The sequence below is a fragment of the Cryptomeria japonica genome, chromosome 10, assembly GCF_030272615.1.
Source record: "Cryptomeria japonica chromosome 10, Sugi_1.0, whole genome shotgun sequence".
NCBI lineage: Eukaryota > Viridiplantae > Streptophyta > Pinopsida > Cupressales > Cupressaceae > Cryptomeria > Cryptomeria japonica.
The window spans coordinates 265,640,834-265,929,191 of record NC_081414.1 but is presented as its reverse complement, the minus strand read 5'-3'; the positions used below and the strand labels follow the sequence as shown (position 1 = coordinate 265,929,191).

Here is a 288,358-nt window from a genome sequence, read left to right as displayed (position 1 = left end):
TACTAATACCTTGTTGTAAGGATGTTTGTATCCTTATGTGCGAAGGTATAGATGTTGTTGTTTGTTGTATGTTGTAATATGTAGTAAGTGATCTCCTCTTCAATGGTTGAATCCTTGTCTTGAATGCAACACTTAGCCTTGAATGGAGACTTAGAGGGAATGCTTGAATGCTTGATTGTAGTTTCCACGTTTTTTTTGTCATGTATGTATATGTCCAAATGAGAGAGGAAAATGTAGTTTATATACTTGCCAATTAGGGTTAATAGACTGATTTTCCCAACCTTAGGCCGACCAGGAAAGTTAATTTTCCAATTTGCAAACAAAAAGGTCCGAAGTCCCATAGGAGACCGGGCCCAAAATAGGGCCAGGGACCAAGGCGCTGGGCGCCATGGTCCTGGGGGACCAGGGTGCTAGGGCTCTGGTCCCACCTCCCGGGACAACAGGGTGCAAAGGAGGTTCAGGCCAGGGTGCAAGAGAATGTAGTTTTCAGTGTCATGAGCAAGTTTCGGGGTCTCCATTCAGGTTGCATGTTGCGTCGCCATCGTGAAGACCGAAATGCAGTCGAAATTGCAAGTGTCGCAATTTTAGGACGCTACACCCTTATTTCTGGTTCTAAAGGTTCTTCCTCTGAAAAGAAGAAAAGGAGACAATATGTTTCGGTTAGTGTTTCAAAGTCAAAGAAAAGCAAGGTGGATTTGAAAGAAGAAGATATTGTTGTGATTGAATATTTGGAGTCTCTTGTAGCTATAGGAGATTCAATAGTTGCAGACTAGGAAGTTGGAGAATTAGATGATGAATCTAATTTGTTGGAATTAGTTGATAGCATGGATGGTATCAAAAAAATTGGTGTGATGTGTCTGACTTCAATAGAGTTAGATAGAATTGAAAGTGTTCTATTTAATCATTTAATTTGGAATAGCATGAGCATTGAAGATATCACTAATTTTCTCCCAAAATCCTTGAATGAAATTCTTAAGGAGAAATTCTCTGAGCAATCCGTTGAGGGTAGAGTATCTAAAGAAAAAGGTTTTGATATGTAGAATTTTCTAAATGAATGTGTTGATGCGCAAAAGGTTTTATCAAAATATATTGAGGAATTGAGCAACTGTATCCGCATTGCCAACATAGTCTACAGTTATTGTATCTCTTGGTCGACAACTGCAGTAAAGCACAAAGGCAAATTTTATGCTATTGAAGATGAGTTGTGTTGGTAATTGACACTCATCTGATGGATTCTGATGCTTTGTTATTGGTTTATGGTTATCATTGATGACAACTCTTCTTGGAGATTTGGTTTAGTAGCCATAATTCTTCTTAATCAGAAGTAGATGTCAACCGGTAGCCAGTTAACTGTTGTTTTAGGAAGAACATAGTAGTTTTGGGTCCAGAAGCTTTCTGATGATTGTGGTGCATTGAATCATGCTTAGATTGATTGGGTCGACATTGAAACATCATTTTATTATTGTTTTGGTGATCCTTTGTGATCCGGTCAAGCTAACATGTGACTACACGTTACACTCGTTGGTCAACATGGTAAATGACCTATTTTATGATTGTGGATATATAAGACCGATGTTGATGGCCTTTTTGGTGAATGATATGATTGTATGCGAGTGAATGGTGATCAAAAATCCATTTTGGCACAGTTTCATGTGTGCATTCTTGATCTAGTAGTTGTCTTAGACAGTGAACATGGCATGATAGAGCAAAACAACAGAGGTGATTCAGTCGGTATATTTGACACTCAACCAGAACTCATCCAAGCATTATAGATTCTATTTTGGAGTTCATTTTGTTGTAACTCATCACTGTAATCAATCAGTAAGGAAGTGAGCCTTCCAAGGTTTTAACCCTTATTGTATTTGAGCAGTGAGCTCTAGGCAGTATGCTTGAATGCTTGTGCATTCCCCATATTGTAATATTGTTTTGCTACTGGCCATAGTGGAATAATATTGTGGGTTCAAATCCCACCTTGGTTTTTCCCATTTGGGTTTCCACGTTAAAAATTTGGTGTTATGCTTTTGTGGTTGTTTGTTCTATGTTTCTGCATTTCAGTTTCATTTGTATGCTTCTGGTGGTTTAAAGTTAAGTTTGAAAATTTGCTAACCATTAGATCACTGATTCACCCCCCTCTCATTGATCCCTGAATCCAACAATTGGTATCAAAGCATAGTTCCTTTGAGAAAGCTTAACTTCTTGAGGAAGGTCTGGGAGATTGACTCAATGGATTCTGGTTTTCAGAGACAGCTGAGTGTGGCACTTGAGGATCTTGATGCAACAAGAAATGAAATTAGTTCCTTGAAGAGAAACCTGAATGTTGATGATGACTTCATTAATGAATTGAAGGATCAAGTGAGCACATCAAGAGACAAGAGAAAATAGTTGATGGACAAATTGAAGGAGAAAGAAGATAAAATCATGGAAAATCAGTGAAAGTTGATGAATGTGACAAGCTTGAGAGAGAGAGAATGTTGCCTTGAATAATGAGATGCAATCCATTATGATAAGGTTGACTAAGGAGATTGAGGATCGAAAGAAAAATGAAGAGAATCTAACACAATCATTGAGGGAAAGAGCTGATGAATTCTTCAGCCTTGCCCATGAAAATGATTAGTTGAAGCTTGAGTTGACACAGTCAAGGAATAATGGTCAACAACTTGATAGACAAATTGTTACGTTAAGGTATGAAGTTTCTACTGCTAATGACTATAAAGACAAATTCAAAGCTCATTTAGCAAGGCTTGATGAGATGATGAACGATCCGGAAGGTGCATTTTCTGTGGATATGTTGAACCTGTATAACAAACACTTGGCAGACAATTTAGGAAACCTTAAACCAGAATACAAATTTCTTCAAGACAAGGGTTTTTCATAGATCGTTCATTTTTCGTTGTTCGACGAAGTAGAGTGGATCTAGTACATTCTCAGTCGAGTTCATGATGAGTTTATATGGCTTGACAGGCCCCACAAGATTACCAAACAGGTAATCCGAGTCGTGAGATGCCTCAATGAAATCGGCGAAGTACCCGACTTGACGAAAGTGTCGAATGACATAGTGATAGCTATTACTAGTTCCAAGTTTGATAGTAGGGAAATGACCATAAATGATATTCAGGAGCATGATGTGAATTTTGCATCAATGGTGGTCAATTACAAATTTTACCAGTCCAGTAGACATTACTCCATCTCTGGAACTGCCATTTAGTCTGCATATCAAATGTTGAAGAATGACATGAGGTATGATCTGTGCATAGTCCTCCTAACTGAGTTGATAAGTAATTTGAAGAAGATTAAGCAAGATAAGAAGCACACTTTCAAATATGGAACTCTTCTTATTTGCTTGGCCTTATATTTCTTGAATGAGATACCTAGTGTGAAAGGAAAGGTCCAATTAGCCTATGATAGGTCAGTGGCTATGCAAATCAAAGAGGGATTATGGGGAATAGGAGATGCTACAATGATAATATCTTCTCTCTAGGGATACTTCAAATCCTTCCAAGCTCCAATGAAAAACAAAGAGAGAATCCCTAAAGAGATTGTTGAGAAGTATGAGCAAACCATTTGCTTCATGGTTGATAAGGATCAATGTCAAATGGAAACCGTGGAGCCCAGAATAGTTTGGATCATGCCTGTGGGGTATGAAGTTGACTCTATCACTCTTGAGGCATATGCTCATCACTTATTGAGTCAATCGGTTGATCCTAAAGAAGGAATATTTAAAACATTCGATGAGAAAGACCTTGAATTGCATAGACAATTCACTGCACCTACTAGGAAAACGAAGTTACAAAGATAAGTGAGTAAGTAGCAGTGCAAATGGGGTTTACCTGTGAGGAGGTGAAGCAGGAAAGAGAAAAACATTCTCAAAAGGAGGCCAAAGAGGAAACCAAGAAGCCTAAGGTTGATTTGGTTCCCTCCATGGTCAAACTAAAAGAGACCAAGTCTGCCCTTGCTCTAGTGGTATCATCTTCAGGACCTAGCCCATCCAAGAAAGGTGTATTGAAGCAAAAGGAGAAGCCTAAGAGGACTTATGTTGTTGTGTCTCTAGTGGCCTCTGAGACAGAATCTGAGGAGGAAGCAAGCAAGGCCAAGAAGAAAGCTAAATTTGAAAGTGTGGTGAGGAAGCCACAGTCTGGTGGAGCCCAACCAAGCAAGAAAGCAAAATTTAATCCTACCCTTGCTGGAAGACCTCAAAAGGAAAGAAAGATTAAAACTCAACCTAAGTCTGGTGTTAAGAAAGGAAAATCTACATCTGTTCCTTAATTGTCAGCAAATTAGTTAATTGATGAGATAATTGTAGATGGTAATATGAAGAATCTCGAAGTGTGTTATGCAAATATGAATGAAATTGATCAAAGAAAACTGGAAGAAGCAGTTGTATTATACTTGCACAATTTTAGCAAAACATTGATTGAGTTGGAGAAGAATATTCCTAAAGACCTGTACAATATTATTGATGCAAGGAGACTAACTGCCAGTAGAACAAACAAGGAGATGAAATAAAGAGAGCTGGTAAATGTTTGCACCTATATCACCCATGATGAAGTCAAAATACTTATTGAAGAGGCTAACAAGAAAGAGTTTAGAAGTAAGAACATGGTCAATAGGTTAATGACTAGGAAGGTAGAAGAGGTAAGGAAGTTGACAGAGGACATCTGGAGAAAGATAATTGCAACGATCCTTTGTACAAAGATGTATTCAAGTTCTCTCAACCGGAAGAAAAGCAAGGTGTTTCCGGTTATCAAAAGGGTGAAACTCAGACTGAGGGACATCTGGAAGAAAAAGGTAACACAACACTTGATGTTGAGACTAGTGATACCCCTACGGTGATGGATTGTTCAGCAGCCCCTGAGATCTAAAAGGGTGATACTGCATCATGTGGCAACACCGATGCACAAGATAAAGGGAATGGAGTAGAGAAAAGGGATGTTGAGAGTGCAGAGGCAAAGGTTGCAAAGTCTGACAAGGGCAAAGGAGTAGTTGATCTAGCAATTGTAACTCCTCCGGTTACTACCACCCCACCTCAAATCCCTATCAATCTTGATGGTCCACTAAGCCTTGGACACATGTCTCCTACATAAAAGATCATGCTCACAGCTATTGTGCAAGCCCAAGCTAGTTAGGATCTGGTGAGGTTGGAGTTAGAAGGTAAGAAGCTCATTTTGATGTCGGTTAATGTTTTACAGAAGGTGGCTCTGAATGTACAGTTAGATTCTAATAATAGCCCCTCTGGTAAATTGTTGCAATTAATTAACAGTGTAAATACCAGTTTTGATTCTTTAGAGAAGTCTGCTACTAAGAGAGTTTTGGATAGATTTAAGGATGCTTGGATGCAGACATTCTGGAAGATGATTGAGGATGATAGGGTGAGATTAAATAAAGGTCTACAAGTTATTTTAGATGCCTTGATAGAAGGTGGTAAATTGTATAAGTCTTGTCTAATTTTGCCTAAATTCACTGTAGATGTAGACAAGCAAATGAGTATTTGCTAGGGAAAACTTCCTAGTATTTCTCGATCCTTCAATCCTAATCTTTCTCCAACTAGCAGTGTTGAAGGACAAATTTTGGTTATAAATGATCACATCTCAAGGCTCAATGCAGAGAAGCACAAGATTTTGAGGAGAGAAGGTGAACTCCAGAACTTAATTGCCCCCCGTTGGACACCATGCTAAGCAATAAGGTAGATTGCATGAAGGCTATGGCATAGCCTGTGTCATCTGATCTCAAGGAGGTAGAGATTCATGCCACTACATTTAGTGCATTTATTACTATTTTGGATAACTTGAAGAGCGGGTGGGATACTCACCTAGGATCTTTGAAGACCATTTTTGTTGACATCTTCAAGTATTTGTAAAATATCTGACAAGTATCTCTGTATATAAGTTTTGGACTGCACACCCATCTTTGGCATTGTTATCAAAGGGGGAGAGAGAAATGGTGAAAAATGTACAGAGTGGAATTCTTTGTCTAAGGGGGAGTCTTAGAAATTCTTTTGATCCGGTGTACAGTGCTCAACACTTAGCCACTTTTCACGTGTTGCCATCAATGCCAAAGGGGGAGATTGTTGGAAATTGACTCTCATTTGGTGGCTTTTGATGGTTCATTATTGGTTTAGGGTTGTCATTTATGGCCACTCTTCTTGGAGATTTGATACGGTAGCCATAATTCTTCTTAACCGGAAGAGGATGTCAACTAGTAGCCATTTAACCGATGTTTTAGGAAGAATAGAGCAGTTTTGGGTCCGAAAGCTTTCCGATGATTATGGTGCATTGAATCATGTTTGGATTGATTGGGTCGATATTGAAACAACATTTTATTATTGTTTTGGTGATCCCCATTTATCTTTTGTGATTCGGTTAAGCCAACATGTGACTACACGTTACACTAGCAGACCGACATGGTAAATGACCTATTTTGTGATTGCGGATATCTAAGATCAATGTTGATGATCTTTTTGGTGAATGATATGATTGTATGCGAGCGAGTGGTGATCAAGAATCCATTTTGGTGTAGTTTCACATGTGCATTCTTGATCCGATAGTTGACTGTGATAGTGAACATGGCAGAACAGAGCAGAACAACAGAGGTGATTCATTCAGTATATTTGGAAATCAACCGAAACTCATCCAAGCATTATAGATGTTATTTTTGAGTTCATTTTGTTGTAACTCATCATTTTAATCAATCAATAAGGCAGTGAGCCTTCTGGGGTTGTAGCCCTTATTGTATTTAAGCAATGAGCTATAGGTAGTGTGCCTAAATGTTCGTGCATTCCCCATATTGTAATATTGTTTTGCTACTGGCCATAGTGGAATAATATTGCGGGTTCAAATCCCACCATGGTTTTTCCCGTTGGGGTTTCCACGTTAAAAATCTAATGTTATGCTTTTGTGGTTGTTTGTTCTATGTTTCTGCATTTCAGTTTCATTTGTATGCTTTCGTTGGTTTAAAGTTTAAGTTTAAAAATTTGCTAACCGATAGATAATTGATTCACCCCCCCCCCCTCTTAGTGATCCCTAAATCCAACAAGTTGAGCACTTTAGGTAAATCTTTTGATTTTCTAGATGATAAAGATGGTGAGTAGAGGAATGAAGATGAACATGTATTCTTGCAAAGGCAAAGAGAAGACTCAGTGAATATGTTTTGGGAGGTGAAGGAGATTGTTGAGGCAAATTTGGAGCATTTTTCAACGTTGCTTGGCAATGAAATTGAGTATGAGGAGAACCCGTCTGCTATAGATAGTTTTCTCCATGTTGTTGATCTATTGGTGGAATGCAGAAGCCTTACAGTTGGCATTAAATTGGCCATAAATTCTTGGGAAGTTCTTCTTCCGGATCTAAAGGAGAAATACAAGCTTATCTTTCCAAAGTAGAGCAGCTGAAGGTTCCTTCTGGAGTGATATTAAGTTTTTTGACATTTTTTTTGCAGTTGTGTATATATTCTGTCTTTTATTTCTTTTCTTTTTCATTAAAGGCATCCTTTGTACTTGATATCAAAAGGGGGGGAGAAGGAATGTGGATTTTGGATATGAGGAGTTGCATGAGTTAGGGGAAGTTGAGTCATATGTAGATATGTTTTGGATATGTTTTTACATCAATGACAAAGGGGGAGATTGTCTTGTGTGATATTATTGTCATTGATGTCAAACTAGTTATCTGGTTTAAACCGGATAGTATATGTAGTTCAGTGTTATCCAGATTGTTTCGGATGTTGTATGCAGTCGGTATGTGTAGCAAGTGTTATGATGCAATAATGAAGTTTCTGGAAGATCTTCATGTTCCATTATTTTTGAGTTTGCATTGGTCCTGATATAAGTTACATGTTCTGGTATCAGCTATTTTGGTCATGTTAGTTGTATCTCTTCAAGTTTTGTGTTGCGGTACTCTCGGTATGCATGGAATCTCTGTCTTTGGAGTTTGGAGATGTTGTGCTTAAGTTTTGTGATAATGGGTCAGTATCTTTGGGTCTAGATGACCCTGTCCCATTCTACTAATCTAGGTATATGCATTGGCAAATGAACTATGAAAAAGGAAGCGTGTAGAGATCTTGCGGAGGCTGACGTGATTGTCTTGTTTGTGTTTTACCGGATAATGTGTTGGGCTTGGATGACACACTATCCTATGTTTGTGTCCTCCAATACACACACACACACACACACACACACCGACTGTGTGTGTGTATATATATGTGTATATATATATGTGTGTGTATATATATATGTGTATATATATATGTGTGTGTGTATATATATATATATATATGTGTGTGTGTGTGTATACAGGTACATGTCTATATATATATATATATATATATATACACACATGTACCTGTACCTGTATATAGATGTATATCTATATACACATGTATATACATGTATATATAGATATATACATGTATAGATCTATATCTATATATACATGTATATAGATGTATATCTATATATACATGTATATACATTTATGTATACATATATATGTATATACATATATGTATGTACATACATACATGTATATATATATATATATATACATATATGTACATACATATATATGTGTATATATGTATACATATATATATATACATATGTATTTATGTATATATATGTATATACATATATTTATATAGATATATATGTATACATATATATACATATATACATATGTATACATATATACACATATATATGTATGTATATATATATATATATATATATATATATATATATATGTATGTATGTATATATATTTGTGTGTGTGTATAGTAACATGTGATGTGAAATGAGAGAAAAAAGAAAAAGGAAGTGTATGAGGTGTGTGTGTGTGTCTGCGAAAGAGATAAATCAACAAAGATAAACAAGAAGAAGAGTGTGAAGTGTTAGTTGTAGATAGCGAAGGCAGTTGGTGCAGAGTCAGAGTGCAGTTAGTGTTGCAGTAGTCCTTCACTAGACCTACTGCAAGATAGTTGTACAAAGATATTTCACCGTATATGTTGTAGAGTTTGTGAATTGTGATCTGTGCTTAATCTTGGAATTGATCTCATGCATTTGGAGATCCAATCCTTTTTAGTTCAACCTTTTATGTTGCAGTGAGCATTCCGACAGTGAGTCATCTTTTATATCTTTGCAATGAGTAGTCCGACAGTGAGTTGTTTTTGTAATCTGGTAGTGAGCCACCCGACAGTGAGCCGCCCCTTTTGTAAAACACCATATAACTAGTTATATTCTCTTGAGAGTTAACACTCTTTGTGGTTTTTCCCATTTGGGATTTCCACATATAGATTTTGGTGTTTCCTTGTGGTTGTGTTTTTCATGTTTATTCTACATTTGTTGTTTTATATCTGTTAAGCATCATTGATGAAGTTTGATATTTCAACAGATTATAGTTTGGTAAAAGTTTTATAATCAATGAGAATACTGATTTCATCCCCCCTCTCAGTATTTCATTCCTTTCAACCTTGTCAACGTGGCTATGCTAGTGATTCACTCATCTCAATGACTGCCTAACCCATATTTTAGCTTCTCAAAAAGTCTCTTTAGAAAGACATTCAAATTTCATTGGATGGAGTGTGAAAGGTTGTGAGGTCCACATGGTGAAAACTAGTTATAAACTCTTTTATTATATAAAATACAAGTTAAGGACTCTAACCATTGAAAATGGGATTGACATCCTAAGTGTTGGCGTATGGTGAATGCTTTCACGTGGCTTCCAACTCTTGGAAAAATTCTTCAATATGACAAATATTTGAAAGTTTGCAATTTTTGGTTCAAATAGATGTATCGTATGCTTTCAAGATAAAGATTTTGGATGACATTTTTTCTTGGATTGTCCATTTACCTCTTTCCTTTGTTGTTTATGATGTGATTTGGTGAAACACTGGGAGGCGTATTATACTCACATAATGGATTGATAGATATCTATGATTAAAAACTCTCTATGATTCAAGTTGACACCCATCATGATTACAATTAGTTTTACTATTACTTAAATAAAAATAATTTAAATAGCTTTAATCCCGTCAACCACTTATAATAAGAGTTCTCAAATTAAATATTTAATTTTTTTATTATATTAGTCTCTCTCTCTATATAAATAGAAATCAATAAAATATTTACTAGATTTTATTTAATGTAAATAAAATAAAATAAAAAATTAATTTAAACAGTTTTAAATAATTTAAATAACTTTGATCTGAACAACTAGTTATAATAAGAGTTCTCAAATTAAATATTTTAAAACAATTTTTAAATAATTAAAATAACTTAAATTAAATTAAATAATTTAAATCAAATTAAATAAATTAAATAACTTATATTAAAATAAATAAATTAAATGAAAAAAAATTAAATTACTTAAATTAAAATAAATTGCATATGTAGTTGTAACAAGTTAGAATCAGTTTAATATTTAATTTTATTCGACTATATATAGTTTTTTTTTTGTTTTTTTCTTTAGATAAAAGTGGAAAATTCACTGAACTTATATTGAATTCGACTATATATAGTTATTAATGCATGAAATTAAATAATTTAAACAAAACTAAATTAAATAAAAAAAACACAGCCTATCTAAATAGCTTAGTATGAAGTTTATAAGATTTCTTAAGAGAAAATCATGAATTAGTTTTCACACAGGACCACTTGAAGAATGGTTGCTTGCTACTCTTAAGTTTAATTATTTAGTCAGATTCACAATGCATCAAGTCATGCCATCATTTAGGTTGTTACATGCTCACTATGGGATACTTACATTATATGGTGCAAAGTCCAACGTAACAATCAAAGTTCAAGCTCTTCTTCACGATATTGAAAATGAAGAGATATTACAGTACATAAATGGTTAACAAAGTAAAAATTAGCTAAAATTTTGGAAAACCTATTTACACATTGTATATATGACTAAATTCAATGTTTATAATATAGTATAGATGTTGTTTAACAACTATTACTACTCCATGAATGATTAGCCAAGTGATTTTTTTTCTATATTTAAAATATCATTTTGATAAATGATTCCAAATTTTTAATTTGCATAATATTTTACAAATGTTTTTATTATACCTCTAAAAAGTATCGTATTGCCTTTATCTCATTTTAATTATCAATAATTCAAATGAACCAAAATTTAATTAAAAACATCATCTATCATTGAATTTAATTGCACTTCACACTTTATCATTGATTACATAAAATATTCCATATCTTCAAAGTTGATATCTCTCGACGTACTTTACTTAGATATTTTTAAATATAGGTATGCTAGTTTTACATATTTTAGAAATATTATGATTAGGTAGATATCTCAAGTACATACATTTATTGAAACTATTTTATTTTTTTGTCTATTTAAATGTATTTAAGATATATATTAAAAGCAACACAAAAATAATCCACACCCAACTACAAGAGGCACAACATCAAGAAGTATGAAATGCAGAAGAGCAAATGGGGGAGGCATTACACTATCCACCTATCATAGAATAAAAATCCTTGAAATTAATTAGTTTTTATCATTGGTTGGTTGCTCTACTTGAATTAGAGAGGTAAAATATATACAAATATACCCTTCTTGATATTTTGATAAATCTACCTCTTCAAAAAATGACTATGTCATCGCGCAAGAGATTGGGGTTGCAGCCTAGAGAGTTTAGGGATTTCAAGCAGAATGACAGGTTGAGATTCTTTGTGAATCCAGGTTTCAGAGCATGGACGAAACCTAAGTGGGTTTGGGAGGATCAGAACAGAGTGTCAAGGTTTGGTATAGATACTAGAACACACGGTAGATGGAGAAAGGATTTTCCTCGACCTAGAGGTGAACATCACTACAACCTCAATATTCACAGTTCCAATACGGCAGGGGCGAAGACAGACTAGCAGAAGATCCATGACAAGGAATGGAGGTTGAAGAAGATTCCCAAATCGGAGTCGGTGGAAAAGGTAAAACCTAAACCAGTGGAATCTCAAAAGTTGTCCTTTCTAGATTGCAAAAGATGGAATGATTCAGTGTCAGTTTTTAGAGATAGGGTTTTCTTTTTAAATGCTTTGGGGATTAGCCGGTTGTTTTTCGTATTAAGAAATGGTGTGAGGAGAAGTGGCCCTTCACTGTGGAGATTAAGACGATGCCAAATGGCTTTTTTTTGGTCATTATAGAAAATAACAAAGACAAGAATTGGGTTCTTAATAATGGGCCTTTTTTCCTATGAGGCAAAGGTATTTACATTAGAGACTAGGAACCAAACTTCAATCCTATTAAGGCCTTTGTGGAAGAGGTCCATGTTTGGTTGCGACTATATAATCTTCCTAGGGAGTATTGGAATGAGGAGATCTTCCAAATGATTGGGAATAAATTAGGGTTCTATATCAAATCAGATGAAGCTATTGAAAATGAAGATTTTAGCTCGTAAGCGAGAATCTGTGTTAGTTGGAAGCCTCAATTCCAACTTCTAGCATGGATAGAAGTAAATACAAATGTGAGTTGTTGGTTGCAATAGATTGAGGTTAAAGATAAACTGGAAAAGTGTTCGGTGTGTAACAAGGATGGGCATTTGGAGGAGGTCTGCTTGATAGGTCCTAAGGGAAAGTCAGTTGTGTCCTCTCTGGAAGATAGAGTGGCACAATTTTATGGGGTGATTAAGGAGCTATGCCAGACACACACGCAGGATGTTGGGGCTTCATCTTCTCTAGTGGCAGATAAGGGGGACTCTGGACCAATTGTAGAAAATTTAATAATGGATGACAGGGAAGGAGGGATGCAGTTTGCAAATCAATTGAATACCACACAATTAGTGGAAGAAGCCCTTAATAAGGTTGAATCTTCTATGAATTTAATTGATGTGAGTATTGAAGGATCCCAAAAGGTTATACATATAGGGTGTGAGCGGTTGCAAGAACAAGTGCAGTGTGCCAACTTGGTTAATGAAACAAGGATTAGGTCTGGTGAAGGGGGAGAAGACACTGTTTGGGAAGATGAGGAGGAAAATTACGGAGCCTTTGATGAAGAGGAAATTCTAGAGAGCCAGACCATTCAACAGTCTAATTCTCAACTTGACAAAGCTATTATAGGTGAAAAGAAGTCCAAGGTACGAAAACCCAACGAAATTTGGATTGCGATGGCTGGGAATGCTAAAGGTCAATCCAAAATTTCAGTAGGGAAGGGAGGTCCCCTTCTTGAAGGAAAATGAAACTCCTTAGTTGGAATGTCAGGGGCTGCGATGCCCTTGATGAGCATCGTCTAATCAAGTGTGGGCTTGAATAGATGAAACTGGATCTTGTATGTCTACAAGAAACCAAGTTAGGTTTGTAGGAGGTTGTTGGATGGATGAATGCTTGGAGGTCTTGGGCAAGGATTTTTTTAAGTGTTGTGGGTTCCTCAGGTGGGCTTGGTATCATTTGTAACCCCGCTCTCATTTAGATGGAGGAACTTATTAATTTGCAGTCGTGGCAATTGTGCAAAGTTCATTGTTTTGGTATTAACTGCGACTTCTTTCTGATTAACGTCTATGGCCCAGCAAGAGCTAATCTACAACTGGAAACATGGAACAAATGTTGGTGGTTTTAAGCAATATTTCTCAGGAATTGGTGGTGCTTGGGGGTGACTTCAATACTATTTTGGGATCTAGAGATAAGAAATGAGGCAAGGTCAAAATTACTGCTTCTCAAGTGGGCTTTCAAAACTTTGTTTCTGATAATGGTTTGCGGGAAGTCAAGACTAACAAAGGGGACTTTACTTGGTCAAACTGTAGAGTTGGTAGGGAGCACATAGTTGAGAAATTATATAGATTCTTTCTGGGAGGTAATTGGGCTTCTAAACCCCTACTCTTTGAAGCTGGGGTTATTTTGATGATTGCTTTTGACCATTTTCCTATTGAGCTTTTGATTTGTCTAGATGGTGCTCTGATTCAGTGTCCCTTTAAATTTGAAAAGATGTGGCTACGTGATTCCATGCTGAAAGAGAATAAATTTCTTATGGCTGGAAGCTTTAACGACCAATGGGACATGGGCTTTCAAATTTTTAAAAAAGTTGCATAATCTCAAAGGGAAGTTAAAGGAATGGAACAAGGTCAAGTTTGGGAATATTTTTGTGAACAAAAGTGAAGTTGAGGTAGATCTTAAGGACCTGGAATTGACTATAATGGACCAAGGAATGACTTTGGAAGCATTAAACAAGGAAAGGGCCCTTAAATCCAAGTACAATGAAATTCTGGCCAGAGAAGAGGTGTACTGGAAACAAAAGTCTCGAGAAGGATGGTTAAAGGAAGGTGATAGAAACACAAAGTTTTTTCATAACTCGGTCAAGGTCGGAAGATCTTGGAATAAGGTGACCTCAATCAAGAACAAAGCAAATATTGTTTTAGATAAAGTGGAGGACATTAACAAGGAAGCGGTGGATTTTTTCTCAGAGTTACTTTCAAAGAACTCGAGTTTGGACTCTCGGTACCAAGACACTCTTTTGGATAATATTCCACATGTTATTTCTGAGAATTAGAACCAGGTACTTTGTAGACCCATTTTGTTTGAAGAGGTGAGACAGACTGTTTTTTCGATGGTGGGAGACAAGACTCCTAGGGCGAATGGGTTTCCTGCTTTTTTTTACCAATCGTTCTCGGATGTGGTAGGTCGTGATGTCTGGTAGGTGGTGGAAGAGGCAAGGGTTAATGTTAAAGTTGAGAAAGAACTAAATTGTACTTTTCTTTCTTTAATCCCCGAAGTTGGGAAACCTAACTCCTTTGGGGACTTCAGACCTATTTCTCTGTGCAATGTGTTAAATAAGGTGATTGCTAAAGTTATTATGAATAGACTGAAACCTCGTTTGAAGTTCATCATTTTGGAGGAGAAAAGCGGCTTTGTCCTGGGTAGATCTACAGTGGAAGGCATCATTATAGCACATGAAGCCATTCACTGAATTAGGAAAGAAAAGGTTGAGTGAATGTTAATCAAATTGGATATTAGAAAAGCTTATGATATGGTGGACTGGGATTTCCTTTTTTGTGTCATGGAGAGGTTTGGTTTCTCTTCCCACTGGATCAACTAGGTGAAGGCGTGTATTCATGGGCCATGGATTTATATTTTAGTTAATGTAAGCCTGCAATGATTCTTTCAAGCATCCTGGGGTCTGAGGCAGGGGGATCCTCTCTCCCTCTTTCTCTTCATTTTACTGGTTGAGGCTCTGGGAAGATTTATTCAACAATTGAGGCATGAGAGCAAGTGGAAAGGTGTTCTTGTTGTTGATGGAGTTGATGTGGTCACTCACCAACAATTTGAAGATGATACAATCCTCTTTGGGGATGCCTCGCTAAAGGAAGCTCGTATCATCAAGAAAACTCTCAATGTTTTCTATGAGGTGTTTGGGCAGCAGGTTAACTGGCACAAATAAGATGTATTCTTCTTTAATACTGATCTGAGAAAGCAACGAGAAATAGTTAAGATCATGGGTGTCAAATCTAGCTCACTCCTGGGTAGATTCCTGGGAACCCCTCTGTTTGGGGGACCAAATAGGACGTATATGTGGTAGAGACTTCTGGATAGTTGAGTTAAGAAATTAGAAGGTTGGAAGTGTAAATGGATTACTTCGGCTGGTAGGTTATTATTGTTAAAGTCAGTTTTATCTGCAATGTCGATCTACTCTATGATGTATTTTAAAGTCCCAGACAAAATAGTAAGAAATATTAATCAAATCATGAGGAAATTCTTTTGGAATTGCAAGAGTGATCAAGATAAAATTCCTTCGATGGAATGGGATAAAGTGTGTCAACCAAGACTGGCTAGAGTTGCAGGTTTGAGAAAGTGGTGTTATTTGAATGAATCTATGGGTGCTAAATTGATATGGTAGATGCATGAGAAACCTAATAAAAAATGGGTCCAAATCCTAAAACACAAATATCTCAACTCATTAGAAAGAGAAAGAATCTTTACTATTTGTGATCCTCCGAGAGGATCTGCGGTGTGGAATTTTTTACTGTCTTGCAGGAAAGTGATAACAGAGCACATCACTTGGCAACTGGGGAATGGGGAGAAAGCTAATTTCTGGATGAATTCTTGGGATGGTAAACCAACCCTGTCTAGTAGGGGGGATATAGCTCAAATCAAATAGGTGTCTAAGGCCATGTGGGGCACAAAAGTTAAGGACTACTTTCTTTTAGAACGTTGCAATGGAGCAGATGTGTGGCAGTGGAAATATGTAGATGTGTTACCATATCTCCTCAACATAAAGTGATTTTTCACAATATTTTGGATGAGTACTCTCCAACATTTGGTCTGAAAGATGATGCTATTAAATGGTGTGGTTCAAAATCAAGAAACTATTTAGTCAAAATTGGCTATAACATTATTGAAACTGCAGAGATCTAACCGGATTGGCCTTCAAAGTTATGCTGGAGTTCTAAGTGCCTTCCTAAGGCCGGGGTTTTTGCCTAGTTGGTTCTGAAAAGGAGGATTATGACAAGTGACAAAATGGTGAGATTGGGATTCAATGGTCCCTTCTAGTATGTAATGTGTAAAGAAAAGGAAGAATCACTGGATCATTTATTGTTACAATGTGATTTGGCTCAGGGTGTATGGAAATTCTTACTAGGAAAATCGGGGTGGCAAACCTCTCTTCTAGATAATGTTTCTAATCTCTTTAAAAGTTGGTTTTCAGAGCACAGAAAGTCGACCTTGTCGAGTGTATGGATAGTCTCACCCTCCATTGTTGTCTCAAAACTATGGAAATAAATAAATACGCGAGTATTTCAGGATAAAGCGAAATTGTTTGATAGAGTTTCTGGCAGAGTGGAGAGGGCTATTTCTGAAGTGGTCTCTACAACGATAGTTAATCATAATTTTGTGAAACATCTGTATGGTTTGGGTGACAGTTGCATTCAAGCTCGGTGGCCTCTTATTCAGCTCAAACCCGTTAATGGGTTCCCTAGGGTTAATCCTTTGCGTAATTTTCCTAAAATTGAAGAGGTGAGTCGGTCAAAACTTGAGAGGGGTTGGGTGATGATTAATTTTGATGGGGCATCAAGGGGGAATCTGAGCATCTTAGGAGCGAGGTGTGCGGCCTATGATGATAAAGGGAAGATCCTCTTCAAAGGAAGATTACAGGATGGAACTAATAATGAAGTCGAGGTACAAGCGACTTTATTAGCTATTGACTTGGCAATAAATATGAAAGCTTCAAAAGTCCACTTGGAGGGGGGATCCCAAGTGGTGGTTAATTCTCTTATGAAAGGGGACATCTCGTGCTGGAAACTAAATAAGTTCATAACTATTATCTGTGAAAAATTAAAATCTTTCCAAGACTTTTGTGTTTCCCACGTAAAAAGAAGCGGAAATGTGTTGGTTGACAGTCTGTCCAACGTGGCTTGCGTGTTGTCCAAGGGTGAGGTGAGGTGGTGGTATAGTAATGACTACAATGTGCGATGGAGTTAAGATGACTTGCCATGGACAATACTTTCGCATACTTGATATGTGTGATATGCAGCCTGCATTTTATTCGAGGTGTTGAGTCTGGATCGTGATTTACGGGCAATTAATGTCGAATGTTTCTGCAATGGCGGCGGTTGTGGTGCGTGCCTTCTTAATTGCTAAAAATAGAATTTACGCTCATTCAATGTGGAATTTGAGCGTGTTTGGTGGGGAATATTACTGTTTTTTATAGAGCTTGATGGTTTGAAGAGGCCTCCAACATGGAAGCTAATTTTACCTTGAAATTGTCGAAGTTGATCCCTGCTTTCTGGGGTCTTGTTCCTGCGAAGAGGCTTGAGAACATGTTTTTGGCAAGAGATCCCCTATTTTTGAAAGCGGTTCAACTGGTTCTTGGCGAGGAGGTGGCAGTGATTAGTCATAGATATCGTTCAAGGGTTGATATCTACTCTTTAATCATGGCTTGGGGACTTGACTTGGGTTATTCATGCGAGGAGGTTAGAAAAGTGATGAGGATGATAGTACCATGTGATTATCTTCTAAATATGGAGTCTTTGCTGGAGTGGGCAATACCGGGTTGGTGTTTCAATATTTCTGAAGGCATTCCAGAGGAAAGTGCAGAGCTCCGGGCTAGACACATGAAGATTCCCTTTCTACGACGTCGTGAGGAGGTCAAAGCCAAGTTTCGAGATGACGCGAGGAGAGGGTGGGAAGGTCTGGTAATCTATGTTCATCTATTGGAGTTGGAAGAAATTATCAGACAAGCGAGAGAGGAGGCTAGGATGCTGGACGAGGTGCGGAGGAGGCAGTCGATTACCAGACGTCTTTCAGCAGAGTTAGCAAGACAAAACAAGCTGGGCGATGCGATTGGCAGATTGAATAGGTTGGGGGATGCTTTGCGTGCACCAAATGTCGATGAGTGAAGACTGATGAAAAATGATAAATAGCGGTACCTCTTGGTACTAAAATCTTTCATTTTAGTGTTAGCTGCTTTTAGCTTTTTCATTGACAGTTATGCCATTTTGGCACGATGTAATTGGACATCTTTTTTACAGTAGTTGTGTTGGTATTTTGGATATGTTGATATGGTTTTGTCATTGATGTCAACACTTGTCAAACACTTGGACAGTTGGAGCATGGCATTAGATCGACATAATAAACAGAGAAATCTTTTTTTTGACTTTGATGAGGAGAGCTACTTCTCAGGGGGAGTAGTTGGATAAATTGATAAGTTGGTATTTTGTGATAAGTTCTTTGAACTGATTGTATTTGGTTTTGTATTGCTTTGGCAGTTGATGTCAAAGGGGGAGAGATATCTATGGAAAAACACTTTATCTTTTGGGGAGAGATTATTCCTAGGGGGAGAGATATTATGTATTTTTTATTTCTAGTTAATGATCTCTTTGGGAGATTGTTGGTTTTTGGGTTTTGGCATTTATGCTTTGGCACTTAGATGGTTTTTCCATCTTGTGTTGTCATCAATGCCAAAGGGGGAGATTGTTGGTATTTTGGATATGTTGATATGGTTTTTTCATTGATGTCAACACTTGTCAAACACTTGAGAACACTTGGAGATCTTTGGTTATGTTCACCGGCATGATCAATGACTTATGTACAGTCACCGGTATCTGGTTAACCGACGGGATTATATTGTTCACCGGCATTGAGGACGATCTGTTATCATCTAGAGATTACTTGGTTATGTCGAAGACATCATTTGGACACTTGGTCTTGGTGATTTGTTCATTGGTCTAATCGGGTTTGCATATTTGCTGTTACCGGCAAATAGGTCCAGGATATGCACCGACAAGCTTATCTAATCCAGATCAGCACGACACGTTATGAAGATGATTTATTATTATTGTAAATGCATTGAGCCAACATCATGCATCACATATTGATTCATTTGTAATTGATTTTATTGTAATATCTTAGTGAGTCGACCTACACATTTGGTCTTAGGTTTTGGTATATATGTAAGATCTCATTTATGAGATTGTGTGGTAGAGTGTGGAAAAGGATTGTAAAAAGGTATATGTGAATATAAGCAGAGCTATACACGCAAACATCATTCAAGATTGAAGGAAGGTTTGGAGAAGGCAAATTAGAGCTTAACCAGTACTGAATCTAGCATATGAAGATGTTATTTTGAGCAGTACATTATCATTGGATTTAACCATCCAATTGTAGTCAGTGTGACTCCCATTTTGTGATTGAGCAGTGAGCTCTAGGCAGTTGGCCTTCCTGCATGTGCAGACTCCATATTGTACACACATACTATCTGCAGTAGTATCATCTGATTGTGGGTAAGGTTTCCCACCTTGGTTTTTCCCCTTACAGGGTTTCCACGTACAAATAACTGTGTTATGTGTTGTGTATGTTATTTGTCTTTCTGTTTCATGCATTAAACTTGACCGACACTTCAACTAACTGTTAAACTGTCTACCGGCATTAAAGTTTGGTTTATCGATATTAAGCATTAAGTTTGGTTAAGTTAGTTTTGATTTGTATTTATTGGACATCAAATTCACACCCCCCCCCCCCCCTCTTAGTTACCTCTGGGACCTAACAAGTTGTGGGGGAGAGTAGATCAACATGGTTTTTGAAGGGTGGTTTGGTGTACAGAGGGTGCTATTTTGGGTGGATGATGGTTTATCATGTATTGTTTTTAGTTATCTTAATAAAATCATAATATTATATATATAAAAAAAGATATATATTAGTTTGTTATTTTAATCTATATATTTTAATTCCTTTATTTCAATTAAAAAAAAATCAAAATATTTAATTTTTTTTATCGGTAATAGTTTATATTTATATTAATATTAAAGTAAAATATACATTTTTTAGAGTATTAAAAATATGAGATTAACCCCGAGAAGTAGTCTAAGAAAATTTAGGAAAAGACATATTCTACCCTAAAAGATGCCAACCACTAATTGAAGCAATTTGATTTAATTTTTTATTCTGATTTCTTAGGCCAGTGGTAGGGGAATTTGTTTTTATATGTTTGTTTTTGAGGTTTTATGCATTTTTTTGGTTTTTGTAATATATATTCCTTGGGAATTTGACAATGCAATTGGATAATAATGATAAAACATTAACTAATGACTAGAAATAAATTTTTAGATTGACAAATTTCCTAATAGCAATTAACAAATGCCAATAAATAGTGGAATTCAACAATGATATGCCAAAATTGGCCTACCAGGAGTCCAACGCCTTGCTTGGAGGGCTTCTTTATTGACAAATGAATCCAGATGCTGTTATAGGAGCTTCCAAGGTGTTCTAACTGCTCCTTGAAGTTTTATTCTCCTAAATAATAATTATCAAAAACAAATCTTGCATAAATAGATGAAACTGCTGCTATTTCCCTTAGGCTCCAAGGAGACTTCACTGAAATTGGTCAATTTTCCCCACTGATTTGCTCATATCTCTCTCCAAAGTTGTCATAAGCCTGAAAGAGTGATTTATTTCTTCATTCCTAATGCTAACAATAAAATTTATGCAAAAGAACCAACTATAAACCCTCCAATTTATTTTTAATGAATCCCATGCAAGAATTAATGGTACAACTAGCCCTAGGTGATGTAATTTTGAACTTTGGATGCTAGAACTTGTTGGAAAATGTCTGGAAACTGCTCAAATCTGTAGAATCAAACCTGCCAAGGCTGTACATATCATTTCACCTGCTGATTATCACTTCTAATACCCAATTTCTAGTCCCAATATTGTCGTACATAACCTAGAAGTGTGGGGTTTCATCCACACTACCCAAATTCAGGAGGGATCTCGTCCTCCAATGGATGCCAAGATGAATAGTGTTGGTTGCAAATCTCAAATTCTCCAAATGGAAGCAAATACAATAATCAAGACTGTCCAAAATGTACGTACTATGCCTTCTTAACCAAATCGAATCTCTCAAAGGAATCTCCTAAAGATTCCTTGGAATCTTTCTCCTCTAGAAGGTGGCGCCATCTTGAAGGGGGGTCTTCATCATGAATTGGGAACCAATTTTTAAGTTATTAAAACTCACCTAGGAAAGTGTGCAAGGGAATTTTAATATAAAGTCACTTATTAAAAGATGAAGTAACTTATAAGTCACTTTTATTTACTTTTTCCAAATTTAGAAAAAGTAACTTTATAACTTAATATTATAAAGTTTTATTATAAATGGCCCACCAAAGTAAAATTTGTCTATGTATAAGTCCCCCTTTGCCTAACCCATCATCTCCCAACATTGAACTTCACATGTGGAGATGAGTGACAGGTGAATTTAAGCATCTGGATAGCAACTAGAGAAGTGGGGACATTACAGTCCTCCCTTCCCGGGATTGCTTGTCCTAAAGCAACTGAAGAGTTGGATGCTGTAGAATAGCTTCCCCTTCCCAAGTGGCATCCTCCATGGGAAAATACTTCCATCTAACCAAATATTCTTTGATCACTATGTTCCTGAATTTCCTCTCACGCCTATCCAGGATCTTAACTAGAACCATAACCAACTTCCCTTCCTCATCCAAGGGTGGTAACACTGAAGAATTCATCGTGCCCTATCTAATTGCCTTCTTGAGGCAAGATACATGAAAGACGTTATGAATATTTCTCTTTGGTGGTAGCTCAATCTCATATGCGACTTCCCCAACTCTCCTTAATACATGGTACGGTCCGTAAAATTGAGGCTTGAGCTTCTCTTCCACACTCATCTTCAAAGAACTTTGTCCATAAGGTTGGAGGCGCAGGAACACTATGTCTCCAACCTCAAATGATCTCTCAATCCTATGGTGATCAACATATAGCTTCTACCGATTCTAGGCTCGTTGAATGTTTTCCTTAAGTGCCTTAAGTATATCTTGGCTCTCTTGAAGTCAATCATGTGCTAAAGGTGCTCTACTATCTCCAAGTGCCAAATCCATAAATGTCATAACATTATATCCATATGGTGCATGAAAAGGAGACATATCAATAGACATATGATGTGTCGCATTGTAGCAAAACTTGCCTAAATACAGCCGATGAACCCATGTACACTGTTGTCCTGACACATAGTTGCGTAAATACCCCTCAATCCACTTATTCACAATCTCAGTCTGACCATCAGTCTAAGGGTGGTAGCTGGTGCTAGGTGTCAACTATGTGCCAATGAATCTAAACAACTCCTGCCAAGGAGAACTCATGAACCTGTTGTCACAGTCACTGACAATGATCTTTGGAAGACCATGGAGCCAAAATACCTCTCTGAAAAATAGATCAACGACCTGTAAAGATGTATAATTAGCTACTATAGGAAAGAAATGAGAATATTTTGTCAACTCGTCCACTACTACGTATATGCAATATTTCCCTTGTGCCTTAGGAAAACCAGTGATGAAATCCATCGAAATCCCTGCCCATTTTTGCTCTGGAATGGGTAATGGTTGCAGCAGACCAACATGGTATGTATTTTTAGTTTTATTTTATTGGCAAGTAATACATTTTCTTACATAATGTAAAACATCATCTTTGAGGCCCTTCCAAGTGAACCTCTCTCTAATCTTCCTATAAGTCTTACCATACCCCCGATGTCCTGCTATAGGAGTGTCATGAAAAGCATGTAAAAGCTGATTTTTTAGTTTAGATTCTGAAACCAAATATATTCATCCCTTGTAGTAAATCACATCATCCACAACCGTGTACCTATCATCCAGAATGATCCCATCCATAATCTCACAACCATGCTGATTTTTGGAATGTTCTACCAAAAGTTGATATTTCCAATCAGATGAAATCTCACTCAATGAACAAAGAGCAGCAATAGAAGGCTCCTTAGTTAATGCATCGGCAACAACATTCTTTTTTCCCTTGACATATTAAATGTCAAAATCATATGCTTGGATCTTACTGACCCATTTTTGTTGCCTTTCATTGAGATATTTTTGTTCTAAAAAGTACTTAAGGTCGTTATGATCCGTTTTAACAATGAATTTCCTTCCCACAAAATACTGTTTGAATTTTGTGAGAGCATGCATAATAGCCAACGTTTCTTTATCATAAATAAAGTATAATTTTTTATTGTCTTTTAGTTTCCCACTCTCATACACAATAGGATGATGATTTTGCATATGTACTGCACCCATACCCTCTCCTCAAGCATCACATTGAAGCACAAAGGGTTGGTTGAAATCAAGAAGTGCCAACGATGGACAAGTGCTCATCACCTGCTTAAGCCTATCAAATACCTCATGTGCCTACTGAGTCCATCTGAAAGCCCCTTTCCTGGTGAGATATGTCAAAGGTGCTACAAGCTGAGAATAACCTCTAACAAACCTCCTGTAATAAGCACATAATCCAAGAAAACCATGCAACTCTGTAATGTTCCTGGGAGGTGGCCAATCAAGAATAGCTTGGATCTTTTCTTGATGAACTTTGACTCCATAAACTAATATCACATGACCCAAGTATAAAATATCAATGAGCCCAAATTCATGTTTGGACATCTTAGCATACAATGACTCAGATTCCATAATGCTCAACACCTCATCTAAGTGCCTCAGATATTCCTCCCATGATCTGTTGTAAATCAAGATATCATCAAAAAACACCAACACAAATTTACGCAGATGCTTATTAAATATGTGGTTCATGCATGAATGAAATGTAGCAAGGGCATTAGTGAGACTAAAAGGCATCACTAAGAACTCATAATGACTGTAATGGTACCTGAAAGCTGCCTTTTGAATGTCTGAATCTCGCACCTTAATTTGATGATACCCTGATCGAAGATCAATCTTCAAAAAATAAACTGAGTCATGACGCTCATCCAAGAGCTCATCAATGCGAGGAATGGGATACCGGTTCTTAATGGTTTTCTTGTTGAGTGCATGGTATTAAATACACATGTGTAGGGTCCTGTCCTTATTCTTCACCAACATTACTAAAGAAGCAAAGGGACTAGAAATCGGTCTAATGAATCCCATGTCTAGAAGTTCTCTGATGGTCTTCTCTATCTCATTTCTATAAGCCTTAGGTTGGCAGTAGGGAGTGGTCATGATTGGTTTTACTCCCTCTTCTAACTCTATCACATGTTCAAAGCCTTTATCGGGGGGTACACCAGCTGGTATATCACCAAATACCACCCCATTCTTATCTAAAATCTGTTGAATATCTACATGATAGGTTTTACCATCCTGAGATGAAGGTGCCTTAGATGAGATAAAGCATTGTGTGGCCCAAAGGATGTCTTGGTGTCTGATAATACTCTCCATCCTGCAACAAGAAACCTCCTTGGGGCCCCCATCTGACAATGCCCTCAATATTCTCTTCTTATCATCAACTAGAAACTCCAACTGCATCCTGCGATGATCAATGACATATTTGCCAATCCCTTGTAACAATTGCATACCAATATTTGCATCATAATCCTCTAATAGAAAAACATAAAAGTCATCTATCAACATGTAGTCTCCCATCTGGATACTAAGCCAAGGAATCCTCCTGGTACATCCCAACACTGCACCATCTGCAACCTTCACACCAAATCCTGAAAATTTATTTGTCCGCAACCCATATTTCTCTACCAGGTGTAGATCAATAAAATTATGGGTTGCTCAAATATCTACCAAACACACAACATGCTTCCCTTGAATAGTTCCTTTCAATATGAAGACATGGAACTTAGGATAACTCGAGAGAGTGGCCATGGTGACATTGGCCATAGCTTGTGCATCAATAGAATCAAGCTCTATCTGTGGCAACTCAATATGCACTCCCTCATCATCAATGTCATGTATGTGCTCATCCTCCACATCTAAGCTCACCTCAATGAGATGGGATTTGCCTTTGCCAAGGCATCTGTGACTCGGTTCCTTGCAAGTAAAACATAGTGTCTTTCTCCTCAATTCATTTTTCTAGACTCCTGATCAATCTTAAGAGAAGATGTGTTCCCCTTCTGCAAATTAAAAGGCTTTTGGAAGGGTTTGGAGTTACTGGGAATTTTTTGCTAAAAAGTGAAGGGTGGAGGTGTGGTGTCAAAGTCCAAAGTAAGTTGTATAGCCTCCTGCAGAGTATTAGGCTTCAAAGCCTTCACTAAACCATGGTTCCTCTCTTGAAGACCCTCTATGAAAAGCATCACTACCCTCCTATCAGGCATCTCAGGCACTATCACTGTTATACATTGAAATTCATTAATATAAGACTCCATATGTCCCGACTGTTTCAGGAGAGCTAAACCCTTGTAATAAAGTTCCACATATTTCCTATCAATCATGGCAATCAATCTCTCTGTGAACTCTGGGTATGATCCATGGTGCCGCCAATAATATGCAACACCCTCCAAATGGAGGAAAACAAACTAAATGGCTTCATTTTCAGTCACAGGGTTCGATAATAAGTATATGTCAAACTTATGAACCCACACTCATGCACTAATGGAGCCACTGCCATCAAAAGTGGATAAATTCAACTTATCAATAGCTTTCTTCAGATCATTATTCCATTGTTGTTTGGGTCCCCTGACATTCTCTTCCCTCATAGAATCATGGCATTGCATACAATATTGATGCAAGAGAAATGCATCTTTGACATGTGATGGAAATCGAGCCCACTCATCGTTGGTAGCCATAATTGTATCCTGGATTGTGATTCCATTTTGTGGATCAGCTGATGGTGGTTCATCTATAGGAGTGAACCGAGGGAGCATAGGCCTATCAACCATCCTTGTATGGGTCATGTCTCTCTATGGTGAGATGGATGCGCTTCCTTGGGAAGATGGAATCCTACTGCTGCCATGACTCCCTACAGCTGAAACTATCCTGGTATGACTTATGTGCCTTCCCCTGTGATTCCCCAAATCTATTATATCCAATGTGTCTTGTAACCTGTTAATAGCCTGGATAATTATTGGTTGCGATTCAACCAAACTCCTCATGATCTCATCAGGATTGAGTGGGTTTTGCCTTTCTTGTCTGGGAGGGCTCCTTTGTCCTTCTGGAATATCACTCATATTAGTCTCGAATGGTGGTTTAGTGACAAAGTTCAAATCCACTCTAGGTCTCCTGCGTGTGTAAAACCCGTAGGTACCAAATCTACCCTGATGCATAGGATTTCTCTGATGACCCTCAGGCTAGCAGATCATTGCTCTGATACCACTGAAAGATGCCAACCACTGATTGAAACAATTTGATTTAATTTTTTATTTTGATTTCTTAGGCCAGCGATAGGGGAATTTGGTTTTCTATGTTTGTTTTTGAGGTTTTATGCTTTTTTTTGTGTTTTTGCAATATATATGCCTTGGGAATTTGACAATGCAATTGAATAACAATGATAAAAACATAAACTAATGACTGGAAATAAATTTTCAGATTGACTGATTTCCTAAAATCAATTAACTAGTGTCAATAAATAGTGGAACTCAACAATGATATGCCAAAATTGGCCTACTAGGAGTCCAACGCCTTACCTGGAGGGCTTCTTTATTGACTTAAATGAATCCAGATGTTGCTATAGGAGCTTCCAAGGTGTTCAAAATGCTCCTTGAATTTTTATTCTCCTAAATAATAATTATTAAAAACAAACCTTGCATAAATAGATTAAATTGTTGCTATTTCCCTCGGGCTCCCAAGAGACTTCACTAAAATTGGTCAATTTTCCCCACTGATTTGCTCATATCTCTATCCAATGTTGTCATAAGCCTGAAAGAGTGATTTATTTCTTCATTCCTAATGCTGACAATGAAATTTATGTAAAAGAACCAATTGCAAACCCTCCAATTTATTTTTAATGAATCCCAAACAAGAATTAATGGTACGATTGTCCCTGGGTGATGTAATTTTGAACTTTGGATGCTACAACTTTTTGGAAAATATCTGGAAACTGCTCAGATCTGTAGAATCAAACTTGCCAAGGTTGTAAATGTCATTTCACCTACTGATTATCACTTCTAATACGCAATTGCTAGTCCCAATGTTGTCGTACATTAGCTAGAAGTGTGGGGTTTCGTCCACACTACCCAAATTCAGGAGGGATCTCGTTCTTTGATGGCTGCCAAGATGAATCGTGTTGGTTGCAGATCTCAAATTCTCTAAATGGAAGCAAATACAATTATCAAGAATGCCCAAAATGTACGTACTGTGACTTCTTAACCAAATCGAACCTCTCAAAGGCATCTCCTAAAGATTCCTTGGAATCTTTCCCCTCTAGAAGGTGGCGCCATCTTGAAGAGGGGTCTTCATCATGAACTGGGAACCACTTTTTAAGTTATTAAACTCACCTAGGAAAGTGTGCAATGGACTTTTAATATAAAGTCATTTATTAAAACATGAAGTAACTTATAAGTCACTTTTATTTACTTTTTCCAGATTTAGAAAAAGTAACTTTATAACTTAATATTATAAAGTTTTATTATAAATGGCCCGCCAAAGTAAAATTTGTTTAAGTATAGGTCCCCATTTGGCTAACCCTTCATATCCCAACACTGAACTTCACCTATGGAGATGGGTGACAGGTGAATTTAAGCATCTGGATAGCAACTAGTGAAGTGGGGACATTATTGAACCAAGGGAAATATCTTGGTGCAAGGTTAGATTGTGAATTCAAATCAAAGCACAAAACATTCAAATAAAAAACATAAATAACAATCTATTATACCTTGACAAGAGAGTTCTCTTGTTCCTTCGATTTGGACTCCTGATGAAGCCAAGAATGTGCCACTTCTTAGTTTGATTGGATTGGTCCAATGTAGATATGTGGTTGGCTCTCCAAAATTGTGCACAAATAAGGATGGAGATGGATAGATGGATGGAGGAGTGAAGTTGTGGATGGTGATCAAAATGGCTAAGTATGAAAGTGGGGATGATTTGGCTAGAGTTTGGGTATCTAGATGTATTTCACTAAGCAAATTAGCAACATGCACTTACAAGATTTTGAAATGAGAAACAAGGGGATGGAGTCCTCAATTTATAGGAGAGGAGCAATGGAGGGTTAGGATTGACCCAAGATGAAGGATTAGGATTTCTTGTGAGCCCACACATGGCCCAAGAGGAGGTGACAAGACAAGTGTGGAGACCAAGAGATATTCCTTAAAGGCATTTCTTATCTCCACACTCCTCAAGGCTCATTGGGAAGACTTCCCAATGTGCCTAGGGAAGAGAAAGGAATAAAATATTCCTTGAGGGATGGGGATGAGGAATAAAAAATTCTTCAAAAAGGATGATCATAGGGATTGGAGGAATAAGGAGGAATTATAAATTCCTTGGAGGATGGGATGCCTAGAGGAATGCGAGATTTTGAAAATCTCACATTCACCTAGGAAAAGAGCATTTAAGGAAGGTGGTTGGATGGAAAGGACAAGGAGTTGACTTTGTGGCTAATCATGATGATTAGCCACTAGCAACTCATTAGGAGAGGGATTAGAAGAATGCTTAGGTGGGATTAGGGTAGATGAGATTTGTAGGAGGATTTGACTAGGAGAGAATGAGTGGAGGGAATTAAAAATTAGAAGAATAATGATAAGTGAGATTAGGGGGCTTCTAGAAGAGTTCATTAGGTTAATGATGGATTAGGAAAAAGATGATTTGTAGGAATCACCTAGATTAATTAATTAAAAGGAGGAATCTGGAGAGAATTAATATTAGAGATTTTAGAAGAATAAAGGTGGATTGATTTATTAAATAAATCAATCAACAGACTATAGTGACAACATTAATTGTATTTAATTAATATGGAGAAGGAATAGGAATTGGCACAATTAATAAATTAATTATGCAAGGAACTTAAATAAATTAAAATAATTAATTTAAGTGTCTACATTTTGCCCCTCTTTTAAGCAACGGTAAATTTGGAGATGGGTAGAAGAGAGAAGAGGAAGGAAAGGGAAAAAGATGCCCCAACGTAAACGTGGGTGATGTATGCCCCCTCGAGAATTTTTTCGATTTTTTTTTTTTTTTTAAATTGATGAAAATTTCTCAAAATGAAAAAGGAAGAAGGGGGAAAAAAGAATGAGAAAGAAAGATAGAGCGGATCAAGAAAAATAGACAAGGAGATAGAAGGAGCGATAGCATGAAGAGAATGGGCCCACAAAGGGGTCCATATAAGCCACGAAGGGCCCAATGAGGAGTCATTGTTACACACAAGTCTTGGAGCAACTTAGAGCCTAGAAGAAAAGAATGAGAGATGGATCGTGTTACCACACATGAGCACCACGTCGAGAGGATCCAACAGTACGAGAGACCTGCGGGCTATGGACCATCGGTTGTGTGTGTGAAAAATGGACTAAGGATCTGTAAATGCAATACAAAACACTTCAATTAAGTCATTACATGTATGGTTAGACAGCTATAAGCATGAATAACAAAACCATAACAAATCGACCCATTGCCTTCTAAAAGATGCGAGTATAAGATTGCTCTCATATTTGTATAAGCAATACCAGTGACTAGACTACACCAAGACGAAGGATTTAATCTATATGAGCATGATATTAAGCTAAATGATTTAAGCAATATGAAATAACTAATATGCAATATCTCAATGAACCTAGAGCAAAAACAACATAATAACAATATATTCTCTAGGATTTTTGAATGAGAGATGAGAGCCTAAATTTATAGAAAATTCAGAAAGAAACAAAGGCTGAGATCAAATAATGATGAGCGGTCAAGATTTTCCAAGAGGAAGCACAATCCAGGTGAATTGATGTGATTGGATGCTTTTCTTAGTTTTAAAGGAAATTGAACTAAAATTAAGATAAAATCAAGAAAAACTGATTTATTCTCTATTTCATTCAATTTTAATATTTAATTGTTTTAATTGCTTTCTTTGAGATTATTCATCAATTTTTAATTTCTTTTTCAAGATTATCTCCAATTGATTTCTTTTCTCAAATTTTAATTATTTTTTTGGTCAATTAATTCCTTTTTTGAAGATTTTTGCTCATAAATTCCAATTCCTCTTTCTTGATTTGTTTACTTTTTTGAAGATTTATGACAATTTTTATTTATTTTTCAAATTAATTCCTCTTTTTGATGATTAAAAGGCAAATTGATTTATTTAATTAAATATGCTAGGATATTAAATAAAATAAATAAGATAATTGTTTAAAATGATTTACTTGGAATGATTTAATTAATTAAATAAATATTTAATTAATATTGGTTGATTAATTTGCCATGTGAGATTTGATGATTAACGAAATTAATTGTGTGCTCAAGATTTATTTAATTGCCTTTGGTTAGGACCTTGGTGACGTTGTCAAGATTAGGGCTCATGGTTTAAATGACCATTTTTAGGGTATTACATTTGCCCCTCTTTGAATTAATGTGCGAGCAACACATTGGTTCAAAGAATAGTTGATGTCTAGGAGATACCAGTTCTGAACTTGATTGATCATGAACTAGATGAAAGCGAGGTATTTAGCTTGTTTCGAAGCGACAAAGCCGAATGAAGTCTGATTAAAGTGATACCATTCCCGAACTTGATTGAACTAGGAACGATAGAAAACAAAAGATACCGAACTTGAACTTGATTGATCAAGAAGCGGATCTTACTGATCTAGAACTTGATTGATCTAGACATAGTGAGTGATGATAAAAATCGATCTTGAACTTGATTGATCAAGATACGATGAGCGATGATAAACTTTCCAGCTTGATCCAAAGCAACGAATATTGAACACCTACTTAGATTGAGTGTGATCAAAGATACTCTTTAAACACTTGATTGAGTTTAAACGAATAATCAGCTTGATGAAAAGCGATGAAACTAATTAACGTTAAGAGATTGATTCAGACGAAGACAAATATCAGCTTGATATGAAGCGATGAAACTGATATGCCCCTAGAGATTGATTTGATTCAGATGATCGAGAAATCTCTACTTGATATAAAGCGGTGAAGTTGAGATGCCCCTAGTGATGAGGTCTTATTTGATTTTCTTTAGTTGAATTTTTTTTTTTGCTCAACTTTCGATGAAGATTTGAAAAAAATTCTCGACATTTGAGGTCATAAGGTCACGAGTATGCCCCCTCAGGAGCGAAGTTGAAAGATAGCGAGGGTACATGATGATAGGCAATTTTAGCGATGATAAGTTGTTTTGAGCACAAATTGATTCAGAGGAATTTTTGAAAATTTAGTGAGAAATTGAGTGCAAAGTTGATTTGTAGAAATTAAATTGAGATTTAGCGTTGATTCATGAGAAATTGAGTGCAATTAGAAGAGAGAATGAGCTTTTGATGAAAAGCGCTAACTGGTCCAAATTTTGTGAAATTTCGATGAGAGAGTTGACATCAGATTTTGATTTCGATCTCAAAAATGGACTCAGGACAACCGATTTACAAGCTCCTGATTTGATTTCATTGTACTTGTGTTGATTGATTATGAGATGTTGTTCTATATGCTTTATTCTATATGTATGCATTTCTTTTCAGTATAGATGAATGAATGCAAATGGAATATGGGTGTTTATTTTTGTTTCTTTTTATGCAAATAAATGATGATGCAAATAAATGAGGCGAATGAGTAACTAGTAATGCAAATGTTTATTTTTCTTCATGCAATAATATGAATGCAAATAAGTATAAAATGAAATGTATGGATCTATGTAAGATGCTCATGTATGCAACTAACATCTCAATACACAAGTACTCCATCCGAGAAATGATGATGAAAAATAGACCACTTAGTTGAGAAATGATGATGCTTCCAACTCTCATGCAGAAGATAAAGAAATTAGTGTTACCATATCGAAATCACTCTAAATTCACGGGATATAGAATTAAATGTAAGATGAGATGCAACCGAAACCTAGTCACTAGATTTGAACAACTTAATTTTCATCATTGAGCATTTTACAATTATAGCAGGCATAGTAGAGTTCCTTTCGTTTCATGTGCAATATTAATTATCTTGTCCGTAGTGACCCTTTTTTTTTTTGGTTCATATCCTTGGACAGATTACGCATGGACCTGGATTGCACAATAAAGAAATTCCCTCAAAACAGACAAAGAAATGATGGGAACCTCCCTGTAGCATTCAAATAAGCGGAGTCGAGGTATGTGTGGCGATTTCACCTTAGTGTGAAGGCTCTTATCACAGACACCCAGCCGATTAGATGTTTTCAGATCATCGAAATCATTCCTACAAGCAGAAAATAAAGAAAATATTATGCCCCCAATCCTTGCTCCTCTTAGTCAAGATAGACTCCTGAAGTTACTTAGAGGGAAGAATAAGCGAAGGTCAATGTAAAAGACAACACACAAAGAAAATTTCAAGCATATCTCAAACAATTTAGTGATTATTTTTAGTAGTCTTGTTTTGCTTGTGTACTCGGTGATAAAACTCTTCAGTAGTCAGGAGATAGGTGACTGACTCGAAGTGGGTGACCGGGTATCACTGACAGAATGATGACTTGGTTGATACAGCTTAGGACATGTAATATGCTCTATCGATTAACCTAAGATTGGGACATCGATTGGTTTCAAGCCACAAGGGTCCTAGAAGAACCAGGATGTCACGAAAGTGAATAAAAGATATGTACAAGTTAAAGCAAAGATGCAACACTTCAGTACAAGAGATAAGACCAACCTGGACAAAATCCAACATCCGTACTGATCTATGTCATTGTTTTGATTTGATTTGATCATTGATAGGAATGACGGGTTTCAAAGAGTAAGTACCACGTATAAGACCGATCTGTTTGGTTTTGAGTGTACCCTTCCTTGTCTAAGACATGTTGATGTTTGATAAAGTTTGATAGATTGATTAACAAGACATGCGATAAGTTTGATTATAGACCTTGAGAGTTTGTCTGTCGTTGATTTGGTTTGAAAGATAGTCTATGCTTTCTTCCTTCGATTTTTCAGTTTTTTTGATTTTTTAGTTTTTTTTTTAATTATTATTTTTAGAATTTTGTTCAGGAAATTTTATGATTTTTAGGAGTTTGTTCAAGACATTTTATGATTTTTAGGAGTTTGTTTATGACATTTTATGATTTTTTAGGATTTTGTTCAGGACTTTTTATGATTTTTAGGGGTTTGTTCAGGACTTTTTATGATTTTTAGGATTTTGTTCAGGACTTTTATGATTTTTATGATTTTTTAAGGACATTTTATGATTTTTAGGAGTTTGTTCAGGAAATTTTATGATTTTTTAGGATTTTGTTAAGGATATTTTCTGATTTTTAGGATTTTTTAATGTTTGCCCCTAGTGTCTAGCAAGGCAACAGGAATTTTGAGTACATGAATGGATAAGCGAATGATGGCAGACACTCTCAAGGACTATCTCACAACGTTAATCCAAGCACAGGGCCCAGATATAGCAATGTAAACCAAGGATTTTAGCGATGTAAAGAAAGGATTTTAGCGATGTAAAGCAAGGATATAACACAACGAAGAAAGGATATAGTGTAACAAAGCCATATGGTCCAAAGAAGTGGCCATGTCAAGAGGTTTGTGGAAAACATGTTTTTGCATTTTGTCCATAGTGTTGATGAAGATCAAGGGATAGATTTGGATAGGAGGCAGATATGATAAGCAAGATCAAAAGGGAGTAATGAAGGATGTAAGCGAGCAATGGATGGGAGCTAAAGGGTCTGGATCAAGTGCAATATATAGGACATATGAAGCTTGCAAGGATCCTTAACCTTGTCAAGATCAAAGGTGGAAAAGGGATATGAATATAGATAGAGTGAATGAGAGATAATGGAGGATGAAGGATAACAGATGGATGTACATGGATGGAACTTGCCCCCAATGTAAAGTGCAAAAGGATAATGGATTACGCATGACGCCTACTTGCTAGGTTCATGGTACTTGCCCAAGGCACCACAAGAAGTGGTTTTCACACAAGGACGAATTTATTTCTCTTTTATTTTTTTTTTCACTTTTTCATCATTTTTTTTTCTTTGGAAGATAATGGAAGCATGATAGAGGATGGAAGAAGGACCCCAAAATATCGCTGCTTTGGATGGTACCCTTAGAATATGAGTTGCAATAGACCATGTCTATGAGGGTATGCTCAAAGATGTTGGCAGTATAATGAAATGAAACTAGGGCAAGGATTTATGCAAAGGATTGGATAAGAGGGATGGAAGGGTGAAAAAGAGGTGTTGGATAATGGATGGGATGTTGGAAGAATTGTGTATGGATAGATGGAAATGTTGGAAAGATCAGCATTGGCACACACCTTGAGGGATGGTGGACATATGGAAGAGAGGTGAATCTTAGATTTTGAGATTTGGATGGAGGAAAGGTTACAAATTTTGGAGCATAAGAACCAAAAATGGATGAAGGAGGTGATGGAGGAATAGACTCGGAAGGTTTGTATGGAGGAATAACAATTTTGGATGCCAATTTTTATTTTTATTTGGACTGTTGTGCTTCAAGTAGCCGCATAGGAATCCACATGGCTTTTGATTTTTGATGCTTTTGTAGTTCCTTAGAGCGCATTGCTTGTAAAAGTGCCTTAGGAACCCATATAAATTTTGACTTTTCTTCTTTCTTTGTTGGCCTTTGTGGCATTTTGTATTTTTTTTCTTTTTGGATAATATTTTTCTTTGTTTTGACATGTCGATTAGATGGGACATGTTGATCCTTGAATACATGTGGATTACTTGACTTATGACTTTTATGCTTGGCATCCAAATTTATTGGAGGGAGATGTGTGGATAGATAGGAATGATATGGAGGTATTTTGGATGGATGGAAGGTACTCGAAGACGTGTTCCTTTGTTGATCCCGCATAAGGGATGGAGGGATATAGGGACCTAGAGTGGATGGAAGAGGTGAAGGGGAAGGCATGCATTTGGATTTAACTGGAGAAATGTAGGATTTACGAGAGATACCAACATCTTGATAAATTTCCCTGAGGCCATGACCTTTAACATTTTCTTTAATATGGAGGGGTTCTTACTTTTGGAGATTTACTCCTTTGCCTTTATAAGTATTTTGACTTGTAGGATACACTTTTCTTTGGAAAGAAGGCGCGAGTCCATTATGAGATGGTGGAATGTAGGGAATGATAGGATCACGAGAGGGATTTGTAGGCATGATGGATCCTTGAGGTGAATATGGATGATTATGACAAGGAGATGAAGGGATACTTTGATATTGACATGGAAGAGGACCATTAGATAGAGTAGGAAGGGTATTTGACTCTTCATTTTGAATAGGATAATTTGAAAAGGTGGAAGAGGCATCATGATCTTGCTTAGGAAGTAGATTACGAATGAGATTTGGAAGGATGCTTTGTTCTTGAGATGGAAGGGGGTCATCTTGGAAGAAATGGAAAGGTATAAGTGGATCATCATGGGATTCTAGGGAAATAGGATCTTTTTCAATCATTAGATGGGATTGAGGAGTTTTGGTGTCTTGATCTTGATTTATGGTAGGTCTTATTTTTTCATTTTCCAGATTTTCCTCTTGACATGGAGTCACTTCTAAGGAAGGGGTAGGATTGTGCATAGGCTTAGGGGATTCTTGGAAGATCTCCATATTTTGGCATGATGGGGAAGCATTTTGAGTGGGACTCTCTGGAGTGGGTATGTTTGGAATTGAAGTGTATGATGGTATAGGATCTGGTATTTTTAAATCTTTAGAGGAACTTGTATCAATATAGCCATTTACTTGGATTTCCATAGGGGATAGCCCTTGAAGGTAAACATGAGAAGTTTCATTGTTTGAAGGAGATGAAGACATCATGGAAGGGATGGAGGCTACGTGTGGAGCCTTGTTAGACATAGGTTCATGATTTTGATCATGCTTAGAAGTAGTTCCTTCTTTTTCTTTAGGTGAGTCATTAGGATCTTCAATTCCAATGACACCATCATCAAGGAGATCTTGAATCTTATGTTTTAATTCCATGCACGTTGAAGTCTTACGTTTGTTATGCCTATGATATGCACAATAACTACTCAAAACTGCACATCCCCATGTGGTCTTTTTAGGCAATATGATAAGATTGTTCTTAATAAGCTCTTCCAAAGTTGTCTCAATAGATTGCCCCAAAGGTGTAAACTGTCTATCTAGGGAATAGATGTCTTTTTGTCTTGGTGAATGTGTTTTGTGATCTTGTTTGAGATTTGGCTTTTGATCGTCAATTATTTGTTGGTATTTGGTTGTCAAATCATATAATTGTTTTAGAATTCCTTGAAGTTTCTCACTCTTGATATCATGCATTTGTTTTTCAAATGGAGTCATTGATTTATTTTGTTGGATTTCCATGTCATATATTTCTTTCTTGATATCTTGAAACATTTGAGCTAAGGCAGCCATGGGAATTAGAGCTAAGGTATACATGGGATTCTTACTTTTGTCAAAAAAAATTAGAAGAGCTTCTGGTTTGAACAGGCATTTACAACTGACGGAACCGAGAGCTAGATGTGTTGTAGAAGTCAAGATCAAATTGTAGCTAGTTATCCGTTTAACGTAGTGATTGAGAGAAGTAACTAAGATCTGGTCTAGTTTCAGGAATGATCTATCCTATGTAAAACATTATCTAAGTTAACTTAGGTTTGATAAGATGTTTGAACTAGCTGAGAGATGATCGACAAAATCGTGTAACGCAAAGACAAGGGTACACTATCAAGGTTGTTTATGCTCGGGAGGATGATAACTAGTTTTAGGTTTGTTGTAGATTGAAATAGGCAAGTTTGACTATTCAAGACTAATAAAATCAGTAATTCATATGATAGAGGATTGGATAGAGATGAGATTCTGACAGACAAAGTTTCAATGACTGACGACTACCATTTTTTGATAAGGACTGATGTTTCAATGACTAACAGAGACTAGTTTGGACACATACAGAGTTTATCACTAATTTTGTTTGTTGTTTTCTCCACTTTTGGTATTCTAGTTTTAGTTTTAGGGATGAAAACATAGAAAACACGCAAGATATATAATAATTCAATCACAACACACTAACCCTATGGAAGTTGGCTTAGAGAAGAAAACCTTTGCTTGCTAACTTAGGTACACACCCAATAGCTAATCAGAATACGACCGCTAAGTCTCACACAATGGATCTTCAACGCCGTATTAGCCAACTCCAAATGCTAATGGGGGCATGATATGGCAAGTGTCTTGGGAGAGTTACTATCTCTCTTGCACAAAGATTATCAACCTTTCGAAGGTGAATCAGGTAGCTTCTAATCTTATAGTTCTTAGTCAGGAATTCCATTTGAAATTATCCCTTGAAGTCACGCAAGCATGATTGAGGCCTATAGCCCGACAAGGTACTGAAACAAGTTGTAGTCACGTAAACATGATTGAGACCGTGAGGCCCTACAAAATGCTCGATATGAGAGATCTCAAAGAGAAAACTCAAATAATCCCATCCTTTAAGACTTTAATCACTAGAGGCCTATTTATTATAGTGAGTTGGAATGCTCAGGTCTAGCTGTACTCACTTGGGTTGTTCTCACAGGGTGATTACTTTTTCCCACTGTGACAGGCCCGCTTAAGGTACACAAATCTCAAAACTTAGAAAAAAGCTTCGAGGGTCTAGGGACTAAGGATTTGTATCTGCAATACACAACACTTCAATTAAGTCGTTACATGTATGGTTAGACAGATATAAGCATGAATAATAAAACCATAACAAATCGACCCATTGCCTTCTAAAAGATGCGAGTATAAAATTTCTCTCAGATTTGTATAAGCAATACCAGTGACTAGACTACACCAAGACGAAGGATTTAATCTATATGAGCATGATATTAAGCTAAATGATTTAAGCAATATGAAATTACTAATATGCAATATCTCAATGAACTTAGAGCAAAAAAAACATAATAACAATATATTCTCCAAGATTTTTGAATGAGAGATGAGAGCCTAAATTTATAGAAAATTCAGAAAGAAACCAAAGGCTGAGATCAAATGATGATGAGCGGTCAAGATTTTCCAAGAGGAAGCACAATCCAGGTGAATTGATGTGATTGGATGCTTTTCTCAGTTTTAAAGGAAATTGAACTAAATTTAAGATAAAATCAAGAAAAACTTATTTATTCTCTATTTCATTCAATTTTAATATTTAACTGTTTTAATTGCTTTCTTTGAGATTATTCATCAATTTTTAATTTGTTTTTCAAGATTATCTCCAATTGATTTCTTTTCTCAAATTTTAATAATTATTTTGGTCAATTAATTCCTTTTTTGAAGATTTGTGCTTATAATTTCCAATTCCTCTTTCTTGATTTGTTTCCTTTTTTGAAGGTTTATGACAAATTTTAATTTTTTTCAAATTAATTCCTCTTTTTGATGATTTAATGGCAAATTGATTTATTTAATTAAATATGCAAGGATATTTAATAAAATAAATAAGATAATTGTTTAAAATGATTTACTTGGAATGATTTAATTAATTAAATAAATATTTAATTAATATTGGTTGATTAATTTTCCATGTGAGATTTGATGATTAACGAAATTAATTGTGTGCTCAAGATTTATTTAATTGTCATTGGTTAGGACCTTGGTGACATTGTCGAGATTAGGGGCTCATGGTTTAGATGACCATTTTTAGGGTATTACACCGGTATGTATTACTATCATCCTCTATGAATTCTTAGGTTTAGGCTAGAATTAGGGCTTAGTTTAGGGCTAAAATTTTAGCGAGGTGGACGCACTGATCGTCATTTCAGTTCGCGCGCCTCTAGGGTAGCACTAGTGAATAGCGCGCGCTAGCGAGTCGAAGGGGAAAAGCCAAGGGTTTGGGGCGGGAACTCGCGTTTAACGTGGACAATCACGCTATTACACGGGCGCTCGTGGTGGAGGGGATTTAGGTTTAGGTTTAGGGTTAGGAAAAGGTGGCGTGACGTGGGCGCTCACGCTCGGGTAGTTTAGGATATGGTCGAGTGGGAGGAATTGGTTGTCTTGCGCAAGCGGTCGCACTAGTTCGCTCTATGGACCCTAGTGGGTTTGTTAGCTCGTGCCCCTATAGAATGGCGCGAGCGCCACGGGTTTGGCGCGAGCTCTTAGTGAATCGGTGTGAGGGATTAGGAATAGACTTAGAATTTTTTGAGGTGGGGTAAGGTATGGGTGCATCAGGGGGCAGAGTAGGGCTTAAGGATGTGAAATGATGAATTGGATTGTTGGATGCAGGCTGATTTGGGGTCGTTGGCGTCGAGGGAGCACTGGCCAGCTACCATGAGATTATATCGATGATTGCGGTCGGATGAGTTACAGATCCTAGCTATTGTGGGGTTGCATTTTGTAGGTAGGTGGTCAAGGATTCGATCCCACACTGTGATTATGATGGCTTTAGTTGAGAGGTGGGATAGTAGATATAACACCTTCCACCTAACTACCAGCGAGGTGTCAGTGACTCTACTAGATGTATGGAGGATTTTGAAGATCCCCATTCGCAACATCATCCCAGAGTACCGATTAGATGCAGCAGATTTTTACCTGCAAGAGGTTTGCGAGTATGAGGCCCTATCGATGCTAGACGGGAGCAGGATGCATTTGGGTAGGGCGATGGGTATCAGACATATACCTTGTGTGGTACTTGTGATTTGTGAATTTTTGAGTGGATGAATTCTACCTGATCTTGGAGGACATGTGTTTCTGGTTGGATGGATCAGGTGTCTTTATTTCATGGTACATGATTGTGCATAATATGCCCGGGGATCTGCGATGTTGGCTCATTTATATCATGATATGCATCTTGTGGTGTACAGGGAGTATGCTAGCTTATCTATGGGAGTGACACTTCTCCATATCTGGGCTTGCGAGCGTATTGCGGTTACCCGGTCACTAGGTGTACAGGATAGGCGGCCCGACGACCATATATAGATAGGTATAGGGGCCTGCTACATTATACGTGGATAGGATCGATATGATTTTGGCGCCGCATTTTTTATGAGCTTATGCAATTTACATGGCGGCCATTTTTTGATAGTGAGACATGGAGGAGGGACTGGCAGCTACACTGGGCTGGAGTGGAGATGTGGTTGTTTGGTAGGTCTGTATATATCATGGAGTACTATGCCCCTTATAGAGTAGTGAGACAGTTCGACCAGGCCCAGGACATAGTGGGAGACATACCATTGTATCCTCGAATGACACGAGAGGAGAGATTTTGGGGCCTAACAGTGAGTCCATTGGAGGGCAGGTTTTAGTTTCCAGATAGCATCATACTTGGTTTGGGATGATCGGCTCAAGGCTGGAGGATACAGGAGCTGGTGGGAGGGACATTTTCCAATGTGTCTTACCATTCCTGGGGTTCTAGAGGATGATGAGCTACAACCGACAATAGATGAGATAGTCGACAGAGAGGACGATGGATCAGGTGAGAGGGTTGTGGTTGCCGCAGGGAGGGGTGTTGGTAGACAACAAAGGAGGGTTAGGGTGGTATGGAGGAGAGATCCTAAGGTAGGAGAGGGACAGGCATGAGCATTACCACCAGGAGAGGCCGCATAGGGAGGGGTTGGTAGGGGAGAGGAGGTTGTACCCATGGATATTCCAGAGGCATAGGTAGAGGGTAGGGGAGGAGTGTCACAGGTTGACCTTGATAGAGTCTAGCGGGAGAGAGACGCCACTCAGGTGAGGCTTCACTCCCTCGAGGATGAGATACAAATAGAGAGAGCTGGGAGGCAAAGGTTGAGCGGTTGTGGTGGGAGATAGCATATTTGACAGAGAGCCTCCATATAGCGAGGATAGAGGTAGATGCTCTGAAAGGGGAGAGGGAGGAGTCTGAGCGAATGCTAGAGGAGGCACAGACAGGGACCACCATTAAGGCCTTATAGGATGTTCTTCACCGACAGGATGATGAGTTAGAGGAGTTGCGGGGCCGAGTGCAAAGGGCAGAGGCAAATGTCACACGGTTGTGGGGGGAGAGGGATGCAGCCCGTCAGATGTTGGTACCCACAGGGCTTGGGCAAATGTATTATGACATGATGCAACTGAGGGAGAGGGCAGAGAGGGAGGCAGGTTACTATAGGGGGATATACCATGGAGCAGTACCTGTGACGCAGCGAGCAGTCTCGTACACTGAGAGTGTATATATATATATATATGATTTGCGGTGGCGGATGATGCATGTAATTTATTATGATGGACTCTATTTATTATTTTGTGATATGATGCATGGTGGATGCTTATGACACATTGCTGACATGTTTATGGATGCAAGATGAGTGATTATGCAGGTCCACATGTTTTGATGTGCATATATGTTGTATATGAGGATGTTTAATGTATGATGAGTATGCAATGCAATAAAAGATGTAGATGCAAAATGATTTATCATAAATGATAAACTATCCTAGATGCAATCTATATGAGGAATGGATGATAAATGTAATGCCACCTACACAGATAGTGTAATGTAAATGATCAATGTTATGCAAATGATGCGATATAAATAAAAAATGAATGAATAGCGTAATGTAAATGTAATCTAAGTGAAATGTAAATGTAATCTAAGTGAATTAATTAATGCCCTCTAATATGAATGGATAATGTAACTCAACTCACATATGCAATGCAATCTAAATGCAACCTATGTGGTAAATGCTTGTGAAAAATGATAATCTAAGTGAATAGTGTAATGAATGATGCCACCTAAGTGGATAAAATGAATGGATAATGCAAATGACCTTAGATAGAAAATAGAAGAATATGGGATAGTGGGGGGGTGAATTGAAGACTCCATGGGATTATTAGATTAGGACTTTATGGAATGATGGTGAGACTTGTGCACAAAAGATGTGGAGAGCTAACCTAGTTTGAAATTGCCCTAGGTAACCCGCACCACTGATTATAAGAACCAGGATGCCATGAGAAACCCAAGGCGTGGACTTACTCATAGTCAAATGAGAATTCCTTACAAACAACTATCCAAGTGTTGAGGAACATTGATACAAAGTTGTGGGTACGTGCAAGGAAACCCTCAAACACATCGAAACCTCTTGTACACGAGAAGGCAAGTGTTGATAAACACTAGTACCAGGTCGCTGGTTCATACAAGAGAGATCCAAAACACACCATGCTATGAAAATATGCCCCACCATGCACCTATTGTAAACATAACTGGATATGGAAGATTCGGTCAGTCGTAGATAGATGCGATTGTAGGGCAAAAGATGCAAGTCTAAATGAAGATCCAAGAAATCGAACAAGTCACCCATTCATGACCAACTGGTACCTCTTGCCAAGAGTAGGATTAGGATAGATGATTAAACTGCCAGGCAAGGGAAGGATTCATCCCTAGGGCAAAGGATAGGGTGGGTAGATTTTGGATTAGGCAAGTGACCAGATGACCTTGAAGATTAACTTGCGAACTCGGGGACTGACCTCAAGATTTAATGAAGCTCACTGAGAGGCACAAAAGCTTAGTTTTATGGGACAATCTTTATTCAAGATTTAGGCGAAGACTCATCATCATACGTGTGAATTATTCCAGCAGGAGTGGAGGAATGTCGCGATGGGTGAATTGGATAGTGAGGATGACGGATGTGAGGTGATGGAGTAATGACCTGATAGAAAATGGATCTATATTATTTACCCTAGTGCCTGCATGCAGGTTTTCACCAAGGTACTTGCCCATAGTGCCACAAAGTGGTTTTTACTAATGGACGAATTGATTTTTCTTCACTTTCTTCATTTTTTTTTGATTTTTTGATTTTTTGAATTTTTTGACAATTGATGACTTTCCGAGGACTAGGCATAGAATATTTTTAGGTGCATGATGTTCATTGGATCATCTAAAGGATCTCCTTTAGGAGTAGCCAACTAATATGCCCCTAATCCATATTTTGTTGTGATTACGTATGGTCGAAGCCAATTAGGCTCAAACTTGACTTTCTTTTCTCTTTCTTGAAGGTTTTTCTGATTTTCCATGAGGACGAGATCACCAACTTCAAATTCTTGGGTTCTGACCTTCTTGTGGTAACTCATGCGTAGGTGATTCTGATATACCCAGAGATGGTTCAAGGCCTTGAGGTGCCTTTCATCCAACAATTATAGCTCTTGTAGTTTGGCAATTCTGTATTCTTCGTCTGGTAGGATATTCTGCAGCGACACCCTTAGAGAGGGGATCTCGATCTCAAGAGGGAGGATGAATTCAGAGCCAAAGGCAAGGGAATAGGGGTGGCGCATGTGGGTGTGCGTATGGAGGTGTGGTAGGCCCATAGAGCAGGGTGGAGTTTGAGGTGTCAATCACGACCAACTTCATTGACCATCTTTTTGAGGATTTTGATTAGGGTTTTGTTAGAAGCCTCAGATTGACCGTTACCTTATGGGTAATATGGGGTGGAGAAGAGATGTTGGATGTCAAATTTCTAGCAAAGTTCTTTAACATCCTAATTTTTGAATAGTTTGTCGTTATCTGTAATGATAACTGTTGGGATCCCATATCGACAAATCAAGTAGTTCAGGATGAATTTGGATATCTTCTTACTAATGGTGAAGGTAAGAGGGATGGCCTCTACCCACTTGGTGAAATATTTGGTGGCGGTGATAATGAATTTATGCTCGTTGGAGGATGTAGGGTGGATTTTCCCAATGAGATTGAGCCCCCACTGTGAGAAGGGCCAGGGTGTAATGAATGATTGCAATTCTTGTGATGGTGCATGGATCTTGTCACCATGTTGTTGGCAAGGGATGCATTTCTTCACATAGTTATATGCATCTACTTTCATTTTAGGCCAGTAATATCCTGTTCTCAAGAGCTTTTTATCCAAGGTGAGCCCACTTGAGTGTGCCCCACAGATGCCTTTGTGCACTTCACATAGTGCCCATTCAACCTCTTGTTTATCTAAACACCTTAGGAGGGAACCATTGAAATGCCTTCTGAATAAGGTGTCTCCAAGGATAGTGTAACGAGAACATCGATGAATGAAGGTTTGTTGTTGGGTTTTGGTAAGATGTGGAGGAATGGTGTTATCTTTTAGGAAAGCGAAGGTCTCTTGATACTAGGAGGATTCGGGACCAACGAGTATGCACACCATTTCAGATTCTTGGTAAATAGTATACCAATATAAATAATTGCTCAACCAAGAACTCACACTTATGACTATGTGCTGGCATTTGAAGGAGGGAGCCAATGGTGGCCATTGCATCTGCAACTCTGTTGATTGTTCATGGGATTGATCAAACTTGATTGTTGTGAAATGTTTCTTGAGATCTTCAACCATACTACGATAGGGAAGAAGTTTGTCGTCTTTTGTTTGATATTCGTCATTGACTTGTTTTATGACAAGTTGGGAATCACCATAGACTTGTAATTCCACCGTCTTCCATTGGATGGCCAAGCATAGTCTGGTAATCGGTGCCTCATATTTTGCGATGTTGTTGGTACATGCAAAGGATATCTTGTATGACTTTGGGATGCTATATCCTTGAGGTGTGATCAATAGTATTCCTACCCCCAATCGATTTTGGGTGCAAGAGCCATCAAAGTACAACTGCCATGTGGAGGATGTGGCGAGAGTCATTATGAATTCATCTGACAATTTTGTAAGGATCAGATGGCCACCTAGAAGTGGAGCGTTAGCCAATTAGTCTGCGATAACCTATCCCTTGATTGCTTTTCTGTCTACATATTCAATTTCAAACTCGCTTAACAACATGACCCATGTCAAACTCACTTAACAACATGACCCATTTAGCGGTGTCAGAGTTTTTGTGTACTAAATACCAATGCTAATCATGCTCTTTCAATGAGGGTATAATTGAGTTCGTACCCCACTAGTGTTTGACTGATGTAGTACATGGCATATTCCTTTCCTTGATCATCTGTTTGTGCCAATAATGCCCCCAATGCCACTATAGTAGCACATATGTACAAAATAAGAGGCTTTCCAGAAGTAAGAGGCATAAGAACTGGATGTGATGCCAGATATTCTTTGATTTTTTCAAAAGCCTTTTGATAGAAGCAGTCCCATTTGAATTTTGTGTCTTTGCGCAACAGGTGTGCAAATGGATGGCATTTATCTGCAAGCTGCGAGATGAAGCACCTGATAAATTAGAGTTTCCCCTGGAGGTTGCACAACCATCTGAGGGTCTTTGGGGGAGGCATTTCCATGATGGCTTTCACCTTTGCTTGATCAACCTCGATACCTCTGCGAGAAACAATGAAACCTAGTAGTTTTCCCGATTTGACACCAAAAAACACACTTCTTAGGATTGAGGCACAACTTGTATTTTTCCAACCTTTCAAATATCTGCCTTAAGCTAAGGATGTGCTCCTATATTGTCTTTGATTTGCCTATAAGATCGTCCACATAGTCCTCCATGATTTTGTGCAAGAGGTCATGAAAAATTGTTGTCATTGCACGTTGATATGTGGCTCTGGCATTTTTTAGGCCAAAAGGCATGATCCGGTAATAGAAAGTCCCCCATGGTGTTGTGAACACAGTTTTGTGTTGATCTTCTTCCGTGATCCTGATTTGATTATATCCAGAAAATACATCCATAAGCGATAGCATCTCATGTCCCGCTGTGAGGTCCACAATCATGTCTATGTTGGGGAGCAAGAAATCATCTTTAGGGAAAGCCTTGTTTAGATCTCAGAAATCAGTACAAATGCGGATGCCCCCAGTGGGTTTGCCAATAGGTACAATATTGGATACCCATTCAGGGTAGTCTATTGGTTTGATGAATTCTGCATCCAACAACTTTTGGAGTTTCGCTTTGACCAGGAGTGCAATATGTGGATGCATCTTGCGCAACTTCTATTTTACGGGTTTTGCATCTGGGTGGACAACAAGATTATGAACCACCAAGTCGAGATCTAGACCTGGCATGTCAGCATAGGACAATGCAAAGTTAATTTTTGTCTTTGTGAGGAAATTGATGAAGTCTTGTTTCTCTTGATCCGTGAGGGACTTGGCAATGAGCAAGTTTATTGGAATGTCTTCAGTGCCCATATTAATACTGTTTGTTTCCTCTATTAACAAATTTGACCTGTCCTGTGGAAGATGACGAATGGTAGGGAGGTCAAGTCCCTCATCCTCAAGTGCTTTTTCCAGGTTTTCACTTTCGGATACGCCCATTGTTTTTACTTTTTATTCATCCAAAGGTGCCTCAGAGAGGTTTTCACCTAGGGAATCATGGTTTTTCTTTTTATTATCTTTTTTGTGACTAAGGGAATTGACCTAACTACCAAAGTATCCCCTTTCATGCAATTGAATCACATGTACTTTGTTGCAGTCTTCCAAATTTCACATAGTGAGGAGAGTAATGAGAGCGTTATCATCGACGCAGATATCTAAACTGGGTTTGTCTCGTTGGCTCCAGTCTATAAGTTCGAGATGGACAAGATGTAGCTCATGTGAAATGGGAGGGGTTATGGGAGTAATGGTGTTGACGTGGGTGTCAAAGAAGATGTCGTCTTCATATTCAAAAGGCATTTCATGGAACTCCTCTTCATCAAAGTCTTCGATATCCAAAGAAGGACTTGAAGGGGCACCAGTGATAGTTATATTAGGCACTAGAGTGTACCTCAAGCCCCTGTTATGCTTGTAAGAGATAAGATTTATTGGTGATTTTCTTCCTTTCTCCTCTAGTCCCAAGTTGTGTCCTTTGTAACCCATTTTTTCTACTATAGTTGATGCTTTTGGATACATTTTTTTAGGTATTTTTGATGGGTCTTCATCTTCTTCTCGATACAACCATGAAGAGACATCTGTGTCAAGGCTCTCCTCATCAAGTGGGCCCCATTGTTGAAAGGTGGTATCTTTGCATTGTATAACCGGTTTTTGATCTTTTTTGAGTTCTTTTGGTTTGCCAAATGACTTGGGAGATAAGGGGAGGTTGCTTATTGATAAGACATCCTCCAATTTGTATTCTTTGTAGCCATTATCCAGGATCTTGATTTGTGGGTCTGCTTGGGATGAGGTGGAGGCGACATTTGATGTGTCGGATGGAGGATTTGGTGAGGGTCTATTTAGTGGGCAATGATATGGATGCTTCCCCTCTAAGAGATTGAAATGTTGAAAGGGTTGTGGATCACCTTTGATATTGTTCTCTCTTCCATTGAAGGGGAATTTGATGCATTGATGATAAGTGGAGGGTAGGACCTGCAAGGAGTGAATCCATGGGCGACTGAGAAGAATATTATAAGGGAGATCAAGATCTAGGACTTAGTAAGGGGTTTCAATTGTGATAGGGCCCACTTAAAGAGGTAAGGTGATCATGCCTTTAGAAACTATTTCTGCATCATCATATGCTTTTATTGTGATTCTTCTTGATATATCTACCAAGTCCTCAGAAAGTCCTAATTGTTTTATTAACTTGCATGTACATAAATTAAGTTCAGATCCACCGTCTATCAAGATACGTTTGACCTTGTTCTTCTGGATAAGGGCTTCGATGTGCAAAGGTTTATTATGGTCTTCATCTGTAGGAGCATCATTCGAAGTGAATACAAGGTGTTGTTGGGCGGCAAGGTTTCCAATGAGAGCTTGAAATTGGGTAGCATTGATATTATCGAGAACGCGAGACTCAAGGAAGGCTTGTTCTAGAATTTCCTGGTGTACATGGGAAGTCTTGAGAAGTTATAGGATGGAAATCTATGCGAGGGTCTTCCCAAGTTGGTCAAGGAGGTCATATCGGCAGGTGGAAGACATGGGGGAAGGGTTTGGTGGGGGAGGGGATCCTTGAACGGTGACTCTGCCTCGGTGGGTGGTTACATTGCAGTCATTCTGAGAGTGGGAAGTGAAAGGTGTAGCATCTTCAATGAATATCTTAGTAGGATTAGGTCTACTTTGGGAAGGGGGAGGGTTAGCTCCTTGGATAGTTATGACGTTGACATGGTTGTCTGCAGGCTCAATGCAACCTACTAAAAAGTCAAATCCTATTATATGATTAGTGTAGTCATAGTTCACAATGTTAGATGATGAGTCTTTTCCTTTATCATGTTTTGGGAAGGGTTCCTGGTACATTTTGAGTTTGCCATTATTGTTACCAGGTTTTGAATTTGCTACCTCAATCTCGCCTCTATCAATGAGATCTTGTATGTAGATTTTAAGCTTCATGCACTTTCATGTATCATGCCCCTTGATACGATGATACTCACAATACTCATTCTCATTATACCACCTAGGTTTGGTTTGATTAGGGTCGAACGGGTGAGTAATCGGGTAGACCACTGCGCCTGCTTGGACAAGCTTTTGAAACACCACTTCAATGGGCTCGACAAGAGGAGTAAAATCTCTTGGAGTCTTGTTATTGGATTGGGGTGGTCAATCCTGGAACGAGACATTGTTATGAGGCTTTTGAGATTGATTTTGATTATTTTGATTGTTGAATTGGCGATTTATGGTGGTGGGCTTTGGAGGAGCGGCCACGGTCTGGACCTGTTTTGCATCAGTCACACCATCATTGACTACGTTCTTGTTTTTGGACCAGAATTTTGGTTTATCCTTATGATAAGGGGAAGAATTTTTATTTAATTTTTGGTAATTTTTCAAGGTTCCTTCCTCTAAAAAGACACATTCGAGGGCTAGGCCCTTATCAGTCAGTTTTTGGAAAGATTTAATACATTGAGGTGTCAGAGGTCTTGATGGTTCGGGCACCAGATTCTTTTGAAATAATTCAATTTGGTGTTGTTCCGGCATGTCCCATTGGAATTTCTTGATGAGATATCACCATCTTTGAAAGTTAGCAAAAGTCTCTCCAGGCCTTTGTTTCATGTTACAAAGGTCCATCATGGAAATATCATTAGCCATGTTGTAGGCATAGTGAGCCACAAACTTCTTTGCTAAGTCCGGGAAGGAGGTAATAGAACCTCGAGGTAAGGAAAACAACCATGCAAGAGAATCTCTTGTGAGATTCTCAGGGAAGAGCCTTCAAAGGTATAAGTCGCTATAGGAGACTTCTTGACATAAGATGTGAAACTCACGAACATGGTCTCGGGGGTCCCCTTGTCCCTCATACTTCGTGAACTTAGGGATCTCAAACCCTGGTGGGTATGGTGCAACCGATATAGATGGGTCATAAGGACAAGGACAAAATTCCTCAAACAAGTAAGGTTTCCTTTTGTTAGTCCCTTCCTTCATGTCTTTGATAATGTTTTTCATGCCCTAGATTTCTTTAATGAGGTCTTGTTGTGGATTTTGGACATGATGAATTGTGTTTGCCCCTAGAATCGGATGAGTCATGAAAGATCCACCACTAGTAATGTGTTGATATGATGAGGAAGCGAGGATGTGAGATGTGATGACTGATGTCACAGGGACTTATGTGATAGTTGATTGTGACCCACAAATTGTTGTGATAGGAGGAAGTGAGGCTCAAATGAAGTTAGCAACATTGTTGAGAAGAATGGAGGATTATGGAATAGAAACGTATGGTCAGGTAGAAGAAGATGGCATAGAGGCATGATGGAGAATAGACGATATCGGATTTGATAGTGGCATAGATATTAAGAAGGAAGAAGGCAGAATGGAGACCATGGGGATAGATGCCATGGGTGCTATTGATTGAGGTTGAATGATGGGCAAGGGTGCAATTGATTGAGTTTGAATAATGGGTGTGATAGTATGAGTAGGAGAAAGGTCTCCTTGTGGTTGTTGACCAAGAGTGGATCTATAAAAATCGAGGAGGGGGGGGGGGATTTGAGCTCCATTTTCAAGGAGAGTCTTTAGAAGAGCACTAGGATTGTGTCGGATAAATTTCTCCAACATTTATTGAATATAAGAGTCTTCTAAGAAAGTTCTTACTTCTGGAGAGAGTTCATCTTGATCAACCATATTAGGATCTTGGGGTTGATTTTGAATGTTGGATTGCACACATTGTGTAGGATCTTGTGTAGGGTCTTCATATAGGACACTAATGTCCAACATACCATATTGTTGTTCGACCATATTTTTATTTTGAGATCGAGTCGTGACCATACAAGAATAACCTTAGAAAAGATTGATTGGAGGGGGGAGAAATTTGATGAAAGGACTTAGCAAGGATCTGTAATTTTGGGATTTGAATTTCATGAAATTGGATTTGGTTGATTGGTAGAGTCCTTGGATTAGGACACGGGTTTGATTAGGATTTCACCTTAGTCCTTGGATGATGATTTTAGGTGGGAAATGTTGATGAAACCACAAGCAAGGTAATGACCAAGTTGGGTAAAATTTAGACCTTGGGATGATGATCAAAGTATTTATTCTACTAAGGGTTGACTAATGACCCTAAGAAAAATAAAGACGTGAGATAAGAGTCTTGATTGACTCAAAGGATAAGGAAAAGGTACATGGAGAGGATTCTTCTTCAAGCACAAAGCCAAGTGATTGATTGATTAAGGATGAGGTCTAAATGAAACTTTACAAGGCATAAAACCTTAATGTGAGGTTAAATTGGATTAACGAATGATTTGATTTGGATTTGAGAATTGATTTGATAATTGAAGGTGATTGATTTATGGTCAATTGATGTGCTAAGTCATCAGGAAAAGATTGAGGATGATTGATCGAAGAGAGATGATAGTGATAATTAGAATTTTTTTTTGATGACTAGGCTATCCTTGGCATGAACATGACTTAATAGATGATTGGTTCGAATGACAAGTTGTATGAAGGGATACGACCACCCTGATTCTGACGATAGTTGGTGTTAAAAGACAAACCTGAACCTTGATGGAGGGCATGAACTCTTAATTCATCACTAACATCAAACTCATTTCTATGACCATGGACGTAATCGTGGTAATGATGTAAGAAGGTCCTATGTTTAAGCAAGAGTTTGTGGTTTGTGTACCAAAACTTTCGACGTCTAATGAGTTGTGCTTGTGTGAGCTTCTTCTTATTGATAGGTCAGTGGATTGACTTCTTGGTATGCTTATACAACTCGGGCTTATGAAACATGAGACGGGTGGAGTTTTGACACAATTGGGACTTTGTCTTGAAGACTACTAGGATGTGAATTGGGTATGACTATGATTGGAATTGTGACTAGGACTTTGACTTGGATGATTGTTTGTTTTTAGACAAGTGTTTTGCAAAGTGTTTGAGGATAACGATGTGTTTAGTCTACTCTTGGCAAGCAAGTATCAAGCAAAGAAAACACAATGATCAAATGAATTTGAACTCAAAAACACCCATGCTCATATACAACATTCCTAGGGCTAGAAAGGACAATAGTCATTGGATCCCAATTGGTTTCCCAGCTACGCTTACCCATAGCAAACACTTAGATGCTTGACCCCACTGGCTCCCCTCCACGACACTCACTTCTCCGGGGCAGCCGAGCATCAATTCCCATGAAAACTCCTCATGGTGAACTTTATGTCTCTACTAAGGGCCGTAAAAATATGGGCGGCTTCAAAGGTCCGATCTCTTGCACCAATGACTAGAAGGTTTTTGACCACTATGCACAAGGTGTTTAGTATAGCTTCCTATTAGGAACTACCCTTTACAATTGCGCAAGCGAAATTGAGGTCTATAGCCCAATGAAACACCAAGAACTTAGTAGTCACGCAAGCGTGATTGAGATCTCTAGGATCCTACTAAGCACCCAATGTGAGAGTGAACTCTCATATAGCCCCAACCATTGAGTCTTTCATTCTCAATGGCCCATTTATTATAGTGAGTTGGGAACCCCAAGTCTGGGTGTACTCACTTGGGTCATTCCTCTCTCACCGACTCTAAGAGCAACTCGAGAGGGCAGGCCCGCTAAGGGTAAACATGCAATAAACACGAAAAACTTGGAGGGTCTGGATTTCTGATTGTCTAGATAGACGAGAGCATACTCTCCTACCCTTATGCTTTTCACAAACACGGAAAAAAAAAGTTTATTTACCCTCTAATTAAATCTAAGTGCCTAAAAAATGAAAACACAAACTTTAGTTGAATCTCCAAGGCAACCTGCAAAAAACCAGATCAATAATGTTTTTTTTTTGGGGTCTTGGACAATCAAATAAAGCTGCAAAACTCACAAAATGTAATTAGTAGACACATGTCTATAGAAACAATGCATGCGATGATCTGCAAACAACCATGCTGAAGCGCCTGTGCAGGTGTTGAAACACCTGCGTACGCGCTAAAGTGGGCCGAAAGTAAAAAAAAATAAATGCAGGAAAAAAAATACATAAACCAAAAGAAAATGTCGATTTATACCTGAGCAGTCGCACTGTTTTGGTACCTGTGATTAAAAAACTCACAAAAAACTTGACAAACATTAAATTCCAGGGACGTGGCTCCCACTGGACGTGCCAAAATGAACCAAGGGAAATATCTTGGGGCAAGGTTAGATTGTCAATTCAAATCAAAGCACAAAACATACAAATAAAAGACATAAACAACAATCTATTATACCTTGACAAGAGAGTTCTCTTGTTCCTCCGATTTGGACTCTTGATGAAGCCAAGGACGCGCCACTTCTTAGCTTGATTGTATTGGTCCAATGTAGATATGTGGTTGGCTCTCCAAAAGTGTGCACAAATGAGGATGGAGATGGATAGATGGATAGAGGAGTGAATTTGTGGATGATGATCAAAATGGCTAAGTATGCAAGTGGGGATGATTTGGCTAGAGTTTGGGCATCTAGATGGATTTCACTAAGCAAATTAGCAGCATGCACTTACAAGATTTGGAGATGAGAAACAAGGGGATGGATTCCTCAATTTATAGGAGGAGAGGAGGAGCAATGGAGGGCTAGGATTGACCCAAGATGAAGGGTCAAGATTTCTTGTGAGCCCACACATGGCCCAAGAGGAGGTGAGAAGACAAGTGTGGAGACCAAGATATATGCCTTAAAGACATTTCTTGTCTCCACACTCCTCAAGGATCATTGGGAAGACTTCCCAATGTGCTCAGGGAAGAGAAAGGAATAAAATATTCCTTGAGGGATGGGGATGAGGAATTAAAAATTCTTCAAAAAGGATGATCATAGGGATTGGAGGAATAAGGAGGAATTAAAAATTCCTTGGAGGATGGGATGCTTAGAGGAATGCGAGATTTTGAAAATCTCACATTCACCTAGGAAAAGAGCATTTAAGGAAGGTGGTTGGATGGAAGGGACAAGGAGTTGACTTTGTGGCCAATCATGATGGTTAGCCACTAGCAATTCATTAGGAGAGGAATGAGAATAATGATTGGGTGGTATTAGGGTAGATGAGATTTGTAGGAGGATTTGACTAGGAGAGAGAATGAGTGGAGGGAATTAAAAATTAGAAAAATAATGATAAGTGAGATTAGAGGGCTTCTAGAATAATTCATTAGGTTAATGATGGATTAGGAAAAAAGTGATTTGTAGGAATGAACTAGACTAATTAATTGAAAGGAGGAAATTGGAGAAAATCAATATTAGGGATTTTAGAAGAATAAAGGTGGATTGATTTATTAAATAAATCAATCAACAAACTATAGTGACAACATTAATTATATTTAATTAATATTGAGAAGGAATAAGAATTGGCACAATTAATAAATTAATTATGCAAGGAACTTAAATAAATTAAAATAATTAATTTAAGTGTCTACAATTACATACTCTTACATCTTAAACTATCTACGAACATGATCAAGCATGTGTATCACTCACTATCCCCTCTCCCAAAATTACGACATGTCGCTATCGATGTACAAACATTTATAAGAAAAATTATTAACACCTACATTTTATCCAAAAAACAAAGAACAACAAACAATTACATTTTGATTTTCTTTTTGCTAGGTCCATTAACAGTAATCTTCTGGTGTGAAATTGGTCTTCTTGGTTGCCTCCTTTTGCTTTGCTTCTGACGCCTTACTCATCTCCACCTCCTTCTCTCGGAGGTAATCTTTCAGGTTTTCCCATCCCAGGTGTGCCTCTTTAGTCCTTTTCTCTTTATCCGCACCATCTTGCCAAAGCACAATCGGTCTGAATTCCACCTTGCTTCCTTCTGACATCAAAACCTCTCTAAACAGACATTGTAGCCCATGATCCACTACCACCCACGCTAATAATGAGGTTAAATCACATAGAGAGTGGTTTGGGATGCATGCTTTGGCCACCTAGACCACATCTTCATTCGACCCAAACATCAAACCCCACACCATCATCATTGAAATGATATCTACATTGGTGCAATATCAAAATTGTGACATAAAGTATTCCTCCCCCAACAACATTTCCATGATTTGCAAAAACAAGGGGTTATCAAATTTAAAAATGCCCCTAAGTTTCTTTTCTGAAATCTTCCCAAAAATATTTAGTGGTTGCTTTATGGAGTGGAGCAAAAAATTCACTTCCATATATTTTTATCTCTTTGCCTTTTGTCACCATCTAGAGAAATCTACGCCCAACTCACCTTGTGAGTGCTAGCTTGCCGCCTATTTCTATATTTAAACAACCACATCTCACTTTGTCCCATCACCCAATTGCTAATAAATACGTCCTAATTTCAAGGATACACTCCCCATCCAACTCATTCTCATGAGTTCAATTCTCACATGTCACCTTCAATTCACACCTAGAAACTACACCATGTAGTTGAGTGTACAAAGAAGTGGTGACGTATCCCGTCTAGGCGCATTAATCGCATGACTTTCTCCAAGCCATTTACTTCCCAATGCAAATTTAAAATCATGCTCTACCACATGTCAATCCTTCAATTTGGCCCTACTTCTTCAAACGACTACTGACACATGTTCGCTAACTCCCTCCCACCACCTCACGACCTGGTCATCCAGCTCACACCCTAAACTTGACAACTTGTTTGCTTCAAAATTTCCTTCTCCATGCACATGCAAAATTTTAAAATCTTGGATATTTTAAAATTTTTGGCCAATGATGAAAATTGTTTTGTTAATTTTCAAACATTGTGAGATACCTTTAGCAATTGCTTCAGTGACAATTTTTAAAAGATTGCCAGCAAGGCAACCCTCGTCTCAGCCTTATTGTTTGTTCCATCTAAATTTATCTTTATCCACCCCTTCTTTGGGTTTTTCCAAATGACCCTTTCCTCCGGATCCACTGTAGGATTTGTCCTACCAAGCCCATTAACAGACCAAAATATTTAAAATTTTATTTATTTATTTATTCTTTTTATTTAAATCATTAATTATTTGTTATATTTTTTAATATACAATTTTTTAAAGTGTTATTTACTTTTAAATTTATTAAAGTGCATAAATTATTTGACTAAAATTAAATATTGTATTTATCCCTACTCTATTTGGAAGTTAGTTATTTTTATTACTTTGAATTTTTCTTGAATTGGTTGGTTTTGAGTTATTGTTGGTGCATAAATGCTTCTTTAAGAAGATAAAAAGAATAAACTAATAGATACTACTTTTTATTTTGTTTGTGGCATATGAATTAAATTCCTATCCATATTTTGTTTGTATTTTGTTTCATTTGTTTTTACAATATATTTGTCTAAATTTTTTTATCACTGGAAGCTCTGGCCCAAAAAACTAGGTCCCCAACTTGTTAATAACATAATATTAAAATATTTTAAAATTTACTTTTACTTTCCTATAGAGATATCTGTATAAGAATTGCTAAATTGAAAGAATGAGTTTTAATGAATCCAGGAGATCGATCATCAGACCAAAAGCACTTTGTTAACAATTTTAAAGTTTTTTAACTACAATATAAAATCAGAACCACATTTCCATTACTTCAGTTAATTACAAAATAAAAGTATCATTATTAGACTACTACAAATACACCATAAGACTGGTGGCACTGGTTAAATATCTGTAAAACTATTTATTTTTAAAAGTACAAGACCCGAAAATAACAGTATTGGAGGGAAAAGGGTTTGGGATCTACTCCCCGCTTGTACTTACTGCTTATTTGTCTTCCTGGTGCTCACAGTTTCAGATTGAGAAGTCGAAGCTTGAAACCATATGCACACATATTTGCTTAAGTTTTCTCGCAAAAGCATTGCAGGGAGAGGGGCTGTGAGTGCTTCTTATTGTGTGCAATCAAACAAATTTGTGATGCAGCTTCTTAATAAGATATCTGACCGTATATTTCTGATAGCTCGGCGGTTGTTACATGAAATTTGAACAATCTGTGATGATTTTGAAATTTTAGTATGCATTTCCAATCCGTTTCTGCTCAGCAAGCTTACATATGCACTTATCCCATGAGGTCCTGTCTTGGCTTTAGACCCGCCATTGCTCGCCTGTTTCAACCTCAAGCTTACTGCCAAGCCCATCACCTAATTGTCCGAAACCTCAAAACAATCACTGAAATAGACGAACAGAAGAAGACTGAAAAAAAGCTCCGTAAACCCCTTACACAAAAGGTCCTGCGCCAGGAAGCTTCCCAAAAATGGCTCTCTTCGCTTTCCTCTGTCGAATGTGATATGACCGCGGGCGTAAAAGCAGAAGAATTGGCCACTGGGCTTGAGCTCTGTGCTTCTGCCGATGATCTGTTTCAGAGCGAAGAGGTAGCAAATGGTAATGGTGCAGCAAATGCTTGGGTATTGGGCATAGACCCTGACAATGGTGGTGCTCTCGCTGTTCTCAGAACGGGAGATTCTGCTGCCCAGGTATTTTTTTCGTGGATTTATTTTTTGTTTTGGTAAATTACTCTCTTTTTTATTTTCTAATCGGGCAAGTTTCATCCTGTTGGGGTTAGCTTTAGCTTCGTTGTCACCAAGGAGGGGTTAGGCTTGCACTATGCCTTGTCTGTCAAATTCACTCAAAACTTGCATCCAGCCTTTTTCGGAGTACTTCACTTTGCACGTATTCCATTTCAATTTTCACCCAAAAACTGCTTCCAGCCTTGTTTGCAATGCTTCAATTCGCGAGTTGAGGTACTACATTTTAATATTCACCTAGAATTTGCACCAAACATTGTTCGGCACGCCTTGGAGTACTTCATTCCAACATTCAGCCTAGTTCCGTAACCCTCACTTAGTGAGTTGGATTACATGCACCCAGCCTCGTTTGGTATGCCGTGCTTAGTGAGTTAGATCATTCCTTTTAGTGAGTTTGATTACCCCATCTTGATTTTAACTCAAAACTTGTGCCCAGTTTTGTTCAGCACCCCCACTTAAAAGGTTGGATTACTTAATTTCAATATCCTCCCAAAACTTGCACCCAGCCTCATTCCATATGCCCCACTTAGTGATTTGACAGTTTGAATTACTCCAAAGTCCATGTGAATATTCATTCAAAACTTGCACCGAGCCTCGTTTAGTATGCACTGCTAAGTGAGATGGTTTACAGCATTTGGATAGCCACCCAAAACCTGCACTTGGTCGTTTGGTATGCCTTTCTTAGCCAGTTGGATTGCTCCCTTTCAATTTTTCTTTAAAACCTGTATACAACCTTGTTTGTTATGCCCCCTTGGTGAGCTGGATTACTCCATTTGAGTATTAAGCCAAACCATGCACCTAGCTGTGTTCCGTACAAATGGCTTAGTGACTTGGATTACCCTATTTCAATATGCTCCAAAACCTTCCATTTAACCTCATTTGGTACACCCTACTTAGCAAGTTGGATTATTCTATTTCAAGATTCATCCAAGCCTTGCACTTAATGTTGTTCGGTATGCCCTGCTTACCAAGTTGGATTACTAATTACTCCATTTCAGTATTCAACGAGACCTTGCACCCAATGTTGTTTGATATGCCCTGCTTAGTGAGGTGGTTTACTCCATTCATTACTCACCCAAAACTTGCTGTCATCCTCATTTGGTATGCTCTCTTCAGCAATTTGGGCTTTTCCTTTTCAACATTCATCCAAAACTTGCACCCAGCCTTGTTTGGTATGCTCCACTGAATGAATTGGATTAGTCTACTTCAAGATTCACCCAAAACTTGTATCCAATCTCATTTGGTATGCCCTACTTGGCGAGTTGCAATGTCCCCATTTTAAAATAGGATTTAAAATTAAATACTAATAATAAAATTAAAATATAAAAGAATAAAAGTTAAAATAAAAAAAAATTAAAATAAGTAAAATCAATTTAAGTTTAATGAATGGTTTAATTGTATGAAATGAAAAGTTGTGACTCCCTCAAACACGAGGTATAAAAGGGAGAAGAGAACCTCATTTGAAATAACAACTTGAATCTACAATCAGAAGTGCAGATCTGATTTGAATAGTAAGACAGAAATGAAGAGACATGAACCTTTTAAGGGATATCTCTTTCCAAAGAGACGCGTCTTCTCAATGAGATATGAAGGTGCAGCATAAAGGAGGATAGGTAGGAGAGAGTAGTCTTCCAGCAGTTGAAAGAGATTCAATATCCTAGCAGATTACAGCATAAAAAGGAAGTGTCTTTCCATACTACAGGTACAACGACCCCCAAGAAAGATCAGTCCCATTTGTCACAGCAGAACTATACTTATTCCAGAATTACTGCTAACAGTTATTGAGACTCTGGTAAATTAGATGTCACAAACATTTATTGCATTACATGCCTACATGTTTTTTTTTTGTTAACTCAGGGGTATCCCTGCGACCCAGCCTCGCACCCAACCTGCCTTGCCTTGGTCTTACTTACTGCCAAGTTGGGGCCAGGAAGAGGCGAGCTGAGGCCAGCCTAATCCCCTGGGGATGTACGCAATCACCTGCAAACCATGTGCATTAGGCAAACCCGATTACATGTCTACATGTTATTTCTGCATATGTAAGAATGTATGAATTTATGATACAATATGAAACATGATAAATGACTGAAACCCACCTTGTAGGAAGGGGCCTGGGGTGTAAGCTAAAATGATGTACCAGGCTGGTGAGAGGCTGTTCTAGAGTGGATCAAGAGGCTCCCTAGAACCAGAGGGCACTTACCTAGAGGGCCAAGTATTCCACTTATGACCCCCTCCTAATCCCACAAGGTGGCAAGTGTCTTTAGGGAGATGAGATGTGGATGGGGAATGCAGATACAAGCGACCAAGGGAGAGGGCTGTGGTAGAAAACCCTCTTAGGCTTGGTATAGAAAAATTCTTCGGGTGGACCCTCCATGTCCCTTCTCTCAACTTCAATATGCTGACATGTTTATGAATGTGAGAAGTTATCCAAATATTGAATATATCTATGTGTATATCTGCATATGTTATTTCAATTATAATTGCAGGTTTCAGACCTTGGACTGCACCATTTTAAGATATTTATTTGGTAAGATGACATCCTAACATTAATTGGTTGCAAATGTGATCTTAGGGCAAATTCCAGGGCAGTACAGTAAGGGGGACATTACAAATGGTATCAGAGCATGATCTTGCCATCCTGTAGGGTAAAGATGAATCAATGAATCATTCTAGTCAATAAGAAGTAATCTAACAATATGTGTATTCGTGTGTATGCTCCATGTTTGCATATATCCATGTGTATGCTTCGTGTCTTTATGTGTATGCTCCATGTTTGGTTCATACCTGATATGTTTCTAGCATGTCAATGTGTATCCATGATTACTTTATGCTTAAGAATTATGAAAATGCTTAGCATAAGATCTCTTGATGCTTATATTGTTAAACAGAAATAATAGCAAGGCACTAGTCATAGGACAATATTCATGAAATGATATAAGGACCAGTCTATGATGACTGTACAAACCCCTAGGGTACACCCATGGCAAGAGGACATGAATACTATTCAAGAGTTATTGTACAAGTCAATGGTCCAATGGAACAACCATCAACCACTAATCCAATCAGAGTTTAAAGTGGAATCAAAACATACATTTGTTTAGAATGGAAACAATATCTTACTTTATTCACTCTCAAAAACCACCAAGATATAACAAGAGAGAAAAATGACCACTGTAGAATCTGACAGTTCTCAATTCACAAGCCGAAATAGCAACAAACAAAATGGGTCACGAAACTCACTGCATGCTTCCACAAACAACTACAGATGAGACAATAAATTGTACAAATAGAAACTATGTCTGAACCTGTATAATAACACTGATGAAAACAGGAAAAGTAGTGATTCTTAAACAAATATCAATTAATGGAGCACGGGAATAACCCTTCTATATTTTTGTGGCATCTAGATAAATCAGTTGTACTAAAAGAACTTTATTGTAAAACATAATAATTCAAACTATTCCTACTATATTCATGCCTCCATAGAAGGCAGAGCGATCAAAGCATAAACAGCATTTTTCCTTGAGCACTCAATGGTACTTTTAATAAATAAAGTGAAAAACAGAATGACCCTCACATTAATATCTCCTCAAAGTTTGCAAAAACATTACATGCTCTATCCTCACAATGTCAAACTAACACGTAATCACATGAAAGGAACAATGAACTCTCGAATGTGTGCAGACCAAATTAACACTAATTTTTTTGTCACAAAAAGTGTTTTCCTTAAAAGGACAACAATTACATTTTTATACCAGAAAGTTTCAATCATCTCCATCAAGAATTGGAAGCTAAACAGTTTGAATTTTTAGGATCAATTCTAAATTTTTGGTCGAGAATTCAAATATTATAAAGACATGTTAAAAATTAAAACAGGAGAAAGTGAGACGAAAAACAAGAATAAAAACAAATATTTCACACCATTAGGGTGTGTTTCAAATAAACTGACCAAGAATAAGGACCTATTATTCTGTTTGGACTTTTGAAGGGGCAGTGGAAGTGTTTGTAAGTTGGTCGGAGATTTAGGGTGTCATTGGAAGTGACAATGAAGCTTACATTTTGCTGCTTCATTGACTTCATTCATCTCAAGGGCTTTTCTTTCATTAACAAGGTTTATTCATCATTGTTTATGCCCTGACCACCCTCTCCTTAAGCATTCCACTTTGTCTACAGTTCTCCACACTTAGACTCAACATTTCTATCTTTGATCTTGAAGGCACATAATGATGATGATCAAATGAAATGATCATCACAAAGTGTTCATTGCTAAGGCCCTGAGAGCTACACTGACCTCATTTCAACTTAAAGAGAGAGACATGACTTGATCACTTCCTGACAACTAAGGCACTGCACCTCCTCAAGTTAAAGGTTAATAGCTAAAGACACTACCAGACGACTAAGCCAAGACAACTAACCTAGAAAGCAAAAAAGAAAGTGGGGGTCCCCATTTGCAATGGGGCGATGTGTGAAAACGTCACAACACTTGGAATTCCTCGTGATGGTTTGCATTTCATCCTCATGTTAGGGAATTTTCCTTGTTCTCTCCTTGATGATGTTTGATCTTCAAATTCCTTGTCTTTGACTTGAATTCCTTGGTGGAGTTCTTGAATGTGGAACATGTTGCGATCACCATATGTATGTGTATTTTGACGCTCTCTTTAGAGGTGGAACATATCCTTGATGTGGTAGCAATATCATCTCAATGGTATCTTGAATATCTTTTTTTTTAAAACATGCCCAAATATCAAACACTCAGGAAATGTCTCCACTCCGATAGAGAAGAACTACCAACATTAACATCGCATGACCAATCCACACAAATATTGCCATCCCAAATAAATACTATCTATTATGTGACCCAATGGGTAAGTGATTACTTCTCCTTCTCCTTAGATATTATTTTTTTCCAATTTTGATTGTAGACTTGAAGGATCACATAATTCTTCTACTTTGTCTAGATTTTATGCCAATGTTGTCCAAGAAATCCACCACCCTATTAGCTTCCCTATAGACGTGAGTACAAAAGGAATTACCCAGTTTTGCAAGACTTTTCCAAATTCTCTCAATCCAAGGCTTCAAATTCCAATTTTGAATTTGTCTTTTACACACAATGTTAATGCAAATTTGGGAAACCTTCAATACCAATATCTCTTAAGCTTTTCTCCTTGCATGACCATAGACCTCTCACCACTGCTTTCAGTTCAGCCTCATTATTGATAGCGACTCCCAAATTTCTTAAGAGTGTCCAAATGCAATCTCCCCATTCATTCCTAATGATGCAACTTGCTCCAGTTGGGCTTGGATTTCCTTTTGAGGCTCCATCAAAGTTTAGTTTCAATCTCCGTGACATCTGTTTTGTCCACTTCGCCTCCTTCCTACTAACTGATTTGCTTGTAATGTTTCTAGAAGGCAGACGCAAACCGGTTTGTCACTTTTGCATATCATTACCCCAAGTTGTGAAATTTTTTATTTTATCTTTTCCTTGATTAGAACTGGCCATTTCACAAATCCCAACTTCAATCCTCTTATTTTTATGATTGATCGACAAGCTTTGCTCCCCAAAAGTTCTTCTATTATGTTCCTTCAAAAGGTGCCATGCCACCATGGATGGAGTGATCAACCAAAAATCATCCCAAGTGATCAAAGATTTCACCAAAGGCCAACTAATAAGAAAATTGTACAAGTCATTTTGCCTTGTAGATTACCACCCAATTGATGACAACAACCAATCTGAACATTGAGTAGCTACATTGCAATTAAGCAACAAATGGTTGGCTGTCTCCTCATCATTTCTGCATGATGGACGGATACTTGGTCCTTCAAATCCTATAGACCACAGCCTATTGATTGTTAGGATTCTCTTATGAAGTGTAGTCCACAAAAAAGCACCCACCTTAAGAAAAGTGCATTGATTCAAACATTAATTTTTTGGCCATCTAACATCTTTGATTGAGCGTTTTGTATCTCATAGTCTAATTTAATTGAATACTTGCTAGATTTTGAACCACTCCAAACAAATTCATCACACGGATCCAATAACACGATCCTTTGAGTTTGCAAAACTTTTGTTTGCCACATACGGGTAAACGATTAAATGCAGGAAGTAAATGCACAGAACATAATGGAAATATTTTAAAGAGCCAGTTTCCGTATTAATTCAACAGTTCATGTACATCAAGTGCTTATAACATTGCACCCAGATACAACTATCATGATGATACTAAGAAGGAAAGGTATACAATATATAATACCCGAAGGGGTGCGACCAACTGCCCTTCGGGACGACTAACTAACTGACTGCCGTAACTCATTATTACCGACGACAACATAACATAATGATTATTCCCGGCAACATCATCCCCCCCAAGAAAAGAAGTTGTCTCCGGATGACTTAATACAAAATAGAGATGACATTAAACAAAACCAAGGTAGAGAATTGCAGGAACTGCTAACGCTAGTCGAGCGTGGAACTCATACACCTGCTGCGTCCTCACTTGAAAACCCTTTTCTGCTACCATCCAATGCTCAAGTGCAGATGTCACCATCATTGTTTCCGCAAGGAGTTTTTTTTTTTCTTGACATCACAGTCCTCCTGTGCCTAAACCAAACTTGTCTGCAAAGCACACTTTGTAGTCTCAGCCTCCACCAACTGCTACTCAAATGATACTGTCTCCCTAGCCAATTTGTCCTCGATAGCCACCCGTGCTGCCCTCTCGGCATCCAAGACCTGTGTATGTTGAGCTGAGTCTCCCGCTACTACTGCCTCCAACCTGGTGCTCAGCTCCTCCTGAGCCCTTGTACATCCACCAAGGCAACCTCACGTCCAACCGAGACATACTCCGAGTTCCTCAAAGCGTACCATTGCCTGGAAGTGGCCACAACCTTCTGGCACAAAGGCTAGGAGACGCCTCAAATCTTCCATCACACTCCCCAAAGGCTGATAACTGAACTGAATAACTCTCTATTGCTGTATGACTTCGCGTTCTTGCAATGCCTTCCCTCAAACTCTGTTTGTTCGCAACCTCCAAATCCGTCTCCCTCTACGGCTTATGACTTCCCCGCCAATGCTTAGCTTCAGGCTTCTTTCTCACAGAACAGAACAACCCCAACACTTATCGCGACTTCTCTGATGCCTTTGCCCAACTCAAAAGTGTATTGTAGCTCAAAAATAAACTGGGGGTCAAGGGGCAGCGCCCCTCGCAGGGTCTAGGGGTAGCGCCCGGGCGGGGTAGAGGGGCAGAGCCCCCGTCGCCAACACCAATTTAACACCTTCAGAACCACACGGAAGTCCATGGTGCACATCATTTTTGTGATATTTTAAGATGCCAAAAACTTGCTTCTCCCCTCTAATTTTTCAGTGTCCTGGCTCCAGACTCCGTCGAATGATTTTAATTTGGTCGTCGTTTTTTTTTTACGTGCCATCACCACCTTTTCCCCTGCTGTGCGGTGGTATTTTTCCTTTCACCCTCTTTTAAACTGCCGCCATTGTCGCCGTGCTCCTTCAGGCCTACAGACTGTAATGTCTCGAGCTCGTAAAGAGTTTATCTACCGTACGATGGAGTGGTATGTCGTACGGTGGCTGAGCCGTACGACGATTGGGGTCACTCGAAGCTTGGTGTCGTATGGTGATTGGTCTCTCATACGTTGTTTGGGAAGGTCGTACGGTGGATGCTGTTTGGCTGTACGGGTGTACGGTAGTGGCCGTACGGTAGATGAACACCCTCCGAGGCCGGTGACCTCCGTCGACGGTGGTCCACTGTACGGTGTCCCACCACACGACGGTGCTCTGTACAGTGTCCCACCGTGTGGTGGTCTGCCGTATGGTGTCTCACCGCACGGTGGTCCCACAACCACTTTGTTTTTTTTTAAATTTATTTATTTATTTTCCTAATCTAATTGTGGAGAGTCTTCAGCTCGGGTCCCATGCCTTTGGGATCGCCCTTCATCCTTCTCAGTTTGCCTCGCTCGAGAGTCTCCCTCTTTGGTCCCGTGCCTCTCGAGTCGCCTGCCCGGCCTCTTGAGTCCCCTTCCATCTGCTCGGGTCCCCCTTTGGACTCTTGGGTGTCCTTCCGGCCGCTCGAGTCCCCTACGCGCTTCTCGTGGTAGGGTTTCCATTTGGACCCGTTGATGGCAAGTCTATTTTCAATGGCCATCCGAAGACCTGGAACCATAAATTCTACAGGAACCACGGTCTCCTTCCCGTACATAAGAAGAAGAAGAATAATAAAGATTTTGAAGGCTGCAGCCTTCCACACAGGGTTCCAATTGTTGCCGACACGAATGATCTTGGGATTATCTACGCCACTGAGGTTTGGGGCGTCTCCCTTCCAATATTCTCTATATTTCGGCAGGTACACCTCCTCTGTTACTTGCTCTGGTTCCTCTACTTCGAGCTTGTAGCTCTGGAACATTTCGTAATCCTCCATCTGCCAATGGAAGAGCCCGTTCAATGACCCTGTCTCATCCTCAAAGCACTCTCCTAGCTTGAGAATCCCTTCGTCGTTGGGCTCCCTGCAGCCTTGTCCTTTGTCCCTCAGGTCGCCTTCTCCTTCACCCTCCGATTCCGAAGATGATGCCAGTTCCTCACTAACCAACTGCGTCCCAAGGTCTATGATAAACTTCCTTCCTCCATTCTCCATAGACAAAGTGTTCTTCTTCCAGTTGTGGGTGGCCTTGGCTGCCACTAGCCACCCTCTCCCTAAGATCACATCATACCCTTTTTTCTTTAGTGGGATTACCACGAAGTCCAGTATGAGGGGTTGCGTCCCGATGGTAACTTGCTGGCCCATCAGTGTCCCGATGGGTTTGATTCCATGCCGATCTGCTCCCAGCAGATTGAATGTAGATGGCCACAGCGTCGGCTTCCCCAGCTTCCGCCAGGTTTCTTCTGGAATAACATTCACTCCTGATCCACCATTGACAATGGTATCGGTTAGAATGGTGCCAAGGATACCCATCTCCACAATGGCCGGGTTCCTTCTAGTGTTAACTGGCAGCAACATGGGGTCTATTGTAGACCCCTTGGAACATCTGTGCGGTGGTTGGTATTGGTGCATGGTTGGGAGAGATTATTCAGCAATGCCATTTGTAATTGAGGCATCGTCTGGAGGAGGTCGTGTACCTTCATAGGCACCTCCAGTTTTAAAATTTGATTTAGTATAGCCTCCTTCGCCTCCGGTCGGCTGGAAGTACCCGCCGTACCCTTCACCTTCGCCCTTTCTCGTATCTCTTTCTCAATTTGTTTTCGTGCTTCCCGTACCCTTCGCTTCTCCGTCTCCAGGTCCAGGCACGTTGCTTGTTTGACTTGGGCGCGGGTTACAGCCAACACTTCCTCTTCTTTGGTTTCCTTGATATTGAGCAAGTTGACGTCGGACTTCGGGCAGGTGGCGTCTTCGTGGTCTCCCGGTTCGCACCATTTGCACAAATATTGTGTGGCCTCTCCCTTCGAGTAGTCTCGGGCGAAGTGCCCCCACTGGCTGCACGCTCTCATTGTATCATCGGTTGGCCTTTGGCGTCATATTGGATCCGGCTCCTTGTATTGTTATTGTTGTTATTGTTGTTTCGTCCTCCCCACCGGTTATCTCGGTAGCCTCCCGATGTTGCATTGTCGTTCGCCTGGGAGTTGCCGGTACCGCTCGATGTAGTTGGTTGTTCCTGCGTAAGCAATACTTGTTGGTTTCGTGTTTTCATGTTGTAGGGGCATTCCTTGGTGGGATGCCCCATCAACTGGCATATATCACAGTAGGCCTTCTTTGGGCAGGAGCCTTTCGTGTGGCCATCCGTCTTACATTCCGTGCACCAAAGCTCCCCTTCGTCGGTCTTGCTCAGACCTCCCTTCATAACCTTTAGCTTTTTCATCATCCTTAGCATGTCCTTCTGCAGGGCTTGCACCTCTTTGCCGGACTCGCCATCGCTGCTGCTTCCCTCGGAAGAGTCATCATCCTCGGGAGAGCTATCCTTCTTCTTTTTCTTCTTGGATGTCTTGGTCTCGCTCTCGAGATCCATCGCTCTATTATATGCATCGTCGTACGAGATTGGTGGAACAATTTTCATCTTCTTCCGGAGGGAGCGTTTCAATCCCTCCACGAACCATCTCTTTTTCAGACCATCCGCTGGTTGACTCTCCATTTTCCCCAACAGTTCTTTGAGCCGTCGACTATAGGCTCGGACCGTCTCGTTCTTGTTTTGCTTTGTGCCATAGATTTCGGCTACTATTTCATTGTCGTCTTGAAGTAGGCGGAACTACTCCTCGAAGGCTTTCCGCAACGTGTCCCATGTGGCTACTGCTGTTTTATCAATATCCGAGTACCAGTCGATGGCAACTCCTTGCAATGTCGCTGGGAATTGCGTCATCCATTCGTCTTGGTTCATGACACCATTGGCCACCCATATGGTTTCGCAGGTTCTGCAGTGCCCGATGGGATCCTCCTTCCCGTCACCGATGAATTTCGACAGCTGATGGGGGTTGTGTCCCCGGAGGTGGCTGTGTCTGTTGTGCACCCGCGCCACTCCCTTTGGCGCCGATGGTGTTTCCTGCTTGAGTGACTGGGGGTACGGTGTTTTGTACCCGCGCGCTTGGTGTGATGGGTCCCAAGAGGGGGTCCTGTCTGCCGTGTGTCTGTGCCTCCTCCGCACCTACGGTCGTAAGTTTGCCATCCCCTCAGTTCTCACCCTCGTCCTCTACTCGCTTCCTTCGGTGCTCTTTCGTGCGCGGCGTAAGGGATAAGTTCTTGAACTGATCCCGGGTCTCTTCGACCAGATTCCTTCGTAGCCTTGTTTCCTCCAAAAACTCTTCATGGCTTCTCACCCTACGGTGTTCTGGCGATGCGTAGAAATTTTCTTCGGCTTCTGCACCCTCCGTGACACCTCCTTGGTTCCTTTCGAGCAACCCTTCGCCAGGTTGTCCTTTGGCAAGTTGCCTCAACCTCCATCTACGTTATACTTGTTCCAGAATCAAGGCCCTCTGTGCGGCCTCCCACTCCCCACTTTTTGCCTTATTATTTCTATCTTTGTTTAATAGGTTAGGCATTAATTCCTGTACATCTCCATAAATGGCAACAACACATAAAAATAGAACACTTCTTTATTAATTCATCCCGTCGGATACAATTTGTGTCAATAGTAAGACACCATTATTATAGAATGTTCTTTATTCCTCTTGCTGGCCTCGTGCCATCACGCTCCGCTTCCTAGCGACGACTATTTTCTTTGTACTGTTGGAGGACTTGTTGGTGTCGCTCCTCACGGGCAATCTCCTCCAGGCGAGTTCGTTGTGCCAATGATGCCTGTGCAAGCAACCGGGGGAGGTGGTTCATCAACCGATTCGTTGCAGGGCTAATTTCTAGTGCGGTCCACATTGCATTTGTTGGGACGTCAGCCTCTGTGGCCTCCCTTTGGACGTAGGTCTCGATGGCCACTTGAAGCAGGATTGAGAATTCCCTCGTTGCAGTGTCTTCTTCGTCGTAGAGCTTTGTTTGCGCGTCATCGGCCTCTGGGTTAATCTCACCAACTGGTAGGCCCATCGTGTCCGTGCGCCATCCACTCCTTCCTTTCCCGAGTATGTCTAGGCAACGACGCCAAATGTTTGCCACATACGGGTAAACGATTAAATGCAAAAAGTAAATGCACAAAACACAATGGAAATATTTTAAAGAGCCAGTTTCCGTATTAATTCAACAGTCCATGTACGTCAAGTGCTTATAACATTACACCCAGAGACGACTATCATGATGATACTAAGAAGGAAAGGTATGCAATATATAATACCCGAAGGGGTGCAACCAACCGTCGCGTCCAACTGCCCTTCGGGACGACTAACTAACTGACTACTGTAACTCATTATTACCGACGACAACATAAACATAATATGACAACATAACATAATGATTATTCCCGACAACAAGTTTGTTTAGAGTTTGCCTGGCAAACATAGGAATTGGTGCATTGACCAATGATTTCCATCTGTATGTTTCATCGATGCACCCATCCAACTTCACATAGTCTATGACCATTTTCCCCATCATACCAATAATTGGCTCAATCCAATCAAGCGAATCAAATATGCTAATGACTGGAACTTCCTTGTTCTAAGAATCTATCCAGAACTTGGCCTTTTTCTTGTCCATGATCTTCCATGTCAAATGATCAATGATGCCTGCCTGCGATCCCAAACAAATTTCTATATTGCTGACACACTTGAACTATTTGTCATTGTAAGAATTGTGCTCGGATCGTTGTCATTGAGGTACTTCTAGAGAATTCGACACCACCATTTATCAGGTTCCTTATACAATTTCCAAGATAATTTCGCACCTAAAGCTAGATTTCGTGATTCCATCTTTCTGAGACTAACACCACCTGAGTCTTTTGGTAGAATGTCGTGTCCTAGTTTATTAACGGAATTTGTTCTTCATCTTTTGCAAGCTCCCATAGAAATTTAATAAATTTCCAATCCAAAAACTGCTTTTACTTGTCATTTTGAAATATGACATAACATAAATTGGCACTGCAGAGAGAATCGATTTGATCATCAACACTCTTTTTGCCATTGAAAGCCACTTATTCTTCCAAGCCATTGCCTTGTTTCGACAATTGTTTAAAACATCCTCCCAATGTTGGGATCTACAAATATGGATAAAAAGGGGAGCCCCCAAATATTTCAACGGTAATTTTTGTAGTATCCCAACCCCTTGTAGAGATATTTACTACTGATTTCTGCTTGTTGGTTTAGTTTTGCTTTTTTTTTGTTGATATATTTGCAATGCTGGGTACAACAATATAATGCAGCAAAATAGAAGATATTGCAATAATAATTTTCAACTAAAAAAACTGAGCATTACATAGGGAATGCACAGCTGAAAATTCCAGATTTTATATCAGCTTAGATACTTAGTATTTTCACAAAATATTGACAACCCACTTCATAAAATATCCCCTATTATTTAAAACAACAATACCTGGAAAATTTGGAGGTTACAAATTATGAACTCACATGTAAGATATGCCTCGAAACCCTCTGAAATGGATGCCAAAATGAAGTATAAAGTTTGCAGCAGTATAACAGCACAAAAGGTAGCCTTCAATGGATGCTTCTTTAATATTTGGAAAACTGCTCATAAACCCTTGAGATCTCTTGAAGACTTCCACCTCCAATCTGCACAATATATTTCCAACGTGCCAAAGAGAGTAGGCACAACCAGCAATAAATATATTCAATGATATTTATCTTCAATAATGCTGATCTGCACTTAAAACCCTTGCAAACTCTTGAAATCTTTCACCAATAAAGCTCAATTGTGACTACTGTGTGCAGTCACCAGCATATGCTAACCCTCAGATGATTTCTCACACCCTTAAGAAGCCAAATCATGAAGCAGCTACGCTCTCCAAGACTGAATATTCTGGAAACCCTTGTTTCTTCTCTTCTCAGACAAACTCATAAAAATACCAAGTGTAGAATGAATCAAATTCACTTGTGAAAGCTTTTATATTATTCAATTGTATTTGGTTTCATCTCATATAATTTCATTTACGATTCCCTCCAATTGGTGCACAATAAAATAATATAAAGTATATTTTAATAATCACTTATATCGCCCTTAAAATTGGCACTTTATATTATTCCGTATATGCACTTTATAATTTGACTTTATTAAATACTTTAATATTTGGCTTCTAAAATATAATTCATTAATTGCACTTTAAGTCACTTAAATGAAGGGTCATGGCCCCATTTAATATAAAGTTTACTTAAAACATTATAATTGCACTTTATAAATAATTATTAATAAAGTAGTCACTTTATTAATAATTAAAAATAACATAACTCCACAAATAATCATTATTTCTCAATTCTGTCTAAACCTGGGAGTTAACCATTGTGTCCACTGTGCACCCAACCGCCTTACTAAAAGTCTTGATGGTCCCTCTCAGTCATCCATTGACTTACTATAAATAGTAAGTGTGAGAAACTGAGTCAAATGAAGGCCAGTCTTGAACCAAACTGAGTTCTGGAGAAGAGAACACTCTGCCAACTGGCCATGAGGACCCTCTAACCATCCACTTTAGCCTACAAGGGCCAAAATAATAGGCTAAACCATCAAGACAAGAACGAGCCAAAAAGGGGACATTACAATTTTCCAATAGAAAAATCAAGCTCCTTAGCAATCTTCCTTTGCATACGTTTTTTAGTGTTGAAAAAATATCTTTCCGATTTCTCCTTATTAAGTATTTGAGCAAAAGAAGAAGAATATTTCTCAATTGTTTTTTTGATCACCGTTGCCACTTTCAAGTTAGCCTCCCCAAATAATATTGTATCGTCTGCAAACTAAACATGAGAGATAGGTTCGACCCTATCCACAACCTTGATGCCTTTCCAAAGCTTTGTTTCCCCTAGCTTCTTAAAGTGATGCTCCATTGCCTCAGCGTTAATTACAAAAAGAAAGGGAGATAATGGGTCTCCTCATCTCAATCCATTGGTTGCATTGAAAAATCCACACAGATGCATTGATGACCACAGAGTAGTGGGGAGTGGATATACAAGCATAAATAATTTCTAACCATTTCTCATTCAAACCAAACTTTCTCATAACAACCATCAAAAAGTCCCAGTGAACCCTATCATATGCTTTACTGCCATCTAATTTAATCAACATATCTTTTAATTTTTTTGTAGATATAGTGTGCAAGGTCTTCGAAGTGACAATGATGTCGTCGATGATCTTTCTTCTCGGGGTGAATCCATTTTGCTCCTCAGATACAATTCTTCCCAAAATTTGCTTCAATCTATTGGCAAAAGCCTTGGCAACGATTTTGTATATGGTGTAACATAATGAGATTGGCTGAAAGTTGACAAAGGTAGAGCATTTCGACTTCTTTGGAATTAGGGCTATGGTTGTATTATTCAAATCTTTGACAAATTTTCTATTTTTCCTTTTATCTTCCTCCAATCTCCAAACATTAGGACCCATAACATCCCAACAAGCCTGGTAGAACCTGGCAGGGAATTCGTTAGGCCTAGTAGTTTTTTTAGTACCAAGTTGGATAGTTGTAGCTTAATCTCCTCCATTGAAAATGTTTCATTCAATTTTATGTTCTCCTCGCTTCCAATTTATGCAGGGATACAAGACAACATGTCTTCATCCCAATTTACATTTGTTGGATGATGATCAACCATTAAGGACTGAAAATAACAAACAACCTCCAGTTCAATGGACTCTCTATCTTGAACAACAAAACCATTTGGCAACTTGGCAACTGTAATCCTATTCCAATCTCTTCGAGCTTTCACTAATGCATGAAAAGGCATTAGTGTTGCCGGCCTTGAGCCCGTTCTCCCTGGCTTTATCTCTCCAGAATATCTCCTCTCTTGCAAGTATTTTAGAATGCCAAGGTTTTTAGTTCTCTCTCTAGCAAATTTGTTCGCAAACATCCCAAATCTAATAATTTTCTCATTAGGCAATTCTAATTCCTCTTCAATTTTTTCCTTTCTCCTAAAGATGTTCTTAAAAGCTTCCTTTGTTCCATATCTTTAGTTTATTTTTAATGTAATTCAATCATTTCTTGAAGTAGAAGCTGATCGTTCCTTTATAGATTGCACTATCCTTCCACCAATTCTTTAAATGATTGATAAGATTTTGGTCCCTCCACCATATATTTTCGAATTTAAAGTACACGCTTGTGGGCTTTTCACTCAACTGAACTTCCAATTGGACAAGAAAATAGCAAAAAATAGAGATAGGGAGAATGATAGATTCACAATAAAACTTATCACTCAACCGACCATGGCCCAAAAGTAACCTATCCAACCTTTCACATATATTGGTAAACCCGTCCCTCCGATTAGTCCAAGTAAATGTTCCATTTTTTGGGATGTAGTCAACCACTGAGGTGTTAGAGATAAAGTTTTTGAAATCAAGGATTACTTTATTAATCTTATGAAGACCATCGTTCTTCTCCATAAGGTCCAACATAGTGTTGAAGTCACCACCAAGTATGACTTTATCAAAATTAAGTTGCTTGATTTTTGGCACTAGGCCGTTCCATACATGCAGTTTATCCTCAGTTTTTATTGGCCCATAAATATTGAACAATATGAACTCCAAATCTACCAATAGGCTTCTGATAGAACAAATCATCCAATTTTGATTAGACTCTAGCAGATTTATATCCATGCTGTTAGGGGACCACAGGATCCCCAATCCTCCAACTATTCCAGAGGCATCCAAAAAAAATCCTGACCATTGCTTGCTATATTTTAAGAATTTAACTCGTTTGTAGCTGCAAATTTTAGTTTATTGTAATAAAAAAGCATCTGTTGACACCTTTTCCATATGATGCTTTACCAAGTTTTGTTTGTTAGGGGTTGTTAGACCCTTGACATTCCATGTTAGGATCCTCATTGTCCTCCATGGGAGGACTTAGCTCCCTTGGATTTAATTAAAAAGTAAATACTCTGAAGATCCAACTCCATTGCATCGTCTTCTATCCTTTGTCTATTAGATTTCCTTCCTCTACCCTTCCTAGTCTTTCCTAGCAATTTAGCCATCGATTGGCTTATATGCCTTGGATCCCCCACCCCCAATTCATCCTCATTAGAAAAATCTTCCTTCGAATCCAAAATCTCCATATCAGGCTGTCCCCTTGTTGACAAATTCTTAATTCAAGGGCTGTGGGATCATAAATCTCATTTTGTATAGGGTCAGTATGATATGATTCCTCTCCTCGCGCAATTGGAACAAATAGATCTGTTCTTATTACTTGGGCCTGGCAACTTCTTTGAAGCCCCCATGCGTTTGCTATCTTCCTTAGGAACAACTTTGCCTTTTATTTGCAAACCAATCATACCATTCATTGCAAACATATTGCTTTTCTTCATTTTCGAAGGGATCACATAAGCAAGTCCCTTACATCGATCGACCAAAGCTGCAACCTCAACATCGATTGTCTTCTTGCTTGTGGTTTGAGCAATACTCTCTTTACTCTACTTTTTCTAAACCCAAACATTCATGGTTTTGTGTTTGATTTTACATGCTTTCTCTTAGTGATCCTATTTTCGACATCTGAGGCAAATTTATTTCTCTTCCTCAATCTCTACTTTTTGTATCCATTGGATTCCATCAAAGCAAATTTGAATTTCCTTTGGTATTTGTTTAATCACTGCAATCTTTAGATGAGCATATAAATAGGAATTACTCTCTATGATATCTACATCTAAAATAATCAAGGTGTCCAAAGTTCTTCCTCTTTACTCCAAACAATCTTCTGACCAATATTCAATCGGGAAATTATAAAGCCGAATCCAAAGTGGGCGATCACAAGGGTTTGACTTTGCTAGGTTGAAATTAGGAAACCATTTCTGCATATAGAATGGACTGTCCCCTATTTTCCATAATCCCCCTTGCAAAACCTTCTCCCTTTCCTCAGCAAAAACAAAAATTGCAGCAAAGAATCCTTTAGGCAGAAATTTCACTATTTCCCGAGTCTTCCTACTCTCTGATATCCAAGCCCTAATTTTTTCTCTAGCTATTTGCAGACCAATGAAATGATAGATAATCGCCAATTCTTCCATCATACAAATATCCTCTCTGGACTCTTTTGACAAATCAATGGTCAATTTTCCTTGATGGCTGGTTGCAGAGCAAGGCCAAGGGTCCTCCACATCATCTTGCGTTGCTCCCTTCAGCTGGTTTGCATCATTCACATTTTTGCTATTCTCCATCAGAGCATAGAGATTATAATATTATTATATTATATTTAATATTTATATTATGTTGTTTAAATATTGGAGATTTTTAAAAAATTAAAATTTATTTTTTCATATAAATAAAATTTATTAATATTTATTTAATTGTTTATTCGTTACTAAATTATAAATATTATTCTAATTTATATTTACTTATTTTATTTTAGTTATTTAATTTTAAATTAAGATATAAATAGTTAAATGTGAAAGTGATTTTTTTAAAAAGTTTAGATTATTATTCTTTATTTATTTTTGTATTTTTAAAATTTGAAATTTTGAACATACAGAGTGTGATCTAAGCAGCTAGGCCCGATGATGGATTACAGAGTGTGATCCGAAACGTTGATGCAAAAACATGTACACCATCAAATCCAGAAATAGCTTACTGATTTAGTTATGGATTGTGGAAATTTGATCAAATTAATTGATACCCTTCATGGGAGGGAACTTTGTTTCAAATCTAAGCAGCTAGTCTTGATGATGGATCACAGAGTGTGATCCGAAACGTTGATGCAAAAACATGTACACAATCAAATCCAGAAACAACTTACTGATTTAGTTATGGATTGTGGAAATTTGATCAAATTAATTGATGCCCTTCATGGGAGGGAACTTTGTTTCAAATCTAAGCAGCTAGTCTTGATGATGGATCACAGAGTGTGATCCGAAACGTTGATGCAAAAACATGTACACAATCAAATCCAGAAACAGCTTACTGATTTTGAACATATTTAATTATTTTAATTTATATTTAAATTCTACTTGATTTTATTTTAATTTAGGTTTAATTGGCATTATTGTTAGTTTAATTACAGGTTTTTATTTGTACATTTTTTTTTGTATATTGTAAATTGTTAAATGAAAATCAACTTATAATTATTTATGTAGCAATTATGTGTCTACATTGCTTTTAAAGTAATGAAAATGTCCTCTATTAACTTACAAATTTATGTTAAATATATATTTATGTGTTTATAAATGTCATATCCATATTGGTGATCTTCAAAAGTGGTTGTATTCGTATTCGATACTGTATTCAAATCCATGTTCTGCAACTTTGATTGGACCCTAAAGGCCAAGACTTCAGTTTGCAATTTTGATCTTTGTTGTATCCTTAAATACATCTCAACTATTTGTAATTGCATCGATTGCTTGGACACCTTTTTTGGTCAAAACCTGGTGACACTGGCCAATTGCCATATCAATTGACATGTTCATGTTAGCCAAACATCTTGATGTCACTGGAACTGTCTCATGTTAGGCAAACTCTTTGAACCCAACCAGTTTGTTTGATTCAAACAAAATAACCATCATTGGTCATCATGCATGATATTATGTTGACATCAACCAACAATTAGATATTAATGTTGGATAAACCATTTGACATTGGTCAGATTGCTTGATGTTGGCTAGGTGGCTCAACATTGTCCAAACAACTTGACATTAGCTAAACACTTAATGTTAGCCTGCTTCTCCAGGTCTTCATTTCACTTCTGTTTGTATGTCAAATTGTATGAGATTCTTCCAAATTTTTTAAGGTATCAACTTTTGTTGTTTTCTTGGTCAACTTTCCTGCCTGCTGATGCTTATTTATATTGTGAAGAGAAGAAATCAAAGTTGACAGCTTGTCAAACTATAATACTTTGTTGAAAAGTTGACTCTTGGATGAAAATCAATTCTTGAACCCAAATTCATTACAATCCATTTTAGATCAGTTTCTTGTGTGGGTAATTACTCTTTAATCCAATGGTACACGAGGACACTTCCTCGAGGTTTTTTGCTCGTGAACTTGCACTAGTGACATCTCGGGGATGGGGGATGGCTTGGAGACATTTCCCAACCATCTCTAAAATTTGCTAGAATTTCGGGGGCATTTTTGAAAAAAGGGGACAACTCAGGGACAAAGTGGGGATGATCGACTGTCCCCTTTTTTCTAATGCTCAAAAAACAAAAAAAAGCGCCCAACTTAATTTTTTTAAAATGATGTTATGTCCCCCAGTCCCCTCTAACCCTAACATGACTAAACATAACACTCCATGAGTAGCATTTGACTTCATTTTTGTAGTAAATTATTTTTCATCCAAGTTAGAAAGACTCTTGATTTTGATGTGGTATTGTGAGATACCAGTTTGAGGCAACCATCATACTTTCCATCACAATGTTATACATTTTTTGACATTTGAAGTGCAAACTTGTAGCCTTTGGGCATTTTGGTGTATTTAGTATTACTATTTTTCAATTTTATATAATAAGCACATTGACATGAATTATGGAATCAATTAAATATTAATTTGTTTGAGTCTCATGTGAACTCTGTTGTTGTGTTTTAAGGATTCTATAATGTATATGTCAATATGATGAATGCTTTATCAATGTTATCATATGAATACTTGAGATTTCCCTGTATATATACAAACATATATGCATACACACACATACACACACACACACATATATATATATACACATACACACATATGTACATGTACATGTACATGTGTATACTAAGTCACAAGGTTCAAATTCGACGACCATGAAATTCGGATAAAATTTGACAAGGGGAAAATTAAAAAAAAAAAAATCGGATAAAATTCGCCTGATATAATTTTGTTTATTTATAAATATATGTAATACTTCTAATAAATTATTACATGAGTGTATAAGGCTGTGAGAATGACGGGAAGCTTTTCAGCAACGGGAACCCTTGTAGGCTTGCAGCGACGGCGACCCAATAGATAACGCACTGCAACTTCATGCAGCGACGGTGACACACGCAATGCAACTTCAAAATCCGCCGAAAATCTACACCTCTTCACGAGAGTTCTGTGTTTACAAAGGCGGAGATGAACCTTTTAGAAAAAAATATGCCGACAATCTTAAAAAACCCTAAATGCATTTCAAAATCCCTAAAAAAGTTTATGGCCGAATTGGAACGTATTTTTTAAAAAAGTTTGAAATTCGAAAAAAATCGAGCTTCATGCTTGAAATTCGCCGATTTCTGGACTTAGTGTGTATATATACATATACATATACATATACACACAACCCTCCCCCATTGTCATTTCCAATCATCCTGAAAAATGGCCTTGAAAAATCCCATCCTCGAAACACATCCCCCCATCCTCGCGTCCTAGAAACTTGGTGGAACATAGCTTTAATCTCTATTGCGTGTTGTAATGTTTACAACTTGTTTTTTTGTGACAATTTTTCTTAATTGATTTTTTAGTATATTTCTGGTTTGAATCATACATCAATATATTATGGAGATAAATAATCTTTAGAAGTGTAAATTATGTGTTATATTAGTACCAAGTCAGGTTTTTGCTTATGTACCCAAGTTCATTTGATTTCGGGAATTGGATCATGTATTTATTATTTTGGATTTTGTATCATATAAAGAGTAGTCTTTTTGAAGAACTACATTTTTTCATGTTCTCATTTTATTGTAGCAGGTTTATGATGCTCCTACTGTGCAAGTATGTATTGGCAAGAGATTTCGTAGACGTCTTGATACTAGATCTATTGTTTCACTTCTATGTGGTTTGGGGGTTCCAAAAGGTATTCATCTTTTGAAATTTATGTTTATCTCTAAAAGTTATTGGATTTTAAGGCACATCCTATCTTGCAACCTTTAACTCATTTATGAAACAACCATTTAGACTCCTTGCCGTTTGGATATGTTTGGGGTTCTCTTTGGGCCTCTTTTCTAGCATGTATTAAAATTAACACAGGATGAATAAGCACATGAACACAAAGATGAAAATACTTTAAACACACTTCAATGCACTTCTTATTTTGATCTATTTAATGCTGTACATGTAAATATATATCATTTAGTTAATCTTTCACTTATCTAATCAACTCTTCATTTCCCAAAGGCCAATGAACTAGGTAACTCTTAATTTTACCCTTTTGCCTCTTTATCTTTGACTTTGTCCTTTTGCTCCTCATAGTTTTGACTTGAGATGATTCACCGTATTTCACGTGTTGAGAAAATCTAATTTCTTTTTTCTCTCCAAGAGGTAAAGGCAAAATAGCGCATCATAAAATGGTGCCACATCTGCCATTAGATTTGTAGGAGGTATCATTGTTTGTATAGAGACTTAGTGGATTTTATGGAATTTCTTCAGCCACTTGCATTAGAGGTAATGGTTCTTTTCCTTCAGCAGGCTGTCACTTTGAGGTATAGAACCTCATGGGGGACCCTATAGCTATTAGGTAACATGTGATTATCTCCTTTCAAATCATCATAGATGTTGGAGACTTCAAGTGCCCTTTGGATAATTCCAATTCACAGGAAAGGAGACAATTTAGCAAGACAGCACTTATCATTGTGTACCACTGTGAGAGTGCCCCAACTGAAGTATATCGAATATTATATTTTGTAATATTCTATCAAATTTAATTTTCTTCACAAAATTTAAATGTTAATGGCCATTCACAAGGCTCCTGAATTGGCTGTTGTAGATTAATAATGGTAATTCCTCAAATCTTTTGTTCTTAAGTATTAAACAGTTACATTAAATATTAAACGTTAATTTTTAACTCCTTTATGGAAAGGTACAACTCTTCACAAGGATGTTGGAAGGATTAACCAAATGCATGTGATCTAAATTAACTAGTCCTTAGATTGCCACGATCACACTCAGCATAAACCTTCTTCAAAAATAGTGATTAGATTTGCTGATGAACAACAAATGCTATTAATTAGAAATTGTTCAGTTCTAAGAGATTTCCAAAATCCATCATATAAACAAGAGTGCAGTTTCTGGATTTAATTGTGTACAAGATTTTTGCATCAATGTTTCGGATCACACTCGGTGATCCATCATAGAATTTGTTATCAATATCTACTTGAAAATCAGTCAAATCAACAAAATGGTGATTTTTGTATGAAACAACTCCAAGGAATTGTGGGTTTTCATCCTCCAATTCTAGACTTGGAGGGTTTCCGTTCTCAGGTTAAATGAGCTGAATCTCCATGCTCCAACAAGGAATAGAAATCAGGTATTTCTCAATTTGTCTCCTCCTCCTTGCCTAGCCTCTCTTAAATATAGCTTTCCTTGAAAGGACATACCTCTTCAAATGCCATTTGATTAATTTTATTAAATTTTAATTATGATTTCATTTTATGATATTACTTAACCCTTCCTCAAGGCTAGAAATTGATTTTTCCTTGTAGATTGCATTTGTTGTGTTGGATAATACATTTGCTGCACTATGTATGATAATTGTTGGGTTTTATTTTAATTTTGAAGAAGGGACATTACAATCTGCCCTTTTCAAGATTGCTTGTCCTCAAGCAATCACGTATTAGAATGCTCCTGTAGTTACCAAGATCCCAAATCAACCTTGGAGATTTGTAATTACCAATCCTTGATCCTCCTTATGATGTAGTTAGTTTTTGTTGTGCTATTTTGGTATAATTAGAACTTGGAAACTTTGCACTACGTGATGCGTCTCCAACTTTTTTTAGTTATGGTCAACTTTATACTATTGTTATGTCCTTAAAGAGTTTTTCATATGTTTGGCTCAACCTATCTACCAAGACAGTCCTTCAATGCCATGGTAAGGTTGATGCCATTGGTATGTGTTGGTGGTGAAAGCCCGCACTTTCGGTCAATGCATAGAATGTTGAATTCGGATTGATCATAGGAGATAACCTCAAGGTTCCAGCTGTTAGGTTTTGACTTGCTTAGGAGAACTCAGGGTCAATGTGTTTTGCTTGTGAACAAGAGGGGACTTATGCATCTGACAAGCTGGTTTGTATTTGGTTTGGCAATTTGGCGATGCTTTACTTCTCAAACTGGGGAAATTAAAAGCAAAGGGATAGGGTTTAGAGATACTAGGGATGATGACAGTAACGATTGGTGTTGTTGTTAGACAAATTTCAAATAAAACTAGTTCCTTCTTAGCCAGAGATAAATTCACAACTCCATAGGAATAGTGCAAGCTCCAAAGGGAATAAAAGGATTTTCAGACTGAATATTCATTTAGATACCTAATTTTGGCGCAATCTAAAACAAATATTCATAGTTGAAGTAAGAGCAACGGTAAGCTCAGACTAACCATGCACGGGGACTTACAATTAGTAAGCCTCCAATGGTATGAACATGAAATCAAATCAAATACCCTCACACTTCACCATTAAGGTCATTGAACTTCAACTAACTTGATGAAAATAAACCATGCTAACAGATTAGGGCAAATGGCAAAACACCATGCTTCAACGCTTTATTCATTTGTTCTAATATCTATTACAACAATTGTTGTCCAACAATTTCTACCCTATTCTAATATTACTTCTAACTATTGCTACTTATAAAATTCTAACTGTCTAACCTTTCTAACTATAACCTCTTACAATGAGAGAGGCACTGGTCTTTTATAGATTTTACATTCTGAATCAATGGCTAGGAGTCAATCTATTTAATGGCTCTGATCTGCTTTCTAGATACCTTGACAACTTTTTGGTTAATCCCAACAAGCATCAACCATATTTTCAGCTACCTTCAATTGTTTTCAGTTAATCCTACTAGAAGAGAAAAATAGAAGAGAAAAATACACAAGGCTCGATGTAATATTCCCCTTAATTTTTTTTTGGTTTTTAGCAATAAGAATTACAAAGCAAACACCATAACCCGTTAAGGTTAGAGAAATAATCCATACAACTGAAAAGAACCCTCCACTTTCTGATCATCAAGAGCCCAACTTGGGAGGGTGAGAGCATACAGTGCTGAGGGGAACGTTAGCACCATAAACCAAACTGAAATTACAATGCACGGGTGGCAAGCCAACCCCTTCTTCTTATCCAACAGGATAAAAACTGAACTCTTGGCGGTAAACCAGCCAAGGGAAATAACAAGAAACTAAAACTCAATCACTCTACCGCGTATTTCAGTGAGAGGACTTTACATTAAGCTATGACTCTACCGCATATTTCAGCGGGAGGACAATGCATAAAACTTATCACTCGACCACTTATTTAGTGGGAGGACTGAGTACATAAACTGAATTACAAAGCAAGAAGGCGGCTAAGCTAGCCTCTTCCACTTATGCAGTGGGCAAGAACACATCAGAAATTGTTAGTAGTACTACTACTTAACCTTACAATATAGAAAATAGAGAGATTGAATAGAGAAGTAATGCTGTCCAAGTTGATAAATATTCCCAAGCAAGTGCTAACTCCCCAAAAGCCCTTCAACATGAAATTATGAAATTCTAGGAGCAATGATACGCAGACCAACAACTTCAAGAAGCTATGGCATACTCATATCTCTCTCCAAACTCACCCAAATCTCTTCAAATCACTCCCAAATCAACTAATCTATTCACACTCCTAAATGCACACCCAAATACTAACTTCTGAAAATCTGTAATTTTTGACAGCAAGCTGGAAATGCACTACCAGCAGCACCAAGACACACTAAAATGCATAAAACTCTGTCACAATTCGCCCAAATCACTCCAAACCAAACCCAAACTGCTAATATATCAATAATGACCAAGAACAACCAACAAACTGACCACCAAATATCCCATTCAACTCAACTTGCTTCCAAATGCCCACACAGAGAAAAATGCCAAAGCTGGAAATTTTGATTTGCAATATAAAAATGAATACTCAGAGATTAGTGCTGAACACTTACAAATACCATCGCCTGGGACATAGAAAAACAAAGAGCCAATACCCAGAAGCAGCAGGCGATCACACAAAGACTTATGAATGAAAGTATGCTTCAGCCATGACTTTCCTAGCAGCTCGGAAACACACTGAAACTTGAACTACAGCAGAACCAACAATCCCTCACTTCAACAAACTCACAAAGATCACTGAGAGAACATGGAAAACAGCTAGGTACTGTCTTTCAAGTACGAAACTGCACTTAGCTAGGAAGGCTCAGTTCGAAGCTGAGATTTCTATTGCCAAACCGGTAGCATAACGATGCATTTTTCAAGATAACCAAAATGAGAGCCCAAGGCTCTTATTTATAACTTCTTGCTCCAGCAAATTCAAATGCAAATGCATACAAATACGCCCCAAATTACATGTTGTTTCATTACACTCCAAGGCATCCAACACATTTGAATTTTATTAAATATGTCCCCTCAAAATGGCATCCACTTATTCCCAACTCCCTAGGCAAAGTTCGAACTTTTGCTAGGTGAACAACTTGCAATATTAAAACAATATAAACATGACATGTTTAATCATTCTCAACACCACCTGACTAGGGGAAATAATAATATTAGTAGCAGATATTTATCCTTTTCCCTAAGTCACCCAAAACACAATTAATCAGTAATAAAATAATTAAATATTAAACCTCAGGATAAGGAAATAATATTTAATTCAATAACTTATAACTCCTGTACCGATTAACATCAAAATCAAGGATGAAGCTGTGCGACGAAGGCCACTGAACTGTGCTGAATCAGGACCCTGTCCGAGACTGCTAAAACTAGAAACGCTCAATACTGCCACTTACTAAAAATAGTAAGTCATGAAATACTTCTCCGAAAATCATGATCTTTGCACCTAGAGGAAGAGCTTGGAAAGCTCAGTAAGACAACATCATCCAAACAACTAAACCCTAACTTACTAAAAATAGTAAGTTCTCACTTCACCAAGAAATCCAATGCATGTTATGCTACCCTGGAGCCCATGAAAAACCCAGAAGAAAACCATAGACAGAACTGAAGGATTCCCTCTTGATAAACCCTAGAAAGCTCGTGCAAAACTCCACAAAAGTTGGAAACCCTAATTTTCCTTTCCACATAGCCTACAGGTCTTCGGAATAGGCCAATGGACCACTGAAAGCACATCATTGAGAAGGGGACATTACACTCGAGGCACAAAACGGTGAATTTGGTACCTCGGAAATAACTAACTTGTGGCCCCTTTTTGAATTGCATTAAACCAGGCCAACAAGTAGTCATCTTACAATAAAGAAACTGCTATTACAATAAATTTATTTTCTGTCATCTTTAGTTGTTCATTTTTTGTTTCTGCATACTTCTGTAGCATTCTATGTGTTCTACCATTGTTTTCCATTGTTCTAGAAATGGCACCAATTGGCCCTACCACACACTGCTCTGTGATCCTTCCTTCGATCTCATGGCTTGGCTTTCAACTTCTTGTTGATGGTGGTAGTGGCCTTTGCTCGTCCAACCCCTTCTTATTTTGTCCTTGGGTTTGCTCACTGACATCCTCAGGGTACTGGCATGGAATTCTTCTTTTGGTTTTATCTTGGGAATCCTTCGGTTAAATCAGTGCTCTGGATGGTAGTGTTGTAGACCTTACTTTATCCCAAGCATCTCCACATGGCCTCCTTTGTGTTCTTCATCCTGCATGGACACACAGGTTAACGATCAATTACCATTTCATCTAGTCATTCATTCACTATTCACTCATTCCCTGAAGGAACCCAAATTGATTACCTTCTTTGTGATTTGAACATTACTCTACAATTGCATATACGAGGGTCTTTTGGCTTTGAGGAAGTGATCCAAGGATCAATCTTGGCATAGGGAAGTCCCATGGCAATGAAGACTACTCTTGATATTGAGGTTTAGTCGGCATTTGAGGGAGTGTTAAGAACATCACCAAATTTTGGCACGAACTAAGCAAGTTCGGCCTGAACTTCAGCCTTTTTAGTATCGTTGGAACTAAGGTTTTATTCCCACTGAAGCTTGCAAGGCAATGCATGAAACTCAGCCTAAACTTCGGTCTTTTCAAGGGGGTTGAATGCAAAAAGTTCATAAAATACCTAACTTTCGTCAGGCTTTGATCAACTTTGGCCAGAACTCCATTGTTTTCAGGCATTTTGGAAAACTATAAACTTTGCTTAGGAACAGTATAAACTTCGGTTCTTTTCTAGGCATTGGAAGAAGTTTAGGGAATAAGGTCATTCTTTTAGCAAACACAAAATATAGGTCTGTAATGCAACTCATGCCTTGTTTCTGTTTCATTTCCTTAGTTTATATCTGCCCTAAACACATAGATCTAATGCTGCAATCCTTTGCTTATGTTCATGAGGGATCTTTGATGCCTTTGTTTGAATTTTGGTGGCAGGAAGACACAAAAGACTCAAGCACTCCCCTTTTTCCTATTGCAAACACATGATCCTTGGCCTAAAGTTTGGCCTTAACCTTGGCTTTTTCAAGCAAAAAGTTTAGCAAACACCGAAATCTGCTCATGTTTTGGTGAACTTCGGCCTTTTTTTAGGCATTTGCAAGGGTATTGGAATGCCAAAAGTTCTGGAAACACCAAAACTTTGCTCAAGTTTTGGTGAACTTCGACCTTTTTTAATGCATTTGCAAGGGGATTAGAGTGCCAAAATTTCTGAAAACACCTAACTTTGCTCATGTTTTGGTGAACTTCGGCCTTTTTTTAAGGCATTTGCAAGGGGATTGGAATGCCGAAAGTTCTAAAACACCTAACTTTGCTCATTTTTTGGTGAACCTTGAAGAGCACACAGTTATACTGAGAGGGGGGGGGGGGGTGAATCAGTATAATGAAACTTTTTACCAATTCAATATTTTATATGATAGGATCAATCACTGAAAAATAGTTATGCACATGAACACAATAATTTTGAGTGGAAACCCAATGCGGGAGAAAGCCACTAAAATGATGTTATATATATATATATGTAATTCTTCTTTTACAATTGTTTGTGAGCACCAACCCACTGGAAGCACCAACCCCCTAAATTTTTGTTTTGTGAGCACCAACCCACTGGAAGCACCAACTCCCCAAATTTTTGTTTTGTGAGCACCAACCCACTGGAAGCACCAACTCCCCAAATTCTGTTTTGTGAGCACCAACCCACACACAACACTTTCTCTTCAGATATATTCTCTTATTTTATTCTTCACATTCCACACATTACACTGTCAATTCAGAAAATATTCTTCCAGACTCCACGTACTTTTTATTCCAGAATTATTTATTCAGCATTGTATACCCACACACCTTTAACACACTTACACATATTTCTTAGAACTCTTTAATTTCTGAGTTATAATCTCAACATTATTCTCTCACACACTTCTGAATTTTTCAGCATATACGTATCAGTCTGAAATAATTTTAGAATTATTATTCTCCACTGACATACTCCGCACATATATTTCTTCAGATTCCACGTATTTTCTCCACTCTTATCTCACATTCTTTTTATATCTCTCATAATACTTTGAAGTGACATCTTTTAGAAACAAAGAGGCACGTCCCTATTAAGCAAACTGAGATTTCATTTATGAAATCACACCTCTTCTTATTTTCGTTAATATACATCACACCCGTATTATCTTCTCTTTTAACAATTCACACCCTTTTGGAAATACCAATCGAAACTCTTCATATTAATTGTTTATTATTAATTGCCACTTTATCTTCCTTTTTATTTAATCGCTGCCTTACTTATGACTATACAAGTCATTACGTAGGATGATCTTTTTGTCTTTTAGTGGGGGCTAGCATAATGAGGTGGGCCCCTTTTTTTATTTCTTTTATTTTTACTTGTCTTTTTTTCTGTTTTGTCTTTTTCATTGGTTGCTGTTAATGAATAACTTTGTGAACTACGTATTAATTATTGACTACGTAGCTGTCACACAGAACCATGATTTGCTACAGTATCAGATCGGTATGTTATAATATCTTAGAAATACGGTATGCTACAGTATCCATTCACAGGCATATGAATACGATTGGCTATATGCTGTGCCGCCTCCTAACATATATCAGACCGGTGTAAATCTGTGTGATAACATTTGTATATTTTTACTGCTTTTTACATACTATTCTTTGTAGACAATACATGCCATTTACTGGAACTGTTCACTGCTGGGACTATATAATTTTCTGTTTTCTGTAGGCCCTTTTACTGCTGTGTACATACTATACTTTGTACCCATTTACTGCTGTATTAGAATATACAGTATTGCCAATCATAAATATATGCTTTGTAGACCCGATTGTGGCATCAACACAATAAAGTATACTATGAAGTATACTAATTCTTTTGACATTAATGACAAGTTTCCATCAATCTCCCTTCAACCTCCATAGCATAATATGTTCATCAATCTCCATAGTATAGCAATCTCATCACATAATATGTTCATCAACTATTTGTTCATCAAAATCTTCATTAACAAATTCCTTTGACATCAAAGACAACTTCTTCACAGCTTTGACATCAATGACAATATTTCCATCAAACCTCACCCTTTTTTTAGGCATTTGCAAGGGGATTGGAATGAGTCATAATCTGACTTTTTGGCTTAAAGCAACACTAAATTTGAGTTGCCTTTGTCCTAATCCAGCTTAGGCCTATCCTAGCTTGGGCTCAAGATAGACTCATTGAGTAATTGCAGCATGTGTAATGTCCTTAGCAACAACATTTGTTCTTTTCCCAAGCCAACCATCGAACTTTGCAGAGTGGAAGGCACAGTCTTTTCCACCTGATAAGAAGCATTCTCTGTGCAATTCTAGAGCAGGATCCCATCTCACTTGTTTCACCTTGTGAATTTGTAATGTCCCCTACTAAGATTAGGCTTGTTTTAACCATAATTAATCTATCCCAATACACTTAAGACTTAACTAGATTGTTTAGGAGACAGTTCTATCTTAACAAATCAGTGATATTGTAAATCAGTTATCATTATAATTCTGTGAACATACAGTAATACTGAGAATTTAACTAAATTTATTATCCTCATGCTGGGAATATTCAGTGAAAGGGTTCATACCTGCTGCCTCCCTTATCGGTACAGAGTTACCTCCAATGACTTTGTGAATGCCTTTCCATGGCAATCGAACTTCCTCTGTGTGTCTGGCTCCTGAATATAAGTCCCGTTTCCTGAATGCTGAGTGCAGATTTGTTTTCCCGTGACTCCCCAGTGTGTTTTCTTCTTCAATAGGAAATGTATTCCTTTTTCGTCTACTGTAATATTATCCTTGTTTTTGCTCTCTTCATATTCCCGTAGATGAGACTTATTGACTTTATTCTTTAGCAAATCGTATTTATTTTATTTTTACCGCTGTGGTCCTTAATCACATCATTCCTTGCGTGCTGGCCCCTTTGAGTGCAGATGTGGACGCCCCAACATTATTTTATCATTATATTTGCCAAGCATATTCATGCAAGGGCGATTTTTCCTCCAGCTGGCGATTTTTGGCAAAGTGTCTAAGTGACACACTTGATTGAAGATTAGTTTCATTGGCATTTTTTCCTCCATTTTCAGCAGGGCGATTTTCTTGGTGGCTGCCATTGATGTTATTTGCCACGATTTTGGAGAGAGCGATTTTTTTTGAAGTTGGCGATTTTGGTGGAGAGGGCGATTTTGTGTTTGTGAGGTTTTCACCTCCAATCTTTGACGATTTTCCTTCACCATTGGTGACGCCTTTTCTGGGAGCTTGTTGATTGGTGTTTCAGACCTGAGTTTTGCCTCCATTGTTGATATCTTGCACCTTCATGCTGGCTGGAAAATTCGTTTTCAGACCTACATGGCGTTTTCACTTCATGCGTGCCTTAGGTGATTTTGTCTAGAGGCTGATTGGAGGTCATTTTCAGTCTATTTTCAGAGTTATTCAGAGCTGTTGCAGGTCTGTAAATTCCATTATTGGCTGCTGTCCTTAGAGATTTTCATTTCCAGCCACCTGACACCTTTGGCGATTTTGCTTGGAGTCCATTCCTTTGTCATTTGTCAATCATTTTTAGGGATTTTAATCACTTTCCAAAGTGCTGGTAAGTCTGAAGTAATCCATTTTCAGACTTGTCCTTAGAAAATTAAACTTTTGCCAGCCATACCTACATTCTTGGATATGATTGCTTTCATCATCAAAATTGATTTTCATCAAGTTTGTGCATATCTGGGTGATTGCAACATGTTTTTTAGAGATTGATTTGTGAAGTTGCAAGTTGTCTTCAGATTTGTTGGGAGCCATTGTTGACTTCAGAAGATGTCTTCAGACTTGGTTTTGTGTGAAAACACAACCTTTGACACCTTTTCCTTAGTCATTGTTGATCCGGTATACTCCTTTGCATTCTAATTTGAACATAATTTCTAAGTATAAGGAGGCGTTTTCAGACTTTGGTCTGAAAGTTATTGATTTTTGATGAACTTAATGAGTGTTTTATACCCCAACCTTGTCACATTTTTGTATCCAATTGTTGAAATCTATCAAGAGCGTGGATTATTTTCGTGATTTCCATACCCAAAATTAGTCTAAATCATTAAGAAATCAGGAATTTTGTCAAGAATATTATTTATTTTCCTAAGTTCTAACTTCTAGCTTCGTACAGGTACGATGTCGAAGTCCGGACTCAAGGAAAGGAGAGAACAACAGAAGATACTTGAGACTGGATTCTATTTAGAATCCAAGATGTCATCCGATGGAAGGAGATTACAGACACGAACATGCATTTCCTAAACATGAACCAAATGCGACAACGTATGTTCAGAATTGGAAGCCAGATCGCTTCCCCAACCTATGTGAACATTATGTAGAGAGGCATTTATTAGACCGCTGGATTTCTGCAATCCATACAATGCAATGAACTTATCCTGGAGTGTGCATGATGTTATGATCCTCGCTCCCGAATGACTCCTAAGGGTGTTGTCATTGCCTACCTTGCTGAGGTGTTTGGAATTCCATGTGGAGCAGACATGAAGGATATAACTAAAGATGAATATGAAAACTGATATAAGAAGAAAGTGGATGCGTGAAAAACCGTGGTGAATAAGGAGTGGATGATCGAGCCTAGGATTCATCATTCCAAGGCACCCAAGACACTCATGTGCACAGACTTCAAAGAGGAATATAGTGATTTAGTATTCCTTCTTAACCGAGTGATGTGGATGCCATAGGGTGCAATATATGATGGATGGATGCTCTATTTCATCCAGGATTGTCTAAAAGGAACATTAATAAATTGGTCTAGAATCATAAATGACAACCTTGACTTTCAGCTGAAGAATGTGGAGTAGTCCAAGTGATTCACTGACTTCCTATTTGGTGTACCTGCTTGCATGGTTTGTTACATACAAAGGATTGATTTGCAAAGGTGAAGTCGGGAATGGAAAAGGACAATTCAGGAGTTATGAGTGCTATCCACAGCTGAACATGTATAGAATTAAGAGTGAATGATGTATTCACAATGTACATCACGTGGATGCTGCAAGGTGGAGTCCACAGGAGGTTGTCCAAGGAGGCAACAGAGCTGATAGAGAAATATGGATCGTGGTATATATAGTTTCCCACTTTCACATACCTTAGGATTCATGGGTTTCAATCCAAACCCTACAGGCTTCCTAGGTATCCTTTTGACAGAGTGATCTTGTTGAAAGTGGTGAGACAACTTTTGGAGTTTGATTCTATCCGGAAGGAAAAGCACATAACGGGTATGACATTTCCTATTTCAGTTCGGAAAACGTTGGAGGTTTGCCAGTCCGGCTTAGCAGCTAGCACAACAAGTGAGGAGCTTGCATTCTATCGATTTGCAACATACAAGAAAAGAGAAAGATTTGATCCAGATAAGAAGGTTGGAAGGATCAGGGGAGAGAAGTTCATCCACAAGGTAGACATAGACGATTATTGGGCCAACCTGATGGACGAGTAGGTAGTGAAGAGACGAATGTGGTCCAGGATGTCAGTGGATTTCATGAGGAAGCGTGGACTTTTTCTCATTCTTGACCAAGTGTTAGATGATAGGGATCATACGCATCCACAATATGAAAATGAAATGAAGAAGGCGATTCTATTGCCTAATTGGTTAGAATTAGAAGAAATAGGTTTGAATTTATTGACGAGAGAGGTCTTGAGTTTCTCCCAAGCATGGGTAGATATTTAGATGAATAAGTTAGTTGATATGGGTGTCACCTTCACTTATGAAAAGATGAAACAGGAGGAATCCGCTTTCAAGGATGATCAGAGTACTATCAGTGATGTTAGGATTCATGTGGGTGAGGAGAGTCAAACTCCCAAAAGAAGGAAAAACACACAAGGAGAAGTCAAGGCTAGAGGGAAGAAGATTGAGGAGGTCAAGAAGAAGAAACAAAAGACTACTATTCCTTCGCCTTTCATTCCTTCCCCACCTCTCAATGTCTCATTAATCAAGGACGTTGAAATGCTAGAACAGAATATGGAGTTCGAGCAATGTTCCAACACAGTGATACTACCAGAGAATATTCAGGATTTACATGTCACAATGACATCTGCTCCACCTAATGAGGATGATGATCAGTCGGGATCCCCTACAGTCCTTTTGGAGGTTAGTTTGGGAAAGAATGTATATGTTTCGACCAGGAATAATCCTAATGATGATGACGATGTTATCTCGGCATTGAGAGAGCTTGATCGAGATATGTGTCTCGATGATGGTATGGAGATGGCCGCTATTCCTAATTGGCTGATGAAGAGTATGGAGAAAAGTAAGAAAATGATAGAGGCACAACCTGTTGATGACATTTATGACTACTTAGCTAGGACCAATAAGGAGAAAGAGCCTAAGAGAGCTGAGATTTTGTTAGACATAGCTAGAGATGAAACAGGAATGCTGATTGCGGAGGTGGTTGTTCCCGTTGCAGGTGTGACGACAGACATTGCTACTCCCATGGATTTCCAGATTACTTCAGTTGCCCTTGACCGTACTACAAGAGAGTAGGAATTTTAGGAGGTTGGTGATAACCTTAGGGCAATCGGTGCGAGATTGGATAGAGAGATTGAAGAAAAGGAGAATTACAAAGAAGAGAATATCAGACTTAGAGAGTACATTGCAGGGGTAATGCATGAGAATCCCACCCTTATTTCCTCTATTGCAACTGATCGTGGACTACATTCACATTATGAGGCAGCGAGAAATACACTCTCGGAGGTGGAGAAATGGATTGAGAATACAAGGAGACAGGCGGATGATTTCCTTACTCAGTTTGTCCAGGCATTTGACAAGATAACTGGGCTCATGTTCAGAATCCACTAATTTGGAGGAGTTTGGGAAGAATTCAAGCCTATTTAGGAGAAGACTATTCCACGCCTCAGGGTTTTGAAAAAGGTTCCTAAGTCCACGTTGGTTAGGGAGAATGTTTTGCACAATGGAGATATATACGATTTCCATGGTTGGTATTGTTCATTGGCCATGAAGAAATCAGGTTATGAGAACAATTGAGTTGTGCTGAGACGGAAGGATGAATTCATGATATTCAGTTGAAGGTCCTTGCCTCAATAGAGGAGTTATTGGGGGTTGGTGTCAGTGATGCTAGTGGTTTACATTTAGCCGAATTAAGAGACAAGATGAGACTTATGTATTTTTGTCAGTTGGACTCTTTGAAGAAGAGTCAAATGGATGATTTGGTCTCTTTGTTGATTCATGTTCATGGTTCGCGGAAGCTCAAGCCAGATTGGGAGAACACTTTGGATGTTTGCTCGGATGCGTTGGACGTGATTGATTTACAACAGGATACCTTACCTAGCATTTCCATGGAGGAGTTAGATTTTGTATTGGCTAGATTCTTGGAGTATGCTAGGAGAGAGAGAGAGATGCAGGGATGAATCTTCTCGAAGATTCCCCATTTGATGACTAGGTGTCTTTCTATTGGGCCATATGTTGGTGGCGCCATTTATGATGTAAACCCTAATTAGGGCAATTCTAGGGTTTTGTTGGCATGATCTTGGCCCTTGATTTATTTTTAATCTTGGCCATCCATTTTGTATGAGACTCTATATATACCTCATTGTCTCTCATTTGTAAGAGAGAGTTTTGTAGAATTGTTGGTATATGCTGTAGCTATTTGAATATAAATCATTGTTCGACTTGATGGTGATTTTGTCTTTCAAGTGTTAGTTTGCATTCAAGGTTCTCAATTCCTCCAAGTTAGATTAGAATTTATTTTCATGTTTGTTAGATTGAGTGGAAGATTTGTTGAGTATATTTGTGTGGAATCCTTAATCCATACCACTAGCCCCTTGCCATTGGTAAGTGCGCTTTGTGTGGTCAACTGGAAATTTATGCAAGCTTAAGTTCAATTATTGTGCGTCCCTTGATATGCATCAATCTGGATGGTTTCAATGTTTGATGGTAATAATTTGAAAATCAATAAGTATACCTTAGATGATTGCACTAAGCTCGTGTCAAAAACTGTTTGTGAAACCTTGCCTAGTTCGATTCCACTTAATTTGTTCATCATTTCCTACATTCCCAGATTTAGAATAGATTTCCTGAACCCTATTCCTTTTGCCCATTTTTTAGTAAGTCTTAAGTCGAGAGCTACATTACCATATCCTAAGTTATTAGCACACCTATTCTGCATATCCATGATCTATGAAGTTGATTCGAACATTTGTGTAAGTCCCCAAGTGAAAACAACAATTCACATCGACCATTGAGTTACCCACTCGTCAAGACTTGACATGTATAAACTTTGGAATCATTATAGTTGATCTTACCCTTAGCATCTGAGGTGATTTTGTTCAAGAGAGGGTAAAGTGCTTTGGTATTTTATTCTGAATGTTATGTGCCTAAAACACACATCAACAATACCCTTAGATCCTAATTTCTAACATTTGTGTATTGACTATTTTATGCCATAAGACGGCATGTATCTGTTTATACTCTTGAGAGTATTCCCTGTAATTTTATGTTGCAATTTTTACCATCGATTAACAGTTTGCATTAGGTCAAGTCAATAGTTGCAGTGCTATTTTGACTCCATGCCAAGAGCTTGGAACCATACATGTATTTACATTATATATGATTCTTTGCATGTTAGGATCATTGTTTACTCTGTGTTTCATATTTATTATCAAATAGTTTGTCTGCTTCACAGTACTAACTTGCAAAGTGCAATGATCTTTATTATGCTTATAAGCATGTGTGGAAGAAGTGTAGTCTGCAAATTTCTTTTACAAGCACATCTTAGAAGTACATAGCACAATTGGAATAAATTTGGTGTATGTAATGTTAATGTTTGAATGTTGGGTTTTATTTTAATGGTGTAAGATAATTTGTTGTATTCAGTTTATCCTAAACAGCTAAAACCTGAAAAACTTACAAGGAGAATGGGCTGTGGAAACGAATTAACATCTAATATTTTGATTTTGTTCAACTTTATAGTACATTTGTTCTCTCTGTAATATTTTTTTATTAGTTCTCACTGCATCAACATCATATATAGATGAATATTTGTTGTTTCAGGAAGTTCTGCATACATAGAACAAGCTATACCTTTTCCAGGAGATGGCAAACAGGTACAGTGTCTAAATGATCTTTGCTGTAGTTTTTACTATAGAGAATTTGATATCGAACTCTCCTTTCTAGCAGTTTTGTCATATAAGTTTGCTATGAAGCGTTTAAAATGCTTGCTGTTCAGTCTTTTTGGGGTGTAATTGGGGCTGCATAAAAGGGATTCCTGTTAGTTCTGGATTTTTTAAAGACATAGTTGGAACTGTTGGAATATGAAAAAACATTTTCTTCCAGAATCATGATTAGTAGATCTCATACGTCAGCTCTGTATTGTTTGACAAATGATATATTCTAGCTGGTCTTATTGAGAAAGATTAATCTTTATGACATGAAATGTAGCCACAGATTCAGCACCATAGATTTTTTTTTTCTTAAGTGTAACTGGAATTTAATGCCCATTGATCTTGTATGCTGATTATATTAGTTCGACTGTGAACACATCTTAGATTCACTTATATCTCTGAGATTAATCTGATTTGCTTTTCAATATATTCTTTTTGTCTTTGTCCGGTTTTGTTGAACTAAAAACTAAAATAAACTAAGTTTGTAATGTGTATTTTAGTTTTTATTTAAGCAAGCTTAGTATACATACATGGACAAATAATTGTTAATTTGTAATTAAGAACTATTTCATTTGCATCTACTGGAAAGTTTGCTTAACCTGTTTATTTGTAACAATTCAATTCTTGATGATACAATTATTATTTTTAGTAATACATTACATAAAAAGATGCAGTCAGTGTTTCTATATAAAGTAGATAGATGGTGTATGCTAGAGACCAGATTAAGGCCTGTCTCTAACATACAATTGTTCTGGATCCATTGAAACAAATGCTGCTAGGGATTTAGTATGCATGCAATTCTATCAAATCAGGGACCAGTGATGATTATGCTTTCATTTTGTGTTCATCTAGGTTTCACCATTAGAGAGAATAGTATTGTTAGCTTTATGGTGTGAAAATAAGACAGAAGAATATATTTATATGTAATGTCCCCTTATTAAGTTGCGCTACCTTGACCTAAGATCATAGATTACACAAGTTAGGATAAGGAATTTTTGAACTTACCAAGCAATTAACTTGCAAATGAAAGACTTGCCTTCAGGTCCTGCACATATCATACATAATAATTTAATAAACATATACAAGCATATACTCTTATCATGGTTAGGTTTACAATTTAAATCATACATATAAGAATCAAGGTATATTTATTAGTAACCTTAAGACTTTGAGAAGAACATTACATTGCTACATAGCTTCTTGCCATAAACAATTTGAAGGGATTTTTGTCCTTTCCTCTTTCCTTATCCTAATGGAGGATGGTAGAATTACTGTGCTGAGGGTGCATGAAACAGTCTCCACGCGGATTCCCTCAAGGTTTCTTACCCATCTTGGGACCATCCATCGAGTGACCGAATTACTCTGCCTCTCCCTCCACAAACTCCCTATCCTTTGTAGGCATTAGCAAAGATTCAGGGTCAAAATCCAGCAACATATCATCTTTAATAACATAGGCATGAATTTAATTCATAATCAGATACCTTAATAAATCATCGATATATAGTGTGTGCATTATCTATCATATACCTCCTACATATCATATATACTATATATTAAACAACAAATATATATATATATATATATTGAATAACTTATAATTATTACTATCACCATATATCTAAGTTTAGACATTTCAAAATTATATATTTTATTTCCCACAGTTAGAACATACCTCTATTAATTAGCCTTGCAGCTGTCTCGCCTGAATATCTAGACCCAGATCTGATTCTTCAATGATCTTTCTTAGTAATTCCCCTCATATATCCTCTCCTCCCCTTTCCCTTAGTTGAAACAATTCTCTTATACACTCCTCGATGGGTATTGAGAGTTATGTTGCAAGAGACGTGGATCTTAGCTGTCCATGTCTTGGTTGTGTACATAAAAACTAAAACACAATCGACATTTCGTTTAAACTATAAAGTTGAAAATATAGCTGACATAATTAAATATAGAAAAAAAAAATATAAATATTATAAACTAATTAATTTTTACTTTTTAAACATAAAGACATCAAAGTTTTTAATATTATATTAATACAATGAAACTATTAAAGAAAATCCTGTAAGCTAAGTTGCTGGTTCTAGCTTGGTCTTAGGTTTGGGTTTGAGGGTTAGGTTCATGGGTTTGGTCGATTTTTTTTGGGGGTTGGTTGTTTTGGGTTTGTCCATACAAAACATATAAAAATAAAATATATACATATATGCAGAGTAATTATGTTCAAAATACACCACTATGTTAACGGTCAAATAACATAGCAAAATACACCACCATATTAATAGGCAAAACTCGATTTTCATGATATATATTAAACTTTTTGTTCAAATAACATAGCAAAATACATCACCATATTAATGTTTTTGTTCAAAAATAATAATGTCAAGTGTCAAAAATCAGCCATCATTGATCAAATATCATATGGGTCATAAAAAATATCATAGTGGTAAAATTATAAGAACTACAAATACTGCCATTGGTAGGGGCAGTGGCACTAGCATTGGCAGCGGTACGAACATTCTCAGTCTCATGATCGATAGGTGGCTCATGGTCGTCATCAACTCCAATTGCAGCAAGGCGGGAAATCGAATCATCCAACATAGCATGCTCTGGATTGATATCCAACTTCTTTGTCTCCCCTTGTTTGTAGGATTTTCTTTGTGTGTGAGGAGCTACAAGTTTGAATGCATAAACACCAAGTCCTCCGCCATTTTGGAGTGTAGTCTATTGCTCTTAATTGAGTGGATGAAGGAGTATGTGCTCCAATTCCTCTCAGATGAAGATGAACTAGCAACCTATCAAGATTTTGAAATTAGAGAATTAAGAGTTCTAAATAAAGTTAAAATATAAATAAAATAGTCAACTTAAAAGCAAGATAGAAGATATTTTTTAATAAAACTAAGAACTTGCGATAAAATTTTGATGGCAAGAGATTGTAGGTGCTGTTATGATTCTCCATGGAAGTACCACCAACTATGAGCATCAACTCTATACTTGTCCCAAAGAGCTTTAGGACCACAATGATTTGTGCTTGCAAAACTCATGAATTCAACCCTCACTATGGACGGTATGTCACGATGAAAGAGTCTGCGAAGTGATGCTTTGTACCTTTGAGCAATTTTGTGATCTATATGGGGAAACCCTTGTGTCAGTAAGGAGTTGTCGACTATAATACTACTTGGGACTCAATGCAAAGGTAAGGAGATGCATTGGAGTGGTCATTTTGTTCCATCTCTCCAATACGATTTTCTGTAGTTCTTTGTAGAATGTTTCTTTGGGATCTTGCTCTTTTTTATTTATGATGACTTCCATCTTCTCGGCCATTGAGTCAATGCCATCATATACCTCACCCAAACAAGGCCTATCTATGTTAGTATAAAGGATCATGCTCAATATAGGCTTAGTTAAACTTAGGAGGTACTCAACACGATCCCACCAAGTGTCATCTAGTATCATTCTCCTAATGTTTGCTGCCCTTGTAGTGCTAGATTGCCTCCATAGGCTCCAATTATTGTTGATTACCATGCTAGATAGTGCCTCACAACCCTTCACAAGTCGTCTCAACACAAGTGTGCTGGAGGCAAAACGGGTCTCAACAACCTATTTCAAAATAAAAACAATAAAAAAATAATTTTTTTTACTAAAGTGAAACATATTTATTATTTAAGTTATCTTCAACAATTCCAATCTCAAGAATTTGCTAAATATGCCTTGTGACATATGGTGGTTGGTGATGAACATTTGGATTTCCTTGGCATCAACATACAATTGTTTGATCCATTCAACTTTGTTGCCAATTTTTTGCAGCATTAGGATGAGTGAGTGAAAATTGTGTGAATAGTGCTCCTCAACCAATAACCCAACATCCCTACAGTTTTTGGCATTGTTTGTTACAACTTGTACAACATTTCAAGGGCCAACTTCCTTAATGGCTTGGCAAAGATTGTTAGCAATGAATGGACTGTTCTTCACCCGCCCTTCACAATCCACTATTCTAAAAAACATTGCCTCTTTAGGGGACATTGCAATAACATCTATCAATGGGCAATTTCTTGCATCTTCTATCCATTAGATATGATGGGTACCCCTATTTCAACCCATGAATCCTTGATGGGCTTCAAGGAGTCCTCTACATGTTTCACCTCTCTATCCAATAAGGAAGTACATATCTTCTCCTTGAATGCCTTTGGGGCCTCATTAATTGGTCTCAACATTTTTTGCCAATAAGGTGAGTGAACAACATTAAATGCCAATGCATTAGCATAGATACATCTAGTACGTCTTGCTCGACAATCTCTCTACCCTCATTGTGAAATGCCGTTTTCAAGGGTCCCTTTGCTCTCTTATGTCATAGGTTGTTCTTGAGGTACAAACATGAATGGATGGTCCTTGGTAGGTTCAAAATTGGAAGGTGATGGAGAAGCCTTTGATCCTTTCTTAGTCTTTAGCAAAGGATGAGCACTTGTAGATATTTTGTCGACAGCTTCGTCTGCTTTTGTTTGCTCTTCAATATTTGTCAATACTTGTTCCTCTGCAAGAAGGCCTATACCTTTTGGCGTGCTTGGACAAAATTTGATGCTTTGATGAGGGATAAAGCACAAATTTGCTTTCACTCGATTGCATGAGTTGTTATATTGTGCTTTGCAATGAGAACTAATCCAAGTGAAACCTCCTCCACTAGAAAGTTGATGTACCATTTCCACATTTCCAAAGGGGAGAGTGTGGGTTTGTTTTAAAGTGGGGCTGGCTCCCAAAGCTAGAAGCATTTGCCATTTTAATACTTAACACAATTAATTGTATAAACAACATGGATGAGCACAAAGCTACAAACCAAAATGAAAAAAGCAAAACAAAACTAGAGAGTTCATTTGAATTTGTAAAAAAAATACAAGGAAAAATTAAAAAAAAAAACATCAAAAACAACAAAAAAATTGCCTCTTTTGTTGAAATCTTCCTCTATAATATCTTCGAGAACAAATCAACACTTGCAACCGCATAGGAATAGTACAAGAATCAGCTTTGAGCATGCAACAATCAATCTTCAACTCTCTTTGAGCAGTGACAAGCAAAAAATAAAGTTCAGCAATGGAGCAAAATGGTTTTGTTTTCATTGTATTGAGCATAAATGAAATAGGTTTTAACTTTTTGTTGTTTTCAATGATGATCAAATTAGGTTTGGGGGGGTCCAGATTACCTTTTTGGCCCAAAAAAAACACTCAAAAAAAAAAAAAAGAAGGCAAATTCACCTCGCGTTTGTTGGGGGAAGTATTTTGCTGCAAAAATTCTTCACAAGTCCGCTCGGGTTTGGTATGACCGAACCTATAGTTTGTGGATAGTCCTAGCTCAAACTCACAGAGAATTCCATCCGGACACATACTTGATTCGAACCGAACTGGGACTTGGGGGGTCTGAGTGAAGGACCCGATAACGTGCCTTATAAGTATTTAATATATAAGTAAACTAAATTTTCAAATAAAAATAAAGTAAACAATGCAGATAAAATAAAATAATGCTTAACTAAAAATTCAAATTAATGTGTCCATGCATATATGTAGCAAATTAAATGCTTTTGAAGTAAAATAAAATAATTCTTAAGTAAATAAAATAGCTTAAAATTGGTTGTTCATGGTATAGTGTGATTGTTAAATCGTGGCATAGTTGTAGTAACCACCAAGGTTCAAACCTCCTCTGGGCAATTGTGATCGTGGGCATTGTACCCTCACTAATCCATTGTGTTTGTGATTTGAACCTTCGTGTTGATGTTGTTGGTGTTTATGCCAATTGACTTAGTGCTTCGAACCTGTAATGTCCCCTTCTCAGTGAGAAGAAGTTCAGTGAGCCATTAGCCTATTCCGGAGACCCGTAAGCTAACTGGAAGCAAAAATTAGGGTTTCCTATTTTTTAGGAGGATTCCTCACAGTTTTCAGGGATGTTCTAGTTGGAGTTTGGCAAAATGAATCAAGGTTTTCTTTTGGGTTTTCTTTAAGCTTCATAGTAGCATGACATGCAATCAGTTCAGGGGAGTTTGTAGAACTTACTATTTTTAGTAAGTTGATGTCAGTTGTCATGATTACTGGGTTTTTTGGGTTTCTCGAGCTGAGCTACAGTGTTTGAAGAATAGTCTTCTTGTAGTTTTCATGACTTACTTATTTTAGTAAGTGTCAGTTCAAGCAGTGCTATTTTTGGTAGTCTTTAGCAGAACTCCAATCCAGTTCAGATTAGTGTTTTCTGCACTTTAGTTTGGATGGTTGATTTGGCAACAATCAGTGGTTGATTTATAATTGCTAATTAAATATTATTACTTTATCCTACAGTTTGATATTTAATTGTTTCACTGATTATTTTTTGGAGGTATGATTTAGGAAGGAAATATTATATCATTTATCCTAAGTCACATTTTATTTCCTAAGTGAGGTGGGCGCCCAAATGAAGTCATTTTACACTTTATAATATTTTCTCAAGTTCGAACTTGTGTACCCTGGTAAAGTTCGACTAGGGAGGCCTGAAAAGGGACACCATGTCTTGAGGGGGACACGTAATGAAATGAAATGAATTTCAAGTGAGTTTGGCGCCATTTGCATTTAAATTTCAGATTGAGAAATCTATAAATACAGGGTTGGGGCACCTCATTTGGACATCTTGAAGAAATCATATCGTTATGTTGCCAAAATGGTGAGTGAACTTGAGCTTCGGAGTTGTAGCTCCCTAGTTTTGCCAGTTTCGTACTTGAGACATAGTACCTAGCTGAGTGGTGGAATGTTGGTGAAGTATTCAGTGTGTATTTTCAGATTTTTCAGTGTGGTGTGGTTTTTCAGTGTTGCTGGTTTGGTGTGGCTGAAGCGAAGATTTGATCATATCTCCTTGCTTGTGCGACCCATCATTGTGGGTATTGGCTCGTTGAAAGCCTATTGGGAAGACGATCATTCTCCTGTTTTGGCATGTCTTTTCGTGTTCAATCTGATTTTTGGTTGCAAGTCGATTTTTTGTTGTTGGCCGCCCCTTTTTGGAGTTGCCTCGGGCTACGTGCCATTGGTTTTTGGCGTTGGGTATTGCCCCTGTCTTGGCCGCCTTGGTATCATCTCTCATTCACCAGTGTTCGTGGGTCATTCAGTGTTGTTTCGTGGTGTTTATGAGTTTTTTAGTGTTGTTGGTCTTTTGCTGGAGTGCTGGTATTTTCATATCAGACTTGTTTATTTTGTGCTAGCTTGTATTTCTTTGAATTCATTGTTGTAATCTTTAATACTTCATTGTATTCTCACTTTAATGTGCTTGAAGTACTTTGTAATTTCCCACTGCACAAGTGGAAGAGGCTGGCTAGGACGTCTTCAGTGTTTGTAATCCAGTTTGTAGTTCAGTCCTCCCGCTGCATAAGTGATTGAGTGATCCTTGTTTGTATTTGTCCTCCCGCTGCATAAGCGGTTGAGTGATCTCTGTTTGTAATTGTCCTCCCGTTGCATAAGCGGTCGAGTTGAGTTTGTTTAGTAGTAAGTCCTCCCGTTGAAATTTCGCGGTAGAGTGATTTGTGCTTGCGTGTGATCTTGTTTGCATCTAACTATCCGCTGCCACTGTATGTTCTCACCCTACCAGCTTGGGCTCTCGGTGATCAAAAGGTGTAGGGTTCCTTTCTGCTGGTTTAGATTTCATTAGTTTAACCCTAACGGGTGTTTTTGTGCTTGTAAAACTGTTAAAAATAAAAAAATAAATTGTTGGGGGATATTACAGAATCCTTGCTGGTCGGTGTGCTCATGGGCTTTGTTCACCTGCTAGGCTATTGTGCTTGCGGGTTTGGACTATTCCCATTAATGCTGTGCATTCATTTGGGGGATGAGGTTCTCTGTTTGTGGCCTCACTTGACTTGGGCTACGCTATAAATTCCCATGTTACCGATAAAAAAGAAATCGAAATCTTCAAACTAATATTTCTCGGCAATTTTAGATAGATGTATTTAAGATATCTATACTAGTTTTTAACTTAACGACATACACTTGTGTATCCCTGTTGGTAGACGTTTTATCATCTACCGAACTCTTAGAATAAAATACCACAAGGATACTCTATCCTATCCTGAACAAAATCACTTCTTGTGCCAATATTGCGAGAAAGATCACAAGGCAACTCCAAGGTCTATATGTGCGAACGAGCGACTTTAGTGGGATAGTTTCTCGGGTAGTGTATGCTGAAAATCTCAAGGGGCACTTACGCTTGTTAACTGGTATCATTTACAGGTTGAACTTAGGCAGATTTAACAATTTATTTTCTATGTTTTTTTTTTTGGATTTTCTGATTTAGGACTTCAAAAGAGATAAAAAGGATGAGGATTTAGGGATTCTGTACTATTTCTAAGCTATTCCTATGAACTCAAGAGACGGCAAGACTAGGTGAAATCGGTAACGACGCTTTGTTTCGCCACATTCAGACAACTACGCAAAGCGGATGCAATCTGCTAAGGTTATGCTTATGATTTTCACATTTAGAAAGAATACCAACAATTGAACAATATCATTCCAAGTAGAAGTTGAACATCCATATTAAAAACTTAGGCTAACTTTACACATTGAAAGGAAATCATCCATCCAACAAAAGTATGAGCAAGATTTCACCAATGAATACTATCAGATCTATCATTCATCTAACAACTTGAAAACAAATTATTTAAACGAATCTAATCTAAGTGTTGAAGGGAATATGCAACCATGCAACCATTTAGCAATAAAAAGATTTCAAAACAATACCGATAATGAATTTTTTATTACTCAATAGCTCTGTGCAACAATTTCATAAATCTCTCTACAACAATGAAATGGGAGAATGAGAGTTTATATAGAGGTTTTGAAAGCAAAATAAACGGTCGAGATCAATCTAAGATCGACGACTGAGATCTAAACAACCTAACCCTAGGTAAAGTTTTTAAAATAAAATCCAAGATCAACTTCAAGAAAGACAAGTGGCAGAAGATGCTATTTTTTAGGATTGTATCCCTTCTGATATTCAATGAATTTGGACTCAATTTGGTCCACTTCCTCCATGGTGACATGTGGCAACATGTTGATCCTGAACTCTAACCCTTCCAAGTTATCTGCACACAGAGAAAAAGTGATCTCCCAGTCTAATTCCTGTTTATGAAAGGCATGTTTAATGGAGATGAGGTTTGACACCTTAGCCAAATTATTCTTCAAAACTGGTCTTGTGACGGCAAAGAAGATGCCCTGAACTCTGGCCTTCAAATTCTCCAATTGCATATCTCTCTCCCGGATGGTTTCTTTCCCGGATGGTTTCTTTCCCAATCATTTCTGTAACTACAAGGAAGATCTTGTCCTGAATTGCCTTTATCTGTCCTTCTATTCTATCAACATCATCTTTCACCTTCTCCAAGACTTCATTTTGTGCAACTAGTGTCTAGTGCCAACTATTGAAATCATAGGCAGCCCCTGCTTCAATTATCTTCTGATTAACCAACTCTTGAGATGAGATTCCTTTCAGCTCTCCAAGGGATGGAATGATTCTATCCTGGACATCCTGGAAGTCAGCCCATATTTCTACCATATTCTCAATTTTGGAAAGCAAAAAGGTTTGATCATATGCTGATGAGATTCCTTCTATGAACTTGGCTGGTTCTTCTCTTATACTTTCTATCCAATCTCTAGTTTCTCTAGCTCTTACCGCATCTTCCTCAGAAATTTTGACTACTTGCTGTGAATCCAAAAGTGGGAGAATCTCTGGATTGGCTTGGTCAAGTGGTTTAGTAGTCAACTGCCGAATATATTCTTTCAAGTGCTCTACTTCTTTCTTATGCTCATTCTTCTTTTCTGTCTCCTCATCCAGTTTTGCCTTAATGGATGCAACTAAATTGTCTAAGTCCTCTTTTACTTGGGACTTTGTGCTTGGGCCTAAGTCAAAAGTGGTGATCTCATACTCATGAGGAGCAATGTCTCCCTTTGCTTTGTTCACCTTAGGTACAACTATCTGCACTGTGCGGTTGCCTGTCTCCTCTCTCTGGATGGTAGAAAATCTCTTGGCTGGCTTCTTCACAACAGTTTGCTCTAACCTGGCCAAGAAATCTGCCATATCATCCTCTTCTTGCTCTTCTACTACTGGTATGTTCATCTTCAATCTCTCTCTCAGCCATTCAGGAATAGTGGGCTGCTCGATGCTCTCTACCTCTTGGTCATCCTTTGTTTCTATGTCACGTGGAATACCTCGGAGAGTGGAAATCATCCTTTCTTGAAACTCTTCCTCTTCAATATCCATGTCATGTTCTGATTCTAGGATTTCGGTGCCAGTAGGAGATGGTGGCTGTTCATCTTCCTGATGGACTAATTCTGCATTTTCTTCATGAACTGATGAAGGAATTTCTATTTCAGCCAACGATTCATCAACACTTAATATGTATTTCTCATTCCTTGATGTGGCGGAATGAGATGGTTCTATCCTTTGCTTCTTTTGAGCAGATTCTTCATTCTCAACTACCTTCCGCTTCCTTTTAGCACTCTCGCTTGGTATGGCATTTTGTGTTGCTTCTTCATTTGAAGAATATCCTTAAGCTACTCCTATCATATTATAAGTCAAAGTTATATTCTTCTGCTTCAATTTGTGACACTGCTGATTAACCCACCACTTTGTATATGTCATGACTAGCCGCATCAAGGTGGTCAAGGCCGTATGCTCTAGTGCTGACCATTTGATAGGAGGAAGAGGTGCATGCTCATCAAAGTCAGGTTGAGTATGCTCTCCGTTATCTTCTAACCAATCTGGTACGAGAAAAGGTTGAGTTTCTCTGATGAAATTCATTGATAGCTTGGAATATAACGTTTTCCTGATTTCATACTCATCAACAACATTTGCCCAGAAATCTTCTATATCTACTTAATGTCTGAATCTTTCCTCCATCGCTGATTTGATGTTATTGTGAGGATCATAATTGGTTCTGGATTGGTAGAATGTGAAAGGATACCATTGCATCTCTAGCCTGGCACTCTCAGCTGCCTGCACAGTTGAACAAGATTCTTCCATATTTCCAATGAAGAATGGGAAAGATATGGCTGCCTTTTGCCTTACTCTTTTGAAACTCTGATATGTTTCCAACTCTTCGAGAACTTCCAACAAGACCATCCTATTGGTTGGGTAGATTGGCAATCGGTAAAGACGGCCAATGAAACCTTGGATTCTGATATAAGTAAAACTTGGAAACTGGTTGGGTAGATTGGCAATCGGTAAAGACGGCCAATGAAACCTTGGATTCTGATATAAGTAAAACTTGGAAACTGGATAAACCAGGATCCGTACCTGCTGACTAAACTTTTTGATTCATGAGAAACTCTGTTGTGAGTACCTCCTTGTAGTGTTCTTGTGATGTACATTAGGAATGCGTCGTGGGCTCAAAAACTTTTGTCCTTAAGTTGCAGTTGAGGATAACAATCATATGATCGGAACTCATTCTCACCACCTCTTGACGTGTCTAATGTTGCATCGCTGCAAACTGCATCCGGCCAACGCGAAATAGAATGTACTCGCTGAGTATCCTATCCTCTCTTGAGATAAGGAAATCCCTAATGTTGTTTCTTTGATCAAAGGGGACGACCTCAAGGTTTTGATTGTCAGGTCTTGACTGCGAGATTACTCAGTGGTTTGATGTGTTTTGCTGGAAACACCAAGGGGACTTACATTGAGATGGACAATTGTTGGATGAGTTCCCTAAAATTCTAATAGTCTCGCTATTGGTTGATTTCAGTTGGAACGATACTAGTTCAGCTGGATTGTGGGGGGTTTATTGCTAAAAAAAAAAAGAAAAAAAAGAGGGACAGGGAAAAGAGATATAGAAAATCTAACTATTTAACTAAGATAGCATGTTCAAGAAAAATAGACAGACACCTCCAGATAACCAGATTAAACACTATCAGCTATTTAAGCACAATGTTTGTAAGAATCTAGTGCGATCTTCAAGGAAAATTAAGTTTTCATGCTATTAAACATAACTTGAGAACTTTAACATTCATTCACTAAGTGTTTAATAACCGAACTAAGCATATGAGAAGGTTCAGATTAACCATGCAAAGGGAATGACAATCAGTCAATCCTTAATGGTATGAACAACGAGGATTCTATCAGATGTTTGTCTACAAAATGCTATAGAAAAAATGAAAGACATAACAAAATAATTTAAATGGTGAAGAAGGAGACCATGCACTCACAATGAAAAGAAAACAGCCTTAACTTTGCATTAATCCTGTGTAAATTTCGCCAGAGCTTCAACAACAATCCATGAATTTCTTACAAAATAAGGGAAAACCAGTCCCTTTAAATAGGCTTCCAAAAATAGATGAATGGCCAAGATCTAAACTAAACAAGTGGCCCAGATTCATCTTTACAAAAGGTACCCATACCCATAAATGGAGGGTAAATATCAACAACCACCCAAAAGGGAGCAATAACTACCTAAAAAAGGTAATTAAAAACTATCCATAACAATTCAAAAAGTGCACATGCACAGAGTTTAAAGTTTACAGTTGACTTGGCAGTCAAATATGAACTTTGGCCAAAAAGTGCTTTTTCAAATTTAAAAGAAAAATGCATTTTGAAAGCACTTTTTCTTTTCCAGTTTCATATCCCTTTACCAAAAATTGATCCTCGCCATGCAAATACTCCTTCCAAATGTCTCGACCTACTGCACGTTCTTTGCGAACATACTCTTGGAACCTGATGCACAATTGGAACAACAAACTGAACTGAGGCATAGGGGGGATGACGTATTTTATACTGCATGCCTCCTATGTAACGGTCTACATGCTTCAAACCATCCTGCCAGCTGGACCGATTATGCTCGAAACACATGTCTGAATGTAGTTTACTGGCAAAATCCAGGTCCTCAGTGGAGTAGGCGATCCTATCCATTCTCAATCTTTTCTCCCAGTCTGGTTGTATTACGTCATCTGACAGATCATTTTTCTACCCCAAAACCATTGATCGGAGGATTGTCTTGCCAAGCTCCTGCATATTCTTCAGAATTCCCTTGCATGCATCTTGCTCTTTGTCAATGATTTCTCTTGTCTGATTCTTCATAGTGATAGTCCAGTACCATTCTTTAAAAATGTTGATATCATGGGGGTCCAGGATGGCAGACAATGTGGGAATCTGTGCCTGGGTCCAGAAAAGAGCTCTTACAGGAGGAAGAGTTGTAGCAGCTACTTCATGGATTTCGAGGCATTCCCGTTTTACCTCGAGCAGCTTGACCAAAATGGTCTCTCGATGGTGAGCCATTTCCTTTACCTCTTCAATGATTTGCTCTCCTCTTTCTTTAAGGCCTTGCGTCCATTCCTTGATGGCCTTGGCAGTATCTCGTACTCCTTCAAATTTTGTGGTGGTCCTTTGCGCCAATGCTGTCGGGGGAATGTGGGATTCAAAAGCATTATGCAATGGTCTCAGGAGTTGATCAATGTACCCCTTGGCCTATTCAACACGAACTCGATACATGTCCTTTTCAACAGTTATCTCTTCGAGTTGTCTAAGCATGTTTTGTACGGAGTCTTTGAACTCCTCCCTTTCCTGTTCCTTGGTGGCTCGTGTGATTGGGACAGTTGTGATGCCATAATCAGCCAGGGTAATTTGATCTGCTGGCTTATCGACAGGCGGGGTGGCGATATGAAGGGTACGGTTCCTTTGCTCATCTTTGGTTATCCAGGAATATGCCTTAGGCTTTTTCTTCCCCTTGGACTTGGCTTCGTCCATGCGCGAGAAAATGTCCTCCAAGTGGATGGGTGGCTTGGTGGCTGCCTTGCACTAAGCTCGAGCAACTAACCAATCTTGAGGTATGGTCTGGGCTGATGCTATAGTTAAATTTGCACTCTGCTCTTTAAGGCTTTAAGCCGACTCATTACATATTTGCAGTTGCTCTGTTACAGTAGGAGTGGAGGAAGTGTCAAGTCCTTTGCTCGCAGCTGATTTCTCTCCTACTTCACTAAACAATTGTCTGGTATCTTCATGTGGTGGTTGTTCTTCAGTCCTTTCAGGCTTGCGGGTCTCATCTGTCCTTTGCTCTCCTTCAACAGTGGAGTCATCCTTGGAAGTACTATGCAGTTGCAATTCATGGCGGCTCTGCTGGGTGGGTTCATGCATCTCCAGCCCTTGAATGGATGGAATCCCTCCTTCCTCCACTTGATTCTCAGGTTTGGCAGATTCAATGGCTCTTACCTCTGTATCTAGCTTGTCTTGTTTAGGAGGATCATCAGCTTCGAATGCGTCAGTATCGCTCTAGGAAGGTGGAGCAGGTATATAATCTAGTTCAACTACATCATCAGACGAACTAGGGTCTTTTGATGATGAAGTGACCTCTGGTCTCCTAATAGGGATCTTCTCCCTTCTTGTTCTTTTAGATGTCCGAGTCCCTCTGTTGACTTTAGCCTTCTTCCTTTTCTTGGGCTTTTCACCCTCTTCCTTAGGTGCACTGGAGGTTTCCTCATCTTCAGAGGTGAGAATCAAGGCTACCCATCATGTGGTAGGTGAACTGGACTCCCTCATAAATCAGTCGCTCAATTTGCTGGTGCAACCACTGGTCGTTGTATCTTCCTGGGGCTGCCATAACCGCCTCAAAATCAGTGATTGGATCTTGTGACCAATTGATGTCTGGCAAAAGATGTCTTACCGTCTCGAATTCTTGGACATGTAGGCAATTTTCTGAATCCGTTAGCTGATCCGGAACCCGACGATATTCATAGAGTCGCATTTGCTGCACACTCAGCCTTGAATATTCGCGCCGTTCGACCTCATAGTCATCAAAGCAGTTCTTCGAATAATCTTCAACTGACTCCTTTGCTCTATATCGCCTGCCATAGGCTCTCTTTGCTAGATTGTCGTGATCAAATCATTTCCTTGGGAAATGTTCTTGTAGGTCGTAGGAGGCTAGTTCTGCAAGAGATTCTTCTGCATGGGCTGGATTCTTCAGATGGACATCGAGGTTACCTATGATCATTGGGAAGGCGAATCCAGATTGCTTCTTGTCTTTGAGTAAACTGTTCACCGGACGTGACTGCCTTGCGACTTCCAGAAGAATTATTTTGTCGGTCGGGTATCGTGGAAGTCGGAAAGGGGCGCCTTCAAAACCAGCTATTCGGATGTAGGAGAATCTTGGGAACTAGATGAACCAGGCGCCATACCTCTGTACCAAAATAGTAGCCTGCTCTGAGAGCCTTATGTGTAGTCCTCCTTGCATCAGCCTGACCAGGCGCATTGTGAAGGCGTCATTGACGCGCTCATACTGACCAACTGCATAGGCAGGGTTGCTCTTTTCCCTACGAGCTATGTCCTGATAGTGTAACTGTGGATAACAATCATACACCTTCACCTGATTGGGCCCATTCCCAATTTCACCCTTCATGACTAAACCTGGTAGTGGTTGGTTTTTGGCGAACATGTAGACTAGATAGGATGTCATAGTAAAGTACTTTTTCGCCTCAAGTTCGATCAACTGGGTATGGATGTTGTCACTTATGATCAGGGCCCGGTCGAACTTGGATTTCCCAGCGAAGCCCTGTTCTATAAAGTAGAACATTCACTCTTCAAAGTAGTTAGATTTGGGGAGTCCCATAACCCTACCGAGCAATGTGACCATATCTCCATGCTCATTGTGAAAGTCGCTTCTGGGGGTCTTTTTCCCAATTTTGATGCTTGGAGGTTTTCTCTCCTTGTACCACTCATTTATTAATGTTCTGCATTTGGCAGGGTTCATATCATACGGCACCTGCGCTTCATCTATAGTTGTTGCTATGGGGTTATTCGGGAAGGGGATGTGAAATGCGTAGCCAATGGCTTTAGGAGTGAAGTCAGCGAGGACCATATTCTCGAGGAGCACCAATCTGGTGTTTGGTTGGTAGTGTCGGGCAGCCTCTACTACCAGCTCATAATTTTGCACTGACAGGGGAAATCCTGCTGCCTGGGCAATGCCACTTTCCATCATCCGCCTAGGCCTGCCATAGGCATTAGGGGAGAATACTCTATCTCTGAAATCTTGAATATCAATGTGGCCCAGGTCAGTATCACCTATATTTTTCCACACACTTTGAACTTTTGATTCCCTTAGTCCTCCCCTCTGATACTGATATTTCATCTTTTCGACTCTGCGAGGGATATCTGACTTGGATGCTTGGGACGTTTCGGCTGCACCAGGTTTCTTTGAGGACTCTATTGCAGATTTAGGCATCTATCCTGCACAGCCGGACGCAGATTACGAGACGACATAAAGGAAACAAAGCAGGATAAATAAAAGAGATACGTTAGCACACAAGGATCAATTCGAAAATCGAATTTAAAGAAAGCATGATACTTCAGCTAAAGAGCTTGATTGATTTAGACATGAACATTATGAAGCTCTTCGATTATGAATTTACTTATTCGGCTGCGGTTCAAGGACTTAGACGATTTCGACTGCTAAATTTACACTAAGACATTTTAGGATCGATTTTCAAAATGGACGATGCTTAAGATTTTCCCTAAGTCTGAAAATGCATTTCCTGGTTGACTCCTAGGAACAAATTCTAATTCAATTGATTTGCCTGACGCCTTATAAACGGGAAAGATGCAGTTTTTAAATCATTTGATCAGTTTTACGAACATATCTACCCAATTTTGCATATATTTCGAACGATTTTAAGAGAGACGAAGCAAACTTACCTGGCGAAAAGAATGGTTTTAGTCCGCACAATCTGGCCTGCACGAATGATTTCCTTTGGATTTGAAAAATGCCTCTCTAATGCTCTCTGCTTGAAAAGACAAACTCACAATTTGCAAATTTGGAATGAGAGAGGTCCGCACTTTCAAACTTTAACGGTTAAACTCCCTATTCCAAATTTTCGCGCCTAAGTTGGAGAGAAAAAAGTAGTTTAGAAACTTAGACTGAGCGATTTTTACCTTGGTGATTTTGCCTCCTGCGTGATTTTGCTCTATGGCGTTGAACTTGGGCGCTTTGAAAACCTTCTAAACTTTGAAACTTCTGCGATTTTACCTTGGGCGATTTGGGTTAATAGTGATTTTGAAATGGGTTTGCAACGTTTTAGAAATCGCGATCTTTCTCCTATACGAACTTCGGTATTTCAAGCTGTTTGCAAACCTTGAAATCGCAACACATATGCCCTCTTCCGGCGATTTTCGGAGAATGGGGGTTTATGGCGTTGCAAGAATTAAAAACTTATGGCGTGATTTTTCCCTTGGAATGCGATTTCAAACTTTACGCGAACTTTGGTAGATCTATGTCTTTTGTGAACTATAAAAACTTTTTGCAAAATCGTGACTTACTTCTTATTGCAAATTCGGGACCTTAGAACATTTTGCAATTTTCATAAACTTATAACTTCGCCTTAGTTGCTGAACTTCGACATTTCTAAAGGATTTGAAAACTTTAAAACCTTTAATAGTTAGCAACAATCGCGATTTTCGGCGACAGGAGGAGTTTTGAAAGCTTGAACTTTTCACACTTTACCTTATAACGTGATTTCGGTATATTAGGGAGTTTTGCAAAGTTTTCAACTTTTCCGCCATTTCTCTCCATAATGCGCTTTTCGGCATTTTCAGGGTTTTTGCAAACTTCCTAAAAAAAATCGCGATTCACGTTAACTTCGGGTTTTGGAGGCACTTTGCAAACTTTTTAGATTTCCTTCCTTGTACGATTCTCGGTGATTTCGGGGGTTTTGAAAATTTCAACTTTTCGCACTATTCCCTTATAATGTGAATTTCGGGTTTTTGAGGGGGTTTGCAAACTTTAAACTTTTTCGCACTTTTACCTCATAATGCGAATTTTGGATTTTTGTATGCTTTTTCAAACTTTTACTTCTATCACTTATCCCTTGGATCGCAATTTTTGGTGAATAGGAGGAGTTTGTCAAGTTTTACTTCTTGTATTTTATCGAATACTGGCGAATTTCGGGGATTTCACCCATTTTGCAAATTTTTAGAAACTCATGCAATTTTCCCCCTCAGTGCGAATTTCGGGATTTGAAGGAGTTTTGTCAGTTTTTGACACTTTGCGCTTTTTATCTCCCCTATATCCTTTGCTGAAAATCGACACTTTGGGTCCTTATGCAACCTTCAGACGCTTTATCTTTTACTTGGGGGATTTTGCAAGCTTCTACCATTCCAAGCCCATCTCAGGCGATTTTACAAGTTTAAACAATCTCTTGGAATTTTAAAATGCCTGAAGGTTAAACTCGCCTTGTGAATTCACAGGCTTCTGCTCATGACATCGTCATCTCATAGACTGGTTACGGGCACGCTCACAAGGACGCAAGACACCTTGCGCAGACCTCAATAGGGCAAAGGCGAAAAGAGCAAAAAAGAGGAAAGGGGACCCTGTCAACGACAGGGAGCGTGTGCAACGCACAACACCACCTCCTACTATGCCTTTACTAATCAGTCCCGAATATCTGTAAGTTGCAGCCAATAGATAAATTATGTAAGAACTCATGTGGAATGTCTTTGTCCTTTCCAAGTTTGTCAATTGTTCATGAATGTTATCTTTAATTATGCGGGACCAGTTGAATAACTTGGTTCCTGAAGTGATTTCATCCATGGAATAATACATCCAAGTCTCAAATAGCTGACCCTTAGGGCTGCCCATTACTCTATTCAATAGTAGGATGATATCACCATATTCTTCTTTGAAGTATGGACGCAACAAATACTTCGGTACTTTCCCTAGAGGTCTTTTCTTCTCCAACCAAAACTTGTTCACATTTGTAGCACAGAGTTCAGATTGAATATCATAGACCCTCTGGTCCTGTCCTTTTGTGTTGTAGGTGGCTTTACTGTGGTTTGGTATGCCAAATGTCTCCTGGATGGATAATTTTGAAAGATTTGCCAGGACTCTTCCATTTGGTGCAATGATTTTTCTTGTTTGTGCTTTATAGTGCAAAGCACATTCTACTATCAGCTCGACACTCTCTGGCTGGTGGGAATCCAACTGCATGGACAATTCCATTGTGCATCATTTTGTGGGCAATAGGTGTAGGAATGTTTCCATCACGTCCATACATTCTTTTCTTGAATCCCTTCATATCAACATGTCCAAGGTCTATGTCAATGATATTCTTCCACTTGGATTTGATTTTGGACTTTAGCTGTACTCCTTTGCTGGCGAACTTCATTGCTACTTTTAAAAACACATGAAAACTCCATGTTATTTTCAGAATTTGATTCTGATTTTAAATTCTTTTTCTGAAAATTTTACTTTCAGCTTGTTAAAAGGTTAAGTCTTTGAAGGGTTTGGTCAAGAAATTGATGAAAATTGAGAAAATAAGACAGAAAGGTGAGGAAATTCAGTCAAATTGAATTTTTGAATCCTCTTTATGACTGAAAGTTACCTCTGATTCTGAAAATCTGCCTTAAAATCAGAGAAAAGTGCTTAATTTCTAGACCTTTAACACTTAGAAGAATCATTTTTTGGACAATTCTTCTTCAAAAATCCAAAATATATAAAATTGAGAGAAAACTTCTCTTAAATGCTCTCCAAAATTTTCAACCTGAATAATGAATTGTGAAAGTGAATTGGTTGAAAATATATAGGGTTTAGGGTTCTTAAATTCAGAAAGTTCTGTTTTGTTTTATTTTTTATTTTTAAAAAATAATTTTTATTGTTTTTTTGTGTTTTAATGGAAGTTTTATTTGTTCTCTCAAACTTTCGATTTTATCCAGGAATCTTCTAGAACTTTCTAGAAATTTTGAATTTTGGAAAAAAATTCAAGTGTTGAGAATTATTTTGAATTTTGGAAAATAATCAAAAATATTTCATGTGACAAATTTATTTTCCAACATGTTGGTCTGATTTTGTGTGAATTGTGATTAGAATTCTATCTTTTTGGCATGGCAAATTTGTTGTCAATTTTAAGTCTTTGGCTAGGTAGGTTCACCTATTCCATTTATGCCTAGGTGAATCAATGTGTCAGTGTATGATTAACTTGCAAAGGTTTGGACTATTTCTTCATGCCTTAGGGTTTGTGATTTTGGAAGGAGTTTATTTCAATTTGCACATCCTATGTCTTGGCATGCTGAAAGATCCCTGATGGATCCCTTTGCTGATCTGCTGTAGTTTTTAAATTAATAAACTATATTTTCCTGTGTTTCCTTTAATGGTTTTAGAGAATAGACAAAAGTTGCAGAAGGTTTGTTTATTTTTGTGTTTTTGATAGTTTTTCAACAAGTAATAATTGAAGAACAAGTACATGAAAAGAGTATTGGAAATAAATGTTCATACACAGCCAAATCAGAATTGTACCAAGCAGATTTCTGATTTATTTAAATCAAATAATTGTCCAGATAGTGATTCCAAACAATTCCAGGAAGATTACAATAAGCAATGAGTCCAACCTGAATGAAGAGTGAATACTGAAATCAAGAAGGAAGCTGCGGCAAACATCCAAAGCTCTTACATAACTCCATGTGGGAAGAGAAATGGCTGCAAAGTACAGCCATATGGCTGTTAGGTGATGCCAAGCTGGAAACCCCAATCTCCATGCTGAACCCTAACTCTGTTCACTGAATCCTCCAGAAAAGATGTCGTACCAATTCTAAGGCACTGAAAATTGAATGCAAGAACCAAATAACCACTGTGCTGGGGGCTACGTCCCAGACAGGCAAGACCCTAGGGTTTTCGTCCCAGATGCTGAATCGCTCTCCAGAGCAAATTCTCCAAATCAAAGATGAAATGTGTAAAAGATACATGATAATTAGGTTACCATCTCCTTATAAGTCCTTCCCTCTAGCTCGAACCCTAAAAGTGTATGAAAAGTGCGCTTAGGCTTATAAAGTCTTATTTCTCATTTTTAGTCGCCAAGTATAGAGAAAACGCCACTTTTTTAATATAAAAGAATTCCGTTCATCAAAAGGGTCCCTGACAAATGGGAAACATTTAGAAAAGTTCAAGACCTTTCCAACGAGCTATAACACATGGGCATAAACATCCAGATGAAGTCAAAAACCCCTTATTACTCCAAAATGGCTATAAACATAGCCTTATTTAATTAATTAAACTCTAACTTAGGAAATATTTAAATATATTAAAAATATAACCCAAATAGCTGCAGAAGGCTCAAATGACTCCAAAAGTCTGAAACGGAACCTGTCACTTGTCTGTGATTGATGTCGGAAATCATGGATCAACTGGCAGTCTCATCCCTAAAATCTAGGGATGCTCCTAGAAACTAGGAAACACACCCAAATCTCCTGAAATTGAAACCAAGGAATGGTCTCATGGAACCCCAACCCTGGACGCTGTCACAACCTCCTAAAAAGTAGGAACTGCCTCCTAAAATGTAGGAACTGCCTCCTAAAATCAAGGAACTGCTCCAAACTGGTCTACTACTGCCAGAAACACCAAATCCAAACACTAAATATCCTGACTGAGTCTCTATCCACCATTGCCAACCTAAAAGACTCCATAATAGGCTAAGTGACATGTCTCTGCTAGACAGAGCTAAAGAGGGGACATGACACATGCTTCATGTGAATTGGACAATCACCTTCCTTTAACTTTCTTGAACTTGGATCTTGTTTGTCCTGCCAATTCATGTCTTGGATTGGATCTTGGAAGAACCTTTGGACAATTGTCTTTTTGGTGAATCTTCATGCTTTATAAGCAAACCCTCAACATGTTTACACTTTAAAACACTAGGCAGGGGGTTGACTAACTCATGCCACCTTTATTAACTACAAATTGGAGTTTAGCAGGGTTTGGACATCATTCCCCATGTCTTGGTGAATTTGAAAAGAATTTGGATAGTCATATGCCATCTGATCTCGTTTGGACAAAATTTGAACCATCTTTCTCTTGTACTTAGTGAATAAGAAGGGTTTGGAAGTTGTTTTTGACATTGTGCTTGCTGTTCATGGTGAATTCCAAGGTTGATCAGACAATTTGTATTGTATTTGTGTCATGCCCTTTGTCAAGGCTTATTTCATCTTCATGTGATGCTTTATTTGTTCAACCCTAGGCGGACTTGGATCATGTCATGCCATGTTTTGTAGGACAAATTTCAACTTTGAATGTTCTCTTTCTTGGCAGAATTTATAAGCTTTGGACAGGTTTGCATCATACTTGGGAGATCATCACATGTGTATCAAATTTGAACAATCTTTCTCTTCCAAGGCGGGTTTGGAGATGATTAAGAACTTAGGACATTTAGCAAACCCTTAGTCTGTTAACTTGAAGCTTACTGGTCATGATTGCATCAGCTGGACAATTTTGTTTGGCTTCCAAATCCTTGGACATGTGAATTTAGATTACTTTCTTCTTGGCAGGGCAGGGTTTACACAAGTTCACTTTATACTTGAAAGATCATCAAGAATTCTGTCAAAGTATTTCTTAGAATATGATAGGATATGGTTGCTTTATCTTTAGCAAACCTTCAATTTGCTGTGTATGATGATCTTAGATGAGTCTTGGGTATGTATCTTCTTCCAAATTTGTCATGCTTTCTTACCAAGGGCAGATTTGATAGTCTTCTGGACAAGGTGAAGTGCAGATGGATTCAAGGATGATCAATGGTGAACTCAGAATTTTATCAGCAAACCTTCAATCTGCTGTTGAAGGGCAGACTTGAACTTCTTGATTGTCCCTTTTAAACCCTTGAACCTGATTTAATTTTCCTTCTTGAGATGATCAAGGCGGAATCTACACCTTAAAATTGCTACCAATGGCGAATTTGAGGAATATATCAAACTTATTTCCTTCAAACCCTTGAATTTGCTTCATTTCTTCAAGGCAAATCTAATAATATGATCAGGTTTTTGCATGAATTTGATAATCTTTTATGTTTTTGAGCTGCTTACTCTGATCACCCTTAGCGATTTTTGGAGATAGACTTATGCTTCTTGAATTTGGCAAAGAGAAGTGTTAGTAAAACCTTGTCTTTATAGCTTCTTGGGCTTGCTTCTAGAAGCTTTATCTTAACCTCTTACTTGGCACCTTCAAGGAGTTTTTAGGAAAGATTTAATGCTTTATTCCACCTTCAAGGAGTTCGATCTCCTTTACTTTCTTCTAGAAGGGAGTTTGGAAGATGATTGCAAAATTAGAAAGTTTTATTGTTTTATTCTTTCTCTAGGAAGTTCAAACTTCATCTTTGGAAGCTTCCATCACTTTTTAGAAAGTTTTATTTGTTTTAATCTCCTTCTAGAATTCGAACTTGAGGATTGTCTTTGACATGTCACATGTTTTATTCCTTTAATTGCCTTTGGATGTCAAGTCATCACACTTGCCATTTTCAAGCCCTTTGAAATGCCATGTCATCATTCTATTGCCAACTTGGAAGGCCTCCTTGTGTAGGCAAACTTGAAAAGAGTTTGGACATATTTTTATTATTCCCTTTTATCCTCCTTCCTATGGCGAACTTTGTCAATCTTAGGAAAAGGTGGTCTTTAGAGGGTGTTGGACATGATGAAAGTTGCATACACTTAGCCATTTTCACGCCTTGGCTTCTTATTTGTTTAACCTTGTGTAGGAGTTTGTTAACTTTCGCCATGAGTTAGTTGACCCTTGGTAGGAGTTTGCCATCTGTCGGACAATTTTAGCTTGGCCATGAGGTGCACTTAGAAGATTGTCAGACATTCTTGTGTATGAATAAGCTTAACCCTAGGCAGGAGTTTGAGCAACTCTTGCCATGGATTAGTTAACCCTCTGTAGGAGTTTAACATTTGTCGGACAATTTTACTTGGACAACTCTCCTATGCCTTGGCAGACATTGATCCTGCTTAAACATCATCCATGCTTGACATCCGTGGACGATTTTGATTGATCATTTGCCTAACCTTGAGCCTTGTTGAACTTATTTGCCATTTTTACTTCTTCAACTTAGGCGAAATTTTCAATGTGCCATTCCCAATCCCTTCCTTTAGACTTGAACAACAGTACTCATGTCATGTTCATACCTTTCTGGTTCATCTGGAACATTAATGTGATGTCCCAGCCTAAATGCTGCGGTGGTGCGGATTCCCGCTGGGTATGTACCCAGGGTTGGGACGCATCCATGATTGGGCAGCCACGTGTCCATGAGGGGGCTGGCCTGCTCTAGCACTCTGGTGGGACGAAAATTCCACTCTTAACGCCACTGGGCGCCATTCACCACCAGTCTAGGCTTTTGGCGTAGTGGTGGCCTTGCTTGGTATCAGAGCCGAGGTGTCAAGGGCGAGCCTCGCGGAGCGTGGTGGGTTGTGATGTCCTAGCCTAAATGGTGCGGTGGTGCGGATTCCCGCCGAGCGTGTACCGAGGGCTGGGACCCACCCATGATCAGGCAGCCACGTGCCCACGAGGGGGCTGGCCTGCGCTGACACTCTGGTGGGATGGAAACCCCACTCTTAACGCCACTGGGCGCCATTCACCACCAGTCTAGGCTTTTGGTGTAATGGTGGCCTTGCTTCTGAAAGATCCCCAACCCAATTCTAACCAAATCTGATCCAAATTATGAGGTTATGTGCATTGTTTGTTTGCTGATAAGTCTTTGGCCAGCATATGTTTGGATGGGGTTTGACTGGTTTTTGTTTTTGTTTTGATTGGTTTTAAAGTTTAAGCAAGATTCTTGAATATTGCATAAAGAGATTGCTGATTTAACATAACAAAATGCATAACACATTAGGAAGATAATCAAGAACTTTCATTCTTAGCTTAGAAGAGCAATGAAAGTACCATTAACATGTGCTCATAGTTCTGATGTAAAATTCCAGCCGATAAAAATATAGAAATCAGCTCCAAATAATGGTAAAACCTTGAACACACTCTAGGGTTTGAAATCCTTCATCCCAAAATGTAGGGGCTGACTAAAATAGAGCTGAAAGTAGATAGTATTGACCTCTAGAAGGTCTGCCTTGCAACCAATTGCAGGAAATCTGCCCTCAAATTGATAGATCTGCTCATAAATCTTGAAAGAAGGCTGCCATATGCATACTGAAGCTGTATTCTGATGGAAACTGATACCCGGAGAGATTGGTTTTTGTCCAAATCCCCCAAATCTTCTAGAAGTTGGCGTTCCTGGAAGCCCTAAGCTGTTGAAACCCTCATGCAAGTTGCTGATTTGAAAAATGGAGAGATAAGAATGAATCCAAATGATAGGCAAAATGCCTTTTTATCTATTTTGGGGTTACTATTTGGCCTTAAAATCATAAATATCTTTGAGGGTCTAATTTCTCGTTGTGAACTTGACCCCCTTTTAAAAAGCAACTTAAGCTACTAGGATGGGGGCACTTTTCACTATTCCTCTTATGTTTCTCTGTTACTATTCATTTTTTACTATTCACATAAGGCCAACTTTAAAATTTCAATTTTAATCATGGTTTCACCCCAAAACTCCAAATTGAAAGGCTCGTAAAGCTCCCTGCTGTGCTCCACAACCCTCGGTTGGGTTCCCAACCCACATTGCTGGCCTACAGAACCCTAATAGTAGGCCAACCTCCACTATAGTCTAATACGCCTAAGGAAGGGACATTATAGTCCTCCCTTGCCAGGATTGCTTGCCCTCAAGCAAACACTAAACAACCTGCTGCCCCACTCTGATTAAAATGCTCAAGCACCACAAACCATGAAGCAACATATTGGCATTCATGTGGAATAATGTACCAAGCAAATTAATACCTGGATCCCATATCAAAATGAAGAAGCTGTTGTAGGAGATGAAGTAGGGGAATGTCAAATGATCACCATGAAGTAACCATACAAGCATGTAGAACATCAAGACAATGTGAAGATGAACTCTCATATGTCAAATAACCAACACAAATGCCCACTTCGCTGTTACAACTCTGATCAGCAACATTATGCTTGGAGTTGTGAAGCAACTCATCATGATACATAAGACGCAATGCACTAGTCATGTCAATGTTAGGATCCCAAATAATCCTAGGTGCATAATCAATCAATTCAAGCTGCCCTGTACTACTGTTATGAATCAAATCATCAACTATCCAACTAAGAACTTCACTCCAAATGTAGCCGCAAGTTTTTCCAACAATCAATGCTATTAGGAATTCATGATTGAGCCAATCTTCAGCTAGGAAAGTGTGTTGAATACTTCTCCAAGTCCTCCAAACAGCTGCTGCAACTTTACCTATATTTCCACAAGTTAGTGTGCCTTCATTGGAGGTTGCTAAGTAAATGTTTTGTTTAGCCATGCAACCAACGAAGTCCCTTACATGATGATCCTCATAGCCCGATGTAAAATTTAAGAAGACTGAATCTCCAATCAATAAGCACATCGCTGCCCTATCATATGAAAGAGGTGACAAGTCCACTGATGAATGAGAGATGTTTCTATTACTCAACAAAGATAGGCTTTTAGTGGCTGGTACACTAAGTATGCAACCAAATATCCTATCAACTCTAGGTAGGGAAGGATCAACTTCACATTTGATCATCCTAGTTTGAATGTTCTCAACACAAGGTTCAAAGTTTGACTTATGAGATGAAAGAGAATCGCTGATCAAGCTCAAAGAATCAGACTTATACTCATACCTCTTCAAAATACCTTCGCTGTCCTCTTCTTCCCTTGGAAGAAATAAAGATCTAAGATCTGATTCCCTTAGTTCACTTGTATGATCTAACTGATTGCATCGCTCTTCGACCCTTTGAAGATGTTGTCTTGCACGGCCAACAAGCTTCTTTGCTTGGGTAGCTCTATGTAACCAATCTTCATTCAATCTTTGGCAATGTTTTATATCAGTTACTCCAAAGTACACAAAATCAGACTTATGATGGATTGCATCATTCACATCATCATGTCCAATGTTTGTACATTGTGTACCATCAATTGTAGGTTACATATCATTGGTTTCATCTTGGCCAAATGCTGCAATATCTTGAGGAAGATGGGCTGCATCACTACTGTTATAAGACTCATAATCATTGTCATACCTTGGTGTCAAATCTTCAATTGTCACAAGCACCCTTTCATTGTAAACTTCATGCTCAATCTTTGTACCTTGTGTGCAAATACTTGTGGACTCCTCTTTGTTGTTAAATCCATGTGTCAAGGCTGCAATCTCATGGAAATGAGGAAAGAAACTACAGCTGTCCAAATTCGGAATTTTGGGCTTCTCTTCCATGCTTTCTTCAAAATCATTAAACACCACCCAATGATCATGCAAGTCTTTCCACACCAACGGCTTTTGTTCCCATCCTCGTATGCCAACTTCTAATTTTTCAACATGTGTAGGAGTGGTGCCGATATGAGAAGCAATGATCACACTTGTCGATGCATTAATTGAAAAATAAATTGAATGAATGATTCAATAATCGGATAATCTATTCAACAATATACAAGCGTACATAAAGAGATTACAAGGACGACGTTCTAAATTAAGAACAAGTCGTTTAAAGTGAACTACTAAAAAGCTAAACGCTAAATAAAGCTTAAAAGCTAATTAACTAAAAATAAAAAGCTAAATGCTAAATAAAGCTTAAAAGCTAATTAACTAAAAAGCTAAATGACCATTAAACAAGGAACTAAATATAGGTGACTAAAATATAATTAAATATTCTAATACCCTCCCTTAATGGTCATTCTATCTACTAACTACCCTACAGAAGACACTGCAGGTCTTTTGATCACAAATGAAAATAACACTCTGCTGTGGTGGAGACCCTCCTTGGATCTGAAAGTGTTAATGACCAGGAATAGTAGAATCCATCCAACTTGATGTTGGGTAACCAAACTAAAACCTGAAACCATGAAAAAATCGGCAAACCGTCCAAAACTGAAGATACAAATCATCATTTTTGTGGAAAAAAAGTGAAAAACCTTGAAACGATTTTTGTGGAAAAAATCGAACAAAACCCTGAAACTTCGCATGACAGGACCCAAAACATCACGTGGTAAGACACCAAACATCACGTGGTAAAACATCAGACATCATGCGAGAAAACACCAGACAACATCACGTGGTAAAATACCAGACATCACGTGGTAAAACCTTGATTTTTGAGAAAAAAAATCAAGCAAAACCCTCCCATGATTTTTTATGGCGAAAAATCAAAAAACCCACACAAGCTTTGCAAATGACGGATAATAATTTTTAAGGAAAAAATTCTAAACCCTTCGAACAATTTTTGAGGAAAAAAAATGTGAAAACCCTGGGACCTGTAGGACGAGGTCTGGCCTAAATCAATTTGATCAAGGCAACGATATTCAGATATCGTGAACATGCACTGTTTCCAGGTGTTGTGGCAGCTGTTGAACTTTTGTCTGCGTTCCGACATGATGTTGGTCAAAGATGCCATCACAAAAATGGAGGTTGAACGAGGTCAACCTAGTGAAAGTATGAGACAAAAGAATCTGATTCAAAAATCATAATAGAAGTAGCCGCACAAAAAATCTGAAACCCTGGAGGAGAATTCTGGCATGAATTATAAGGTGCAAATTTTGAGGTTTGGAAGAAATCCAGAAATTAAAAAATTTTTGCAAACTTAAAATAGCATAAATGGTGCCCCCTAAAAAAAAGCAAAAATCCCAACGTCCACAGAAATAGCAGAAATTGTGAACTGTTTTTAAATTCCAAGGCAAATTTGCTGGCACAAAATTCGAGGTGCAGAAAACGAGGCACCCAGATAAATTTGAGATCAACCTAGAAAAGCTCTCGAAAAATTCACCAAGAATCCGAAAACAAAATGCATATTTAACGGCTCAAAAATTGAGGCACGAAAAACGATGCACCCAGAAAAATCTAACGATGATCCAGTTGAGGTCTGGAAAAACCCACCTAGAATCTGCAACCAGAATAAAATTTCAACTTGAACTGAAGGGTCAAAACCCTAGTCGAAAATTGTAGAAACCCTAGGAAAATTTTCAATCTGCAAAAAAAAACCTCCAGGTTGTAGGCCCAAAAATCTCCAAAACCCTAAAAAAACATGAACTGCTGCCCAACAGAGAAATTCACCCACGAACCAAAAGCCCTCGAAACCCTCAAAAAAGCCAAATCGTTTTTTTTATTATTAAAAAACAATAAAAAAAATCTGGAAAATATTCTAGAAAGGAGGTCATGAATTTTTATTAAAAAATTCCCCAAACTTTAAAGAATCCCATTGACCCGCTCTGATACCATGAAAAATAAATTGAATGAATGATTCAATAATCGGATAATCTATTCAACAATATAGAAGCGTATATAAAGAGATTACAAGGACGACGTTCTAAATTAAGAACAAGTTGTTTAAAGTGAACTACTAAAAAGCTAAACGCTAAATAAAGCTTAAAAGCTATTAACTAAAAATAAAAAGTAAATGCTAAATAAAGCTTAAAAGCTAAATGACCATTAAACAAGGAACGAAATATAGGTGACTAAAATATAATTAAATATTCTAATATATCATTGCCCTTAGAATCCAATTTATCACTATCCAAGTCAATTTTATGTTCGTATCAATCTTTGAGCAATCTAAATACTCATCAAGCCTCTCGTGAATGACCTCACTGCAAGGTTCATGTGATGACAAAACACTGTTGGTCAAACTCAGAAAATCAGAATCATGTTCATCAATAATCTCTTCATGGGCTGCTGTACCTTGCATATTGCTTGAAGCTACAAACTCTTCTTTCACATCTTCCACCAGGAATGATGGGACAGCGTTGTGAGCAATCAAAGAGGAGCCAATTGGATCTACACCTTCATCTAACCTCAATTGACCTTCCAAGTAGTGTGAATTCTGAAACAAATGTTTTGATTGGGTTATAGCTTCTTCCTCAAAACTTTTCCCATCCAACTCATATACCCACAAGCTATCATCAGCATAACTGTGAATTGGATCATTTATCTCATGCTCTTCTTTATTTGCTGTCATGAAATCAGATGGTGGACAAACAACGTTTTCAACTTCTATCATGTGTTTATCGATCCATATTTGGCTGCCCTCTATGCATGGCTCATGTGTTAATACTGGACTGCTGATTGCATTAAAGAAATCAAAATTATAATCCCTTGAAGTGTCTTTGTTATCTTCAACAAGCTCTAACCTCTGATGCTGAAAGTCATATGCTGCCTTACCATTGCAAACCTGCATTTCCAATGTGCTCTTTGCCTCCAACGACAACCATGGTGAAATCATCATAACAAACCAAACATTATCATATTCCATAATAGAAGTAGCTGTTATAAGTGACTGATTTTCTGAATTATGCAATGAATTAGACATACACAAAAGAAGACAAAGATCTGCTATCTCTTTATCCTTATCCTTTACCAATTTGACCACCATGTCCTTGTCTCTAAGCAACTGCAAGTAATCCTCTTTCATCAACTCCAAAGCCTCCTTGAAAGGGTGCAAATGTGAATGAGAGATACCATGTCTCATTTCTTTTTGTCCTTCCTTTCTTTGGGCTGTCACAATGAAGTCTTCTAAGTGTTTGTGGGTGCTATCCATGCTTGACAATGCTTGAACAATTTTATCATCTAAAGAATCCATACAATTGCGATCGATATCACTAGCATGTTCCATGCTTTTGAAATCTTCAAGAGTAGAGTGCACTTGCATACACTTTGCAACCCCATTTTGTAAGATTTCATGTCTTGAAGCTTTGTCTTCAACATATTCAATCAAAGTATCATCATCATAAGCTGATATATTTTCCATTACTAACCAAACCCAAAATATAGTATGCAAAACAAACCAAATGTTATCAAAATGCAAGATCTTTGTAGTAAGCAACCTCTTAGTCTCTTTGTTCAGCTTTTTAAAACAAAATGCTTCATAAGATCTTAACAATTGTCCTTCCACTGTAGATGATGCATGAATAACTGAAATGAAATTAAGTATATTCCATTTCACACACATGGACAAATCACTTGTGGCTGGTCCATCAAGTGTGTAACTATTATAATCATTGTTTTGAGCCTTCAATGGGCTCTCAAAAGGAGGGCAGTCATAAACCCCAAGATGCAAACAAGACCAAACTGAATGTCCTAAATCATTCCTCCTTACTTCTTCACACAACTCAACATGCTCTTCTTGTGGACTTTCCTCAACAAGTTCTTCCCTCGTATGCTCATAATCTACCGATTCTTCCCTTGGAAGAAATGAGGACCTAATGTATGACTCTCTTTGTCTTCTTGCATTATCAAGTTGATTCCATCTTTTCTTGACCTCTTGCAAGTGTTGTCTTGCTTGGGCAGCAAGCAACTTGGACTTCTTAGCTCTTAGTGACCACCCATCACACAACCCTTGTGTCCTTTTAGCATCTTCCATAGTATGGTGAACAAAATCAGGCCCTTTGTGGTTTGAATCCACAATAAATATCTCATGTGTAGCACTATCAACTTGAGTACCATCATAGGAAGACTCAACAACATGATTACCTTCATGGGAAATGGATGATGCTACACAATTAGAACTGCTGTTGCAAAAATCAGAATAGGTGTCAAACCTTGGAGTCATGTTTTCAACACCTCTAATGGGTTGGTCCAAGATTGTAATCTCTTCCACTTTGTGATCAACATGCTGACTCAATGGTGTGCTCTGTTTCTCCATATGATCCAAAGTTATTTCATCTTTAGGAATCCCACATGATGACTGATTTTCGAATTCATTGTGATCACTTGTAGGCTGCAAACTACAAACAAGTGATTCTTCTTTCTTTCCTTGTTCTTGCACATTAAACTCTTCACTTTCCCCAATGGCTTCTTTACTATCTTTTGAAATTTCTTTCCTTTTTCGTTGCTGATAGAAACTTGAAAACATCAAGTCATCTTCATCCTCATTTGGTATACCCACAAATTGTGTGAAAGAAAGCTTATCTTGTATCTTTTGAGGAAGAGAGCGATACTGGTCATAGCTGGCCATAATTAATTTATTTGTTGGCAAGGCACGAGGACTCTTAGCTGTTATTGTAGATGGAGATGAACCATTAGTGTGCCTAATTTTCCTTGAAAGGGAATCTTCAACATGTTGCAATTTACGAATTATCCTTTGTTGTGAATGGTGAAGGTCCCTCAACATTTATTCCCGACTAGGCAACTTTCCCCTAGTTCCCATTTCGCTGTCCACAATCACAACTGATCTTTACCCAACAGGCTGGCAAGATCATGGCTCTGATATCATTGAAAGATCCCCAACCCAATTCTAACCAAATCGGATCCAAATTATGAGGTTATGTGCATTGTTTGTTTGCTGATAAGTCTTTGGCCAGCGTATATTTGGATGGGGTTTGACTGGTTTTTGTTTTTGTTTTGATTGGTTTTAAAGTTTTAGCAAGGTTTTTTCAATATTGCATAAAGAGATTGCTGATTTAACATAACAAAATGTATAACACATAAGGAAGTTAATGAAGAGCTTTCATTCTTAGCTTAAAAGAGCAATGAACGTACCATTAACATGTGCTCACAGGTCTGATGTAAAATTCCAGCCAATAAAAATATAGAAATTAGCTCCAAATAATGGTTAAACCCTGAATACACTCTAGGGTTTGAAATCCTTCATCCCAAAATGTAGCGGCTAACTAAAATAGAGCTGAAAATAGATAGTAATGACCTCTAGAAGGTCTGCCCTGCAACCAATTGCAGAAAATCTGCCCTCAAACTGATAGATCTGCTCATAAATCCTGAAAGAAGGCTGCCATATGCATACTGAAGTTGTATTATGATGGAAACTGATACTCGGAGAGATGGGTTTTCGTCCAAGTCTTCCAAATCTTCTAGAAGTTGGTGTTACTGGAAGCCCTAAGCTGCTGAAACCCTCATGCAAGCTGCTGATCTGAAAAATGGAGAGGTAAGAATGAATCCAAATGATAGGCAAAATGCCTTTTTATCTATTTTGGGGTTACTATTTGGCCTTAAAATCATAAAATATCCTTGAGGGTCTAATTTCTCATTGTGAACTTGGCCCCCTTTTAAAAAACAACTTATGTTACTAGGATGGGAGCACTTTTCACTATTCCTCTTACGTTTCTCTGTTACTATTCACTTTTTACTATTCACATAAGGCGAACTTTAAAATTTCAATTTTAATCATGGTTTCACCGCAAAACTCCAAACTGGATCATGCTGAGAAATGGTCCATGCCTTTTGGATTACTATCGTGTTGAAAACCAATTTCAATGCCTAATAAAGTTACACAATACTTTCAATCACTGATGATACTTTATTGTATTGAGAATTAAATGTATTAAAACTAAGTAATACATGTAATATTTTCTTATTATCCCACTTATGTTCTATTCATGACAGACTTCTAAAATTCGAACTTATTCTTTGTTAATATGCATGGGGCAAATGTATGCAATCTCATCCTACATGCAGCAATATATTAACTTTTTTTGTTTCATCTATCTGTTCTTTGATATGATGCTGATATTTCTGAGTGTTTCTTGGAGATTAGAAATTTGGATTCTTTCTTGTCTTCACGTTACTTTGATTGAACTTAACAATTGGTATCAGATGCTTCTGTTAAGGCATCAAATCATCCATAATTCTATCCAACCAAACTTTCTCACAAGTTTTATCAGATGAACCAAAGAAGCATTAATCGGCGAAACAAAAGTATAAGATTTTTTGAAAAAATCGGGATAAACTCGGGAAAAAATAGGATTTACAAAAAAAACATAAAAAATTACAGAAAAACAATTAAAAGCTACCTTTTTTTTATATATTTAAGGCCATTTCCATAGCATAGAGATATTATGGGTAAATAAAATAGACACTTCAACACATGAATTGTAGAAAATAGATACTCATTGTATTAAACTTCTAGATGCTCATTGTTTAATACTAGAAAGTTAAGCCACCAGATGAGTATTAAACTTACAGATACGTATGTGTAAATTACACATTTCTGTTTACTTCATTAGCAGTAGAATTTGTAGTTTATTGGTTGTGTGTATGTATGTGTATGGTTGTGTATGTCTGTATGTTTGTGTGTTATACGTATCTAGTATAACACACAAACATACAAACATACATACGTATAACACACAAACATACAAACATACATACGTATAACGCACAAACATATAGACATACACATGTATAACACAAACAAACGTACATACACAGACATACACAAACATACGTATACTAAGTCGCAAGGTTCAAATTCAAGTTCATGTTCAGCAACAATAAAATTCGGATAGAGAAAAAATTTGAAAATAATTCGTGGCTAAATTCGCCTTATATAAATTTAATTTTTTTTAAATATACATAATATATTTACAAAATTATAATTTATAAATCTTAAAGTCTAAAATAATTATATTGAGTTGGTAAATTTAAAAAATTAATCGAAATATTTAATTTTGTTTAATTATTAAATGTTAATATTTCAAATAAATAAGTAAAATAATACTAAATTTAAATATTTTAAATGGTCATTTAAAAAAAAAAATTAATATAAGTAAAATAATATTTATTTTTAATGGACATTGATTATTAAACTATAAAATATACGTCTGAAATTTTTTTAAACTTTATGAAAGTCTAAAAACATCTATAGATAAATCAAAAACTTCCCGAGCAAATTGCAAAACTTGTGGATTTGACATTCGACGTGAGGCTCGATTCACAGAAACTCCTCTCACCGCTCACCCACGATTTTTTTGCTATCGTGAGTTTAAGAAATTCCGTTTTCTAAAACCTTTAATAAAAACTTTTATTCTTTTCCGTACGAATGTATTGCGAATTTTATTTAGTTTTAACGAGTTTTACTGCAAATTTTAACTAATTTCTTTGACCCCAACTTCTTTCTCCTCTGCGACAAGCTGAATGAATAACCTATTGCCGCGCGCCGCCATAAATAGCAAATTTTGTAGATTTTTTAGGGTTTTTGCTTTAGTTTTCTATTTTGCGGGCTTTGTGCGATTTTTATTGGATTAAACGTGTGTTTTTTTGGCGATTAAAACGTGAAATAGTCGTTGACCGATTAATTCTGATTTTTTGGGGGAAAAAATTGGCTCCAATGCCGACTCCCGATTAATCGGGTACAATCGCGTTTTTTTCCCGATTGTTGCTTCACTGAAATGAACACTTGTTATTCTTTCTCTGATTTTGGAAGTGCAGCAAAATTTGTTTGTCATTCATCTAAGAAATCACATCGATTCCAAGATGTTTAATATGTGAATTCACTTAGCTAGAAATGTTTTTTTTGTTCAAACATTTGCCAAAATGTGAGGTCGCTTTTACAAACAGTAACACTCTTTTGGTTCCAGTTTGATGTGCAAGCCTGAGGTGACAAAATCTAGGCAATATGTCAACTAAAAACTAATATCAAGCCCAATTGTTGTAAGATAAAGTTATAAATCAAACTGTGATTAGACAGTTGATACAGTCTAATTGACCAATATGATTGCATTGCTGCTTTAAAATTTACCACCTCACTTAGTATTTTGGATGATTTTTTTTGTTGAAAATTTCGAACAGTACTGTTACATGCTTGGTTGGCCGAATAAGATATTTTGGTGCCAAACTTCAATAAACAAAAAAATTAATACTGCATTAACCATGTCAAATTTTATAGAGACTTTATTTTCATGTTCAATAAAAGAAATGTTAGTGCTTATGATAATTAGGGCATTAATATAGACAATCGTAACAACCATTTTGTTTCAGAAGGTTTTTTGATATAGATTTGTTCAAAAAAACTTCTCTGCAATCCTTCTGTTGTCCTCATTTTTGAATTTTCAAAAATGTGACAATCCTTACAAAATTTTTGCTCAAAATGTGTCATTTTTGTCTCCAAGGCACGTTTTACGAGGTGCAAAACTCACTTTTGTTAGTGTCAAATCATTGGGGGGTGTCTTTGCCATCATTGTCCAAATTTTGGTGAGTTTTGGTCTTCTTTTTCCTAGCCTTTTGTGCAATTTCGGGTTTCAGAGCAATCACCGCAAGTTGAAGATTTTACTCTTAAGGCATGCTTCCCGAGGCAAAAATTTTGCTTGTTGGTGAACTGGACTGATCTTCGGTCCATCCTCAATTCATGTTTCAAATTTCATCACGTTTCGAGTTCGTTTGCTATCTTTTTTCTTCAATTTCGGGTTTTTTCTTCCAGGTGGAAAATTTTCCTTTGATTGCAAGTTTTATTCTCTTGTTTTAGTGTTGTAGGGAAATTTTAAAACAATTACAAGTGCACTTTATTTAAAACTTGTCACTTGTAACTTACTTTTTACTTCCCCCTTGCTTTTTATGTCTTTTAAGTCATTGTAGGAACTTTTTGGACACATTGCAAGTTAATTTAAAATTATAAGTTTAATAAGAACTTGTAATTTCTTTTAAAAGTTCCTACTTAAGTGATTTTTAGTTGTAATAGGGATTTTATTTCTCTATTACAATTTTTTATGTGTTGCTTTTAGTTGTAATAGGGATTTTATTTCCCTATTACAAGTCTTTTTGAGTTTTTTAAGTCTTTTATGTTTTATTTTTACTTGTAATGGGAATTTTATTTCCGTATTACAAGTTTTTAAGTTTTTATTTTTTTGAAGTTGTGTTTTTTTTTAAACTTGTAATCGGGATTTTATTTCCCTATTACAAGTTGTTTTGCTCTTTCTTTTTGTCATTTCTTCCCTAAAACTCGAATTTGCCTTAGGAGTTGAAAAAGTGAAACAATTAAAACTTGTAAAAGGGTTTTTAAAACCCGATTACATGTCTTTTGCAAGCATTTTAAACTTGTTCCTTCTCTCCAAGAACCCAACCTGAGTTTTTCCCAAGAAGTTCGAATTTGAATCCATTTCTTTTGCTTTGAATCTGGATTTGATGGTCCCAAGTGTTGAGGGGAAGAGGCGTGGGAGTTTTTGCTTCCATTTTTTGTGATTTTCTTGCTACGTTTTTGCCCTTTCTTAGGTGTTTTGAAACAGCAAGTCGTGGCCCTTTTTGCCACGTTTTTGGCACCCTATCAATCCGTATTTACAACATTAAAGGAGACGTTTTTGGTTTCCTTACTTTCATACGTGGTTTGTTGGGCGTATTGACCTGATTTTCTTCCTCTTTGGATGCCGTTTTTGAAGGAGGAGGTTGAATCAAAATCCGTTTTTGGCTGCCAAGGGTTTTCAGCATGTCTATTTATGGAACATTTCAGTTCTTCCCTAGCTCCTTTGTTTTGGTCTAGGGCCTTTGAACAAGCAAGGATTCAGGTTTCTAAGTGATCTTCTCAAATGGATAAGTTCTTTGAATGCAAATTGCATGATTTTCCCCTCTTTCAGATTTTTCCCATTCATTTGATTACAGGTTTTACAAATCTGATTGCAAACAAGAGTTTTTCCCATTTTCCAAGTTTGTCATTACCGGTTGGTATCATTCTTTCCATTTTCCCCTCATGTCAAAACCCCATTTCATCCATTCATTTCACCTTCGTTCATTTTTCCCACTTAAAGTCTACTTGCAGTTGGAATTTTAAAATCCAATTGCAGTTGTGTCTTGACTTGCAGTAAGCCATGCAAAACCCGAAATCGGTCCTAAATGCACTCAAAAACACTTGAAAATGAGTCTTAAAGGTCCAATTACAAGTGCAAACTTGTAGTTATCCATTACACATATGAAGTTGCGTGTTTGTTCTCCGCAATTACAAGTCAATGCTCTTGTTTTTCCACACATGTTATGCAGCTTCCAGAACCCGAAATTCACTTGTGAGCCCTTTTTTGCATCAATTTATCCCTTCCCATGTCAGTCTTGTTTGCACACATGGCCTACCAAATCAGTAAATAAAGGCATGGGCCTTATTTTGCAAGCAGATTTCAAGATTGGAGGATGATACAAAGAAGAGATACAACAACAATTCATGGATGCAAATTATAGAATGCTTTCAAGACAGAGATAGGCTTCTTACTTCAGTCTTGCAAAAGACTTCCGTCCTGAAAAGATAGTACTACCTTGAGCAAGAAGATAAGGTTTAAGTTCGTTGGCCAAGGACACAAATATCATTAAGGATGCAAATTCCCGTTTCCGGTTCAAGATGTCTTCACCGATCCAGAATACTTCAAGTTCTAGCATCCTGAAGCACCATGAAGATCATCACAAACAAAGGATGATGTAGTTAGAGTCGTGTCTTCGGACACATAATTATGCATTTGTAATTTTGTTTTGACAAATTTCATGTAATGTCAAATTTGTAATTGCAAGTGTCACTTGCACTTGCACTTTTGTAAGAATGTAATTACATGTAAGGCAACTACAAGTTGAGGTAGATTAGGACTGTAGTTGGAATAAGTCATGTTGGTTGAGAGAATTTCTCAAGTTAGTTAGGTTCCTCCCACCTTTTTCTCAAGGCTCCTCTCCTATAAATACTTGAGGGGATCTATTGTAATTGATATCTTTTGGCAATGCAACAAAATTCTACCAGATTGTATGTGCACTCTAAGACTTTGAGCTTAGATGTAAATCAAATTGCTTTCAATAAAAGAAGCAAGTTGTGTTGAGACTTTGTGCCAATTCAAGTTGTTATGTGACGAAATTTTCTGGAGTTGATTGTGAGTTTTGTTCTATTATTCAAGAGGGATTTAAATTCAATCTTGCAGACTTTGAACTGCTAATTGTATTTAGAGTTATATGTTTGGTTTTCAGATTTGGTCTTGCAGACTTTGAGCTGCTTATCATATTTGTAGCTAGTGTGGAAAGCTCAGGTGGGAAGATGGCTTGTAGACTTTGTGTTGCTTCTATTTTTAAGACTTGTGCATGTAAGGTGTAGTGCATCATGTAGTTAGACTCTGAGCTGATACATATTGTGCTTAGTTAGCAGAAAATCATCTAAAAAGGTTGATAGGAGAATAGATAGTTGAAGACTTTGAACTTTCTTTCTATTTTCCTGTCTCGGGGAAGTGACGGAGGTCTTTGTGCCTTCATGGAAACTTTGCTTCCCTTTATGTTCCAAAAATTCTACAAAAATTCTCATTTCTGTATTTGCTGTTATTTATTTCCAATTGCTATTGTTTTTCTGTGAAGAGAGAAGAGTATAGTTTTTCTTGAAAGAAGAAGAAAGATTGTTGTCTGACCCATATTAGATTAGTTTAATTTGTAGATAGGGGGAGCCTTCCCTAAATTATGAGAGTATCATACTCACACACTGTGGCTGAAACCAGAATTTTGGATATCCCCTAGGTGTACAAAATTTTTAACCAACAGTTTTTGGCGACTCTACTGGGGACACGAACGCATTCAAAAGCCTCACGCTTTTGTTTGAAGTCTAGTGTGTTGTTGTTTTCAAAAAAAAACTTTTCTTGGGTTTTTGCTGGACAAAAGATTTGAAATATTTTGTTAAATCTATCTTAGAATCTCTGATATAAATTTGTTGAATCATTACATAGCAGATTGACCCATCCGAGTCACCATTGGTGACTTTGCTGAGATACGATACACATCCAAAAGCCTCACGCTTTTGTTTGAAGTATACCGGTATCCTATTTATTGTAATTTCTGTTCGTGTAATTTCTCAAGCTTTCACCAAGGACATGTAAGATGGCTGCTCAAGTTCCCTGGGGGAATGCTTTTGGTCCATTGAATCTGAGTCCGCCTTTGCATGCTCTTCCTGATGGTTCGAGGAAATTTTTTCCGAAGTTCTTTGGAGATGGATAACAACACGATGACGAACACATTGTTGCTTTCTACATTGCATGTGGTGTTCATGGTGTTGAACACGAAGATGTATCTGTAAGGCTATTTGTGGAGACTCTCCAAGGTATTGCGGCTGATTGGTTTTATAACCTTTCTGCCGGTTCGATTATATCTTGGGCCATGCTTAAAGAAAAGTTTGAAGAGAGGTTCAAGCCTATAGAAGACGTGCATGCATTGTTAGCTCAGTTGGCTCAAATGAAAAAAGTGTCACATGAACCCATGCGGGAGTTTGTGGCTAAATTCAATAAGTTGTGTAATAGATTCTAGTTGTTGCTCAGCCTACCGCTGCAAATTTGAAGTGCTTCTTCATCAATGCTCAAGAGCCTGAGGTGAGTTTCTTGTTGAGAAGAGATGTTCCAAGAGACCTTGCAATAGCGCAAGCCTTAGCAATTGATATTGAAGATGATCTTATCCGTGCTGGTAAGATAAAGATAGAATCAAATGGGTCCAAAGAAATCTCTTCATTGGGATCATGGGCTACTAAGAGAACAGATCCCACGGTGCAGAGGTTGGCGAATGAGCTGGTTGCCCTTAAAAGGCAAATAACTCAAGGTGTATTCTTTTCCTCTTATGATGAAGACATTCCAAGGAGGCCATATCCAAATAATGCTCCTAGTTATGTAACTAGAAATGAAGACAAGCTTCCTTCAACACCAGAAGGGCTTTCTTTTGAGGCACCACCAACAAATGCAACAGTGGAAGATTCTGAATTTGAACAAAGTGATCTTGCTGGTCTCTTCCAAGAAGAGGAGGAAGCAGACATAGCTGGTGACTCTCAAATTTGGTTTATGCAGTTCTAGAAAGCTGATGAACAAAAAGAAAAGATGATATCGAATACCATGAGGAATACATGACAAAAGGTTTCAGGCCACCTTTGCAAGGTGCCGATGAAGGAGGAAAATCACGTCATGGGATGTGAAAAGACGGTTTTAGAACATAAAGACAATTCTATTTTGAAGTTTGGAAAGTTTGATGAGAGTTGTCATGAAGCAAATTTCAGCTCTCCTATTCAAAATAGATTTACTATAGCGTTTACTGTTCACGCCACTGTAGCAGCCCAACATAAATTTTGATTTGCAAATGATTAACTCTTAATCTTCCACAATCTTCAGATTTGCAAACATATAATCTTGGAACCCTTGAATAATCTTTGTATTTTCTCACCAACTTGCACAAATGGAACCTTTGAATGAAGCTCCCCCTGGGTGCCAAACTTGTTGGTATCTCACCAATTCAATTGGTTGCAACACTAAAGAATGTACTGTTCTCCAATGGCTCGAAGAATGAAACCCTTGTCTTCCTTCTCTCAGTCAATTTCATCAAAACAAATGCTCAAGAATGAGGTTTTTTGCTTCTTCAATGTATATTTATCTCTCCAAGAGGGGGTCGAATTTCTTTAAAAAAACACTGTTTTAACTCATTAAGCATTTTTTAATGTTGGCATTATAACTTAATTTCACCCCCTTGGCCTAGGTACCTCACTTAAATAATCAATTGGCCTCTTTTTAATCATACCTTGACCCCTTCTTTATGGAATATTAATAACTTTATAGTATAATATTAAATGCCTTATTATAGTTAATTATTAATAAAGTGTTCACTTCATTAATAATTAAATAATCATAACTCCCCAAATAAACATTATTTCTCAATTTCGTCTGCACTCGGTAGTCAACCATTTTATCCTCTGTACGTGCAACTGCCTTACTAAAAATAGAAAGGGTCCCTCTCTATGCAACTCACTTTATTAATAATTAAATAATCATAACTCCCCAAATAAACATTATTTCTCAATTTCGTTTGCACTCGGTAGTCAACCATTTTATCCTCTGTACGTGCAACTGCCTTACTAAAAATAGAAAGGGTCCCTCTCTATGTAACTCTGACTTACTATAAATAGTAAGTAATGTATACAGAGTCCTGGAGACCTCAAACAAAAGCCAAAACTGCTAATCACTGAACACTGGGGATGATACAAGCCTTAGAGGACCCTCTAACCATCCTCATCAGCCTATAAGGGTCAGAATAATAGGCTAATCAGTAATCATTCAAAATCCATGGTCTTCTAAATTGGGGACATTACAAGCACAACCTTCTTTTGAAGCTAAAAAAAGTTCATGGTTAGATTTTTAATATACTTGCAATCATAGCTATAATTGTATACGTTATGTTTTTCACTTGTAAGGCGAAGACTAATTTCTTTGTGGAGAAAATTGGGTACTATTTGAGGATGTCAAACCAATTGACCTTGATGAGATTGATCCAGAGTCTGATTGTATTGCAGGTGATGATGACTTTCTTGACCTTGAGGATTTTGAGATATTGGACGCCAACGCAGATAGTAATGAGGTTGAATGATTTAGGAGAGGCCTTGACCTAGGAGCTTCATCATCAGGGCCTGCTGTCCTCTAGCATAGCTCTGTTTGTAGTAGCAAGGGTTATCGGCCATGTTAGATTTTTTGGAACTTTGCACTTAGTTTATAGTTTGATTTTGTACAAACTATATTGCAATTCAAATTTTGTCAAATGTCAGCATCTAGTTATTATTTATGCACTATGAAATATGTTTTGTGCAATGCAGTGGAATCAGCAATATGAATATAAACAACAATATCTATTTTCTACAATTGATGGGTTAAACTCTATTTTATTTGCTCTCTATATCTCTATGCTATGGAAATGCCTTGAAATTTGAACAACAAGTTGTTTTTGTTGTTTTTCTACATTTTTTTAAAATCTGTCTTTTTTCATCATTTTTTCAAAACATATTATATTTTTGGCTTGCCAATTTTTCCCCCAAAAGGTTTTTGCTGCCGTGCTATGTTCCACATTGTTTCTTGAATGGGGATGGCAGGGGATGCATTTTGGGAATGACAATTTGAGGGTCATTTTTTTGGATTACAGTTTAAGGGAACATAGGTATAATATGATCATCTGAGTCCTCTCTTATCCCTCTCTTCAAGTGATGGCTTGCCACATGGGTTAATCCCTTTAACGAGTATATGTAAGAAGTGTGCATTAAGTTTTAACCCTTTTAGTTTTAATATCATCCTTCCAATTGTGTGGAAAAATGGTACATTTCCAATGGTTATTCCTGCCTAAATTAGTTGCTTCACAAAGTGTCAAGTAACACTGCAATATCGTGGAAGGCCAATCAAATTGCAATGCAACTTCCAAATGACCTTCTTATCTAAAGGATTTGGTTGGCCTCACATTCTTCCCCAATGTTTTCCCCACTTTCATTGCTCAAATCGAGGTCCTCATTGTCACTTAAGTAACTTATGTTAACCTTAAAACAAAATGCAATTTAAAAAACAATATCATAAATTAAAGGACGACAAACTTTTCAATGCATTGTAGGGCATTTCAAGGACATAGATAATATTTTTTGAACTTTTAAGGGCATTAGAAATGCTTAAAAAAGAAAAGAAACAGCAATCTTTTATGCACTGAAAGTGCAAAAAGAAACCAGTATCCTTTTTACTCATTTTAAATGCAGGGAGAAACAACCTTTTTATGCATTTTAAGTGCATAAAAATGTAAAAAAACAGTACTGTCTTCAAGCACAAAAGTATAAGGGCATATTTAAAACATAGAAGCATAATATACGGCAAGATTTTTGATGTTTTTAAGTGGAAAAAAATAAACAACAGCTTATTCAATCACAAAACAAAAAATAAAAATAAAAGTAAGTTGAACACATTATTATTTAACTAAATACAATCACAATGTGTTATCGGATTTGCTGTTTAAATCTATTTGTACAATGTAAATAAACACAAATGAAAATAAAATAAAATCTGGTTACAAATGTGATACATAACAAAAGAAATTTTGACATACTTGGGTGATTCAGTGAATGATGGATTGGATTCTTTCGTCTCTTTTCAGTTTTCCTCTTTTTGCTTGCAAAATTAAACTATAAAAATGCAATGTGCCAAGAGTGGATTATAAAATTTAAATGTACTAGGATTTTTGGGTGTTAAGGGTGCATCTTTAGGTCAGGGGCCGCAGAGATTAGGTTTTTTGGGGATTCTTGTTGTGTGCATTTGTTTTTTGCTATTATTGGTGGGGATGACTTGAAATCCTTGGGACAACCTAGGGATGTTGAAGATGTCATGCTGTCTTCCAACTTTAAAAAGAAAAAAGAACTCAAATGTACATCCATTTGTGAAAGTTTATAAGGCTTTGAAGCTCCAAAATTGTGATTGCACAACAAATGTTGAGGAAAAAGCATAATTTCTAGAAAAAATATGAGTTCTGACAAAACACTAGTTATATCACCACAAAACACAAAAATTTATGTAAAAAAAATAAATTTCTTGCAAAGTTAGAAGATCATTTCCAATGACAAAAACATAAATGTTAGAAAAAGAACAAATAACATACACCATTGTGTATACTAAAAAAATTGAATTCAAATTTGAACTCAATTGCGAAAGTTCTAAGGTTTTGAAGCTCTAAAAATTGCAATTGCACAATAAAAATTGAGAAAAATGCAGTGTTCCACGGGCGTTGGGGATGGGGGGATGCGTTTCTGGGACAGGGGGACCAAAGGCCTAAGTTTGGGGACGGCGGGGGGGTGGTGCTGATATAGTTATACATATACATATAGTACTTGAAAAACTAGTTTTGAAAAGATGTATGACAGTATTACAGTATAAGAATTACATTTCAAATGAGAATATAGGAAATTTGAAATACTAAATCTAAATACCAAGATTTCTTCAATGCTAATTGTGTTGTTATATGGAGCCTAATCAGACTCGGAGGTTAAATTTTCCCTACTTCTATCGGCGCGGTTTCCCCCTATATTTTTCAACGGGGGTTTGGGGGAAGCGTCCCCAAGTTGGGGTCAAGGGGCAGCGCCCCTTGCGCGTTCCCTGTCGCGATACAGGGCGGGGTCGAGGGGCAGCGCCCCACGAGGCCAAAAATACTTTTATTATTTTCTAAAGGCGTTAGGTGTTATTTTTCTATTGGCCCACGTCCAATTAGGGTTACCCCTTAACCCCCCCAAAAGTCACATGTTTTTTAAAAACTGCTTTTTTTCGTTAGCTTTGACGTGGGAACGTGGGAGACGCCTGGGCGTCTCCCAAGGAGACGTCTCCACGTCTCCCTAGGAGACGCGGAAACGCGGAGACGTCTCCGTGTCTAGACGGCGCTTGGGTGGCGGTGGCGGGGGACGTCGCGTCCTCGTCCCTGAAACGTTTCAGGCGGGGGGACGCGCCCAAAAAGGGGGGGGACGCGTCCCCGTGGAACACTGGAAAAATTTGATTTTTGGAAAAAAATAGTTATGAGAAAAAACTAGTTATATTGTCCCAAAGAGCATAAATTTTTACTTTCTAAAAGAAAACCTCAAAAAAAAATCTTTGTATGGTTGAGTTATAGCCATTTGAGAATGACCACCTTGGCTAAAAAGTGGATTGATAAGTGGGGAAGGGCCTTGGCAGTTTGGTTGGCGATGCCATTCGTGGAGGGTGTTGGCAATTAGATGACACCACTTAGGTGGCGTGTTGGTCATGGGATGGTGGCTTAACTATTGGAGCAGAGTATTGAGGAGGGGTTGGGTAGAGGTGGAGGCTATTGCTAGTGGGGCCCAAAAAATATTAGTATTGGTTGGTTTTTGGACGTGGCGAGATGTGGTGCGTTCCCTAAGTGTGCAAGGTCCAGGGTACCTTTTGTACATTTCTCTTGCACCCCCATGCTTATTTAAAGCACTTTTATTTTGATTTTAACTTTTTTTTTTGTGTTTACATACACACATACACACACACAGACACACAGACACACACACACACACATACATACATACATACATACACATACATACATACACACACACACACAGACATACATACATACATACATACATACATACATACACATACATATATACATATTTGTGGAATAAAAATAAATATTAAATTTGTTTTACTTGTACCGCACACCTATGTAGGAGCCATATGACCTCTGTAGGGATATTTTTCCTTTGGTTGCAACTTTGTTCAAACTGAACAAATTTTATATGTTTTCGGCTCTTTCAGACATAATGGTAGGGTCTATTTGTGTCAATGTACCTTGAAATATATGTGACCTTCAAAATATTTAAACAAAGCCTACATGCAAAACTTGTCAAATCAATTTAAAAAAAACACCGAAACTATGATTAGATGAATTTGAAAAACCAACCAAAGTGTGAGCATGAATTTAAAGCAATAATAGAAGAAACTAAAATAATATCAAATGTTAGAATCAAACTCTAGTATATGTGCAACCTCAAATTGACCAAACAAGGAGAGAGAGAGAGAGAGAGAGAGAGAGAGAGAGAGAGTTGTACCCCATGCTTGCATTGGGGTTGTATAACCTCTGTAGGGATTTTTTTTTCCTTCTCATTGCAACTTTGTCCAAATTGGACAAATTTTATATGGATATATATGGTTTTGGTCCTTCTGGATGCAATGTTAGGGTCTATTTTGTGCCAAAATGGCTTGTAATACAAGTGCCCTACAAAATATTCAACAAACCCTACATGTAAAATGTATCAAAACAAAATGAAAAAAATTGCGAAACCAAGATTAGATCAAGATCAATATGTCCCACCAGGCATGAATTTAGAGCAATGATAATACAAGTTTAAAACACAATAAACAAAATCAAACTCTAAACATGCAAGATCTGTGCAACATATACTTGCAATTGATTGATTAAGAGATCCCCATAGATGGATGGAAGATGATTAAGAGATGATCCAGATTTTTGAAAGGAGAGGTAGATTTTCTGGTTTTGGATGAGGAGGTGAATGGTTAGGATTGATTTACTTGATTTAGAAGTTGAGTTGCTTTTTGTGATTTTGGTTTAATACTGAGTTGCATATTTTCTGTGTTTGGATGAGGAGATGAATGGTTGAGATTGATTTAGAAGTTTAGTTGCTTTTTGTGGTTTTGGTTTAATACCGAGTTGCATGATATTTGATTTGTTTGATTTAGTCCATTTAGGAATGTGCAAGCCTATGTCAAGGAATTAAAAACCTGCATGAGCTGATGAGTGGAAGAGATTGACTTTTGAAAATGAATTAATTATGGCATGTTGAGGAGATAATTAATTATGTGTCCATGAATTTTATTTATGGGACCTGTGAATCAATTAATTAGTGTGCATAGAAATAATGATAAAGTGATTAACTATTTAAGAAGTGCTTCTAGTGGATTAAAATGAAATTAATTAATAATAATGATAAAATAATTAAGAACTAGCTAATTAAATTAATTAGCTAATGGAATTTACTGTCATTGGGTAATTAATTAATTAATCTATGTGGTGATGGTATAGTGAATTAGCTAGGAATAATTAATGTGTTGAATTAATGATTGAAGGTGGTCAAATTAGGATGACTAAACATTGGTTTATACACTCAATATTTGGTTGCTCTTTATCTGTCTCAGCATCTGTTTGTTGTGGCATTGGCCATTTGTCTAAACACAATGATTTAGGCTTATCCGCAGCCAGTTCATGCTTATTCTCCATCATTCATGAAGTGAAATCTCTTTTACATTATTACTACCAGTTGATTCATTATTGCTTATGTCTTTTCCACATTTATAAAGTAAATGCATCTAAAATTCTTCAATAGAAGTTCTTATCACATACATACTTGTGAAAGGTGTAAATTTAATAATTTATTACTACAAAGGTATTACCATGATTTTATTTTGATGGAAATTTTGGTTTTTTATAAATAGGGGTGGTGGAGTAATGGATTTGGTTATGGATTATGGATTGGCATTCTTGTTTCCTTCGGATTCTCTGTCATTCCAATACCGTCAATAGTTTGGAAGAAGCACTTTGACTTGGTAGGAAAAACAACTTGTAAGGTTGGTTTGACACTCTATATATTTTTATTTATATTTTTTTTGATTAAAAAATTTGATCTATTTGCTTTGGAACTCTTGTTTACATTCAAACCAAACTTGGTCAGTTTTGCTAGGGCTCCATAGGGGTGTATGTTGTTTTCAATGTATACAACAAATAAAGTCACAAATACTTTGGGACATCAAGGAAGAAATTGAGATCTAGTTCTTGACAGCATGGGAGATTTCAGAGTTTTAGACTAATAAAACAGGCATTACAGTAGATGATTATTCATAATAGGAGCCTATGCCATTGACAATCACCACTTCCCTATAAATGAACATATAGACCTTTCCTGTGCTATTTCCATTTTAAAGAATATCCTTTCTCTGCTAATATTTTTTGGAGTGGCTGGAAATTTATATGATTAGCTTCAGTAATTCTATTGATTTGATCAGATGGGATTCATCTTCCAATGGTGAATGCAGAGTAAAAGCAACTTACTCCTTGCTATGAAATGTAATCGACATTCCAACAAATCTGCATGATTGACTACTCAAATAATTAACCTTAATTAATTTACTATAAGAAATAATGACATTTAATACATGGATTTTGTTGTAAATGTATTGTAAACAGGTGTAAACACCATTTTTATAATGTGCTATTTAGAGTATGTGATTGCAAAATCACTCATCACAATTCTTTCTTGGGTATTTTACAAATTTAAACATTTTGGGTGGACTTTACAAATCTTTATTTGTTTCATCATTTCTCTACTATATGCCATGCCAAGTCCAAGGGACTTTCTACTGAATGTTCAAACTGTCCTATAAACTTGTTTGAATAAGATGAATCTCTCACAGCAAGCCATTTGTTGTACTAGGCAGAGGATGCATACTAATTCTGTAATGCCCCCACTATGAGGCCCAAAGGACTTAAACAAATAAACCAATGAAAGAGTGATTATTATTATTATTTTTTAAATAAAATGTACCATACATATGCATGGAGTAACATGATACTACAAGATAAAGAAAAGATGTACAAATATTAACTAGTAAAAGTCCTCAAGGCCCCACAATGATGTTACTCAAGATAAACATTAACCATACAAACAAGAACTTAAGAATCCTCATAAATATATTGTCACTATCAAATACAAATGATCATGATACATATTACATTGGCATGAGAATATACATATGATCATTATTTACATTAAAATGTATCTATGAGGATATAATCTCCAAGAGTACAAATAATGAAGTGAATACATAAATCTGGTACATAATGAAAGTCTTCAATCTTCCCACGAGCCATCACGAACATGATGTAGGATGAACAAAACCCAATGGGTTTGAATAGCACTCCACCCAACCATGTGGTACCATCGGGTCCACCCCCCGTGCTAGGAGGTATTAGCCAGACCCAAGAGACGGAAGGAAGTACAAGAGGATACACATGACTCACTCGAGGCTCACAAGACTACTATCACAAGAGACTCAGAAGTGAACCAAACAATTCCAGAGGTCTCGAATAAACCAAGAAAAGAAAAGTAACCAAAAGAGACCACTAGGTATGCAGTAGGGAAGAGTGTCATCACTAGGTTGTCATGGGTTACCCTGGCGAGTCTTCACTAGGTCCCGACCCCCATCCTGGGTTACCTTGGTGACCTCTACTGACCCCCGACCCACATACAAACACTAGTGGGCTACACCAACCTTTCAAAGGGACAAGATTGGTGGAAGCCATTCAAGGCCTTCTCTACTTACCTCAGACCTAAACAAGCATTCGAGAGAAAGAGGCATTAATTAATCTTTTTAATGTGATCTAACTACCCACTCAAGTTCATTATTTAAATTACCACTTGATTACAAAATCCTCATTGAGTTACTCCGACGACCACTTTGGGTCCCGACCCCCAATGAAAGCCACTCCCTTTTGACTTGCACCTAGGAATCCAAATACAACACAAGGTCTACGACACCCAAAACACCAAGAGTCAAGACCCCCTAGCATAGCAAGGTTGACTCACTTGCTAGAACATGATAACAAAGAAGGAGGCATAATGCAAAACAAAGAATGATTAACTAGCAAGATTCCAATTACATTACACTAAAAGACGAAGAGTAACCATACACATTAAGGAACTCAAACATTCCCTTAGTGTTTGTAATCTGATAGACATTTACCAGCATTCCCGTGAACCCAATTGTAATAAAAGCCAAAAACAAAAGATACTACAAATTATACAATTGCACTAATACTCAATTTAAAGCTATTAAAAAAAAACATTAATTGATCTTCAATAATCCTTTGATACTTCAAGAACACACGAAACAACGAATATTTGCCATAATAATATTGTGAGAACTATAATTCATTTATTAAATCCGGGGTTTGCAAATGCTTATGAGTATATAAATAATCATTCTATAACAAGCATAAATCTATAAACATATACATATATTTGTATATTTATGTTTATACATGAAGAAAAAGTTTACATATGAATATATAAAATAAAATAAATAAGAGATTATATTACTACATTCAAAGATAGATTAATTCACATTACAAACTTTAAGTATATATATGTGTGTGTGTGTGTGTGTGTGTGTATAGAGGCACACACATAAAAACCAATTCACATAATCAACTAAAAAGAAAGGTGTTGACGGAGGAGTCCTTCTTACAATGCTCAGACCATATGGTCGATACCCCACTATACTTTCCAAGGAGCGACAAAAGAAACATGGATGTTCATCTATTATATAACAATCGATGGATAGGGGTTGTAACGGATACGCTTTGATGGATTTAAGGGAATACCTACCGATTTAGAAATCGGTTAATAGGAACACCAATAAAAAGAAAAGAAATCGATTGCTGCTGGCTCTTCATGCCGGTCGTCTAGGGAAAAAAATCAGTAAAGCAGATACAGTGCTCCGATCCGGACCTAGGAGGGGGTCGACGCCACAATCAAACCATAAGAGAAAAAACAAAACAAAAAGACAAGCTAATGAAGCCAACCTACTGATTTAATACCCATCGGTGCAAGGAGTAAAATACCGATAATACTTGATCAGAAGAAGAGAAACCCCAAACACAGAACATAACAACCTAATAATAATGAAAGCATAACGATATAGAAGGGAACGACATTGGAGAGGATTGCTAATAAATTTGTTCTGAAGAACATGTCAATAAGTACTATGGAATACGAAATATTAACCACTGAAGTTTACAGGGTGATAAGAGGAAACAACAATGGTAATGGAAGGAATGAATATATGCCCAATAGATACACATAAGGATACAGATGAACACCGGAAAAAGGAAAAAAGGTTAGACAACATAATACCGGGAAAGTAAATTGATAATCAACCGGGCAACCCAAGGAGCTTACAGACCAAACTAAGAAGCGCATGAATAGAAAAAAATAATAGACTGAGCCAACACGATGCTAAAACGACTACATGAGGCTAGAAGGAGAATGGGATTACCAAGGTACCTTTTGATTTATGAGAGTCGATGCAACCATGATTAACATTTTAAATGGGAAAACATTAAAATAGTTTACATATCGATTTCGATAGTCACTAAACAGAGGAACAAGCCGATAAAAACAAGTTGATCAAGCAAAGAGCAATAGGGGAAAGATAATTGTTATATGTGAGGAGAATAGAGATTTTACTTGGATAGAAAGCTGGAACTGGTTTCTTAATAAATAAAGCATTACCAAATTAACAATATGATTTCAAAAATAGATACCAAAAGAAGCCAAGAAATGGTAAAATCCAAATCCAAATGGTACATATGTAATATCCCCATTTTTGGAGGAAAAATAATTAATTAATTAAATTATTTAAGTTGTCCAAATTATTGATATTTCTTAAGGGATAGCTTAATTAATTATTTTAATTAATAGTATTAAGTTAATTAACTATAAAGTTATCAAATAAATTAAAATTAAAAGGTGATTTTATATTTAATTAATTTAATAAAGTGACTTAATTAAATATTATATCATAAAGTCACTTAAGTGTAATAATATTATTTTAATATTATTTCTAGTAGTTTCTAGAGATGAACTGAAAAAGTATAAAGGGAGATCTAGTTGAGCTTCAAGGCAGCTTGGAAATTGATTTTGATATTGATTGGGTTTTGTGGAACAAAGGGGTTTCTGCAGATCTTTGTCATTGGGAACAAAAACTCCCATTGATAGCATAACTGAGAGAGTGAAAGATCTGTTGAAGGGTTGCATCGAGGAGATGATATTTCAGTCATCTCAATTGAGCTTCATTGGTGGCCAAGGGCCAGTTTATTTGGGTTCATATTGAAGAGATTTTTGGCATCAAGTGTCTTCAACAATTTTGCCATTTTGGAGCTGATTGCACTACATTCACTTAGTTCTTATCTTAGTAATTTTTCAGACTTATATCAGATTTGGGGAAAGCCATGATTTGGCATCATTTGGCCCACACTTGCATCAATATAATTAGGGAAGGAAAGGCGACGTTCCTAGGAGTTTTTTTGACGTGATTTGGGTGTTTTCATGAATATTAATCAGGTCTGAAGCAAGTTCGACCAGTCTGCCTGACCCCTTCAATTTTGCACATATCATCACTTTGAGGCATTGATTTCTTTCCCCATTTGGAGTGTTCAACTCTTAAGGTGGCAGCGATAATTTTTGAAGCTAGAAAGGGGTTGCGAAGGCTGCAAATGATTTATTTCAGATCTGAAACATATAGTAACAGGGGCGATTTTGATAAGGCACGATTTTGGCACAAGGAGGATGCCATTATTTGGATATTGCTTGCTTCTTCAGTTTCAACATTGGGCGATATTATAAACAGGTTCATATTGCGAATTGTAGTTGATTACATTGCCAAATTGGTCTCTTAGTGTTGCGGCTTTAGGTGGTCACATATTGATGGGTATGCATATGTTTGTAAACCAAAGTGGCTTGGTAGCTTGTATTTAGAATGCATTCAATAAAGTGTTCAGATTTGGAGTTATATGTTTGATGTAATTTACAGCATATGAGATGCATAACAATTGTTTGACAAAATGCCATTAGGTGTAATTGAAGTCTTTGCATCTATATGTTCAAATCCATGAAACAAACCACAAGCAACCACTAGGAAGCAATCAGATTTTTAATAATAACAAATCTAAGGGTTGTAGGACAACTGTTAGACAATATTCCTTGAACCATCTAAGGCCATAATCAGTAAGGGATATTATAGTGGTATCGGAGCTATCATATTGCCATCCTGTATTTATGAGTGCAAGAGAAGTCAGGTATTACAACAGGGAATTAAGAAGACAGCTGTATCAAAATCCACAAGTACTTGAAATAGACTCATTTTCAGAGGTATTAAGAGAAAGGGATATAGGAAAAATAGTTCAGACTATGGCTGAGGATAGGGATGCAAGGATTGAGAGGAAATTTGACACCGTGCTTGACATGATGTCACACTTATTGGCAAAGATGGAGCAACAAACAAATAATAATCAGCAACAACATCACACTGCTGAACATGGTGGGAACAATGAAAATAATAGGAATATTGATGGGGAAAGGTTTGTACACCGTGCTGCTAACACTAGAGGATCAGCCTCTGGGCCTCTCTTTCCCACTTTTATACCAAGGGAAGAACAACCACATGTTGTTGCAGCTGTTCCTTTTGGAGATGAAGCAAGGCAAGGTTACTTGGAATACAATGCTTTACCTCCGGATTTGAAAGATCAATGGACCTTTGATCAATTTATGAATCAAAGGAATAGGAGAGGAGGAAGAAATGATCATTATTCTCCACCAATGAATGATTATCAACAAACACTTGGTAAGATCACCTTGCCTTATTTTGATGGGAGTAACAAGTGTACAACTAGGTCATGGGTACAAAAACTTGATAATTATTTGTCATTCAGACCAATTGGTGTAGGAGCACCCAAGACAAGATTCGCCACCATGAGGCCATAATGAAGATTTATGAGATATTAAGTGTATGATGTTAAAATGACCATTTGATATTGTAATCATGGCTAATAATGCCATTTGAAGTCACATTGTTCATGTATTGAGTCATTTTATAATAAGTTGTCAAAAGTTGTCATGTGGGCAAAATGATGTCAAAATGAGTAATTTAATGGGGTTCAATGGGTAGAATAGGAGTTTAATAAGCATTTTGTGTTTCATAAGGTCTCATATGACCCTATTTTTGTAATGGAATGATTAATTAGAGTCATGTAGCAAGAAAGATCAAAACTGTCAATTGACAACTAAAAGTGTCAAGTTGACAACAAATTAGGGATGTAACGCCTAAAAGGTGGTTGTATGGGTGGTTAAGAGTTGGTTGTCGGCTATCATGAGAGTAAATGTATTTAAACATTGGTTTGAATGCCAAAAGCATGAGAGAGACACATATTGAAATGTAAGAGTGACAAATTGATAATAAAATCTCACGGTTTCTTGCAAAAGCTTGTTAAATCTGCTTTTATTTGTGACTGAGGTTTCTCTTTCTTTCTTCATTATGGATTGATCACAGGCATATCAAGATGGAGTCGGGCTAATACATTCATTTGGTGCTGTTTCTGAAGTCTTTCATTCAAATTTGATCAATTTATTTTGACTGTTCTATATACTGCTGTAGTTGACAGTTTAGGAGGGGTTTTGAGAGTCATTTTGTGAATCTTACCCATTCTACTTTATGTAATCATTGTGGCTTGTCGAATGGGTCTTAGACATTGTAAAATAAGTGTTTCTAACCTTGAGAATGCATGAGAGATCATAAATGCATAAGGAGGATACCTAAGGGGTGGAGAGTCACAAGTTGACTTAGTGAGTAACTGGTACCATGTGAAGGTCTGAAGGATTTCATTTAATAAGGGTAATATTTATGGTGGATTATGCGTATGCAGGTTGGATAGAAGGTGTTAAAACCTTCAGTTGGGTCTCAAAGTGTTTGGAAGTGTGAGTTTGTGAAAACCCTAGGTGTGGGTTCCTAAAAACAAGGGTTAAGTGTTTGGTTGGGTATATTGGCATGGCACCTCATGAAACTTGGAAAATATGATGTTTGGATACATGTATTAAGACTGTTTCAAGGTTTGGAATTGAAGGGAGTTGATATGTTGGTAGTTGCTTTGGAAAAGTGGGCTAATTGGGCCTAGTTGGAAAGTTGCAGGGTACTGATCTAGTGTGTTGATCCAAAAGAGTCATAACTGGTTTTGACATATGTTGAACAACTTCCAAAAGGGTATCTGGAAGAGTAAATCGTTTTGCAAGTGGTTTGGGAAAGTTTTGAGTAAAAGCCAAATTTCTCGCTGAGTAGGGCTACTAGGAATAGGCCTAGTTAGTTACCCGATAAGGGATTGTGAGTGAAACGGCCAAAAGGGTGAGTGAAGTCTATTTAGACAAGTTGAATAAGGCATGTTGGGACCCTAGAAGGTGTTAAGATAGGTTGGTGAAGCTGAGAGATCTGTTTGGGCACCTTGGTGAAGCCTAGTGAAGGTAGAGTGAAGCAAGAAACCTTGAGTTTTGAAGAAACCATGAAGTGTTTCCAAGTGTGTGGAAGTGCCCATGATGCCTCTGCATCACCAATGCCTGAAGAGGATGCCTTAAGGTTTGCTACACTACATTTGGAGGGTGTTGCTCATGAGTGGTGGTACCACGAATTGGTCACTCTTGGTCATAATCTTATTACCACCTATGATGAATTCACTAACTGGTTGATAGAAAGATTTGATGTCAAAGATCCTGAAGTCAGTTTTCGTGAGTTGGCATGATTGAAGCAACATGGAACTCTTGAGGCTTATGTTGCTGATTTTCAGAGATTATCAGTTATGGTTCCTAGCATTAGCGAAAGAAGATTGGTTGTCTTGTTCATGGAAAATGTTTAATGGAGCCACTAAGAGGTTGGTTGAAAGCTTTTGACCCACCTACACTGCAAGAGGCAATGAAGAAGGCTCGGAGTATGGAGTTTGCAGCCCCAAAAAGCAAGAGTTCGCAGAAAGAAATTCCTTCTACCAGCAATGAGAGTCCTCAACAACTTGCTGATAAGAAAAAGAAATCAGCAACTATGATAGATGAGGAGACACGGGAGGAGTTAAGGAGAAGGAAATTATATTTCTGGTGCAAAGAGCCTTATAGCAGATAGCATGAATTGCCCTTTGAGGCCTAAGGGCTAAGCAAATCCTGCAATGTGGGTGTATTATGAGGATCCTAGTTTTGAAAATTCGGATCAGCGAGCTGTTTCAGGGGACAATCAGAATGGAAATGCTTAAGCAGGGTTTGAGCTGGATGGGAATCTATCTCCTATGGCTTTATTTGTTGACGAGCAGGATAAGGTTACTTTCAAGTTTCAGATTCAGAGGAACAATCAATGGACAACGTTGCATTGCTTTGCTTGACACTGGAGCATCGTGTAATTTTATTGGTGAGGGATTTGTGGCTAGGTGCAGATTGCAAACAGAGGAATTCAATGGATTTAGAGTCAGAGTTGCGGATTTAGAGGATTTCTATTGCCCTGCAATGTAATTCTTGAGATATCCCTCCACCCATTTATTAATGATCTTTGTCTTTCCATCCGTTTGTGGGTGATTGCTGGTACTCATAGTGAACTCAGTCCCACAAAGTCTGGAAAGCTCCTGCCAAAAATGGCTCATAAACTGATTGTTTCTGTCACTAACAATGCTTCGAGGTAACCCATGAAGTCTGAACATCTCACGGAAAAAGAGCTCGGCTACCTGTGTAGCTGAATATGTAGTAGTGATCGGAAAGAAGTGGGCATACTTCTTGTTGATGTGTTTTTTATGCACATGCAGACACATAATAAAATACCCAAAAGTATCTTATCCTCTCTTGAACAAAGTTTCTCAAATACTGAAGATTAGCTTAAGGATCACTTAAGACAACTCCAAGTTTCTGGTATGTCCGTCACGACGTGTGGTTAAGCACAGTTGGTTGATGTGATTGCTGGTATCACAAGGGGACTTACGTTGAATTGTTGAACGCTTGAATAAGTGGAACTTGATCATTTGATGTTGCAATATGATGATGCTTTTTGTCCTAGACTAGCTTGAATTGAAAAAATGGCAAAAGATGAAGGGTTGAGAGAGAGTCAATTCTAAGGCCTAGAATGTAAGAAGATGGATGAATGATTGATTAGATGGAATCCTACTGAGCGAGGTCTCACCATCAAACTGAACAATTTGACACAAGCTCAGTGCTATCTTCTGAGGACATGTCAAAGATGTTCAAATCATTACCATCAAACATTGCTCACCATTCAAGTTAATGTATAAACAATGGATGCATAACAATTTGAAGTTAAGCTCATATCATTCCAGTTGACCTGTAATGTCCCCTAATAAATTCTAGTTTAAGTTCAACTAGAATATTATATTAATTATTTTATATTAATTATCCATTTCATTAATATAAATTAATTAATAATTAAATAAATTATTCTCAGGGGAATTATTTTATATTAGTATTTCTTCACTAATATAAACTAATTAATAAGCCAATAAACTATTGTTTATTTTTGAAATGGAATAAGTTTCGGGTTGGTTTGCAAACAGCTTCGGGAAGGAACGGATTCCTTTCTAAATTCATTTTTAAATGGAGGCACTGTTGGAAATGGTGTAGTGGAAAATATCATTAGATTTAATAACTGGAAGAGAGTTGATATTCATCTCTGTAGTTTCCGATAAAAAATATAGAGTATTCCTTTCGTCAATAATAATTGGCATATTGGGATTTTCCTATTGCTATTATATCCATGGTGGAATCGAAGCAAGAGGAAGGATGCAATTAAAACAGAACGGTGTGATGAAATTTCCGGAAATTCAAAGATTCAATATCTTATGTTTTATTAGCAATCTTTTGCTTGACTTGTGACGGTGTTTCCGGAAAGAGCCGTTTCAGTATAATAATTTGAGTCAACACCAAATTGCCAACTTGGCTGTGAACGCTTGAGGTGCACAAATTATTAAAATCTTTACCAGTTGCAAACTGCATATTCATTTCCTTTCATTTGCAGAATTAGGAACATTATTTGAAATGATCAATAATCATTCCCCTATTATATCGAACAAGTATAAATTTGTTGTGAATTAAGCAAGAGGAAGGATGAAATTAAAACAGAACGGTGTGATGAAATTTCCAAAAATTCAAAGATTCAATATCTTTATGTTTTATTAGCAATCTTTTGCTTGACCTGTGATATTTCTTTTCCTTGCAAATAAATTCAGTTAAGGAATTCTACAGTGGTATCAGAGCTTTTGAATCCTGCTAGCCTGTAGGGTGTTTTTTTAGTTCAAAATTCATTATAAATCTATGCACAACTGAGTATGCACCAGGGCAATTATAATTTTTGGAATACTAGGGCCCGACAAAACAGATATCAAAACTTTCCTTTAGGACAAAGTAGTTCTTCTATTCAGTTTGAAATTGAGGACAGCCATATTGAAACTGACGAAGAGATTATTTTTGCAACAAACAATATGGGGGAACTTGAAAACAATAGGGATCTCATAGCAACTTTAATTGGAAGTCAACAAGATATGCAGGACAATGTCAACAAAATGACTAATTTAATGACCCAATTTATGGCACAAAATAATAATCAACATCAAAATGTTGGGGTACATAATGGGGGTAGAGATGAGCATTCTGTTAATAATAATCAGCCGGAAAGAACAAGAACAACCAGACCCTTTATGCTAGCCTTCACTGCTAGGAATGTGCAACCAGAAAATGAACCGACAATTAGAGAATTATAGGATGAGATACACCATGATTGGTTATTATCAGGGGATGATTTTAGATCAACAATGACATTTAGAGAATACTTGGATGTCAGAATGAAACATAGGCCAAGAGGACAATGAGAGAATAACAGTGCATTATAGAGGAAAATTGGTAAGATTTCTATTCCTTACTTTGATGGGTCAAGGAAAACCACAGACAGGGCATGGGTGCAAAAACTTGACACCTATATTCAATTAAATCCTATGTTGGAAGATGAAGCAATTAAATATGCAGCATTACATCTTGATGGTGTAACACATGAATGGTGGCACCATGGGCAAATAACTTTGGGTCATAATCAGATTATTACATATGTTGAATTCACTGAGAAACTTACTGACAGATTTGATTCTAAAGATCTTGAACTTCATCTAGAAGATTTAACTCAGCTTAAGCAAACTGGAACTGTTGAGCAATACATTTCTGAATTTGAAAAGTTGGCAGTTTTAGTAATTGAAATTTCAGAGAGACATAAAATTGTTATATTCATAGATGGATTGTCCGATTCACTCAAAGGATGGGTTAAATCCTTAAATCCTCCAACATTACAGACATCTATTAAAAGAGCAAGGGAATTGGAACCTTCTTCAAAAGGGAAAACCTTTAATAAAGGAGCACCATTTAAGCTAGACAAACCACCCTTTAACAAGGAAAATTTCCCTAATAACAGGTTAGATAAAGAAGAAGGGGAAGAACTCAGAAGAAAAAAACCTATGTTTCAGTTGTAGAGAATCATGGCAGCCAGGACATAGATGTCTGGGAAAGGGGAAAATTCATTACATTGAGGTCATGTCAGATAGCGATGATGAAGAGAATGTTGAACCTAACATAGAACCTGCATCAAAGAACATTGAATCAGAGACAACAAAACATGGTGAAGGGGTAATAGCATCTATGACAGGAACACCACATTATAATATTTTCAAAGTTAGAGGAGTTTTGAATGGGCAGCGTGTGGTTGTTATGCTTGATAGTGGTTCTACTCATAATTTTATAGATGCAGCTCTTGTGGAATAGCGTGGTTTGCAAACTGAAAAACATGAGGGTTTTGATGTTAGAGTAGCAGGTGGAACTAATCTATCTAGTACTTATAAAGTTCCTAAATTGAGTATTACTCTTGGTAATTATACTGTTATTGATGATTTTTATGTGACTGGTTTGGCTGACACTAATGTTGTTCTGGGTATTGAATGGATGGAAACATTAGATGAGTACACTCAGAGTTTTAAAAGATTGGAATTTTCTTTTAAAATTGATGATAAGAAAGTAGTACTTCGTGGAATGTCTAACGGTGGTCCCAAGATCGTTAGTGCTAAAAGAATGGAGGCTATATTTAGACATGGAGATGTGGCATGGTCAGCACAATGTTTAATCTCTAACAAGGTATCAGGATTTGAATCTAAATCTTATCAAGATGATTTGTTAAAAGTATTAGATTCACATCATTTGGCTTTCAGTGATATTCCTCCAGGAGTCTCATCTGTTAGAGGATTTGAACATACCATTGAATTAGATGAAGGTGCCAAACTAGTTATCACAACTCCTCACAGACATCCTAAAACATTCAGGGATGAAATAGAAAAGGCAATTAAGGAATTGTTGGATATGGGGCATATCAGGCCTAGTTCTATTCTTTTGCATCATCAGTAGTACTGGTCAAAAAGAAGGATGGAACTCTTTGTATGTCTATTGATTACCGGGCTCTTAACAAGAAGACAATCAAAAATAGGTATCCCATTCCTCGTATTGATGAGTTGGTAGATGAATTACATGGTGCTGTCTATTTTTCTAAAATTGATTTGACGTCAGGATATCATCAGATTAAGTTAAGAGATCATATGAGCAGATTCCTAAAGTCCGCTGATGTAGCTCAATTCGTAAAGCTCGCTCATCTCCTCCATTTTGTGAAGTTCAACATGAAGTTCTTGAGGTCTTGGAGATGAAATGAATTTCAAATGAACTTCTCTTCAATCTTTTTGTTGTTTCATTGATTTAATCCTTACACTTATACATACACTCAAACAAAGCTCTTAAGGAAAATTCGCTCAGCTCTCTCCAATCATGAAGTTCGCTCATGTAGGTGAGTTTATCAAGTTCGCTCATATACCCTTAAACATGAAGTTTGCTCATGTTCTTTCGAACATGAAGTTCACTCTTGAGTGTTTGAACATGAAGTAAATTGCTCTCAAATTTCCTTCATTCCTCAACTTTCAACATGAAGATGTCCGCTCATGTCCTGCAATTCATGAAGTTCGCTTATGTGTATTGATCCTTGAAGTTCACTTATCTAGTAGAGTTCATGAAGTTCAACATGTAATTCGCTCATGTATGCCAAAACATGAAGTTCGCTCATATGGCTTGATCCTTGAAGTTCACTCATCTCCTTCAAGTCACGAAGTTTGCTCATCTCCCTCAACTCATGAAGTTTGCTCATCTCCCTCAACTCGTGAAGTTCGCTCATCTCCCTCAACTCATGAAGTTCTCTCATCTCCTTGAGAACATGAAGTTCGCTCATGTGGTTGAGTTCATGAAGTAAAAACTTCCGCTCCACTTCTTTAAGACATGAAGACGCTTCTCCTAGGTTTGAAGATGAAGTGAATTTCAAACTAAAACAAGCTTTCCTCTAATCACTTCATTGTTTAATCAGCCCAATCCTTAGGTTTCTCAAGTCTTTATCTACAAAAAAACATGTCAAATTTACTTCCTGAGGACTTAAAATGCAAAATTCGCTCCTATCATGGAGCACATGAAGGAAACTTTGCTCTAAAAAATGAGGTGATCTCAAATCAAAACCATTCTCACTACTTTCATTCAAATGCTCTAATTCACATTCAAAGAAGGCTTTAAGGGGGATTTGCTCCAAAGGTGATGGTCATGAATTACGCTTCCAAGGGTATGCATATGAAGTGAAGGTTTGGACTCACTCATTTTACACCTTACACAAGGCCATCCTTTTGACTCCTAACTTTTTTGAGCACCTACACCCCTCTAATGCAAAGGCTAATAGCTAAGGACTCAACACTATGCTGGAAAGCAGGAAAAAAGTGGGCGTCCCTATTTGCAATGGGGGGATGTGTGAATACCTCACAACACTTCGTCAAACGATCAACCACCACTTAAATGCAAAGCTTACCCCGTGCTTTTGGCAACCCTGTAATGAAGTCCATAGAAATACATTTTCACTTCCTATCAGGAGTCGGGAGTGGCTGAAGCAAACCTGCAGGGTATGTGTTGTCATGTTTATTTTGCTCGCAAACATGACACTCTCTAACATATCAAAGAACATCTGATTTTAGCCCCTTCCAAGTGAACCTCTCCCGTATTTGTCGATATGTCTTGAAGTAGCCGGTATGTCCTGCCATAGGTGTATTGTGATCATTCACAAGGGAATATCTATCATCATGTATCAACCCCCCAATGATGCCTGAAGACCAAGAGTCCTTGGCATATTTTGCCACAATCAAATTCTTCCAATCCTCTAAAACCTCTGCCATGGAGCTCAAATGTGGACGGCAAGATAAAGCATCGACAACTACATTCTATGTTCCTTTGACAATGGAAATGTCAAAGACATATGATTGCAACTTGCTCACCCATTTCTGCTGACGATCTTTGAGATCTCGCTGCCCAAGGAAATGTCTCAAGCTGTTATGGTTTGTTTTTACTTTTTACTATGTATTTTTCTGCCCACGAGATACCGCCTGAATTTGGCCAATGCATGCATGACGACCAACATTTCCTTATCATATATACTATAGCTCCTCTCTGGACCTCTCAGCTTCCTGCTCTCAAATGCAATTGGATGTGTGTCCTGCATAGTAAGCATAGCTCCAATTGTCTCACCTGAAGCATCACACTGCAGCTCAAAGGGTTTCGTGAATTTTGGCAATGCAAGTACAAAGCAAGTAGTCATGAGACGTTTGAAAATCTCAAAGCATTCCTGTGCCTCAGGAGTCCATACAAAAGCTCCCTTCTTGGTCAATGTAAGAACCCTGTTGGTTCTAACTGTCCTGAAATACTATTGCTGATTTGTTTTTTGGATTTTTTCAAGGGTTTTGGGCAATTTTGAATAAAAAATAACTAGTGCACTAGGCAAGAATTGCTCATAAAATTGAATAGATACCAAATATAGGGCAATTGAATCTATATTATGAATTAGATAACTGCTGCAAATGAAACTAATACATAAAACATACCCGTAGGTCCTCAACTTATTTTAAATAAAGAATTTTGGAGTTTGCTAGCCAAAACTGGGAAACTAACCAAAATAGGTGTACAAGTCTAGGAAATAATTTCTTAAAGCCAAAAAAGTGATGGAATACCCTGTATGTGCTAGGCGTTGGAAATTGAGCAACCAAAATGCAAGAAGGAAGGCGTTTTAGCCCTCCAGGACAAAACGTCCCTTTCCTGGACCTCGCGTGCCAAGCCTGAATTGTACGGCCAACAACCGGAAATTGTACAACTGCTTATTGAAATGAAGTATGCTGCTAAGAGGGGCGTCTAACCTGATTTGCCCTTTCCTTATTGAAAAATCTGCAATATCTGGATAAAAGAATCTTTTTTGAAGTGCAATAAGACTCTTAAATGAAGCCTTCACAATTACAATAATTTAGCTGATCTTCCACAGCCTCACAATTTCAGATACACGAAGAATTTTCGTTCTCCAATGGCCAAACCTTTGAAACCTTTGTCAAAGAATTCCACAGAGCAAAATAACAAGCAATGTCAAATAATCAATAATGAATTATAGAGGTTGAATTGCTTGCTTTGGCTTTATAAAACCAAAAGGGCGTAATTCTCCAAAAAGTGTGATTTCCTCTAGAAGGGAGTTAAGTACATTCAAAATGTATTTAATATACTTTATGCAACATTTGAATTAATTCCCCACTTGGACATACCCTTTTGATATTCACTTTATATTATTTAAGTGGCCCACTTTTTAATAAAGTTATTAATATAACTTTATAATAACTCCAATTGGCATGCTTCCCAAGAAAGTACAGCCAAAGTCATTTAAATTACTCTCCATAGTTTAATTTGCTTTTGGGCGTCCAAATTCACTTGAGTGATTTAATAAAAATCACTTTATAATATTTAAGTGGCTTTTAATTTTAATAGTCAGTTTATGACTTTATAATATCCATATAAGTTAATTTAATAACTTAACCACTAATATAATATCAAAATAATATCGGTCTTTTGACGTGCCATCTGAAGCTGGACTCAAAACTGAATAACCCCCATGTGTCCAGGTGCCTTGACTAAAGATAACGCTACTGCCAGATTGACTTACTATAAATATTAAGTCCCTCAACTAAGTCCACACACTGATTGCAAAGGCCTTGGAACTAAACCCAAGACCGAACTGAAGAAGTGGAACTGCCACTGAGACTCTCTATCCAAACATGTTACCCTACAAGAGTCAAAATAATAGGCTAATCCCTCAAATTCTGATGCTCACGAAAATGGGGACATGTCAGTCAAATCTGTAAGGGGAGCTGCATGCCTCGAATATGCATTAACAAATCTGCGGTGGAAACCGCATAAGCCCAAAAACCCTCTAAGTTGTGTAAGATTCATAGGTGTAGGCTACTCTACAATTGCTTTGACCTTATAAGGATCCATATGCACTCCATTTGCGTTGATGATGTGGCCTAAGTACAACAAATTCTGTCATACCCAAGTCACACTTGGATTCTTTGGCATACAAAGATTACTTGCTAAGAATCCCAAAAACTGTACCAAGGTGTGCAATGTGTTCCTCCCAAGTCTTATTGTACACTAAGATGTTAGCAAAGAAGACCAACACAAATTTTCTCAACTACAAATGGAATACCCTGTTCATCATGGACTGAAATGTAGAAGGTGCATTGGTTAGCTCAAAGGGCATAACCACAAACTCAAAATGCCCACAATGACAGCGGAGGGCTGTCTTCTCAATATCCTGCTCCCTAACACGAATATGATGATACCCTGACCTCAAGTCAATTTTGGAGAAATACTGGGCACCATTTAGACTTATTGAGAAACTCGGCATACGCACTAAGGATTTTCATGGAATTCGGGTGGAGATACTTGTTTTTGATATTCTTATTCAGCAACCTGTAATCAATGCACATCCGCAAAGTACCATCCTTTTTTTTTGACCAAAACCACAGATGAAGCAAATGGTGACTTACTAGGTTGGATATGTCCCATAGCTAGCAGCTCCTTAATAGTTTTTTCTATCTCATCCTTCAGCCGCTTAGGGTGCCTGTAGAGAGTGACCATCATGGGCTTGGCTCCCTCCTTCAACTCAATGATGTGCTCTATCCCTCTATCTAGAGGTCTACCAGGTGGATCCTCGCTGAAGACCTTATTATGCTTGATCCTCAACTCTTTTATGTCGGGAGGATAAGTAGGTTTTTGCTGGTATACTTGTATTGGTATCAAAACACATCCTGCTGCCCACTCCACCATGTCATGTCCCATAAGACGTTCCATCCTTCTGAAAGAGATAGGCCTGCAACTAGTGTCTCTGAGTGCCTTTAACACATGAGTTTTCCCATCCATCTCGAATCTCATTTCCATGTCACGAAGGTTGAGCGTGAATATTCCTATGTCATGTAACCATGTCATTCCCAAAACCATATCTGTGTTGCCCATGTTCACCACATAAAAATCTGCCTTAAACTCATAGTTATTCAAGCGCATGTGCAGATTTGAAATCATTTTCACACTTGAAAGTGTAACCATCAGCAACCTTCACCCGAATTCCTTGAAAATCCTCAGTGCGTATGCCGAGTTTCTCAATAAGTCTAGCATCAATAAAATTATGTGTTGCACCTGTATCAAGTAGAGTGATGATTTTTTGGCCAACAAGAACTCCATGCATTGTGAAAGAATCTTCTCATTGAATGCTAGTGTAAACCACGTGCCTCCTTAAGCTTCACTTCCTCCTCTATTTCCTCATCATGCCCAGATTTTTCTGATTCGGAATCACCATTTTCTGTATCCTGATCTGATTCTGAATCTTGATAAAGTGCCCACATTGCATGGTTAGATTTCCCCTTTGGTCTCATAGGACAATCATGATTGGCATCACAAGGCCCTTTGCAATAGAAGCACAATTTTTTCTTCCTTAACTCATTGAGTGTCTCACAATCTAATGGAAAAGTTGATTTCCCTTTTGTCTTGTCTTCCTTCTTGGGAAATTTCTTGTTTCCATGATAGGAAGATGACCCTTTAGATGAGAATTTGCTGGTAGGTGCTGCAAACTCCATACTTCGTGCCTTCATCATTGCCTCTTGTAGTGATGGAGGATCAAAGGCTTTCATCCAGCCTTTTAATGGTTCCATTAATCTTTCAATAAACAACACTACCAATCTCCTTTCACTAATATTAGGAACCATGACTGATAATTGTTGAAAATCAGCAACATATGCTTCAAGAGATCCATGTTGCTTTAATTGTGCCAATTCATGGAAGCTTACTTCAGGTCCTGTTCATGTGTGTTTTATGCACATAACATTTCAGAATAAAATCCCAAAGTAATTTTCCCTCTCTTGAACAAAATCACCTCAGATGCTAAGGGTAGGATCAACTAAAATGATTCCAACATTTCTACATGTCAGGTCTTGACAAGTGGGTAACTCAATGGTCGATGTAAATTGCTGTGTTCACTTGGGGACTTACACAAATGTTAGGATTATCTTCTTTGATCATGAAATATGTGGAATAGGTATGCTGACAACTTAGGATTTAGCAATGTAGTTCTGGAATTAATTCTTACTAAAAAAGGGGTAGAAGGAATAGGGTTCAGAAAATCTATTCTAGGCCTAGGAATGTAGGAAATGATGAACAAGTTTAGTGGAATCAAACTAGGCAATGTCTCACAAACAAGTATTGACACAAGCTTAGTGCAATTGTCTAAGGTATACTCAAGGATTTTCAGACTATCACCATCAAACGTTGACACCATCCAAGTTGATGCTTGTCAAAGGACGCGTAATAATTGAAGTTAAGCTTACTCAAATTTCCAGTCGACCACACAAGGCACACTTACCAGCGACAAGAGGCTAGTGGTATGGATTAACGATTCCACACAAATATATTCAACAAATCTTTCACTCAATCTAATAAACATGAAAACAAATTCTAATCTAAAATTCTAATCTAACTTGGAGGAATTGAGAACCATGAATGCAAAGACAACATTTGAAGAGCAAATCACCAACAATTGAACAGTGATTTAGATTCAAATAGCTGCAACATGTACCAACAATTCTTAAAAAACTCTCTTACAAATGAGAGACAAGGAGGTATATATAGAGTGTCTTACAAAAATGGATGGGCAAGAAATGATCTTCACTTGGAGAAATTCGCTCTATGTCCTTTGCAAGGTACATCATTTGGATAAGGACTCGCTCTGGACCCTTAGGAAGGACAAGACTTGTAGGTGGAATTTGCTCTAGGACCTCTCCAAGGACATAGCTTTAAGTTGACCCTTAGTTCAATTTCTTCCTCTGTCTTCTACCTCATTGATTTGAGCCTTCAGTTTTTCAATTTCTCCGCACGAAAGCATCATCAATTCAACCCTTAAGAACACCTATGGAGGAAATTCGCTCTGGGACCTTTGGAAGGTACATGTCTTCATAAAAATTTCGCTCCTGGACCTCTCCAAGGACATATTCTTGAAAATTTGTTGTAAATCTTGAGTAAGGTACAAGACGGGGTCTAAGGCAAGTTTGCTTTAATTTTTCTGCAAGGTACAAGTCGTAAATGAAATTCAAGGAGGACACCATTCAAACAACCAAGGCTTGCCCTTGCAACTAGAAATATGATCAGATAACACAAGAAACCTGGGCATGATCCAAAGCAGTCCTAGATCTACCTTCATGCTCACAACCGACTGTCTTCACTCCACCCTAAGGAGACCAACCTGACTTGATGACCCTCTAGCTACTTGAGAAACTCTATCCCTTCAATGCAAAGATTAATAGGAAAGACTCAAACACAACCTAGGAAGTGAAAAGTGGGGTCCCCATTTGCAATGGGGTGATGTGTGAATTCCTCACAACACATACCTGAAGACTGTACAAATGGCCACTGTGTGTGGTGCAAAGTGTGCAAAGTGCTTCTTAAAGCTGTGCAAGTGGCTCTGTGGTTGTGTGAAGGGCTGTTGATACTTGTGCGATGCTGCACAAAGAAGCACAAGTGCTTGCATGGTTATGTGAATGACTATTGATGCTTGTGTAGTAGCACAAAGCAATATGTATTATGAGCAATGTGCAGATACAATGAAAAGCCTCTTGGAAGTTGGAAAATGCAAAATAATCTAAGTTACGGAGTGCTGCTGAAGTCTTGCTGGGAGTTATGCAGCTGCACACAGATCAGATTTTCTAGATTGGCATGTGTTGATACTTAATAGCTTTGGTAAGATAAATGATTGAATGGGAGATAAATGAAGTCTCCCATTCAATCATCTATCTCATCGATAGATAAATCCAGATCTCAAATGATTATTCCTTTATCTATAATTGCTCTCCTTATTCTGTTACAATCAATTACGTTACTCATCCAAACTGATCGAGTGCAAACTATTAGATTGATAAACCGATAATGATCGGGCCTTATTCTAACCCTCCCGATTCACTATCGGGTTATCACTTTAATAGCCACCGAGTTTATAACCATCGGGCTTAATGCATTTCACCGACTAACTAATGTTATTGGGATAAATTGATAAACCAACTAACTTATGTTATCGGGTTTAAACCGATTAATAGTAACCACCGATTAATATTAACACCGATTGATATTGCCACCGATTGATATTGCCACCGATTATCATTGGATTAATTATATTAATAACCGAAGTGACTTCGGCTCTTTTGTATATGTGATGACATCGATTAAGCAATCGGTTAAGGAGGGACACGACCAAGGGGTATCTTGGTCGGTCATGTCCAAGGGACATGATCGATCAAGGTACCACTTGATCGGTTCCCTCCATGATATATATACCCGATGATATGTTGTGGAGAACACAGAGAAAATATAAATGCTCTCTCTCCACCTGCAATAAACAAAATCAGATTCATTATATTGAGAAATAATATATACTTGAAAGAAAAAATAACCTTGAATATAACTTGCACCTTGAATTGTAAATTGACATACATTTACATGGTATCAGAGCCAAGTTAAAATTGAACCTGAGAGTATTCAATTTTGTGTAAAATTCAAGACAAGCATATATTCAACATCACATTTCTCCAAATGGCTAGCACTATCAGATTCGAAGATAGACTCAGAGGAGGCAATGACTTCTTAGCATGGAAGTTCAGAATTAAGATGATTCTAAGAGAAAATAAAGTTGAATCATTTGTAAAAACTGAAACTACAGAACCTAAGACTGAACCTGACAAAAACAACTTGGATAGAGGGAAACGAAAAGGCCATCAAAATCATAGTTGATAGGGTGAGGAATAATATTATGCCCATCATAAGGAAACATGAAACAACCTACAACATGTTCAAAGCACTTGAAGATGCATTTGAGATATCCAATGCAAGTAGAACCTTGGCTTTAAAGAGAGAAATAAATCATATAGCTTTGATCAAAGGGGAGTTGGTCAATGCTTACTTCATGCGGATATCAGCCCTAAGGGATGAGCTAGCGACCCTTTGATATGAGATCCAAAGCAAAGAATTAACACTCATTGCTCTAGATGGGTTGCCTAGTATATGGGAAACATTCCTCCAAGGCATCAGTGCAAGGGCTAAATTTCCAAAGTTTGAAAGGCTAAAGGCACACTGGCTCCAAGAAGAGTCAAGGTTAAATAAGAAAGGAATCAAACAAAAGAACATAGATGAAGATCTTCAAGTTCTAAATACAAACTCCAATAAGAAAAGCAAGCAGAAACAATTTAGGAAGAGGAAAGGACGTTATGGCAAGAACATCTTCAAGAAGGATCTTTCACATATTCAATGTTACAAGTGTGACAAATTTGGACACTATGTTGCAAAATGTTTGGAAAGAACCAAACAACAAGCCACATTTGCCAAAGCAGGAAAATCTAAAAAGGAAGACGACTCCGAGAAGTATGTACTCTACTCAGCACTTACAAACCAAGCATCAAACAAGGTTAACTCCTGGGTGATCGACAATGGCTCATCCAGACACATTACAGGGTTTAGAGAAGTGCTAGACTCCATGATAGAGGAGAATGATGAGGAAGTGACTATCGGAGATGACTCCACACATCCAGTCAGAGGAGTTGGAACCTGCACCATCAAACTGAAGTCAGGCATATCATTGCAACTTAAAGGAGTACTATATGTCCCAGGCATCAAGAGAAATCTAGTCTCTATATCAGCACTAGAGGATAATGGCTACAGAGTGACTTTCATAGACAACAGAGTGTTGGCCTGGCCAAGGAATTGATCTATCAAGAAAGCTAAAACCATTGGTCAAAGATAAGGCTACTTATATGAGCTATGCACAGAGCCCAACCTAGCCCTAATCCATGAAGCTACAGATGCTAATGAAGTTTGGCATAGAAGACTAGGTCACTTGAATTTTAGAGCTTTATCATCAATGGGAAACCTTGTCACAGGTCTACCTAAGTTAAAGCAATATCATTCAGGGGCATGCAAGGGATGTGCCCTAGGTTAAAAAACTAAGGGTGTTTTTCAATATAGTACTAGGAAAACAAGCAAAGTTTTAGAGTTAGTTCATTCTGATGTATGTGGACCTATGTTCGTACCTTCTTTAGGGGGATTTTTGTATTATGTAATATTTGTTGATGACTACTCTAGGAAAACTTGGATCTACTTTATTAAATGTAAAGAATCAGAAGAGATCCTTAATAGGTTTAAGGAATTTAAATCACTAACAGAAAACTACTCAGGAAATAAAATTAAAACCTTAAGAACTGACAATGGGGGGGAATACACCTCAGATTTGTTTAAAGATTTTTGTTAAAATGCTGGGATTAAGAGGGAGCTTACTATACGTTATAATCCTCAACAAAATGGGGTAGCTGAGAGGAAAAATAGGACAATTGTAGAAGCTGCCAAAGTCATGATTCTTGATCAGAATCTAAATACCAATCTTTGAGCAGAAGCAACCAGCACTACTGTATATATACAAAACAGATGTCCTCACTCCCATGTTGAAGATAAAACCCCTGAGGAAGTCTTTACTAAAACAAAGCCAGATATCAACCACCTTAGGATATTTGGGTGCCCTGTCTATATTCATGTACCTAAGGAGAAAAGATTAAAATTAGAGCCTTCTGGAAAAAGGGGAATACTTGTAGGATATAGTGAAACCTCCAAGGCCTACAAAATCTATATACTTGGTCAGAGGAATATTGAACTAATTAGGTATGTAATCTTTGAAGAAGACTTAGGCTTCAAAAGAGCCCAAAGCTCAATAGAACTTGAAGCCTATATCCCTACCCCTAGCATAGATGAAGACTCTGCTTCTGAGCTTCAGAGGGAGAGTCTTGAGGAAAATGAAGGTGAAACTCAAAACCCACCTAGAGAAAATTTCAAGAAAAGACCACTATGGGCCACCAAAACTGTAGAAGAAGCTCAAAAATATGCTGCTCCTTCAGGAACCTTCAGAGAAAGCAAAAGGCCTAACAAATTCATTAGCTATGTTGCCCTTATAAATGATCTTTCAAAAGTTGAACCTAACAGTGTACCAGATGCACTTAAACATCAAATATGGAAGGATGCCATGTCTGAGGAATGTCAGTCCATAATGAAGAATGATGTTTGGGAAATTGTGTCAAGGCCAAGTAGAAAATTTGTTGTTTCTTCCAAATGACTTTTTAAGATCAAACATGCTGCAGATGGCAGTATTGAAAAACACAAGGCCAGATTTGTAGCTAGAGGGTTCTCTCAAAAGGAAGGAATTGATTATGAAGAAACATTTGCACCTGTAGCCAAATGCACCTCAGTAAGAGCCGTCTTAGGTATTGCAACAACAAAGGGATGGAGAATTCATCAGATGGATGTTAAGACAACATTCCTTAATGGTGAGATCTCAGAAGAAGTATACCTAGAGCAACCTGAAGGGTTTGAGATTCATGATGCAGAGTCTCATGTGTGTAGACTCAAGAAAGCCCTCTATGGGCTTAAACAGGCTCCCAGGGCCTGGTATGAAAGAATTGATACTTATCTCTCAAAAGTAGGCTTCTCTAAGAATGATGTAGACCCTAATCTCTACTATAAGCAAAACAAAGGTGATATGCTAATATTGAGATTATATATTGATGATTTATTAATCACAGGAGAAGATCACCTTATAGATCAATGGAAGAAAGATCTTTCTAAAGAATTTGACATGAAGGACTTGGGACTCCTTCATTACTTCCTAGGCTTGGAAGTATGGGAAAATTCTAATAGCATTATACTAAACCAAGGAAAGTATACCTTGGACATTTTGAAGAGATTTGGAATGATAAACTGCAGACCCATGACCTCTCGAATGGAAACAAATCATCTTAAACTTAAGGAAGCAGCAGCAGGGTCACAACCCACTGATCCTACTCACTACAAGCAAATGATTGGGTCTCTGATGTATCTGGTAAATACAAGACCAAATATCTACTATGTAGTTAATGCTTTGAGTCAGTTTATGTGTGAGCCAAGGGAGATACACCTGATAGCAGTAAAACACATTATGAGATATCTATAAGGTACTCTAAATTTTGGTCTCAAATATGAGAGAGTTGATCTAGATCTACACGGATTCACAGATTCAGATTGGGCTGGAAGTGTGACTGATAGGAAAAGCACCTCAGGATGCTGTTTTAGTTTAGGTTCAGCCATGATATCTTGGATCAGCAGAAAACAGTCTTCAGTAGCACAGAGTTCCACTGAGGCCAAATACATTGCAGCTTCCATGGCTGCTCGAGAAGCAGTATGGCTCAGGAAGTTGCTTGTAGGATTATTCAGTGAACCAATGAAACCTACTGTTATCCATTGTGACAACCAGAGCTGCATAAAATTTTCAGTAAATTCAGTGTTCCATGACAGATCCAAGCATATTTAGATTCCATACCATTATGTGCGAGATATGGTAGACAAGAATGTGATTCAGTTGGAATATATTTGTACAGGAGATCAGTTAGCAGATATTCTTACCAAACCACTTTCCAGAGTAAAAGTTGAACACTTCAGAAAAGGCTTGGGTATGATAGAAAGGTAATTTGCTTTGTAATCTGTACTTACATATCAATAAGATGTTTAATGTGTAAACTTCTTTGTCGTGTTAGGACTTTTATGGGTTCAACCCCCTGTGTTCATTTCTAAGAGGTGACGATCTCTTAGATAACGAACACTTGTATATAGACATTATATGATGACGATTTTATAATGATCAAACTAGTTATCATGTGTGATTTCTGACATGTCATGGATGTGCCATGATTATGATTGTGGTAAAACATTTGGAAAGATGTTAGTGCACATACCACAATGTGGGTCTGTTGAGAATTTAAATTATTCTCTAATGTTAATCCTTAGTATTGCTTGTTTTACAATACTGATATCACGTGCTTAGGTGATATCATATCATCACAAGGTGATGAATTTCTTGTATCACGTTTTTAGGTGATACTCCATGTCACATGTTTAGGTGATATGGTTACTTGTATCATATGTTCTGATGATATTTCATGTCATGTATTCAAATGATATGAATCCTTGGAGAATGAGATTATAAGCTATATAAGGAATACTGGTCATCAAGAGAAATTTGATGCTAGACACTTTGTCTGTTATTCATCTTCCCAAGCTAAGAGGGAGTGTTGATACTTAATAGCTTTGGTAAGATAAATGATTGAATGGGAGATAAATGAAGTCTCCCATTCAATCATCTATCTCATCGATAGAGAAATCTAGATCTCAAATGATTATTCCTTTATCTATAATTGCTCTCCTTATTCTGTTACAGTCAATTACGTTACTCATGCAAACTATTAGACTGATAAACCGATAATGATCGGGCCTTATTCTAACCCTCCCGATTCATTATCGGGTTATCACTTTAATAGCCACCGAGTTCATAACCATCAGGTTTAATGCATTTCACCGACTAACTAATGTTATTGGGATAAATTGATAAACCAACTAACTTATGTTATCGGGTTTAAACCGATTAATAGTAACCACGGATTAATATTAACACCGATTGATATTGCCACCGATTATCATCGGATTAATTATATTAATAACCGAAGTGACTTCGGTTCTTTTGTATATGTGATGACACCGATTGCAGCAATCGGTTAAGGAGGGACACGACCAAGGGGTATCTTGGTCGGTCATGTCCAAGGGACATGATCGATCAAGGTACCACTTGATCGGTTCCCTCCATGATATATATACCTGATGATATGTTGTGGAGAACACATAGAAAATATAAATGCTCTCTCTCCACCTGCAATAAACAAAATCAGATTCATTATATTGAGAAACAATATATACTTGAAAGAAAAAAACAACCTTGAATATAACTTGCACCTTGAATTGTAAATTGACATACATTTACAGCATGACATCAAGGACTAGATAGTCAGTTTTGCTGCTGCCATAATGGTCAACGCTTGGTGGTCCTGCAGCATTTCACATGGACAGGCTGGGTTGAAGTTTTAACATTAATGAATCTCATAGTGGATGGAGGGTTAGGATTAAATATATTACAAAGCGCACTTGAAACATTCAGACTTTGGATGACACATTTGACTTAAAAGTGCAAATTGAAGGCTGGATTTATGTGGTGGGCTTTATTATAATATCCATATTGAGATTTTTAATTGACATAGATTGCATCTCGCCGCTCAGATTCTCAGTCTTCTGGGGCCACCCTGAGTCTCAATGGCATTTATGAAGATTATTTGAGTACTAGTTGGGTTCCACTCCATTGTCTGTATGGACTTTTGGCCATACTGGGGCTTGGGTCAGATTCGTGAATCTGAGTTGAGTCTTTCGTTTATGTTTGAAATTAAATATATTGTCAGGATGTGCCACCTATAGTTTGATGAACATATTATTGAACTGATAACCAGTGCACTTTTGAACTGATCCATTCCCATTCTGAATAACTTGTTTGATTTTAGTTAGTACATAAAGCTTTTACCTAGATAGGGGCTCTAACCCACATGCATATTCTGACTATATGATTTTCAAGGTATTGATGAATCACAGGAATTAAATGTTTGTCTTTTTCCCTGATTTACAAGTATCTAGTTTTTGTGCACTTGTCAAAAATGTAGAATAATAATCCTTTTCTTCTGCCATTGGAAAGCAGGTTGATGTGATAAATAGTTCTGTTGTTCCACCTTCACTTGGACATGCTTATAGTTTTTTTTATTGAACTTTTTTAATTCTTTGTTCTGTTGTTTTTCTAGTTTTTTTTACAGAGAATCTGACTAGACCACACAGTTATACTTAGTAATTTCTTCTGTGATATTTCATGAAGCGTTGCAGAAGAAGCCTCCTGTGAAATGATTTAACCATGCCCAGCTTGAATGGATTCAAATGGGGATATACTTCTATTGTTGGTCTCATGTCTATCTATCCACCTTTTCAAATCAAGAAGATTCCATCCTATTACTCGACATGTAGTGTCATATTTACTTGACAGTACAAGTGTTTCAGAATGATGACTGCCTATGACAATTTTGAAATGATAATAAACTTAAAACCTAAGTCAACCTCATTTGCCAATTTTTGATGTTTGAAATTTATCATTATGTAATATGAATCACAAAATACTTCTAGAAGGCATAAACATAATCAGCTTCTTTTTTTTTCATGTCTAATGACTAAATGTTAAGTATTACCTTAATATTGCAGTGTTTTTAGCGTCATTCCACTTCATATGGAAAAAACACTTCTTTAGCTTTAGAAGACCTTCACAAATCATTTCTTTGAGCAAACAAATTCTACCAAGTTCTTTCCACATCTTCCAGTTTGTGCTATCTTAACTGGGAATTTTCAAATTTACAAGATATTCAAGCTTCCTTAAATTCATATCTTTTTTATGCTTTTGGTATTTCTACATTGTTGATATTAAATCAATCTTAAAACAGTTGTATGAACGCTGCTTGTCTTTGGATAATGGCTATCCCCTTGACTGCTTTTGCACCCTTACATAACGCATTTTCTAGAAAATATTCTATAGGGTTTATGCCTGTAAGATTAACCAGGAAACAAACTTGACTACTTCACAATTACAAAACAAAAGTACAAATATTGTAAATGATGAGCACAATTAATTGAATACTGTGCTCATTAGGAGGGATTCTTACAAGAATTTACTACTGTACATAGCTAATGAGACGTTAGAGGGAGAGAATGTATGTTGATTGTTAAACGACATTGACATTTGTACTTGAACCCATGAGTGATGTTTAATTATACACTAAATTTCAAACTCCTGTTAATGATTGTCTCGTAACCTTAATGCATCATTAGCATATAGAAAAATATCAAGGCCCAAATTGTGTGCTCACCAATTTAGGTTAGTGTTTTTGCTCTATTCATAAGAATTTTTTAATTGAAGTACATGTAGAAAATGACATAATGATCCAAAAGTTATAGAATTGGTGGATGATTGTAAGCATGAAAATGAGAGAAAAATCATTTTTAAAAGTTGATAAAATATATTAAGGAACTGCAAAATACAAAACACAGAAAATTAATACAAGCACGTTGATTGACACAGGATGACAGCAGGTTTATTGCGTGTAATTTATTTCCCTATCTATCTCCTCAATTGAAGAGAAAGAAAGATCATGGTAAGTTGTTGCTACACCTTATTCTGTTTACATGTCGGCTATGAGGATGGATTTTGGAGGAATTGTAATATTAATTATTGTTAACTGAACTTTTTGCTGGATAACAAGAAAATGCTAAAATGCACTACTGTTAAGAGGGAAAGGTTAATTGTACCATACATAAATGTCTGCCGTTCCTTCAATAGATTACTTTTAGGAGAGTTTTTAAAATATCATTGTTATTTGTTTGAGTTAGGAATCCTAGATAGTTTTGAGCTAAGGGCTATGCGATGCTATTGGACCTGTAGCTATCATGTAGAAAAAATATGGCTAATGTTTAGTCTTTTCTGGATACTTTTTCTGTTGGACTATTGGCATTAAAAAGTAGAAAATGTTATGACTCAAAATATTAGAAATGGTGGAAAACATAACTAGATTGTCTAGTTGAACTTTTGAAAATGAGAGAATATTAATTGTTCTTATATGAATGAATTTACTATCGATAAGAATCATTTTAATTCAAGGATTGTTATTTTTGAATTAATTAGATCTAGATTGTTAACTAAAGCAAAACATTTTAATGTCGAGAAGGAATGAAAATGTGCACAAACAAGATGTGTTGGTTGAAAATTTTGTACACTTGGGGAAATATACAAAATTGTGGTTTCAACCACAGCACATGAGTAAAACTCTCCTAATTAAGGGAAGGCTCCCCCTATCTAACTACAACTTTGAAAATAAATAGGATGGGACAACAATCTTTCTTCTTCTTTCAAGAAAGACAATATCCTTTTCTCTTCACAGAAAATGATAGCAATTGAATATAAACAACAATAACCACTTTCAAATGAAATGAGAGAAAGGAAATGAAGTTTCCTGAAAGCGCAAAGACTTCCGTCACTTCCTTCGGGACAGAACGACAATATCAAGCTCAAAGACTTGATTATGTGAAGTCCTATCTCTACCCTTTTCCACACTAATGCTATAAAGAACAAGTTATGACAGCTCAAAGACTGAAAAACACTATTCTTTGCTTCTTTAAAACAATGAGAAGTAGTGTAAGCTCAAAGACTCACAGCTATTTCCCACAAAATCTACTCCTAAATTCTCCTAAGAACAAGTGAAAGCACAAAGACTTGCAGCTTCTCTCAACAAAATATTTATTTTAATCTATATTAAACTCAACTACTTGTAGCACAAAGACTGCAAATTAGATGTGATTAAGCTCTTTAGGAACGCTTGCAAGAAAGATAATATAGAACACTAACTCAGGAATGTAGCACAAAGACTCAAAGCTTGAGCAATTTCCTTCTATTCCTTTCAATTCTTGAATTTACACATGAAAGCTCAAAGACTTCTTTGCTGTAAATTTGGCAAAGTTTTTTGCTTGCTCTCCAAAAGATAAAGATTACAATAGAACCTTCAAGTATTTATAGAAGAGGAGCCTTGAGAAAAAGGTGGGAGGATCCTAACTAACTTGAGAGATTCTCTCAACCACCAAGACTTATTCAATAACTAACTAAGACTTATTCCAACTACAGTCCTAATTGGACACAACTTGTAGATGCCTTACATGTAATTACAAAAGTGCAAGTAATGTGTAACTTGCATTTTACAAAAAATAATTTTACATGTAACTTGTCAAGACAAAATTACAACTAAAGATTACAAAAGTGGAAAAATACAACCAAGTGTTGAAAAACACTTAAGTTGCATTATGTGAAGACTTGAATCCTTTAAACTTCTGGATGCTTGTTTGTAGTTCCTCGGGATTCGGTTCATAGGTGTTCTTGGCAACAACCATGGTCTTCACAATAGTGTCATGACACCGGAGGAGCACAGAGTTGTTTTTATCCAGGATAGATTGGATTTCATGCAAAAAGGCTTGGTGTTTCATCAATATCTGAATTGAAGCGACCGAGGATTGTTCGCTCCTCCATTCATTATGAATCCTCATCTATAAATCAGCAAGTACTTCTTCTTCTGGAATCAGCTCTCCATCCTGACTTACTATGTTGCAAGAGGCCTTTTCACAATGTGAGACAATATCTTGGAAAACTTCACCCCGAAATCTCTTTGCACCACCGATCTCCTCAATGAGGGATTTAAGAACAAGGGCCTTGTTTTCTAGGAGCTCTTCAAATTCCAAGTACATGACGTTGGAAGAGATGATAGCATGCTTCTGCAAAACACTCAGCTGTTGTTGGGGCATGGTATGCCAGATTGTCAAACTTTTTTCAACACTTTCCAGATTCTTTTTGAAAGTATCAGAAGTTTGATCTAGTTTCTCCTCAATGGTCTCTAACTTAGACATCATCTGAAAAATGTCTTTCATTACCTGTGTTCATAGATCATGAAACTGATCAACCCAGGAATCTAGTGCTTGTACCTTCTGAGCAACCCTTTCCACTCCACGAATTGATTCTTGGGAACCAGAAGAACCTATGGAGTTACTCCCTTCAGTAGCAGGTTTTGTGATTTTACGAACGACTGCCATAAGTTGTCGGTTTTCCTCTTCTAGCTTGTCTTTCTTTGCTAGAAGTTCGTCACACCTTTGTACCAGCGAAGCTACAGAAAACTGAGTATCATGTTTAATGACCTCATGCGTTTGTTTGCCTAACTCTATCCTTGTAACCTTATAATCAGCAACTGACATTTCTTTAAGTGGCTTATCTACAATAGGTTCCACAATTTCAGCTACCTTCATCTTGTTGCTGTCAACAGTTACTCTAGAGATAGTCTTGGCTTTCTTAACAACTTTGGATCTGGACTGTTTCAGTTGTTGGTAGTCAAAGGCATCAGGTGAGATTTCTTGCTTCTTCTTTTTCGGAGTAAAAGAGCTAAGCCATGGAGGCAAAGTCATCAACTCCCCTTCAGTAGCAGCTGTAGGCAAAGGAGAAGCAGTTTCTGTTTGAATCACCGTGGTCATCTTGGGAGGAATATTTGTTTGGACAGCGACCACGTTTTGCTCAGTTACCAATGGGCAAGCAGATTGCCTCATAAATTCTTCAAAATCAGAAGTGGAAGTATCAATTTCTGATAACCGGATGCAAGTAGGAATATCCTTAGAAATTTCCAACACAGTCTCTTGTTGATGATCAGGAGATGGCTCGTATGCTGAAATGGGAATAGCATTCTGAGGAGATTCATCCACAAGCAGATCAGGAGGAGAAAGAGGCGTCTCAATGGCAACTGGAGGAATGATCTCATGAGGCGAGTCTGAAACTGGAGACTTAGGAGCATCATTAGATTGCTGCCCTTCTTCTGGATTATCGAGATCGATCACCTGAACATAAAATTGTGATTTTTCCTTCCCACGAACTGTCGTCTCGTCAGGAGGAAGCACTACTGCCCGACTAACTCGCAACTTGATTCTTGTGCCCGAAGATGACACACCTTCCTTGTTGTCAACTTGAATCTCAGAATTACGTCCAAGGGGCTCTGTAGAATCATCTTCTTTTCCAACCTTGATTTTTATAAGTCTAACAACATTATTTTTCAACCATGCGTTAGTGTTAGCCAAGATAGGGTGAAATCTCTCAAGGATGGATATGCACTCTTTGTGTGACCATTGGATCAAAGGAAGTGGAGCTTCCTCAACCCTCTGCGAAATGTATTCCGGATCAAGTATGTGTCCATCATCAATCATCCCTTGTGGGATATCCACCAAGTTCAAATCAACAATTTGCTCAATAGTGAGCCTGCAGTAATCCATCTTCAGAACTTCGGCTTCTGTACAAAGATCTACCCAAATGTCTTCAATGCGATGCACGTGCATAAAGGATTTCTTGATCTTCTCCTTCATACCCCTGTAATCAAAATCAACTCTAGGTTTAAACTTTTTGAGCTTGATTTCCCGCAATTCAGTCTCCATGGCCTTAGCTTTCACAAATGTGACAAGGGAATACTGGCCAATTTTCAATGGATTTGTGGTAGAGATCCCCATTCCAACCTTGTGTCTAGTAGACTAGAAAGTGTGGACAGCCATGATCCGTCTTCCCAACTCCATAAGAATGATCTTGTCAGCCGGGTATCTAGGAAGCATATATGGCTGACCACCATAGCATCCAATTCTCATATAGGTGAAGGTGGGGAATTGTAGAAACAAACATCCATATTCGCACACCCTTTCCCATGCCTCATCTGATACTCTTTTGTTTCTAAGAGTTCTGTCAAACTGACACATGAAATATCCGAAGAATGCATCTTGGACTCTTCTAAAATGCAGTCTGCTGGGTCTCAACGGCAACTAGTCATAATATTCCCAAACTGGTATAAGTGAGCGATCACCCTTGGTAGAAAGACTTGGAAAGTGTCTAAGTGATGCTGCCAAGTATACCGAATACGAATTCATGAAGAAAGTCATGGTGGTAGGGAATGCTGCAAGTTGTTCACACAAGACATCGTTGATGACTTCTCCCCATGAAATGTGATGAGACTACCTTATGAACATGATGAACTGGTACATCCATGGCTCAAAGACATTAGAATACTCGAGGCCCATCATCCTGCTGAGAAGGGTTATGGTGTCTCCTATCTCCCATTTGAAATCGCAGCGGTACAATTTCGCCCACCTTGAGAAGGAGGCTCGTGGCTCTTGGATCCACCTATTGATATGTCGCTTGCAATCTTTTTCCCTCTTCACGTAATACTCTGCTGAACTTTCTTTGGAGATTTCCATGTAAACAGGTGCAGGAGGTATTCTGAAGACGTTCTCGATCGTATCTGCATCAAGACGGATTATAGCTTCGCCATCATCATTTTTGATGACTCTTGTCTCTTTGTCAAAATGATGGGTGCAGGCGAGAACAAACTCAGGTTCTAGGGCAGCCACCGGGAAAGAAGATGCATGGTGGATATGGCTGACCAACAGCTGCTGCATGTTATTATCTTGTGGATCTTCCACCCTCTTGACAAATTTCGACATATCCACGTGCCCTATTTCCGTATCTCTGATACGATCCAAAGGGGAAGAAACTTGGGAAGGTGCTACCTCGTTTTGATATTTGTCATATTTGTACTTCATCTTTTTTGAAGCTGGAGATGTCGGCAAATCTGACATTGATTGTGATCCTGGAATACTGTGACGAAGACTTAAAAGAGTTAAGGCAACATCATAGTCAGCTACAAATATCGTTCTTCCTTCTTCAAATGGGAATTCAAATGGGAAAAACTTCGATTCTTGAACTTCACGATTTTGTGAGAGGAAGAGGGGAAATATATATAAATGGGAAAATCTTGACTTTGACCAATTTCGGATCTTGGGGAAATTTTTGCAAGTATACAAGTTGGAAAGAACATACATGCAATCGGGGTTTTAAAACCTAAATGCAAGTACACTTGTAAATTTGCAAATGGAGAAATGGATGGAAAATGAGAATTTGACTTGCAGAAAATGACGGAAATGAAAAGTACGGATATGGGAAACATGAATGGATAGAAATAGGAAAATCTGGGAATGTCATTTTCATGAAAATGGGAAGAACTTTTCAACATGTAATTCAATTTTTAAAACCTGAATTTGAAAGGGGGGATATTTCACACTTTTCAACTTGGAATTTTAACCAAAAATGGTTAAATTCCTTAACCGTAAGGGAAGAACAAAAATTTCCAGCGAACTTGTAATCGGAATTAAAAATCCCGAATACAAGTAAAGAGGAAATTCGGGGAAGAACAATGCAATTCAAAAATTGCATACCAAGGGGAAGATCTCTCTCACAAAAACCGATTTTTGGGGGAAGAACACCATATTTACAAAAATGCAACTAAGAAAATAAGAAAATAATAAAATGAAACAAAAAAGAAAGGAGAACATACCTTGAATGAATCTGAAAATTCTTCTCCAAAAGATGCAACCAATTTTTGGAAAGAAGAAGAAAAACCAATAAATAGAAGCAATCCGCAATGCTAAACCCTTGTAACGTTTTTACAAAAATGCCACAAACTGAAAAACGTGGCAGCAATCCCAAATTTGGAGGGCCAAAATGCCAATGAGAGAGCACACCCTTGAGAGTTAAAGCAAAACGCCTAAGGAGGAGATGGAGAAATGGCATCAAATCCTTTCAAAACACAGCCAAAGGAGGGTCACGTGGAGAAAAATGTGGCATTAAAACCTTCTTGAATGGCTCAGTAAATGACTGAAACTTGTCACAAACTTCACGCCTAGGTAAGAGAGGTAAAAATGAACTAGGAGATTGCAACTTCGTGGAGTCTTGATCCCCCAAAATGTGGCTTCAAAGAAACATGTGGTTGCTGATTTAGACCAAAAAATCAGTAAATGCAAACCCCAATTGGCGTGATAAGTGTTTACAAATGCATAAGAATAGGGTGAAATCCAAAATGCCTCTCCTTCCTAGAAGATCTCCACAAAAATCACTTGAAAACTTCAACAAATTTGCTTCCAAATGAAAATCAGGTTTTTAGGAGACAAAGACAAGTTCGAATTTGCATAAGTGAAAATTGGGTTTTTTAGAAGATATGACAAGTTCTAATTTTCAGTTTTTCCTCAACAAAGCCAAATTCGGGTTTTTTGGAACAAAATGCAAGTTTAAAATTGTCAAAAATGCACTTTATGAGCAAATTCGGGTTTTTTAGACCAAAGTGCAAGTTTTAAATTGTCACTTTTTCACTTACAAGGCAAAATCGGGATTTTTGGAGAGAGATGCAAGTTTTATGCACTTGTAAAGGGGAAATAAAACCCCTACAACAAGTCATAATTTACTTGCACATATGTAATAGGGGTTTAAAATCCCTATTACATGTAAAAACCATTAAAGTAGGGTTTTTTGAAGAGAACTACAAGTTTACTTGTAACTTAACCAAAAAATCCCTATTTAAACTAAAAAGAAACCAAAAAACAAAACATTACATGTATAATAAATAAATAAAAAATAAAAAATAATACATGTATAACAACATTATACTAACATACGATGATATGTCAAAGTGAAAAAATCAACCAAATACAATCTACATCTGCATCTTTACCCTCCTAGTGTAACTTAATTTTTCAAGCCTTGAACTAGAAGGCAAGTCAATATCAAAATGATGATAGATTGTTTCTTCAAAAGTATCTTTGTTTTCCTCCATTGAATCCATCTCTGCTGCTTTTGTTTGACGATTTGAGAAAGTTTGAATCCTTAAACATCTTCTCAAATCATCTTCTTGCTGTGTTGAAGTTTCATTGGGTGAAATAGGCAAATAAGAGCAAAAAATAACCAAACAAAGTTGAAATTTCATTTAAAAAAGCATGGTTGTTATGTCCAAGCACCATATAGAAGTGTCTGAGCTCAAGAGTCGGGAGTCTGTCTAAGACTTGGAGAGTCTTGGAGCAGGACTCGTCCGAGTACTCTCCAAGACTCGGCCAGACTTGGCATGGGAGTCTGGTCAACTTGACCCGGTCAGCTCAGGCACTCGAGAGTTTGCAGAGTTTTGCAGAGTACTTGGATAGTCTTCAAACTATCGTATAAGTACTAGCTATTAATGAAGTTTTGTTGTCAGAGATAGACGATTTAGTGCACACATCTTTAAACTCTTTCCAATTCACCTATTAACTCTCTAATAAGTAACATAAATAATGAGCTTCAGTAGTTTCTCTGGTTTTCCTGTGTTTATAATTTTCCCTCTAGCCAGGTTAATTCTTTTAGTCAGAATAATTTTATTTTTGTTCCCTTGCCATGGATTATCCAATCATCCTCCAAGACCCCTCTCATTATCATCACCAACAACAAACAATTTAGAATAAGTCTCAGAATTAAATTAATAATAATATTACTACCTGTAACAAAGTTTGGAGCTTAAACTTAATACTTAAGAGGGTTGCAGTGAGAGAATGGAATAACTTTGACAATGTTGTAAAACTATGCACGCAAACACTTGATGGGCTAATACTAAGCATACGCCAGAAAGTTTTAGGCTTTACTATTTCCTATCAAAAGATCAACAATGAAAGCTGATTGTCAGCATTGAGGATTATGAAAATTTACTGATGAATATTGTAAGAAAATTATGCAAGACTGCCCCACAATAATTAGAAAGTCCAATCCACCGAAATGCAAGATCATTAAGGCAGAGAATCAAGCATAAAAAAATTAAAGTATTAATAGAGTTAAATAATAGCAGAATTTCTGGAAAGACTTGGGTTCAGAAGAAACAACAATCCTAAATGCTTTGGGTCTGAACATATGACCCATCAAAGGATAAATAAAGAACTTATCCTGCTGAAGGCAGATGAGGGAAACATGATGATGGGTTTTAACTATGGAAATAAGTAGAGAAAATGAAAGAGCACTTTGTTAATAGCGCTACCTAAACTTAGGCACAAAAAGACACATTAAATAATTTGTTTTTGAAGGGGGAGAAAGCTTATGGAAGTATCATGTCTGAGCAACAAACTTAAGTGTTTGTATTTGTTATGCCCAAAATATATGAAGTTCCAAAAATACATATACTTGGTATGCCTCTAGGATCTTTAGTAGATGTGATCAATTCTTCCATACATAACTTAGCTATGCAGCAAAGAATTTGGAACATTTCATCGGAAGACAGTTGCATATTTAGAATTTCAAAATAAAGGGATTGAGGTTGGAACAAGATGAACTTGTAAATTTTGATGTAGTCTCATTGCCCGCAAAATTCTCTTGGATGAGGCCATAAATGCAATGAGCGAGGATCATCGTGTCTTTGAGCATTATAGGCATAGGAATGTCAAAAGTCAACCTGATTTTTGTTGACAATGGGGAGATAACTATTAAGGGAAATTAAATAAATAAAAAATAGTTGAAATATAAAAAGTAAATACAATGGAGTTTGCAATGACAAACCTCTCACTTTTAGTGTTTTAGGTTGTTTTAGCATTTATTTTTTAAAATCTTACATATTAATTTTTTTTATGCACCAAACAGAGTAGTTTTTCCATTCCTGAGAAAAGGAGATGTTTCGTTAATTACACTAGTTGTCAAGAAGTTGGGATGTCAGCCCAATCCTTGAGGACATGGCCGCTGAACATTGGTGAAATGACAAATAATAAAACTACAAAGATTGTTGTGTTTTGTGTAAGGTTTACATATTTAAGTTTTGAAGGTAAATTTTATTAAGAGAAAGAAGGTTTTCATGGGATCACCACTCTTGGTCATTGTTTGTCTGTTCATCAAAAGTTTTGAAGGAAACAAAATTATTTTCAGTCCTCTAAACTCAAATGGTGGCATTGAGATACTGATGACACTGATATAAATTGGCCTCACAACTTGATGCTCTAAGTATAAGGGGCTTTGAGCTCCAAGGCACATGACCTTAAGTAGTGGATTATTCAAATGAATGGCAACGTGAGTTCCAGAGATATACTTGGGGATGTGACGCAATTTGAGGGGCTGGAAAACAAAGCTGCATTGGGATTGTGTGGGGATTCATGGAATGATGCAAGATGGCTTCGCCTTAGCACTTGGTGCAGTTACTAAGTTTAGCATTTAATTTTTTGGACTTGAGTTGGACTTGTGCTGAGATAAAAGGAGGTTGAGATATCTTGTGGATTGAAATTGTTGTGCATTGTATAATTTGAGCAACATCAAATATTCAGAACCATCTTAGTGGTGTGTTGTCAAACAGGATTGTTGGCTACATGTATTCATCCATAACTGTTTTACATAGAAACTTGGACAAGCTGAAGACTGTGGATGGAATTTCCAAGCATATATAAAGCGAGGTATTCAATTATGTGATCAAGTTAGCTGTAATCATATTTTGTAAGAGCAGTGCAAAAACATTGCATTGTGCGAACAAGAGCATTTTGTGAGACATCATATGAGCATGTTTATGAGATACCTATTTGGCATGAAAGTAGTGAGTTCCAAATTTGATTTTGGATTTCTATATGGAGAGCTAAAGGTTCCTTGGGGTATTTGCGTTTCCTTGTATAGTGTTTGATCATTTTTCGGTAGAGCTCAACTCAGATTTGTAGGGTTTGTGGGATAGCATTTGATCATATAGTGGACTTTGTTACAATCAGTTGAGGGCTTAATTCTGGAATCAATAAAGAAGCTATAGTTGCCCAAAGTGAATTTGTCATGTGCATTGTTGTGTGTTTTAAATTTAAGTGTTGTTGGAAGTGGAATAGTTCATAGGACTAAAAAATGAGGTGCAGTCCATCTTAGCAGATGAACTCAGTCCTTTAAGGTGAGTTAAGTGTCCGTAAGGTTGATGGCATGTGAGGTTAAAGCTGTGGCCTCATGATAGTAGTTATTAGAGCTATGTTAATGGCTGTATACCATTTTGTTTGTTTTGTTCTTGGACACTTATTCAACTTTGTGGAGAAGTCATGGCCCACGGAACAGATGTTAAGAGCATGAAGGGTTAGGATTTAGAACAAGAAGACTTTGATGATACACACATTGGATGAGGCTGCCAGCAAGATATTCCTTGAACTGTTCAAAGGTATAAAGAAATTAATGTTCAGTTGACAAGACTTGAGGCCTTTGATTTGAATCAAAGAGTGGATACCTTGGAAGTTAAGATTTCTTATCTCAATGTTGCAATTATTATGTGTTCTCTAGAGAGGAAATCGTTATAGGAAGATTTGGGTTTGGATTTCGTCAAGTTGCTACTCGCTTAGGTAGGTTTCTTCGCAGCACCAAAGGAAAAAGAGCTAGATATGTACGTGGTCAGTGGGATGACAAAGTGTTGGAGAATTTCTTATGGGACATGGATGAGTACTTTTCCAACTTATATGGCTTTTTAGATAAAGCCATTCTAATTATTGTTTCAACATTCCTAATTGAAAGTGCAAAGCCATGGTAGAAATGTTAAGCGTTTGAAAGGAGGGGAGCAGTTGGCAAAGATTGATAATTGGGAGGAACTTAAGGGTGTGCTTAGGCAATAGTTTCATCTGGGGAATTCAACTTGGCTCGTAAGGACTCAATTAATGGAGCTGAGGTAGATGGGAAAGGTATGTGATTATATGAAGTCCTTTTCAATCTGGATGTTGGAGATCAAGGATACATTTGAGGTAGATCATTTGTTTCTATTCATGAAAGGGCTGCGACGATGGGTTCATGTGGACCTAAGGCATCAAAATTTGTAGACCTTGACTGCTACAATAGCTGCTATAGATCACTTGCTAGATTTCAATTGTCAATCAAACAAGGGCTATTGAGGTGGAGTTGGCACTAAACCCAACAAGGGGTCATTGTGAAAGGATGAGAAGCCCAAAGATGTGTAGGGTTCTAATAAGAAATTATGCTTTGGAAAATCCTCATCAAGAAGTCACAAGGAACATCGAAGGATGAAGAATCCATAATGTCAAAAGGAAAGCCAAGAGTTTTTTCATGTGGTTGCCAAGATCATTGGGCCCAAGATTGTTCAGAATGAAAGAGGTTGGATTGAACAATCCATGTGGATGGCCATGGTGAAAACGTGCAAAAGATGGGAGTCTTGCAACTCCATATTGTTGTTTGGGACTCTTTAGGATGAGGTTCAATTTTATAGGTTGAAATAGAGATTTAGTAGTTAGTGTAATGTAGAAGCAATTAGTAACAACAAAATGGTTGTGGGTTTGGTAGATTTAGGGGCCACATATAGTTGTGTTGGTGTACGTTTTATCATATATCAAACATTAGAATAAAATATCCAAAGATACTCTATCCTCTCCTAAACAAAATCATTACTTGTGCCAAGATTGCGAGAAAGACCACAAGGCGACTCCAAGGTCTATATGTGCGAACGGGTGACTTTATGTGGATAGCTTCTTTGGTAGTGTGTTCTGAAATACAAGGGGGACTTACACTTGACAACTAGTATCATTCACAAGATAGACGTAGGCGAATTTATCAATAAATGCTCTTTGTTTTTGGATTTTCTGGTTTGGGATTTCAAAAAAGGATAAAAAGGATAAGGCTTTAGGGATTCTAACTATTGATAAGAACTCAAGAGACGGTGTAGACTGGGTGAAACTGGTAACGACACTTTGTTTCGCCATACTTGGACAACTATGCAAAGCGGGTGCAATCTTCTAGGGTTGTGCTTAAGATTTTCACACTTATGGATAATACCAACAATTGAACAATATTACTCCAAGTAGAAGTTAAGCATCCACATCAAAAGTTGAGGCTAACTTTACACATTGAATGAAAATCATCCATCCAAAAAAAGTATGAGCAAAATTTCACCAATCTAAACTATCAATCCTTCATTCATCTAACAACTTCGAAGAAAATTACTTAAAGAAAATCTATTCTAAGTGTTGAAGAAAATATGCAACCATGCAACCACTTGATAACAATAACAATTCAAAACAATACTGATAATGAACTTTTTATTATCCAAGTAGCTCTACGCAACAATTTCATAAATCTCTCCACATTGAAATGAAATGAGAGAATGAGTTTATATAGAGTTTCTGAAAACAAATGAAAGGTCGAGATCGATCTAAGATCAATGGTTGAGATTAAGACAACCTAACCCTAATTAGAGTTTCCCAAAATAAAATTAATATCCAATGCATGCAAGACAAATGGCACAAGGTACTATTTTTTAGTATTGCACTCCCTTCTCCTGCTGAGAGGCAGAAAGTTCAATGAACTTGGACACAATCTGATCAACCTCTTCCATTGTGACATGTAGCAACACGCTTACTCTGAAATCTAATCCTTTCAAATCATCTGCACATACAACAAAAGTGATTTCCCAATCTAATTCCTGTTTTTGGAAAGCATCTCTGATGGACAGGAGGTTCGATGCCTTAGCCACATTTTGCTTCAGGACTGGTCCGGTGGAGAAGATTTTCTGTGTCTTGTCCTTCAGGTTTTCTAACTTCGTATCCTTCTCTCGAATAGTTTCCTTTTCTAGCTTGTCTTGAATTTCTTTTATCTGCTCTTCAGCTCTGTCAACATCTGCCGTCACTTTCTCCAAGACTTGACTGTGTGCAACCAATGTCTAGTTTCAACCGTTGAAGTCATATGCAGCTCCTGCTTCTATTACATTTTCATCAATTAGTTCTTGGTTTGAAACTCCCTTCAATTCTCTAAGGCATGGAATCATTCTTTCTTGGATATCTTGAAGGTCGGCCCATGCTTCCGCCATATTTGCAATTCTGGAAAGTAAAGAAGAGGTTTGTTCATATGTTAATGCTAACATTTCCACAAATGTGGCTGCCTCTTTACTTGTGCTTTCCATCCATGCCTTGGTCTCTTTGGATGTTACTGCTTCTTCCTTAGAACTTTTGACTGTTTCTTGTGGATTCAAGAGTGGAGGAGCTTCTGGATTGGCTTGGTTAAGTGGCTTAATCAAGTGCTGAATGTATTCTCTTAGGTGTTCAACTTCTTTCTTATATTCCTTCTTCTTTTCTATTTCCTTGTCCACTCTTGTCTTCATGGAAGCAACTGAATTATCCAAGTCTTCAGTGTCCTGCCTCTTGTTAGTTGGTCCTAAACTGATTGCAATGATTTCATATTCATGGGGACCAATATCTCCTTTCGTCTTGTTCACTTTTTGACACAACAATTTGCACTATCTTGCAGATGGCTTCATCTCTCTGGATGGTGGAAAACCTTCTGGCTGGCTTCTTTGTGGCAACCTGTTCTAGTTTGGCCAAGAAATCTGCCTTATCATCCTCTTCTTGAACTTCTATTTCTTGTCTATTTCTTGTCTCTTTATTTTCAATCTTTCCTTCAACCAATCAAGAATAGTGGGCTGCTCAATGCCTTCCACTTCTTGATTGCCTTTTTCACACATGATATCCCGAAGGGTGGAAATCATTCCTTCTTGAAGTTCACCTTCCCCAACATCCATTTCATTGTCTGATTCCAATACTTCTATTTCAGTAGGAGACGGAGGCTGTTCATCTTCTTGATGGATTGACTCTACGTTTTCTTTGTGAACTGGCCAAAGAATTTCCATCTCTGCCAATGACTTATCAATGGCCAATATATCATTTATGTTTGCTGATGCGGTAGAACGAGATGGTTCTAGCCTTTGTTTCTTCTGAGCAGGTCCTTCATTCACAACTGCCTTCCCTTCCTTTTTAGCACTTTCAATTGGTTTGGCACTTTGAGTTGCTTCCTCATTTGAAGAATATCCTTTTGCTTCACCCATCAGGTCATAAGTCAAGATCATATTTCTCTGTCTTAATCGATGACTTTGTTGATCAATCCACCACCTGGAATATTTCATAACTGGCCACATCAAGGTGGGCAAGTCTGCATGCTCTGGTTCGGACCATTTGATAGGAGAAAGAGTTGCATGCTCATCAAAGTTAGGTTGAGTATATTCTGTATTATCTTCCAGCTGATCCGGCACAAGGAATGGTTCAGTCGTTCTGATCATGCTTACTAGCAGTCTGGACCACAGTCTTTTCCTTATATCAAATTCATCTGCAGCATTTGTCCAATAATCCTCTATGCCCACTCTATGTTTGAATCTTTCTCCATTCACTAATCCAATATTGTTGTGAGGATCATAGTTAACTGTGGACTGGTAGAATGTAAAGGGATACCACAACATCTCTAGCCTGGCACTTTCAACTGCTTGTGTTGTCGGACAAGACTCCTCCATATTTCCAATAAATAATCGAAAAGTAATTGCTGCCTTTTGCCTTATTCTTTTGAAGCTTTGATATGTGTCAAGTTGTCGGAGAACTTCAAGTAGGACCATCTTGTTGGTTGGATAGATTGTAAGTCGGTAAGGACGATCGTCAAAACCTTGGACTCTTATGTATGTAATTTTGGAAACTGGATAAACCAGGATCCATACTTGTTGATCAAGCTTTTGGCTTCAGGAGATAACCTTTGGTGAGTTCCTCCTTGTAATGTTCTTGTGCTGTACATCAGGAATGCATCATTCACTCGCTTGAAGTGGGTTTTCTCGTTAAGTTGTAGTTGAGGATAACAGTCATAAGACTTGAATTCATTTTCTCCATTTCCAACTATGCCTTTGTAGATCAGTCCAAAATATCTAAAATTTCTGGCCAATGAGTAGATAATGTAGGAGATCATGTAGAATGTCTTTGTCTTCTCCAAATTTATCAATTGTTCATGAAGATTATTGCTGATTATGCAAGACCAATTGAACAACTTGACTCCCGAGGTAATTTCATCTATGAAGTAGTACATCCATGTCTCGAATGGTGCACCATGGGGCTGCCCATTACTCTATTCAGCAGTAGGATGATATCACCATATTCTTCTTTGAAGTATGGACGCAACAGATACTATGGCACTTTTCCCTAGGGTCATTTCTTTTCCAGCCAAGACTTGTTAATGCACAAAGTTTAGACTAGCTATCATAGATCCTTTGAGTATCTTCTTTGGTTTTATAGGAGGTTTTTGTAATGTCCCCTTCCTTGTGATGATGCATTCAGTGGTGCATTGGCCTATTCTGGAGACCCGTAGGCTATGTGGAAGGGTAAATTAGGGTTTCCATGTTCTTTGGAGTTTCGACCAAGCTTGTCAAGGATGGATTGTGAACTTACTATTTTTAGTAAGTTAGGGTTTGGCCATCAGGATGGTGCAAAGTTGCTAAGCTCACCAAGCTCTTTCTCTGGTTGCGAAGATCACGATTTTCAGAGCATTATTTTATGACTTACTATTTTTAGTATGTGGTAGTTTGGACATTCTATTTTTGTGGCAGTCCTAGAATTGGTCCTGATCCAGCACAGTGCAGTGATCCTCATTGCTCAGCCTCATTCGGATTTTGTTGATAATCAGTACTGGAGTTACAAGCGATTTAATTAAATATTATTCCTTATCCTAAGGTTATTATTTAATTATTTTATTATTGATTGATGTTATGGGGAATTGTGCAAAAAGTGATATTTTTCCTAAGTCTTACCTGGGCGAATTATTTAATGGTTATAAGGAGACTTTATTTTTATATACTTAAAGTTATATCATGCCAAATCGTGGACCCTCCTCCTAGGCGTGATTTTTGGACTTGGGAAGTGGGCGCCATTCTTGGGTCCACCACATGAAATGAAATGCAGTTTGAATGAGGGGAATTTGGAGGCAATTTAATTTGAATTCCAGACTTGAAAATCTATATAAACAGGTGACTGGCTCCTCATTTGGTTATCCAACGAAAATATATTGTTATGCTATCGGAATGACTCCAAACTTCTTCGAGGGTGAATACCTCCTAGATCTTTCCTTCCGGTTTCGAGTGTGAGACATCACTCCTAGCTGTGGTTCGAAGTTGTGAGCTATTTGGTGATTTTTGGGTGTGTTAGTGAAGAGTTGTGTGCTGCTGTGTTTTTCTTGGTGTTGCTGGTGTGTGTTGGCTGGAAGTGTATTTTGCTCATAGCTATCTACGTGTTGAGTGCATCGTTTTTGGGTGAGGGCTCGTTGGAAGCGTATTGGAGAGACAATAATTCTCCTACATTGGTGTGGCATTTGGAGAACTCTCCAACAGTTGCAAATCAGAATATTCAGCTAAAACACCATTTCTAGAATTGCCTTGGGTTTTGTGCATCCTAGTTGTTGCTTTCCCGTCACAGTTTCAAGGTATTGATCTGATTGTTTATGTTATACGTTTCATTTGCATTTGGGTTGGCATGATTCCATTCAGTTTTTAGAGAGTTACAAGCATGTTAGTGGTTTTTGGGATGGCTGGTTATGCGTTTTATTTGTCTCTGATTTCAGAACAGCAAGTAGTGTTTGTGGTGAGAATGTGTTATTGAATTCTTGAGATATGTACTTCATTCTATCTTCTCTCACATCTCTATCTTTGTAAGAATTGCTCTAGTAGTACTGACCAATTCATTCTATGTTGCATTTCCCGTTGAACAAGTGGAAGAGGATGGCTTAGCTGCTTGTATGTTTTGTAATTCAACTTTGTCCTCCCACTGAGCAAGTGGTTGAGTGATATTATCCTCCGGCTGAAATATGCGGTTGAGTGATAGTTTTATGTAAAAGACCTTCCGCTGCATAAGCGGTAGAGTGATTTGGTTTTGTTATGCTCTTGTTACCCTGGCTGGTTTATTGCCAAGTTCTTGTTCTTCATCTCACTGAAAAGTGGAAGGGGCTAGCTTGCCGCCTAGTATTGTATTTGCATAGTAATTTCCAATGTTTTAGTGAGCTAACGAGCCCCTCATCATCGTATGCTCTCACCTTCCCACATTGGGCTCTTGGTGATTAGAAAGTGGAAGGGTTACTTTCAGTAGTATTGGGATTATATTTCCTATCTTTAACGGGTGCATTGTAATCTTTGTTGTGCTCAAAAACCGAAAAAATTAGTGGGTATATTACAGTGGTATCATAGCTGCTTTTCTTGCTAGCTTGTGAAGTCAGAATAAACAAAGTTCTCCATGGGTGACAGAGCCGTCCGCTACTACAACAGAGAACAAAGACGCCAGCAGTATCAGATTCCTGCAATGCCTTTTGAAGAGACTTTTTCAGAAGTCTTGAGAAACAAAGATGAAGAAGTTGATTCAGTGGACTCAACTGATTCAATGGGGGAAAGACTATTTGGACAGAATGAAACAGCTATGGCTGTAGAGAAAATAGAGAAGAAATTTGATACTATGATGGACATGATGTCTCAGATGATAGCCACCTTTAGGCAGAGTGTTGGAGGGGGGCATAATCAAGATCCAAATTAGAATATGAGTGGTAATAATGTCAGCACTTCCAACAACTCCGGTGGTAATGGAAATGGCAGCAACAATGGCAGCAATAGTAATGGAATGCCTGTTGGATCGATGACTAGGCCATTGCATCCCGTTTTCCTTCCAAGGGAAACACCGCCTCTTGAAGTTGAAGTTCCTGTAGCTGAGGAGATTTGGGCCAGTTTTGTGGAGTATGCAACATTTCCCCAAGAGGTTCGAAATGCTATGTCCCTTGACCAATACATGAATCAAAAGAAGAGAAGGGAAGGGAGATATGATAATCGTTACTCCACTCCTAGAGATTATCAATAGGCCCTTGGGAAGGTCACTCTAGCACACTTCGATGGAAGCAGTGTGAGCACATCTAGAGCTTGGGTGCAGAAGTTGGACAACTACTTGTCCTTGAGACCTATGCCCGAAGAAGAGGCTATCAAGTTCGCCACCTTGCACCTAGATGGAGCAGCTCACGAGTGGTGGTACCATGGGTTGATCACCCTTGGTCATAACTTGATCCATACCTATGCTGAATTCACCAACAAGTTGATAGAAAGATTTGATACCAAGGATCCGGAGGTGAAGTTTAGAGAGCTTGCACAACTCAAACAGCAGGGTTCTGTGGACACCTTCATAACTGAATTTCAAAGTCTTTCAGTTATGGTTAGTAGTATCTCGGAGAAAAGACTGGTGGTCCTATTCACTGAAGGACTTGAAGACCATTGAGAGCTTGGGTAAAAGCCTTTGACCCGCCCACCTTGGCTGATGCAATCAAGAATGCTAGAAGCATGGAGTTGGCTGCCCCTAAGTCGAGATTTCAGTCAAAGCCTTTCCCATTCCGTAAAGACAAGAAGAAATTTTCTAATCAACCTAAGAAGTTCCCTCCCCGGATGGATGATGAGCTCCGTCAAGAACTTAGGAGGAAGAATTTGTGTTATTCATGCAAGGAACCTTGGGTTGCGGGTCATAGATGCCATGGAAAGGGTAATGCTCGGCAAATGGAAGCATATTCAGCTGATGGATCAGATTCTGAAAATTCAAAACAATAGCTTGATTCGGAGGAAAGTGAGTATGAAGAGGCTCCAGAAGGGCCTGAAAGTGATCAAGATGATAAGGGTATAGTTGCCCAACTCTCTAGCTTCCACAAGAATGAATCATTCAGAGTTCGAGGAGCATTGGGAGAGCATCAACTTGTTGCTCTAATTGATACCGGAGCAACTCACAACTTCATTGATGCTAGGATTGTTGCCAAGAGAGGTCTTATCACTAATGATGTTGAAGACTTCAAGGTCATGGTGGCTGATGGATCAACAATTTGTTGCAAATGGATGGTGTCAAACATGTCAATGAAGCTTGGTAATTATGAAGTCAAGAATGACTTCTATGTTGTCAATATTGGAGGGACCGATGATGTTGTCCTTGGCATTCAGTGGCTGCGATCTCTTGGTGAGATCGCTCTTAACTTGCAAACCATGGAGTTAAAGTTTATGACTGAAGGGAAGAAGGTGGTTTTGCGAGGGATGTCTAATGGGGTCCTCGGATTGTATCTCTGAAGAGGATGGAGAGGCTGATCCGTCATAACCAAGTAGAGTGGGCAGCAGAATGTGTGATAATGCCATCAAACCCATTAGAAGACAAGGGAAACTACACTACTGATATTCAAGCTCTAATCACAGACAAGAGCAAGGTCTTTGGAAATCCGCCACTTAGAAGATCTTCGGAGTGTCTAGTCGTGCCATCCCCCTCATCTGAAGAAAATAGAAGCTATCTTGAAGACATTCAGGCTTTGATTTCAAAGAGGAGCAAGGTGTTTGAGACTTCACCCTTGGGTAGGCCGCCTGAGCGTGGTACTGAACATAGCATTGAGTTGGAAGAAGGTACTAAGCCAATCATGACTACTGCTTACCGTTACCCAAAGAAGCAGAAGGACGAGATTGAGAAAGCCATTAAGGAGCTTCTAGACATGGGTTACATTAGGCCAAGCAAGAGCCCCTTTGCTTCGTCTATTGTATTGGTGAAGAAGAAGGATGGGACCATCCGTATGTGCATGGATTACCGAGCCTTAAATCAGAAAACCATCAAGAATCGATACCCCATTCCGCGGATTGATGAGCTGCATGGTGCTGTGTACTTCTCCAAGATAGACCTCAGATCGGGCTACCCTCAAATCAGAATGAGGGCTTCTGATGTTGAGAAGACTGCTTTCAGATGCCACTTTGGGCATTTCAAATTTCTAGTCATGCCTTTTGGTTTGACTAATGCTCCAACCACATTTCAGTCTTGCATGAACAAGATCTTTCAGAAGCAATTGAGGAAGTTTGTGCTCATATTCTTTGATGACATTCTCATCTTCAGCAAGTCTTGGAAGGAGCACTTACAACACTTAAATGAAATTCTTATCATTCTGGAGTCTGAATCATTGTTTGCCAAAGAATCTAAGTGAGAGTTTGGAATGAGGGAGTTGCTCTACTTGGGGCACATCATCAGTGCAAAGGGGGTGAAGGTGGATCCTAAAAAGATTAGAGCTATCCTTGATTGGCCACCACTTGAGAACATAACTCATTCGAAAGGATTCTTAGGTCTATGCGGTTTTTACAGAAGGTTTGTGAAGGGTTATTCTCAGTTGGCTGCCCCCCTCACAGATCTCACTAAGAAAGGAGCCTTTGAGTGGTCTGCAAAGGTACAAATAGTGTTTGATCAGTTTAAGGAAATCATGAGCTCATGCCCAGTTTTGGCCTTACCAAATTTCACCAAGCCTTTTGAACTGCAATGTGATGTGTCAGGAGAAGGTGTTGGTGCGGTTCTTATGCAAGACAAGCATCCTATTGTCTTTGAAAGTAGAAAGCTGAGAGGGTCTGAAAGGCTATATTCAATCTATGACAAGAAGATGCTTGGCATAATGCATGCCCTTGCGAAATTTAGGTAGTATCATAAAAGTCTTAAGCATTTCATGCACCAGAAATATTTGAATGAAAGGCAGCAGAAGTGGGTTAGTAAGCTTCAGGGTTATGACTTCGACATCGAGTATGTGAAAGGGAAGAACAACATAGTGGCAGATGCCTTTTCACGGAGACCCCATCTAAACTCTATATGTGAGCTCACTGTTGATTGGAGGGACCTATTGCTTGCTGATTATGCCAAAAATCAGTTTGCAACCAGCATTGTTGAAGGCACTTTTCATGGTGAAAAGTACAGTTTGGTTGATGGATTGATTTTGTATAAGGGAAGGATCCTTCTTCTACCTAGATCTAAGCTGAAGAAGGTATTGTAGACTTTTCACGACATTCCTCTTGCTGGCCACCAAGGTTTGTTCAAGATTTACAAGCAGATCCGAGAGAGATTCTCTTGGAAAGGGTTGAAGAGAGATGTCTTGAAGTACATTAGGGAATGCCATACTTGTCAGAAGAACAAGGATGAACACATAACACCCGCTGGTTTATTGCAACCATTGCCAATTCCCTGTCAAAAATGGGAAAGTGTCTCTATGGATTTCATCATTGGGTTGCCAAAGGCTAGTGGGAAGGATTGTATCTATGTAGTGATGGATAGATTGACAAAATTTGCTCATTTTTTTGCCATCACTAGCTCATTTGCAACAGCCCAGGTTGCTGATTTGTTCTTCTGTGAGGTGTTTAGGCTACATGGGCTGCCTAAAAATATTGTGGGTGATAGGGACAGCAAGTTCCTAAGCTCCTTCTGGGAAGAGATTTTTCAGATTATGTGGTATTGTGCTCACCCCAAGCACGAGTTACCATCCCCAGATAGATGGACAAACAGAGATAGTAAATAAGTGGTTGGAGGGTTACTTGAGGAACTACGTTTCAGAGCAGCAGAAGGCATCGGTAAGATGGCTACATCTTGGTGAATACTGCTACAATTCCACTTATCACATGTCCATTAGGATGTCACCTTTCATGGCACTTTATGGTTATGAGGCCCCTAGTTTTGCTGATTTGGTGTTTGGTGATAGCAGAGTACCTCAAGTTAGGGATATGGTTCAGCAGTGTCAGGATATTCTGAAGGCATTGAAGGAGAACCTCCAGATTGCACATAATCAACAAAAGTTGTATGTTGATTAGCAACGTATTGAGCGCTCATTTGAGGTTGATGATATGGTCTACCTGAGACTTGAGCCCTTCAAACAGTCTACTCTCAAGAAGAGTGGAGCGGAAAAACTCAAGCCACGTTTTTATGGACCATTCAGGGTCATCAGGAGAGTGGGAGTTGTGGCTTACGAGTTCGAGTTACTTGTGAGTAGCCGAGTACATAATGTCTTTCACATGTCATGCCTCAAAAAGGCGCTTGGGCACAATGTGATAGCCTCTTCTTATTTGCCTCCTTTGGATGAAGAGAGAGAATTGGTGCTAGTTCCTGAGGACATCCTTGATGTTAGGGAACGATTGTTGAGGAGTACCTTCCGAGAGTATTTGGTTAAGTGGAAGGACTTCCTGGTGGAGGATGCTACATGGGAGAATGAGGAGGTTTTACAACATCCTGGCTTGCGATTGCTTGGGGACAAGCAATTTTGGGAATGGCGGATTGTAATGTCCTCTTCCTTGTGATGATGCATTCAATGGTCCATTGGCGTATTTCGGAGACCCGTAGGCTATGTGGAAGGGTGAATTAGCATTTCCATGTTTTTTGGAGTTCCGACCAAGCTTGTCAGGGATGGATTGTGAACTTACTATTTTTAGTAAGTTAGGGTTTGCCCGTCGGGATGGTGCAGAGTTGCTAAGCTCACCAAGCTCTTTCTCCGGTTTCGAAGATCACGATTTTCAGAGCATTATTTTATGACTTACTATTTTTAGTAAGTGGCAGTTTCGACATTCTATTTTTGGCAGTCCTAGAATTGGTCTTGATCCAGCTCCGTTCAGTGATCCTCATTGCTCAACGTCATCCAGATTTTGTTGATAATCAGTACTGGAGTTATAAGCGATTTAATTAAATATTATTCCTTATCCTAAGGTTATTATTTAATTATTTTATTACTGATTGATGTTATGGGGAATTGTGCAAAAAGTGTTATTTTTCCTAAGTCTTACCTAGGCGAATTATTTAATGGTTATAAGGAGACTTTATTTTTATATACTTCAAAGTTATATCATGCCAAAATTGTGGACCCTCCTCCTAGGCACGATTTTTGGACTTGGGAAGTGGGCGCCATTCTTGGGTCCACCACATGAAATGAAATGTAGTTTGAATGAGGGGAATTTGGAGGCAATTTCATTTGAATTCAAGACTTGAAAATCTATATAAACAGGTGACTGGCTTCTCATTTGGTTATTCAGAGAAAATATATCATTATGTTGTCTGAATGACTCCAGACTTCTTCGAGGGTGAATACCTCCTAGATCTTTCGTTCTGGTTTTGAGTGTGAGACATCACTCCTAGTTGTGGTTCGAAGTTGTGACCTATTTGGTGATTTTTTGGTGTGTTAGTGAAGAGTTGTGTGCTACTGCGTTTTTTTGGTGTTGCTGGTGTGTGTTGGCTGGAAGTGTATTTTGCTCATAGCTATCTGCGTGTTGAGTGCATCGTTTTGGGTGAGGGCTCATTGGAAGCGTATCGGAGAAACAATAATTCTCCTACATTGGTGTGGCATTTGGAGAACTCTCCAATTTATAGTTGCAAATCGAAATATTCATCCAAAACGCCATTTCCAGAATTGCCTTGGGTTGCGTGCATCATAGTTGCTGCTCTCCAATCGTAGTTTCAAGGTATTGATCTGATTGTTTATGTTAAATGCTTCATTTGCATTTGGGTTGGCATGATTCCATTAAGTTTTGAGAGAGTTACAAGCATTCTAGTGGTTTTTGGGATGGCTGGTTCTGCGTTTCATTTGTCTCTGATTTTAGAACAGCAAGTAGTGTTTGTGATGAGAGTGTGTTATTGAATTCTTGAGATATGTACTTCATTCTATCTTCTCTCACATCTCTATCTTTGTAAGAATTGCTTTGGTAGTATTGACCAATTCATTCTATGTTGCATTTCCCGTTGAACAAGTGGAAGAGGATGGCTTAGCGGCTTGTATGTTTTGTAATTCAACTTTGTCCTCCCACTAAGCAAGTGGTTGAGTGATATTGTCCTCTTGCTGAAATATGTGGTTGAGTGATAGTTTTATGTAAAAGTCCTCTCGTTGCATAAGCGGTAGAGTGATTTGGTTTTGCTATGCTCTTGTTACCTTGGCTGGTTTACCACCAAGTTCTTGTTCTTCATCTCGCTGAAAAGTGGAAGGGGCTGGCTTGCCGCCCAGTATTGTATTTGCATTTTAATTTCCAGCGGATTAGTGAGGTAACGAACCCCTTATCACTGTATGCTCTCACCTTCCCACATTGGGGTCTTGGTGATCAAAAAGTGGAAGGGTTACTTTTAGTAGTATTGGGATTATATTTCCTAACTTCAACGGGTGAATTGTAATATTTGTTGTGCTCAAAAACCAAAAAAATTAGTGGGAATATTACTGTTTGGAATTCCAAACGTCTCTTGAATGGCTAACTCTGAAAGATTAGCTAGAACCTTTCCATTAGGTGCAATGATCTCTCTTGATTGTACATTGTAGTGAATAGCACACTCGACTATCATCTCAACACACTCCTTAGCTGGAGGAAATCCAGCTGCCTGAACGATGCCATTTCTCATCATCAGACAAGCAATGGGCGTTAGGAGGTGTCTGTTTAGTCCTAAATGTATGGTTGGTGAAGAAACAAATAACACAGTATTTCCCACGCGTACCAAATATTCATGTAACAGAACAATTGCACATCACAACATAAATGACAATGATACTAATTAGACCAGAAGAATTATATCCTTATTCCAGTGTCCAGAAATGTCCATACATAATCTCCCCTGTCGAGGTTCCAACCAAACAATATAAAAACCCGACGGTTGGTCAAGTTGCCAATCGTCACCAACTCCCAACTACCCGACGGGAACCTCTCGACGACAACATACTGATGGACTTGAAAAGCATTGAGAGGGGGGGTGAATCAGTGACTCCAAAACACACACTATTTTGAATACTAATCTATACATGTTCTTAACCAAGTGGTTAAACAAAATACATGCTATCCAAAATGAAATAACAGTATCCACAAAAAGTAGAACATCCACCATAACACAAGTGTTTATATGTGGAAAACCCAAATAGGTAAAAACCACGGTGAGATGGAACTCACAAGTTAACTATCTGCAGTAATAGAAAATTGACCGGTTAAGGCCTTACAAAGAGCTCTGCTAGGAGCGAATCTTGTTAGAGATTCCAAGCTTGATTAGAAGCTTATACCCTGTTAGGAGTAACCTCGCTGGAGGATTTGAGAATCCAAACTAATGGATCACCTTGTTAGAGGATTTGTACAATGAAGCTTGTTAGAGCTTACCTGGTTAAGGGATTTGCACCCGTTGTAATGATTAGAAAACGACAAGAGTAGCTTGATTTGTTTTGAGTAGCATAGGACTTGCTTGATCAGATCCTTCTAAGTATATTCAATTTTGCTCTGCATCTTAACATTTATCACTTCTTAACAAAAGCTTTTTCATTCTTTTCACATAACAACTCTCTATCTTCTACTTGACTCAAAAGACAGTTCACTACAATGTCTTAAATAGACATACAATCCTTATGTCGGCCATAGGAACACAATTTCCTAGGTGTAGTGAATCTAGATATATAATCATAACACATCATAAAAATGATCGCCAACTCATCACAAAAATAGATACCGGTTAGAGCAGTTTAATACCCGTTGAAAATTAACTGTTGTTATGGAATCTTCACTAGATCTTCTTCTTCATCTTCATTCTGATTCTGATGCCGATTTGGTGTTATCTCAGGTTATCTCATAGGTACATACCGGTCGACACAAAGTACCGGTTTAGAGATAAACCTTAAACATACAGGCTAGAAGTTTAAACCAATTGAAGTTACACCAGTAGTTAGTGTTGTCACATATGTGTGTGAGAGTGTTTCATCAATGACAATAAGTGATGAATACATTACAATCATCATCAAGCCAACACATACAACATAACACACTTAATAAATATTATTCTTACTAACATACGTTATTTACCCCTAACATTAGCCCCCCCAAAAACATAGTCGTCTTTCAGACGACTAAGACAATAAGAGCTGAAATATAAAACATAAACTAGGACCGAGAAGAGGGAGGAGGCGTCCTTGTAGTGGTCGGAGAAGAAAGTTGTTGTCCGGTGTGAAGTCTTAGGTTTTTTTTTGCCAACAGCTGCCGTTCCCGTGCCTTCTTTACCATGTGGGCAGCTTCCAACAGTTTCTTATCTTTTTGCTCCATTTGTGAGGTATCGTACTGACACCTCACATCCCATGCCTCATCTTTCTCCTCTGGTACCGTAATGGCACCTGGCGTACTAGTACATGTTGGCACCGTACCAGTTCCCGTCGTACCAGCACATGTTGGCACCATACAAGTACATGTTGGCATAGTACCAGTTCTTGCTGGCATCGTACCAGTTCCTGTTGGCACACTACGAGTTCTTGTTGGCATCGTACCAGTACCAGTTCTTGTTGGTACTGTACATGTACTTGATGGAGCCGTACCAGTACTTGTTGGAGCCGCACTAGTACCTGCTAGTAATGTACCAGTTCTTGTCGTACTATTTCCTACTGGTACAGTACCAGTTCCTACTAGCACCGTACCAGTACACGGTGGAACCATACCAGTACTTGCTGGTGTTGCACCAGTACCTGTTGGAGTCGTACAAGTACTTGTTGGAGCCGTACCAGTACATGCTGAAGTTGTACAAGTACCTTTTGGAATCGTACAAGTACCTACTGACACTGTACCAGTACCTGTTGATGTTTTACCAGTGCCTACTGGTACTGTACCAATGGCTTTCGTACCAGAACCTGGATATGCCGTACCAATTCCTTGCTCGACCATTATGTGTTTTCCTAGTACGGCGTCCCCTGCCACTGTTTGGTCTACCGTACTAGTACCCTCTGTGGTTTCTGACGCAAGTATTGGTTTCTGTGGTAATGATACCCACCGCTGCGCTGGTGGTTCCCCTTCATTGATTTTTTGGAACATCACCCCTACTGGTCATACGTCCCCCACAGGGCTGGCCACCGTAAGTGCTTCCTGTGGTACCAAGTGTGCCGAAGATAATTTGGAAGGTGTGAACTTTACCCTCGTACTCTTCCATTGTGCTTGTAACCTTCCGTGTTGATCCTCCTCTTCCTCCTCTTCTTGCTGTTGTGACTCTGCTTCCCCTTCATCCTTCGCAACTGTGTGAGTTGCCATATGAAACCCCTCATCACCACTTTCCTACTCCTTAGTCTCTTTTGCCTCCTCAGAATCCTCTGCGCTGCTGGCATCTTTGACCTCTACGGACGTGTCCAACTTTCTTCTCCTTTTGGTTGGTTGCACGGTGTCACCTAGTGTGTCCAGTTGAGTATAGTAGTACATGGTAGGTTTATTCGGTTCCACCTGTCCGCGCGGTTCGAAGGTTCCCCACATTTCTGGTGGTACTTGCAGGCGCATGGCATTCAGGAATAGGTTGATAGCATGATGGTACATGTAGAATGTCTTGTGTTCCAGCTTGAAAAAAACATGAATTCGTTCTGCCAGAAGTTGTCATTCCGGCCTGGTACCAGTGATCGTCGTACCGGTACTTGAATCTGTCGTACTAGCACTTGGTGTACCAATATTTGCTAGTACCGTACCAATTCTTGTTGGAATCGTATCAGTTCCTATTGGAATAATACCAATACCTGCTGGTACTGTACTAGTGCTCGTCGTACCAGTACCTGAACATGTACTAGTACCAATTCCCTATACGGGAACCTCGTTTTTCCCTGGTGCGGCCTCCTTTGCCATTGTCTGGTCTGCCATATTGGTACAGACCATTGGACCAACTGCTGCCTCTACACCGTATAGATTAACTCGTACACTTCCGCTCCTTGGTCGTACAACCTCTTCAACCTGTGCCAACTCTTCACTCAGCTCCACATGGATGGCACAAATCTTTGCATAGATACCCTCAAACATTTTATACAATTGCTCCCTACGTGTACGAACGCCGCGACGAAGGGGATTGTACAGATCCTGCATGTACAATATGTCTATTTTCTGATCGTACAGTCTTTCTCCTTTATCTACTGGTAGTCGTATAAGATTGTACGACTTAGTTTCTTGTGGGTGCAATGTTCCGCTGTACGGTATTCCTCCCCTTGCAGGTCATACACCGTACGAGCTATGCTAGTCTCCCTTCTTTGTCGACCATAAGCCGTATAGATAACTCAAACACTACCAGTCTCCCTTCTTTGTTGACCGTACGTCGTATAGATAACTCAAACACTCCCTCGATTGGTGTACGTCGTACGAGTGATCCAGTACGGGGTTCCTGTCATCCTCTACGAGTATCACCTGTGGGTCCTCGTCCTTGCCTAGATTGATTTTTTTCACATTCCTTTCCTCGTACTTGATGGGTTTGTCTTGTTCAAACTGGTGGGATGGTGTGTCATCCACCCGTGCCATTCCCTCCTAGTACCTACCGTACTCCGAGGGAAATGACTTCTCTTCCATACCGCCACTTGATTCCCCAATCTCGCATATTTGCAGCATGTGGCACTTCGGGTGGAAGACCTCGTAGTCCTCCATCTGCCAATGGAAGAGTCCAGCCAACGAACTAGTTCCATCTACAGAGCATCCATCCAGTTCTAGCACTCCTTCGTTGGGTTCCTTCCCTCCTCTGTCTCCTTTGGAACCCCACTCCCATCTATTTGAGTCATCCGAGTTAGAGTCAGACGACACGAGCTCTTCATTGACTGACTGATTCCTCAGGTCAATCACATACTTATGGCCTTCACTTTTGATTGAGAGTGTATTCTTCTTCCAGTTATGATTGGCTCTAGCCATGATCAGCCACCCCCTTCCCAGGAGGGCGTCGTACGCTTTTCTTTCCAGTGGAATGACTACGAAATCCATAATGAATTGTTGTGTCTCGATCACCATCTTTTGTGCCATGAGTGTACCGAGAGGTTTGATACCGTGTTGTTCTACACCAACGAGATGGAATGTTGGTGGCCAGAGAGTAGGCTTGCCAAGGCTTCTCCATGTTTCCTTCGGTAGTACGTTGACTCCAGACCCGCCATCCACAATGGTGTTTGTGAGCTTTTGTCCCATTATGTCCATCTCCACCACGACAGGTTTCCGTCCAATGCTTACTGTGAGTAGCATAGGGTCCATGGCGTCCGTACCATGTTCCTTCATCGGAGCCATACTATGTGGTTCTGTCATCGTTCGGTGTTCCTGGCCGATGGTGGTGTCACCGACTGCATTCATCAGGGCCATCCTCAACTGTGGCATGGTTTGTAGAAGGTCGGATACCCGTACGGGTATTGTGGTCTGTAACATCTGCTTAATGATAGTTTTCTCTGGTCCTGACTGGAGTGGTGTATTGGCAGTCGGGTGCGAGGCCCTCTGTTCTTCTGCCATCGCCTGCTCGATATCTGCCCTGGCTTCCTGTAGTCTTTCCTTCTCCGTGCGAGGATCAGGGTACAAGGCTCTTTTGTTTTATCTTGTGATTGCCAATACGCCTTCCCTCGGTCCTTCCACCTCCAGCATATTCACCCCTTTTTGCCTTGGACAGTCTATGTCCTCATGATTCCTTGGATTGCACCATTTGCATAGCAAACTTCCTGCGTCACCCCCGTTTTGACATTCCCGTGCAAAGTGACCCCATTTGTTGCACTTTCTGCATTGAAACATGGGTCGTCCCTTCGCGTCGTATTGAATTCTACTCCTTGGCGTGTTATTATTGGACATGTTACCCTGCCGATTGTTCCTGTACCCTCCAGGAGAGGCGTCAGAGTTTGCTGTCGGCTTCAGAGGTGTCGTTGGCAGTGTGACTTGGTCAGGTTGGGCGTAGAGCACTTGTGTGCTCCGTGTTTTCAAGTTGTACGGACATTCTTTAATGGAATGTCCCATTACTTGGCAGATGCCACATAAGGCTTTGCGGGGACAATTCCCCTTAGTGTGTCCTTCCGTCTTGCAGTCGGTGCACCATAGCTCCTTTCCTTCCTTGCCACCTTCTTTGGCAACCTTTAGTTCTTTCATCATTCTTGTCATATCCCTTCGGAGTGCTTGCACGGTTTTGGACTCCCCATTATTGTCTTCATCCGTACTATCACCATCGCTCACCTGGTGCTTCCCTCGGGATGTCTTATTTTTGCTTTCAATATCCATCGCACGGTTGTACGCTTCATCATATGAGGGCGGGGGGACCACCTTCATCTTTCGTCTAAGGGATGGTACCGATCCTTCAACGAACCATCTCTTCTTGAGACCATCAGTCGACTGGTTCTCCATTTTATTGAGTAGTTCCCTAAGCCTTATGTTATATGCGCGTACACTCTCATTTTTTCCTTGTTTAGTGTTGTAAATCTCTGCCACAATTTCGTTGTCATCGTGTAGGAGTTTGAACTCTTCCTCCAAGGCCTTTTTCAGATTGCTCCAGGATGTTTTATGCTGGGCATCGAGGTCTGTATGCCAGTCAATGGCTATTCCTCGCAGAGTGGCTGGGAATGCGTTCAACTAGTAGTCCCAGTCGTCCTGGCCATTTGATTCCCAGATGGTCACGCATGTCTTACAATGCCGTACAGGGTCCTCTGACCCGTCGCCCATGAATTTTGGGAGTTTTTGCTTCTTCGGGGTGTGTGCCATTGTTCTTTTCTGGATGGTTTTATGCAGTGCTTGTAAATGGCTATATGCCGGGAAGGTATTATGTGTCCGGGAGGTACTGTACACTCCTGGTCTAGTTGGGCCCCTGTCAGTCGGGCTTTGGTCAACTTCACTTCTATAGTCCTTCCTTCTCGGGGTTTCCGGATCTGACCCTCCTATTTTGATGCCCTCTGACAAGGACAAATTTTTAATGCCAGATAATGTTGCTTCAAAAATAGTGGCGATTTCCTCGTGTAGGTCTCGTATCGCCTCTCCTTGTTCAAAATATTCCGACAGGGTGCTTTGCGACTTGGTTCTGAAGTCCTCTTCAGTTGACGTCGATTGTGAGGCCTGGTCGGCAAGATCTTCCTCCGCTATGTTTGGAAGTGGCAGGTTCTTGGCAACCTCGGCCAACTCCTTCCACGTACACGGTTTTTGCCTCTCGACTCCGACTCCGACTCACACTCCGATTTCTGTTGTGTTTCTCCGAAATCTTCGAGTCGGCAACCTCCCTTAGTTGTTGTCTCCTTTTGGCCTGTTCTTTAATGCGAAGAGATCTCCGTATAGTTCCCTCGTTTACTCCTTCGGTGGTAGTGGTAAGCCTGTCTTTGTTTGGCCGTAGGGGCATCAAGTGCCAGAGGTACGATGCCGACTAGCCTCCCTCTCCTCTTCCTCCCTACGACTCCGCTCCTCGTACCGTCGGAGGAGTTGTTGCTGCCGAAGTTCCTTTGCCGTCTCCTCCCTTCGGTCTTGGAGTGCAATTAGATTTCTTGCGAGTAACCTTGGAATACTTTCGAGCAAGTCAAAGACGGGGGTGCTGACGGTGAGTTCACCACGTACTGTGCCTTCCGAGACGGCTCTCTCCTGGGCCTCTCGCTGTACGTACTGCGTGACCGACACGTCCCACAACTCCACCAAGTCTGTCATCAACAGATCCTCTCGGTCTTCTTCCACGATACTCTCTTCGTGCGTGTCGCTGTCCACGACAATTAACTGTTGGTTAAATGGCCGACCCATTAATTGCTTCCGCCTGCTGCCATAGTTATCTCCAGGTTCGTTTAGGCAACGACGCCAAAATGTTTAGTCCTAAATGTATGGTTGGTGAAGAAACAGATAACACAATATTTCCCACACGTACCAAATATTCATGTAACAGAACAATCGCACATCACAACATAAATGACAATGATACTAATTAGACCAGAAGAATTTTATCCTTATTCCAGTGTCCAGAAATGTCCATACATAATCTCCCCTGCCGAGGTTCCAACCAAACAATATAAAGACCTGACGGTTGGTCAAGTTGCCAACCGTCACCAACTCCCAACTACCCGACGGGAACCTCTCGACGACAACATACAACATAACACACTTAATAAATATTATTTTTACTAACATACGTTATTTACCCCTAACAATGTCCATCTGAATTCTTCCATATCTACATGCCCAAGGTCAGTGTCTGTGGCATTCTTCCATTTAGATTTGATCTTAGATTTTGGCTAGACTCCCTTACTGGCAAACTTCATTGGTACTTTTCTGGAAGGTGTTTCTTTGGTGGTCATCAACCTGCAAAACACATGAAAATTCAATATTATTTTTAAGGATTTAATTCTGATTTTTTATCCTTTTTCTTGGAATTTTCACTTTTGGCCTGTTAAAAGGCTAAATTTTTGCGAAAAAGCAGACTGAAAGTGAAGAATTTAGTTAAGAAATTGATAAAATTTGAGAGCAATAAGACAGGATAATAGAAGAATTTAGTCAATTTCAGATTTTGTGTCTTAGAAATTGATCTTTGTGACTGAAATTCACCTTCAATTCTGAAAATCTGTCCTAAAATAAAAAAACAACACTTAATTTCTTGACTTCCAATACTTAGAAGAATTTTACTTCAAAATTTCTCGTCAAGAAATCAATTTTCACAAAATTTGAGAGAAAACTCCTCAATTGTTCTCTAAATTCTCAACCTGAATAATGAATTTGAAATTGATTGGTTGAAAATATATAGAGTTTAAGGTTTTTAAACTTAGAAGCTTCTTCTTTGTGTTTTTGGTTTTTTGTTTTCTAATTTTTTATTATTTTTTTGTGTTTTAATATTTTAAATTTTTCCAAAATGGAAAGTTTTATTTCTCTCTCAAAATTCCATCCTTAGCTAAGGAATCTTCTGGAACTTTCTTTTAAATTGAATTTTCTGGATTTTTTTGAAAATATTTTCTGTGTTGAAATTACTTTTTCTTTTGAAAATAATTCAAGTGTTGGAAAATATTAAAAAAAATATTCATGTGTCAAATTTTATCTTCCAACCTGTTCGTTGAATGACCCTTGATTTCATTTTGTAGTTTTTGTCAAAATTATTTTTTTCTTCTAGCCATTTTTCTTTCTTTGTCATGGCAAGTTGATTGTCTTTGCATCCAAGTCATGGCCGAATTTTTTTCATGCCTAGCTTAGGCAGCTTCACATATTCCATTTATGCCTAGGTCGAATGTTGAAGGTCTAAGTCTTACTTGAGCAAATTTCCAAGATGTTTGGACAATCTTCTTTGGGAAATTTTAATTTTCCTTTGGGCAAATTCTTCATGTTTTCATCCTATCATGTCTAGGCGAACTTTGAACTTCATAGGCTAAGGCAAACCTTGCTTAGTCTTTGCCACCTTCATTACTTTACTTGGGCGGACTTTGTGCTTTCTTTGACATGCCAAACTTTCCCTAGGCAGGGCAGACTTGGAAGGTCATTGGACATGTATGCTTAGGCGTCTTTGTTTTTCTTTATTCCTTTGATGGACTTGGAGTCTTCTTTGCCATTCCAAATTTTCCTTTGTTTGACTTTTCAATGTTTGCTTGTCTCCTTAGGCTGGGCGGAGTTCATGTCTACTTTGACATTGTCTTTGTCTTGTGCTTTTCTAGCTAGACTAACTTGGATAGGCTTTGCTTTGGATGTGCTTAACCTTAGGTCGAAGTTTACTTAACCTTAGCCACCTTCCTTAAACTGCAGATCGGAGTTTAGTGTTTGATTGCCAACCTTCTCTTTGTGCTTGCTTGAATTGGCAAATTTTGACATAGTCTTTTGCCAAGGTGGAGTTAGAAGACCATTGGACATGCTTCATATTTTGCTTTCTTATGTTATGCGAACCTTGCTTGGCTTTATTCCTTTGGCGGACTTGGACAACCTTCTTCCAAACTTGTTTTGCTTTTCCAAGGGTGGACTTGGAAGAATATGTGCCATGTTTGCTTGGCCAAGATAGGGCAGAGTTGGCATGGTGCTTGCCATGTCGGACTTGGCATGTGCTTGGTCATTGTTTTATTTTGCTCTCTTTTAATTCGATCCTTGCCATAGATTTATTTCTTCCCTTCAACTTTGCCTTAACCTCAAGTAGGAGTTTGATTTACCATTGCCATGAGTTAGTTGACTGAAGGTAGGAGTTTAGCATGTGTCAGACAACTTCACTTGTGCATGAGGCGGACTTTGAAGATGCTTGGACATGTATGCTTGGAAGGAATTCATCTTCTCTTTGTCATGCCAACTTGGAAGACTCCATACCAAGGCGGACTTTGAATAGTGTTAGCCATTTTAGACAAGGCAGACCTTGATGTGTCTTGGACATGCTTCCATTTCATGCTACCTTTGCCATCCTTCTTGACCTTGGCGGACTTGGAAGTCTATGTGCCATTCTTGAATGTGCTTAGGCCAATTTCGGGTTTTAAAGGACAATTTACAAGTTGAAAAGACTTGTACTTTCAAACACTTGCATTCACCTCAAAAGGACCCCCACTTGACTTGTAACTTGATATTTTAAACAATGAACTCACTTGTAATCAGGTCTTAAAAGCCCGATTACAAGTAAATTCATTTACTTGCAATGAGTTTACTTGTAATGACATCTAAAAGTTCCCCAACTTGCAGTGACTGCTCTGAAACCCGAAATTGAAGAAAAACCCAACTTTAAGACGATGAAAATTGACAAAAACGGAGGTGAAGGACTTGGATTCATCAATGGATTCCTAAGCGATGGAAAAATGCCTTGGAGAACATGTCTAGAGCCTTAAAATCTCAAATATCAAGCAAAAATCTGTTGGGTTGTCCCAATTTGTGCAAGTTCAAAAATTAGGACAACAATTTTGTGTGTTCATCCATTGCCATTGAATTTTACATATGAACTTGGACAAGTAGATGATTACAAATGGGATTGTCAAGCCTATATTAAGCGAGACACCTCATTGTGCTATTAAGTTTGTTGTAATTGTGTTGTGCAAGAGCGGAAGTTGCATTGTGCAAACAATAGAATTTTGTAAGACATCATAAGAGTACGGTTTTGAGGTGCCAATTTACTTTGAAGTTAGTGAGCTTTATATGTGATTGTAGCAGCTACATGGAGAGCTAAAGGGTCATTGGGATAGTGATGCTTCCTTGTAAAATGTTTTGGTCATTTTCGATAAAGTGCAACTCGGATTCTCTAGGTTTGTGTAATGTCTTGTCATGTCCCCTCCTGGATCGTTATATATATATACGGAGAGAAAGGGAGAGACCCTAAATGAAGAAATTATTATTATTAATTAATATAATAATTACCAATGAATGATTATTTAAATTTCATTAATTAAATATTATTTATGATTTAAATATTATATATTATCAACATAATTTATATATTTAATAATAAATAATAATACAATTAAAATACAACGAGGATATAAATAATACAATTAAAGAGGATATTATATATTAGCAATACGTATGACAATCATATATAATATCATATATAGTGGCATGCAGAGTTTAATAGTAATATTAATACATGGATATTAATATAAAATATTAATAGTAATATTTATAGAGAACAATACGTATAACAGTCATATATAATATCATATATAGTGGTGCCTTTACAGCCATTAGATAGACTAATAATTAGTGTCTAGGCAATGGTAGTGTTAATAAATATAATAGATAATATTATTTGATTCATATATGTTTTCGCTTATCAATGAATATAACTTAATTGTAGCAATTAAATTATTAATTAATAAATGTTTATTTATTAATTTAATATATTTAATTCGAATATGAAATAAATGTAACAATTATTATTAATTAATTAATCAATGTTTATTTAATATTATTATCAATTAATTAATATTCATTTATTAATATCTGAAACTATTGATTAATATTTATTAATGAAATGATAATAATCAATACATCAATTGTGAAAAGGCATAGAGTCAATGATTAAGATTAATATCAACGATCATAATTGTGAAACAAAAAGATCATACGTCTCCATCTAAAAGAATAACGGAGCACCAAAGTAATCACTTTATAGAACAAAGATTAATTAGAAGGTAATAAAGAAAGAAAAGGCACGTTACATTAAAAAGTCACAACCTTTCTATGAAAGGTTATATGAAGGATATAAAACGGAGAAGAATAATTAGAGGCTGGGGGAGAAGGAAGGTTATATTAGATTTACTTTTGAAACAAGCAGCCAACGGTAAGGGGGAGACAGAAGGTTATATTAGATTTACTTATGAAACAAGCAGCCAACGGTAAGGGGGGAGAAAGGAGGAAGGACTGCTATGTGGTGGGAGAACAGTTCTGGAGGCTATGGCAGCTGGTAAGTAAGGAGGGAATATATTATTTTATATGTTAATAAATATGAAGGGTAGACATGTTATTACATAGGTAAATGAATATAAATTAAATACTTAATACATATGTTAGTGAACATAGTGATGAACAATTTTAATACATATGTTAGTAGATGTAGTAATGAACAGTTAGGTATTATTTATGTTAATGAATATGAATGATGAACACGATTATTACATATGTGGATGAATATAAAATAAATACTTTAGTACATAGATTAGTGAATATAGTAATGAACGGTTTATTACATATGTTAGTGAATATAGTAATGAACAAATTAATACATATGTAATGAATGCTTTTTCTTAGATGTTAATAAATGTATAAACATGAGTAATAAATATGTATCAATGAATAGTAGGAATATATGTTAAGAAATAAATGTGAATATTAGATAATGAGCATTTTTATGAATATATGTTAGGGAATACATGTTAAATCAGGAATATGTAAATGTGGATTATGGAATGGAAAATAGTAATAAAATGCAAAGGAATGTATTATAAATGTAATCACATGAGGGAGGCTATAGGGAGGAAACTCTCTTAGCCTAAGGGAGGGATTATGATAATCCCTAGGGCAGTATATACTGAACATTGATATGCATATGTATGGCTTGGTTGATTAAGTTCAACCAAGAAGAGATGGATCTGACCGGTCCCCTTTGAGGACTTGGATGATGGGATGCATCACCCAAGGCAAGGAATGACATAGGGTCTTCCTTGGATGGCTTGGGTGTAAGAGGTTACACCCAAGACAGGAATCGAATTAACCTTCGATTTCCTGGAGGGCTTGGATGTAAGAAATTACATTCAAGACAGGAGTTGAAATTCACCTTCGATTTCTTGGAGGGCTTGGAACCAAGATGGGTTCCAAGAAGGCGAGCTTCATGGCCGCCTAAGAACATATCGTCATATGGCTTCCGTATCCTTTTTATTAGATAAAAATTATGATCATGTTAATTAAGTACTTTTAAGTTAGATTGCAATTTAGATTACTTCTATATATATATGTCTGTTATATTCTAACAAATTGTTTTGCAGGCCAAAGATCCCAAACTAGTAGGGACATTACATGTCTACTTGTGTATTAGACTTTGTTGTAATCAGTGAAGGCTTAATTTTGGGAATCAATAAGAAGTTGTCTATGCCACAAAGTGAATGTGTTATTTGCATTGCCATGTGTATGTTTGAAATTTAAGTAGGATTGTTCATTAGACTTGTTAGGTCTTGCATGTTTTCATGCTCCCATCTAATTTCCCATCATATAATTGATTTTAGAAAATATTCATGGGTTTGTAATGTTTATTAGGTTTCTTTAGTCATCATAATCATAATCATAACTGTTAATGATAATGTAGCTATGGTCATATTCCTTCAGGCCGACATAGTCAATACAAATGTCTCATTGGCCTATCGGCCTTAGACATTCACGTGAATCAATTTATTAAATGTAAACAATATTTTATGATGTCCGATAATCACCTAAGTTGTGCGATCTCTTAACTATATGCAAAATAAATATAATATATATATTTATTAAGGGGGCCGACTTTTGGGAAAGTACGCCACCCTTAATGAAAGGATACGTTGCCTTAAAGGAGCCGACTCTTCATGGAGAGTCACCTTGCATGGGTATAAAGGAAGATAGACTTCTCCTTAGTACATTCAAATTACACAACACAAGTAGATCGAATTACATATCAAGTGCATCGATTCATCGAAAGCAGTTTGCATACACCTTCAGGAGATCGGATTCTCATCTACAACATTCAGACAGGCGAATTCATCAAGGAGATCAACACATATATAGTAAATTAGCACTATTAATATAGTTGCAGATCGGCCTTGTTGGCGGCCTCATATCTGGCTGTGTGATAGCCATATTGTATTCATTTACTTCAATACATATAAGAGATCTATAGCTGGGTTTTTCACCTTCAAGTTGGAAGGTTTTCCTAGGGTACATGCTGTGTATTATTGTTTGAGTTGTCTAATATCTGCTATGTTCTAAATCTGATCACTAGTTTAACAATAACCATCATTGTGGCCTAAGTACACAAGTTGAAAAGCCAAAAGTTTTTTTTAAAGTGTGAGAGTTGCCAAGGGTTTCCATCTTGTAGAATGCCCAATTTGGTATCTCCATTTTAAGTTTCAAGGACATTGGGCTAACGGTGAAGAGGTGATTGCTTTGTGGAAGTTTTCTCTTGTACATGATATTCAAATTTTGTGGAATTTAAAGCTTATTTAGGATATGTCCTTCCACCCCTCTAATCTTCACTTAGACTTCCTCTTGAAACTTCAATCCTTTCATTTATATCCAGTGCCTTCAATTTTTCCGCCAATATCTCCTTTTGCAGAACTTCTATCCAATTAAGGGATCTATCCACTATACCCCACAATTTTCGCAATGTCCACTATACCCCACAATTTTTTGAATTTCCACTATACCCCAAAATTTTTGCGTTATCCACTATACCCTAGAATTTTCGCAATATCAACTATGCTCGAAAATATTCACAATATTCACTATTCCCCAGAATTTCTGCAATATCCATTATGCCCTAGAATTTCTGCCAAGATCTTGATATAACATAGGTTTCCAAAAAACTTTAGAAAAGTGTATTTGACTAGATTAGAAGATGTCACAAATGTCTCCAATTTTACAGCAAAAAATGAACTGTGGTATGTTGTTGCTAACAGAGACTCCAAGTTCTCGTGGGAAGTTGCATTGTTCATTAGACCTGTTGTGACCTTTTTCACACATCGCCCCATTGCAAATGGGGACCCCTTCTTTTTGCTTTGTAGTTTAGTTGTTTGCTAGGGTTTTAAGTGTCTAATAGTAGTTTTGAGTTCTTGTAGCAAATTTGATTTTTAGGGATGAGATCAAGTCATCAGTCCTAGTCTAGAATTCATGAGTAAGTATCAGCACTGAGTTTTAAGGGCAAGTTTGTGGAGAGTGCAAAATGTTGTCATAGAGAAAGAAAAGTTGTCAATGTTGCAAAATGTTGTCATAGTTGTTAGAAATGCAAAAGTTGTTAGGAAAGTTGACAGGATAATTGAAGTTTTGAAAATGCCAACTTTTGGTCGAAGTTAAAAAAAATCAAGGATGTGATGCGTAGACAAGGGAATTACTTGGATATTAACAATATCAAGTAATAAGGAAGTTTTAAAAAAAAAAAAAAAAATCCTTGCCTAAATGAGGAAATTCAAAATTGAGAACTCAAGGCCTAAGGATCAACTATGAAAATGCTAAAATCATTGATTCAATCCTTAGCACATTTGGAAATTTCCTTAAGCAGAGTATTCATTTTGCTCATTTGTCCTTGGACATGTCTAACTTACGCCCATGATTTGCTCATTTGTCCTTGGACATGTGTCATTTGTGCCCAAGTGTTGTCCTTGTTAGGTTTGGATTAGCACCCAACTTTTATTTCTTGTGTCCTTGGACACCTATCATTTGCGCCTAGCATTTTTGATCTAACAATACAATGTTATTTAGTCCTTCGTGTCATCTCACTTGCACGCAAGGGTTTGTCTATCTTAACATGGAATTGCATTAAATTTTAGTCCTTGGGGACCCTTAATTACTGCCCAGCACATGAGGATTAGTCCCTTGTTACATTGAAATGCAGTTATCTCATTGTTCCTTAGCACTTCTAAAAGCCGACCTGCATCAATCCTTTGGCACCAAAAATCATCAGTTTCATATAATTTACTTGTAATGTGATTGGATGATTAAGAGAGTTGTAGGGACCAAATGTAATTGAGATTTACGTATGGTAGAACATCCCAAGACATAATGCCTACGAAGAGATGCAAAGAATGTGGTTAAGAGTTGGGACGCATATTTAATTTTCTTTTACTAGAATCCATTCATATTTTCTTATTAAAAGAAATGTAGCACATGAATAAGAAAATATTATACATGATAGTTGAAGTTAAGTGCACTAAAGTGAGTGCAAAGTTTAAGTAAACTAGTTTTAAATTTTTTTTAATACGTTTCATTCTAAGCAATTCACGCACTTCATATATTGTTTTTAATTGCTCTAGTATGAAATGTTTTGACCTTGTATGGAATCTCATGAATGAACACAGCCATCCAATCTTCCTACAGCTTCGACTAGTGTTCAGCATTTGTTATATTTTTAAATTTTTTGTATTTGAAATGATGTATACTTAACATTAAGTACAATATAAGCTATAAAACTTAAAAGATGCTGAAAGATGCTGTAACAGATGCCTGGTAAACATGTATTCCTAAAAGGTATCACAAGTTAAAATGGATTCAAGTTTGTTTTTGGAGAAGAAATATTTTATCTTAACCATTTTATCTTTGTTATTTGTGAGACAGCTAATATAACCTTTCATTATGTGCTTAATAAATAAATGTATGCTCTATACATCTACTCGCAAGTTTTCTACTTAGTTACTTAACAAGTATTTTTGGGAATATTATATTAATTTTATCTATATCAGGTCTTAATACTTAAGATGATATAACATTCAATATTTTATCACACTTTTTTAGAATACACTGATATTTTTCTCTTAGCATCGAGTATAGAGAGTAAATAGTACAATGTTTTACTTGAGCACGTTATTATTAGCAGTATGTAATTCTATTTTTATTTAATAATTTGTAAAACATGTACTAAGACATTAAACATAAGAAGTAGCCTGTGAATTGAATTGATGTTACTCATTTACTTAAATGGGTTATTACATATCTATTAATTGTGTATTATATTGTATAGAGCAGACAAGTTGCAAGAATATGGATTCAAACCAATTTCATGTCTTCTTGATTAACAGAATTCACAGAAAAAGACCCTTTTATTTTTATTTTTATTTAGAATAATATTTGATGCTTTTTATACACAGGTCGAGCAGAAGCTCTTCTTCTTGCTACATATGGTAGGGAGGTGATGAAAACGTCTAGTAGATGATTAGAGTCATTGACAATATACGTGAAGTCATTTTAATTACTAAATTGTTTTTCATATAGCAATCAAGGGAATAGAAATTTCCATGATGTTGGTACTACTTCTTGAATCAATATTTGGGAGAGTATTAGGATTGGAAAGAAATTAGTTAAGTTCTCTAATGATTAATAGGATGTTTAAGAAAATATAATTATTGATGTCATCCACAAATATGTTTGTTAATTTATTCTAAAAATATAAGTTTGAATAGGTCTTAAATGAGGATTGAATTTTTTTCCAAAATGTTTATTGTGCTCTACTTTAGAATGGAATCTACTCTTCAATATTTTGTTGCAACTTTATTTCATTAATTGAGGTTGACAAGCCAATATACAAGGTATTGGCAAAGTGTAAATCATAGTGCCTTTTGTGAGACTAATTAAACTAGGTGGAGATATTCAAAGCATTGCACAATATTATATATGTTGAATTCTACTATCATTGATAGTATAATTAATGGTTGTTATAATCATTGAACCACCTATTTGGGTTGATATTCTTTTCTTTGCTTTTTTAAAATAGCAATTTATATTATTCTTTTATGCATTGCGTGATTTTAGATTATATAATAGATTTGTAAATGTTTTATTTTTCTAATATATAGTTGAATCAAGTTTTGGTTCAATAATGTCTATCATATAAATTTATAGATTGATTCTACATAATTTTTTTGATTTTACATAATTTATAGATTGATGCTCAAAAATTTCTAACACAATCAAATCCAGAAATTGCATACAAGATTTGAATGGATTGTGGAAATCTTATATCTTTGATAATTTATTTGCATAGAACAAATCAATGTACAAATATCATCATAAAATGTATATTAGAATTCTAGTGAAATTTCAAAGCTTAACACCCATTTTAGGGAAGACCATGATATACATGCTAACACATGAACATGTGCATGCATAAACACAACTACACACACCAAATTTATATAGGTGGGTTATCTTACACATGTCTTTGTGCCCATGCTTGCCCATATATATTAACATTTGTGTACTTGCATGAGTTTGCAATGTGCACTTTAATCCCAATTGGAACCTTCACCCTTTACATTTGCAATGCCACACATGAGCATTATGCATGGACTTGCACAAACCCACATGCAACTCCACAAGTGCACCATGCATCTTTGCCCACTTTTGTAGGTTCACTTACGCTTCCACATTTATGATTATGTATACAACCTTGGCACATGGCCAAGCACACACCCATTTGCACACATGTTTTTGTTTTAAAAATGGGTTGGCTTATAATAATATTGACATTTTAGGTCGACACATTTGCATTTGCCAGAAGATGATGACAAATGTAAACACCTCAAATTGCTTCTCTTTTGAGTAAGTTATGTATTGAATTGTGAAATGTTATGTTTATTAATTCTTGAGAGGAATGAGAGGGAGATAAGAGATGTATTCTCGTGGCTTTTCTTCATAAGTTAAAAAAAAATAAATTTAATATCCATTTTCTCTAAAAGTAGTCGAGTGAGACAAGTGATGCCTATTCAGTAAATGTATACTTTTCTTTTCTCCCTTCTTTGTGTATGAGTGAACATAGATTTAACAAACATCGTTTACTTGTTATACTTTTCTTGAAAGGGGCTAATTTATGAAATGCGTTTCTTAATGTGCTTTTCTCCAATTTGAGTGAGTGTTGAAATGTCTCAATCTTGTTCATTTTTTTTTGTTGTTTTATTTTTGGTCTAATTTAAGTTAATGTTTCTAAATCTTATTTGAAGGGCCTTTTATTTTACAATATTTCTTATGTGCTAGTAAATAGTTATTCTTATAATTTTATCCTAAAGCTCTCAAAAGGTTCATATTGAAGATCTTCTTTGATCTTCAATTCCTTATTTAGAGTAGGATTTCATATTTAGTTAAATAATTTCTTATTGGATGTTCATAACTACAAAGCCTTAAAACTTGAGGGCTTTAACACAAATCTTTTATTTAATCTTTTCTTGACCTTGTTGTTTTCTCTTGAGCTTTGAATTATTAAAAAATGTGTCCATTGATCTAACATTTGTAAAATTGTGAAGATGAACATTTTTGAGAAATCATAGTTAAAAAGCCCGACATTGGTTCAAAGTTATGTTTTATTATGCATGCAATTTTATATTTCTTTATTATGCAACCAAAGGTTCGCAAGATTAGTATGTACATTTTAGGTCTCTTTTATGAAAATATACCTTGATGTTGATAAATGGAGCACACCTCTTACCTTATATAACTAAAATTGATGAGGATACCTACGTTGTGGCTATGATGAGCTCCCAAGGGATCGTCTCATGAGTAATGCTTCTCTCACTATTTAGTTTTAGAATGTGTATTCTTTTGTGTGGATTTGTCTCACATGCTTATTCACACCCTAAATGTAATAGCAAAAGGGGAATGCTTATATAATGTAAGATGATGGATAACTTGTCGATGAAGTACAGTGCATTTAGTAAACCAATAGTTTAAAGTTTCTTTATATTCTTTCACCCATTTCTTTCAATGCAATCCTCATATGAAGTGCACCCTTCTCATTATCCCTAACATGGTGTTAGATTTTTGGCTTTGTTAGAGGTGGAGTTTATTATTAGATGCAACAATATTATTTGGTAGTTTGATGGCTTTGGACATGCACAAGCAACCATTTACCATTTTTGTATATTATTTGTGTACAAGAAAGACATTGCAAGGGTTTTGTCATTGTCATGTGAAGTTGTAGTATTGTTGTAGGCATTTATTGTGGTTGTGTTGTTTGGTGGGAGTGTCTTCGGCATTTTGTTTGTAGTCATTCACATTTGGCCTATGGTGTGAGCTATGCTGCGATGTGTTGGGTACATGATGGAGCCATTCAAACTAAAGTGTGAGAACATATTTTTGGTTGTTGTAGGTGTGTGGAAAGAGTACAAATTGTTGGAATCACAAAAATATCTTTCGATTTTGAGTAATGCATAGGTTGTTACAAGGTATTTGAATAAATGGAGTTCTTGCAACAATGTCGACAAAGTTCAAGTGCATAAAGTTGTGGATTGGAAATGGATGAAATATTGTTAGATGTGGCATGTTGTAGATGTTTAAAGAGTTTTGTGCTTGTGTGGACTTGGGCAAAGCTACATAGTAGATTAGAGAGTGTAAGTTGCAAGGTTTTAAACATAAGAAGCAACATGTTGCATCTATAATAATTGTACTATTGTGTGCAAGTTTAGGTGCACAATGTAGGCTACAATTGCACACATCATTCCTATATAATACATTTTTCGTAGCTTAATTCATTCACAAAAACAAATTAATCTTTGACATTTTTAAAATTAAATTTGATTTTATTTCATTCTCAAATACATTCCTTAAATCTTTGCATCTAGCAATATGAATAGCATTTGAGTGCAGTTAAATTAACCCTTCTACAAACATAAATATTTTAGAGACAATATCTTGGGCACACATAGCCCTTTTTTGCACCAATCAATGGGTATGAACATTCCTTTGCGTTCTATGTATCAATGTGGTCCATTTTTAATTTTAGTACCTCTTGTTCTGGTTCTATATGTAATTTTGTTATGTTAATTTTTTTGTGTTCTAGGTGTTCTTTTGTGATTTCTTTTCAATTTTTGTTATATTTAAAATTTTCTTTTTAGCACATGTTTAATATAGGTTGATCTGTAAAAGCAAAAACTTACAAACACACTAAGTCCCTAACTTTTTCTCCAGGATATTGATGTGTTTGAAATTGCATTGCTACGACTCCATCCGGCCAATGCAGAATAGAATGTACTTGCTGAGTGTCCTATCCTCTCTTGGGATAAGGAAATCCCTAATGCTGTTTTTCGTTTGATCAAAGGGGACGTCCTCAAGGTTTCGATTGTCAGGTCTTTATTGCGGGATCACTCAGTGGTTTGATGTGTTTTGCTGGAAACACAAAGGGGAGTTACGATGATATGGATAATTGTTGGATGAGTTCCCTAAAATTCTAACAGTCTCGTTATCAATTGGTTTCAGTTGGATTGATATTAATTCAACAGGACTGTGGATTCTTCTTAGTAAAAAAAAAGGGGGAAAAAAGAGAGATAGGGAAAAGAGATATAGAAAGTCTAACTAACTAAGATAGCATATTCAAGAAAAGCAGACAAACACCTCCAAATAACTAGATTAAACACTATTAGCCATAAAGCACAATATTTGTATGAATCTAGTGCAATCTTCAAAGAAAATAGAGTTTTCATGCTATTAAACACAACTTCAGAACTTTAACATTCAGTCAATGAGTATTCAATAACCGAACTAAGCATATGAGACAGTTCAGATTAACCATGCAGAAGGAATGACAATCAGTCAGTCTCTAATGGTATGAACAACGAAGATTCTATCAGATGTTTATCTAGAAAATGCTATAGAGAAATAAAAGAAACATAACAAAATAATTCAAATTGGTGAAGAAGGAGACCATGCACTCACAATGACATTGAAACAGTCTTAACTTTGCATTAAATCTTGCGTAAATTTCGCCAGAGCTTTAGCAACAATCCATGAACTTCTTACAAGAATGAGGGAAAAATAGTCCCTTTAAATAGGCTTCAAAAAATAGATGAATGGCCAAGATCTAATCTAAACAAGTGGCCTAGATTCATCCTTACAAAAGGTACCCATACCCATAAATGGAGGGTAAATATCAGCAACTACCCCAAAGGGAGTAATAACTACCTAAAAAGGTAATTAAAACTTATCGAAAATAATTCAAAAAGTGCACATACACATAGTTTTTAAAGATTACAGTTGACCTGGCAGTCAAATATGAACTTTGGCCAAAAAGTGACTTAATTTTTTAGACAAAAAGAAAGCACTTTAGGAAAGCACTTTTTCTTTTCCAGCTCTAGATTCCTCGACGATGAACTTGACCTCATCATGCAGGTACTCTCCCTAGATATCTCGATCGGCTGCACGCTCTTCCCAAACGTAGTCCTCAAATCTCAAGCATAACTTGAATAATTTGGTCGTCGGCGGCATAAGAGGATTGAACATTCTGTAATGGATACCCTGTAGGAGGCTATCCAAATTCTCTAGCTCCTCTCTCCAATATGACTTGTGATTTTCAAAACATGATATGTCTGCTTGCAGCCCGACAATGAAATCTAGATCCCACTGTGGTTGCACCTCACTATCCTCTATATTATTTTTCCAACCGGGAACCATGGATTTTAGGATTCTTTCACCAAGATCCTTCACATTTGATAAAGTGTCATCACACTTATCATGCATCTTATTGATATTATCCCTCATATCGTCCTTCATGCTGAGGGTCCAATACCATTCTTTGAAGGTATTGACACTATAGGGATTTAGGATAGTATCAGTAGCAGGGATCTGAGAGTAGGTCCAAAATAGAGCCTTAATGAAGGGCAATGCCTTGGCAATCGCCTCATGAGTGTTATAGCATTCTTTCTTCAGCTTACACATTTTGATAATAATGGCTTCCCTATGGAGGGCCATTTCGTGCAGATCCTTGAAGATTTGCTCTCCTCTTTCTTTAATGCCTCACATCCATTCTTTGACGACCTTGGCAGTATCTCGTACTCCTTCAAATTTTGGGGTGGTCCTTTGTGTGAATGCTATAGGGGGAATGTGGGATTCAGAAGCATTATGTAATGGTCTCAGGAGTTGATCAATGTATCCCTCAGCCTCTTCAGCACGAGCTCGATACATGTTCTTATCAGCTGTTATTTCTTCGAGTTGTTTGAGCACGTTTTGTACGGAATCCTTGAATTCCTCCCTGTCCTGCTCCTTTGTGGCTCGTCCGATGGGGACGGTCGTGATGCTATAATCAACTAGTGTAATATGAAGGCTACGGTTCCTTTGCTCATCTTTGGTTATCCGGGAATATGCCTTAGGCATTTTCTTCCCCTTGGCCTTGGCTTGGTCTATGCGTGAGAAGATGTCCTCCAGATTGATGGGTGGCTTGGTGGCAGCCTTACGCTGAGCTCGAGCAATTAACCATTCTTGAGGTACAGTTTGTACTGATGCCATGGTTAAATTAGCACTCTGTTCTTTAATGTTTTCAGCCGACTCATCACATATTTGCAGCTGTTTCGTTACAAGAGGAGTGGAGGAAGTGTCAAGTTCCTTGCTCACAGTCGAATTCTCTCCTACTTCACTGAACAACTGCCTAGTATTTTCATGTGATGGTTGTTCTTCAATCTTTTCAAGCTTGCGAGTCTCATATGTCCTTTGCTCTCCTTCAACAGTGGAGTCATCCTTGGTAGTATTATGGAGTTGCAATTCATGGTGGCTCTGCTGGGTGGGTTCATGCATCTCCAGCCCCTGAATGGATGGAATCTCTCCTTCCTCCACTTGATTATCAGGTTCAGTTGATTCAATGGCTCTTAGCTCGGCTTCTAGCATGTCGGGTGCAGGAGGATCATCAGCTCCAAATGCGTCAATATCACTCTGGGAAGGTAGAGCAGGTATATAATCTAGTTCAACTACATCATCAGATGAACTGGGGTCTTTTGATGATGAAGTGACCTCTGGTGTCCTAATAGGGATCTTTTCCCTTCTTGTTCTTTTAGATGTTCGAGTTCCTCTGTTGGCCTTAGCCTTCTTCCTTTTTTTCAGGCTTTTCAACCTCTTCCTTTGGTGCACTGGATGTTCCCTCATCTTCGAAGGACTGAGAATCAAGGTTACCCATCAAGTGGTAGGTGAACTGGACTCCCTCATGAATCAGTCGCTCAATTTGCTCGTGCAACCACCGATTAGTGTATCTTCCTGGGGCTGCCATAACCGCCTCAATATCAGTGATTGGATCTTGCGACCAATCGATGCCTAGCAAAAGATGTCTTACCGCCTCAAATTCCCGAACTTGTAAACAATTTCCTGAATCTATTAGTTGATCTAGGACTTGACGGTATTCATAGAGTCGCATTTGCTGCACACTTAGTCTTGAATATTCGCGTCATTGGACCTCATAGTCATCAGAGCAGTTCTTCCAATAATCTTCAACTGATTCCTTTGCTCTGAATTGCCTGCCATAGGCTCTCTTTGCCAGATTGTCGTGATCAAAGCATTTCCTTGGAAAATGCTCTTGTAGGACGTAGGAGGCTAGCTTTGCAAAGGATTCCTCTGCTTGGGTCGGGTTCTTTAGATGGACATCAAGGTTACCTATAATCATAGGGAAGGCGAATCCAGAATGCTTCATGTCTCTGAGTAGACTGTTCGCCGGACGTGACTGCCTTGTGATTTCCAGGAGAACTATCTTGTCGGTTGGGTATCGCGGAAGTCGGAAAGGAGCACCCTCAAAGCCAGCTATCTGGATGTAGGAGAACCTTTGGAACTGGATGAACTAGGCCCCATACCTATGTTCTAAAATAGTAGCTTGCTCTGAGAGCCTTATGTGTAGTCCTCCTTGCATTAGTCTGACCAAGCGCATTGTGAAGGCGTCATTGACGTGCTCATACTGACCAACTGTATAGGCAGAGCTATTCTTTTCTCTTTGAGCTATGTCCTGATAGTGCAGCTGTGGATAACAATCATATACCTTCACCTGATCAGGCCCATCCCCAATTTCACCCTTCATGATTAAACCTGGCAGTGGCTGGTTTCTGGCGAACATGTAGACTAAATAGGATGTCATAGTGAAGTACTTCTTTGCCTCAAGTTCGATCAATTGGGTATGGATGTTGTCGCTTATGATCTGGGCCCAGTCAAACTTGGATTTCCTAGCGAAGACCTGTTCTGTGAACTAGAACATCCATTCTTCAAAGTAGTTGGATTGGGGAAGTCTCATAACTTTGCTGAGCAATGTGACCATGTCCCCATGCTCGTTGTGAAAGTTGTTTCTAGGGGTCTTTTTCCCAATCCTTGACGCTTGGAGGTCTTCTCTCCTTGTACCACTCTTCATTTATCAGTGTTCTGCATTTGGTAGGGTTTATATCATATGACACTTGCGCTTCATCTATAGTTGTTGCTATGGGGTTGTTTGGGAAGGGAATGTCAAATGCGTCGCCAATGGCTTCTGAAATCTTGAATATCAATATGCCCCAGGTCAGTATCATCGACATTTTTCTAGACACTTTGAACTTTTGATTCCCTCAGTCCCCCTCTCTGATACTAATACTTCATCTTTTCGACTCTGTGAGGGATATTTGACTTGGACGCTCGTGATGTCTCGGCTGCAACAGGTGTCTTTGATGATTCTACCGCCGATTTAGGCATTTATCATGCACAGTCGGATGCGGATTACGAGGTGATATAAAGGAAATAAAGCAGGTTAGATAAAGGGATACGCCAGCATACAAAGATTAATTCGAAAACCAAACTTAATGAACATCATGACACTTTAGCTAAAAAGCTTGGTTGATTTAGACATGAATATTTATGAAGCTTTTCAATTGCGAATTTATACTTAGGCATTTTAGGATCAATTTTCAAAATGGGCGATGCTTTAAAATTTTCCTAAGTCTGAAAATGTGTTTCTGGTTGATTCCTAAGAACAGACTCTGATTTCAATTGCTCCTGACGTCTTATAAACAAAAAAAGATGCGGTTTTAAGACTTAATCAATTCAATTCATTTTGCACATACATCTATCCGATTTTGCATATATTTCGAATGATTTCAAGAGAGGCGAAGCACACTTACCTGGCCAAAATGAATGGCGTGAATTTGGACAACCTGCTTTGCAAGAATGAATTCCTTTGAATTCGAAAAATTATACTTCTTATGCCTTATGTTCTGAAAAGATAAGTTCACAACTTGCAAATTTGGAACAGGAGAGTTCTGCAATTTCGAATTTCAACGGTTAACTCCCTATTTCAAATTTTCACGCCTATGGTTTGGAAAGAAAATGCAGATTTAAACACTTAGACATAGCGATTTTTACCTTGGTGATTTTGCCTCCTGCGTGATTTTTTCAACAAATTACTTAACCTTCCACACTTCTCTGTGATTGTGATGGGTTCAAGGCGTTTGAAAAGGGTTTGGAGAGCTTTTTAGAAACCGTGACTTTCTCCTATATGAACTTTGGTGTTTTATTGCTCTCTACAAGGTATGAAAACCTCGTGACTTTCAATACTTAAAGAAGAATCGCGGTATTACCTTAAATGGCGAATTTTAGAAAATAAGACATTTTGCAAGCTCTTAGAAACTTATGTAATTTCTCCCCTTTAGTGCGAATTTCAGGATCTTGGGAGGTTTTGAAACTTCGACATTTGCATCCTTTTATCTCTCCTATATCCTCTGACCAAAATCAGCACTTTGGGTCCTCAGGCGACCTTCAGACGCTTTATGCCTTTACTGGGCGGATTCTGCCAGTTTCTATCATTTTGTGCCTATCTCAGGCGATTTTTCAGGTTTAAACTGTCTCTTGGAATTTCATGCCCGAAGGCTCTACTGATCATATGGATTCATAGGCTTCCGTTCATAACATCATCATCTCATGGACTGATTACGAGCACGCTCAAAAGGACGCGAGACACCCTACACGGAACTCAACAGGGCGAAGGCGAAAATATCAAAAAAAGGAAAGGGGACCCTGTCGGCGACAGGGAGCGTGTGCAACGCACAACAGATATTAATGGATATGTTGGTGTCTCCAAATGATTGCCTAAATATTCCTAAGAATTAACCTATTTTTTGTCAATAGATAATTGAATCAGAGGCCAACTAATATGACATAATTTAAGGATTGATAAGTCACCTGTGCATTTGGCTCTGCTAGACCAAGGTGGGCGAACCTTCACAATATCAACAAATCGAGAAAACAAGCAAATATTATGGTATAGCAAATAATCCTCAATCAAATATGACCATGGCTCGTATCTTTAACTTTGAGTTGGCTACATCCATAGTTTTTTCCAGTATTTAGCCATATTGAGTATAAATTCTAACTTAATCCTACTCTTAAGCACATAAAATGTAAAATGAATGTTGATGAAAAGGATGGGTATTGAAATGAAATAAACTTTAGTAAGGATCAGTGTCTGAATCCAAGGGTAACATGAGTCATTCGATAGAACATACATATTCATAAAAACGAGCTTTAGATCCAACTATTTAATCTCAACATTTATGCATGACATAAACATTTTAGCAATACACCAAGAATTCTACTTATAGATCACTTATTTGAATTCTCACATCACAATAACTTGATCAAAAAATTTAATCCTTTCCTTAATGAAACTTGTAAATATGTCACACATTCACATTTAGATTGCAAGGACAAATTGAATCATCCTAGACATTTCAATTTATATAACACAAAAATACAAATAGGGAGACTATTTTGGAGTATTTTTCATTAATTTGCAAAATAGTTGATACAATTTAATGAATCCATAGTTTTACAAAGAATTTCTATTACCAACACTTTAGAAACTTCTATTCTACCCATGCAGTACAAAACTTTCAAAATAGAACACTGTAACAATGATCTTGAATTCCCTTTAATAATTTGCAAGGGAGCAATGAAGCTTCAGATCATTGATACACATGCCAAAATCTGATTAATTACAAGGGTATATACCCGAAGGTATCTTTACTTCTGGGTAAAAAAAAGTAATTTGCACCTTTGAGAGGGAAATGCAAATATAACTAAATTCTTGATCGGAGATGCTAATATGATTTGTCCTCTTGATGTGACTCATCTCCAACTGACCTATTGATGTGGAACATGTTGAATTGGAAATTGAAGAAAATAATTGAATTGGAGAAAAGAAAGTGTCAAGCAAAGACACTGAAACTTGGTTACCAATAGATTTGTATTTCAATAAACATTTAGCTTCTTTCAATAACTGTAATGTACTCGTGATTATATCTGAACCAAGGGAAATATCCTGATGCAAGGTTAGATTGTCAATTCAAATCAAAGCACAAAACGTACAAACAAAAGACATAAACAACAATCTATTATACTTTGACAAGCGAGTTCTCTTGTTCCTCTGATTTGGACTCTTGATGAAGCCAAGAATATGCCACTCCTTAGCTTGATTGGATTGGTCCAATGTAGATATGTTGTTGGCTCTCCAAAGTGTGCACAAATGAGGATGGAGATGGATAGATGGATGGAAGAGTGAAGTTGTGGATGATGATCAAAATGGCTAAGTATGCAAGTGAAGATGATTTGGCTAGAGTTTGGGTATCTAGATGGATTTCACTAAGCAAATTAGTAGCATGCACTTACAAGATTTGGAGATGAGAAACAAGGGGATGGAGTCCTCAATTTATAGGAGGAGAGGAGGAGAAATGGAGGGCTAGGATTGACCCAAGATGAAGGGTCAAGATTTCTTGTGAGCCCACACATGGCCCAAAAGGAGGTGACACGACAAGTGTGGAGACCAAGAGATGTTGGTATTATGGATGTGTTGCATTGGTTTTGTCATTGATGTCAACACTTGTCAACACTTCTAAACACTTGTCAACACTTATCAACACTGAAGATCTTTGGTTATGTTCACCGGCATGTTCAGTGACTTATGCACAGTCACTGGTATCTGGTTCACCGACAGGTTATATTATTCACTAACACTGAGGATGATCTATTATCATCTGGAGATTACTTTGTTATGTCGAAGACATTGTTTGGACACTTTGTTTTGGTGATTTGGTTATTGGTCTAATCAAGTTTGCATATTTGTTGTTACAAGCAAATAGGTCTAGGTTATGGACCGGCAAGCGTTATCTATTCGAGATCAGCATGACACATTATGAAGATATTTTATTGATTGGTTATTATTGTAAATGCATTAAGACGACATGATGCATCGCATATTGATTCATTTGTAATTGATTTAATTGTAATATTCTTAGTGAGTCGACTTACACATTTGGTCTTAGGTTTTGGTATATATGTAAGATCTCATTTGTGAGATTATGAAGAAGGTGTGAAAGGGAATGTGATAAGGTATATGCGAATATAAGCAGAGCTATACATGCAGACATCATTTGGATATTCAAGAAAGGTATGAAGAAGACAATCAGAGCTTAACCGGTACTGAATCCAACATATAAAGATGCTATTTTGAGCAGTACATTATCATTGGATTTAACCATCCAATTGTAGTCAGTGTGACTCCCATTTTGTGATTGAGAAGTGAGCTCTAGGCAGTTGGCCTTTCTGCATTTGCAGACCCCATTTGTACACACATACTATCTGCAGTAGTATCATCTGATTGTGGGTAAGGTTTCCCACTGTGGTTTTTCCCCTTACAAGGTTTTCACGTACAAATATATGTGTTGTGTGTTGTGGATGTTATTTGTCTTTATGTTTCATGCATTAAACTTTACCGGTATTGTTATTAACTGTTAAACTATCTACCGACATTAAGTTTGGTTTACCAGTATTATGCATTAAGTTTGGTTAAGATATTTGGGTTGAAATTAATAGACAACTGATTCATCCCCCCCTCTCAGTTGCCTCTAGGTCCTAACAATTGGTATCAGAGCTAAGTCCTCTTTTTGTAGAAGTTTAACAGCTTGAGGAGATTCTATGGCAACAAACTATTTCAGGAAGGACGGTCCAAAACATGATGGAACTAACTATGGTATATGGAAGATCAGAATGGAGACACATATGAATTGTATTGGAAAAGACATATGGGATGTTACAAAGAATGGCTATGTTGGTCCTACATAGAGTCAACCTAATCCACCAACCTTGGCTAAAGATCAGGAGAATGATTGCAAAGCAAGAGAAACACTTTTGAGTGCAATGTCAGATCAGCAAATCATGGGATTATCAGACTAATCTACTGCTAAAGCTATTTGGGATAAATTAGAGACATTTAATGAAGGTGATACCACTGTCAAAATTGCAAAATTGGAATGCTTCCGGGTCAAGTATGAAAATCTGAAAATGGAAGAAGATGAAAGGATTTCTGCTTTTATGGAAAGAGTTAATGAAATTGTTTTGGGTATACAATGTTGTAGAGGATCCTTAAGTGAAGATGAAAATGTTTCTAAAGTTTTAAGAGCATTGCCTCCGGCATACAAAATGAAAGTAACTGCTATTAATGAATTGAGAACAATGCCTAATACATCGGTATCTAGAGATACTTTGGTTGGAATACTTTCAGCTTTTAAACTTGAGGAATTTGGTCATGTTGCTACAATTAAGACAGATTTAGCTTTCAAAGCTTCATCATTTGCATCATCATCATCATCATCATCTGAAAAATTTGACTGGAAAGCACTCTATGCTAGAGAACTTGAAAAAACCAGAAGAGAGAATGAAGAGCTTGAAGCATTATTTGCAAGGAAAATGCCTAAAGGTCCAGTTGGAAGTAAGTATGAAGGTAAAACACCATTTAAATGTTTTAACTGCAATAAAATTGGTCATATGACATCTAGGTGTCCTGATAGACATGCAAGATTGAAAGAAAAAGCTAAAAGAACATATAAGCCTAACCCTTAATATCAGAGATACGGATTTAAGAAGAATAAAGACAAATCACGTTACTATGTTGATGAAGGAGTTACTAATGATTCTGATGAAGAACCAACAGACAATGGATGGGCTTTTGTTGCAATAATAGAAGATCAACCGACACCTACTGTTCAATCGGTAGAGCAAGCCTTGACAGCTAAAATTGAAGAAAAGGATGAATGGATCATTGATTCTGGGTGTTCACATCATATGACTGGTGATAAAAGTAAATTCTTAACCTTCCAAGAGTACAATGGAGGTCTAGTAAGATTTGGGGATGATAAAGCTTGTTTAATCAGAGGAAAAGACACTATATCTTTTGATGGTAAGCACAATAATGACAACCTTTATTATGTTGAAGGTTTGAAGCATAATCTTTTGAGTGTTGGTCAATTAGTTGAAAAGGGATTTTAGTTACAATTCAAGAATGGTAAATGCAAAATCATGAACAAAATTGGTTTGGAAATTGAAACCAGTAATCAGACTAGAGGTAATATCTTTCATTTGAATAACATTGAGAAAGCATGTTTGATTGCACATATTGATGAAAGTTGGTTATGGCATAAAAGACTTTGTCATGTAAATTTTGATTGCATTATGAAAATCAGTACAACTAAGGCAGTAAGGGATTTACCTAAGATTGTTAAACCTCACAATCCGGTATGTAAGGAATGCCAATTTGGAAAACAAGTTAGAGCAACTTTTAAGAGTATTCTAGAAAAATCTAATAATGTTCTTGACTTAATTCATACTGATTTATGTGGTCCAGCAAGAACTAGAAGTTTACAAGGAGATAGATATTTTATGATAATCATTGATGATTATTCTAGAATGTGTACAAGATCTAAAATTCCTTTAGAAGTGTAAGACTTACTTGTAAAGCTTGATTTTGTCATCTTACCCATCTGGCATCCTCGACATATTGCATTCTTAGGTTTTTCCAAGCTCGGTAGACCTCTTACTCGGTGCTTCTTACTTATTTTGATCAGGTTATCAAAATTTACATGAAAAAACCTTTTATGCCATAACTAGGTATCTTCTATTTTAGCATACAGACAATTGTTCCGAGTTGAGTCAAGGTGAAATGTATTACCTCTTGTTTGAGTCCCGGTAGCAGCCAACTTTCCATGTTTGTCATGAACTTTAACAATTCCTTTTTGAAATTCTATTTGGTATCCTGTATTATTTAGTTGTGCTACACTCAACAAATTGTATTTCAAACCTTCAACCCAATATACATCATCACATTTAGCATTGTTAAGAAGTGTGATAGATCCTTTACCTTTCACAGGACATGGTGCATTATTACCAAATCTTACATAACCTCCATCATAATCTTCTAAATTAACAAACTTGTGTTTATCACTTGTCTTGTGATGTGAGCATCCACTATCTATGATCCAAGAATCATTATTATTGATGTGTGATATTAAGGCTTTTTCTTCATACCTTTCTTCATCTGATCCATCTTTGATAGCCACATATACAACTTCCTCTGTCTCAGTCCCATCAGATTTTTCATCATTGGATTCCTCATCAGCTACTAAGCATGTCTTTCTATCTCTCCTTCTGAAGTCTCGGTGCCCTTTGTATTGGTTGTCTTTCTGTCTGTCATCTCGGTATTCTCTCTTTTCACTAGATTCTTTGTCAGGACAGTTTGAAGCCATATGTCCAATTTTATCACAGTTAAAACATTTCAAAGGTAACTTTCCTTTATACTTACCTTTGCCTCTCGGTAACCTTCTGGCCAATAATGCTTCAAACTCTTCTTGCTTTTTGATTTCCTCATATAGTTTGTGTACTTCTTCCATGTTTTTGCAAAATCTCTCACTTGCTCCACTGTGATTTCCTTCAACATACTTATACATTCTATCATTATAATCATTAGATTCATCAAGATGAAAAGAACTAAATACAGATTCAACTTTGATAACCGAAGACCCACTGTTATCAAAATTACTCAACTCAAAAGCATGTAGCTTACCAATAGTAGTATCCAAAGAGACTGGCATGTTTGGTACAGACCTTAGTTCATTAATTGCAGAGACTCGAATGGCATAAGCAGGTAGAAGTGTTCTCAGCAACTTACTTGTTACATCCTTTTCTTCAATAGTTCCTCATGCTCCTTTGATTTGATTGACAATTTCCTTTAACCTTGTACTGTATTGGATTATGTTCTCACCTTCATTCATTCTCATGGATTCAAGTTGTCCTCTTAGACTGTCTACTTTTGCTTTTTGAACATGTTCATCACCACCATACACAGATATAAGCTTATTCCACATAGCTTTGGCATCATTACAACCTTCTAGATCATTAAACTCTGAGTCGGTCAATGCTAATGTTATTTCAATCATTGCTTGAATATGTTCTTGCTTTGGCTTTATCCCTTCCATTGTCATCAGGTAGGTGCTAGGTGCAGTGTAATCATTCTTGAGATAATATGTTGCATATTCTCCAATTCCTGATAAGTGCAACTTCATCCTTTTCTGCCATGTGGAGAAACTTGTCTTGTTCAACTTTGGTGCATCCCTTTTATACATCTTCGGATCTTGCCTCAAGTTCCTTTAAACTTTTCTTTTGGAGTTCTAGCTCTGATTCCAATTGTTAGTTAGATGAGAGGGGAGGGGGGGTGAATCAGATAAACTCACAATTCAGTATATTCATCAGATTCAACCTCGGTAGAACGTACTTGACATGCAACTATGACTGTAAATCATTCAAACTCATAAACTGATAAACTTGAAACAACAAAACACATTTAACACCAGATTTAATGTGGAAACCCAAATAGGGAAAAACCATCATGGGATTTCGGACCCACTAAGAAAATATACTCTTCTAGAGTATGCTCGGTTAAAAGCCAATCCTGTTAAAGATTACATAAACACATTGCTCGATGTGACCCGGTCAAGGGATTTCCCTCAGATCTATCAGAATCTTGCACTTTGTTAGAAGTGACCTTGTCAAAGGATTTCAAACACTCATTCAGAATGTTACCTTGCTAGAGGATTTACAAATAAGACTGTTAGGTCCACTCAATTAAGAGATTTCTTGTCACTTACAAAAATAAATAACAGTAATAAAATATATCTGCAACTTTACATCTGAAATGTTGAAGCAGACTCTATGTGCTCAAGATAATCTTGTTATAAGACTTATCTTCCTCCTTGCTGGGCTTCTCAATCTATTCTTCAATCAGATCTTCAATCTTCTGTACTTGGTAATCACCTCTACAGTATCACTGCTCTTCTATTTGCCCGCATACTTTGTTCATCAACTTTTCCTTATTTATAAGCAATTTCTAACTGCTTAATCTCCTTAATCACATTTCCCATGATTAATCTTAGCCATCAGATCTTGAAACTTGACTAGGCTCATTGAATCCTTTGAACTGAAAAACATTTTATCTTGCCTTGGAACTTGTATTCCTTCCTTGGTACTTGTGCTCGGTTATGACCGTTCAATCTGTGTTGTAGATCCAACTCTTGAATTTTCATTGCCATTGATCCTTAACAAACTTCTTGCACGACATTCCAATCTTCTATAAATCTCCAGCTCATTGGCATCCTTCATTTAATAATGTATTTATTCATCCAATGCATTCTATTACTGCTCGGTTGATACTCGATAAAAACTGAACTTTACTCGGTAGACATTCTTTCTTCTTTAACCGATACTGATAACCTTGGTGTTTACCGACTAGCTCCTTGCTCGGTAAAATAGAATAGTATCAAACCTTTACTCATTCTATTATATGAAATCTTTTCTCCTTCTTATTCAGTCTTCGAATACACATATATAGGATATCAAAACAATCAAAACAACATAATCTCATCACTGTCTAACTCGGTAATAGTTGCCCATTGAATAACATATTACTCCCCTTCATTTTCACATTCTTTTTGTGTCACTTACCAACATCTTTATACTCATCAAAACATACTCTTTAAGATATGGCAACATCATACTAAATCAGAAAATCAATTGCTTGACATCAATGACAAAATAATATTATTAAGACAGTAATCATCCTTTATCAATTATATCATCAATCTCCAACAACCTTCTCAACATCATCATACCAACAAACTTAATGTAATGCCAACAGATGTGAATGCTCAACGACATAATAGCATCAAGAGAAATCTCTATATCTATGATATCCAATATGAAAGTACAAGAAAGGTAGCGTGTTTATATAGACTCAAGTGAGGGGTAGAGATGGCAATACCAGCCAATGAGGAGAGACCACCATGATGGTCTAAACATAGTAAATGCACCTCCTCATAGCACGACGACACTTCAATACCCACTTGTCTTAAGTAAACATGCTTTATTAACCTAAGCAAGCTTAATTAAAGTGTAGGAAAAACCTAGGAAAACATAAAATAATAAACCCAACTAGAAAAATAAAAACCTACACTAACAAATATATTATTCAATAACCTTCAAATTGATTTTATCATTTAAAATTATAATTAAATATTAATAAATAATATAATATAATCTTTTCATTTATATTAATAATAAATCAAATAATTTTAAAATTTAAATTCTCTCTACTATTGACTTGTTTTTCAAAACTTGCAAAACATTTCAAAAGATCTAGACTAGCTTAAATATATATTAATATTATATATAAAATACACCGAGAGATGTCCTTCTCGAGGTGCCTCTTTTGAATCAATTTTTCATCTGAAAGTCAAATAGGCGCCTCGAGAAGGATACCTCTCGATGTATTTTATATATAATATTAATATATATAAGCTATTAGCAGTCGTGATGTAATATGGAAGACATTAAATAAGTTAATATATAATTATAGAGTATTGCATTATTAAATACAATTATCTTAATATATAATAATACCATTACATTATAATTATACTAACTATTATATATATTTTAAGGTTAGAGCTAATTTTAGGGTTAGGTTATGGTTAGGCTTCAATTGTGTTAAGATTAGATTTAGGGCTAAGCTTAGGCTATAATTAGGGTTATTATTGTAGGATAATGATTTGGTTCAATTATTTTCAGATTAGGATGAATATTGGGGTTATGGTTAGGGTTCAAATATGATTTGAGATATAATTTAATTAACATTATTGTTTAAGCACAATTAGGGTTAGTGTTAATGTTAGTTTAGAGTTAAATTGTAGGATAATGCTTGAGTTCAATTATATTTAGATTCTAGGGTTAAGGTTAATGTTAAGGTTACGATTAAGGTTAGTATTGTAAATCTCGCATTGATGGTTAGGGTTGAAATATATTTTGAGTTATTTGTACACAATTAAGGTTAGGGTTAGAGTTTAATTATAAGGAAATCTTTGAGTTAGGGTTAATGTTATAGTTAATTATAGTTAGGGTTCAATTACAGTTAGGGTTTAATTATGGTAAGGGCTTAATTATAGTCAAGGTTTGATTATGGTTAGGGTTTAATTATAGTATAGATTAACGTTTAATTAGGATTATAATTAGGGCTATGATTCAATTCCATTAGTGTTAGGGTTAAATTCGGCTTAGAGTTCAGTTAGGATTAGGGTTTGGCCTAGAATTCAATTAGCATTACATTTCTGTTAGGGTTAGGGTTCAAATATGGTTCAAGTTATAGTTTAGTTAGCATTATGGTTCAAGCATAATTAAGGTTAGGGTTAACATTAGGTTGGAGTTGGGGTTTAATTAGAGGGAAATCTTTGAGTTCTAGGGTTAAGGTTATAGTTAATTATAGTCAACATTCAATTACAGTTAGGGTTTTATTATCATAAGGGTTTAATTATAGTGAGGGTTTGATTATGGATAGGATATAATTATAGTATGGATTATAGTTCAATTAGGGTTTGAGTTAGGGCCATGATTCAATTGTAGTAGGGTTTGGGAAAGAATTCAATTACAATTAGGTTTTAATTAGGGTAATATTAGGTTTAGAGCTAAGGTTACAGTACAATTAGCGTTACTATTCTTGGCTAATGCTTAGGGTAAGGGTTGGGGTTAAATTAGGGTTAGGGTTAATGTTATGTTACAATTAAGGTTACTATTGTAGGATAAATTTTGTTGTTGTGGTTAAGGCTTAAATATAATTTGAATTATAGTTTAATTAGCATTATGGTTCAAGCATAATTAGTGTTAGGATTTAGTTTAGGCTACAATTAGGGTGATTATTGTAGAATAATGCTTGGGTTCATTTATATTTATATTAGAGTTAGGGTCAAATTAGGGTAATGCTACAAGTAAGGTTATTATTGTAGGATAATTCTTAGGTTCAATTATATTTAGATTAGGTTTGAGATTAAGGTTAGCGTAAATTAGGGTTAGGGTTTATGTTAGGTTATGATTGAGGTAACTATTATATGATAAACCTTGGGGTGATAGTTAGGGTTCAAATTTGGCTTCAATTATTGTTTAATTGGCATTATGGATCAAGCCCAATTAATGTTAGGGTTAATGTTAGGTTATGGTTGGGGTTCAATTAGAGGAAAATCTTTGAGTTAGAGTTAAGCTTATAGTTAATTACAATCATGGTTCAATTACAGTTAGGGTTTGATTATGGTAAGGGTTTAATTATAGTCAGGCTTTGATTATGGTTAGGGTATAATTATAGTATGGCTTAGGGTTCAATTAGGGTTAAAATTAGGGCTATGATTCAATTACATTAGAGTTAAGGTGAAATCAAGATTAGAGTTCAATTAGGATTGGGATTTGGGCTAGAATTTAATTACAATTAGGTTTCAATTAGGGTTAGGGTTAAGTTTAGGGATAGGGTTCAATTATGGTTAGAGTAGAGTTAAAGTTGTATCTAGGGTTTAATTATAGCGTTATAATTTAGTTTAGGGTTAGGTTATAATGGTTAGGTTTCAATTTTAAGCTAAGATTAGGTAAATAAAATTAAGGTTGTGCTATAATTAGGGTTACTATTCTAGGATAGTGCTTCAGATAAGGGTTGGGTTTGAATTAGGGTCAGGGTTAATGCTTGTCACAATTAAGGTTACTATTGTAGGATAAATTGTAATTAGGATTAGGATTAGGATTAGGGTTTAAATTACGGTTTTAGTTAGGGTTAGGGTTAGGTTTATAATTATAAATATGGTTAGAGTTAGAATTATAGTTAGGGTTAGGGCTAGAATTATAATTAGGGTTAGGGGTAAGATAACAATTTGGTTAGGGTTAGAGTTTATATCATGATTAGGGTTAGAATTAGAGTCAACGTTAGGGTTGGTATTCAAGATAGAACCCCAAATTAAATATTTGTGAATGTTTGTATCTTAGTTGAATATTAAAAAATATTTTTAATTATTACAAATGGAATGCTAACAACGATAGCCCAAATTGTGATGATGTATAAGATCCTAAGTTTGATATGAACTTTATATGTCTTTAAAATAATATTTATATTTATTGTGATAGATTTTGTGGATGTACAACAAAGATTTTTAACTATTTATTAATGTGAGTTAGTGACTCGCTTATTTTAAATTAAAAATTAAAAATATAATAAATCTGTTAAAACACATTTTCAAACCTGAAAACATGAAATTTTACAAAATAGTACATACTATAATTAATATAAATTTTATGAAAGATTCAAAATAACTTACATGTGCATATTCATGACTAATATGGTGGTAATTGTATAGATTGAGCCCGAACCTTCTAAGCATTGGTGAGTTCTTATGAATCAATTTTTTCACAAAAATGAACTTAAAGTCTTAAAAGCATGTAAGAATCTTAATCAACCTTTGTTTCTATCCTTGGTACTACATGAGTGGTAAAATCTATAAGCATTGTAGAATTCATTTGGATCTCATATAAGAGCAGATTTTGAATGCATTGTAAGAATATTAATTGACATTTATTATGTATTGTTGTCACTACTCTATATAATAATAATAATAATAATAATAATAATAATAATAATAATAATAATAATAATAATAATAATAATAAAAAACATGTTTATCGACAAGAATATCGAACACGAAGAATATATTGTGCTCTTTTCAAAACTCTACAAAATTTAAATGTCCAACTTCATAATATTCAAATTAGTAGTTGTAATCATATATTCAATTGAAACCATCATTAATATGATTTATAATTAATTTGTATTAAATTATGAAATAAAATCTTGATAACGTAAAATAGCTAATAATCTACTTACAACACCATCATTGATTTGATTTTTGTTCTTATCAAAGGAATAATATTATTTTAGTACCATTTGTATTGTGCATTATTAATATCTATTGACTCCTTCCTTGTCTATAACTTCATCTTTTGATGGTCTTTTATTCGACTTCATATAATACACTCAAAACACATCTATAAAAACCTTTAAATATCAAACCATCCAAAATAAATATGAATTTAAAACACATCTCTAGAACACACTTAAATCTCCAAAACTTTAAATATTGAGTTGACCAAGATAACTATAAATTTAAAACACATCTCTAAAACACTTAAATCTCAACATTTTTATGCGCAAGATATAATAGCTTACATCGAAGATAACTTTAATCTTTTTCTTGAATAAGAAGTGAAAACTTAAAATAATTTCTATGAAAAAGTGTAACATGTATTTTCCCAGAGTTGTATTCCAAATAAAAATGTTACAAATTATACTATCAACAATACATCAACCAATCATAAGCTTTTACATAATTTAAATCAAATATTCCATTCATTCTATGCACAAATAGAATTACCATCTTCGTTCTCTGGATGTTGTCACTATAGATTCTTCTTTAATGTTTCTCATCCCTAAAACTCGACATTATATTTGATTGTGTGCATATCATCCTATTTATTTGTGTGCATATCATTCGATTTGTGCATAGAATGAATGGAATATTTGTTTCTCATTCAATAAGTAAGTAATTGAGTTGTAGAAGGAAGATTTACCTCAAAGAGTTTCTCATCATAGACGCTAGGGAAATTTTGTAGAGCTTTGTATCCTCTGTCATTGAAAGCCCAAGTTTGAGCCACAATAAGACCATTGTCTACAACTTCTATCACAAGTGCAAATTATTAGTGGAAAAGAACTTGACGCTCTACCACAACATACGATTCCCTTTTTTAGTTCTCTATAGCTACTCAAATTAGATAATTGAATTTATCATTAAATAAATATAGATCAGAAAATAGACCAAGTTCAAAAGTAAATACTCACGATGTTGTTGGCAAAGCTCACGAAGGTGAAGAAATTCTCCTTTCTAACAACATGCCCACCAAGTAACGATGAATCGTGTCTTAGAAACACAAATAAATCTCACAACTTGCAAAATAGTGATTCTCCTTCATTTCATATATTCCCTAATTTGCAAGGGGCTAAGTACACTAAGATGATGAACAAAAAAGTGGCCATTATCTAAAAATAAATAAAAAATGAACATAATCTGATTGGGTTACGGTCAGGAAAATCCAAATCGTAACCCAAACAGGTTATTTATTTATTTTAAAACCTGAGCGGTTATTAATGTTATTAGTAACTCGGACATGTTTTTTTAGTTTTTATAACCCAATCACGTTTTTCTAATTATATTTTTTTTGGAAAAGCAACTAGGACCATTCTACCCGCGGCCTCCACCAAAAACAACAAACAACTAAGCTACACTACGTGAAACTCGATCGTGATTTTAGCCCTACAAGCCAAATCAAAATGCCAGTTCATCGGAGAAGTGAGTTTATGATTCATTTATGCATTTTTATTGTTTTGTATTTTGAATTTCGCTATAGTTTTTTAGTTTTTGATTTATTTTATTTTATTTTGTAAATTTGATATCAGATACTCTACAAGACAATCCCCCTCAACAAAATATGCCCTGTAATCCTCCTAATCCTCCAATAAACCCTTCACAAACTGCATAGGAGGATTTACTATGTCGATTGGCATAAAATAGATTAATCATTTGCAACCTAGTGTCTAGACTGAAAGCATAAGAACACCAACTCCATGTAGACCTTGCCCAAGCCCTAGAAATAATGGTGGATAGTGTTGACAAAGTTTCAAAACAAGTCACTTAATGGGATGCATATATAAAATCATTTCACAACTATTATGCACAAGGTCTCTCATATGATGTAGTAAAAAATAAAGAGGTAAGCAAAGCACAAATGCACAAATATGTGCTCTTTTCACTAATCATTGAACCTAGGAGACCCTACATTTTAATTCAAAGATTTTTCCTATACATTGATGCAATCACATGGCCATCAAAACACAATTTTGGGATAGGTGGTGGATGGTTTTTGACTAGCCTCCTTGCAATAACCTTGAGGTGTCTTTATATTTTTTGAGAAAACTATACTACAAGTCCATCCTGAATGAGATCCGTAATTATTTTGATATGAGGGAGTTCTAGGGTAGAGGTGGAGGCTCTACCCAAAATAAACCAAGTACTCGACGAGTACAGAACCCCCAGAATCGGGTTCCACTAGCTTTGAAACCCTTTGTGCATGTGATGGTCCTTGTAGCCTTGAAGGAGTCTATATAGATGGAGACTATTCAGGTAGCTGTCACACTGACTGACACCATCATCTAGCATGGGACACATCTATCACATCCTATTGGCCCAGATGATAGTGTAGGAGCACTTATGGTGCTACAGTAGATGATGGTGTTGCAACTAGACCACCTACTTCTAGCATACCTAGTGGTCAACAGTGCATCATTTGCTATGATGTATGCTATGGGGTAGATAGCATTGCATGTGTAGATGATTTGAGCTACCATGAATGCACAGATTGTGGGGCTAGTTGTGAGTTTGTTGGACCAGATGACGTGGCCCTCATAGATGACCTAATGCAACAGGTCTTTGCTAGTTAGGTATGTTGATTTGAATGTATAATATTTTATTTATTAAATACTTTAAATTTTCAAATGTAAATAGATTTGTAATTATAGTTCAAATTAAACTAATGCAAACAATATGCATTTCAAGATGTAGCGAATTTTGGTACGTCATCCACTACACCTGCCACAACTCTTACACATGTATCTTCATCAGAAGTAAAAATTTTACAATTCATTTCAAAATAGGATAAGACCTTGAACTCAAATTAATGTTTTATAATGTATATTAACTTTCTAATGTATCTTTGTGTGGGGTTTGACAATTGTTGACTGTGGACCAACTTTAACAAAGATCATTGTTACGACCATTTTATTTGGCCTAGAAAGCTATATGGTATTCTTCTTTGTACACATCTTGTTTATAGTTTGTATTGAATATGCATATCAGTTGAATTATAGTTAACTTTATGCTAACATTATGTGTTGATGTACATTAATTATGTTACTCTTTTGGGGTATGTCACATGTCGCTGAGATTTCTCCTTTGCAAAGGTCATTCTCAAGGATGCCTAATCAAAAAAGTTAATTGAGCACAATTTTAATCAAGATATAATAATTTAAGAGTTTACACAGGTTGTTGTAGCAAGATTTAGATTTTATTTTTTAAAATTATTATTTTTATACACATTCATCTAGATTGATCGACTCTAACATCTTTTGTCTTGTACATGTACAGTGACAGCTAGGATTGTTTACAACAATGATGAATGCACCTAATGATGCATTGGAAGAAGAGATGAAAGAGGTATATGTTTTTTTTATATTCTCAATTTCATGATTATATGCACATGTACATTCATTGTATTACAATCATATCATTTTACATACATGGAACACCGATACCTATTTCATCAGTGATGACCCCTCCTAGGACAACAGGAGAACCATCAAAGAATTTGGTACACATTTATTCTATATTATAAATATTTGTTTATATATATATATATATATATATATATATATATATATAAAAAAAAAAAACTGGTGTAGACCTCTTTGCGATATGAGCATAACACAGATCCTCTACCTCGCCAATTTGGTAGGACTCTTGATCGTCAAATTAGACCATCATTTTCAGAATGAAAACCTGCAAAAAAAACCACGAGTTAATTAATAATTCAAATATAGAGAAATAATAGTATGATATAGTTATTTTGATGTTAATTTGACAACTGTAAATTATTATTGAAATAAGTTTAATCTAACTTGTTGTTTGAATTGTTGTTCTACAAGCATCTGCAGAGCCACACAGTACTTCAAAGAGGCTTGATTTTGATGATCCACCACAACTATAGGATTTATTAGAGTTATATAATATTAGTTGTGGCCATTGTATATTGATCTTGAGATGGAATATATGTTATAGTTTTGTGAAACTTGTATTGATTTGGCACATATGTCATTTTTTGTATATTTTATTGAGATGGCACATATGCCAGATTTTTGTAAGACTTTTATTTTATATTTGGATATATATAAAAGGTGATATTTGATCTAATTTGTTCATTGTGTGCATATCTTCATACTTTGAAAAAATTATGAACATCTTAAGAATTGTTAAGTTATGAACAATGTATATTCATTTAAATAAGAATGGTTATGTTTTGAACAACTTATGAACAATGTATATTCAATTATGAATGGTTCAGTTATGAACAATTTAGCATGTTATGGATTAATGATATTGAAATTCAATGGAACTTATGAATGACAATTGGTATTATCTAAATTCCAAGTGTTGAATTTTGTTGCCTTGGGCAACTTCACCAAATTTTATGATCATTGAGATCAAAATTTGTCAATAGTTGTCAATAGTTGTCAAAATTTGTCAATAGTTGTCAATGATTGTCAAAAGTTGTCAATAGTTGTCAAAAGTTGTCAATAGTTATCAATAGTTCTCAAATGTTCTCAAAAGTTGTCAATAGTTGCAAGATAGAGTAGCTCTTGTTATGTTTGTCGTATCCACAAACCATCAATGCGAGCATGTCTAGGTGGGTATTTTTATGCTAAGAATGGTTCTAGTTGGTTCCCCAGGTCGCCCGAACATTCAATGCCCTACCATCGCGGTGTCATCTCTTGAGTGCCCTAAGTTCAAAAATTTATCAAACTTTGATGGGATGTTTCTCAAAATACAAGGAACATACAAATGATTTGTTTGAACTCACAAGGTCACATGAGGTCCCTCTACAATAACCTATCTCACATTATGAAGAAACAAAGCCATTTTCTTAGGGCAGCAATTCTTTTGTTGATGCAAATATCATCAGTCGCACGTAATGCAAAGTTGCAAGATAGGGTAAATTTTGTTATGTTTGTTGTATCCACAAACTGTTAGTACGAACATGTCTAGGTGAGACTTTTTATGCTAGGAATGGTCCTAATTGGCTCCCCGGGTCACCCAAATGTTCAATGCCCTATTGTCGTGGTGCTATCTCTTGAGTGCCCTAAGTTCAAAAAATTGTCAAACTTTGATAGGATGTCTATCGAAATCTGGGGCTTATACGAACAATCTGTTTGAACCTACAGGGTCATGTAAGGCTCCTTTATAATAAAAATTTCTTATATTTTGAAGAAACAAAAGCCATTTTCTTAGGGTAACAATTTTGTTGTTGATGCAAATATCGTCTGTCGCATGCAATGCAAAGTTGCAAGATAGGGTAAATCTCATTTTGTTTGTCGTATCCATGAACTGTCAAGATGAGAATGTCTGAGTGGGAGTTTTTATGATAGGCATGAACCTGGTTGGCTCCCCGGGTCACCCAAACACTCAACACCCTACCATCGCGGTGCCATCTCTTGAGTGTCCTAAGTTCAAAAAATTGTCGAACTTTGACAAGTTATTATTCAAAATTTGGGGCACATATTCTTGGCATTAGATTATCATTGATGTCAACAGTTGAGAAGATGCAACAGATGGGTGTCCTAGAATAAAGACCGGATTGGATAAAGATGCAAGATGATGAATGCCCTAGAGGATCAGATTGACTGATATGGTGTTGCATCAGGTTAGCAAAGTTATGTAGGTTAAATCTACATGCATGGAGGGTGCATGGAGTAAATGGACTCAAATAAGATAGAGAGGACAATGGACTCTGCTATTGGACCCACAGGTGGTTAGAGGACCAAGGTAATAGAGTTGTGATGGCATGGGGAAAATAGGTTTGACCAAGAGAAAAAGTGTTGGTGCAACATCATATAACACATCATGGTAGTCCCACATGGAGATATAGAAGGCAAGCATGAGATGTGCTATTGGGATAGGTTACTGGACGAAGACGACAAAGGCCAGTGAAGTGGTAAAGGCATTGAGCAAACTAGTTTGAATCAGAAAAAGTAAAGTTGCAGTGCATATATAACACACCATGTTAGATGCATGCAGTTATCGGGAGTGATTGTCGTAGATGTGTATAACATATTGTGTTAGTTACATAGATGTTACAAGTGGTGTATATAACACATAGGTTATCGCTATCTATGTAGCTGTGAAAGGAGACAGGAATCTAATAACATGATAGTTATGCGACTGGGTTGTCAATAACATGATGGTTATGTGACTGTAGATGTCAATAACACGATGGTTATATGATCGGAGATGTCAATAACATGTTGGGCTAGTCATGTTGGTTATGTGATAGAGGATGTCAATAACGCGACAGGTTTGTCTCCCCTGCTATCCTGCAACCTAGAGAACATAAGACAAAATGCCTTGCAGGGTAAACAGAATGAAGGTTCGTTAGGCACCTCCTCTATCTTGGACTGCAACAAAAATGCCCTATGAGATAACATTTAAGCGATGTAAATGAGGTTCCCCGCCATCCTGCGACGTGATGGACAAGAGAAATGTGACCCTACAGGGTAACACAAAAGCGAAGAAAATGACGCACCCCGCTATCCTGCAGTGTATAAGGTTGAAGTGGAGCAGTCGCGTAGGGTAACATAACAATGAAGCAATTTGGTTTCTCGCTATCTCACAGCGTGAGTAGGATGACTTTGCAGGGTTAAAAGAACAAAAGGAAAATTGTGCTCCCCGATATCCCGTGGCAGGAATGGTTGAAGAAATGTGACCTTGCAGGGTAACACTTAAGAAAAGCAAATGATGTTTCTCGCTATCCCATGGCCAAGAATCTTAGAAGAAAATGGTCCTACGGGGAAACAAATTGAAAGAAGGGTGAAACACCTCGCCATCCCATAGCCAAGAAAATGAATAAAGAATGATCTTGCGGGAAAAGTGAAGAGGAAGAAGGTGTGTTATCCCGCTAGCCTGCAGGAAGGAAGTTTTTCCAACATGTATAACATGCCTATTATGCAACCTACATAACACATCAATGCAACTCGTGAATCCAATGTGAATTTCCTTCACACGTGGACTTTTTTTGTGCAAATGGTTATGTAGATGGGTCCCACCATTCACCACGTGGCAAAGTGACATGTGGATGCTTTGATGGAAAAATGTTTGATTGATTATTAAAGAAAAGAGCACACGTATCGAAAGAATATCTTTTAGATTGAGCTGCAAACAAAAATGAAATAAATGCTGGGTAGATTTGCAGTTAAAATATTTTTTTGGAATGGGGATTGTGTGTAATGTCAAACCAGATTGTAGAGGTAGCTGAAAGAAGTAAGAAGACATTTAATTTAGACAACTAATAGACAAAATGAATAGACAAGGCAAATCATTTAGCAGCTCGAGAAACTTAGAAAGAAGATATCATTGCCATGAAAAAGATTTGAAATACCTCCAATTGACAAGACATCACAGTTGCAGTTAAGTGAAGATTACTAAAGATAGTAATATGAATCCAAAGCTCATTCTAAATATGGAAGATGGTGCAATGAATGATGACATCCAATCATCCTGTAGGACAAATTTCTTAGGAGCTCGAAAATATTTTTCTAGATATCTGTTTGGAGGGAAAATATCAGCTATACACAGATTACCACTAAGTGAAGTTAGTGGATAGTTGAGAAGTGTATATGAGGAGAAAAAGTAGAGTAGTCAGTGATGTTGAGAAAAAGAAGCTTTGTAAAAATAGAGGCCGAAGAGAAGCAATTTCCATAGGTGCACATAACACGAAGTCGAGCCAGTCAATAACATCGCAAAAAAATCTGAAAGTGAAGAGGAGATCAAAGGCAGTGGGAAGTAGAAGCAGAGAGCAAGAAAATCAGAGAAAAGAGAGAGGTGTGAAGTCGAGAATGTGTGATTGGTGTGCATGAGAAGAAGTGCTGAAAAAGAAGAGACTACAAAATAGAGAGAGTGTAGAGAAGCAACTCCAATAGGTGTCAATAACACAATGATAGTATAGGCCTAACATTGTAGAAGAGATTGCATGCAGTAAGATCATAAAATGAAGAAAAGATAAGAGGGAGCCAAAATAAATAGCATAGAGATTATAGAAAGGAGAATAGAGGTGGAGAGCAGAGATCAAAGACCAGAGAGCAGTGAGTAGTGAGCTGAGGTGGATAACATAGTGGGTTATATACACTGTGAGAAACAAAGAAAGAGAATTGACTGAGCTCCAACTAGAGAGTAGTGTATAGAGAAGAGCAGAGAACAGAAGGTTGGCAAAAGGGGCTGATAGCAGAAGACAGAGTGCAGAGGATAGAGATTGAGAGAAAGGAAGAGTCACACAATCTCAAGTGTAGATAACACAACGAGCTAGCAACAAAATAGTAAGGTGTTACAAACTCATTTGTAACAAGGATTTTCATTATATCAGTTCATTTATTGAGTCATTTTAATTCTCTGAGTGGGAGCTTAAAGAAGGGGTAGGTGATCCTTTGAGTAGGTGCTCATAAATCTAGGGCTTGATGCTCCTTTGGGTTGGTTCCCATAAACTTGACGGGTTGGTGCTCCTTGGGTTGGTGCCCAAAACATTGTAATCGACTTTATTTGTGAGGCTGGATTGGACCAATAGACTCCAACAACATTTATCACGGAGGTTTTTCTCCACCGTGGATTTTCCTCATATAACTTGTGTTATGGGTTTGCCTTTTATGTGTGTGTGTTGGTTAGTTTTATATCTTTGCTCATAGTTTATTGGTTTTTGTTATTAAAGCTTAGATCATTTACAAGAGTTAAAGTTTTTTATTACCACGGATTCACCCCCCCTCTCAGTGGTCCATTGTGTTCCTTCGCATATGAATGATCTATTTCAACCCATATGGTAATGTCAGGTGTAGTACCCCTACTCGTTTGAACTCATTAGACTCATATTTTATTATTGTTTGTTTTCAGTGGATACATTACCATGATGTGTTATTCAGATTTTTTATGACATTATTTCATGCTTTATCTAGATATGAGATGCATAATTTATTTGCAGTATTTTAGTACTTGTGATTTATGGCATTTTATGGATTATTGCTAGGTACTGACATTTTACTTTATCTATGCAATGTGGAATTATATGTTGTGTGTTTGAGAGTGTATTGGATGCAAGGGGACGATTTTCCTTCACTCATTTTGATGAGACAGGGAACGTCGCGATTCTCCTTCATCGGTGTGTATGTCGTGTTTTCTATATTGTATATATGCATGTGTGGTTCGGTGATGTAGGATATTGCAGGTACAAGTACCGGGCAGGTACGGGGTATCATCTCCACCTGGCTTCACAGGTCTGAGCGTGCCTTATATTTTTCGATGGAAGTGGAGGAGATAGTAGTTGACCCTATTTTACTTAGTTACACTCTTGTGAGTGTCGTCAGTTGGTCGTCCTATCAGTTTGTTCGGCCTTCGTATTTTGTTTGATCTTTTTATGAGTATTTGCTTGAGGTTTGTTTAGTTTGTGTGTTTTAGTGGATTTAATTAATTAAGTTTATGGAGTTATCTCATAGTTGAATTATGTATGCATTGAGATTATAAATTTAATTAATTAAAAGAAGTTTATAAATTAAATTGCAAGCTGCATGATATTAGAAATATATTTTATTCAAATTTTAGTAGAAAAATAAATTAGATTAATTTCATTTATTGTTCCTAGAATTTTAAATAAATAAAAGAATAAAAGAATAAATAAATGAATGAATAAAAGAATTAATTAGAATTAAAGTTTTGCTTTAATTTCTTTATTTAGAAAATTAATTAATTTGCATGAGAAAAGAAAAGAAAGAAAAATGATTTTTAATTATTGCATGTTAACTTATCCCTTTGTTAGAAAATTGGAAAAGAAAATAAAATTGCTTTTATTACTAAATTTAGGTTTTTGGGAAAAAGATATTCAACCTAGAATTTTAGTTTAAAAAGAGGAATAGGTCATTATTTTAGAATACACAGGAAACAGGTCAGGAATTTAGGTGAAGAAATTTATCGGAAGCTTGTTGAAAAGATTAGGGCTCTTCTATAGATTTCTTCCAGGAAAGCTATACCAGGTTGGGTGGCTTCTTTTGATTGTTGTTTTAAAGAAAATAGTTTTATTTCTTTTATCTCTCTGATTGATGTGTGTGTTAAGATGTTTTGTTTAATCTAAAATCTTGTCTGATTATTTCTTGTTCTTGGCTAAAGTCCATTCCTGATGTTAATTTCTAGTTTATGGAAGGAAGTTAATTTTGAGAAAATTAGGAAAATTATTATGGTAGATTTTGCCAAGATTTTATTTTGCATGGAAATTGTAAGATTGGAAGAAATGGGTTTTTACCAAAGAGAATATTTCCTTTTTATTGGGGGTTAGTTTTGATATTTGGCTATGGATGTTCTATCAATATTAGTGTAACCTTTGGGTAATTATTAATTACTATGGTAATGGATTTAATTTTTAATTAAATTAATTTCATTTTTATAGGATATGGAGAAATTATCTTATTTAAATCTAACAAAAAATTGTTTAACTAAATTCTGGAAAATGATTTTTAAGAAATTCATTGTAAATTTTGGATTATTGTAAAATATTTTAAATATATATATATATATATAATAAAAATTTCGTAGGTAGCAACTACCGAGGGTAGTACGTCTACCGTACAGTAGCAGTACTACCATCGGTAGTATGCTACCTATGGTAGCAACTGCTACCGGCGATAGCATGTGCTACTGTGCGATAGCAGTGCTACCTACGGTAGCATGTGCTACCGTGCAGAGTAGTCGTGATGTATGGTTTCCTTTGTCTTTTCCCCTGTGTGTACTTTGACATGGCACTTTCGGGTTTCGTGTCGGGGTTGTGTATTTTGGGTGATTTATTAATTAATTTATAATATATAATATATATATTTATATATAAGTTGTTATTTTATTATTATGGGTATTATATTATTTTAGCGTTATTTTAATACTGTGGAAATTAAATTTTGAGTTGTTAAATATATATTTTGTAATATAATTATATGTGAATTATTTGTAGGTATTCATATATTATATGAATATAATTTAATTTATAGTTATATTTATATTTTATGGATGTAATTAGATTATAGTTTGGGTGTTTTCAGAAAAAATTGTAAATTTGGAGATTTTACATTTATGCTTGAAAACATTAGGACATTAATTTTTGTGTGATTGATTTAACCTTATTGGACAAATGACAAAATTGATTTATTTGTATTAATATAGTTGTAAATTCTTATTATCTGTAAATTCCTTATTTGCAAATTATTTATGCTTTTGGATGTTGTAAGAAAAGATTGCCTGTATTAGGATCTTGTGTAAATGGTGTTTGCAGTCAAGCTTAATTTCGTTGCAATTTTGGTTGAGTTGTCAGTGTGTCCTATGCTATTATATCTCCTTGGTCAGGTGTTGTTGTATAACCTTATTGATGTGAGCCATTGTGTGTTTTGTCCAAATGGTCAATCTTGGGTTAGTGATTGTGTATCCTTCACCTGTGGTTTGTCGGGATTAGTTATGGTTGTCTGTTTCGCCATAGAGTTCTCATAGAGAGACCTTTCTTGTTAGTGTCCTATGAGAGAGAGTGGCTTTCGAGCGGTGGCCGTGCCCGAAGTGGATGACATGATAACCCGTTGAAAGTCAGTTAAAAAGTGATAGCCTAATAATATATTGGGGGGGAGTGAAATAAATATTAATTAAGACAATGTACCTCGTGCATAGGTGAAATGCTTGTAAAGGGCTCATAATGTTATGAGAAGGCCTGGATTGGAAAACTTACCACCTTGTCTTCACGAAAGGATTGGTAGGGTCCGCATGAGACTTAGTTGGAGTCGGAAGCCGGGAGATGTTACCAGGATAGAGAGCCGGGACCTAGGAGGCCTACCATGGTAACCATCAAGCTATGCGATGACACTTTCTCCTTAGAGTCACTAGTGTTTGTGAGTTGAGTCACATGGATGTTTGTGGAGTCTTATAGTTATTTCATACTTGTCTTACTTTGCTTACTTGAGGGTTTTCTACTATCTCCTAGAATGGTGGGGTGGTTCCATTTCGGGATCACATGGTCGGGTGGTAGTGCCACTTCCCATTGGATGTTTTGGATTGTACCTTCAGGCGAGGAAAGGCTTCGCTGGTGTTCTTGGCTCATAATTCATGTACCAGCTCATGTTCATGATCTTTGTTCAGTTGAGACCTTGTGGTCATTGTATCAGACTTTTATGTAACCTTGATATTGTAACTTTGGATTCCGTGGCATTTTTGGAAGCCATGTAATTATGGATATTGTAATATTATGTCAGTGGAATGTTTGTTAATTCAGTTGCTTTGATCTTGTGTATAAATGATTTATGGAAAATTGAATGCATGGGAATACTTGATTCTTTCATTATGGAATTTAGATGTATGTGTAGTTTTAAACTTAAGCATTTACTTTATCTAATTAAATGGACAATTGGATTAACCATGGTGTTAATATAATCTACGATTAATCTTCATTGGTAACCCTTAGGAAATCATGTGTTAGTCTTCCGCTGTGTTATTAGATGTGCAATGGTTATAATTAATGCACTTAATCTTTAAAAAAACAAATTATTTCACCCTTTAGTTGCCTAGATGTGTTGTTTTCCTTTAGGGTTCCTGATAGGGCATTACATTTGGTATCAGAGCCCAAGTTTCAACATTGGGTACTTTGGGTTTTTAGTGTGCCTTTCAGTTGACCATCTTGTTTAGGTCTTAATGTTTGTATCTCTCTTGTCTTATCCTTGTTGTAGATCTGAACCATTTTCTCTTTTATGGTACCAGGTTATGGCTAGGAAAGCTAGAGGAGGTGGTCGTACGGGTGGTCGCAAAGGAGGAAGAGGTGGATGATGGGGCCGTGGTTCTGACCATCATAGTCCTTCACCACCACCCACTCATGTGAGTGTTGAGCCGGAACAGTTTGTTCATAAGAATTCTCAGCATGCACGAGAGCAGGTTCCCGAAAGGGAAGAGCTGAGATAGATGTTTCAGGAGGTTCTGGCTAGGTTAGGCCAAAGGCCTAAGTTTGAGCAACCTATTCATGCTCAGGTTGATGACTCGCTTTAGCAGGTTCCAAAGGAGAGAGAGAGAGAGAGAGGGAGAGATCACCCAGGAGGAGGGAGATTCCAACTGTCCGATATCCACCTTCCTTGGGTCACATGAAGGATTTGATGAGGTCCAATCCTCCTTACTTTGATGGTATGGGTACCAGTCTCGAGGCAGAGACTTGGCTCATCGATTTGGACCAGTGTTTCGCTATGTTTCCATACAGTAGCAACACTAAGGCGAGATGTGATATTATGCGTCTCAATAATTTTGCTTCAATTTGGTGGAGATTAGAGGAGGATAAGATCGGTGTATGCATTAACACCGTAACATGGGAGCTATTTCTGGAGAGATTCAGGGCACGATTTCTCTCACCCTAGTGGAGGCAGACTCGAGCAGATGAATTCTATGCCTTGCGCCAGTATGGGATGACAGTAGACTAGTATGGGCGTAGGTTCTATGAGCTCAAACAGTATGTCGGGATTGGTAATGACGAGGCTATGCTTGTCCAACATTTCTTCAGAGGTTTGAATGACCGCATTAGTGGAGGAGTGAGGGTGTTTGAGCCACCTTCAGTTGAGATAGCCGTGGTGAAAGCTAGATTGGTTGAGCTGAACCTTAGTCATGCACTTGGTGGTCAAACATGTGTGCAGATAGGGAGCACACCTTCCAGTGGGAATAGAGCTCAGGGAAATCAGTCTCAGTCAGCTGCACCATTTAGGACCCCTCAGACACCCGCTAAGGGTGGACATCAGCAATAGCAACTGTTGAAACCAAACCAGTTCTAGGGCCAGCAAGGTGGCAACTCTCAATATAAGAAGAAGAGGAACTGGTAGAAGGGCAAACAGGGCCCTACAGGGCAGTCCTCGCAGAATACCTCTCACGCCCCTAGCCAGGGAAGTTTCCAGCAATCTAGTGGGCTGATAGGTAATAGAGGAGCTTGCTTCTCTTGTGGACAATTTGATCACAGAGCCGTGCAGTACCCTCAGCGTTTACACAATACAGGTAGTCAGAGGCCAACAACATCTGAGCCTACAGTGGGAGATGCAGGGAGATCCCATAGAGTGTTTGCAGCAGTAGATGACCGCCAAGCTGATCATCAGGGTACAGTCATTGAGGCAGTATGTATGTTGCACGAAATCCCTATCTCTGTACTTTTTGATTCTGGTGCCTTAGATTCTTTCATTTCTTTATACATTGTGGAGCGATGTGGACTCACATTTGCTAAGCAGGCAGATAGGTGGCAAATAGTGTTGGCTACAGGTGTCCGTGTTTCTGTAGATGCTTTCATTCTGAGTTGTAAGTTGGACCTAGGAACCATAGTTACCTATGTTGACCTTCGAGTTATTCCTTTGGGTTCTTATGGAGTTGTATTAGGGATGGATTGGCTATCATCTCACAGTGCTCTCGTAGATTGTCGAAAGAAGACAGTGGAGTGTTTAAATGACCTTGGCAGAGAAGTGGAGATTGTTGGAGTACAAAAGCCGATATCCCTACGTATGATCTCAGCTATGCAACTTAAGCGATGCATGCGTAGAGGGTGTCAGCTTTTTGCAGTTTCTCTTGAGGATGTGGTTGAGTCAGAGAGTCGAGAAATCACTCTTGATAGTCACCCTATTCTAGGGGAGTATGCTGATGTGTTTCCATTGGATATTCCTAGTATGCCTCCGAAGCGAGACATAGTCTTTCGTGTCGATTTGGTTCTTGGTGCAGAACCTATTTCGAGAGCTCCATATCGGATGACTACTCAAGAGTTGAGTGAGTTGAAGTTGCAAATAGAAGAATTGTTGGCCAAGGGATTCATTCATCCTAGTGTTTCCCCTTGGGGTGCATCTGTTATCTTTGTTAAGAAGAAAGATGGTTCTCTTTGGTTATGAATTGATTAACGACAGCTGAATAAGGTAACCATCCGGAATAGATATCCATTGCCTCGTATAGATGACCTTTTTGATTAGGTTAAGGGAGCCAAGGTGTTCTAAAAAATTGACCTAAAGTTGGGATACCATCAGTTACCCATTCAGGATGCAGACATTCATAAGACAGCGTTTCATACTCGTTATGGTCACTATGAGTTCACAGTGGTGCCATTTGGGTTGATGAACGCGCCTTCAGTTTTCATGAGCTTAATGAATGGGGTTTTTCATACCTGCCTTGATCGTTTCGTCATTGTATTCTTTGATGACATTCTAATTTATTCTAGATCTATGGAGGAGCATGAGGGTCACTTATGTCAGGTATTGCAGTGCTTGAGGGAGAATCAACTTTATGCCAATTTGGCAAAGTGTGACTTTTTCCAGTCTGAGGTGAACTATCTTGGTCATGTGGTTTCAGGAGAAGGTATATCCATGGATCCTTCAAAGATCCAAGCCATTGTTGATTGGCCAGCGCCGACCAATGTTTCAGAAGTTAGGATTTTTATGGGTTTGGCCGAATATTACCATCGCTTTGTTGAAGGCTTTTCTCAAATAGGACACCTGATTACTTCTCTTCAAAGAAAAGGGAAGAAGTTTGTTTGGTCAGAACAGTGTGAAGTAGCTTTTAGGACCTTGAAGGAACTCCTTGTCAGTGCTTTGATTTTGGCAGTTCCTGATCCATCTAGAGATTTTATGGTATGCACAGATGCCTCTTTGGAAGGTATAGGTGCAGTGCTTATGCCAGATGGACGTGTGGTTGCTTATGAGTCTCGCAAACTCAAGAACTATGAGTTGAACTATCCAGTTCATGATTTAGAGCTGGTAGCTATAGTTCATGCTTTGGTTAGATGGCGACATTTCCTATTAGGGCATTGATTTGAGCTGCATAGTGATCACCGCGTTCTGCAGTATATATTCACGCAATAGAACTTGAATGCTCGACAGCGGAGATGGATGGAATTCTTCTGCGAGTATGATTTTAAGGTTCGTTATATTTAGGGGAAAGAGAACATAGTGGCAGATGCTTTGAGTCATAGGTGGCATGAAGTTTCAACATTGTCCCTTGGAGTAGACTTGAGAGAGATAATTCTAGGAGTTCTTCCTCAGGATACTTGGTATTAGGATGTTAGAACGGTGATAGAGTCTGGAAGGCCTTTAGAGGGTAGATTTTTTGGATATAACCTTGAGGCAGATGGACTTCTTCATCACCATGGACAGATCTATGTACCTCCTTTGGAGGGTCTTCGTGTTTTGATCATGACTGAGGCCCATCGTGCACCTTATTTGGCACATCTAGGTGTCAAAAAGATGCACGCAGATCTTAGACAGATTTATCATTGGGCTGGTATGAAGCAAGACATTGCTGATTTTGTGTCGAAGTGTTTAGAGTGTCAGCGGGTGAAGGCAGAGCATCAACACCTGGCAGGGCTTTTACAGCCTAATTTGGTACTGGATTGGAAATGGGATATCATTTGCATGGATTTCATTGTTGGATTGCCTATCTCTTCGCATCGTCATGATGCTATCATGGTCATAGTTGACAGATTGACTAAGGTTGCTCATTTTGTTCCTATTCGAGCTTCCTATAGGGCAGCAGTGGTGGCACGAGTCTTCTTGGAAGATGTAGTGAGATTGCATGGGATTCTAAGGCGAATCATATCTGATAGAGATCTTGTCTTCACCTCAGCATTGTGGACCTCACTTCAGCATACTTTGGGGACTCAGTTGAACTTTAGTTCAGCTTATCACCCAGAGACAGATGGTCAGACAAAGCGAGTGAATCAGGTGTTAGAGGACATGCTTCACATGTATGTGATGGACCAACAATTGAGTTGGGAGGACTATATCTATCTAGTGGAGTTTGCTTATAACAATGGATATCATAGCTCCATAGGTATGTCCCCCTTTCAGGAATTGTATGGTCATCCTTGCCACACTCCTTTGAGTTGGGATCGGTTAGAGGATAGGGTGCTTATAGGACTGGATATTCTTTGGGAGATGGAGCAACACGTAGATAGGATTCATGAGCATTTGGTAGCGGCACAGGATAGGCAGAAGAAGTATGCAGATGCTCATAGGGTAGATCGTCAGTTTTCTGTTGGCGATCGTGTGTTCTTGAGAGTGCGTCTGCGGAAGAGTCTGAGTCGTTATGGAAAGGGTTCTAAGTTGGCGCCTTGGTTTGTTGGGCCTTTTGAGATCCTAGAGAGGATAGGACATGTTGCCTACCATCTTGCCTTGCCACCAAGTCTATCCCACATCCACGATGTCTTCCATATTTTAGTTTTTCGACCTTATCATCCCGATGTGACACATGTTCTTGATTGGAACTCTTTGCAGGTCAAGGACGGGCAGCTTTCTATGGAGCCCGTGCACATTCTTCAGCGCAGGGATTTGATCCTCAGGGCTCACACCATCGACCAAGTAAGGGTCCTATGGGACCCAAATGATGAGACTTCGGTGACTTGGGAGGATGCAGAGAAGATGAGAGAGTTGTATTCTTATTTGTTTTAGGCTTCCGGGAGTAAGCCTAGTTTTGGGGGGGAGAATGTAGTACCCCTACTCCCTTGAACTCATTAGACTCATATTTTATTATTGTTTGTTTTTAGTGGATACATTACCATGATGTGTTATTCAGATTTTTTATGACATTATTTCATGCTTTATCTGGATATGAGATGCATAATTTATTTGCAGTATTTCAGTACTTGTGATTTATGGCATTTTATGGATTATTGCTAGGCACTGACATTTTACTTTATCTATGCAATGTGGAATTATATGTTGTGTGTCTGAGAGTGTATTGGATGCAAGGGGACGATTTTCCTTCACTCATTTCGGTGAGACAGGGAACGTCGCGATTCTCCTTCATTGGTGTGTATGTCGTGTTTTCTATATTGTATATATGCATGTGTGGTTCGGTGATGTAAGATATTGCAGGTACAAGTACCGGGTAGGTACGGGGTATCATCTCCACCTGGCTTCACAGGTTTGAGCGTGCCTTATATTTTCCGATGGAAGTGGAGGAGATAGTAGTTGACCCTATTTTACTCAGTTACATTCTTGTGAGTGTCGTCAGTTGGTCGTCCTGTCAGTTTATTCAACCTTCGTATTTTGTTTGATCTTTTTATGAGTATTTTCTTGAGGTTTGTTTAGTTTGTGTGTTTTAGTGGATTTAATTAATTAATTAATTAAGTTTATGGAGTTATCTCATAGTTAATTATGTATGCATTGAGATTATAAATTTAATTAATTAAAAGAAGTTTATAAATTAAATTGCAAGCTGCATGATATTAGAAATATATTTTATTCAAATTTTAGTAGAAAAATAAATTAGATTAATTTCATTTATTGTTCGTAGAATTTTAAATAAATTAAAGAATAAATAAATAAATGAATAAAATAATTAATTAGAATTAAAGTATTTCTTTAATTTTTTTATTTAGAAAATTAATTAATTTGCATGAGAAAAGAAAAGAAAGAAAAATGATTTTTAATTATTGCATGTTAACTTATCCCTTTGTTAGAAAGTTGGAAAAGAAAAGAAAATTGCTTTTATTACTAAATTTAGGTTTTTGGGAAAAAGATATTCAACCTAGAATTTTAGTTAAAGAGGAATAGGTCATTATTTTAGAATACATTGGAAACAGGTCAGGAATTTAGGTGAAGAAATTTATTGGAAGCTTGTTGAAAAGATTAGGGCTCTTCTACAGATTTCTTCCAGGAAAGCTATACCAGGTTGGGTGGCTTCTTTTGATTGTTGTTTTAAAGAAAATAGTTTTATTTCTTTTATCTCTCTGATTGATGTGTGTGTTAAGATGTTTTGTTTAATCTAAAATCATGTCTGATTATTTCTTGTTCTTGGTTGAAGTCCATTGCTGATGTTAATTTCTAGTTTATGGAAGGAAGTTAATTTTGAAAAAATTAGGAAAATTATTATGGCAGATTTTGCCAAGATTTTATTTTGCATGGAAATTGTAAGATTGGAAGAAAATGGGTTTTTACCAGAGAGAATATTTCCTTTTTATTGGTGGTTAGTTTTGATATTTGGCTATGGATGTTCTGTCAATATTAGTGTAACCTCTAGGTAATTATTAATTACTATGGTAATGGATTTAATTTTTAATAAATTAATTTGGTTTTAATAGGATATGGAGAAATTATCTTATTTAAATCTAAAAAATTTTGTTTAACTAAATTCTGGAAATTTATTTTTAAGAAATTCATTGTAAATTTTGGGTTATTGTATATATATATATATATATATATATATATATATAAAATAAAGATTTCGCAGGTAGCAACTACCGAGGGTAGTACGTCTACCGTGCGGTAGCATTACTACCCTCGGTAGTATGCTACCGGCGGTAGCACCTACTACCTACGGTAGCAACTGCTACCGGCGGTAGCATGTGCTACCGTGCGGTGGCAGGGCTACCAACGGTAGCATGTGCTACCATTCGGTAGCAATGCTACCAACGGTAGCATGTGCTACTGTGCAGAGTAGCCGTGATGTATGGTTTCCTCTATCTTTTCCCCTGTGCGTACTTTGACATGGCACTTTCGGGTTTCGTGTCGGGGTTGTGTATTTTGGGTGATTTATTAATTAATTTATAATATATAATATATATATATATATATATTTATATATAAGTTGTTATTTTATTATTATGGGTATTTTATTATTTTAGCTTTATTTTAATACTGTGGAAATTAAATTTTGAGTTGTTAAATATATATTCTGTAATATAATTATAAGTGAATTATTTGTAGGTATTCATATAATTATTATATGAATATAATATAATTTATAGTTATATTTATATTTTATGGATGTAATTAGATTATAGTTTGGGTGTTTTCAGAAAAAATTGTAAATTTGGAGATTTTATATGCTTGAAAACATTAGGACATTAATTTTTGTGTGATTGATTTAACCTTATTGAACAAATGACAAAATTGATTTATTTGTATTAATATAGTTGTAAATTCTTATTATCTGTAAATTCCTTATTTGCAAATTATTTATGCTCTTGGTTGTTGTAAGAAAAGATTGCCTGTATTAGGGTCTTGTGTAAATGGTGTTTGCAGTCAAGCTTAATTCCGTTGCAATTCTGGTTGAGTTGTCATTGTGTCCTATGTTATTATATCTCCTTGGTCAGGTGTTGTAGTATAATCTTATTGATTTGAGTCATTGTGTATTTTGTCCAAATGGTCAATCTTGGGTTAGTGATTGTGTATCCTTCACCTATGGTTTGTCAGGATTAGTTATGGTTGTCTATTTCGCCATAGAGTTCTCGTAGAGAGACCTTTCTTGTTAGTGTCCTATGAGAGAGAGTGGCTTTCGAGCGGGGGTTGTGCCTGAAGTGGATGGCAGGATAACCCGTCGAAAGTCAGTTAAAAAGTGATAACCTAATAATATATTGGGGGGGAGTGAAATAAATATTAATTAAGATAATGTACCTCGTGCATAGGTGAAGTGCTTGTACAGGGCTCATAATGTTATGAGAAGGCCTGGAATGGAAAACTTACCACCTTGTCTTCACGAAAGGATTGGTAGGGTCTGCATGAGACTTAGTTGGAGTCGGAAGTCGGGAGATGTTACTAGGATAGAGAGCCAAGACCTAGGAGGCCTACCATGGTAACCATCAAGCTATGCGATGACACTCTCTCCTTAGAGTCACTAGTGTTTGTGAGTTGAGTCACATGGATGTTTGCAGAGTCTTGTAGTTATTTCGTACTTGTATTACTTTGTTTTCTTGAGGGTTTTCTACTATCTCCTAGCATGGTGGGGTGGTTCCATTTTGGGATCACATGGTCGGGTGGTAGTGCCACTTCCCATCGGATGTTCTGGATTGTATCTTCAGGCGAGGAAAGGCTTCACTGGTGTTCTTGGTTCATGATTCATGTACCAGCTCATGTTCGTGATCTTTGTTCAGTTGAGACCTTGTGGTCATTGTATCAGACTTTTATGTAACCTTGATATTGTAACTTTGGATTCTGTGGTATTTTTGGAAGCCATTCAATTATGGATATTGTAATATTATGTCAGTGGGATGTTTGTTAATTCAGTTGCTTTGATCTTGTGTATAAATGATTTATGGAAAATTGAATGCATGGGAATACTTGATTCTTTCATTATGGAATTTAGATGTATGTGTAGTTTTAAACTTAAGCATTAACTTTATCTAATTAAATGGACAATTGGATTAGCCATGGTGTTAATATAATCTATGATTAATCTTCGTTGGTAACCCTTAGGAAATCATGTGTTAGTCTTCTGTTGTGTTATTAGACGTGCAATGGTTATAATTAATGCACTTAATCTTTTAAAAAAAATTATTTCACCCTTTAGTTGCCTAGATGTGTTGTTATCCTTTACGGTTCCTAGTGGGGCATTACATTAGGCCCCTCTACAATAACCTATCTCATATTTTAAAGAATCAAAGCCATTTTTTTAGGGTAATAATCGCGTGCAATGCAAAGTTAAAAGATAATGTAAATCTCATTTTTTTTGTCGTATCAATATACCATTAGCATGAACATGTCTGGGTGGGATTTTTTATGCTAATCCTAGTCTTGGTTGGATCCCTGTATCACCTGAAATTTTAGCACCCTACCGTTGTTGCGCCATTTCTTGAGTGCCCTAAGTTCAAAAAATTGTCGAACTTTGACAGGTTGTTTCTCTGAATTTGGGGCACATACGAATGGTTTGTTTGCACCCATAGGGTTATGTGAGGCCCCTATACAATAACCTATCTTAGATTTTGAGGAAAAAAGCCATTTACTTAAGGCAGCATTTTTTCTGTTGATGCAAATATTGTCAGTCACGCACAATGCAAAGTTGCAAGATAGGGTGAATATCATTTTATTTGTCGTATCCACAAACCATCAGCACAAGAATGTCCAGGTGGGAATTTTTATGTTAAGCATGGTCCTGGTTGGGTTCCAAGATCACTCGAACGTTCATCATCCTACTATCAGGGCGCCATCTGTTAAGCACCATAACGTTCAATTTTTCTGTTAATGCAAATATCGTCAAAAGTATGCAAAATCTTCACATTGACAAAAGAATAATGCATGAATTACACATTGACAAAATAATAACACATGAATTACACATTGAAAAAATAATAATGCATGAATTACACATTAACAAAAGTATAATGCATGAATTTCAAGTAGAATCATAGATACAAAAAATTTCACAAAATTTCATTTATGCATTTATAATCATTTGGTCATTTATATATACAAAAATTTGGCCCCTAAATAGGTATGAATCTACTCATGGTCATCTATATACAAAATTTGACCTCTAAATTGTTAGATTCTGCAAGAAGCGACAACCGAGCCAATATCTAATGTCGGTCATAGATCACATGCAACTCCCCAAGCAACGGATGATCGAAGATCAAAATAGCTGAATGAAGATCAATCTGATATGAGATAAAAATAGAGACAAAGAAGAGAATTTTGAGAAGACTCTCACCGAGCTATCACTGAACTAGTGAAGGTGAGAGTATAGTGCTTATTATATAGAAAAATAATAGCATATACAACCAAGAGGTGCATTAACTCCCACCTCCATTAAAAGTGGGAGGTTTTTACTTACTACCCCATAAAAGGTGGGAGTTTTTTACCAACTTGGTAAATGCCAAAACATCTGGCATAACCTCCTTACATGAAAACAAAAATGAGTTATAAGAGGTGGCACATAAAGCCAAAAGAGGGTGAGAAACCCAACTACCCCATAACCTACTTAGGAAATGACAAAATAGTGGTTATGAGAGGTGGCACAACAAGCCAAAAGAGGGTGTGTAACTCAACTACCTATGTGAGGTAGAGAGTTGCACATGTAGCCGAAGTATTTCGCCACATGTCCTCATATTAACCACTCCTAATAACCTAAGCAAGCTTAATAATATATGTATAGGAAAAATAAATATCCCCTAACATAAGGAAAATAAAAAAACCTACACTAACATAAATAGGTACAAATCAGTGCATGGTCATCTATATATAAATTTTGGTCTTTAAATACATACAAATTAGCTCATGGCCATCTATATATAAAATGTGGCCACTAAATATATACAAATCAGCTCATGGCCATCTATTTGCAAAATTTGACCTCTAAATACATACAAATTAGCTCACGGTCATCTATATACAAAATTTGGCCTCTAAATAGGTACAAATTAGCTCATGGTCATCTATATACAAAATTTGGCCTCTAAATAGGTACAAATTAGCTCATGGACATCTATATACAAAATTTTGCCAAGGATATATACAAAATTTCCAAAATTATTCTACTCTTTTGTAGGATCAATATAATGAACCTTGTGTATCAGCTCTAACCCTCTTATTGTGTCAAGTATTGCCTCATGGACAGATTCGCGAACTTTTCATAAATTCTTATTGAGTGGTCTACCACAATATTTAATCAACTAAATATTCATTGTAACAAGAAGGTAAGAGTAATGAAGAATATGTCTATGTGTGTTGAAGTCTTCGAACAACCAAACATCAAATTTCTTCATATGGTACCTTCTAATCCATGTTCTTGTTACAACAATAGACCCTATTGGGTACTCAATATCCTCTCCATTGATGATTGTGGTTGTCAAAAAAAAATTGCCTCAATACAATGACACAAAAAATAATGTGTCTTCTTCAGTGTTTTCATTAGCAATAATTGTATACACATGATTTGCATTTTATTGAATGATAAATTAGTACCAAAAATAGTGTAAAATGAAATAGAATTAGTTAAAAAATTTCAATAAGCAATAAGTTACAATACTCGGTTGCCCTATGTCAGATACATGGTCAAAATCCACAAAAAAATTTATTCGATTCAACTGTAGTGGTTTGGGAAGTTGATATGTATCAATAGGAACTAAAGGTCTACAAGACCATCCATCAACCCATGCATGTGATTCACACTCTTCCCACAAAAAATCCATACATGATGAGCAAAAACATACAATCTCTCTAGTATAGATAATTGGTGAACTTGCAATTGAGCTTCTAAATGAGTGTAACTCACTCGATCATGTAATTGTACAACAATCTACATAGTCTGCAACATTAGATTCATGTATCAACCAAAAATATCTAGAAATAGTAGAATTGCCTTGATTACTTGGTCTCATTGTTGAGTTACACCATTGAAAATGGTTGTTGCATCTGTTAACTTAGCACCACCTTCATACTTTAGTTCTTCTCTAGCAAGGGCTCTTTTTACACATGCACTTGAACTATTGTGCTCTCCCTTTCCATGTCCAGCCTCACTAAAATTTCAAAAATGGTGTACACTGGTCCTCACATGCATCCTACTCAACCAATAGAACATCTTTGCATTCTTGAATTGTGATGTGTAGTTATCTGTCCATATGATGTGTTGGTTGTATCTGATATTCCTTTCTCTTAAATTCTCATTGTAGAGTCAAAATCATCTTTGCACAAACTTTGTCGAATGACTATGATCATCGCTTATGTAGAAGTGGTATTCTCTTACTATATGTCTATCCCGCTCTGTGCTATCATGTGCAAGCATGAATTCTATGTTTACAAAAATAGTAACTTTTTTAGAGTGGTAATATTGGGATTGCAATTCATTTTGCAGTTGTAGCGTATAATTCTTTGCAAAATCTACAATAGAGAAAATGGTACCAAGAGGAAATGTATCATTGCATATCTTGATTTTCTCATAGAACCATCATGCTCTATGTGTATGCATTATGTAGTCATAAACTAGTTTGTCCTAAAAAATACTCATAAAGTTTGCTACAGGTATATCTTTCACCAACTCAGATCTCTTCAACTCTTTTCCATATTTATCCCCATATGTGATTGACTTGTATTTTTTATAAGAGACTAGTATCTTTCCAATTTCATGTGTACTCTCTAAATGTATACATCTTCGCAACTTTTGCAAACCACGACATGTAGCACATGAACCTTTCAGAAACATAATCTTATAAAAGGTGCAACCATCTTCTCTTTGACATAATAAACTTGAAATAAAACCTCTTGATGACTTTGGAGGCACTTGTATACCACATTCCTACAAACTATCATTAGTATGTGAAGTACAACATATATGACTCTATTGTTGTTCTGTAGAAACAGTGTTAGGTCCCAGAGACAATTGAGAGGCGGGGGTGAATCAGTTGTCAAATAAATTCAAACCAAAAAACAACTTAACCAAACTTAATGCCAATAGATAGTTTATTAGTTAATTGCAGTACCAATAAAGATTAATGCATGAAACAGAAAGACAATAACATCCACAAGACATAACACCAATGTTTGTATGTGGAAACCCTATAAGGGGAAAAACCATAGTGGGAAACCTTATGCACAATCAGATGATATGATGAATACTAAGAGGGTGGTGAATTAGTATGCCAAAAATCTTAGCATTTAAACACTTTGCAAGACTAACAGTAAACCGGTAAAACAGTTTAACAGACAAACTAGTTAACAAACATGCAAACCAAATAGCTAATAATGCATTTACCCACAGAAGCACAAACACCATAACACAAGATATTTTGACGTGGAAACCCAAATGGGAAAAACCACGGTGAGATGGAACTCACAAGTCACTATCTGTAGAATAGGAACCAGACCGATTAAGGTCAGATCGGTTAAGGTCTACAATGTTCTTTACCAGAACAGATCCTGTTAGGAATCTCAATCTCTGTTAGGAGACAAGTCCGATTAAAGACTACCTTGCTAGAGGATTTTAGATCCACAGGTGTGAACCACCTTGTTAGAGGATTTACAAGAGGCTTTTGGGTCTACTCGGTTAAGGGCTACAAACTTGTCAAAGATGTGAGTAATCAACAAGTGTTTGATCTAGCTAATAGCTCGTTCTTAATGCACTATTGCATTACTTCAGTCTTCTACACATTCATAATCTCTCTAACTTCACAACCACCTTAAACCCTAGCCACAATATCAACTATCGCAACAACACTCACACCAACAACCTAAAACCCTAGACATGATGTCCTTATAAAGGAAACTGATTTCATGTCGGTCCAATAGGATTACTTCACAATTTCTTAGGTTCAATGAACCTGGACATACTAGGTAATACGTCACAAAAAGCATCGCTACAGTATTGGCACCGTCAAACAATCGGTGGGTGGTAACTCATCACAAAGTATTACCGGTTCATACAAAATGCCGGTTGCCGGTTTGACAAAAATGAAGATTGGTAGAAATGTGTTATGCCACTTTAATCCCTCGTGCCGCTTGAGGTCAACATGTCGTTTCAGACCAGGAAACACATTCTGCAAAACATCAATAGTCTAAAGACTATAATACAACATACCGGTTGGAACAAATACCGGTTGTGCTTTACCACATACAAATAAGGAGGATCTCAATGCAAGTGTGTGTCCATCAATGACAATCACAACATAAACATAAAAAATACCAACAATCTCCCCCTTTGTCATTGATGACAACACTTAGGAAATTCAAATTTTGACATCTAAGTGTATTACAACAAAATCATGCCATTAGCAAAATTGATCCCCCTAAGCATATACACTATCCCTTTGACAATACAATAACAATGTATAAAGAGCATAAAGAGGATAAACATTGAGATCTATAGAGCATAGAATCAAAATTTGATTACCAGATACTTCTCCAAATAGAATTCTTCTCCCCCTTTGCCAACAATGACAAAGTATAGCTGAACAACCCTGTTTCCATTTGATATTAAAAATAATAAAAGTTTATGACAACAAGGAATGATACTTGTCAAAAATAGATTTAAAGTCCTACAAGAATTGTTTCATCGACAAAGACTGGGACTCAAGTAGGGAGGTGGCTACTTATTGCTTTGTCTGCATCTAGGACACCTGTTCTTCCATGGCATCAATTGTGCTCATTTCCTGTGTAACAGTTAAGGCATCTAGGTTCAGATAGCACTTCTGAAGAATTTGCAATCGTGGGAGTAGAACCAGTTGAAGCTCCTGCAAATCTCTGGACTGAGTGCTAATCTCTTGCTCCATTTTCACTGACTGGATATGAAACCAGTGAACGGTTTGCCCATAAGTTGTGAAGGAATCATAAGGCAGCTTGAATGTGCTCAAGTAGGACTGCAAGTCCTGTTCAAGTTTTTGCTTTTGAGCTAGCACATCATCATAGAATAGATGGGGTTGACAGATTTTGTTGAGTAGCATATTCTCCTCATCTAGAGCGTCCCTTATATCCTTTTGTTATTTCTTCAGTTCAGTCCAGAGCTCATTCAACTTTTTCACCAGAGCTATGTTAAGAGCCTTTTGATGCTCCTTCTTGACATTAGCCTCTGCTGCCTATTCAAGGCTCTACACCTGGTCATCTACTAATGTGCATAGGAGCTTTAGTCTAGGTAGTGATGAATCGGTGTTTGGAAGATTTGTACCGGGTATCAAACCGGTAAGCGTATCCACAGCTGCTTGGATTACATCCTGCTCCTTCTTTCGTCGAATGATTTCAAGGCACTCTTGAGCTACCTTGATACTTTGCATTAGCTCCGTTTCACTTGCAGACTGGAGATCTATAGGACTGGAGAGGTCAGCCGGTTTGGCTTGACTCCCGGTTGCCTTCGGAGTCTCCATCTGGGTGCTCTTCGCTGCTTCTCCTGCCTTGTCCTCTTCCGCTTTCTTCTTCTCTGCTTCTCTCCTCTCCTCTTCTCTGCTTCCTTGTCCTCCTCAGCCTTTTTCTTTTCTTCTTCCTTCTTCTTCTCATGTTCCTTATCTTCTTTTTCCTTCTTCTTCTTTTCATCTTCTTGCTTCTTTTTCTCCTCTTCATCCTTCTTCTGCTTCTCCTCTTCATTTTTCTTCTTTTTCTCCTCTTCATCTTTTTTCTTTTTCTCCTCTTCATCTTTCTTCTTCTTCTCTTCTTCATCTTTCTTCTCCTTTTCCTCTTCATCTTTTTTCTTTTTCTCTTCTTCCTTCTTCTTTTCCTTCTCTTCATCCTTTTTCCTCTTTTCTTCTTCTTCCTTTTTCCTCTGCTCGGCCTCTTTCTTTGCTGCTTCTTGTCTGTCCTCAGCTTTCTTCTCATGTTCATCCTATTGCTCTTGACCTGTTGCCTTAGATGGTATCTCCTGGGTAACATCTTCTCTGTCCAAGGAATCGACATTAATAGTGTCGACCGGTTCATCAACCAGATTTCCTTCATCATCAAATGCTTCATCCAGTTTGGATATAACCGGTTCTTTCTCAGCTTGCCGGTTGGCTTCAACCAATCAATGCATTTTCAGAGCATCTAGAGCACGAGTGTGTGTATCCTTGAGCACTTCCTTACCTTTTCCTTCCAGTAACAGGAGTCTTCTTCTTCTCATGAAGAAAATACCTTTGTATTTGTTCATTACATTGAACAGTTCCGAATTTGATACATCAGGAAAGTGTTCAGCAAAAACTTTTTCTCTCATTTCTTGTTCTCGCTCTATGGCAATGCGCCATTTATTGTCTAAGGACTTATACAAAGAATCTGGTGTTTCAAATCTAATTTGTGAAGGGGACCAGTCATTAATACATAAATATTGAATTATTTCTTTTTCTACCGCCTCCTTTTCATCATCATTAAAGTCATCAAAATAATCAATTAAATCATTCAATACTTTTCTCCTAATGTTTTTGATAGTTCTTTGACAATGTGTCAAAGGTTTGTAGGAGGAGATATCAATATTTATCGATGCAGATGATGTCGGTTCATCCTTTGTCTTCCTCTTTGCTTGACATGTTTTCTTTGGCTTTTCCTCAGACAAGGTTTCTTCTGAGTCTGGAGAGGTATTCCTTGTCTTCCTCTTTCTTTGGAACACTTTAGTCGGTGCAGCTTCCGGTTTCTTCTTGGCTAGTGACCGCTTGGTCACTTTTGGAGTTCCAGTAGTAACCGGTGCAGATGCTGCTGGCACTGTCTTTGCCTTCTTCTTTGCTGGTTCCTTTTCTTTCATTGCTGGTGGTTCCTCAACCGGTGCTATCCTTTCTAGGTAGGTGTCGGTTCTCTTTGTCTTAGGGTCAAGCGGTGAGGCAATAAGGGTAGAGGCATACCCTTCCAGCATATCGTACATCACCTCATAGCCCATTGGCTCCACTTCTTCCTATCTAGGCTCAACAACGTCCATTATGCATTTATCTACTTGGATGATGAAGCATATAACGTCTTCATATTTCTTGACAATGTCACTTGATATCCTCACTCTTTGGCTCATCTTCCTTCTGAACTCATCAAAATACTTGTTCAAAATATTAGGGTAACCAGTTCCAAGTGCTTCAATGCTTTCCTTGATTTGCTTGGTTACCGGTTGGTCACCAGACCACTGAACATCTCCTACTCTTGGGAAGTAGCCTTGGAAATAGAAGAACAACCCTACTAGTAGTTGTCCAAACTTAAACCAAAGGGCATTATCCTATTTGATCGCCTTCAAATTCAATAGGAGTTGTCTTTGCATACCGGTGCACAAATCAAATGATGCATCCTCCTTTATCATCTGGTAAGCGGCATTTACCACTGCAGCAGATACAGAGTTAATCCTACTGGCTGAGAATATCCGGTATCCAATCACCATACACACATACTTCACCAAATCATCCTTGATAGGATTTACTATCATGCCTCGTGAGTCACTCGTTAAACCGATGAGCTTGGCCATTTCAGTTTTGCTTACTGTTCTTAGGGTTGGGACTTCCCCTGTGTTGTAGAATCTGGTGACTGCATGAATTGCCTGCGGTGTGATGTCATGTGTTCTTTCTAGGTACATCTTATCACCATGGACTTTGCTCAGAATGATCCTTATGTGATCCTCTGTAAAATCTTCCAGGAAGTAGACAACATTGTGGAACTTTTTCTTCTCCAAAATATTAAATTTCGGTTTGATCTTCTTATCTTTGCCGCAAAATAAACCTAATTGGGTGTGGATAGCTAGAGACCCTAGGTCTTCTATTTTGCAGTCTATGTAGTCAGAGATTCCCTCTTCAACTATCACACCAGCCAGAACTTGTGATAGGGCATTATACTTGGACTTCTGTTGAATAAAATTTGCAGACTCGACAGATGCACTAGAACTGGTATGAGATGCGGAAGCCATGATAGAAACCTTAAGAACTCGAGAAATACCTTTTGAAACACATGAAATTAGGGCTTGCAGATTCTCCTTTACTTCACACTCCGTTGGTTGTTGAATCACCGCTTTGTGTCCTCCACTTGACCGTTTCTAGTTTGAATTTGAATCTCCTTCGCGGTTTCTCAATTTCTCCAAATCTCTGCTCAAATCGCCTTTTCGTCGCTTTTCTCTTGAAAATTTTTTCTTCGCTCAAAAACTGATATTGAGAAATGATTTCAAAAATGCTTTTAAATATAGTCCTCAGCTACCATCATTAATGCTCCTCCATTAGGGCATAAACCCTAATTTTGCCTTTTTACCGTTTCCGGTCTTCTGCCAAACGACAGGTATAACATACCGGTTAAGGTCTTTTACCGATGAAAACCAGGGGTTCGATACATTTTGCCGTTTGCTCCCCCTAAGCTTTTCTGAAGCTTAGTTTGTCGGTTCCGTGATTTCCACACTAGGTGCAGAACTCGGTTCCTCTTGTAACACCGTTGGTTTCTTCTTCCAGGTTTTGTTTATATCCGCTTGAACAATGTCAACATCAATGTCTCCTTTTGGAGTGACCAGTATATCATCATATATGTCCTTTCTTGATCTATAGAATTTGACAATGTGACCTGGTTTGTTGCAGTGATAGTAGACCAATCCAGGTGCTCTCCAAGGTCCATTGTTCATGTTTCCATTCTTCCTTTTACATGTTGCAGCAGTGTGACCATGACCATGACAGATCATACAATTTGCTCTCCATCCAGTTGCCGCTTGATAACCACCGCTTCTTGGCTGATGATTGAAGACATTAAACCGGTTGTGATTTTGATTCACAAAAGGTTCAGGACCAGCTCCTTGGGTCCTCTGAGGATATCTTCTAGTGTTATTCATAACAGACCTGCATTTAGATGCTCTATGCCCATACTTGTTGCATGCATAACAGTTACCATCAAATCTATAGGGTCTAGGCTTATCATTTAGAAAATAAGGAAAATTGTTGTAAGCCTTACTCCTACACACATTTGTAGTATGTCCTTCTTTAAGACAGTTGAAACACATAGGTTTAAACTTTTGCTTACCTTTATCCTTTGATGTCGATTGTTTCTTTGATGTTCCAGCATTTGTACCAGAGGTTTCACCTTCCTCATTATCGGAATAACCAAGTCCATTGGTATTCTTGACCGGTTTGGCAGATTTAAGCTTTTGCTCTAGCTTGACAGTACTCTTGTTGAACTTAGCAAGTATTTCCTTTGACTCAGAGAGTTCTTTGGAAATAGTAGCATTTGTTTCCAACAGGTTTTCATTCTCAGAGATGGCAGTGTTCAGTTCTCCTTACAGTCTTCCTTTTCCACCTTGCTTGCATGGAGTTGAGCATTTAGGGCACTCATCTCTTGTTTCAGCTTGGAGATCTCAAGATCTCTTTCTTTCACTAGGTCTTCAACTTTTCTCCGGTTCTCAAGCTCTTGACACATCCGGATAGTCAGTCCTTCCAACTCCTTTCTCAGGATGGAGTTTGATTCATTCAACTTATTTACTTCTGCAATTAGGGCTTCCATATCTGCTTCATCTGCGGAACTATTTTCAGATAGCTCCATCGGCTTTTCCGCATGTTCTCTCCTTTTTGCTTGAGATGCCTTGTATTTGACCATAAGATCATCATAGGCTTGCTCAGACTGAGTGAGTCGTTGAGTAAGTTCCCTCTAGGTGTATTGCCCCATATCTCTTTCCAAGTGGTTAAACTTATAGAAAGGTTGGCTCTGATACCAATTGATGAATACTAAGAGGGGGGCTGAATTAGTATGCCAAAAATCTTAGCATTTAAACACTTTGCAAGACTAGCAGTAAACCGGTAAAACGGTTTAACAGACAAATTAGTTAACAAACATGCAAACCAAATAGCTAATAATGCATTTACCCACAGAAGCGCAAACACCATAACACAAGATATTTTGACGTGGAAACCCAAATGGGAAAAACCACGGTGAGATGGAACTCACAAGTCACTATCTACATAATAGGAACCAGACCGGTTAAGGTCTACAATGTTCTTTACCAGAACAGATCCTGTTAGGAATCTCAATCTCTGTTAGGAGACAAGTCCGATTAAAGACTACCTTTCTAGAGGATTTTAGATCCATAGGTGTGAACCACCTTGTTAGAGGGTTTACAAGAGGCTTTTGGGCCTACCCGGTTAAGGGCTACAGACTTGTCAAAGATGTGAGTAATCAACAAGTGTTTGATCTAGCTAATAGCACTGACTATTCGGTTAGATCCTTGATAGCTTGTTCTTAATGCACTATTGCATTACTTCAGTCTTCTACACATTCATAATCTCTCTAACTTCACAACCACCTTAAACCCTACCCGCAATATCAACTATCACAACAACACTCACACCAACAACCTAAAACCCTAGACATGATGTCCTTATAAAGGAAACTGATTTCATGTCAGTCCAATAGGATTACATCACAATTTCCTAGGTTCAATGAACCTGGACATACTAGATAATACATCACAAAAAGCATCGCTACAGTATTGGGACCGTCAAACAATTGGTGGGTGGTAACTCATCACAAAGTATTACCTGTTCATACAAAATGTCGGTTGCCAGTTTAACAAAAATGAAGACTGGTAGAAATGTGTTATGTCGCTTTAATCCCTCATGCCGCTTGAGGTCAACATGTCGTTTCAGACCGGGAAACACATTCTGCAAAACATCAATAGTCTAAAGACTATTATACAACATACCGGTTGGAACAAATACCGGTTGGAACAAATACTGGTTGTGCTTTACCACATACAAATAAGGAGGATCTCAATGCAAGTGTGTGTCCATCAATGACAATCACAACATAAACATCAAAAATGCCAACAAATACTACTGCAGATAGTATGTGTGTATAATAGGCGGTCTGTACATGCAGAAAGGCCAAGCGCCTAGAGCTCACTGCTCAATCACAAATAGGAGTCACACTAACTACAATTGGATGGTTAAATCCAATAATGATGTACTGCTCAAAATAGCATCTTCATATGTTGGATTCAGTACCGGTTCAGTTCTGATATGCCTTCACAAAAACCTTCCTTCAAACTTCAAATGATGTCTTCATGTATAGCTCTACTTATTCTCAAAAATATTGAATTACAATCCTTTTCACATTCGCATATCGATCTTACAAATAAGATCTTACATATATACCGAAACCTAGGACCAAAATGTATAGGTTGGCTTTACAAAGATATTACAATAAAAACAATTTACAAGTAAAACAATAACCGATGCAATATCTGATTCAACATGTCGGCTTAATACATTTACAACATTAATAAATCATCTCCATAGCGTGTCGTGCTGATCTGGAATAGATAAGCTTGCCGATGCTTATCTTGGACCTATTTGCCGGTAACAGCAAATATGCAAACTCGAATATACCAATGAACAAATCTCCAAGACAAAGTGTCCAAACGATGTCTTCGGCATAAACAAGTATTTTCCATGTCATTCCAAGTGCCGGTGAACAATATATCATGTCGGTGTACCAGATATTGGTGACTGTGCATAAGTCAATTGCTTGCCAGTAAACATTGCCAATTCTCCAAGTGTTAACCAGAGTTGATAAGTGTTGACATCAATGACAAAACCATATCAACATATCCAAAATACCAACAATCTCCCCCTTTGGCATTGATGGCAACACAAGATGGAAAAACCATCAAAGTGCCAAAATAGAAATGCCAAATACTAAAAACCAACAATCTCCAAAAAGAGATCATCACCAGAAATCAAAATTCAGATACAGAGAGTAATCAATCTCTCCCAAAATAACAATTTCTCCCCCTAGGAGTAACATATGTTTTCCTTGTGTTTTCCATATCAATCTCTCCCCCTTTGACATCAAATGCCAAAACAATACAAAAACTAGATTCAAATACAAAATGCCAACTTATTCAATATACCAACTACTCCCCCTGAGAAGTAGCTCTCCTCATCAAGGTTAGAATAAAATATTTCTTTGTTAATTCTGTCGGTTGATGACAAACATCAACTATCTAAGTTTCTACCAGGGGGGTATGACTCCAAGCTGATCTCTGAGATATTCAAAAGTCTCCTTAGGCAATGCCTTAGTGAAAATATCTGCAATCTATTCTTTAGTATTCACATAAACCAATTTCACTTCTTTTGCTTCAACATTTTCTTTCAGAAAATTCAGTTTGATAGAAACATGTTTAGTTTAAGAATGTAATACCAGATTCTTTGATATATCAATTGATGTTGTATTATCACAATAGATAGTTATAGGTTCCTTGTATTTTACCTTTATGTCCTTCAACATTTTCTTAAGCCATAATACCTGTGTACAGTTAGTTGTTGCTGCAACATATTCTGATTCAGCTATTGATAAAGATGTGCAACTTTGTTTCTTACTCAACCACAAAAATAATCTACTTCCAAGAAAAAATGCTCCGTCGGTGGTGCTTTTTCTGTCATCCACATCTCCTGCCCAATTTGCATCTGTGTATGCACATAATTCAAAGTTTTCATCTCGAGGATACCATAAGCCAAGATTTGTAGTGCCTTGTAAGTACCGAAAAATCCTTTTTACTGTTGATTCATGATTTTCTTTAGGATTACTCTAAAATCTTGAAACAATACATATTGTATTCATGATATCAGGTCTTGTCTGTGTCAAATACAGTTAACCTCCTATCATAGATTTGTACCTAGTCGGATTAAAAGGTGTAGATTCATCCCTTAGTGATAATTTGTCATTTGTAGTCATAGGTGTGCTTATCGGTTTAGAGTTTCCCATACCAAATTTCTTTAGTAACTCCTTCAAGTACTTTGATTGACTCAAGAATATACCTTTATCAGTCTGTGAAATCTGCAATCGTAAATTTTTTTTTATCTCTCCAATCATAGACATTTCAAATTCTTGTTGCATTTCAATAGAAAAGTCTTTACATAATCCATCTTCTCCTCTGAAGATTATGTCATCAACAAAAACTTCTATAACCAAGATGTCATCATCAGTCACTTTATAGTATAAGTTGTTGTCAGCATTACCTTTAGAGAAAACAATCTTCAAAAGATATTTATCCAATCTTGCATACCAAGCTCTTGGAGTTTGCTTTAACCCATACAAAGCTTTCCTTAACCTGCAAACCATATCTTTGTTATCTGTCAAAGAAAATCCATCAAGTTGCTCAATGTAAACTTCTTCTTCAAGATCTCCATTCAGAAATGCACATTTAATATCCATTTGATATACTATGTAGTTCTTGTGTGCTGCAAAAGCCAAGAATAATCTGACTGCCTCAATTCTAGCTACCGGTGCAAAGGTTTCCTTCTTTCTGTGAATATTCCTTATACAATAATCTTTCTTTATTTCTGATTACCTTACCATCTTCATTAAGTTTATTTCTAAATACCCATTTTGTTCCAATTACATTTTTGTCTTTAGGCTAGGGAACTAATGTCCATGTGTTATTCTTTTCAATTTGTTCTAGTTCTTCTTCCATAGCTTTAATCCAGTGTTTATCTTCACATGCCTCATTAATTGATGCTGGTTCAATTTGAGAAATAAGACATACCTCTTCATTTGCTAGTCTTCCTCTTGTCATAACTCTTTGATACTTGTTCCCAATTATCTGATCTTCAGAGTGATTCAGTCTTACATACCGGGGTGTCTTCGTTTGCTATTGTTCCTCAGTTACAGTGGAATTTTCAGATGATACTGGTGTAGCTGGATCTTCATTCTATACTGATGTGTGTTCATTTGTCAGTATCTCTATTGCCGGTTCAGAGTCTATAGACCTTGAAGTTCCTCTAAACTGTTCATCAATCTTCACATTTGTACTCTCAACAATTTTCTGCAATCTCTTGTTAAAACATCTATATGCCTTGCTTTTAGATGAATAACCAAGAAATATTCCTTCATCACTTCTAGGATCAAATTTGCCAATATACTCATCTCTTCTAATATAGCATTTGCTTCCAAATATTCTAAAATATTTAAGATTAGGAGTAATACCAAACCATAGTTCATGAGGGGTATTACCAATTTCTCCTTTGATGTGAACTTTGTTGAATGTGTAGACTGTTGTGCTTACTGCCTCTCTCCAATATACATGTGGTAGATTTGCTTTTGATAACATACTTCTAGCTGCATCCAAAATAGTTCTATTTTTCCTTCCTACAACTCCATTCTATTGTGGTGTCTGGGGTGCTGATAGCTGTCTTTTGATTCCATTCACTTCACAGAATGTATTAAATTCCTTAGATGTAAATTCACCTCCTTGATCTGATCTCAGACATTTGATTTTCTTACCGGTTTCATTTTCTGCCATTGCCTTGAATAGTTTGAATTTCCCAAGCGCTTTTGATTTTTCTCTGAGAAAAGTAACCCAACACATTCTAGAATAGTCATCAATGATTAGCATGAAATATATATCACCTTGTAAACTTTTAGTTCTAGCTAGACCACATAAATCAGTATGAATTAAGTCAAGAGCATTATTGGATTTTTCTGGAATACTTTTAAAAGATGCTCTAACTTGTTTTCCAAATTGACATTCCTTACATACCAGATTGTGAGGCTTAACAATCTTAGGTAAATCTCTAACTGCCTTAGTAGTACTGATTTTTACAATGCAATCAAAATTTACATGACAGAGTCTCTTATGCCATAGCCAACTTTCATCAATATGTGCAATCAAGCATGTCTTTTCATAGTTATTCAAATGAAAGATATTACCTCTAGTTTGATTACCGGTTGCAATTTCCAAACCAGTTCTATTCATAATTTTGCATTTCCCATTTTTGAATTGTAACTAAAATCCTTTTTCAACTAATTGACCAACACTCAAAAGATCGTGCTTTAAACCTTCAACATAGTAAACATTGTCAACATTATGCTTACCATCAAGAGATATAGTACCTTTTCCTTTGATCAAACAAGTTTTATCATCTCCAAATCTTACTAGACCTCCATTATATTCTTGAAAAGTCAAGAATTTACTTTTATCACCAGTCATATGATGTGAACATCCTGAATCAATGATCCATTCATCCTTAACTTCAATTTTAGCTGCCAGGGCCTGCTCTATCGGTTGAACAGTAGGTGTCGGTTGATCTTCTATTATAGCAACAAAAACCCATCCATTGTCTGTCGGATCCTCATCAGAATCATCAGTGACTCCTTCATCAGCAAGATAACAAGATTTGTCTCTATTCTTCTTAAATCTATATCTCTGATATTCAGGGTTAGGCTTGTATGTTCTTCTAGCTTCTTCTCTTAATCTTGCATGTCTATCAGGGTATCTTGAAGCCATATGACCAATCTTATTACAGTTAAAACATTTAAAGGGTTCTTTACCTTCATACTTACTTCCAACTGGACCTTTAGGCATTTTCCTTGCAAATAGTGCTTCAAGTTCTCTTGCATAAAAGGCTTTCCAATCAGACTTGTCAAATGATGGTGCAGATGATGTTGATGCCTTAAAAGCTAAATCTGTCTTTATAGTAGCAACAAGACCAAATTCCTCAGTCTCAAAAGCTGAAAGTTTTCCAATCAATGTATCCCTAGTTACTGATGTATTAGGCATTGTTCTTAACTCATTTATAGCAGTAACTTTCATTTTGTATGTCAGTGGCAATCCTCTTAAAACTTTTGAAACAATTTCATCTTCACTCAAGGTTCCTCCACAACATTTAATACCCAAAACAATTTCATTTACTCTTTCCATAAAAGCAGAAATCCTTTCATCTTCTTCCGTTTTCAGATTTTCATACCTGACCCAAAAGCTTTCAAGTTTTGTAATTTTGACTATGGAATCTCCTTCATTCAATGTTTCCAAATGGTCCCAAATAGCTTTAGCAGTAGACCTATCTGATAATCCCATGATTTGTCGATCCGATAATGCACTCAAAAGTGCTTCTCTTGCTTTGAAATCATTTTCTTCATCTTTAGCCAAGGTAGGTGGATTAGGTTGATTTTGAGTAGGAGCAGTATAGCCATTCTTTTTAACTTCCCAGATGTCCTTTCCAATGCAAATTCAGATGTGTCTCCATCCTGATCTTCCATATGCCATAGTTGGTTCCATCAAGTTTAGGACTTCCCTTCTTGAATAGTTAGAAGACATTGGATCTCCTCAAGCTGTTAAACTTCTGCAAAAAGAGGACTAGGCTTTGATACCAATTGTTAGGTCCCGGAGACAACTGAGAGGGGGGGGGGGGGGGGGTGAATCAGTTGTCAAATAAATTCAAACCAAAAAACAACTTAACCAAACTTAATGCTTAATACCGGTAAACCAAACTTTATGTCGGTGGACAGTTTATTAGTTAATTGTGGTACCGGTAGATTAATGCATGAAATGGAAAGACAATAACATCCACAACACATAACACCAATGTTTGTACGTGGAAACCCTGTAAGGGGAAAAACCACGGTGGGAAACCTTACCCACAATCAGATGATACTACTACAGATAGTATGTGTGTACAATAGGGGGTCTGCACATGCAGAAAGGCCAAGCGCCTAGAGCTCACTACTCAATCACAAATAGGAGTCAGACTGACTACAATTGGATGGTTAAATCCAATAATGATGTATTGCTCAAAATAACATCTTCATATGCTAGATTCAGAACCAGTTCAGTTCTGATATGCCTTCACAAAAACCTTCCTTCAACTTTCAAATGATGTCTGCGTGTATATCTCTGCTTATTCTCGCATATACTGAATTACAATCCTTTTCACACTCCCATATCGATCTTACAAATAAGATCTTACATATATACCGAAGTCTATGACCAAAATGTATAGGTCGGCTTTACAAAGATATTACAATAAAAACAATTTACAAGTAAAACAATAACCGATGCAATATCTGATTCAACATGTCGGCTTAATGCATTTACAACATTAATAAATCACCTCCATAGCGTGTCGTGCTGATCTAGAATAGATAAGCATGTCGATGCTTATTCTGGACCTATTTGCCGGTAACAACAAATATGCAAACTCGAATATATCAATGAACAAATCTCTAAGACAAAGTGTCCAAACGATGTCTTCGACATAACCAAGTATTTTCCATGTCATTCCAAGTGTCGATGAACAATATATCTTGCCGGTGTACCAGATACTGGTGATTGTGCATAAGTCACTTGCTTGTCGGTGAACATTGCCAATTCTCCAAGTGTTAACTAGAGTTGATAAGTGTTGACATCAATGACAAAACCATATCAACATATCCAAAATGCCAACAAATAGTTTGCTGGTGTTTTGCTGCAACAATCTGGAAGTGACTTTGCGGGGTCTCCCCTGCCTAATTTTTCTTTGAATATTCCTAATGATAGTGTTGCCTAGATGGTTGTTTGTTGCAGGCGGAAGGGAAAATCTACCCCCCTTCCCCAGCCTCCCCTTCATCAAGTTGTGGATTCTCCCCACTCTTGAGTTGGGTTGGGTTGTTGATGGTTTGACAGGTGTGTTTGTTTGGCCTGTCTAACTTTGTTTGTTTGGGATTTACACCCCTGCTTGGTCTATTTAATTTCATTAGCCTATTGGCTTTGTAAAGGGTCAGTGCCCTAGTTAACGCTTCTTTATTTATCAAAAACATATATGATGATATATATCATAATGCATGGAAAATTTAGTATGCATTCTACAACATGTAGTGCGTGCATGATTTATCTTAACATAAAAGGGTTTTGTCATTTAAAAAAATCTTTGACTAATTGTCTTAATGCATCAACAACAACCTTGTCTTTTCATGGAAGTCTACCCAAAAATGCCCAAAGAGAATTATTGTTAAGATCCTTAATTTTTCATGCCTCCCAAAAGCAAGGTGTAGTTTTGTTCTACTTATCTTTAATGACTTACTTGTTTTTCTTATTAAATGAGACTTTTTAGTTTGTTTTCTCATTATGGTTGACATAAGAACACGCCGAATAACATTTGCATCTTTAGAGCATGATGTTGAACCAATTCCTTGATATGCATCAAATAGATTTCTTACTATAGTTTTTTCACTATTATTTTTCAGATGATCTTAAGCCAATAATTTTCATTCTCTCTAAAATTCAATTTTTTTTTTATCATTTCAACAATTAATTTGAATCTTCTAGTTTGATTTAAGCTCTCAAAATAATTTTTCCATACTCTATTAGCCATTCTTTGACAAGTGCATTCAAAATTTTTATCAGGCATTGGCTTCAAAATATTTTCATCAATGTCAATTATATACTTTGGTTTCCTACAAATAATTCTAGGAGGTGTTAATATTGTTGCATGGTGGCTTGCATTAAGTACATTTGTTTGATCATTGATTAGCACTTGTTCTTGGTTGGATTCGATTCATTCGGTCCATGTAATTGAGTTGGTGTAGATGGCATACCTTCTCCCAATTTTCTCATTTCATGTAGTCTTTTCATGCGCTCCCTCTGCCTTTCCTTTGCAGCCTCTTGTGATTCAATGGTTCCTTTCTTATTCCTTCCCATCGTGAATATAAAATATTCTAAATAACATCATATATGTTAGTAAATATTATACAAATTAAACAAACATAACATTTCATAAAACTATGAAAATCATTGAATTTGACAATCAAAAGCATAAAAGAAACAAAAAAAACATTGAAAAATCAAACTAATTATGCATTTCAATCATTTGAAATCATATAAAACAAAACTAATCATACATTGTCTGAGAATGTCATGGGTGAAGACACACTTACAGTGGGTCCTTCACCAGAAATTGTGTTTTTTTGGCTATTATGAAACCACCTATATTGACAAAAACTCAATCTAGGTATTGACACTATAGGCAAAGAGAGAGAGGGAGAGTGTTGCAACAACTATAGTGACAAAAACCCAATTGCGGTCTTGACACTATAAACATGAGTTTATAGTGACCAAAACCCGGTCTGAGTTTTGACACTATAGATGAAGGGAGAGCGTTGTAACATCTATAGTGACCAAAACTTGATCAAGGTTTTGACACTATAGACAAAGAGAGAAAGGTAGAGTCTACAGTGACCAAAATCTGATTAGATTTTTGACACTATAGACAAAGAGAGAAAGGGAGAGTCTATAGTGACCAAAACCCGATCAGTGTTTTGACACTATAGATAGAGATAGAGAGGGGGAAGGGAGAGAAAGGGGACATAGGGGGAAGGGAGAGAGATAGAAAGAAACTAAGGTTGAGAGAGAGAGAGAGAGGGAGGGGGAGATCTTAGAAGAAAGGGATAGGGAGGGGAAGGAAGAGAGAGAGAGGGGTTGAGGAGAGAAAGAGACAGGGAGAGGGGGAGGGAGAGGGGGAGGGGGGAGATAGAGAGAAAGAGAGAGGTTGAGAAAGGGAGGCTAAGACAGAGACTAAGGTTGAGAGAGAGAGCTTAGGGGAGAGGGATAGGGAGGGGGTAGAGAGAGAGAGAGAGAAGAGGGGTTGAGAGAGAGATATCAAGAGAGAGGGGTTGTGAAACAGAAAGAGAGGGGGAGATAGAGTGAGAGAGTGTGTATGAGAGAGAGAGCACGAAAGAGAGAGAGAGGGGAAGGGAGAGGGGGGATATATATATATATATATATATATATATATATATATATATATATATATATATATATATATGTATGTCTACATATATGAAACTATATATGAATATATTTGTGTTAACGTATATGAATATAAAAAGACATAACCCGATCAGGTTTTTATTGAATAAAAAGCCTAATTGGGTTTCTAAACAAATAAAAACCGGATCAGGTTATTGAAAAAATAAAAAGCCCAATTGGGTTATGTAAAATATAAAAGCCCAATCAGGTTACAACTTTTAATTAGCCTTGGATAGTAAGGTTGAGGATTGAGGGTTTCATTTGCCTCCTTTTTATGTGTTTTCTTCTTTAAATCTAATTTCTCAACTTCCTCATCATTAGGTTTACATGTCATCATGTGAGTATTTGTAAAATTGTCACCATAATTTCATACGTCTATTGAGCTTTCTAAACATATAATTTTTAAAAAAATTGAACAACATTAACATATTAATCTTGAATTTCTTTTTACTAATGTGTCCAGAGTTCTCAGAGATAAATGTGTACCATTTTTTTAATAGCTTTTGAACTACTTGTCCAAATTTGAAACAAAATATATTATTGTTCTACACTTCATTCTTTACACTTCTAAAAAAATGAATCTTTGATTATTTAGGTGCAAGTTATGTGAAACATAGGAATGGGTACCTGATTTTCAAGATGCATCCACTTTGAAAAATTATAAAAAAAAAATACTCAATAACAAATTACAAAAAATACACAACTTCTAGTGCTCACTCTTAGCTATCTTTCTACCAAAGGGTTTTTCAAAATACTAAATGCAACAATAACTTTTTTTATGCACACGTCAGACACTATGTTATGTTTGTTGTGAAAATTAGGAACACTTTTGTGTGCATGAAAGATTTGACCCCCTTAATCTTATTCAATTTGAAAAAACTTTAGTAGTTTGGAAACTAGATTCAGAGTACTACAATCTTTGTTATTTGGATATCTTCAAATTTTGAGTGGACGAGTGTCCCATTGCTCCTCCAAGTTCAAGTTTAGCTGATTAAAAAAAAAAAATTGGCCTCTTATACCTCCTTTTTTTTCACCATCTTGGTGCCCTTACCTAAGGATATAAGCAGCTCAAACACCGACATAAAATAAGAAGAGTAACAACTCTTCTTTAAGGTAACTTTCATGCGTTTGAAATGCATCTACTGCTTTGAAATAGGCAAATCCCAAAATTCCTAAAATTTCATATGTTTGATATCTATGACCATCCAATTTCTAATTTGTAGAAATATGTAACTATCAAAATGCTAATCATTTCGTTTTGTTTCCTCCAAAATATTCTTTTTTTAATTCTATGTTGATGTGGTTGTAGGGAATGCCTCTAGGCATAACAAATTTCACATAATTCTCCACCATAAATTTAAGTACAACACATTTTAAAATGTTACATTTAGTACTTACACTTTCAATTTGTATTATCTTAATCGTCGTCTATTACAATTAATAAGGTAAAAATTATTTTATATGGTTAATATGTACTACAATTATTTTTTTATTCCAAATACTCAAATATATTCACCTAAGCATGACTTATTTCAACTTGTTTTGAACTCATTCTATGGTACTACTAATATATTTCATTATTTTATATTCGTGTATGTTAGTTTAGTGTTGTTTTTTTAATTTTTCTACTGTCATGTATTGTTGGTTATGTTTAAATATGTTTTATTATATTTTTCATTGTCTCAATATAAATATATTATATATATATATTACTTGTGAATAGATCTCATTATATTTATCATACAACGCAACTAATAGAGTAAAAATCATTTGACATGGTAGATATGTGGTACAATTTATTTCTGATCTCGAATAACTATGATTTAATACACCCTTCCCCTCAAATTTGAACCAAAATCACAAAAAATGTATCCATCCATGTATAATTCATTTTGTTTAAGGCTCATTTCACTACACAATTGATACATTTGTTATTTTTCCCCCATTTTACTTGTGTAGACTTGCATTCTTTCCCTTTGTTTTTTACTATCACTATTTTACAAATATAGTAAGTATGTATGCATTACAACCATTACAATGTGTTTCAAATTCCATTCAATTTGAAACTATCAAACATAACTTATATTTAAGTCTTACCTTAAGAAAAATTGATGTAGACTCATTTCATTACTAACAAGAAGGATTTCTACAGAATCAAGATTTTGAATCCAAGAACTTAAATATCTAAGATAAAAGCAAACTTAATTTCTAAAAATTTATGAAAATATAAAATAAGTGCAAATAATTACAATGCTAATATCAGTTAATTGAGCCAATAGGCTCTTAGTATGGGCTTTTTAGCTCAGTAAATTGTCAGTATCCCATGAAATTTCCTGTCGGTTATGTTTCCCGATGAGTTTTTTTGTTCGGTGATGACGTACCTTCAATTTGACAATGACGTCTCCGAATACTATCTTTGCATTAAATTATTCTTGCCAGCTGTATACGCATCCCCCCAGGGGTGACCCAATAAATCTATGCATTAAAATGATTTGACAAGCTTTCTTATTTATGCAAATTTGTGAATGACTTCATTGTGTCTGCAACATTTGCAGGCAAGGAAGAATCCACTTCAGGTATACTTTCCTAATAGGAGATAAGTCTCATCCTCAAACAGAGAAAATGTATGAGATGTTAGAGGTATTATCCATGCAAATGAAGGCATTATGATATGTTCCCGACCTAAGCTTTGTCCTGAGTGATGTTGAGAAAGAGCAAAAGAACTAATTCTTAGCAATTGCATTTGGGTTTATGAATACACACCCAAATACAATTATCCGAGTAACCAAAAACCTTCACATATGTGGAGATTGTCACATTGTTGGTTAAGTTCATCTCCAAGATAATATTCAGGGAAATAATTCTAAGGGATAACAATCACTACCATCATTTCAAAGATGGAAAGTGTTCTTGTGAATATTTTTGTTGAGTCTAAATCAAATAAGTTATGAAGATATGTTTAGAATAGGATCTTGATAACTTTCTAGGGATTTCCTTGTTTTCCCTTGATGGTAATAGTGAAAGCAGAGTTGTAGACATGATTGTGGTTGCTTTTACACACTAAGAAAAATAGATTTGAAAAAGTCTCAACCGAATGAAGCGAAATTTTTGGAAGATCAATGTTGAGCAAATGAAGAGACATTGAACTAATGGATGTTGTTCACCTTGCTGCAGAAAAACCCTAAGATGTAGAAGTTGAATTCGAACCCCATAAGGTAGAGTCATATGAGAGTTGACAAAGCTTGTCTTTTGTAAGAGCAATTGGTTATGTGCAGCTAGCTTGCATGAAATAGGAGTAGTTGCTCAAGTAGGGGTTCGAGTTTCCTCCTAAAGCTGAAAGATGTTTTTTTTTCATGTGATGTTGTATATGCATGAATAAAGTGGCGAACAAAAATGAATACAATTCTTGATTACGAGCTAACTCTGTAGCCACCCTTTCAACTTGCACATTATAGAAATCTATGACTGCAATATGAGCTTTGAACTCTCAAATGGACTATGAACGATTAAAGTATCCATCCTGTGGTGATTGTGACCTTGACTTTTAGTGCTTACTTCAAGTAATTGGTAATGCGTTGTGAATAATGGAAGTGCATATCCTACAGGTTTGATACTTGTCAAGCCATATGGGTTGAGAATACATATTTATGTGTAACAAAATCCCACCACAGGGATTTGCCACATGTAAATCTCACGATAAAAAAAATTGGTAGTCATCTCCCTCTCTTCATCACTTGCATAAAAAAGAGACAGTTCTCATATGATTGTTGAAGTAAATGATGCCTCTGAAAATGTTAAGTTGAGCACATGAGAGCATTTTCATCGATTTTACAAGGAACAACATAATTTTATATGAAAAGATTGGAGTGAGAAGTCTTTATGGAGTGAGATCCTGGCCTCTATTTGGAGGAGGGGTTGTGAATCATTTAAGCTTCTAAGAGATCTCATATACCATTTGATCAACACTCACTGGTTAATGATACATAAATCATATTTTGAAGTTCATTTTCGCTTTCCAAGTGTCGTCATGATACCGTCTTCGGAAAACCATGAGACCTTATGCCCAGGGACCTACAAATTTCTCATAAGAAGGCATTGAACCCCCTTTCCCAACATCCATAAACATCTATCTCTCCCACTTGAGATCCATCGTATTGTCCTTAATCATTTGTATTGGTTATTGTTACTTATGTTACTCAGTTGTATTTTTTAGAACATTTTTTCTTGTATTTTTGTTTGAAAAATAAATTAGATCATGAACTTTATGTGGACAAATTTCTTACTATAAACAATGGGTGGCTGCAAGAAGTTGAGTCCCACTTTTGGGCAAAAAGTGAAAGTGTTTTCTCTGTTTTTCAAATTTTATGTCGATTGATGTCAAAATTTGATGCACTTAGAGATTGAATCTCAAAAAACTTCAGTAATAGAAAATGTAGTGCTCAGAGTCTACTTTTCAAATATGTAATTTATTTTAATACTCACATGGTAGAAATCCCTTTTTAGTAGGCATGTTTAAAAACCATTTTTTCAAAATGCCTATTTTAGGACCATACCACGCATGTGTACGACCACCCTTTTTTGATGCAAATAAATGAATTTTTGCAGATCCTTCTGGGAAATGATACCTAAGACACCAAATGTTGATGGAATATTTTTTGCTTATTTTTTTATTGAATATATTTTTTTTTTATTAATTTTTAACTGACTATAAGTATATTTTCAAAACATCGGGTGTGCAACCACCATAATTTGATGAAAATTTCATATTTTTCCATTTTTTTTTTAATATTCAAAAGAATTGTATGTAGATTGATGCCATATAATTTATTTTTCTAAAATCCTAAAAACCAAAAAGTTATTAAAGTTTTAGTGAACCTTGGTATTTTAGGTTTAGGTTCCACTTTTGATTAATAAATAATACAAAAATAATAAAAGTAATCTTATCACTATAAAATTTACATTTCTGAATTCGGGACGCTGAAAACTCTAATGGGTTTTTGTTTCGTCAAAAAATTCAATCAGAAAGGCCCTCAAAAAATTAGGCCAAGGTAGAAATCTGATGTCGATTTACCTTAGTCATTTTTTTGGAGGTCCAAGCATAGGCTTGATGAGACCAAGCCTATCCCGAAGCAAAAAACAAATCTAAGGAATGTTTCCCGCCCCTAATTTTAAAAAACGGGCGCCCGTTTCGCTCTGTACCTGTTTCGCTCTGTACCGTTGAAAGCGAAACAGGCGCTCGTTTTAAAAAACGGGCACCCGTTTCTGAAAAGATCCGTTGGGCCAGAATCTGGCCCACAAGCACAAATCCCAATGATTGAATGATTTTTCAATCATTGGCTGACAGGTATGATCTGCAAAGAGAATGTTTTGATTAATCATTCTCTTTGTTTGTCTTATTGTCGATTTGGTAAGGAGATTGATTCGAATTCAAATTTTGGTGTAGCCATGGGATCAAATCAACGCAGGAAGAGGCAAAGGAAGGTTCTGACAACTGAGGAGATTGCAGCAAATAGGGAGGAGGCAATGCGTCAACGAGAGAGAAGATCAAGAATGAGACAAGGAGCTTCAAGTTCCACAATCATTTTAGAAGAGGAGAACATCAATGAGACCATAAATGCTGACAAAGGAAACACAATAGAACCATTTAATTCAGGTGCATCTTCTAATCCATTATTGGATATAGGTATGTCTCCACAGCCCTATGTTTTTTCTCATGAAGAAATTGGTGATTTAGTAGAAGCAGGGTACTTATTAAATGAAATTCTAATTGAAAATCAAACCCCAAATGAAATAAGAAGTCAAGTTGAAAGTGAAATTGAAATCCAAATTGAAACCCCAACTGAAACTAGATCTCAACTTGAAACTGAAATTGAAACCAAATTTGAAACTCCAAGTGAAATTGAAAATCCACCTGCAACTAAAACCAATAATGTGTATGTAGGCATGGAAACACCAATTGAAAATGAAACGTGTTTGAATGATAATCAAATGAATGAAAATTTTGAAATTAAAAGTGATGTACTAAACAACCTTCCTGGCTTGGTTTCATGGAGACAGATTAGGACACATGCAAATAGATTGTTTAGACATTTTTTTACAATAAGAAATTTGGGTTTCAATGTCAATTAATGGTACAACTAATTAAAATGACTAAAATGCGAAAAGTGATGAAGAAGTTAGGCTTTTATGTCAAACCCAAGAAGAAGGAGGAGTCTTTAAAACAAGTTGTATCGACTGTTGCTAGCACCTTTGATACAATTGGAAAGAAAAGTCGTTCTAAAGATAAAAATGCGGCACGACGGGCAATAACAACAGCTTTAGTAAGCCAAACAACTTTTAATAAAAGAATGATGAGTAACATAAGTGGATATCTTAATATTCATCGCAAAACTTTATCAAGAGCTGTAAAAAGAAGAGTTAATTTTGAAAGTGATCCGGCAAACAAATTGTGGACTTTTAGTGGTAGACTACCAAGGTCTGATATGAAACTTACTGGTGAAGTCAAAAATTTGATCGAAAAATTCTGGCACGATAATATGAGAGTATCACCTAATGTTAGAGATGTTCTTAAATTAAGAGTTGGGTCAAAAATTTGTGATCCACATCCAAAACACCTATTGGACATGACTCAAACTGAATTGTATAAAAAAATTTTGGATGATAAAGTGTTGACTATTAGCATTTGTCAAAGGTCTTTTGAAAAGTGTAAACCTTGGTATGTTCGAATTAACAAGGAAAGAGTCACATGTTGTTGCAAAACTCATGTTCAATTTCGCTACCATTATGATGTATTTCGATATATACGTGTTACCATGCATAGTAATGGAATGTTCCAAGAATATGGTATAAATATACCTCCTGAAACTATAAAGGAGTTTATTTCAAGTTTGTTTTGCAACCCACTAAATGAACAAAATTTCCTTTTCAATGCATGTGTTTCTGGTGTATGTGATATATGTGGCAATCTTGCATTGTTGGATGAATGTTTGCATGAAAATCTTTCAAATGATTTTGGACAACAATTAATTGATGTTAAAAGATTTAAAACTATTGAGTATCCACTGAAGGATGGAAAGGTTGGAAAACGATGCGATCTAATCACTGAAAAAGTTAGTGTTCATGCATTTATGAATGAATTCAAGAGTAACATCATACCTAAATATGTTAAACACACTCAAAATGCTAGATGGCGGAAGGGAAAATCTACCCCCCTTCCCCAGCCTCCCCTTCATCAAGTTGTGGATTCTCCCCACTCTTGAGTTGGGTTGGGTTGTTGATGGTTTGACAGGTGTGTTTGTTTGGCTTGTCTAACTTTGTTTGTTTGGGATTTACACCCCTGCTTGGTCTATTTAATTTCGTTAGCCAGTTGGCTTTGTAAAGGGTCAGTGCCCTAGTTAATGCTTCTTTATTTATCAAAAACATATATGACGATATATATCATAATGTATGGAAAATTTAATATGCATTCTACAACATGTAGTGCGTGCATGATTTATCTTAATATAAAAGGGTTTTGTCATTTAAAAAAATGTTTGACTAATTGTCTTAATGCATCAACAACAACCTTGTCTTTTCATGGAAGTCTACCCAAAAGTGCCCAAAGAGAATTATTGTTAAGATCCTTAATTTTTCATGCCTCCCAAAGGCAAGGTGTAGTTTTGTTCTACTTATCTTTAATGACTTACTTGTTTTTCTTATTAAATGAGACTTTTTAGTTTGTTTTCTCATTATGGTTGACATAAGAACACGCCGAATAACATTTGCATCTTTAGAGCGTGATGTTGAACCAATTGCTTGATATGCATCAAATAGATTTCTTACTATAGTTTTTTCACTATTATTTTTCAGATGATCTTAAGCCAATAATTTTCATTCTCTCTAAAATTCAAATTTTTTTTATCATTTCAACAATTAATTTGAATCTTCTAGTTTGATTTAAGCTCTCAAAATAATTTTTCCATACTCTATTAGCCATTCTTCGACAAGTGCATTCAAAATTTTTATCAGGCATTGGCTTCAAAATATTTTCATCAATGTCAATTATATACTTTGGTTTCCTACGAATAATTCTAGGAGGTGTCAATATTGTTGCATGGTGGCTTGCATTAAGTACATTTGTTTGATCATTGATTAGCACTTGTTCTTGGTTGGATTCGATTCATTCGGTCCATGTAATTGAGTTGGTGTAGATGGCATACCTTCTCCCAATTTTCTCATTTCATGTAGTCTTTTCATGCGCTCCCTCTGCCTTTCCTTTGCAGCCTCTTGTGATTCAATGGTTCCTTTCTTATTCCTTCCCATCGTGAATATAAAATATTCTAAATAACATCATATATGTTAGTAAATATTATACAAATTAAACAAACATAACATTTCATAAAACTATGAAAATCATTGAATTTGACAATCAAAAGCATAAAAGAAACAAAAAAAACATTGAAAAATCAAACTAATTATGCATTTCAATCATTTGAAATCATATAAAAAAAAACTAATCATACATTGTCTGAGAATGTCATGGGTGAAGACACACTTACAGTGGGTCCTTCACCAGAAATTGTGTTTTTTTGGCTATTATGAAACCACCTATATTGACAAAAACTCAATCTAGGTATTGACACTATAGGCAAAGAGAGAGAGGGAGAGTGTTGCAACAACTATAGTGACAAAAACCCAATTGCGGTCTTGACACTATAAACATGATTTTATAGTGACCAAAACCCGGTCTGAGTTTTGACACTATAGATGAAGGGAGAGCGTTGTAACATCTATAGTGACCAGAACTTGATCAAGGTTTTGACACTATAGACAAAGAGAGAAAGGTAGAGTCTACAGTGACCAAAATCTGATTAGATTTTTGACACTATAGACAAAGAGAGAAAGGGAGAGTCTATAGTGACCAAAACCCGATCAGTGTTTTGACACTATAGATAGAGATAGAGAGGGGGAAGGGAGAGAAAGGGGACATAGGGGGAAGGGAGAGAGATAGAAAGAAACTAAGGTTGAGAGAGAGAGAGAGAGGGAGGGGGAGATCTTAGAAGAAAGGGATAGGGAGGGGAAGGAAGAGAGAGAGGGGTTGAGGAGAGAAAGAGACAGGGAGAGGGGGAGGGAAAGGGGGAGGGGGGAGATAGAGAGAAAGAGAGAGGCTGAGAAAGGGAGGCTAAGACAGAGACTAAGGTTGAGAGAGAGAGCTTAGGGGAGAGGGATAGGGAGGGGGTAGAGAGAGAGAGAGAGAAGAGGGGTTGAGAGAGAGATATCAAGAGAGAGGGGTTGTGAAACAGAAAGAGAGGGGGAGATAGAGTGAGAGAGTGTGTATGAGAGAGAGAGCACGAAAGAGAGAGAGAGGGGAAGGGAGAGGGGGGATATATATATATATATATATATATATATGTCTACATATATGAAACTATATATGAATATATTTGTGTTAACGTATATGAATATAAAAAGACATAACCCGATCAGGTTTTTATTGAATAAAAAGCCTAATTGGGTTTCTAAACAAATAAAAACCGGATCAAGTTATTGAAAAAATAAAAAGCCCAATTGGGTTATGTAAAATATAAAAGCCCAATCAGGTTACAACTTTTAATTAGCCTTGGATAGTAAGGCTGAGGATTGAGGGTTTCATTTGCCTCCTTTTTATGTGTTTTCTTCTTTAAATCTAATTTCTCAACTTCCTCATCATTAGGTTTACATGTCATCATGTGAGTATTTGTAAAATTGTCACCATAATTTCATACGTCTATTGAGCTTTCTAAACATATAATTTTTTTAAAAATTGAACAACATTAACATATTAATCTTGAATTTCTTTTTACTAATGTGTCCAGAGTTCTCAGAGATAAATGTGTACCATTTTTTTAATAGCTTTTGAACTACTTGTCCAAATTTGAAACAAAATATATTATTGATCTACACTTCATTCTTTACACTTCTAAAAAAATGAATCTTTGATTATTTAGGTGCAAGTTATGTGAAACATAGGAATGGGTACCTGATTTTCAGCATGCATCCACTTTGAAAAATTATAAAAAAAAATACTCAACAACAAATTACAAAAAATACACAACTTCTAGTGCTCACTCTTAGCTATCTTTCTACCAAAGGGTTTTTCAAAATACTAAATGCAACAATAACTTTTTTTATGCACACGTCAGACACTATGTTATGTTTGTTGTGAAAATTAGGAACACTTTTGTGTGCATGAAATATTTGACCCCCTTAATCTTATTCAATTTGAAAAAACTTTAGTAGTTTGGAAACTAGATTCAGAGTACTACAATCTTTGTTATTTGGATATCTTCAAATTTTGAGTGGACGAGTGTCCCATTGCTCCTCCAAGTTCAAGTTTAGCTGATTAAAAAAAAAAAGTGGCCTCTTATACCTCCTTTTTTTTCACCATCTTGGTGCCCTTACCTAAGGATATAAGCAGCTCAAACACCGACATAAAATAAGAAGAGTAACAACTCTTCTTTAAGGTAACTTTCATGCGTTTGAAATGCATCTACTGCTTTGAAATAGGCAAATCCCAAAATTCCTAAAATTTCATACGTTTGATATCTATGACCATCCAATTTCTAATTTGTAGAAATATGTAACTATCAAAATGCTAATCATTTCATTTTGTTTCCTCCAAAATATTCTTTTTTTTATTCTATGTTGATGTGGTTGTAGGGAATGCCTCTAGGCATAACAAATTTCACATAATTCTCCACCATAAATTTAAGTACAACACATTTTAAAATGTTACATTTAGTACTTACACTTTCAATTTGTATTATCTTAATCGTCGTCTATTACAATTAATAAGGTAAAAATTATTTTATATGGTTAATATGTACTACAATTATTTTTTTATTCCAAATACTCAAATATATTCACCTAAGCATGACTTATTTCAACTTGTTTTGAACTCATTCTATGGTACTACTAATATATTTCATTATTTTATATTCGTGTATGTTAGTTTAGTGTTGTTTTTTTAATTTTTCTACTGTCATGTATTGTTGGTTATGTTTAAATATGTTTTATTATATTTTTCATTGTCTCAATATAAATATATTATATATATATTACTTGTGAATAGATCTCATTATATTTATCATACAACGCAACTAATAGAGTAAAAATCATTTGACATGGTAGATATGTGGTACAATTTATTTCTGATCTCGAATAACTATGATTTAATACACCCTTCCCCTCAAATTTGAACCAAAATCACAAAAAATCTATCCATCCATGTATAATTCATTTTGTTTAAGGCTCATTTCACTACACAATTGATACATTTGTTATTTTTTCCCCATTTTACTTGTGTAGACTTGCATTCTTTCCCTTTGTTTTTTACTATCACTATTTTACAAATATAGTAAGTATGTATGCATTACAACCATTACAATGTGTTTCAAATTCCATTCAATTTGAAACTATCAAACATAACTTATATTTAAGTCTTACCTTAAGAAAAATTGATGTAGACTCATTTCATTACTAACAAGAAGGATTTCTACAGAATCAAGATTTTGAATCCAAGAACTTAAATATCTAAGATAAAAGCAACTTAATTTCTAAAAATTTATGAAAATATAAAATAAGTGCAAATAATTACAATGCTAATATCAGTTAATTGAGCCAATAGGCTCTTAGTATGGGCTTTTTAGCTCAGTAAATTGTCAGTATCCCATGAAATTTCCTGTCGGTTATGTTTCCCGATGAGTTTTTTTGTTCGGTGATGACGTACCTTCAATTTGACAATGACGTCTCCGAATACTATCTTTGCATTAAATTATTCTTGCCAGCTGTATACGCATCCCCCCAGGGGTGACCCAATAAATCTATGCATTAAAATGATTTGACAAGCTTTCTTATTTATGCAAATTTGTGAATGACTTCATTGTGTCTGCAACATTTGCAGGCAAGGAAGAATCCACTTCAGGTATACTTTCCTAATAGGAGATAAGTCTCATCCTCAAACAGAGAAAATGTATGAGATGTTAGAGGTATTATCCATGCAAATGAAGGCATTATGATATGTTCCCGACCTAAGCTTTGTCCTGAGTGATGTTGAGAAAGAGCAAAAGAACTAATTCTTAGCAATTGCATTTGGGTTTATGAATACACACCCAAATACAATTATCCGAGTAACCAAAAACCTTCACATATGTGGAGATTGTCACATTGTTGGTTAAGTTCATCTCCAAGATAATATTTAGGGAAATAATTCTAAGGGATAACAATCACTACTATCATTTCAAAGATGGAAAGTGTTCTTGTGGATATTTTTGTTGAGTCTAAATCAAATAAGTTATGAAGATATGTTTAGAATAGGATCTTGATAACTTTCTAGGGATTTCCTTGTTTTCCCTTGATGATAATAGTGAAAGCAGAGTTGTAGACATGATTGTGGTTGCTTTTACACACTAAGAAAAATAGATTTGAAAAAGCCTCAACCGAATGAAGCGAAATTTTTGGAAGATCAATGTTGAGCAAATGAAGAGACATTGAACTAATGGATGCTGTTCACCTTGCTGCAGAAAAACCCTAAGATGTAGAAGTTGAATTCGAACCCCATAAGGCAGAGTCATATGAGAGTTGACAAAGCTTGTCTTTTGTAAGAGCAATTGGTTATGTGCAGCTAGCTTGCATGAAATAGGAGTAGTTGCTCAAGTAGGGGTTCGAGTTTCCTCCTAAAGCTGAAAGATGTTTTTTTTTCATGTGATGTTGTATATGCATGAATAAAGTGGCGAACAAAAATGAATACAATTCTTGATTACGAGCTAACTCTGTAGCCACCCTTTCAACTTGCACATTATAGAAATCTATGACTGCAATATGAGCTTTGAACTCTCAAATGGACTATGAACGATTAAAGTATCCATCCTGTGGTGATTGTGACCTTGACTTTTAGTGCTTACTTCAAGTAATTGGTAATGCGTTGTGAATAATGGAAGTGCATATCCTACAGGTTTGATACTTGTCAAGCCATATGGGTTGAGAATACATATTTATGTGTAACAAAATCCCACCACAGGGATTTGCCACATGTAAATCTCACGATAAAAAAAATTGGTAGTCATCTCCCTCTCTTCATCACTTGCATAAAAAAGAGACAGTTCTCATATGATTGTTGAAGTAAATGATGCCTCTGAAAATGTTAAGTTGAGCACATGAGAGCATTTTCATCGATTTTACAAGGAACAACATAATTTTATATGAAAAGATTGGAGTGAGAAGTCTTTATGGAGCTCGATCCTGGCCTCTATTTGGAGGAGGGGTTGTGAATCATTTAAGCTTCTAAGAGATCTCATATACCATTTGATCAACACTCACTGGTTAATGATACATAAATCATATTTTGAAGTTCATTTTCGCTTTCCAAGTGTTGTCATGATACCTTCTTCGGAAAACCATGAGACCTTATGCCCAGGGATCTACAAATTTCTCATAAGAAGGCATTGAACCCCCTTTCCCAACATCCATAAACATCTATCTCTCCCACTTGAGATCCATCGTACTGTCCTTAATCATTTGTATTGGTTATTGTTACTTATGTTACTCAGTTGTATTTTTTAGAACATTTTTTCTTGTATTTTTGTTTGAAAAATAAATTAGATCATGAACTTTATGTGGACAAATTTTTTACTATAAACAATGGGTGGCTGGAAGAAGTTGAGTCCCACTTTTGGGCAAAAAGTGAAAGTGTTTTCTCTGTTTTTCAAATTTTATGTCGATTGATGTCAAAATTTGATGCACTTAGAGATTGAATCTCAAAAAACTTCAGTAATAGAAAATGTAGTGCTCAGAGTCTACTTTTCAAATATGTAATTTATTTTAATACTCACATGGTAGAAATCCCTTTTTAGTAGGCATGTTTAAAAACCATTTTTTCAAAATGCCTATTTTAGGACCATACCACGCATGTGTACGACCACCCTTTTTTGATGCAAATAAATGAATTTTTGCAGATCCTTCTGGGAAATGATACCTAAGACACCAAATGTTGATGGAATATTTTTTGCTTAGTTTTTTATTGAATATATTTTTTTTTTATTAATTTTTAACTGACTATAAGTATATTTTCAAAACATCGGGTGTGCAACCACCATAATTTGATGAAAATTTTATATTTTTCCATTTTTTTTTTAATATTCAAAAGAATTGTATGTAGATTGATGCCATATAATTTATTTTTCTAAAATCCTAAAAACCAAAAAGTTATTAAAGTTTTAGTGAACCTTGGTATTTTAGGTTTAGGTTCCACTTTTGATTAATAAATAATACAAAAATAATAAAAGTAATCTTATC

The 288,358-nt window shown here is 37.1% G+C and overlaps 1 protein-coding gene across 6 annotated transcripts; it reads left to right on the top strand.

Annotated features, from left to right (window-relative positions):
- The first annotated feature begins 55,934 nt into the window (after positions 1–55,934).
- LOC131039133 (Holliday junction resolvase MOC1, chloroplastic) lies at positions 55,935–211,252 on the top strand. Of its 6 annotated transcripts, none has more exons than XM_057971791.2 (6): positions 55,936–56,790; positions 78,037–78,142; positions 93,787–93,839; positions 141,161–141,271; positions 169,823–169,895; positions 210,680–211,252. In XM_057971791.2, the coding sequence occupies exons 1-6, from the start codon at positions 56,332–56,334 to the stop codon at positions 210,742–210,744; spliced, it is 867 nt and encodes a 288-aa protein (XP_057827774.1). In that variant the 5' UTR covers positions 55,936–56,331; the 3' UTR covers positions 210,745–211,252. The 6 variants fall into 6 exon arrangements, with proteins under 6 accessions (XP_057827778.1, XP_057827774.1, XP_057827777.1 ...); XM_057971790.2 differs by having other exon boundaries at positions 55,939–56,790; positions 141,161–141,292; XM_057971794.2 differs by lacking the exon at positions 141,161–141,271 and having other exon boundaries at positions 55,937–56,790.
- The last annotated feature ends 77,106 nt before the right edge of the window (positions 211,253–288,358 follow it).

Excerpts from the sequence above, each read along its gene's own strand:
- LOC131039133 (XM_057971790.2), top strand. The coding sequence starts at position 56,332 with ATGCATTTCCAATCCGTTTCTGCTCAGCAAGCTTACATATGCACTTAT. Across the intron at positions 141,293-169,822 it reads TAGGAAAAACAACTTGTAAG|GATGACAGCAGGTTTATTGC; the intron begins GTTGGTTTGACA and ends TGATTGACACAG. Across the intron at positions 169,896-210,679 it reads GAAGAGAAAGAAAGATCATG|GTCGAGCAGAAGCTCTTCTT; the intron begins GTAAGTTGTTGC and ends TTTTATACACAG.